Below are 217,927 nucleotides of genomic sequence, written 5' to 3'. Positions count from 1 at the left end.
TCTGACCCGATCGGTTATTTAACCTATGGTGTGTAGGCACATCAGACCATCAGTCAGCTTCATCGGTTAACTGATGAGAACGGTCAAAAGGATCGTTCTCATCGGATGGACTGATCGTGTGTACAGGGCTTTACTCTCCTTTTGCGGGTGATTTTTAGAGGTAGTTGCCAAACAAGGGCAGTTAATACCCATGTCCCCTTATTGAGACACCATATATGCATTTGGGAATTAGCTGGGGTGAAACTTACAAACCCTGAAAGATGAATTTGAACTCACTAATTTTATGTTATTTCGATTCCTGCAGTTACGCCACGCCCTTTAGACAAAATTTCTGTAGAGCATCCCCACCATGTGCACTCTATCTCTGATAGATATCACCAGTTCAGAACCCTCCAAACTAATATCAGCACTGTATAATGCTCTGTGTTCTCCCACCTCTAATCTAGTAGCCGACAGGGCTAAATCCTGATGGATGAGTGACATTGGGCCTCTAGTGGAATCAGAATGGGATGAGGTGCTGGAAGGCACAAAACTAGTTTCACCTAAACTCTGACCGTCTAGCGCAACTGTATATTATACACAAAGCCTATTTAACTCCAATATCTAAATATTGCTCCAATCAGAGCCCGATGTGCCCCAGATGCTCTACTGAACCTGGTACTTTCTTCCATTTAATATGGAGCTGTCCTTATTCATGCTGAGAGGGGGCAAATAATCAAGTTCCTACATGACTACATGGGTTCCCCTCTTCAACTAGACCCCAGGCCATGCATACTAGAACTGCTCCCTGACCTTGACGTAGATACGTTTCTTACCACCTTTCTGCATTAAACTGTTTAGTGCTCGAAAACTTGTGGTGTGTAACTGGATGCAGGCGGCTGCCTCTGTCACCCAGTCTTGGATCTCAGAAATAAATGCCACACAAGAAATTGGTTTATCTCCGTAGGGCAGGGGTGTCAAACTCAATTTCATCGTGGGCAGCATCAGCATTATTATTGCCCTCAAAAGGGCCGTTTGTATCTGTAAGATTAGATGTCCAGCGCATCCCCTCCCATTTACATTAGATGTCAAGAGCCACCCCACCATCAGAAGTTGAGTCCCCCACTCTCCCTTACATCACAGTGCACCCCCCTTCCCTTTTGCTGCTGCTGGGAAGAAGCTGGGTGTATTGCTTGGAAGCAGAAATTAAGGGTCTGGAGTAGAACCAGGAGCTGCAGGAGAGGTACGAGGGCCACATGAAATGGCCTGGAGGGCCGGATTCGGCCCACGGACCTTGTGTTTGACACCTGTGCCATAGGGGCTGTCCATCCAAGTATAACAGGGTTTGGGACAGATGGTGGGAGATATCTGACACATGCGATGTCTGATTCCATGTTTATGACCCCTCACAGGGTCTACTTTTTTTTTTTTAAACGCCACTTGCATTATACAGTAATACCTCCGGTTTGCGGGTAACTCAGTTTACGAGCGTTTCGCAATACGAGCTATTATTTTTAAAAAATCCTGACTTGGTTTGCGAGCGTTGTCTCACAAAATGAGCAGGATTCAAGCCTTTGGGGTATGCAGAACCGCATTTGGCCAGAGGTGCAGGGGCACCGGTGACACTCGGGAACAGAGTGTTTCCGAGCAGCTTTGTGTGCTCTCTGTGTATTTCCGAATGTTGCCCCCCCCCCCACCTCTGATTACATGCGGTACTGCATACACTAGCAGTGCCATTGGAACAAATTATCTGAGTTTCTGTTATTTCCTATGGGGAAACTAGCTTTGAAAAACACATGTATAATTGCCTTATGACTGAGTTTAACTCAAAGTAATACTAAACACAGTGTTTAATTTACATTGTCCATTTCTGTATGTGGATTATGGCATGGCACTTTAATTATTTTAATAAAACAAACATCTACCGTAAGTACCTTTTTCCTAATCGATATACAGCTGTCACATGACCTAGCTCTTTCCCAGCCTGTCTGCAGGGAAACATAAGCAGGAAGAGCTTCTGGTCACATGTTAAAAAAATAATATCAAACGGTTTTAAATTGGCAAATATATATTTGAAATTAAATCTTTAATATTTGGTGGAAATAAAATGGTGGGGGCAGATTTCTGCCAGTCACAGGCAAAACTATAAACTATTTTCACCTTTTTGTTTAATTAGGTTCTTATCTGGCTCCTGCCCTGATGGAGAAAAATGCATATTTGCCCATGGAGATGCTGAACTTCAAGAGTGGGAAGAAAGAAGTAAAGTTCTAAATCAAAAACTTCTGAAAGCACGCAAAGATCAGCTCATTAGTGCAGATGATAATGACTTTGGAAAATATAGTTTTTTGATTAATGCTTTCAATTAAACAGCCATTTATCCTGCAAAGTAAATTCTACATGGAAACAAATGCAATATGTTAAAAAAAAGCTCCTAAAATTGTTAAAAAAGCAATTTTATGCTCTGAGTTGTTGTGTAGAGCTGTGCATTATTGAACGAGTCAGTATCTTGCACTGAGAGGATCACACTTAATTTGATAAAAAAAGCAGAGCCAAGGAGCATTATTCAGAGAGGTGCCTTAAGTAAACTTTTGCAGAAAGATTACTTGTTATAGTAAAAAGTTTAATATTATAAACAACTTAAGGGGAGTGGTTTTGTTTTATTTTTATTTTTTTTCTGGAATGTGTTTGATCACCCAATTGTATACTTGCTCTACCAGCAGACAATATCGGTTACAGCTGTCCACCAACATTTATATATTCACTCTTTTAGGAGTGAATGCTATCAGATATTTTAAACCTGTGTTCAATTTGAATTCCCAAATGAGTGTTGGACATACAATTTAAAAAAAAAATCATGATTTCTGCCAACACATGGTTGGGTAATTACTAAGTGAATTACTCTTTCAGTAAAATAAACCCTACTGTGAAGTTGAACAGAATATTGTCATTGGTACTTAAATGCTTAAATTTGACTTTTTTTTGTTTAGATAGCATAAAATTTTACTTTCTCTCTAGCAGTATAGCAATGACTTCCTGCCACTAAAATTAAGCCTACTGAATAAAGTGAACATAACCTGACCTAAAATGTTTCATAGGTATCAACAATGCTGGTGTCTGCTTTTATTTCCCAATGCCCTCACAAAGACAAATTGATTTAAATGTGATCACCAGTACTTGTGTTACCTGCACATCCACACTGTTAATACCTGATCAGATTAAGGTGCATCTTCAGCACTCGGCCATGGGGGACCCATAAATATTCGCTAGTTTGGCTAGCATATGACAGATACAATGAAGGAATGTATACTGTTTTAGATGGTCTCCTGCCAAAACTAAATGTTGAAATGGGTAGGCTCACATGTTTCAATCATCACCCTGTAAATCGGAGACATATCTTCTTCCCGTTTTTCTCTGCATCTCACAGTTGAGGGGGATCTGGTTGGGAACAGTTGTTTATATGCTTCAGATAGCAGTTTACACAATGTATCATGCCGTAACAAACCGTTCAATAGAGGAGGGCCAAGCCACTAATTCGGCCATACTGAACTGGGAGAAAAAGGTGATGGTGATGGAAAAAAAAACTTATTAGGAAGAGAAAATGTATCTTTAAAGGGTCACTAAAGGATTTTTTTTTTACCTTACTGCAGTCCTGGTTTCATGTCCTCATTGTTCGTTTTTGCTCTGATGTTGCTGTAATTCTGCTCTGTTCTGGACACTTCCTGGTTGTCTGTTTCCTGATCACCACAGTACTGGGAGATTCTAGTTTCGTTTTCCAAACCAATACTGCTCTATGGGTCTGTCCAGCACAGAGGCATCAAATAACATGCATAAACTAAGCTAGATGAAAAAACGAAACTGAAACTAGGAGGTACATTATATGATTGATTTTTATCTATTTTTAATCGTTTTTAAAAGGAATCAGTTAACTATTATGTCTCTATACCCTGTAAACAGTCATTTCAGTTAAAAAAAAATTCCTTTAGTGACCCTTTAAGTTGGTCAAAAGTCAGCAGTTTATTTTGGGAAACAATGTCTCCTACAGTATTCATCCCTTTGCCTGCCCAATAAGGTGTAATTAACAGTAAGAAATGCAGCCTTCTCATCTCCTCCTAGATTTAACATGCATTTAACCCTTGCAGTGAGAGGGTGGCACTGTCAGGTTTTTTTTCCTTTCCACCCCAGAGTTGGGCTTTAAAATGCAGTGTTAAAATTGTATTATTGTTATACATACCTGGTGGGAAGGAAATAATCTGTGTATCTATTAGCAACAAGTTCGAGTTCAAGTTTTTTTTAATGCAGGTTATAAAATAAAGGCTGACATAATATGATCATAATACAAGTCATATGCACATTGCTTTCCTTTTTTTTATGAGAATAGGTGCCTTCTTTAGTTTTTTAAATATGGCTTCTGGAACTTTTTTAGACAATGAGTTTTCAGACAAGTTATATCATACATTTACATCAATTGCCAGGTATTCTTTTGGTTATTTTTATTATATTTAGTTTAGAATGAAGAAACTCCTATTCTGTTTATTTTTGTATTTTTCTTACGTTATTGCAAAATCATACATTTTGGGCATGATTGCCCAAATCTTGGCATATAAAGTGCTGCAGGCCACCTGAAATATAAGGAGATGGTATGTTATCCATTTAATATATTGCATGCAAGGATGGCTTTGCATAACATGCTGAGGTTATTTTTTGACAATGTCTATCTGTTCTGTAGTTTTGTGCCAAGCCTGTACCTAAATAGGGGGCTGGTGGCTCAGAGAGGCATGACTACTTTCTGTTGCATAATGACAAATACTGTAGAGCATACATTGTGCATTTTTGCCTTAATTATCATCTTGATAGTATACAGCAGTGGTTCTCAACTCCTGTCCTCAGGACCCACTAACAGGCCAGGTTTGCAAGATAACTGAAATACATCACAAATTATATCATTTGCTGCTCAGTGATTGCAGTGTACTAGTCTGCATCTTTCCAAGGTAATACTTAAAACCTGGACTGTTAGTGAGTCCTGAGGATAGGAGTTGAGAACCACTGGTATACAGCTTCATAAATATCCGTGGGGTAGTATAATGCATTGTAGCTGATTAACTGGCATAGTGTATGCTTGCAATAATCGATAAATATGTTATAACTCTGATGGTTTGTTTTGATTGTACCACTTTTGTTCAGACTGCTATTAATATCCATCTTGTTGTAATCATCATACAAGTATGCTAATGCCTTTATATAGTGTGGTTTATTTGCCTTTTAAAAAACAATATTTTTAGTTGGGGTCCACATAGCATTTTATAATTGTTCATACAGTTTATTTTCATATTTAGTGAAGTTCCAAAACATAGTGCTTTCTACATATGGGTGTAGTTATGTATGTGCTGTTTTCTGGATATGTCTAAGGCCCTATGCAGACTAGGTGTTTAGCATTGACACATGTGACTCTGGTGTTGGGTGGAAGGTACAGGTGACTGTCCAGTCCCACTGCCAGTAGCCTTTCAAACTCTTTGTAAGACTGACAGCTGCTGTGGCTGGATGGGAAATCTAGCTGTACTAACGTTTGGAGTAGTATGAATCCAGAGATTAATTCCAAAAATGCAGACAGTCTGCATTCTGGGCATTTACTACCCTAAACATTCTTACCGCTAGCTGCACCATCCAACCCCATTCAGTTACAACAGTTGCCAAACTCAATGAGTTTAACACTTTACCAGTGGCTTGGCATCTGTGTTTATGGGGCCTAACACATTTTATGAAAATGGTATGCTACAGTGTGGAAATTGTATTTGTAATAACTGAACACTTGCTCTAGGTCAGTAATTCACTAGGTGGTTGAGCCAGGTTTAACCACTTAAGGACCCCTTCACGCCGATATACGTCAGCAGAATGGCCGCTGGCGCGCGCACGTGACCCGGTCCGAAGCTCCGTAATCGTGCCCGCGGACTCGATCGCCGCCGGTGTCCCACGTTCGGTTCTCCGGAGCTGAAGAACGGGGAGAGGTGTGCGTAAACACACCTTCCCCGTTCTTCACAGTGGCACTGTCATTGATCGTCTGTTCCCTGATATAGGGAAACACGATCAATGACATCACAAGTCCAGCCCCGACCCCCTACAGTTAGAAACGCATATGAGGTCACACTAAACCCCTTCAGCGGCCCCCAGTGGTTAACTCCCAAACTGCAATTGTCATTTTCACAGTAAACAATGCATTTTTATAGCACTTTTTGCTGTGAAAATGACAATGGTCCCAAAAATGTGTAAAAATTTTCCGATGTGTCCGCCATAATGTCGCGGTCACACAAAAAATGCTGATCGCCACCAATAGTAGTAAAAAAATTTTTTTTTATAAAAATGCAAAAAAACTATACCCTATTTTGTAAACGCTATAAATTTTGCGCAAACCAATCGATAAACACTTATTGCGATTTTTTTTTTACCAAAAATAGGTAGAAGAATACGTATCGGCCTAAACTGAGGAAAAAAAATGTTTTTATATATGTTTTTGGGGGAAATTTATTATAGCAAAAAGTAAGAAATATTGCATTTTTTTCAAAATTGTCGCTCTATTTTTGTTTATAGTGCAAAAAATAAAAACCGCAGAGGTGATCAAATACCACCAAAAGAAAGTTCTATTTGTGGGGAAAAAAGGATGCCAATTTTGTTTGGGAGCCACGTCGCACGACCGCGCAATTGTCTGTTAAAGCGACGCAGTGCCGAATTGTAAAAACGCCTTTGGGCATTTAGCAGCATATTGGTCTGGGGCTTAAGTGGTTAAGATAGCTCTGTATATGGTTTCAATCAGAGTGTGTCTGAAAGCTTTCTATAGAAAACCCATAATGCTAAATGAATCCGGTTTTATGGATTCGCCCTGTATTAAATGTTTATTTGTATGACAACCGCAAACTTTGGCATTGTAAATATGTAGTCTCCTTCATCTTGCATCGTCCCTTTGGGCACAAAGAGACATACTAAGCTGGAAAAACATTCCCTGTTCATGAACAGATAGAAGAGGCAGACGATTGGGTCATGTTTGAAGACATTTTCAATAATCCAAAATTCTTTGCTGAACTCTATCTAGTTCAATTGGCCAATTCCTGTGGTTGACCTTGTGGTCTCCGTCCTAAAGAAAATTCTCACAGTACCTGTTGAAGATGTTCTATTCTTTAAGGATTCTGTTGACAGAATGTTTTGAGATGCTTTTAAGGCCTTTTTTTAAATATAGAATGCTCAGCCCTGCAACCACCTAGTGCTTCTATTTCTGCATGTCAAACTACAGCTGAACAACCAATATTCCCCTGTCTTTTAGGGTCGAGCAGTTGCAGAGCATATACAACAGCTTTCTACTGCTCTTCTTTTCTGTTTAGATGCTGATACAGGTCATGAGCCATGTAACTAGAATGGCTCTTATCTCTATACATATGTATGCGCAGCATTCCCTGGCTTAAAGCTTGGACTGCTGAAGCCGCTTGCAAGAGGTGCTTCACACACATGCCTTTTTAAGGAAGATGTGTATTTGGTGAGGCACTTGACCAATTCATAAATGGGGTCATGTGTAAAAAAGTTTTGCTTTCTTAGAGAAAGGTCACAGAACCATCCTCCTCTCTACCCCTCATTCTGTCCTTTCTGCAAAAAAGGCTTGACCACAGTCTAGCACTCAGTACCCTAAAATGGTAAGTTTCGGCCGTATCCATAGTTTTCCTAAGGCTCTTACCTTTGCATTCCCTTGTAAAAATCTTTATTCAAGTTGTTTCTCATGTAAGGCACCCTTTCCACTAACCCCCAATTGGTTCTTTCTGACATGGAAAAAAACACTCTTTGAACCCATCAGGGATATTCCCTTGGTGTGCCTTACCAGTAGCCTTCCTGTTTGCTAGCAGGTCTGTTGAATGTATCTCAGAACTGACATCCCTGTGAAGAGCTTTTTCTCATACTTCACAACATGGTTGTATTATGGCCTAAACCATACTTTCTCCCAAATGTGGTGTCAGCATTCTATCTCAATGAATACATTGTTCTGCCATCTTTTGTGCCCTGCTCCTAAGCATCCAAAAGAAGTCTTCCTACATAGCCGGCACATTGTCAGAGCCATAAGACTGTGCCTTAAGGCTCCTGCTTCCATTAGATAAACAGATTTTGTTTGATCCTCGGGTCCTCACAAGAGGCACCCAGCTTCAAGAGCCACCACTGCAAGATTGATAAGGAATTTGATTTATAGAGCCTATGCTCTAGAAGCCTATGTTATGCACAAACTCCACCAGATCTGTTTGAGGATGCTCTTTAGGCACTAAGCTTTTGTCGCCCAACTTTGTAAGGCTGCCATTTAGTCTTCTGCTCAAAACTCTCATTGTTATGCTGCATTACTAGCTAATAACTGAAGCCTCACGAAGTGGGGTAAGGTTATAGGGGAGTTGCCTTAGGGGTGTATCCTCAGAAACTTGCCAGTGTCCATTCACCTGAATGTATGAGCCTATAACTTAAAGTATATTAATACATTGCCTGTGTCCTGTACAGTCATTTCAAAAGAGATTCCTCTTTTTTTTGTAATCACCATAATCTTTTCTTGCCGTCTATTTAGGGACTACCCCTGTGTTTATGATTGTGCGCTCAGTATTGCTGGTAGCTGGGGTGGTTATCCAGGGTGGCCTACAGTTTTTTGTTTGCCAGTGGGAAATCCCCCTGAAGGCAACAATATAACCCAAAGTTTAGACAATTGAAAACACATCTGATTTTAAATTAAATATTAAGTGCATGAAGTAAAAAAAGTAAATCTTTACTGTATCGTCTCATTTCATTATTAGATCACTCCTTAGTTTCTACTCACTACTTTTTTGTGCCTACTTTTTGTAAATTTTGTGATTAATAAGGAAAATATACTATTCAAAAACATACATTAATACATGCAATAAATACATTACACAGATTTAAAGTAGTAATAAAGACTCAGTGTTTTTTTTTTTTTTAAATAATGCATTCTATGCATGCATTGAAGCACTGTACAGTAAGTCAAATTTGAAAAGTGTGCTCAAACACTCACAGATTAATAGCATTACCATTGTCTCCCAATCCCTATGCGTGACCTCCCCTAAACGTCTATAGGGAGAGGGCACTTTGTGTAGCAAATCACAATGGGCAGCAGCTGTCCATCTGTTGGCTTTGAGGAGGCAGGAATAAGGGAGTGGCTTTCTAACCTAAGGCATCATAGCTGTGTTTTTGTATGGATGCACACAGCTCTGTATGGAGAGTGCATGTGATGGTGTCTCCCTAGGTCCCTGTAAGGGAAAGGAGACACCCTGAATAGGGAGAACTGTACTTGTGCTGAGTGGCCCATTGGAATCCAGTGGATAGAAACACTGCGGGAATAAAAGAAGCAGTGTAGCATGTATGTCATTACTCCAACAGTAAGATTTAGGAAAAAACGCTAAAGCTTTCATATCACTTTTATACTTCCATACTGATGTGTCAGTTATTCAACGTTGAGAACATTTGTGATGCTTTCCTTTACAGCTGGTGGACATGAGTACCTAAGTAGTAATGAGGTTTTGCTATGCTTTAATGTTCAGTTAGGTTTTCCCATTAACACTCCAGTGTTGTGCCCATTCACAGTTTTTAGTAATATGTATGGTGTGATTTTTTGATACGTGTTTAATATGTTTGTCTAGTTTTAATGTTCTGAAACAAGAATCTGAAACTGGACTGCGAATTCAATGGATAGATATAGATAATAGTATGTTTGCTGTCTTCTAATTGACCAGTGGAGTATCTCAGTCATAATTTTAAAAAAGTGCATTCCAGTACCCGTTGGTATTTGTTCTGTGATTGCCAAACTGTAATTAAAATATACAAAGTATTGAAAATCTGTTTATTTTTATTTAATTTTTTTCTATTCTGAAATGTGTGTTTTAACCAGATCTGCCTGAAGTAAAATAAATTTGTTATAACTCAAAGCTGCACTTGTGCTTTTTTAGAAACTAAAATACCACACTACTGTTTTTGGGAAACTTTGATCGTATATTTCAGGAATGTCAGTAGGCAAAATTATAATAGTGTACTGTTGATCTTTCATGCTACACATTGGAGATCTATATAATAGCTTTCCTTATTTTTAATATGTTTTTTTATGGTATTTGCAGAAATAAATGTAGAGTCCCTGCGGGACCCGATCGCCGCCGGTGTCCCGCGATCGGTCACAGGAGCTGAAGAACGGGGAGAAGTGAGTGTAAACACACCTTCCCCGTTCTTCTGTGTGGCAGTGACACTGATCGTCTGTTCCCTGATATAGGGAACGACGATCGGTGACGTCACACCTACAGCCCCGCCCCCTACAGTAAGACTCACTCCCTTAGGGCACACTTAACCCTTTAGCGCCCTCTAGTGGTTAACCCCTTCACTGCCATTGTAATTTTCACAGTAATCAGTGCATTTTTATAGCACTTTTCGCTGTGAAAATTACAATGGTCCCAAAAATGTGTCAAAAGTGTCCGATGTGTCCGCCATAATGTCGCAGTCACGAAAAAAATCGCAGATCGCCGCCAATACTAGTAAAAAAAAATATTAATAAAAATGCCATAAAACTATCCCCTATTTTGTAAATGCTAAACATTTTGTGCAAACCAATCGATAAACGTTTATTGCGATTTTTTTTTTTTTACCAAAAATAGGTAGAAGAATACGTATTGGCCTTAAACTGAGGAAAAAAACATTTTTTTATATCTTTTTTGGAGATATTTATTATAGCAAAAAGTAAAAAATATTGACATTTTTTTCAAAATTGTCGCTCTATTTTTGTTTATAGCGCAAAAAATAAAAACCGCAGAGGTGATCAAATACCACCAAAAGAAAGCTCTGTTTGTGGGAAAAAAAGGATGCCAATTTTGTTTGCAAGCCACGTCGCATGACTGCGCAATTGTCAGTTAAAGCAACGCAGTGCCGAATCGCAAAAAGGGGCAAGGTCCTTAACCTGCATAATGGTCCGGGTCTTAAGTGGTTAAAGAATCTTTTTTCAAGCATCTAATCGGACACTGACAGAAGGAGGCAAGCGCAGGCAGCTCTGTGCTATGAGGCTTCCTTGTGGACGCCTCACAGCTTAATTGTCGGAGTTACTGCAGTGTACCTCTGATGCTCAGAAGAGGCTTCTGGATATCAGAGGTAGAAGAGTGCCTAGCACTGTTGCCATAGTGACTGTGCATGCAATCATTATGTGAAGGGATGTGCAGGATTGCAAGACAGGTAAGGCCAGTTGCAAACAGGGTATCTAGTGGCTGTGTTTCTACTTTTGGAGACTATGAGCATAGGTGCATCAACCTGCTCCGCTGCTGCACAGCGTCTCCCCGCAGGGATGTAGTCCCAATAGAGGGGGCGAGCACGCTGACTAACCCCCAGCCAGAACGGCTCGGATGATGGGGGCAAGCTTACTGAGGAGGAACAGGAAGTGGGATATTCAGACAAAGGAAAAAAAAACATTTAGAAGGGAAATTGAAGGGAAAAGTAAGTGAACCAACAATGCACCAGCTTAAAGGAACCTATTTAGAAAATAAAAAACAAACCTTTATAACCCCTTTCATGTCCCAGGCTGCATTTACAGGTGGCTGCCAGCAGAAGGCTCTCCAGTCACAATCCAGTTCAGTATACAGTTGCAAGAGAAAAAGTATGTGAACCCTTTTGAAATGATATAGATTTCTGCACAAATTGGTCATAAAATGTGATCTGATCTTCATCTAAGTCACAACAATAGACAATCACAGTCTGCTTAAACTAATAACGCACAAAGAATTAAATGTTACCGTGTTTTTATTGAACACACCATGTAAACATTCAGTGTAGGTGGAAATCTGTCGAATCTGTGATGTCAGGCGAAGCACCGTGAGTCTAGATCTGTGGTGAATGAGCTGGTGATTTGATACATGCTGTTTTTATTGTTATTTCTTGTAAGTGTAACTTTTTAGGGGGGCTTTTTTAATAAATTTAAAAGCAGAGAACACTATGGTACTTGTGTTTTTTGTTTCATGTCCTTAACCCCTGGAAATATAAGTGGAATTGATTATTAAAAAGCGAATGGAGGAAGGTGGTGTTTGGAGACAATTCAAATGTTGATTACCCACACAGAGGTGCAGTCTGGGGACTGTAGGAATTACTACTATTGGTAAAGTGGATTGATCGTGGTGGACACAAGGAGTGATCTGTCTATGAGTTTTATACTCATCCTTGAGGTGAGCAGGCATTTTGTGCACTGAATATTGGATCCATTTAAATAGGATTTTACACAGCGGTAACAGCTTTGAAAACCTACATATGTTCCATAGCCTGGAGAGATCTACTAAAAAGGAGCTTTCGGCAGTGAGAGCGGATTATCCCAGGTCTTAGGTCGTGTTGAGGAAACTGAGCACCGCCTCGACCGCCACGTGACCGACAGAAGCTTACAGGCATCCACCTGCAGCCTCACTATTGCTTATAGCAGGGGTCTCTAAACTGGGGCCCGAGGGCCAGATGTGGCCCTTTGCTAGCCTTTATGCGGCCCTTGGGGCACAATTCCTTCCACTGACACTAACAATAGGGCACTATATTGTCCACGGATACCAATGATGGTGTTAGGATTAAGTTCATCTCCTGGTGGCACTATCCTGCTCTGGGCTGTCTGCTGCAGTTCCAGTGTCCACCAGCAGGTGTCTCCCAGAAGCCAGCAGGATCAGCCACACCTGGCTCCAGCTGCCAGGTGGATATTTAAGGCTGCTCCTCCTTCCCCCAGTGCGTCACGATTCTGGTCCTTTCCTGTCTGCCTGCTACCAGCTTGTGCCTGATAACCTGCCCTTGTCCTGATCCATCCTGCACCCTTGTTCTATGCTCTTGTCCCCAGCCGTGTCCCTTTCCTTGCATCCCTGTTGCCCTTTCCCTTATGTTGTATATAGATAGCTGTTAGGTTTATTAGTTATTCTTGTTCTTGTTTGCTGGAGTGGTTTATGTTTTCACTGGTTGCTGTGTATGTTTATTGGTGTATGTTCACTGTAAATAAATATCACTTTAATGATAAATGCTTGTTTGGTCTCAGTTCCTCTGTGTAGCTACGTGTCTGGTGGTCTTAGACGCTGAACCTGACACATTTCGTGACGCCCACTAACGATCAGATCTGCTACACTTGAGGAATGAGAGCCGGTTACTTGAGTTTTTTGCCTTTGTCAGAATGCTTAGAGTGAAGGTTATTTGCAGTGTGCAGCTTGCAGGGGGGGATAAGGATTTGTGTCACTCACTGTGGCAGGATCTAACTGAGGAGGAGCTTCTTGGAAGCATTCTGACTGCACATGCCTTAGCCGTGGAGGGAAGATTTTCATTTGGTCAAGTGCAACCTTTCATTCAGGTCTGTTCTGAGCTACTATTTCAGGTTACCTCTCAGGGCCATGATGTTTTCACTCCTCCATTTACTTTGTACCAGGCTGGATTTTTGGGATGGTTGCTGAAAAATTGTGCAGGTTCGTTTCTCCAGCAGTATGCAGCCTATTCACAACAGGTGGTGTTGGAATGTATTGCTTCTGTGCACTGTTTAATTGAGCAATGTGAGCAAGGGAGAGACAGACTGACTTTAGTTCAATCTCTGCTACAAGCTTGGTAAGAGATCATATCCCCAGTGCTAGATGAGTCACATAAGTACCCTGCCACCAGAGGGCACACTTCCCCTGTATGCAATCAATTGAAAGCTACCCCTGCAGTGCCGTTACCCATGGCAACATCTCAGGCCTTTTCCAGTATTTCTGATTCTATTCCCCCTAGTACTGTTACTACCTTCCCACCATCAGCAGTACAGTCTGGTCGGCACAAGGCAACTACATGCAGTAATGCAATATCTAAGCCCAAGAAAAAGAAACAAAGTTCATCTCCTGCTCTTATATCTGTGCCACTATCCATGTTGCCTGTTGATCCTGTTCCCACCGATCCGATGCCTGATGCGATCCAGTCCCACCCCATGATGCGATCCAGTCCTCCTCCATGCAGCTGCCTGCCGATGCGATCCAGTCCTCCATGCAGCCGCCTGCCGATGCAATCCAGTCCTCCTCCATGTTGCCGCCTGCTGATGCGATCCAGTCCTCCTCCATGCAGCTGCCTGCCGATGCGATTCAGTCCTCCATGCAGCCTCCTGCCGATGCAATCCAGTCCTCCTCCATGTTGCCGCCTGCTGATGCGATCCAGTCCTCCTCCATGTTGCCGCTTGCTGATGCGATCCAGTCCTCCATGTTGCTGCCTGCTGATGCGATCCAGTCCTCCTCCATGCAGCTGCCTGCCGATGCGATCCAGTCCTCCATGTTGCCGCCTGATGATGCGATCCATGCCTCCTCCATGTTGCCGCCTGATGATGCGATCCATGCCTCCTCCATGTTGCCACCTGATGATGCGATCCATGCCTCCTCCATGTTGCCACCTGATGATGCGATCCATTCCTCCTCCATGTTGCCACCTGATGATGCGATCCATGCCTTCTCCATGCTGCCGTCTGTTGCAAAGCCTGCTGCGGGTGATCTGCCATCTGTTGCCAAGCTTGCCACAATGGGTTCCCGGGCTGCCACTGACCAGCTTGACTATGCTGGTTCCTGGGCTGCTACCCAGTCTGATGTGCCCGCTGCCCAGCCTGTTGATCTGGTATCTGCCGCCTTTCTGGACTATGCTGATTCTGGGGCTGCCGCCCCCCTGGACTATGCTGATTCTGGGGATGCCGCCCCTCTGGACTATGCTGATTCTGGGGCTGCCGCCCCTCTGGGCTATGCTGATTCCGGGGCTGCCACCCCTCTGGACTTTCCTGATTCCGGGGCTGCCACCCCTCTGGACTATGCTGATTCCGGGGCTGCCCCCCTCTGAACTATGCCAAATCTCTGCTTGCTGTTAAGCTGGCCTCTGATTGGGTTAAACTTCCACCTACTGATGTGTCTGAGGCTTCTAAAAATCCAGTGTTATGTGGCCTAAAGGGGTTGTCTGGGTGGGTCAAGATCCCTACATTTGCTCATCCCGAGTTCTTATTCCAGCCAGAGGATCCTGTTGTGCCAAGGCCAGATGGTCCAGATCTCCCCTTTAAACTTGAGAGCCAAATCTGCTGTTGCAGCCCCGGTAGTAGAGATCCCATGGGAAAGGACAGTGTTCCATTTGAGCTTTGTCCTGACCCAGAGGTCATCTCTGCGATCCCTGGTGCATTTGGGGACCCGGGTGGGGTAACCTATGTGCTAGGTAGACCCGAGGGACAGGTACAGTACAGAGTGGCCTCTAGTAACAGAGGGAGAGAAGGTCCAGTTGTGAAGGAATGCCCTGGCATCAGGGTACCCGCACGGACCAGGGACTTTGGAATTGGGTGGTCGGGTGTCCTTTGGTGTCCCAGCATTGGGACACAGGCTGCTTTTAAGAATATACCTTTGCTGTTGTGACTCATTAGGGATCTGACCAGCAGAGAACCCAGACAGTTTTGGGACCCCGGCGGCGGGGTTCTCACCAGGCCTTCAGACATGGACAGTGGAGTGCTCAGTCAGCTTGCAGATCCTGGTGGTGGGGCCCTATGGAGCGTCCAGAGGCCGCTCCTTAAGGTGGGGAATCTGTTAGGATTAAGTTCATCTCCTGGTGGCACTATCCTGCTCTGGGCTGTCTGCTGCAGTTCCAGTGTCCACCAGCAGGTGTCTCCCAGAAGCCAGCAGGATCAGCCACACCTGGCTCCAGCTGCCAGGTGGATATTTAAGGCTGCTCCTCCTTCCCCCAGTGCGTCACGATTCTGGTCCTTTCCTGTCTGCCTGCTACCAGCTTGTGCCTGATAACCTGCCCTTGTCCTGATCCATCCTGCACCCTTGTTCTATGCTCTTGTCCCCAGCCGTGTCCCTTTCCTTGCATCCCTGTTGCCCTTTCCCTTATGTTGTATATAGATAGCTGTTAGGTTTATTAGTTATTCTTGTTCTTGTTTGCTGGAGTGGTTTATGTTTTCACTGGTTGCTGTGTATGTTTATTGGTGTATGTTCACTGTAAATAAATATCACTTTAATGATAAATGCTTGTTTGGTCTCAGTTCCTCTGTGTAGCTACGTGTCTGGTGGTCTTAGACGCTGAACCTGACAGATGGCATACTACTACTAATAGGGGGAATACTCCTCCTATTGACCACCAACCTTAAGGCCATATTTATTCTCACTGATGTTGGGCCCGTGACATTTCCTGCCCCTGCTGGCCACAATCCGGCCCTCCTAAAGTCTAAAAGACAATAAAGTGGCCCTTTGTTTGAAAAGTTTGGAGACCCCTGGCTTATAGGATGGCCGTCTACAAAATTGAGGACCAGGAGAACCGTAACAGGGGGAACAACATCCGGATCAGAGGCAACAGGCCTCCTCCCCTCCGTTCAAGGTATTTTTAACAGCCTCTTAGGCCTTGCGGCTGACAACCCGCTTAAGATCGATAGGGTGCACAGAGCTTTGTGTGATGCTCCTTACCCACTGACGCCCACCGATTTTGATGGCGCAACCTTGTCTTTCTTCCCGGACCTAGCCAGGGAGACACTGGATCGTCGCAGGGCCCTGTGACCCCTGGCGGAAAAGCTCAGAGCCGCGTCTATCAACTATTGCTGGGGCTTCCCTGCAGCCCTCATTGCTAACAGGGACGGTAAAACGGCCATACTTCACTTTCCGGAAGACCTGGAAAAATTTTGTATGGATATCAATATCTCCCCTCCGGAGCTCCCTGGCTGGCAAGATACCATACCTGCCCTTCCTAGCTCTTCTGATCCACAATGGCAAAAAGTTTACCGCAGGCGTTGTTCTGCTACCCCAGAGGCTACCCCAGTTTGAGGTTGTTGCCCTTTGCCTCCTCTTTCTGGCTCTATGTCCCCCTCTTGGATCCGTGAGTTTGTGACTTTTCTCTCCACAATACCCTTTATGGTACTATAGTCTGTCTGATGTCCACAAGGCCAAGTGTGTGGCCATTGGGTTTCGCGGGGGAACCTCCTTTGTGCTAGATACTATGATGACTGATCCCATGGGTCGATTCCTGTTCCTTAGGGATAGCCTGGGTAGTATGCCCTGCACTGTTGCGACCATGTATGCTCCTAATCGTGACCAGACGAATTTTATAGCCTGTACCCTTAAAAAGCTGAACGATTTTGCCCGTGGCTGAATTTTCCTAGCAGGGGACTTCGATGCTCCGTTGGAGCCATCCCTGGACACGTCCCTGGGGAGCTCTTGCATTTCGCAGAGGCGTTTAACGTTTTTACGTAGGCGCCTACATGAAGCTCAACTGATGGATGTGTGGAGGATTATGCACCCGCGGGTAAAGGATCATACCCATTTTTCTCATTTACATAATTTGTATTCTAGGATAGATTATTTTTTTATATACCACCATCACCTCTCCCTCCCCGTAGATTCAGGTATTTCGGACCATGCACCGATCACTCTTACGCTAAAAATCCCTTCCCTGTAGGAATACAAATTGGAAGCTCAATGATAACTTACGCTTAGATGATATTGATAGAAAACTGATTGGAGCTACTCTAGTCCAATATTTTGCTGAGAACGCTCACTCGGAAGTGACATCGGGGACACTTTGGGAGGCCCACAAGGCTTGTATGCGGGGGTGAATTTATTGAGCTGGGATCCAGAAAAAAAAGGGAACGCACTCACCAACAGTCAGAATTGATTAGAGACATTGAAGCATTAGAACGGCAGCACAAAGCTGGACTATCACAAACGACCCTTCAAGTTTTGACCCAGAAGAGAGAGGAACTGAAAAGCCTCTCATTTGGAGCAGAAATAACGTTTCCGTATAGTAGCCCAAGGTTTGCATGAATGGGGCAATAAGCCAGGTCGGCTTTTGGCCCGCTCACTGCAACAGAAGAAATCCGTGGCCTTTATTGCCAAAATCAAATCCTCGTCTAACTCCATGGTTCACGAAACATCTGCAATAGCCAAGGCATTCCGAGCATTTTACCAAACCTTATATCATGTACATCACACTGCGGAGGACAAGGACTCTAGGTCTCGGCTTATTCGCAATTATTTGGCACATGCCAATTTTCCCAAGCTCCCCGCTGATACTTTGTCCACTTTAGAGGGAGAGTTTACCGCCTCTGAGTTGCGCGTCGCACTTAAAGCCATGGCCAACGGTAAGGCACCTGGTCCTGATGGCTTTACAGTGGCTTATTATAGATCCTTTGCGGATCTTTTACTCCCTCGCTTGGCTAGCTACGCAGGAGGGTGGTTCTCTTCGCTCTGAAACTTTGCATGCTCACATTACTGTCCTCCCCAAACCGGGTAAGGACCCTTGCAACTGCTGAAGTTACCGCCCCATTTCCCTACTGAATCTAGATGCTAAGTTGTATGCCAAGGTTGTTGTGAATAGGCTCCTCCCTCTCGTCCCTCAGTGGGTTTCTAGAGACCAGACAGGATTTATCCCCTGCAGAGAGGCACGTGACAACTCTCTCTGCACCCTATCATTAATAGCCCATGTCAGACGGTCCTCCCAGCCCACCCTCCTGCTTTCCACAGACATGGAAAAGGCATTCGATAGGGTGGACTGGGAGTTCATATGGGTATGCTCTCTCATCTCGGTATAGGTCTTTCCCTTTTATTTCGAATCTCTGCACTCTATAATTCTCCCACAGCCCAATTACGAATAAATGGCACGTTGAGCGACCCCTTCACGCTGTATAATGGCACCTGTCAAGGCTGTCCCCTCTCAACCTTTCCTTTCCATGATTAGAAACAACCTCAACATCCACGGGATCACAGTGGGTAAAACAGAACATAAATATACCGCTTACGCGGACAATATTTTGTTTTATGTGCAACAACCTATTATATCCCTACCCAACCTGATGTCGGCCTTTGCATCGTTTAGCGCCGTTTCCAACTTCAAAATAAACTTGTCCAAGTCGGAAAACCTAAATTTGTCTGTTCCGGCTCAGACCGTTCCTCATTTAAAAGCATCCTTCCCCTTCTGTTGGCAGGCCCACTCAATGAAATATTTGGGTATTTCTCTCACCTCTAACCCCGCCTCCCTATTCCGGATTAACTTTATTCCCCTGTTAAATACGATTAGATCCGATTTTCAGAAATGGTCGCAACTTGCACACTCCTGGTTAGGGAGGGTAGGTGTTGTGAAGATGAACATACTGCCCAGGCTACTGTTTTTGTTTCAAATGATCCCTTACAGGATCCCTGTGGGTTTCTTTACGCTGCTGAGGTCCCTTCTTTGCAAATATATTTGGAACAGGAAGCGACCCAGGCTTGCTAGGACTCTTAACTAGATCTAAAAGGGATGGGGGCTTAGCCCTACCAGATGTCAAACTTTATTTTCTAGCCGTAGTATTGAACAGAATTTCAGACTGGAAGTATCAAACTATCTAAGCTGTGGGTGTCCTTGGAAATTGACTTATGCGGAACAGACCCTTATGCCGCGTACACACGATAATTTTTGGTCATATAAAAAAACAACGTTTTTCAATTGTTTCATTTAAAATGATCGTGTGTGGGCTTCACATAATTTTTCTGGGTTCTGAAAAACGAAAAAAAATTTTTTTAACGTTTTAAATAATGTCGTTTTTCGGGTTGTAAAAAATTATCGTGTGTGGGCTAAAACGACGTTAAAAACCTGCGCATGCTCAGAAGCAAGTTATGAGATGGTAGCGCTCGTTCTGGTAAAAACTACCATTCGTAATGGAGTAAGCACATTCATCACGCTGTAACAGACAGAAAAGCGCGAATCGTCTTTTACTAACAGGAAATCAGCTAAAGCAGCCCTAAGGGTGGCGTCATCCGCATGGAACTTCCCCTTTATAGTGCCGTCGTACGTCACCACACTTTGCTAGAGCATTTTTATTAAACGATATTGTGTGGGCAACGTCGTTTCAATGATGAAGTTGGAAAAAAATATGTTTTTTCTACATGCCGAAAAACCTTTTTTTTTTTAATGCCGAAAAATGATCGTGTGTACGCAGCATTACTCTCAAATCTGGATCCCACGGAAGTTTAGAACTATGTCTGTAAATACGTCTCCTCTTACACGCTCTACCTTAATGATATGGGACTCGGTGTGTAAGTCGCACAATTGGCTACATAATTCTTCCTTGATGCCCTTAACTGGCCACGATTATTTCCCGCCTGGGAATATACACCCCTCTATTCATGCCTGGAGCCTAGGGAGTGCAACCCTGCTACACCATGTTACCACCTCCTCTGGCATTGTTCCTCTTTCCAATCTCATGGACTCTGCCATGGTTACACCCATGGTCCTCTGGAAATACCGGCTATTGACGCTCTCCCAAAACCCTTCCGAGATGTCTCGGACTTAACGCAGATCGAATTTGCCTTTGCGGAGGACCAACCGGTTGAGAGGCCCATCTCTTATTTTTATAAAGCCTTGTCTGCCTCTGGGACTCCTGCCTTTTTGCTCAACTGGGAGAAGGATCTTCATAAGGAACTCTCACAGCCTCAAAAAAACACAATCTTGCGTTTAGCGCATACATCTTCAATATCTTCTAAAATGGCTGAAGTCAATTACAAAATGTTGACTAGGTGGCACTATACCCCCGTGATACTGCACAAAACCTTCCCTCCGGTATCTCCGGTTTGCTGGCGTGGTTGTGGCGAGCGTGCAACACACGCACACATTTGGTGGCACTGTCTGCATATCTGCCCTTTCTGGTTGTCTATCCTGCACTGGATGAAGGAAATCCAGGGTTTTGAGGTCCCTGGGGATCCTTGGGTTGTTCTCCTACACTGTACAGACGAACCAGTCGGATCATACAAGAAATCGCTAACTCCGCATCTAACAACGCAGCTAAATCACTCGTCCCTTGATTTTGGAAACAAACAGCTGTACCCACCTTATGTCAGTGGTTAGTGGAAGTAGATCATATCTATGGAAGACCTCACCTATTCCCTTAGGAATAAATCTGATTTATCACGGAAAATATGGTCCCGCTGGTTCGCCTTTAAATACACCTCTGCTTATACAGACATTATGGGCCAGATTCACATAGATCGGCGCATCTTTATGCCGGCGTAGCGCATCTCTTTAGGCCGGGCGTACAGCTTACGCGCACCGCGCATAGCCTGCGCCGGCCAAACGTTTTCTTTTTATTGTTCTTTAAAGCGGGGGTTCACCCAAAAAAAAAAAATTTTAACATGACATTCAGCCGAGTTGTCAGAATGACAATCGCCTGTTTTTTTTTTTTCAGTGCCGTACATACCGTATTTTCACCGCCGCTTCCGGGTATGTAATGTGCGGGACTGGGTGTTCCTAATTGATTGACATCCTTCCGACCGGCGCATACAGCGCGTCGCGAGTTGCCGAAAGAAGCCAAACGTCGGTGCGCAGGCGCCGTATAGAGCCGACTCGCAGTGCGGCTTCTTTCGGCAACTCGTGACGCGCTGTATGCGCCGGACGGAAGGATGTCAATCAATTAGGAACGCCCAGTCCAGCACATTACATACCCGGAAGCGGCGGTGAAAATACGGTATGTACGGCACAAAAGTTTACATACCCTGGTGATTTTGGCCTGATAACATGCACACAAGTTGACACAAAGGGGTTTGGATGGCTAGTAAAGATAACCATCCTTATCTGTGATCTGTTTGCTTGTAATTAGTGTGTGTGTGTGTGTGTATAAAAGGTCAATGAGTTTCTGGACTCCTGACAGATCCTTGCATCTTTCATCCAGTGCTGCACTGAAGTTTCTGGATTCCGAGTCATGGGGAAAGCAAAAGAATTGTCAAAAGGTCTGCGGCAAAAGGTAGTTGAACTGTATAAAACAGGAAAGGGATAAAAAAAGATATCCAAGGATTTGAGAATGCCATTCAGTAGTGTTCAAACTCTAATCAAGAAGTGAAAAATTAGGGGTTCTGTTGAAACCAAACCACAGTCAGGTAGAACAACTAAAATTTCAGCCACAACTGCCAGGAAAATAGTTTGGAATGCAAAAAAAAACCCCACAAATAAATTCCAGTGAAATACAGGACTCTGAAAACATATGGTGTGGCTGTTTCAAGATGCACAATAAGGAGGCACTTGAAGAAAGATGAGCTGGATGGTCCAGTCGCCAGAAGAAAGCCATTACTATGTAAATGCCACAAAGTATCTCGCTTTCAATAAGCCTAACAGCACAGAGACAATCCTCAAACCTGGCACAAAGTCATTTGGAGTGATGAGACCAAAATTTTGCTTTTTGGCCACAACCATAAACACTAAATTTGGATAGGAGTCAACAAGGCCTATGATGAAAGGTACACCATTCCTACTGTGAAACACGGAGATGGATTGCTGATGTTTTGGAGATTTGTGAGCTACAAAGGCAAAGGAAATTTGGTCAAAATTGATGGGAAGATGAATGCAGTACGTTATCAAAAAATATTGGAAAAACATTTGCATTCATCAGCCAGGAAGCTGCGCATGGGACGTACTTGGACATTCCAACGTGACAATGATCCAAAACACAAGGCCAAGTCGACCTGTCAATGTTCTGGAGTGGTCATCTCAGTCTCCTGACCTCAATATCATTGAGCCACTCAAACGGGAAATCTCAAACGTGCAGTTCATGCAAGACAGCCCAAGAATTTCTAGGAACTGGAGGCTTTTTGCCAAGAGGAATGGGCAGCTTTACCATCTGAGAAGATAAAGAGCTTCTCCACAAATACCACAAAAGACTTTAAGTTGTCATTGATGTTAAAGGGGGCAATACACGTATTAAGAACTGGGGTATGTACACTTTTGATCAGGATCATTTGGGTAGTTTCTGTTGCCATTATGATTTAAAAAGAGTAAACACAGTTGATTGATAATAAATTGCTTCAGCCAAACACTAGCCATGAGTGAAAAAAGTTTTTGTTATCATTTATATGCTTTGAAAAATGGCCAAGAAATCATAAATTCTGTACATTATAAAATACTGTATGTAACGGTCAGGGGTAAACACCATTCACGATCTTCCATTCCATCGCCCCACGACAGCTTATCCGACAATCCAGCCGACAAGACCCATTCCATTTCCCAGAATAACGAGACACACAGCTCTGTTACTGGTTCCAAAATATTTTAATGGTAAAACTCAGGTATTTATACAGTTCACAACCAAAAAGCATGTTACAGGGACAATGAAACTCTCCACCCCCAACATCCCAAATGGGGGCTTCAATACACATTCAGATGGGCTAATTACTAATCATTATCCAGACGGTCTGGCTCTGCGATAAGTGATCCCCACCTGATACACAAAACACATTCCTTTACTAAACATAATTGACATGCTAATTCACTATACCTGAGAAGTCAGACATCTGACCGTTCAGACTGCCAACACATATCTATCATCAATAGACTTTTCACACAAAACAGTGTCCTTAGCATACACAATGAAATAGTCTGTAGAAGCAGACCTAATTAGCACAATGGACACAGAATGCAATCACAGCAAGACACGTAAACATCCCACAATAGGCACCCTTAATTAGCATCTCAACAGTCTATGAGACATTCTTATTGACCTGTTGGGGGTCAGAATAAGCAACCTGTAATATTCCAAGATCCTGCAATACATGAATTATCATTAATGTCCAATCACATGTAATCCGAGATATCAGTTCTCAGTCATCCTATGCCCCTAATGAACATAGGATGACCCTAGACCCAAGAGTCATTAGTGCAGCTGGCACAGGAGTACCCCCCATCCTTCAAAAGTCTCTGGGTGTCACAGGCCATTCCGTTACACTGTAATACAGTGCATTCTAGGATTTCACAAGCACTTTTACTCAGTTCCACTGGCCACTGGGGATTCTTGACAGGCAGGGAGGGGAATGGGGAGAGAAGACGGCACATGACAAGCCCTACCCCGAAAATAAGCCCTACTGGGTCTTTTGTTGCCAAAATTATTATAAGACCGGGGGTTCTTTTTTGGGGAATCGGGGTATAGAGAATATATGGAGGAAGCTGAAACTTCGAATTGCCAAGAGACAGCCAAGAAACCTTAAGCATTTAGAGGAGATCTGTAAAGAAGAGTGGACCAAAATCCTTCCTGAGATGTGTGCAGCAAACCTGGTTACCAAGTACAGGGGGTCCCCGACTTACGAACGCCCGAGTTACGAACTTCTACTTACGAACCGAGCACTGCGGGGACCCTCTGCCATTTAGGGTGAACCGTCTGCTGTTCTGCGCACGCACGGCCAGACAGAGCCTCGGGAAATGTCCGTAATTGGCCGCGCTTGCGCAGAACTGCATGCGACAGAACATCGGAAATGTCTGTAATTGCCGGTTTGTGCATGTGCGGCCGACTTACGAACATTTTCGATTTACAAACAGGAGGAAGGTCCCTAACGGGTTCGTAACCCGGGGACCCCCTGTACTATGTCATGTTTTGCTTGGGGATCAAATACTTATTTTACTCACTGAACTGCAACTTAATTTATAGCATTTGTTTTACGCGTTTTGTCTGGATTTTTGGTTGATATTCTGTCTCTAGCATTTAAAAAACTTATAGACCCTTAATTTCTTTGTAATAGGGCAAACTTTCAAAATCTGCAGGGGATCAAAAAAAATTACCCACTGTAGGTGTCTATACCCACATAGACATTTAGCAGCTTTTTGTGGCAGATAAGTTTAGAGGAAGGAAAAAAGGTATCCGGGAGCAGCAGCGTTTGCGCGAAAAAAAAACGCTTGATGCTCGTGTCTAAACGCACCTAAATGTGTGTTAATGTTAGGCGCGTTTAGCGCTTGAGCTTTAAATAATTTCAGTGGCCAGAATAAACAAATTATTCTGCCCAATTAAATGAATTAACGCCCAAGTGTTTGAAGTCTGTAAATGTGTCTGAACACTTGTAAGGCTTGTGTGATCACGGACATATGTACGCAGATGATCATGTACAGATGTGTGCAGGTGGTCACGGACATATGTGTGCAGGTAATCATTAGGACATGTGATTTTACTGGGACATATGTGGGGTACAGGTGTTTTTACTGTGTGGGGACTTTGTGTGTTTTACATTGTGTGTTTACACTAGGCTGGTGATCAGTGTGTAAAAAGCTGTAAAAAAACAGCTCATACTCACTCTCCTCTTCTCACCGACAGCTTCTGTGTGAGGAGAGGAGAGCTGATCGCCTAGCAACCGGCTCTCTATTTACATTACATGATGGCTGTGATTGGACATGGTTGTCATGTGATCAGGAGGGCCAATCACAGAGCCCTCCTGCCGATCGGAGATGCACCGCGGGCATTCGATCCCCTTCTTCTGGGGGACGTTACTGTACATCCATTCAGAAGGAGGAAACACCCACCCAGCCGTATATGTACAGTGGCCCGTGTGGGATGTGGTTAAAGTCTATTGCCTTATGGGCATATGTAGCTCTTCTGAACTACTGTCAACATCCAGATCTTATGCATACTGGGCCAAACCGCTGCAAAAAGAGGATGTCTTCAGTGGCTTGATCGGTGTGTGCACAGGCCACATTTGGCACCTTTCAGAGGGGAGGGGGTAAAGGGGTGTGACAGGAGTCACTTTGGGTGGGGGGATTGTGCAACTCAGCCCACCTTGGAGAGCTCTGGAAACTTTGTGTCCATTTTCCCCAGGCCCTCTTATGTGTAGATCACCCTGTGTCTCTGATAGGGGCACAGGATGACCGAGAAATCCAGTCCGATCTGTACTAATCAGACTATATATAAACACACACACACAGTTGCAAGAAAAAAGTATGTGAACCCTTTTGGAATGATATGGATTTCTGCACAAATTGGTCATAAAATGTGATCTGATCTTCATCTAAGTCACAACAATATACAATCACAGTCTGCCTAAACTAATAACACACAAAGAATTACATGTTTTTATTGAACACACCATGTAAACATTCACAGTGCAGGTGTAAAAAGTATGTGAACCCCTAGACTAATGACATCTCCAAGAGCTAATTGGAGTGAGGTGTCAGCCAACTGGAGTCCAATCAATGAGATGAGATTGGAGGTGTTGGTTACAGCTGCCCTGCCCTATAAAAAACACACACCAGTTCTGGGTTTGCTTTTCACAAGAAGCATTGCCTGATTTGAATGATGCTTTGCACAAAAGAGCTCTCAGAAGACCTACGATTAAGAATTGTTGACTTGCATAAAGCTGGAAAGGGTTATAAAAGTATCTCCAAAAGCCTTGCTGTTCTGTTCATCAGTCTCTGGTAAGACAAATTGTCTATAAATGGAGAAAGTTCAGCACTGCTGCAACTCTCCCTAGGAGTGGCCATCCTGTAAAGATGACTGCAAGAGCACAGCGCAGACTGCTCAATGAGGAGAAGAATAATCATAGTGTGTTAGCTAAAGACTTACAAAAGTCTCTGGCATATGCTAACATCCCTGTTAGCGAATCTACAATACGTAAAACACTAAACAAGAATGGATTTCATGGGAGGATACCACAGAGGAAGCCACTGCTGTCCAAAAAAAAACATTGCTGCACATTTACAGTTTGCACAAGAGCACCTGGATGTTCCACAGCAGTACTGGCAAAATATTCTGTGGACAGATGAAACCAAATATGAGTTGTTTGGAAGAAACACACAACACTATGTGTGGAGAAAAAGAGGCACAGCACACCAACATCAAAACATCATCCCAACTGTGAAGTATGGTGGTGGGGGCATCATGGTTTGGGGCTGCTTTGCTGCGCCATGGCCTGGACGGATTAATATCATCGAAGAAAAAATTAATTCCCAAGTTTATCAAGACATTTTGCAGGAGAACTTGAAGGAATTGTAAAGGAAAAAAAGTTTTTGCCTAAAATTAATGTCTGCAAGGTAGACAGAATAGTGTAATGATTCTGTTAAAAAACGAGTAAATACCTATTAAATTCTTTCATCTATATCACCTCCGGCATTCTAGTTTCCGTTCTCTCATTCACTTCCTAGTTTGCATCGCTCGTTCATGTAAGAACTACATTTCCCAGTATGAATTGCGGCACGCCCAGTAATTCACACCTCCTTGAAGTCTCTAACACGTAGAGAGTGTCCTGCCGCACAGATGTAGTTCCCAAGAGGGGGTGAGCACGTCACTGACCACGGCAGTAAAGCCTCCTGTCACGGTGGTCAGTAAAATCAGACAAGCAGGAAGTGAACAGAGAAGAATAGAGCAACTTCTGAGCAAAAACGAACAATGAGGAAGTGAAAGGAGGAATGTCTGCAGGTAAAGGATGCTTATTATGAATTTTTTTTTTCCCTTTACAACCCCTTTAAGGCCATCTGTCCACCAGCTGAAGCTCAACAGAAGATGGGTGTTGCAACAGGACAACGAGCCAAAGCATAGACGTAAATCAACAACAGAATGGCTTAAACAGAACAAAATACGCCTGCTGGAGTGGCTCAGAGTCCTGACCTCAACCCGATTGAGATGCTGCAGCATGACCTCAAGAAAGCGATTCACACCAGACATCCCAAGAATAGTCAAGAATTACTCCTGACCTTTGTGCACGTCTGATCTGCAACTACAAGAAACGCTTGGTTGAAGTTATTGCTGCCAAAGGAGGTTCAACCAGTTATTAAATCCAAGGGTTCACATACTTTTTCTACCTGCACTGTGAATGTTTACTTGGTGTGTTCAATAAAAACATGGTAACATTTAATTCTGTGTGTGTTATTAGTTTAAGCAGACTGTGATTGTCTATTGTTGTGACTTAGATGAAGATCAGATCACATTTTATGACCAATTTGTGCAGAAATCCATATCATTCCATTCTTGCAACTGTCTATATATGTTGTATATTGTCTCATTTTGTTGTGTACTTTTTGCTGTGAGCGTTTGGGGTGTAACTGTATTCTATTGTGGCTGTCTGCCTCAAATATTATGGGATGTGCAAGTGTGTTTGCTATAAGGAAAGAGGGAGGGGACTCCTCCAGCAGCCCCCTGATGATAAGACTGTTTACTGATGAGAAGTTTGAATACACCTGACCTGTGTGTCTATTGTCATTGGACAGTTTAACCTGCCCTGAATCCAAGGGTGGGGGGGGGGGGAGTGTCTCAAAGTTGGATATCTGTGTAGATGTGTGATAATAAAGCAGTTTGATGTCGTTTTTCACCCTACACTGTGTTATGGCTGGCGACTGGGTCAGCTAAGGGTCTTGCATAGTGCTGGTTCTGGACAAAGGAAGCATTTACGGCAGACATAGTGCTGTTGAGGACGAGGGTTCGTCACACGGGGACCTGTTTTTGACAGGTCCCCTTCCCCACTTCCGGAGACGGGGCCCCCCTCCTCCTCTCACCACCGAGCCAATTAGAAAGCACAGCGCGCTTCGTGCTTGCGCAGTAGGGAACCAGCTATGAAGCCGAAAGGCTTCACTGCCAGGTTCCCCTACCAGGAATGGTAGTGGCAGCACCCGGGAGTTGATCCGAAGCTCGGCTGGGGTGCCAAGATCTCCCTGGACAGGTACGTGCCCTAATATTAAAAGTCAGCAGCTACAGTATTTGTAGCTGTTAACTTAATTTTTTTCACTCAGGCTTGAACTCTGCTTTAGGCATTGCACCCGTGATCAGGCTTCTGCAGACAAGCCCTGCAGCTTTCTGCTTGTACCTTCACAAGGGCTGTCTAATAGAAAGCTGCAGGGCTTGTGAATGAACCACAAGAGCACTCCTCACTCAGAACTGTAGTCACGGTGAATGAAGATACTTGTAGTTCATTCATTCCCAAGAAATTGTAAATGAATGATGCAATCATGTGGGCTTCTTCATCTGCTGTCACGCCGAGAAGGGGTGGGGCAGGATGTTCCAGGAGCTGGAGCATCTTACACGTTCCACCTAAGTATGGGTGGAACATGTAATGTTCCAAAGGTTGAACTTATCCTTTAAGAAGGCATTAGCAAGTATGTGTGTGTATGTGTATATATATATATATATACCTGAGCATAGTAGAAATTGGTGTTCCCATTCTTAAATAGGTTCCTTTAAGCTAGTGCATTGTTGGTTCACTTACCCTTTCCTTCGATTTCCCTTTGAATTTTTTTTTCCCCTTTGGGCTCTTTCACAAGGAGCGAATTCCGTATTGATCCGCTCCGTTAGCCCAGCTGGGATTCCTCCGTTAATCCCCGCTGAGCTGTCGGCTGACAGGGCGGTCCCCGCACACAGTGCAGAGACTGCCCTGTCTCTCCTCCGCTCTCCCCTATGGGGAATCGGATTAATACGGACCGTCTGTCCGTATTCATCCGATCCGTCAGACGGAAGAAAAATAGGGTTTTCTTCCGTCTGAATACCGGATCCTGACGGAGGCGGGTGATTACGGACGTTAGCGGATGCTCCATCTGCTAACGGGCGTGATCCCATAGGGAACCATTGTAAGTCCGTAAACGGACTTATGAAAAGCGGACCGTTCGTCCGCTGGTGTGAAAGGGCCCTTTGTCTGAATTTATCACTTCCTGTTTCTCCTCAGTAAGCTTGCCCCTATCATCTGAGCCATTCTGGCTGGGGGTTAGTCAGCCAGAACAGCTTACTGAGGAGAAACAGGAAGTGAGAAATTCAGACAAAGAAAAAAGCATTTAGAAGGGAAATCGAAGGAAAGGGCTAGTGAACCAACAATGCACTAGCTTAAAGAGGAAGTAAACCCTGATGGGGTTTACTTCCTCTATGTCTCCCTGCAAAGGTAAAGCATAATGGGCTACTATGCATCGCATAGTAGCCCATTATATGACACTTACCTTCAGTAGAAGCCCGCAATGTCGTTGTCTTCCTCCATGGCAGCGAGAGTCCATCTTCACCCCTCTTCTTCCAGGGGCCTCGAACTCCGGCACTGTGACTGGCCGAAGTCGCGTGACGTCACTCCCACACATGCGTGGGAGCTGCCTTTAACGGCATGACCCCCGGCTTGAAACGGCGGCCCTTTCAAGATGGCGCATGCGCAGAAGGAGGCGTTGCATGGGGAAATTGCAAATATCTCAGAGACCGTGCAAGCACCTTAATCTAGGCTTACCTGTAGGTAGGGTTGCCAACTCATCTCTTTCAGGCTGGGTTCACACTTGTCCGACAACGGTCCTACATTGGGAGCTCATGTAGCATGACGTGTGAAAATCAATGTTTCCCTATGAGAGCTGTCTTAACTGGTCCTACACAAGTCGGTCCGACTTTGAAAATGCTCCCTGTACTACTTTGGTCCTACATTGATCCTACTTCAACCCATTGAATATCATTGAAGTCGGACCAAAGTAGGAGCCTTGTCCTAACCATCCGACTTTTGACATCCGACTTGTGATTACAGCAGCAGTAAGGCTGGGTTCACACTACTACACTACTTTCATCCTACTTTGCTCTGTGTTCAATGTTTCCCTATGAGAGCGTCTTGTAGCGTCCTACACAAGTCGGTCCGACTTTGAAAATGCTCCCTGTACTACTTTTGGTCCTACATTGATCCTACTTCAGGCCCATTGAATATCATTGAAGTCGGACCAAAGTAGTATCCTGTTCATGAAAGTAGGATGGATGTAGGACCAATGTAGGATAAATGTAGGACCAATGTAGCAGAGTAAAGTAGGATGAAAGTAGTGTAGTAGTGTGAACCCAGCCTCAACAGAACACATATGAATTACACAGGTTCTGAGGCTAATTTAATGCAAATAAGGCACCAAGTGAGTTTAATTACCTCCTTAATCAGCCACAGAACCTGTGTAATTAATATGTGTTCTGTTTTAAAGGGAGGAGTTGGCAACCCTACCTGTAGGTGTAACTTCTCCCTGAGGCTGGGTTCACACTACTACACTACTTTCATCCTACTTTGCTCTGTGTTCAATGTTTCCCTATGAGAGCTGTCTTACTGGTCCTACATCATTGAAGTCTGACCAAAGTAGTATCCTGTTCATGAAAGTAGGATGGATGTAGGACCAATGTAGGATAAATGTAGGACCGATGTAGCAGAGCAAAGTAGGATGAAAGTAGTGTAGTAGTGTGAACCCAGCTGGGTTCACACTACTACACTACTTTCATCCTACTTGGCTCTGCTACATCGGTCCTACATTTATCCTACATTGGTCCTACATCCATCCTACTTTCATGAACAGGATACTACTTTGGTCCGACTTCAATGATATTCAATGGGCCTGAAGTAGGATCAATGTAGGACCAAAAGTAGTACAGGGAGCATTTTCAAAGTCGGACCGACTTGTGTAGGACGCTACAAGACGCTCTCATAGGGAAACATTGAACACAGAGCAAAGTAGGATGAAAGTAGTGTAGTAGTGTGAAACCTATGTAGAAAATAAAAAACAAACCTTTACAACCCCTTTAAATGGGCTGCTTTACGCGCAACAAATTCCCCCAAGAAGCTCCAAAACCTTTTTTTGAAGTGGTGTGGCATTTTTCCCCCCACCATGCCAGGGGTGCCAATAACAAATGCAGGCGAAACAAGCACAATGCGCGTTTTCAGTGCATTTGCAGCGCGTTTTCTGTGTGCGTCTTAGTTTTTTTCCGGAAACGCCAAGTGCGAATGGTTACAGTTGCCCGATGCAGTATGATTGCTGTATCTTATTTTAAGCCTCCAACTGTCTGTGTGCAGATGAGCCCTTACCACAATGATATCAATGGGCCCCTTGCCTGGATATAGCCAGTCACTAGGCCTGCATGGGTAGATATCAATACAATGTCTGTATGGAGGATCATGTACAGTATGTAAGGTGTGCACAGTCCTCCTCATACACACATATAATCAGCACGGCGTGTCCAAAGGCCAGCTGTGAGTGTACGTTTCCATCCAGGGAGTCTAGTTGAATACAGTGCCTGGTTGCGCTCGTGTCCCCGGCTAGTTCTTTCTCCACGTTCCCCGCCTCTCCCTGAGCCCGGCCGCGGAAGTGTGGTGGCAGACGTGGCGGCGCGCGGTTCGTGTTGGTGGCGGGCCCGGGGTGTGAGGAGGAGACGCTGTGTCCTGCCTCCCGCAGGCTCGGGCCGCCCCTCGGCTCTATAAGCGGAATGCAGAGGCCGGGGTGGCTGCACGTTAAGCGGCTGCTGAACCTGATGGGCCGGAGGCCTGAGCTGCTGTGCGGGGCCATAGCGCTGAGCTGCGCTCTCATCGTGGCGCTCAGGTTCACCTGCAGGTAACACCAGCCACCTCCTATAATACATCTCACCTGTTCTATATACACTGTGCTGGGGGGACTCTACCTGAGGTAATACCGGTCACCTCCTATAAATATATACACATCCCACCTGTTCTATAACTGTGCTGGGGGACTCTACCTGAGGTAACACCGGTCACCGCCTATATATACACATCCCACCAGTTCTATAACTGTGCTGGGTGACTCTACCTGAGGTAACACCGGCCACCTCCTATATATACATCCCACCTCTTCTATATACACTGTGCTAGCAGGGGGACCCTACCTGAGGTAACACCGGCCACCTCCTACATATACATCCCACCAGTTCTATAACTGTGCTGGGGGTACTCTACCTGAGGTAACACCGGCTACCTCCTATATACACTGTGCTAGTAGGGGGACTCTACCTGAGATAACACCGGCCACCTTCTATAAATATATACACATCCCACCTGTTCTATATACACTGTGCTGGGGGGGCTCTTCCTGAGGTAACACCGGCCACCTCTTATATATAAATCCCACCTGTTCTATATACACTGTGCTGGGGGACTCTACCTGAGGTAATACCGGTCACCTCCTATAATACATCCCACCAGTTCTATATACACTGTGCTGGGAACTCTACCTAGGGTTGCCACCTCATCCCTTTAAAAAGGAACACATCTGAATTACACAGGTTCTGTGGCTGATTAAGGTGGTAATTAAACTCACTTGGTGCCTTATCTGCATTCAATTAGCCTCAGAACCTGTGTAATTCATATGTGTTCCTTTTTAAAGGGATGAGGTGGCAACCCTAACTCTACCTGAGGTAACACTGGCCACCTCTTATATATACATCCCACCTCTTCTATATACACTGTGCTAGCAGGGGGACCCTACCTGAGGTGACACCGGCCACCTCCTACATATACATCCCACCTGTTCTATATACACTGTGCTGGGGGGGCTCTTCCTGAGGTAACACCGGCCACCTCCTATTTAGTTATATATATATACACACAACCCACCACTTCTATATACACTGTACTGGGGGACTCTACCTGAGGGAACACTGACAACTCCTATATAGTTATATATACAACCCACCACTTCTATATACACTGTGCTAGCTGGGGGGACTCTACCCGAGGTAACACTGGCCACCTCCTATATCCATTTCTTCTATATACACTGTGCTGGGGGGACTTTACCTGAGGTAACACCAGCCACCTCCAATATATATATGTATGTGTGTGTGTGTATACATCTTGCCTCTTCTATATACACTGTGCTGGGGGGACTTTACCTGAGGTAACACCGGCCACCTCCAATATATATATATGTGTGTATACATCTTGCCTCTTCTATATACACTGTGCTAGCTTGGGGGCCAATGACTGAGTTAACACCGGCCACCTCCTATATCTATACGTGTGTGTTAGGGTTGCCACCTCATCCCTTTAGCCCAGGTTCACACTGGGCTGCAGGAGGGAAGCCGTGCGAGTTCAGCTGAACTTTTTCACTCCCGCTTGTCAGTCCCGATTTCGACAGCGATTATAGAAACACCTGTGCAGGTTTCTGCACAGATGTCAATGTAAATCGTGGGCCGAAATCGCAAAAAGTAGTACAGAAACTACTTTTTGAAATCGGTGCAGCGGCGTCACACCGATTTAGGACGGTGCCATTGCGGTGCAATTTGCGGCAAATACCGGCGTTTTGACATGTCAAAACATACCAGTGTGAACCAGGCCTGAAACACAAATGCATGTAAATTACACAGGTTCTGTGGCTGATTAAGGTGGCAATTAAACTCACTTGGTGCCTTATCTGCATTAAATTACCCTCAGAACCTGTGTAATTCATGTGTGTTTGGGTTTAAAGGGATGAGGTGACAGTGTGTGTGTACATCTCACCTGTTCTATATACACTGATGGCTGGGGGGGGATAAATTCTACCTGTAGTAACCCAGGCCTCTCTCGGCTGGGGGATGCTACCTGAGCCAACTCTGGCCACCTCCAAAAACATATATACACACACGGTATCTCAAAAAAGAGAGTACAGCCCTCACATTTTTGTAAATATTTTATTATATCTTTTCCTGTGACAATACTATATTATGGTTGAACTAGATGGACTTGTGTCTTTTCATCCTATATAACACTGAAGAAATGACACTTTGCTACAATGTAAAGTAGTGAGTGTACAGCTTGTATAACAGTGTGAATTTGCTGTCCCCTCAAAATAACTCAACACACAGCCATTAATGTCTAAACCGCTGGCAACAAAAGTGAGTACACCCCTATGTGAAAATGTCCAAATTGGGCCCAAAGTGTCAATATTTTGTGTGGCCACCATTATTTTCCAGCACTACCTTAATCCTCTTGGGCATGGAGTTCACCAGAGCTTCACAGATTGCCACTGCAGTACTCTTCCACTCCTCCATGACGACATCACAGAGCTGGTGGATGTTCGAGATCTTTTGCTTTTCCACTTTCCATTTGAGGATGCCCCACAGATGCTTAATAGGGTTTAGGTCTGGAGACATGCTTGGCCAGTCCATCACCTTTACCCTCAGCTTCTTTAGCAAGGTAGTGGCCATCTTGAAGGTGTGTTTATGGCCGTTACCATGTTGGAATACTGCCCCGAGGCCCAGTCTCTGAAGGGAGGGGATCATGCTCTGTCACAATACATGTTGACATTCATGGTTCCCTCAATGACTTGTAGCTCCCCAGTGCCGGTAGCACTTGTGCAGCCCCAGACCATGACACTCCCACCACCATGCATGACTGTAGGCAAGACACACGTCTTTGTACTTCTCACCTGGCTCACACACTTGACACCATCTGAACCAAATAAGTTCATAGCCCCTGGAAGACGCAAGTTATTGCAAAAGGGCAGAACGGCGAGCAAACGTCACTCCCCATTACCTACCGTCAGGAACGGGTTTACCTGCAGGCGACCGGCCGGCACCGCAGGTTTAAGGCTGTTTATTTCTTGATCTGATGTAAGAGTTTTTTTTTTTTCAATCCTTTCTTAATAAATACTATACGGTTTGGGAGCTATTTTTGTTGTCTTTTTGGTATGATTTCTGCCATTGGAGTCCATCGAGTCTGTGGGTGTGATCTGACCTATCATCATTCGGATGTGGCTGGAGTAGAGTGAGCCACATCTGTTTTAAAGCTGTCTTTGACCCTTTGTAATAGGGGGTCACTGAGATCCGGTAAGCAGGCACTTCTCTCGTGGTGGATTTTACCATACACTTTCTATCTGTGAAGAAACTACAGCATTTGGAAGAGACTGTTTTCACATGGGTGTTTCAAAATTTGAGTTTACCATAATATTTTTATAGCATCATCACTGGTGTTTATTCTAGACTTTTTTGTTTATACAACACTTATTTGTTTCACGTATCAATATAGTGTTTTGTTCATTGGACTATAATATACAAGTCGTACCCCATGTTTTCCAATTCCAGTACCATTCATATATGTGCGACTTCAAAGTAGTGCCTGTTCTACTTTTGTCTGACTTTGATTCGAGTTGAGGTTCATAGACCTCAAGTTCACACTGGCATTCCCTGAAATCGCATGACTTTCAAGTCACGGCAGCGTGAAAGGGCCTAAGTAAAATTGAATTCATTCATTTAGATCTGATTCATTCATTTACAAAAGCAAATTTTGTTTTTGGTCCATGAATATTTCTAAAATATACCCTTGTACTAAAAAGTTTGGGGACACTTAAACGTCGGCTCAAGTGCTGGATTACTTTGGCGCACAGACTAAAAATTAGGAGGTGTCGCATATCCCTTTTCCTTTCTTTAACAGTTGTCACATTTCACTTGTAGAGTGATTCAGTGTGGCTGGTGCAACACCACGTAGAACTTGGCAATGAGTGCAATGGTTGATTAGACGTGTGGGAAAATGTAATATTGACACTAGAAGAATGACGTGTTTTCTTTGTTTCTCCCTCCCAGTAGTTAAATTAACAAATTTTTCATGAGCATGTGCAATATGTTGCTAATATGAACAAAACTGCTTTAGATTTATGTATTTTTTGCAAAGATCAGTTATATTGCCTCAAAACATTATGAATTTTATATTAGCAATCTTTCAGTTACATGTGAAAGGGGGATTCACAAAAATGATTGCAATAATTTACACATCACTTATGTTGCTATTTATTTGTTTTTATTTTTGGATACAGTGTCGAGGAGTTGTATGTTTAATGGTGGCCATACACTGTGCAATAAAAGTAAACGATTGGTGTCCAAAACTGTTGACTAAGGGCTCTTTCACACGTCCGTTCCGTTCGTCCGTTTTTTGGACATCCGTTAACGGACCGCAATGCTTCCCTATGGGTTAACGTCCGTTAGCGGATGAGCATCCGCTAACGTCCGTTAGCATCCGTCTGCGTTAAGTTCCGTTTTTTTGGACGGAAGAAAACCCTATTTTTCTTCTGTCAAAAAAACGGAACGGACGAAAAACGGATGATCCGTTTACCATCCGATCCGCTAACGCCGTGTGCGGCGTTTGGTATGAATCCTGAGGGGGAAGTCCCCGCCGGATTTTAAATAAAAATCCGGCATGGGTTCCCCCCCTCGGGAGCATACCGGGCCCTTAGGTCTGGTATGGGTTGCAAGGAGACCCCCCTACAATCCATACCAGACCCGTATCCAAAGCACGCTACCCGGCCGGCCAGGAAAGGAGTGGGGACGAGCGAGCGCCCCCCCCCCCCCCTCCTGAGCCGTACCGGGCTGCATGCCCTCATCATGGGGGGGGGTTGGGTGCTCTGGGGCAGGGGGGCGCATTGCGGCCACCCCACCCCAGAGCACCCTGTCCCCATGTTGATGAGGACAGGGCCCCTTCCCGACAACCCTGGCCGTTGGTTGTCGGGGTATGCGGGCGGGAGGCTTATCGGAATCTGGGAGCCCCCTTTAATAGGGTGGGGGGCTGGTATCTGGGGGCCCCCTTAAGTGAATGGATATGGGGTACATCGTACCCCTACCCATTCACCTGGAGGCAAAAAGTTAAAGTTAATAAACACGACACAAGGGTTTTTAAAATAATTTATTAGTCTGCTCCGGAGGCCCCCCCTGTCTTCTTATTAGCTCTTTCACCAGGGGGGGCTTCTTCTTTGACGTCTTCGGGTGGGGGCCGCTCTTCTTCGCCGCCGTCTGGTTCTCTTCCACCGCCGGGGGGGGGGGCGCTTTTATAAAAGCGCCCCTCCCCCGGCGGGTTTCCTCCGACGTCTTCGGCGGGGGGTGGTGTGCTTCTTCTTCCGCTATCCGGGGGTCTTCTCCGCTCTCCGGGGGTCTTCTTCTATGTTTGCCGCTCTCCGCTGTTGACTCGGCGCACCCCGGTTCTTCCTCCCGCTGTCCGGTGCCTTCTCCTTCAGCGCTGAACGTCTTCTTCTTCTTCTTCTTCCATGCTGTGACGTCGTCGTCTTCTTCTCTTCTTCCGATGTTGACACGTCGCCTCTTCTCGCTGCAATGACGGGTGCGCGGCTTGCATCTTACTTATATAGGCCTCACAGTCCCATCATGCTCCGGTACCTACCCACGTGGGTAGGTATCACGTAGGTAGGTACCGGAGCATGATGGGACTGTGAGGCCTATATAAGTAAGATGCAAGCCGCGCACCCGTCATTGCAGCGAGAAGAGGCGACGTGTCAACATCGGGAGAAGAGAAGAAGAAGACGACGACGTCACAGCACGGAAGAAGAAGAAGACGTTCAGCGCTGAAGGAGAAGGCACCGGACAGCGGGAGGAAGAACCGGGGTGCGCCGAGTCAACAGCGGAGAGCGGCAAACATAGAAGAAGACCCCCGGAGAGCGGAGAAGACCCCCGGATAGCGGAAGAAGAAGCACACCACCCCCCGCCGAAGACGTCGGAGGAAACCCGCCGGGGGGGGGGCGCTTTTATAAAAGCGACCCCCCCCCCCCCCCCCGGCGGTGGAAGAGAACCAGACGGCGGCGAAGAAGAGTGGCCCCCACCCGAAGACGTCAAAGAAGAAGCCCCCCCCTGGTGAAAGAGCTAATAAAGAAGACAGGGGGGGCCTCCGGAGCAGACTAATAAATTATTTTAAAAACCCTTGTGTCGTGTTTATTAACTTTAACTTTTTGCCTCCAGGTGAATGGGTAGGGGTACGATGTACCCCATATCCATTCACTTAGGGTGGGGGGCCGGTATCTGGGGGCCCCCTTATTAAAGGGGGCTCCCAGATTCCGATAAGCCTCCCGTCCGCATACCCCGACAACCAACGGCCAGGGTTCTCGGGAAGGGGCCCTGTCCTTATCAACATGTGGACAGGGTGCTGTGGGGGGGGGGGCGCAGTGCGCCCCCCTGCCCCAGAGCACCCAACCCCCCCATGTTGAGGGCATGCAGCCCAGTACGGCTCAGGAGGGGGGGGGCGCTCGCTCGTCCCCACTCCTTTCCTGGCCGGCTGGGTAGCGTGCTTTGGATACGGGTCTGGTATGGATTGTAGGGGGACCCCTACGCCGTTTTCTCGGCGTAGGGGGGGGTCTCCTTACAACCCATACCAGACCCAAGTGCTTTTACTATTCCAGCGAGTGCGAGATGTTGGCACCCTGTCGCCGAGAATCAGCGCAATGCAGTCGTGCTAAAAACACATTCTCGGCGGCAGGCACTGTATGTAAAAAGCCCCCCCCAAAAAAAAACTAATGGAAAAACTGATGGAAAAACTGACAAAAAACGGACGAAAAACTGAAGGTAAAACGGATCAACTGATGGAAAAAAAAACTGATCTAAAAAACTGAACTGACGTGTGAAAGAGCCCCAAGTCATTTATCTAGCAAAACAAACGTGGCATGGCTGAGCAATATGCAACAGATAGTGACAGTTTTTGATCAACCCAAATTGATTGGTTGTAGTGAAAAGAAAATCCTTTTGTACATGGTTGTTTGGTGATTTCTCATACCCTGTATGCAACATGTTTGCTTACATATAGATTGATCGTAATTGATTCACAAGAGCATGAAGAAAGGACTTAATTACCAACTCTGGATGATGTATTTATTTATTTTTCTGTCGCAATCAATTGACTTGGGTGATTGAAACCTCCAGTATCCATCACTCATCCGTGTAATTTATTTTGTCTCGCTTGATCTAAATACTTGAGCCCAGTCTCAATCCAGCGATGTGCCTGAGAGCATAAGCGCTCTCTCTCCTCGCTTGGCATGGAGGCAGCTGTGGGAATCATTGGCTCATGCTGCTGTCAATCAAGTCCAGTAAGGAGGGAACAGGGGGTGGGGTAGAGGCACACTGTGTGTCAATAGACACACACGGTCCAGCTTGGGATCAAGCCTGCATGAGTGCCCCCATAGCAAGTAGCTTGCTATGGCAGCACCTCAAAGGAAGGCAGAGCCAAGAGCTCCAGCAGATGCCCCCCCAGAAGAGGAGGATCGGGGCTGCTCTGTGCAAAACCATTGCACAGAGCAGGTAAGTATAACATGTTTACTATCAAAGGTTGTATCTTTACGATCACTTTAAGTTTTACTTTAGTTCTGATTTTTACTTTATTTTTTCTTCTGATCCCTCTCCTTCTCTTTCCAGTCGAGCTAAGGATGTCATTATGCCAGCAAGACTACCTGTGCACTTTTTCTCCACTCAGACATCAGTGGTGGATCTCTTCCTTGGCCAGCTTGACTATGCCGAGTACCTTCGCCGGGAATCTGAGATAACCTTGTATTTCCTGTATGCTCCATGGTGCGCACAGTCCATTACTGCAAGGGCAGAAATTGAGCAAGTAGCTAGTAGGCTTGCGGACCAGGTAATCTCACCAGTGAATTGGGTGTGTCATGTATAATTAGTTTTTAGGGAAGTAAATTTGAGTAGTACAGGCATTATACATGTGTCTAATACTGCCTGATCTATTGTGGAATGAGTACATTTGATATGTGTTTGGGCTCTCGCCTATTCTTTTGATGATGTGCTCAGCTGACAACACAAAAAGCTCTACATACCAATACTCATGCCAACTGAAGAGTATGATGCTAGCATAATGGGTTTGGGGCTGCTTTGCTATGCAGAATTTTATCATAAGATAAAAATACATTCAAACTTGTACATTTCACAAAACGGTGTCAGTACATTTCACAGAATAGAACTTAGGTGATGCAAAAAGCACATGACCTGAAACATGGTATTACCCAATAAAGAAGTATATTTTGTGTGGAAGGGTCAAGGTATAGTCCAGATGTCAACCCATCCCAATTATGTGCCATAAACAAGGAATCCAAGAAATATAGACTAAAGGGCAAGTATAGCCAAAGCTTTTTTGGCTATACTTCTCCTATAGGTCACAGGAGTGCAGTTTTGTTCTGCACTCCTGTGACCCATTTTCAGCGGACAGTGGGTTAAAGATGCCTGGATTGGCACCTGGCCTAGCCTACCAGTGATTGGATTAGCTGAACGCCTTTCCCGCCCCCTCCACAGTCCCGTGGGGAGAACTGAGTGATCAGTGGTGTTTGTTTCTCATCCCCCTAGGTGAGTATGTTTTCTCTTTTAAGACATTTGTAAGAGATATAGTTTAGACATTACCTTGATGTTTCCAGAAGCCAATCCAGCAGCTTTTAAAAATGCATGGTGGAGGCGATTGCTGCTAAGGATAGAGGTAGACAGAGATGTTGCTAAATACAAAGGAAGTTTTAGATGTTTTTTTTCCAGCTTAGACTAATGAATGGTTAAATTGTGTGTTCAACAAAACATGAAAGATTAACATTGTTTTATTAGCCTAAACAGTGTTTAAACAGACTTTGTTTAAATATTATTTTGGTTCCCTCAGGTACTGTTTGTGGCTGTCAACTGCTGGTGGCACCAGGGAAAGTGCAGGAAACAAAAGAGCTTATTCTATTACCCTGTAATTCACCTGTTCCATAAGAGGTAAGTACACAACTCTGGTTTAATCATGGGTTGAGCTGTTCCGTTTTTCGATCATCTTCTTCTACTTTGCATTTATAATACTGAAGTTTTGATAATGTTAAGAGCTTTCTAACGCAGGGTTCGACAAACCCTGGGCACCAGGTCGCAATTGTGACTAGAATTAGCGACCTGGCGCGGCACAGCTGGGGTATCCTGTGTCTCCAAGGACCCCCCCCGCGCGATCGCCTGGCCGGTAATTTGCGACTTTCTGTAGGCTTATGCTTCCTTCTGTGATCTGGTGCAATCTTTTGGTGGCCATTTGAAATGACAAGACAACCAGCAATGCTAGTGGAGCTTCCCCTGTCTATTTTCACTGCCATCTCCTTCCCTCTAATTAGAACCCCCCAAACATTATCTATATTTTTTATTCTAACACCCTAGAGAATAAAATGGCGATCGTTGCAATACTTTCTGTCCCACCGTGTTTGTGCAGGGGTCTTACAAGCACATTTTTTTGTGGAAAAAATACACTTTTTTAAATAAAAAAATAAGACATCAGTAAAGTTAGCCCAATTTATTTAATATTTTGAAAGATAATAGGCCGAGTAAATTGATACCCAACATGTCACGCTTCAAAATTGTGTCCGGTCGTGAAATGGCGACAAATTTTTACCCTTTAAAATCTCCATAGGCAACGTTTAAAAAATTCTACAGGTTGCATGTTTTGAGTTACAGAGGAGGTCTAGGGCTAGAATTATTGCTCTTTCTCTACCAATCGCGGCGACACCTCACATGTGTGCTTTGAACACCACTTTCATATGCGGGCGCTACTCAAGTATGCTCGACGGGGCGTGTTCCTGGCTCCTAACTTTTTAATTGTGGGAAAAAATTTCAACTTCAAAAAACTCACCATGCCTCTTTCTAAATACAATGGAATGTCTTCTTTCCAAAAATCGGTCATTTGGGGAGTATTTGTACTTTTCTGCCATGTAAGGGCCCTTTCACACGGGCGGATCAGTAATGATCCGCTCCGTGTGTCCGCAAAAGCTCAACGGGGATCCTCCGTAAAATCCCCGCTGAGCTGGCAGCTGACAGGGCGGTCCCCGCACACTGTGCAGGGACCGCCCTGTGTTTCCTCCGCTCTCCCCTATGGGGGATCGGATGAACACAGACCGTATGTCCGTGTTCATCCGATCCGGCAGACGGAAGAAAAATAGGATTTTCTTCCGTCCGCAAATGCAGAAATGAGATAGGCCGTCAATACTTCAGGTGTGATCAATTTTCAGATATTGGCACCATTGCTTGTGGACTCTATAATTTTAACAAAGACCAAATATACACCAATTTGTACTTCTTTTTACCAAAGATATGTAGCAGTATACATTTTGGCCAAAATTTATGAAGAAAAATGACTAATTTGCTAATTTTGTTACCAAATTTTCAGTCTTTTTTTTTTTTTTCTTTTTTATAGTGCAAAAAAAACAAAAAAAAACAACAGTGATTTAATGCCACCAAAAGAAAGCTATATGTGTGTGAAAAGGGGACAACAATTTCATATGGGTACAGTGTTGTATGACTGAGCAATTGTCATTCAAAATGTGAGCACCGAAAGCTGAAAATTGGTCTGGTTAGGAAGGGGGTTTTAAGTGCCCAGTGGTTAAAGTGATGGTAAAGGCTCCTTTTTTTTTTTTTTTTTTATAGGTAAAAAAAAAAACGTTATACTTACCAGCTCTTTTGCAGTGGATTTGCACAAAGCCGCCCAGATCCTCCTCTGTGATCCTGGACTTTCCCTCCTGTTCAGTGCCCCCACAGCAAGCAGCTTTCTATGGGGGCACCAAAGCAGAGTCCCCCATTCAGACACGCAGCCCCGACCGGGCCCCGCCACCTCTCCCCCAATTGGCTAGCTGAGTTTAATTGGCGGCAGCCAATGGCACTACACTTGCCATTCAGTTTCTAATTTTTTTAGCTTTATAAGGGAAATTTGAATGTGTGCTGGGTGCTGATTTATTAATTTGTTTTTAAAGCTGCTTTTGTTGGAGTGGATTGGTTGCATATCACTGTCTAGATGTTGCACAATACTTTATTTCTGAAAGTACATTCAACACCTGGTTAATAAAATTTTCAGTCTTATATGACCCCCCTTTAGTTTCAGAAAACTTTTCACGTCTTTAAATAGTTTTTGTTTCAGCAGGCTCTGTTTTAAGGAGCTAAATGCAAATACTAGCTCATGCTGTTTAGATTGTCGGTATTAGAACTTTGCCAGCACATCTGCAACTTTGATTGACGTCTCTGAATATAAATTGTTACATTTGTTACTACTTCCAGGTCACAATGTTAAGACAAAAACAAAGTACATAATAAGCACAGGACTTTTTATTTCAATACATATTTTCTAGGCCAGGGTTCGACTAAATCCGTGCACCAGGTCGCAATTGCGACTAGAATTAGCGACCTGGCGCCTGGGGAAGGAAGCATAGGCCTGCAGAAGGCCGCAAAGCCGAGGCCTCAATTACCGGCCGGCGCGATCGCGCGGCGAGGGAGGTGGGGACGCACAGACACAGGATACTTCCTTCTGTGATCTGGCGCCATGTTGTGGTGGCCGTTGGCATGAAAAGACAACCAGCAATGCTAATGGAGCTTCCCCTGTGTTTTCACTGCCATCTCCTTCCCTCTAATTAGAACCCCCAAACAATAAATATATATATATATATATATATATATATATATAATACACCCTAAAGAATAAAATGGCAGTCGCTACAATACTTTGTCACACCGTATTTGCGCAGCTGTTATACAAGTGCAATTTTTTGGGAACAAATACACTTTTTAAAGTGGAGTTTCCATCCCAAAATGTTTTTTTCATTATTGCTGGAAATGCCTGTTGCTATGCAGTCCCACAAAATCTGCCTTTGAAACCACCTAGGATTCTGACATCTCCCTCTAATGCTCCTGGTAAATGTGTGTCATCATTTCCCAGGATGCAGTGTGCTGTCCAATTATCACTCACCATCCAAGACTTCCAGGAAGTAAGTGCTTGTAGGCTTCACAATGCCCACAAGCAAAATGACAATGGTGTAGACATAGTTTTATAAACTATCTTTTTTGAATATCTATGCGGATCGGCGGCGGATTGTAAAATAGTAAGTGACCGGATTTATATTATAAAAACGCAGGATGAAAGGACATACATTTAAAAAATGCTAATTGTGGTTGGAACTCCGCTTTAAATACACTTAATTAAAAAATAAGGGGTAAAACGATGTACCCCATACTCATTGACATAGGGTGGGGGACCGAGATCTGCGGGCCCCCTTATTAAAGGGGGCTCCCAGATTCCGATAAGCCCCCCGCTCACAGACCCCGACAACCAACATCCAGGGTTGTCGGGAAGAGGCCCTTGTCCCCATCAACATGGGGACAAGGTGCTTTGGGGTGGGGGGGCCACAGGGCGCCCCCTGCCCCAAAACACCCACCCCATGTTGAGGGCATGCCGCCTGGTACGGTTCAGGAGGTGGGGGGCGCTCGCCCGTCCTCACCCCCTTTCCTGACTGGCCGTTCTGCGTGCTCGGATAAGGGTCTGGTATGGTTTGGGGGGGACCCCCACGCCGTTTTTTCGGCGTAGGGGGTTCCCCTTTAAATCCATACCAGACCTAAGGACCTGGTATGCTCCTAGAGGGGGAACCCATGCCGTTTTTTTTATTTAAAATTTGGCATAGAGTTCCCTCTCCTGGAGGCGACTTCAAGTCGTGTGTTGTAAGTCGCGTTGTGATTCATACTCAAGTCGTGTTCAAGTTGCCTCCCAAAGTCGTGCTGAAAGTCGTGTTGCCCCAGTGTGAACCGCTCTTGGGTCTTAAGAGCTGCATTAGTGTTTTTTTTTTTTATGCTTTCTTTTATTTTTACCTGGTGATCCTGCCAGAGTGTAGGCCCTTTAATACAGGTGGTGTGTTACTGACCGGATCACCAGGTGAATACAGAGGGAAAGAAGCCTAAAAAAAGGAAACCAATGCATCCACCACAGTTTTGGGTTTAATACCGCTTTAAGGAAACATGGCTGATTTTACACACCTGTTTGTGGCTGCCGCAGCAACTTGTCAGTCTTTGTTGTGGCTGAATACATAGTAGCTATCCAGGGAAGGTGCTTGCGACCATGAGATGACAAGCTGCCTTGTGCCCACCTACAGCAAGTTGAAAATGCTTGTAAAAACTCATGAAATATGTACACTCATGTTCTTCCTTATGCCGCGTACACACCATCACTTTATGTGATGAAAAAAAATGACGTTTTTAAAAACGTCACTTTAATTGACTGTGTGTGGGGGAAAACGTTGTTTTATGTCTTGTAAAAAACGAGCAAAAAAAAATTGAAGCATGCTTCAATTTTATGTGTCGTTTTTCAAAAGTGCACTTTTTACTTCACAGAAATTGACCGTGTGTAGCAAAAAACGTCGTTTTGTAAGACGTTTTTTCATCCACGCATGCCCAGAGGCAAGCTTCAATGGTAAAACGTGGTGGAACGTAACTTCACTTTGCAAGAACATTGTGAGAAAACGATGGTGTGTAGGCAACTTCGTCTTTGAAAATTGAAGTTTCAAAAACGTCATTTTTTACTTCACAGAAAGTGTCGTTTTTTTTCATCACATAAAGTGATGGTGTGTATGCGGCATTAGACTTAAGTGCGCCCAAAAACACAGAGGTGCATGTAAAAATTTAAATGGCTATTTTTTTTTGCAGTGTGTAGATGTGAAAAATATCCTCCTATGCTTGTTGGCTCTGGTTTTGACTTGCATAAGGCTAAGTTTCTACAAACATATTTTTCTCCAATAAAATAAAAAATGTATTTATTGTTGCAGTTTTGGACCAATTGAATATAAAGGACCACTGACGGCAGCATATATTGAGAAGTTTGTTCGACGAGTGATGAGTCCTGTTTTGTATGTTTCTACTGTGGGTAGACTAAGGGATTTCCTAGCTACCTATGAGGTACTGTGCTTTTCAAATTATTTCTCCTTGTCTGTGATTTGCTATGTGCATGTGATTCATGTACTGTATATTTACTTTTTGTATCCAAAGAGAGCTAACTGTAAACTTGTTTTAATAATTATTATATTTTTAAAGACCGCACATTTTTGAAAGATTCATGTTTAGATAATGCCCTGATCTTCTTTTTTCCTCCAGCTGGCACTATTTAGGCATTATCTAGTATCCACATTAATTTCCTAAACAAAAGTGCTGGGTTGGAGATGACACAATCATGTATAGCTTGGTGCCTTTGCAGGTCCTGTTCTTAGATGGCACGGACCAGCCCTGTGCTATAGCCTCTCACTTTACGGCCTGCTACAAAATTTGTGTTGCAGTCTGATCATTGGAGAAGAATAAGGGCTCATTCACATTAACTGGCACTCTAAAAATGTGCGACCTAAATTGCATTGTTACAATGCATCACATTGTTTGTTTATTTTTTTTTTTTTAACCCTTATAGGAAAAATGCAGCCTGACTCAAGTTTATACTATGATTGCATTTTTTACCAGATGTCACCCACTTTTTCCCACAAAGTGATTGTAACCTTGTCATTGTCCACCCAACTTCTGTATATGGGTTATAGACAGGTGAATGTAAAGTGACCTAAGCTGATGACAAATGTGCTATGTCTTGGGATGCCTTTTCATAGAGTTTCTGACCTAGTAACCGGTACTAAAAATGTTACACCATCCACCTTTATAATTTTTATATATATATATATATATATATATAATATATATAATAATCTTGGTTAATTCAGTTTTAGCCTCATCCAGCAGTTCAACACAGTTTTAGACGTTAGACTGGAAGTCAGGCAGGAGACAGGTCAGTCTAAAAAGGAGCCCCTTGATCTCTCCTTGTTTTGCATTGTTTTGGTGCTGTAACTGTACTGTATACTTCTTTTTATGCAAAAAAAGAAAAAAACTTTTGGTGGTATATCGGGTAAAATAGTTTTAAAAGAACACCTGGTAATCCTGTCATGAGGTGCTTGTTCATGCACTTCCTATTCTGAGGTGACGGTCTCCTAATTCAATTAAAGTGTATGTAAACCCGATTCATGAAATTTGAGCTGGGCACATAAGTCTGCAGTATTTTGTTATCTCTTTTCAATGAGCCAAGTCTTATAGCTCTCTTCTGAATGGTTCCTCTGTTATCAGCCTGAGAACTCCTGACATATTTTTAGACAAAAGCAGCCAGAATCTTTTGTCAAAGGAGGTTGCTAAAATAGAATAGAAGAGAGCAGCTCCTATTACAAAACTGCTCTGAGAGTCTCTGCCTATGATGAGAGGGTGTGTGTGTGCCTTTCCTCCAATCAGCAATGTTGGCTATCTTGGATGTATGCTGGGGGTTATTTTATAAAAGGCAAATCCACTTTGCACTACTTGGAGGTGCAGTCGCTGTAGATCCGAGGGGGACATGCAAGGAAAAAAAAAAAACAGCATTTTAGCTTGCACATGATTGGATAATAAAATCAGCAGAGCTTCCCCTCATTTCAGATCTAGCCCTCGGATCAACAGCGACTGCACTTCCAAGTGCACTTTCAGTGCAATTTGCACTTGTAGTGCAAAGTGGATTTGCCTTTCGTAAATAACCCCCCCTGTGTTAACCAGGAAGAGAAAATCTCCTAACGCGATCTCAACTTTCTTAACTGTATATAAATGTGAACACAGCAGATATACAATTAAAACCTATGTAGAGAGATTTGGTTAATCTCTGTGTATCATCTGAGGCCCCATACACACGATAGAATCCATCCGCAGATAAATCCCAGCAAATGGGTTTGTACACGCCAGCGGATCTGTTTCCGCGGAGAAATCTCCTCTGGGATGGATTCCAGCAGATCGGATATTTGCTGACATGCACAACAAATCCATCTGCTGGAATCCATCCCAACGGATGGATCCGCTCGTCTGTACAGACTTACGGGATCCATCCGTCCAAAGGGATTCCCCGCACGCGTCGTAATGATTTGACGCATGCGTGGAATTCCTTATATGACAGCGTCGCGCCGTCGCCGCGTCATAATAGCGGCGACGGCGCGACACGTCATCGCCAGAGGATTTCAGCGCGGATTTCAATGCGATGGTGTGTACACGCCATCGCATAGAAATCTTCTGAAATCCTTGAGAGGATTTATCCGCGGATACGGTCCGCTGGACCGTATCTGCGGATAAATCCTCTCGTGTGTATGGGGCCTAAGACTGTTCACTTCACTGGGTGTATGGAGGGTTTACATACACTTTAATCAGTTGTTATCCTGTCACATACATCCCTATTGAATATAAAGTGGCTATGTTCACACACATTGTGCAGGGATGACCAGGGATGACTGTTGTCACCATCAAAAGGCCACTTCAATGCTGGATCGTGTGCATGTAAACTATTTTTGTTTATAGCACAAAAAAAAAACGCAGAGGTGATCAAATACCACTAAAAGAAAGCACTATTTGTGGGGAAAAAAGGACGTCAATTTTGTTTGGGAGCCACGTTGCACGACCAATTGTCAGTTAAAGCGACGTAGTGCCGAATTGCAAAAAGTGGCCTTGTCTTTGGCCAGCCAAATGTTCCGGGGCTTAAGTGGTTAAAGTAGATGGCCCAGAATCGCTAGCCCTCAGTTTGGACACGGAAAAGGCTTTTAATTAACACATGTGGAATTATACATAACAAAAAAGTGTGAAACAACTGAAAATATATTTCATATTCTAGGTTCTTCAAAGTAGCCACCTTTTTGCTTTGATTACTGCTTTGCACACTCTTGGCATTCTCTTGATGAGCTTCAAGAGGTAGTCACCTGGCGCAGCACCCCATCACTCTCCTTCTTGGTCAAATAGCCCTTACACAGCCTGGAGGTGTGTTTGGGGTCATTGTCCTGATGGATGGAATAGCATGGCGCTGCAAGATGCTGTGGTAGCCATGCTGGTTCAGTATGCCTTCAATTTTGAATAAACCCCCAACAGTGTCACCAGCAAAGCACCCCCACACCATCACACCTCCTCCTCCATGCTTCACGGTGGGAGCCAGGCATGTAGAGTCCATCCGTTCACCTTTTCTGCGTCGCACAAAGTCACGGGGGTTGGAACCAAAGATCTCAAGTTTGGACTCATCAGACCAAAGCACAGATTTCCACTGGTCTAATGTCCATTCCTTGTGTTCTTTAGCCCAAACAAGTCTCTTCTGCTTGTTGCCTTTCTTTAGCAGTGGTTTCCTAGCAGATATTCTACCATGAAGGCCTGATTCACACAGTCTCCTCTTATCAGTTCTAGAGATGTGTCTGCTGCAAAAGGTGGCTACTTTGAAGAACCTAGAATATGAAATATATTTTCAGTTGTTTCACACTTTTTTGTTATGTATAATTCCACATGTGTTAATTTTGGTCTGTACTATATATATATATATATATATATATATATATATATATATATATATATATATATATATATATAAAATTAATATATATGTAAAAAAAATATATGGGAAAAAAAGGGGGGTTGCCATCCGAACCCCTAAAAAAAAAATTGGCCTTTTTTTTTTATTTTTATAAAAAATTAATTTAAAAAAAGGGGGGTTGCCATCTGGGGCCCTGGGGACCACTAAGCCCCTTACAGGTGTACTGCCTGTACCCCCTTGATGGCGGCCCTGGGTAGTCGTGTGGGAACGCCAGTAACATAATGGGGTTAAAAAACTAAAATTAGCCCTTTATAGTACAAAAAAGCAAATCACTACCGTAAATCTCACTTTCACTGTCCCATGGTAAAAAAAATGAACCCCTTACAGTAGCGATTATTTGCTCTTTTTGTACTTTATTTTTGTTTTTTTTACCCCATTATGTTACTAAACATCTCAGGCCTGGGTTCACACCTCTGTTTTTTGGTGTTTTTTGCAGAAACACACTACAGTTCATTTACATGTTTTCCTATGGGACACATTCACATCCATGTTTTTTTTTCAGCTGCTGCGTATTTGGAAAGGGCAAGGACTTTTTAACGCAAACCGGTGCTATTATTTTTTATTTTTTTGGTTCAATATACTTCAATGGAGAAGCTGCAGAAAAGCATGTAATGTGTTTTTGCGGCAATTAGTGTTTTGTAATCTGCCCAACAACAACTTGGCCCAATTTTTTTAGAAAATAATCATTAGTTGCAGCCCTACATAATATACTTGTTTTAGCCTAAGGAGCGCCTTCTCCACCTGGCCCATTGCCAGGTCTCGAAGTGTTGTTTGCAAACAAACAATTATTTTTAGAAGGGATAGGGATGGTAAGGTTTGCAGTCAGAGCTCCAGGGCCCTGAGGTTCCTTTCAGCTTGCAGTTTAGATGCTCTTGCATTCTTTTTAATGGCCGAGGCGATCGCCATACAGCGCCCCCGGAGAACCGCCTTGTGGGCCTCCCAAAGAGTGGAAGGGGAGATATTGGGGGTATCATTTTCAAGAAAGTAGTGCTGCAATGCGGTTTCTAGTTCCATTTTGGAGGGGGTTTATTGGAGTAAGAAATTATTCAACTGCCAGTGGGAAGGTTTGGGCAATTGGGCATACCCTGGCTCAATTAACTTGAATAAAACGAAAAGAAACAAAGGAAGGGGACTAATAACAAATAGCTGTTACAAAATTATGTCAAAACTCAAGGTATTAGAAAAGGAAGGGAAGTTTGAATCAAACATGCATATAACCAAAAAAATATATATCACTATGACGAACAATGGGTAAAGAGCAAATGACCCAATTTTTGAAGGAAAACACCTCAATCTATTTGCTAAGAGGCATGTTGAGTATTTTGCAGATCTCGCTTTTTGTCGCAGTTTTAAAAATTGGATTTTTTTTTTAACTCCTTTTTTCTTTCATTTCAAAAACAAATGAGAGCTGCAAAATACTCACCATGCCTCCTGAGTATGGTTTCCCCATACTCAGGAGATGCAGCATAATGTATTTTGGGGTGTATATCCACATATACCCATGTCATGTGTGACCAATATATAATTTAGTGACAAGTTTGTGAAAAATATAAAATATTCCATGGACTCAACATGCCTCTCAGCAAATAGCTTGGGGTGTCTACTTTCTAAAATGGGGCCATTTGGGGGGGGGTTTAAACTGTCCTGGTATTTTTATGCCACACATCACCCACTCTTCTAACCACTTGAAGACAATGCCCTCTCTGACACATTTTGTTTACATGGGGAAAACTTGAATTTGAATGCACTAAAACACACAATATTGCCCAAATGTTTGGTAAAATATAAAAGATGATCTTATGCCGAATACATAGATGCCAAACATGACATTTAAAATGCACACAACCGTGCAGCGCCGACAAACTACATACATTTTTAAAAGCTTTTTTTGTTTTGTTTAGCGTTGTTATTGTTATCACAGGGAATGTAAATATCCCCTATGATAACAATAGGTAGGGACAGGTACTCTTTTAAAAAAAAGAAATTGGGGTCTATTGGACTCTAGCTCTCTCCTCTACCCTCAAAGCATCTGACCACACCAAGGTCGGTGTGATAAGATGCTTTCCCAACGGCACTGTTTATATCCGGCGAAACTGAAGTCATGAAATACTCGTAGATTCCGATTTCTTAGGCCATATAGATGATTGGAGCCATTCTGAATGAAACGCCACTTTGTGATTAGTTCATTGAAGTTTGAGAGAATAAAAGTTGTCATGTGATGGGCTGTTTTCTATGTATTGGCACAGAGGTCTGTGTTCTAGTGTGGCTGCTAGTGTAAATTGTGGCACAACTGGTTTTTATAGTTTTAACAAATATATATATATTTTTTTTCCCTTCCTGCAGCCTGGGATATTGGGCTACTTTGAGTTCAATGCGTCACCTCAACCTCCAGGCTATTTAACTTTTTTCCGGTCTGCATTGCACTCGTTGCAAAAAGGTAGGTATTATTATCTGCACTCTATAACATGGTTGTGTTGCTAGCTCCTAATTTTAACCTGAAAACACACCTGTGAAAATGCTTGCAAGAGAGGTTTATAATGTGTCTGAAATCTGTGTGTCATGCATTTCCAATATATTTTAATCACCAGTGGATTTTCGATGTTTGGTTTTTATCAATTTGTATGTGTACTTGATCACCAGAAGGTTTTATCCCCTTCATGACCAGACCATTTTTTTGCTGTTCAGCATTGTGCAGTCATGCAACACCGAAAAAGACAAACATTTTTGAAAAACTAAATATTTTCTACTTTGTGTTCTAAAACAAATCGAAAAATCGAATTTCTATTTAGGCCAAAATGTAATCAGCTACATGTCTTTGGTAAAAAAAAAAAAAAAAAGTCCCCCAAAAGTGTATATTGGTTTGTGTGAAAGTTATAGCGTATCTACCAACGATATTCAGTATGATTGAAGTATAACCTCTGAGGGTATGAAAAATTGATACTTGTAGGGGGGCGTACCATCATCCATGATATAGATATAAAGGGGTTTGGTTCCAAGGTCCCCAAACCAAGGAGCCAAAAGGTTTTTTTTTGGGCCATTGTTGGACTATCCCGGTACTAGTAATATATGTAAATAGTATACAACAAGAACAGATAAATAATAAGAACAATTTTATTTGGGAAAATGTCTAACGACAAAAAACAGGGAATACATATTTAAAATACATAATATACGACCAACAACACGCCAGTACAGTAGTCCCCAGGAGGGGGAGAAGCATAGTGGGTAGAGGGTCGTATCAGGACATCTTAACTAGTTTCGTGGCTATATGCCACTTCATCAGAAGTCTAAAATTAAAAATAACATAAGTCAGGCAATGAAAACAAACAGCAACAGGTTCAAAAAATGTACATAGGGGAAGAAGGAGACTCGGCTGCTCACCTAAAATCCCCCCCCAACATGTATGGGGCCAGCAGGGAGGCGAGCACCACCTCAGAGGGTCCCGTGTGACAGCCATGGGGTGCGTGTGTGGGCGAATGGACCTACTTCTCAGGTATGATGAATGGAAAGTATAATTAGTATGAGGAGCCCATATGGTAAATAAGAAAGGGGAGTGCTGACACGCGTGCTAAAAACCAATAGTGCAATTTGGAAGTAAACGGTGGTGTGGAGATGGGGGAAGGGGTGGAGGGAGAGAGAGGGAAGGGGGAATAGCAAAAGGGGGGGGGGAAGGGAAAGAGGGGGAGAAAGGAAGGGAAAGTGAGGAGGGGGGTGAAGCAGAGCGAACGAGGGCAGGAAGGGAAGAAAAAAGGATAAAAGGGGTACCTTGAATACAGGGAAGTGTGGTTCAAGTAGGGGGCCCCGGGAACAGGAGCCCAGTTAGGGGTATCTCGGGCCACTTGTGACCTCCGTACGAGAGAGTCCATGGTGCTGGACCCCAGAGGGAGGGGGACCAGAAGAGGTCCCATGGTGGCGTCAGGATACTGACGCCTACCAGTGATACCTGGGTAGAACAAATAAGTGAATAAACAAACTGATAAGGGTGTGGGAGGGAGGAGGAGGGGACGGGAGGATGAAGGGAGAGGGAGAGGGAAGAGGGGGGGGAGGGAAAGAAGGGGAAGGGGGGGGAGAGGGAAGGGGGGAAGGAAGGGACACGTAGGAGAGGAAGAGGACAAAGTGGGGTAATGGGTGGGATGGTTGAGCGCAGACAAAGAACTAAAGGTACAGGTATAACGATATTCAGTAGGAAAAATGTATTTGCTCCGCTGCAGATTTCATAAGTTAGCCCACTTACAAAGACATGAAGGGTCTATCATTTTTACCATAGGTGTATTTTAAATGATAGAGACAGAATATCGACCAAAAATCTAGAAAAAAACATGATACAAATGTTATCAATTGAGTTGCAGTTCAGTAAGTAAAATAACTTTCTCTTCTGTTCATGGACGGACACAGCAGCATCTTGACCTTAGGGTATTATCCACACAGTACAGTACCTCCCAGGGGGCGGTTCCCCCGGGTACACTCTCTGCAGCCTCATTTTTTTTTCTGCCCAGCACAGGAGAATGACATGGCTCCTCTGGGCCCATGTGGCCTGGGGATTTTTTTTGCTCTTCCTTTGTTTTTTTTTTGTTGCCAGGATAGAAGCGGCGTGTGGCCAGAGGGGGGGGGGGGCTAAAAAGCGTCCCCTCCCCCCGCCTGTTTCTGGGGATGCCTCTGACACAGGAATCGGGCCCAGCTACTGCTCCCGGCCCTGGTTCCGAGGTGTCAGAGGATGCAGGCCCAGTCCACATGGACAGTGAGGATGACTCTGCATGATGGGGCGCTGGTAGGCGCTCTTATCACTGCGGTGCGGGATACTCAAAAAATGTAGGATTCGGCGGAAACATCAGAGATGTCGGTCCCTTTTGGGTTCTGTAAGCCGGCCCTCACTGCAAAAGTGTTTCCTTGTGTTCCTCATCTGGAAAAAAATTTGTACAAGAAATGGGATCGGCTGTGTAACGGCTACCCCCTAGTAGGGAGGGTATCAGCCGTTGGAGACGTCCTTCTCCCTGGCAAGTTGCGATATGCAGGTACAGCCGGTATAACCCCATCCACGAGATCCAGAGGGGGAGAGTCAGGTTCAGCTGTAAAATGAGCAGAATAGTAATCCCATCGAACGCCCTTTCAAGAACGAGACGGGGCTACGTTTTGAAGGGTCAAGTAGGACTGTTTTTTAATGGTTCACTCTGAGATTTTATACAGTTTTCAAGGCATATGAACAATCAAACTGTCCCCACCCACACATCACACCGTGGTGAAGCTTCAATCACATTCTTTGAGCTAATTACTAAACATTCCTTCATTAACAGAACTCAAACAAAACACCATCACACAATTATCTCCTTCCAATCCACATCTCTAGACAAGTACATTCCACACATAACCAGTATTTAGCATACATAATTAGAGGTCTGGGAGCAGACCTGGATTAACACCTTTACACAAGGGACAATGGAATATCTTGGAGTAGATGCAATTAACGCCTTTCAAAAGAATGTGTCCCCACATTGAATAGCCAACAACTTGTGATATCTCAAGACATCCTGCAAACATGGATTATGATTCACTTGCCACCCCATCTCCTGGCTCAATCTGTGCCCAAAAGTCACTCCTGTTACAGGCTGCAAAGGGTTTTTTCTTTTCCAAGATGTTTTGCGGTCCGTTACCCCTTTGAGGAGGATTTCCTAAAGGAAATGGACCTCTCCTCCGTCAGTGGACCCCCCTGTGTCCAGACTGAACAAGGCGACCACGTTGTCTGGTGGAAGGGGCTCCCGCTTTCAAGGACCCCGCAGATAGAAGAGCTGAGGCTTTGGCCCGCTCCATGTTCACGGTGGTGGGGTCGGCGGTGAGATCGGTCTTGGCCGGGGCTCTAGTGTCTCAGACACTTACTAAACTGGCAAAGTTGTTGCTTCAGGAGTTGGAGGAGCATCAAGCCCCTCCGGAATGTGTGGCGCTGGCCGACCAGTTGGTGCACGGCCTAAAATTTGTAAGTCAGCCATGGATACGCTTCCCTTGCTCTCCAGGGCCTCGGCCTGCGCGATGGTGTTGCGCCGCCTTATCTGGCTGAAGTGTTGGTCTGTGGACCAGTCTTCTAAGAAGGCCTTGGTGGACTTGCCCTTTAAGGGTGAAAGGCTTTTTGGGGCTTTGCTAGATGACATCATAAAAGATGCCACGGGAGGCAAGAGCACTCTGCTCCCACAATCTGGTAAGGAGCCTTGCCGTAGGCAGGGCACCCTCCTTTACCGCCCCCAAGCGTTTTTTTCGTCCACCCGGTGCTGCAGGTAAACGTTCCCAGGGCGCTAAGTTGCCCGCTGAAGGGCAGAAGCGCCCCTGGTTCCACAAGCCTGCGGAAAAACCTGCTTCCGCATGAAGGTCTGGCCCTGTCCGTCTCTCGGGTGGGGGGGCGGCTTTGCAAATTCGCGGCTTGGTGGATGTCTCTTCTTTCCGACCGGTGGGTTTGCTCGGGGTTCCAGATAGTTTCTCTCTTGTCCACCAAACAGATTTCTCTTCCAGTCATGGACGGACACAGCAGCCTTTGACCTTAGGGTTATATCCGCTTCCTTCCAGGAGAGTTAGGCAGTGTTAACAACACTTTCTTCAGCACAGCTCCTCCCAGGGGGCGTGGTCCCCCGGGTATAACCCACACACTCTGCCTCGGCAGCTCCAGTTTCTTTCCGCCTAACGTCAGGAGAGGACAGGCCTTCTGGAATCCTGTACTCTGAATTTTTTTTTTTTCGTTTTTATTTATTTGTTCCTGCATTTTTGAATCCTGTGATTATTCTATCAACTGCCGACTGGGTGACAGGCTGGGTCTTGACTCTTGTAGTCCCCCCATGTTCGGCCATCGAGCGTGTGCCGGCCCTCAGCTCAGCTCTGGGTCGTCTACGACAGGCCCCATTGCTCCAGGGGCGGCCGGGGAACTACATGTTCCAGGACACACATATGACCGGTCTCTATGGCCTTGTCACAGTGTGTGGCCGACAGCCATGCCGTTCAGCGGACGTTGGTTCTGTCCGGGATACCTCCAGCCGGTGGTCGCAGGACGGGTAAGTAGTGGCCCCTTGCCTTGGCAAGGTGGTATGGCTGGTGTTTTCCCTGGGGAGGTCGACTGAGGGTCCGCCCTGCTTTCCTCTCTCCCCTTCCTCTCCCTCCTTTCCCTTACTGGGTATCGGCTGTGATGGGGGGCCTCCTGAGGTCTTTTTATTGCCACCGGGGACCGTGTGTTGCGGGGGGCTTTGTTTTTACTTATGGAGGGTGCTGCTGTGTGCTTCTGTGTGTTTTGTGCGTCACTGGGGGTTTTTAAACTGCGCACGGCCGCCATTTTGCCGTGGTCGCGGTTTACATAGCTCGGCGCCCATTTTCTTGTAGCCCGCTGGTGCTTTTTACCTCAGACGGTGGCCATCTTAGTAAAGTCTTGGCCTCTTGTGACGGTGATAGCGCTGCAAAAGACCGCAAATCATTCCTGAGGTGACAGACGCAGCGCAGCCAGCACTTCAGAGCACGCCTCAGTTTTTTAGCTCACACTGCAACCGGGTGGGGTGGTGAGTTCCCTGGGGGCCTCTGCCTTCTATTTTTTTGCAGCCGGGAGGTGACCGGTGGGTTGCTCTGCTTTGCAGTGCTGGGTGACACAGCGGTGGGGCATCATGGAGCCTGAACCTGGTGCTTCTGCCCCAACAATGCCTGAGTTAACCCTTTAATCCCCCTCCCGCATCTGTTGAGGCAATGTCGGCTGTCCTTGGCGTTTCTCGCCAGGTTTGAAGGCTAGAAGGGGGGTAAAAACCACCCCCTCCCTGAGCCTGCTTCTGGGGACGTTTCTGACACAGAATCATATCCTGCAGTTGCTTCTGGCTCTGGTTTTGTAATGTCAGATGATGCTGGCTTAACCCACACGCACTGTGAGGATGACTCTGCTTCAGGGTCAGTAAATAAGGAATTTGTTGGAGCTCTTATCTCTGCGGTGCGGGATACTCAGAAACTTGAGAATTTGGCGGAGGCATCGGATGTGCCGGTCCCTTTTGGGTTCCGCAAGCCTCCCCGCACCACAAAAGTGTTTCCTTGTATTCCATATTTGGACAAATTGTTATACAAGGAATGGGATTCACCGCAAAAGGTTTTTGCTGTTCCAAAATACTTTGTGGTCTGTTATCCCTTTGAGGAGGCTGTGGCCCGCTCCATGTTCACAGTAGTGGGTTCGGCTGTGAGACCGGTTTTGGCCGGGACTCTGGTGTCGCAGACACTGACTGAACGGGCAAAGTTGTTGTTGCAGGAGCTGGAGGCGCAGGATGCTTCCGAGACCTGTAAGGACCTGGCTGAACAATTGGTTCAGGGTCTAAAGTTTGTCTGTGAGTCGGCCCTGGATACGCTTCCCTTGCTTTCCAGGGCCTCCGCCTACGCGGTGGTACTACGCCGCCTGGTGTGGTTGAAGTGCTGGTCTGCGGACCAGTCCTCAAAGAAGGCCTGTCAGGGGCTGTCCAGGATCTACTGGGCAGGGGAGTGATTGTACCAGTTCACTCGGTGGAACGGTTTCAGGGGTTTTACTCCAATCTGTTTGTAGTCCCCAAGAAGGAAGGGGTCCGTCCAATCCTGGACCTCAAGGCCCTCAATTGTTTTGTCAAGGTGTAAAAGTTCAGGATGGAGTCGGTTCGCTCAGTAATAGCAGCGCTCCACCAGGGGGACTTTATGGCGTCCTTGGATATCATGGACGCGTACCTGCATGTTCCCATAGGCACAAGGCACCAGAGGTTTCTGCGTTTTGCGGTCGCGGAGGACCACTTTCAATTTGTGGCCCTCCCGTTCGGCTTGGCATCGGCACTGCGGGTTTTCACCAAGGTGCTCGCCCCGATCCTAGCTCTGCTGAGGCAGCGAGGGATCGCTATCATGGGATACCTGGACGACCTTTTCCTGAGAGCTTCCTCAGGCTCAGAATTAGAAGAGGACGTGTCTATCACGTGTCAGACTCTCAGAGTTTGGCTGGCTTCTGAATATCCAGAAGTCAGTGTTGGTTCCGTCTCTGCGTCTGGAGTACCTGGGACTAGTCCTGGATTCCGCGGAGGCGAGAGTTTTCCTCCCAACGGAGAAACTTCATACTCTACCATCTGCAGTGCAGCAGTTGTCGACCCAGAAGTGGTCATCTCTTCGATTCTGCATGAGGGTTCTGGGTCTGATGGTGGCCTCTTTCGAGGCGGTTCCGTATGCCCAATTCACGTTGGGACAAGCTCCCGTCATCTCTGGAATACCAGATTCAGTTGAGCCCTCTGGTCAAGTCTTCCCTGGTGTGGTGGCTGACGTCTCCAGTGCTTCGGACCGGGAAGTCGTTTCTGCTGTGCCATTGGACAGTGGTCACGACGGATGCCAGCCTCTCCGGCTGGGGGGGCGTCTGGGGCACCCAGTCAGCCCAGGGTCGCTGGACTCAGGAGGAGTCCCGCCTGCCAATCAATATACTGGAGCTCCGAGCAATCAAGGTGGTCCCTGGATCTGCAGGGCCGACCGGTCAGGATCCAGTCCGACAAGGCCACGGCCGTGGCATACGTCAATCATCAGGGAGGCACACGGAGCTCGGCTGCAGCGATGGAAGTCGCACACATCCTTCGGTGGGCCGAAAGGTCCGTTCCGGCCGTGTACATTCCGGGGGTACAGAATTGGCAAGCAGACTACCTAAGTCGCCAAACATTGGACCAAGGAGAGTGGTCACTCCACCCGGAGGTGTTTCGGAGTCTGTGCCGGAAATGGGGCACTCCAGACGTGGACCTTCTGGCGTCCCGTCTCAATCGGAAGGTGCCACGGTTCATGGCCAGGTCAAAAGACCCGTGGGCGGACGCGTTGGTGGCACCTTGGGGACATTATCGCCTAATTTACGCCTTCACTCCTCTGAAGCTTCTTCCTCTCCTGCTGCGCAGAGTGGAAGCCGAAGGGATTCCAACAATCCTGATCGCCCCAGATTGGCCGCGCCGCTCCTGGTACGCGGACCTGGTGCGCCTGGTGGCAGATGCCCCCTGGCGTCTACCCCTGAGAGAACATCTTCTGTTGCAGGGTTCGATCTTCCACCCTGCTTTACAGTCGCTGGCTTTAACGGCGTGGCTGTTGAGAGCCAGGTGTTGAAGGACCGGGGCCTATCAGGCTCGGTGGTCTCTACCATGCTGCGTGCAAGGAAGTCTACTTCACGGAGGATTTACCATTGTACGTGGAAGGCCTACATCTCTATGTGTGAAGAAATTAATTGGCACCCCTGTACATACGTGGTGTCTAGGATTCTGCTGTTTTTACAGTGGGGAGTGGATCAGGCTCTCGCCTTGAGTACGGTTAGTAGTCAGATTTCGGCTCTAGCTGTTTACTTTCAGCGACCCTTGGCAGCGCACTCCTTGGTGCGTACGTTTGTGCAGTGGGTCCGGCATGTGGCCCCTTTTGTGCGCCCTTCACTGCCCCCATGGGACTTAAATTTGGTCCTCTCTGTGCTTCAGGACGCTCCCTTTGAGGACATTCGGAAGATCCCTTTGTTGACTGTCACAAAAGGTGTTTTTTCTAGTAGCAATTACATCAATCAGACGGGTGTCTGAACTGGCAGCCTTGTCCTGCAAGGCTCCCTATTTGGTCATCCATGAGGATAAGGTGGTGCTGCGGCCGCAGCCGTCTTTTCTCCTAAAGGTCGTTTCGGCTTTTCACATTGAGGACATTGTGTTGCCATCCTTATGTCCTCGGCTGAAGAACCCGAAGGAGGCCACTTTGCATTCCCTGGATGTGGTTCGGGCCCTACGAGTGTACTTATCGGCTACGGCTCCGTTCTGGAAGTCGGACTCACTGTTCGTGTCGGTGAATGGTCCTAAAAAAGGTCTGGCGGTCTCGTCGGCCACCATTTCTAGGTGGATCAGACAGGTTGTGCTTCAGGCCTATGCCCTGAAGGGGCGGGCGCCTCCTTTTCGGGTCAAGGCGCATTCGACCAGGGCGATCGGTGCCTCTTCGGCTTTCCGGCATCAAGCCTCTGTGTTACAGGTGTGTAAGGCAGCGACCTGGTCGTCAGTCCACACTTTTTTAAAGTTTTACAAGGTGGATGTGAGTGCATCTTCAGATGCCTCCTTCGGCCGCAAGGTGTTACAGGCGGCAGTTTAAGGTTGGAGTTCCTCCGTTGAGTAACTCCGGTTTTGTTTGGGGTGTAGCTTGGTTTGCTGTGGTGTTTTTCCACCCCTCAAATTTTTTGACACTGCTTGGGGACGTTCCTAAGGTCAAAGGCTGCTGTGTCCATCCATGAACGAAAGAGAAAATATGATTTTTGTACTCACTGTAAAATCCATTTCTCTGAGTTCATGGACGGACACAGCACCCACCCCTCCTTTGTTTGTACTGCTTGTTACGAACTGGAGCTGCTGAGGCAGAGTGTGTGGGTTATACCCGGGGGACCACGCCCCCTGGGAGGAACTGTGCTGAGGAAAATGTTAACACTTAAAGTGCTTTTTTTCTGCCTAACTCTCCTGGAAGGAAGCGGATATAACCCTAAGGTCAAAGGCTGCTGTGTCCGTCTATGAACTCAGAGAAATGGATTTTATGGTGAGTACAAAAATCCTATTTTTTTCTTCCAACCTCCAGCTTCCTCTGGGTTGACAGAAGGCCTTGTTTGGGGCTGTTCAGGATCTGCTGGTCAGGGGGGTGATCGTGCCGGTTCCCTTACTGGAACGTTTCAGGGGTTTGACTCCAATATGTTTGTAGTCTCCAAGAAGGAAGGGGTCCGTCTAATCCTGGATCTCAAGGCCCTCAACTGTTTTGTCAAAGTGCAAAAGTTCAGGATGGAGTCAGTTTGCTCTGTAATAGCGGCACTCCATCAAGGGGATTTCCCAGCGTCCTTGGATATCAAGGACGCGTACTTGCATATCCCCATATGCGCAAAGCACCAGACATTTCTGCGATTTGCGGTCGGAGAGGACCACTTTCAATTTGTGGCCCTCCCTTTCGGCCTGGCTTCGGCGCCAAGGGTTTTCACCAAGGTGCCCGCTCTGATTCTGGCCCTGCTGAGGCAGCGCGGGATCGCTATTGTAGGATACCTGAACGATTCGGTTGGCTGCTCAATGTTCAGAAGTCGTGTTGGTACCGTCTCAGCGCCTGGAATACCTGGGGTTGGTCCTGGATTCCTCGGAGGCGAGAGTTTTTCTTCCTACTGAGAAACTACAGACACTGCGAGCTGCGCTGCAGCAGTTGGCGACTCAAAAGTGGTCGTCGCTTTGCTTTTGCATGCAAGTTCTGGATCTCATGGTGGCCTCTTTCGAGGCGGTTCCGTATGCTAAATTTCACACTTGTATGTTCCAGAGAGAAATTCTGTCGCGTTGGGACAAGCTCCCTTCGTCTCTAGCTTACCAAATCCGGGTGAGCCGCTGGGTCAGGTCCTCCCTAGTGTGGTGGCTGACGTCTTCGGTGCTTCGGACTGGGAAGTCGTTCCTCCCGTGTCATTGGACGGTGGTCACGACGGATGCCAGTCTCTCCGGCTGGGGGGGAGTCTGAAGTGTTCAGTCAGCCCAGGGGCGCTGGACTCAGGAAGAATCCTGCCTGCCGATCAATGTCCTGGAACTCCGGGTGATCAGGCTGTGCCTCTCCAAGTGGTCTCTGAGCCTACGGGGCCGCTCGGTCAGGATTCAGTCGGACAACGCCACGGCTGTGGCGTATGTCAATCATCAAGGGGGCACAAGGAGCTCGGCTGCAGCGGCTGAAGTCGCTCACATCCTCTGGTGGGCCGAACAGAACGTTCCGGCTCTTTCGGCCGTGTACATTCCGGGCGTACAGAACTGGCAGGCGGACTACCGAAGTCGCCAAACGATAGACCAAGGAGAATGGTCGCTACACCTGGATGTGTTTCGGAGTCTGTGTCTGAAATGGGGCACTCCAGACGTGGATCTCCTGGCATCACGACTCAATCAGAAGGTGTCGCGGTTCGTTGCCAGGTCAAAAGACCCGTGGGCGGACACGTCAGATGCGTTGGTGCTGTGGGGTCACTATCGCCTAATCTACGCCTTCCCTCCTCTGAAGCTTCTTTCTTGTCTGCTACTCAGAGTGGAAGCCGAGGGTATACCAACGATCTTAATTTCTCCGGATTGGCCTCGCCGTCCCTGGTACGCAGATCTGGTGCGTCTGGTGACAGATGTTCTGTGGCGCCTGCCACTGTGAGAGGACCTTCTGTCGCAGGGTCCTATCTTTCATCCTGCTTTACAGTCGTTGGCTTTAACGGTGTGGCTATTGAAAGCCAGGTGCTGAGGGACCGAGGTCTGTCGGAATTGGTGATCTCTACCATGCTGCGGGCGCGGAAGTCTACTTCCCTGAAGATTTGCCATCGTACGTGGAAGGCTTACATCTCTATGTGTGAGGAGATGAATTGGCACCCCCGTGCATACGTGATGTCCCGGATTCTACTGTTCTTACAGCGTGGAGTGGATCAGGCACTCGCCTTAAAGCGGGAGTTCACCCATTTGTAAAAAAATTTTTTTTATCCCCTTAGCTTCCTGCTCGTTCGGTCTAGGGGAATCGGCTATTTGTATTAAAATATGAGCAGTACTTACCCGTTTTCGAGCTGCATCTTCTTCCGTCGCTTCCGGGTATGGGTCTTCGGGAGCGGGCGTTCCTTCTTGATTGACAGTCTTCCGAGAGGCTTCCGACGGTCGCATCCGTCGCGTCACTCGTAGCCGAAAGAAGCCGAACGTCGGTGCGGCTCTATACTGCGCCTGCGCACCGACGTTCGGCTTCTTTCGGAAAATCGTGACGCGATGGATGCGACCGTCGGAAGCCTCTCGGAAGACTGTCAATCAAGAAGGAACGCCCATTCCCGAAGCCCATACCCGGAAGCGACGGAGAGGATGCATCTCGTAAACGGTTAAGTACTGCACATATTTTAAAATAAATAGCCGATTCCCCTAGTAAAAACGAGCAGGAATCTAAGGGGGAAAAGTGCCCTCTAAGGGTGAACCCCCGCTTTAAGTACGATTTAAGGGTCATATTTTGGCCTTGGCTGTTTTCTTTCAGCGACCCTTGGCGGCGCACTCTCTGGTGCATACGTTTGTGCAGGGGGTTCGGCATTTGGCCCCTTCGGTACGTCCTCCACTGCCTCCGTGGGACTTGAATTTAGTTCTCGGTGCTTCAAAAGCCTCCGTTTGAGGGCATTAGGGAGATCCTTTTATTGACTCTTTCCCAGAAGGTGGGTTTTCTGGTGTCTGAATTAGCAGCCTTGTCTTGCAAGGCTCCTTACTTGGTCATCCACAGGGATAAGGTGGTGCTGCATCCGCAGCCATCGTTCCTTCCTAAGGTTTTTTCGGCCTTTCACCTTAATGAGGACATTGTTCTCCCATCCTTGTGTCCTCGGCCGGCGAGGCTGCGCTGCATTCCTTGGACGTGGTTCGAGCCCTACGGGTGTACCTATCTGCTACGGCTCCGTTTCGGAGGTCGGATTCACTGTTCGTGTCGGTGACTGGTCCTAAGAAGGGTCTGGCAGTCTCGTCTGACACCATTCCTAGGTGGATCAGGCAGGTCGTGCTTCAGGCCTATGCTCTTCCCGGTTACGGCGCATTCGACCAGGGCAATTGGTGCCTCTTGCACCTTCTGCCATCAGGCGTCTGTTTTACAGGTGTGTAAGGCAGCGACTTGGTCGTCGGTCCACACCTTCTCAAAGTTTTACAAGGTGGATGTGAGTGCATCTTCAGATGCCTCCTTCGGCCACAAGGTTTTGCAGGCGGCTGTTTAAGGTTGAAGTTCCTCCGTTGAGGAGCTCTGGTTTGTTTGGGGTGAAGTTGGTTTGCTGTGTTTTCCCACCCCGATTTTTTTGACACTGCTTGGGGACGTCCCTAAGGTCAAGATGCTGCTGTGTCCGTCCATGTACGGAAGAGAAAATAGGATTTTTGTACTCAGCGTAAAATCCATTTCTCCGAGTTCATGGACGGACACAGCACCCACCCCTCCTTTTGTTTGTACTGCTTGTTGACGAACTGAGGCTGCAGAGCAGAGAGTGGGGAACCGACCCCTGGGAGGTACTGTACTGTGTGGAGTGTTTTACACTTAACATGCAGTTTTTCTGCCTTGTCAATCTCCTAGGAGGATAATACCCTAAGGTCAAGATGCTGCTGTGTCCATCCATGAACTCAGAGAAATGGATTTTACGGTGAGTACAAGAATCCTATTTGTTCCCAAGCAAAATATGACTTGGTGGAGAAACCCTTATTGGCAAGCTGAGAGGCAAGATATTTCTTGTAGTTAGTTACCAGATGTGCACACATCTCAGGAGGGATTTTGGTCCGCTCTTCTCTACAGATCTTCTCTAAGTCCTTAAAAAGTAAGCAAACTCTTTACTTTGCAGGGAAGAAAAAAAAAGGCATAATGTGCTAGTATGCATCGCATATGCATTATGACTCTACGAACCCCATCTCTACAGTCAAACACGCGGTAAAAACATGATGCTTTGAGGCTGTTTCTCTGCTAAAGGTATAGGCCAACTTTGCTGCATTGAGGGGCCAATGGACAGGGCCATATATTGTAAAATCTTGGATGAGAGCCACCTTCCCTCAGCCAGAACACCGAAGATGGTCGTGGATGGGTCTTCCAGCATGGCAGTGACCCAAAACATACCGCCAAGGCAACAAAGGTGTGGCTCAAAAAGAAGAACATTACGGTCAAGGAGTGGCCTAGTCAGTCTCCAGACCTTAATCCTATAGAAAAATTATGGAGGGAACTGAAACTTTAAATAAATTTCCAAGAGACAGCCAAGAAACTTTAAGGGTTTAGGGAAGATCTGTAAAGAATAATGGACCCAAATCCCTCCTGAGATGTGTGAAAACCTGGTCACTAAATACAAGAAAAGTCTTCGCTCTGTGCTTGCCAACTAGGGGTTCTCCACCAAATACTAAGTCATGTTTTTCTTGGGGGGGGGGGGGGGGGGGGGTTACACTCGATGAATGCAAACTTAATTTATAGCATTTGTTTTGTGTGTTTTTTTTCTGGATTTTTGGTTGATATTCTGTCTATCATTTAAAATAAACCTATGATAAGAATTGGACCCTTCATTTCTTTGTAAGTGGGCAAACTTACAAAACCTGCAGTGGATCAAATATTTTCTCCACTGTATACTGGAATTTACGCAGCTATAGATGCCATACTATAATGGGGGTGATCGGCGACAGTGTGACTGTGATAGTGTGGCGGATAATCTGGTGCTAACGTACACTGGCTGGGAGAGTCACTAAGTTACACTGATGTTGCTTGCAACACTAATGCTAGCTGGAAGTGGCTAAATCGAACTGTTCACACAATGTTTGGAGCATGAAATTGTCCAAAATGTCTTGGTATGCTGACACCTTGAGCTTTGTTTCAGACTAGTGTGATTCGGAAACCAGCATGATTACAGTGCCGGTTCTCGCATTGCATGTCTCCCGCACACAATTCACACTACCCTCTACAAACCGCTGCAGGTGTCAATACATTGTTAATGACACCCCCAGAACGGTTCAAAGATCGCAGTGCGAACTGTGGAATCGTTCAGGAATCGTGATAAAACCCATGCGTTACAATTCCAGTGCGAGGGGAAAAAAAAGTCCCTGCACCTTTTTTCTGTGAGAATCCAGTGCAAGTTCATCCATACAATTGCTGCCTTCAGAAGTCACCTATAGGGTCCACCTGTGTGTAATTTAATCTCTGTATAAATACAGCTGTTCTGTGAAGCCCTCAGAGATTTGTTAGAGAACCTTTAGTGAGCAAACGACATTATGAAGGCCAAGGAACACACCAGGCAGGTCAGGGATAAAGTTGTGGAGAAGTTTAAAACAGGGTTATGTTCTAAAAAAATATCCCAAGCTTTGAATATCTCATGGAGCACTGTTCAATCCATAATCTGAAAATGGAAAGGGTATGGCACAACTGCAAATCTACCAAGACATCGCCGTCCACCTAAACTGATAGGCCGTTCAACATCCTGAACACAACATCCCCACTGTGAAACATAGTGATGACAGCATCATGTTGTGGGGGTGATTTTCTTCAGCGGGGACAGGGAAGCTGGTCAGAGTTGATGGGAAGATGGATGGAGCAAAATACTGGGAAAGCTTAGAAGAAAACCTGTTAGTCTGTGAAAGACTTGAGACTGGGGTGGAGGTTCACCTTCCAGCAGGACAACGACCCTAAACATACAGCCAGAGCTTCAAGGGAATAGTTTAGATCAAAGCATATTCATGTGTTATAAAGGTCCAGACCTAAATCCAGTTGAGAATCTGTGGCAAGACTTAAATTGCTGTTCACAGATGCTCTTCATCCAATCTGACAGAGCTTGAGCAATTTTGCAAAGAAGAATGGGCAAGAATTTCACTCTCTAGATGTGCAAAGCTGGCAGAGACAGCCCCAAAAATACTTGCAGCTGTAATTGCAGAGAAAGGTGGTTCTACAAAGTATTGACTTAGGGGAGCTGAATACAAATGCACGCCACACTTTTCAGATATTTTTCTTTATCGTACACCACGGGACACAGAGCCTTTACATAATGGGTTGTATAGTTCACCAGAGGTGATTGAACACTGGCACACTCAATGAAGGCAAGTTCCCCTCTATATAACCCCTCCCACAAGGGATGTTTTTTTGCCAGTGTCTAAGGTGATGGTCGCGTCTAAGGATGTGCTAAGACGCTCTGCTAAAAAATCCCTCCGGAGGTCAAAGAGCTACACTACGGATCCATCCAAGAAGCTTACTAAGTTACGCTAAAAATGGATGGTACCCGGGCCTCGCAGAAGACCGAGGCTGTTGCCTGTAATGTCTCTCTTTTGAGGACTGGGATCTGGGATCCAGTACTTTCGCTATATGAAAAAAGCACAAAAGTTTCCTGTCAGTCTTTTACAAGCCCCAAAGAGGCATCCTTTAAGTAGGAACCCAGATCTCTGAAGGTTGGCACAACATACCTGCCTTGATGGGTGAAGATGGGTACTGTCTGGTCTTCAGCAGTCCTGCAGCTGGGATCAGGTAAGTGGGGGAAAAAAATCCTAAGAAAAATACATATTAAGGAGTTTCCCCATTTGAGTAGAGTGTCTTACCTATATCTGCCACTGGAGGGAGTAAAGAGCTGATATTCACTCACATGCTCCACGAGACGCCAGTGTCAGCTGCGGCTCAGACAGCGTGCTTCCTCCGCTGCAAGCTCTGCAAAAAGGTAACCTTCCTGGGGAGGTAAAGCTGCTGAAGGGACCCTCCTCTCCCCCCTCACAATCCGCCATTTTCCTAAACACGCATGCGCGTGCTTTTACAGTACACGGCTGAAAAGGGGGGGGTGCGGTCACGGAGCGAGCGCGTGCCGCTCTACTGCGCAGGGTGGGAGCTTTTTAAAAATGGCCTCAGATGCCAGAAAGCTCTCTGAGAGACACAGCAGCTGGGGACACGTAAGCTTCTCTATGTGGTTGGATTCAGGCACTCCTGGATACCTACTCAGAATCAAAACTGTGTGATTAGTTGCTTTGCTATATGTTGATTGCTAAACTAACACAGTAGTGTATGCATTGTTTGTACCTCTCCTTTGGCATAGGACTATGTCTTCCTATAGGAGGAATTCAGGGTAGAGAAAAAAGGCCAATAAAGCACCGCCACCTGATTCGGAGGGCTCTAGCCATTTCTGCCTAGTACCAGCCTCTTCTATAAGACCTAAAGCACCTGCACAGGATGAGCCATTACCTTTCATCTGACATAGCAGCCTCTCCTCTTATACCAGCTCCTGCAAATGTCTCTGAAAACACTTTAGCAGCAGGTTTGAACAACTTGGAAGGGAGAATTGCTACAGTGCCTGCCGCCGAGAATGTGTTTTTAGCACGACAGCATCGCGCTGATTCTCGGCGACAGGGTGCCGACATCTCGCACTCGCTGGAATAGTAAAAGCACATTCCAGCGAGCGCGTCATAGAAGCGACGGGGATCCGACTTGGATTCCCGCCAATTCTACACGTGGGCGGCGTTTGGTATGAATCCTGAGGGGGAACTCCCCGCCGGATTTTAAATAAAAATCCGGCATGGGTTCCCCCCTCAGGAGCATAACTGGCTTTTAGGTCTGGTATGGGTTGTAAGGAGACCCCCCCTACGCCGAAAAAACGGCATAGGGGGTCCCCCTACAATCCATACCAGACCCGTATCAAAAGCACGCAGCCCGGTCAGGAAAGGAGTGGGGGCGAGCGAGCGCGCCCACCCCCCCTCCTGAGCCGTACCAGGCAGCATGCCCTCAACATGGGGGGGTTGGGTACTCTGGGGCAGGGGGGCGCAATGCGGGGCCCCCATCCCAGAGCACCCTGTCCCCATGTTGATGAGGACAGGGCCCCTTCCCGACAACCCTGGCCGTTGGTTGTCGGGGTCTGCGGGTGGGAGGCTTATCGGAATCTGGGAGCCCCCTCAAATAAGGCGGCCCCCAGATACCGGCCCCCCACCCTAAGTGAATGAGTATGGGGTACACCGTACCCCTACCCATTCACCTGCAAGCAAAGTGTAAAAGTAAATAAACCACACAGGGTATTAAAATATTTTATTAGTCTGCTCCGGGGCCCCCCTCTATTCTTTAGCTCTTTCACGAGGGGGGGCTTGCTTCTTTGACGTCTTCGGGTGGGGGCCGCTCTTCTTCCCGCCATCTGGTTCTCTTCTGCCGCCGGGGGGGGTTGCTTTTATAAAAGCGCCCCCCTCCCCCGGCGGGCTTCCTCCGATGTCTTCGGCAGGGGGGGGTGGCTGCCGCTCTTCTTCGCCGCCGTCTGGTTCTCTTCCGCCGCCGGGGGGGGTCGCTTTTATAAAAGCGCCCACCCCACGGCGGGCTTCCTCCGACGTCTTCGGCGGGGGGTGGTGTGCTTCTGTCTTCTTCTGTCTTCTTCTTTTCTTTCCTTTAGGTGTTGATACGTTGCTTCCTCCCGCTGCAATGCCGGGTGAGGCGGCTCGCACCGACTTATATAGGCCACCTACGACGTCACAGTCCCATCATGCTCCGGTACCTACCCACGTGATACCTACCCACGTGGGTAGGTACCGGAGCATGATGGGACTGTGAGGCCTATATAAGTCGGATGCAAACCGCGCACCTGTCATTGCAGCGAGAAGACGCGTCGGGTCAACATCGGAAGAAGGGAGAAGAAGAGAAGAGAAGAAGATGACGTCACACAAGAGCCGGGCTGGCCGCCGCAATAACTGAGCTAACACATGAAGATAGCAGCGGCCAGCCCTGAAGGAGAAGGTGCCGGAGAGCGGAGAGAAGAACCGGGGTGCGCCGAGTCGGAGCGGAGAGCGGAGAAGACCCCCGAGAGCGGAGGAGACCCCCCCAAGAGCAGAAGACCCCCCCGGAGAGCGGAAGAAGAAGCCCCCCTGCTAAAAGAGCTAAAGACGATGGGGGGCCTCCGGAGCAGACTAATAAATTATTTTATTTGTGTCGTGTGTTTTTTTACTTTAACACTTTGCCTCCAGGTGAATGGGTAGGGGTACGATGTACCCCATATTCTTTCACTTAGGGTGGGGGGGCCCCCTTATTTGAGGGGGCTCCCAGATTCCGATAAGCCCCCCGCCCGCAGACCCTGACAACAAACGGCCAGGGTTGTCGGGAAGAGGCCCTGTCCTTATCAACATGGGGACAGGGTGCTCTGGGGTGGGGGGGGCCCGCAGTGCTCCCCCCTGCCCCAGAGCACCCAACCCCCCCATGTTGAGAGCATGCGGCCTGGTACGGCTCAGAAGGGGGGGGGGCGCTCGCTCGTCCCCACTCCTTTCCTGGCCAGCCGGGTAGCGTGCTTTGGATACGGGTCTGGTATGGATTGTAGGGGAACCCCCTACGTCGGTTTTTCGCCGTAGGGGGGGTCTCCTTACAACCCATACCAGGGCCTGGTATACTCCACGCCAATTTTTAAATAAAAAAACTGCATGGGTTCCCACCCATGCAGTTTTTTTATTTAAAAATTGGCGTGGAGTTCTCCCTCTCAGAATGCATACCAAACGCCGCACCTAGAATTGGCGGGAATCCAAGTCGGATCTCCCGTCGCTTCTATGACGGCTTTGTCTCCATCGCGGCAAGCCAGCTCGGCGCTGGCTCCCGCAATGGGGCTCGTAGGTAGTCAATCTTGCCGAGAAAGGGAGCGAAATTGACACAATATCGCGGTCACCCACTGTACTTTGCGATTAAAGTCCTCACAAAAGGACAAAAAGCGAAGTAGGTGCTTTTTGGTTGTCCTAGATCCTCCTCCAGAAAAATCTGATAATGAGGAGGATAATGAGCACCATCAGGGGATGAGGAGTGGTTCAGGAATATCAGATGAACCTTTTTCTGCTTCCCAGGTTCTTAAATTGCAGGTGCAATGTTATGCCGATGCGGTCCGTTCCACATTCACGTTACCCTTGTCTGGGTTAACTGAATCACCTCTTTCCTCACTGGGTTCATTGAGATCCCCACAGGCTGCATGTTCCTTTCCAGTTCATCCTTTATTGGAGAACCTAATTTGCGCAGACTGGCAACATCCAGACAAGCGTTTTTCTCCTCCAAGAAAATGTTATATTCTTTATCCTGTGGAGAAAGTTTGCTAAGAAATGGAAACTGCCTACAGTAGATGCGGCCATTTCTTGTGTAAATATAGAAACCTAACTTATCCTGTAGAGAGTGCTCAGGTATTTAAAGATCCTTCTGAAAAGAAATTGGAATCTTTACTTAAGTCTTCCTTTCTCATGGCTGGCGCTGTAACTCAATCTGCTGTGGCAGCAGTTGGTATGTGTCAGGTCCTAAGGGAACAGGTGAAGGAAGGGCTTAAAGAGCTTCCCCCAGATTAAGTCAAACTATGGGAGAACCTGCCTAAGGCCTTATGTTTTACGGTCGATGCCATAAGAGATTCTTTTCAGCAATCATCCCGCCTTATGCTCCAGCTGGTGCATATGTGCAGGATTCTGTGGCTAAAACATTGGTCAGCGAAAGCTCCATGTAAAAAGCTTTTGACCAATTTCCCCTTTTATGGGGAACAACCTCTTTGGGGATTTCAAGTGGTAAAACTACTTTGTTACCAGATAAGAAGAAGAAGCGCCCTTGTTTTAAGAGCTTTCTCTCCCCAGTTCCTGGAACCTCTGCCTCCAGACAGTGGTGACGGCATTCTCAGCCAGCCACCAGAGCTAAGACCCAGGGTCCCAAAAAGCCGTGGGGTCAGAGAACTAATAAACAGAACCCCAAAGCCTCCTTATGAAGGGCTGCCCCTGCTCGGCCGAGGGGGGGGGGGATGGGGCGTCTGTGGAAGTTTGCAGCAGCCTGGCAGACAGAGATCCAGGACAAATGGGTAGTTTCCACAGTATCCCTAGGGTACAAGTTGGAATTCTGTGAAATCCCACCTTATCGAGTTTTTAAGCTCAACCATCTCCAAAGATCCATTAAAGAGAACACTTTTTCCAAGCATTGGATCACTTGCTGTCTCAGGGTGTTATCATGGAAGTCCCCCTAAAAGAGCAAGGTTCAGGGTTTTATTCAAACCTCTTTGTGGTTCCAAAACCGAACTGAGACGTCGGACCCATTCTGTATCTAAAAGCTCTAAAGTTTCTGAACATTCGCCATTTCCGAAATGGAAACTATTTGATCGGTGGTCTCCACCCTACAAGGCGGAGAATTCTTGGCGTCAATAGACTTTAAAGACGCATACTTACACGTGCCTATCCATCCCGCTCACCAAAAGTTCCTAAAGTTTGCGGTAGAACGCCGCCACTACTAGTTTGTGGCTCTGCCTTTTGGCTTGGCTACCGCCCCCCGGGTGTTTTACTATGGTGCTGGCCCCGCTTTTGGCAAATCTAAGAGCGCAGGGCATATCAGTGATTGCTCTACTAGAAGCAAGTAGTCTTTTTTTTTTTTTTTTTTTTATACAATACTTTTTTTATTGTTGTTTGCATACAAAAAGATACAAAAGATATTACATCATCGTGCATAATATAAAAAATACACAACCATACATTTTTCCCCATTTTCCCCCTATCTTTCCTCACCTCTTTCTTTGTACCATTTTAAATAAATGAAAGATCTCTTTATTCTAAACTGTCATACCTCGCCTCCCCCCCCCCCCACCCCACACACCCTCACCCTCCCACCCACCCTCCCATCACACCGTGAGCCAGTTTTGGAAATAAATATAAAGAAGCAAGTAGTCTAGATAAGCCATCAGTAGTACAATTAAATCAGTGTGCTCAGTATGGTAAAATACCTGGAGCATTTAGGGTGGCTCCTAAACCTACAGAAATCCTCCATACAGCCCCTAAGAAGGCTGGAGTATTTGGGCATGTTTATAGACACGGCCCAAAGCAGGGTGTTCCTTCCAGAGCCAAAGATCAAAGCTTTAAGAGAACTGGTCCGCATGGTCAAGGCAAAGAAGGGTCTATCCATTCGCCTTTGCATGAAGTTATTGGGGAAAATGGTAGCCTCCCTCCAGGCCATCCCTAATGCCCAGTTTCATTGGAGACTGCTTCAAAACAGTATCCTGACTGCCTGAAACAAGAGAATCCAGGCTCTAGATTTACCAATGCATTCATCCTCAAGGATGCGCCAGAGCTTCAGTTGGTGGTTAGAGACCAAGAATTTGAAAAAAGGAAAATCCTTCCTCCCAGTCACCTTGAAGGTGGTGTCTACGGATGCCAGCCTTTCCGGCTGGGGGGCAATTCTGGAAGAGGTCTCGGCCCAAGGAACTTGGTCCAAGTTCGAAAGAAGCCTGCCCATCAACATATTGGAGATTCAGCAGTATATCTAGCCCCCAGAACCTGGACACGCAGGTTACAGGGTTACCCTGGATTCAGTCCGACAATGCTACTGCAGGAGCTTATATGAATCATTAGGGGGGCAACCGAAGTCGGGATGCTCGGAAAGAAGTGATCCAGATATTGGTATGGGCAGAAAATCCTATTCCTTGTCTTTCTGCAATCTTCATTCCAGGAGTGGAAAATTAGCAGGCAGATTACCTAAGCCGCCAGCAACTGTTGCCAGGGTAGTGGTCTCTCCACCCTGATATTTTTCAGACTATATGTCATAAATGGGGGACCCCAGATGTGGACTTGCTAGCCTCCAGGGTCAACAGGAAGTTGGACACCTTTTTGTGTCAAGGATAAGAGATCCTCTAGCCTTCTGAACGGATGCACTAGTGATTCCCTGGGATCAGTTTTCACTGACCTATGCATTCCCTCCAGTTCCGCTCCTACAAAGACTGCTTTGCAAAATCAAAAAGAGGGAATACCAGTACTGGTGGTGGCTCCGAATTGGCCCAGAAGGTCCTGGTACACCGAAATCGTAAGGATGGCAGTGGGGGAACCTTGGATTATTCCACTTCGCCCAGACCTGCTGTCGCAGGGTCCAGTATTCCATCCTTCCAAAACGAAATTTTACGGTTTGGCTGTTGAAACCTACATATTGAGGAAACGTGGGCTCTCGGGTCCAGTTCTCTCCACTCTCAATGCTAGGAAGCCGGCCTTCAGGCTCATTTATTATAGAGTCTGGAAGGCATATGATTCCTGGTGTGAATCCAGAGGGTGGAATCCTCAAAAATATGTCATTAACCACTTCCATACAGGGCACTTACGCACCTTCGCGCCCAAGGCAATTTTCAGCTTTCAGCACTGTCGCACTTTGAATGGCAATTGCGCGGTCATGCTACACTGTACCCAAACAAAATTGGCGTCCTTTTTTCCCCACAAATAGAGCTTTCTTTTGGTGATATTTGATCACCTCTGCGGGTTTTTTTTTTTTTTTTTGCGCAACAACTAAAAAAAGACTGAAAAATTGGAAAAAAAAATAAGTTTTTATTTTTTTCTGTAATTTTTTTTGTAAATAAGTAAGTTCTCTTTCAATTACGGGCACTGATATGGTGGCACAGATGAGATGGCACTGATGGACATCGATGAGGTAGTACTGACGGGCACAGATGAGGTGGCACTGATTGGCGGCGCTGGTATGCGGCTCTGATGGGCACTCATGGGCGGCACTGATGGGCGGCACTGGGCACAGATGGGCACTCATGGACGGCACTTATGGGTGGCACAGATGGGCACTGTGGGGTGGCACTGTGGGGTGGCACTGATGGACACTGTGGGGCGGCACTGATGGACACTGTGGGGCGGCACTGATGGACACTGTGGGGCGGCACTGATGGACACTGTGGGGCGGCACTGATGGACACTGTGGGGCGGCACTGATGGACACTGTGGGGCGGCACTGATGGACACTGTGGGGCGGCACTGATGGACACTGTGGGGCGGCACTGATGGACACTGTGGGGCGGCACTGATGGACACTGTGGGGCGGCACTGATGGACACTGTGGGGCGGCACTGATTTACTTATGTTGCCGACGTCAATTTGTCATTGGCGGGCGGCAAGTGGTTAATAGGATTCTAGCCTTTTGTCAATTAGGTGTAGATATGAAACTAGCCCTGAATACCATTAAAGGGGTTGTAAAGGATTTTTTTTCCCTAAATAGCTTCCTTTATCTTAGTGTAGTCGTCCTTCACTTACCTCATCCTTCGATTTTGCGTTTAAATGTCCTTATTTCTTCTGAGAAATGCTCACTTCCTGTTCTTCTGTCTGTAACTCAACACTGTAATGCGAGGCTTTCTCCCTGGCGTGGAGAAAGCCTCTTGAGGGGGGAAGGGGCGAGCAGGAGTGTCAGGACGCCCACTAACACACAGCTCCTTTCTCTATCTGCAAAGTAGAGAGTGTCCTGACTTGCCTGCTCGCCCCCTCCCCCCTCAAGAGGCTTTCTCCACACCAGGAAGAAAGCCTTGCATTACTGTGTGGAGTTACAGACAGAAGACAAAGAAGTGAGCATTTCTCAGAAGAAATAAGGACATTTAAAAGCAAAATCAAAGAATGAGGTAAGTGAAGGAGGACTGCACTAAGGTAAAGGAAGCTAATTGGGGGGGGGAAAAAAATCTCCTTTACAACCCCTTTAACCACTGAAGACCCAGACCAATATGCAGGTAAAGGACCAGGCCCCTTTTTGCGATTTAACTGACAATTGCGCGGTCGTGCGACGTGGCTCACAAATAAAATTGGCGTCCTTTTTTCCCCACAAATGGAGCTTTCTTTTGGTGGGATTTGATCACCTCTGCGGTTTTAATTTTTTTTTGCGCTATGAACAAAAATAGAGCGACATTTTTGAAAAAAATTCAATATTTTTTACTTTTTGCTATAATAAATATCCCCAAAAACTATATAAAAAAACTTTTTTTTCCTCAGTTTAGGCAATACGTATTCTACTACCTATTGTTGGTAAAAAAAATCGCAATAAGCGTTTAACGATTGGTTTGCGCAAAATTTATACCGTTTACAAAATAGGATAGTTTTTTTTTTTTTTTCGTGACTGCGACATTATGGCGGACACATCGGACAATTTTGACACATTTTTGGGACCATTGTCATTTTCACAGCAAAAAGTGCTACAAAATGCATTGATTATTGTAAAAATTACAATTGCAGTTTAGGAGTTAACCACTAGGGGGCGCTGTAGGGGTTAATTGTGACCTCGTGTGTTTCTAACTTTAGGGGGGGGGCTGGACTTGTGACGTCACTGATCGTCTTTCCCTATATCAGGGAACGGATGATCAGTGACACTGCCACTGTGAAGAACAGGGAAGGTGTGTTTACACACACCTCTCCCCGTTCTTCAGCTCCTGTGACCGTTTGCGGGACTCCGTCGGTGATCGGGTTCCGCGGTCACGGAGCTTCGGACCGGGTCGCGGGCGCGCGCCCGCGCACTTAGAGGACGTACAGGTACGTGCTTGTGCCCAGCCATGCCATTCTGCCAACGTAAATCGCGTTAGGCGGTCGTTAAGTGGTTAAGGGTCAGATCTTGGCTCTATCCATTTTCTTTCAGAGACCGCTGGCATCTCATTCCCTAGTCCGGACATTCATTCAGGGGGTACTGCGGGTAAATCCGCCAGTCAAACCTCCCTTGTGTCCGTGGGATTTGAATCTAGTTCTGTCGGTCTTGCAAAACCAGCCTCTTGAACCTATCCGCCAGATTACATTGATTCTTTTGAGTAGGAAATTGGCCTTTCTGGTTGCTATCTCTTCTGCTAGGAGTGTTTCTGAATTAGTAGCTTCTGCAAAGAGCCTTATTTCGTTTGTCACAAAGACAAAATGGTGTTGCGTCCCCATCCTGCTTTTCTTCCTAAGGTGATGTCGATGTTTCATTTTAAATCATGATTTTATTTTACCTGCCTTTTTTCCCCAGCCACAGTCAGCGAAGGAAAAATTATTGCGCACTCTTGATGTAGTGGGAGCAATGAAAGTTTATCTGCAAGCAACTGCTAAGATACGTAAAACAGATGTTTTCTTTATCCAGCCAGAAGGTCCCAAAAAGGGCCAAGTGGCATCAAAAACAACCATTTCTAGATGGATTCAACAAGTAATAATTCAAGCTTATGGTTTAAAAAACAAGATTCCTCCTTTTCCTGTTAAAGCGCACTCGACCAGAGCATTAAGTGCTTCATGGGCAGTGCATCTTCAGGCTTCTATGGCTCAGATCTGCAAAGCTGCGACTTGGTCTTCAGTCCATACATTTACTAAATTCTATCAAATAGATGTAAGAGGACATGAGGATTCCGCCTTCGGACATATTGTATTACAGGCAGCGGCATAGGGCCTCACGTCCAGTGGTGGTCTTCTTGATCTGTGTCTCCCTCCCCTCATATTGAGCATTGCTTTGGGATGTCCCACCATGTAAAGGGTCTGTGTCCCCTGGTGTACGATAAAGAAAATAGGATTTTTAATAACGGCTTACCTGTAAAAACCTTTTCTTGGAGTACACCACGGGACACAGAGGTCCCACCCTTCTATATGACCCTTACTGCTTTTCTTCAAAACTGAGGTACTTCCCTTATGGGAGGGGTTATATAGAGGGGAACTTGTCTTCATTGGGTGTGCCAGTGTCCAATCACCTCTATAAAAGCTCTGTGTCCTGTGGTGTACTCCAAGAAAATGATTTTTTCAGGTAAGCTGTTTTAAGAAAAATCCTATTTGTACAACATTTTTAGAACCATGTATCATTGTCCTTCCACTTCACAATTATGTGCCACTTTGTTTTGGTCTATCGCATAAATTCCCAATAAAATACATTTACGTTTTCGGTTGTAACATGACAAAATGTGGAACATTTCAAGGGGTATGAATACTTTTTCAAGACATGGTTTGTCTCATCCACGTAAACTGATACATTGCTGTGAAAAACAGACTTGCTGGCTGGATCACCAGATGAAAATAGAGAGAAAATCTAAAAAATGAAAATAGTCATCACATCTAAGAATTGGTAAGCTGCAATATAATTGTTTACTTTTGGGTTTAATACTGCTTTACAGCATCCGACTTTGTGTGCTGCTGTTTAACTAGAAGCTCAGTTTGTCTTGATCACTAGGTTACTTATGGGCTATGCACGCATTCTCAGTCCCCTGTGTTATTATAAAACATCAACTTGATTATTTCAAATGTCAGATTCCCTTTTTAGGGTGATAAATGACAAGTAGAAAAAGTCATTGGCAGCAGTCAGCAGGTCGCTTTCCACCACCTAAAGATCAGGATGTGATGTTCTCATTGTGAAATAATCAGCAGATGTGAACTACAGGGGATCCAATTTTATTAAACAGGGCTGGTTAAATAAAAATGGGAAAATAGACAGTAAACGTGGTAGAGGTAACAAACATTTAAAGCAGAAATAAACTTTATAAAATTTAGTTTTAAAACAAATGATTTTTTTTTCCTTCTTCAATTCATATGGAAAATGTTACATTTTCTTCATTCGGTAAAGTCCACTCAGTGCCAGGACAAGGTCACCTAGAGCCCAGGAGGAACATGGCAAAGTGCTTCCCCCCCAGAATGTATGAGCATCCTTTGTCAGCAAAAATATCTCCCCTCCCCCAAGGTGTATGAGCATTATGTGTCAGCAACCCCCCCCCCCCCAAAAAAAAACCCCACTAATCTGCATGCTTACCCCCAAGCATAAATTCCCCTTCCTCCCAGCACAAATATCCCCCCCCCAGCTCAAATCCACTCGCCCCGTATACCCCCATCACCGTTTACATCACAGCACCCTCCTTTACACCACAACGTCCCCTTCTACATTGCAGGCTCCTTTACATAACAGCCCCCCTCTTTTACACCAAAGTGCCCCCTTTTTATATTGCAGTCCCCCCTTCACAACACAACACCCCTTAACATTGCAATCCCCCACCCTTTTTACCACAGTGCCCTGTTTTACATCACAGTACCTCTTTTTACACCACAGTGCCCCCTTTTTACATTGAAGTTCCCACCTTTACACCAATCCACCCCCTTTTTACATAAAAATCTCCCCCTTTACACCAAAACTCCCCCTTTTTACTTCACAGTCATCCTTTTACATGACATCCCCCCCCCCCCCTCAGCAATGTCTTTGGTTCCTTCTCCTACATCAGTCAGTCCCCCCTCTTTTACACTGCAGGCCCCTCCCTTTACACCAAAGTGCCCCCTTTTATATTGCAAGCCCGCCCTGTTCTTTTCAAATGGCCCTCCTTTTGCATTAGAGCCCCCCCTCCTTCTGTCTCCTTCATCTAGGTCCACTTTACATGAATGCCCCCTTTTTTTTCTTTTTCTCTTACAATCACATGCCTTATGTTGAGAATCATACCTTACATGGCCAGTAGAGGGCAGGAGGCGTGGCATGACTGGACTTGGGCGGGAGCCTCCTGTAAGGAGAAATACTGTGGCCCCAGTGGGGGGAACGAGGAGGGACATCCAAGCTGCTAAATTGCGCAGCATGGTAGAGACGGGACTGTCATTTGTTCCGGGTCCAGACTGCAGTCAATTTAGTGATGCCTGGTCTATGACTTTGGAAACCGGAAGCAATGAGGATTTTGTAATTTTCGGTTTCAGTTTAGTTGTTTGATCCTGGTTTGATCAGATGCTTTGGAGGGAAGAAGAAAGATATAGGCCCGGATTCACAAAGCACTTACGCCGACGTATCTCGAGATACGCCACGTAAGTGCAAATATGCGCCTTCGTATCTATGCGCCGTGCCCACAAACCGAGATATGCCTAAAAATAGGCTTCATCCAACCGACGTAACTTGCCTACGCCGGCGTATCGTGGGCGCATATTTACGCTGGACGCATCTGGCGCTCCCATTGATTTTCTATTCAAATATGCAAATGAAGGAGATACGGCGATTCCCGAACGTACTTACGCCCGGCGCAGGCTACGCGATGTGCACGTAAGTTGTACGTCCGGCCTAAAGTTATTCCCCATAAAGCAGGTGTATCTCAGCAACAGACGTGCACAGGTCAGCTGGAGAGCAGCTGCAGCAGCACCGTTACGGACGAGCTGAGCAACCACACTTGCAGGACAACACATCTGTATGCCAACATGCCGGGGGCAGCCATGGTCATAGCACTACTGCGTCCACAGGCACGGAGGAGGGCACGGGAGAGGATATACCGAACGCGCATGAACGTCTTTGTCATGGGGAAATCACTGGTCATGGTACTGGTAACACTGCATTTCCTCGCCAGTGGATCTCTCCACTGTACAAGTGGAGTTATGTCTGGGATGTCACAATCCACCATGAGCAGATGCGTGTACCAGGTTGTCCCCGCAATCCTCACACTCGTGTCCCACCACATCATCAAACCCACCCATGAGCATCTGCGGCAGAAGGCAATGCAGGATTTCTACAGAATTGCCGGATTCCCAAACACCGTTGGGGCCATTGATTGCACACATATGGCACTACGGCCCCCCCGTGCCACAGAGCACATATACACCCCGGGGTCAGCCATGACAGCTACATATACCGTCAAAGCACCATCCCAACAGAATTCTAACAGAACGTGTACAGGGACAGCTGGCTGGTTGGTGAGTGACATGGGAGTCAGGCATGACTGTCCGACCCCATGATGCAGACATCACGAGGGGCACATGCACGGCTAACATCCTCCTGTCTTTTCCCTTCCAGGTGACTCTGCATATGCACTTGGGCCCCATCTCCTGACTCCATACCGGAATCCCCAAACCAGAGGAGAGAGAAGAATACAATGCTGCACACATACGCACCCGCGCAGTGGTTGAGCGCACATTTGGCATCCTGAAGTCCCGTTTCCGATGCCTGGCAGTCAGGAGTTGCCTCGTGGAACGCATCTTTGCACGTTAAACACACACATTCATCATGGCACACGGACAATGCACGCATGCACACCACTGTGGTCCCTAGCTCACAAACACCACATCCACCTCACATTGGTTTAGCCTAAGTCCACTGTGCAGGACTTGGGAGCAGCAACGCCACGCCAAGGCCCCAATGATGTTGCTGTCCGTTCATACCACATTCACACGGTAGTGGGAATAACCTCTCCCCGACGACCCAAGGTGACAGACCTTGCTGGCAGGAATGTCACCCTCACATTCACACACCAGTCACACTGGTGCACGTCTCTCCAACAAAAAAGCTCATAGTCTGAGCAAACAAAAAAAAGAGCACTCATTTGCCCTCTCGTGGGCCAGGCCTGGTGCCACGGGTACGGCTCCTCAGTTGTCTGGGGGGAGCCTTGGGTGGGGGGGTGGGGCATCAGGAGGAGGTTCATCCCCTGGTCTGTCACTCCTGGCAGATGCTGGCTGCATACCCTCCAATGCAAGGGCAATGCGGGTGAGGACAGAGTTCGTCTCCGCCTGCATCCGCAGGTGGTCTGCCGCTGGTGGCGCCTGGTCTGCCTTCCCTCCGCCTCGATGGCAGCAGTGTTGGCCTGTACAGCCACTCCCAGGCTCTTCACCTCTGCCGCAAGGCCTGCTGCTGTGGTCTACAGCTCCCCAATTGCCCGGGTATGGCGCTCCAGGCTGGCCTGCACATTACAGCCCTGGTCACCAGATGGTGAGGGACCCCCTGCCACCATGTGGTGACGCATGGCCTCCAGGGTCTGGGCTTGGTCACCCATGCATGTCACCATGGCTGCACAGTTAGGGCTCACATCCTGCAGACAGTCAGAGATCGAGCTTCTCTGCTCAGCCTGCTGTGCGAGGCACTGCTGCACAGTGGCTGCAGTGCCCTGCACAGCCACTGTGCATTCAGCCTGGGTCTTGGCCGAGGAGGCCAGGCTGTCAGCCACACGGCGCAGGTCACAGGCGAGATCATCCATGTGGCGTGTCTGCCGGGCCTGCTCCCTCGCCAGCCTTTCTTGAAGGGATTCGGGTACACCCCTGGTCTTAATGCCTTGCTGGGGGATGGAGAGGCATGTGTCCGTCTGGACGGGGTAGCCCGGGAGGGGGTTCCCCTGGATGGGGTAGCCCTTGATGGGGTTCCCCTGGATGGAGTGGAGGTCTGTGAGGGTCCGGGGAAGATGGAGGCATTCCTCAAGATACACCGGCTCCTCCTCTACTACCTCTATAGGAGAGGTGTGGGCACTCCCCTCCACCGCTGTCTCATGGCTTCCCAGGGGTTGAGCCAGATGTTCCGGGGATGGCATGGGTCGGACACCGGCAGACGACGGCCCAGCACCCTCCAGCACATCTGTGGATGACACAAAGCATTCACATGTTGGTGGACCCACACACTTGTCACATATTCCCTTCCACCCCCTCACATGCTACACACCGGATGGGGGATAAAACACACTTACCTGTCCTCAAGTCCTGGTCACTGGAGTCAAAGCCCTCCACCTGCTTCCGCTCCAGACAGCTGGCTATCACCTCCTCCTCCGGGGTCAACCTCACAGCAGAAGGTGGTCCGCCCCCCGTGGTGCCTTCTGATGGTGGCCAGTTTATCCTGGACACGCCGACGCAGGTCATTAATTTTCTTGCCAATGTCCTTAGAGGTCTGGGATTCATGACCAAGGGCATTGACATCCAAGGTGATCTTCTCCAGGATCTCTTGTTTCCTGGCCCTGCTGGTCCTGGCACTCTGTGCGCCATGGAGGTACACATCAAATTTCGATATGGCAGAGATGAGGATAGCCCTCTCATCTGCTGAGAATTATTTTTTTCTCCTGTCCCTCTGTCTTAACATCAGACATGGCTCCGCGCAAAAGTACTCTGCTCTAGGGGGAAGAGAAGAAAGCTGGTGTACTTTTGCACCGGACAGGCGTATGGCTGGGCGTATTTATACGCTCGGCGTATCTAAGGAATTTGCGCCGGCGTAGTTGTTAGCATGCGCATAGGGGTGCTGGGCATACATCTGTGTCACGGCGCATGCGCCGTCCATGATACGCCGGGCGTTAAACATTGCACCACGCTCGGACCTTCATTTGCATGGGGTCACACCCACTTCCACCTACGCCGGCTTACGCCTACGAAATATACGCCATGCTGGTGCAACGTTGGGAGCATTGGCTTGCTGAATTCCATGCTTGCCTCTCAGCGCTGCGTTGGCGTAGCGTAAAGGAGATACGCTACGGAGGCATAAATATGCGCCAGTGTCTGTGAATCCAGGCCATAGGGTTTAATAGACCCCAGACCTCTCCGCAAAGAGGACCTTGCCAACCTTTTGTGATATTAATAAAGTTCAAAATAACAATAAAGGTAGTGTTAAAATCTAAATGAAATAAAAACATATCACACATGTATGAGCATTTTGAGGTTAGTGTAACACATTTCACTTCACACCAAGATTTTGTAAGCTAAAAATAAAATACTTCTCTAGACTCTACAAGGAATCCACAATTATTTCTTATGGACATCTACTGAGATTCAATTGTTATGTTTAATAGAATTCATTTTGCAGAACTTGTAATCAGGGCTAAAAATCCCAACTGTGAAACTTCGCAAGTAACAATTTGGCACAAAAGCACTTCTAGTCTAACAATAGATGCTCTTACAATAATGAAACTATAACATTTCGTAGCTCAACTTGGAGAATATAAAGATTAACACTTTAAAAAGGAAATTGACCACAGTAAAAGAGGTAATGGTACTGAAAGACCTTTTAATAGCAATTTACCAGCGCATAAAATGTGTGGGATTAAACCAATGAACCCTCCCCCCCTTTTTTTTCAATCAAGGCTGTAAAATTAAAGAAAAAAAAAAGACTAGGTGCCCCTATTTATTACAACAGAATGCAAGAGAAAATATATATATTTTTTATTGTGGTACGCAGGACTTTAGAGACTCCTGGGTTAGAATGCTACCTACAGGAGGATTTGAACAATGACAAGGCCAGCTCGGTACAACTTCTCTTGCTCACAGCATGCCTTAGATTTTTGAAAAAAAAACACTACCAAAATCATAATAGATACAGGGGTGAGACTCGTGTCCCTCAATTTACGCAGACAAATAGATTTCACAGTAAGTACAAAAATCTAATTTTCTCCCTCATTCATTGAGGGACACAGGAATCCAGACTGACCAACTGAGGGGTAGACAACAGCAGAACACCACTAATAGGCCCGGCATGACTTTAAACGGTCTACAGCTAAATAAACCAGCTGACGAACCCCAAGAGTGCTTTCACACTCGCATCGCCCGGGCGTCGGCAGGAAAGCGCCTCTATTTTCAGCGGTGCTTTACCGTAGTTTTTGCTGCGCTTTTCGGCCGCTAGCGGGAGACTTTTAACCCCCGTTAGCGGCTGAAAAGGGTAAAAGGGGCAGTTTGGCGGTGCTGCCCATTGATTTCAATGGGCAGGGGCGCTTTAGGCTCCTAAAGCGCTGCATAGAAGTTGCTGGCAGGACTTTTTTGACGCCCTGCCAGCGCAGCGCCAAAGTTTGAAAGCACTCAGGCTTTCACACTGGGATTGCAGCTGAGGCTTTTTTCAAGAGCTTTACAAGCGCCATTTTTAGCGCTTAAGCGCCTGAACAACGCCTCCAGTGTGAAAGGAATCTTAAGGGGAGCTAAAGGCTTAATATTTAAAAAATTTATAAAAATGAACAGGCAGGTTGTTCAGTGTCTGAAATAAAATACACTAACCTGTTTGCAATATTCTGTTGTGTGTACATTAAGCTGTACACACGCAGCTCAGTTTACATTCTGGCACAGTGCCTGTGAGCTGGGATGATTACATTCCTGCGCTGGAGTGACACCCCACATCAGCCAATCAAGATGATTAAAGACTGGCACTCGGAAGAAACCATGGAGATAAAGTCGTGCCAGTGGGGGACCTCGGAAGGCATCAGACCGCATAGTTGAGTATTCCTGCCATTAGTTTCACTTTTAGCCTGAACCTGGCATCAGATGAGGCATGAACATCCACCTGAGGAAAAAAAAACAGAACATGCAAACAATCTAGCAAAGTGTGCTTGACAGGAAAGGGTGGAACCCGACCATAAGCTTGAATCGTGACCTACCTGGAGCCATGGATGGCTGGTAGAATTAGAAGCAGGTTTCCCTTTTACATGGACCATCTGAAATTTACAGTCTTTCTAATTGAAGCTTTACCTGTGAGGTGGACATGCATGACCCCAACTGCATTCAGGCAATGGAGGATGATCTCCTGACAGACTGAGGCCAGACAGAAGAACAATGTTTTGGTTAAGGTAAAAGGCAGGAAGGAAGCTAGTTCTGGCACGCACCAATACCTGTGAGTGGGTGTGGAATGAAGAACATCCTGATACGTTCAAAAGGCAGTTTTTGAAGTACCAAAAGAACAAGGCTTGGATCCCACAGTGTCAAGGGAGGGCCACCAGACACTGTACCAAATCCTTCATCAAAGAATGAGAAGCTAGCAGTCATTGGCTCAAAATTTCAAGTACTGATATCTGATCCTTGATGGTACTTTAAGCGGAGCTCCACCCTAAAGTGGAACTCCAGCTGATCGGAACCCTCCCCCCTCCGGTGTCACATTTGACACCTTTCAGGGGGGAGGGGGTGAAGATACCTGTCTAAAGAATGCTCTCCATCTGAAACCTGCAGAGCAGATGAGGAAAGAGGTTCAGAGAAGTTCTGAACCCATGGAGCCATCAGAGAATCCACTACTTCTGCCAGAAGATCCCTATAACGAGCCAAACCTGTCGGTCAGAAGGACTACATCCAGCTTCCCCCACCTGTGACACAGGTTCTGGTACACATTCTGGTGTACGGAACATTGGCCAGGATCCAGGTGTTGCTAGCACAGGTAGCCTGCCTGCCAATTGTCCGCACCTGATATGTAAATGGCAGGCATGACTGAAATGTAAAGATCTGCCCAGTACAGAATTATTTATACCGCTGTGAGACATCCGATTCCTCCCAGAAGGTTAATGTACTCTACTGCCATGGATTTTTGGACAGACTCTTGATCAGGATGTTTAGCACTGCAAGGACAAGCAAATTGCCCAAAACTCTAGAATATTGATCAGGAGATGAGATTTAGTTGACATTTAAGCCCCCTGCACTAACAGGGTGTCCAGAACTCCTCCAGCCTAACAGGCTAGCATCCGTCCTCAGGATCTTCCAACAGACTTTCAGCCCCAGAGTTGGACAACTCCTAGAATAAATAGTCTTTCTAGAACCAGGGAGTTACTCCTGAGGAAAACTCTGGCCTAAGCTGTCTAGGATAAGACCCAGATATTCCAAGCAATTGCAGTTGGTTCCAGTACTTATTTCTGAAGATTCAGGAATTGGTGGAACCTTTGCAAGGTCTGTAAAATGTGTGCTACATTGTCAGAACCTGTGCCGACTGCTGCCTCAACAGAAGGTCTTCCAGAGGTCCCACAATGGGTATGCTGTGAAAGCATAGTAATGTGCAGAGGATAGGCGGAATGGCAAGCAGAAGTTTTGGGGGACCAACAGCAAATCGTAAAATGGGAACATACAAGTACATATTCTTGATGTCCACAGAGGCCAGTAAATCATCCTGATGGAAAGCCATGACAGTCTTGGTGGATTCCATTTTGAATTTTTGGGCCGAATACAGAAATTCAGGGCCCTGAGATTTGCCATACTTACTGTGAAAACAACCCTGCTTCCAAAGACCTGCATGGGCAGCATGGAGAACTGCTAACCTGTGCTGAGCTGCTATCCGAGTATCTTTGGGATCTGGAATTTTAGGTGGTTTTGGCAGACTGGTTGCCAAGCCTGGGCTTGGTTTTGAAAGTTGAGGTCTTGGAGTGAAGAAAAGGCCTCCTTGTGGCCCTTGAGGAGAGATGAGCATAGGCCTTTCTTGCTGTACTCTTGTCCCTGTTCACATGCTTAATGGCAACTTCGAAGAGACACTGTCCTAATGGAGGTCTGATAGATGTGACAGTACTGGACCAATGTAAGTGACAAACTCAAAGGATAAATTGAGGCTAGCATGTCCTTTTTGGCAATACTTCAAACTAGCTGGCTGTATACATTGCCCAAAGGACACATGCCTCAATTCAGGAATTGTATGTTATTTCACTGGCTTGTGTTACAAATCCTTGTTCAAGCCCTGAAGGGGGTAGTCCTTTTCCCACAAACAGTGTTGGCTGTATCTGGTCTCTTCCTTGAGGCTAACTTTGCCTTTAGTAATCTGTTACACCCGCATTTAGGGTGCAACAAGTAACCTGAATCACTAACATTTTAAAAACCGTGCGACTGCAGGGCTCTACCCACACACATTTTTAAAGCGTTCTGGTGGGGGTTTTTTTTCCATGTGGTTTCCCCCTATTTTTATTTAATTTAAATTCAGGACAGCTGCATTCCACGCATTTTGCACACGTTTTGCTAGGTTCCAGATTCGATCTAAATAAATGCTGCTTTTGTCGACCTGCACTCAAATGCACTCCAGTGGTGTGAACTAGGGCCATTGGAATACACTGTGCATGCATTTTTGATGCAGATTAAAAACACACTGGATGGATCAGGCGTGAACCGACCCTTACTGGGAAATGTTGTATATTAAAACTTTCTTATTCACTTGTAAGCATGCACATGAAAAATATTAAGACCACATTCTAAAAAAAATTATCTGCAAAAACATTGTAAATTATTTAGGTAGTCAACTGCATTTACAGTTTGCCAGAGTGCATGCTAGTGCTGTGTGAGTAATTCACTAAAGGGATTAGCAAAGATCATGCAGAAGGATCTGAAATCTTGGCACAGATTTCTGAACATAATTCAATCTACTAAAACATTCTAATCCCTATAGGACAGCTCTGGGAGTGCATTCACTTCAGCCTATTGGTGAAATGAAAGGAAAACCTTTTAAAGCCATTTTTTAAACAAAGTTTTTTCTAATATTGCCAACACTCCAATACTCGAATATAATTAGTGTGAATGCTAAATAGCATTCCTAGTATTGTTTGTTTTTTAGTGGGAATGCTCAATGGCATTCCCAGTATTGTTCGTTTTTTATTCTTAATTTTAATTTTATTCCGTACGTTTTTTGGCTCTGTGTAACTTCTGCATACTTCCAGCTATTAAGACCATTTAACGTTTAAAACGTTCAGCTCTTTCAGCTAATGATGGGACCTCTTCAACTTTTTTTCTACTATTTATACTTTTTAAAATATTAAGCTTTTAGACCCTTTTTTTAACATTGAAGTCAATGAGAGCATGCTTCAAATCCTTAATCCTCTCTACTACCAAAAGTTTCAGCCCCTTCATACTTTTAATAGAAGAAGGTCCTGGACTGCCGCACTCCTTAAAACAATGTCTTTATTTGTACAAATAAAATCCAAAAACAACCAAAGCAATACAGTCAAAACGTAGTGAACAACAAGAAAAAGATGGCTGACATGTTTCACATCATGTGATGCTTACTCACTGCTTACTCAAAGCTATGAGTAAGCATCACATGATGTGAAACATGTCAGCCACCAATGTACCTGTGCATAGCCAGCACCCTTTTGGTTCAGTGGGACGGAAGCAAAGCCAAGGGATCAGCAGTTTTTAGAGCGGTATTACCGTATTTATCGGGGTATTGCGCGCTCCGGCGTATAGCGCGCACCCCTAAAGTGGACCCGCATTCCTGTTAAAAAAAGATTTTAGTACTTACAGTTTTGGTGTCTTGCGCGGCGGCCTCGTCGGGTCCGGCGTCCGTCAGCGGCTTCGGTGGTGTCCTTGCTTCCCGCGCTGAGTTTGAATTTCTGCGCCGGGATATACCGAGCGCAGGCTCGTCTCCTCTCGTCTCCTCTGTACGTCCAGGCCGTGACTGCGAGAGGAGCCGAGCCTGCCCGACTATACACGAGTGTACTGCGCTCGGTATATGCCGGCGCAGTAGTTCAAACTCGGTGCGGGTATCGGCGTATATCACGCACCCACGATTTTGCCCTGAAAAAAAGTGCGCGGTATACGCTGATACGGTATTTCTCCCTTTTATTCTTTTATCTACAGACACCAAACGTTTAAAATGTTCACAAAATCTTCAGCTATCTGGCTATATCTTTTCAGTTTGATATCTTTTACAGTTTTTGTGAAAAACCTGTTTAAGTTTAGTGATTTTTTTTCAGAACATTTTAGCAATTAAACAGTTTCTATGCGGCTTGTTAGAGTGGATGATTTCGTCACTACAGCAGAGAGCTTTAAAAAATTATCTTTATAGAGAAGGAACAAATTTCTCTCACGCCCACAAGATCTACTTGTCATACACAATTTATACATCAAAATGTAGGTATTTTTGTCTAGTTTCAGGCAATGTGATACGCCTTTTACATTTGGCTGTTTGAGCTTCCAAATGACAAGAGTTCCACACATTCTTCCATTGACTGTCATGTAAAAAATTCTTCAGATTTCCCAGCGAAACGCACAGAGAACTTATTTTTTAAATCGCTGACATGGCCACATTTTTAAGTTTATCAACATACATTTTATACCAATACGTTCACAAAGGCCGTGTGTCTCTAACGAAGAAGTCGCTGTTTCCATAGCATGTTTTGTTGTAGATTTATTAAGGTTTGTTTGAAGCGTTCTCTCACTCATTTGGTGTGGGGAATAAAGGAGTTGTAAAGGTAATTTTTCTTTGTTTTCCCTAAATAGCTTCCTTTACCTCAGTACAGTCCTCCTTCACTTACCTGGTGTGGAGAAAACCTCTTGAGGGGGGAGGGGGCGAGCAGACAAGTCAGGACACTATCTACTTTGCAGATAGAGAAAGGAGCTGTGTGTTAGTGGGCATCTTGCTCGCCCCCTCCCCCCTCAAGAGGCTTTCTCCACACCAGGGAGAAAGCCTTGCATTACTGTGTGTAGTTACAGACCGAAGAACAGGAACTAAAGAACGGGGAGAGCCGTATGTAAACACGGCTTCCCCGTGCTTCACTGTGGCTGCTGCATCGATCGTGTCATCCCTTTTATAGGGAGACACAATCGATGACGCCAGACCTACAGCCACACCCCCCTACAGTTGTAAACGCACACTAGGTGAAACATAACTCCTTCAGCGCCCCTGTGGTTAACTCCCAAACTGCAACTGTCATTTTCACGATAAACAATGCAATTTAAATGCATTTTTTGCTGTGAAAATTACAATGGGCCAGATCCTCAAAAGGGATACGCCGGCGTAACTGCTGTTACGCCGTCGTATCCCTGTTTCTAACTATGGAACTGATCCACAGAATCAGTTTTCCATAGTTAGGCAGAAGATCCGGCATGTGTAAGGGACTTACACTGCCGGATCTTAGGATGCAGTACCGCATCCGCCGCTGGGGGCATTTTGTGTCAAAATGCCGCCTCGGGTATGCAAATTAGCACTTACGGAGATCCACGAAGCTTTTCAGCTTCGTTTTTTCTCCGTAAGTTTTAGTTTGCAAACGCAAAATTAGGGCTGCTTTTACAAAGTGTAAACTGTTTACACCTTGTAAAAACAGACCCTTCTGTCCAGCGACGCGATTTCTTTTTGTTTTGAATTTTTTTTTCCGCGCCGTATCTTTTTTTTTTTTCCCGACGCAACTTTATTGACCCTTCGCAATCCACAAAGCTCGGCGTAACGTAATTTCGCGCTATGCACGTCGGGAAAATGACGTCACGAGCATGCGCAGTACGGCCGGCGCGGGAGCGTGCCTAATTTAAATGGGAACCGCCCCCATGAAAATAGGAACGCCTTGCGCCGGCGGAATTTAAGTTACACAGCCAAAAATTTCTAGGTAAGTGCTTTGTGGATCGGGCACTTAGGTAGAAATTTTAAGGCAGTGTAACTTAAATGGAAAAAATTAAGTTACGCCGGATCTTTGTGGATTACCCCCAATGGTCCCAAAAATGGGTAAACATTGTCCGAAGTGTCCGCCATTATGTCGCAGTCACGAAAAAAATCGCTGATCGCCGCCATTAGTAGTAAAAAAAAAAAAAAAATTATAAAAATGCAATAAAACTATCCCATATTTTGTAAACGCTATAAATTTTGCGCAAACCAACCGATAAACGCTTATTGCGATTTTTTTTTTTTTTAACCAAAAATATGTAGAAGAATACGTATCGGCCTAAACTGAGGAAAAACATTTTCTTTTATATATATATTTTTGGGGGATATTTATTATAGAAAAAAGTAAAAAAATATTGCATTTTTTTCAAAATTGTTGCTCTATTTTTGTTTATAGCACAAAAAATAAAAACCGCAGAGGTGATCAAATACCACCAAAAGAAAGCTCTATTTGTTGGAAGAAAAGGACGCAAATTTAGTTTCGGTACAACATTGCATGACCGCGCAATTACCAGTTAAAGCAGCTCAGTGCCAAATTGTAAAAACGCCTCTGGGCATTAACTGGATATTGGTCCGGGGCTTAAGTGGTTAATGATCAAAGAGAGGGGGACAGATCCACGAAGGCGGCGTAGTGTCACTGTGTCGGCGTAAGGGCGCGCAATTCAAATGGATGAGATGGGGGTGTGTTTTATGGCAATACGTCTTGACCCGACGTAAGTGAAGTTTTTTCTGAACGGCGCATGCGCCGTCCGTGGCGGTATCCCAGTGCGCATGCTCGAAATTAACCCACAGCAAGCCAATGCTTACGACGTGAACGTCATTCTACGCAAAGCCCTATTCGCGAACGACTTACGCAAACGACGTAAAATTTTAAAAATTCGACGCGGGAACGACGTCCATAGTTAACATAGGATACGCCTCATATAGCAGGGGTAACTATACGCCGAAAAAAGCCTTACGGAAACGACGTAAAAAAATGCGCCAGACGTACGTTCGTGGATCGCCGTATCTAGCTAATTTGCATACTCGACGCGGAAACCGACGGAAACGCCACCTAGCGGCCAGCATAAATATGCACCTTAGATCCGACGGCGTACTAAGACGTACACCAGTCGGATCTAGCCGAGCTTCAGGCGTATCTTGTTTTGTGGATACAAAACAAAGATACGCCGGAGTAAAATAGAAGTTACGTGGCGTATCAATAGATACGCCAGCGTAAACGCTTCGTGGATCTGGCCCAGGCTTTATAAGTACTGAAGGAACACTGCTTGTATGTTCTAAAGATAGTGTAGTGGTTATGGTGAATGGCTTTGGTGCGGGCTTAGCAATTCAGCTATTCAGCATTCCCACACATTTTCTGCAGGAAATGCATTTTCTAGTTCAATTACTGTTGTTCTGAAGCACGACAGAAAAAAAATGATTATCTTGCTGTATAAGCCATGTGATTAAACAAATAATGTAATGCATTTGTCAGATGAGTTTATTTCTCACAATATCAATTCAATCAATGAAAAAAAGTAGAGGGAGAAAAACAACAATGCTGCAAAACCAGCCATATCCTTTAAAATATCTAACCTATCTTAAAGCGGGAGTTCACCCATAAATTTTTTTTTACCCTTCGATGGATGCTCATTTTGTCTAGGGGAATCGGCTAGTTATTTTAAAATCGAAGCTGTACTTACTGTTGTAGAGAGCGATCTTCTCCGCCACTTCCGGGTATGGGTCTTTGGGACTGGGCGTTCCTTCTTGATTGACAGGCTTCTGACGGTCGCATCAATCGCGTCACGAGTAGCCGAAAGAAGCCGACCGTCGGTGCGGCTCTATACTGCGCCTGCGCACCGACGTTCGGCTACTTTCGGAAAATCGTGACGCGATTGATGCGACCGTCGGAAGACTGTCAATCAAAATAGGAATGCCCAGTCCCGCAGCCCATACCCGGAAGCGGCGTAGAAAATCGCTCTCTACAACGGTAAGTACAGCTTCGATTTTAAAACAACTAGCCGATTCCCCTAGACAAAATGAGCAGGAATCTAAGGGTAAAAAATCGTATATCCGGGTGAACCTCCACTTTAAGTGAATTCCCAATCTAGATCTCTTAAGAAATATAGGGTCTGTTATTGCTGGTTTCCTTCCAAAACGGCTAGTTGTCCAAAATGTCTACAATGAATACTTCCACAGTTGCACATCTAAAACATGCATGCAGCAAATTAGTAAATTTTAGTCCAAAAAAAAAAAACAGACTTTTACTCGTCTCAAGGCATTAAAGCCAAAGTTCCACCAATAAAAAACTGTTATTCCAAAAGAGATCAGTAATGGCAGCTCACAGAATTCCATTGTGACAGTTTTCCCGTGACTGTGCCTCATACAAGGAAATATATCCAATTTTTATTATGAAATGTGACCTATAAAATCTACACTACTCTGCAAAAGTTTTAGGTAGGTGTGAAAAATGCTGTAAATTAGGAATGTATTTAGAAGTGTTAAGTTTATTTTTATTTTTATCAATTAACAAAATGTAAAGTAAACAAACAGAAGAGAAATCCAAATAAAATCAATAGTTCAAAACCACTTAAATTCTTCTATGTATACTTGTGAAGGAATTCGGTGGGTAGGTTGCTCCAAACATTTTGGAAAGCTAACCATATATATTCTGTGGATGTAAGCTGCATCACATTTTTCTGTCTCCTCATGTAATAACAGATAAACTTGATGTTGATCAGGGCTCTTTGGTGGCCAATCCATCACTTCCATCACTTCCATCACTTTTTCCTCTTTACACTGAAGATAGTTGCTAATGACATGATTGGGGTCGTTTTCCTGCTCCAGAATAAATTTGGGGTCAGTCACCAACCTCCCTCATGGTATTGCTCAGCATTGAGGACACCATCACATGATCCTGACCGAAATCTCCAACGCCATTTGCAGAAATGCAGTCTCAAACTTGCAATGAACCTCCACCACGCTTCACTGTTGCCTGCAGACAGTCATTATTGTACTGCTTTCTAGCCAAACTGCCTCCTGTTACAGCCAAATATTTTTTAAATTCTGACTCATCAGTACAGAGCACCTGCTGTAATTTTTCTGCACTCCGTTCCTATGTTTTTGTGGATAGTGGAGTTGCTTAGCCTTGTTTCCACATCCATTGCATGAAAACATAGGAAATAGGAACTAATAGCTGGATTCCGAGAGAGTTACGCCGGCGTATCAGTAGATTTTTCCGCTGGCCGCTAGGTGGCGCTTTCATTGAGTTCGCCGTAGACTATGTAAATGCCTAGATACGCCGATTCACGAACGTACGTGCGCCCGTCGCAGTAAAGATACGCCGTTTACGTAAGGTGTTTTCTGGCATAAAGTTAGTCGAACAAATAGCTGGACTAGTCAATGTTAAGTATGGCCGTCGTTCCCGCATCGAAATTTGAAAATTTTACGTCGTTTGCGTAAGTCGTCCGTGAATGGGGCTGGACGTCATTTACATTCACGTCGAAACCAATACGTCCTTGCAGCGTACTTTGGAGCAATGCACACTGGGATATGTACATGGACGGCGCATGCGCCGTTCGTAAAAAACATAAATCACGTCGGGTCACCAATCATTTACATAAAACACGTCCCCCCCATCCTCATTTGAATTAGGCGCGCTTACGCCGGCCACATTTACGCTACGCCGCCGTAAGTTAGGAGGCAAGTGCTTTGTGAATACAGTACTTGCCTATCTAACTTACGGCGGTGTAGCGTAAATACGATACGCTACGCCGCCTTAAAGATGCGGCGCCCTACCTGAATCTAGCTAAAACACTTCAACTTCTAAACACAGTCTTAATACCTACCTAACTTTTGCACAGTACTGTACAATGAACTTATAACTAGACGTGTGGTTCGTTTCGTACCAAATTAATATTCAGACTAATCTTTCGTTATTTGGATATCTCGGAGTACCTGAATTACAATTTAAACAAATTTACTGAATGCTACGAATAACAAAACTAAATTCTAACTGAAATGCGAATCAAATTTTCTCTTTCGTTCATGGATGGAAACAGCCTTAATCTTGACAAAGTGGGTATTGGCCTTCCTTTAGGAGTGACTAGGCAGAAACTTATAGAAGTGTTAAACACATCACACACCATACAGTCCCGCGGTCCCTCTGGGTATAACCCCTCTCTGCATCTCGCAGATCAGTTTTTTTTTTCTGCCTAGCTAAGGAGAAGACATGGCTCCCTTCGGGCCCATAGGCCTGGAGGTTTAAAATTAAAAATGTATTTATTTATTTTTTGTTTGTTCCTGTGATATTCGATCAACTGCCGACTGGGCGACAGGCTGGATCCAAGATCCTTGTACTCTCCCCAGTTTCAGCCATCGAGCGCGTGCCGACTATAGCTACGCGCTGGGTTGTCCACGACATGCCCGTCGCTCTACGGGGGCCGGTGAGCTATACGCTTCAAGGCATGCATATGACAGGTCTATAGGGCCAAGTCGCAGCAGCCAGGCCGACAGTCACCTCCGTCACCATGTGGAAGAGGGTCTGTCGGGGATGCTTCCAGCACAATCCTGCAGGAAGGGTAAGTAGTAATCCCCTGCTTTGACAGGAAGACAGAGCTGGGCATTCCTGGAGAGGTGAGTAAGGGGGTCTATCCTCCCTTCCCCCTCCATTCCTTCCCTCCTCCCTAGGCTCCCTGAGCTATACTGGCTGCTGGGGGGGGGGGGGTTCACCTGGGGGGGGCTCCACCTATGGGGAACTGTGTATGTACATCCGCTAAAATGTTATGAGCTGCCATAAAGAGATTTTCTTACCTGTGTGTCCTGCTCCATGCTGTCGGTGGCCATTTATGCTGTGTTTGCATCTGCACTGGCGGCCATGTTCTTGTGGTTCACGTTGTTTGGCCTCTAGCGTCCACTCGGCGGCCATTTTTTCTTGTGATCCATGCTTAATCAACGCTCGACGACTATTTTTTTGTGGTTGCGCTGTGTTTGGCATCTAGCGTCCGCTCGGCGGCCATCTTTCCTGTGCTCCATGCTTTATCTACGCTCGGCAGCCATGTTCTTGTGGCAGGAGGCGTTGTTTGACCTCTATCGTTCGGCGGCCATGTTTCCACTGGTCAAACAGCATTTAAACGGTGCAAACCTACAGACACACGCTGCAGACTGGTCAGACGGTATAGCTGACAAGGAAGCAGCTCTACTAGACAGCGGTCGGCAGCCGTACTACTGTTCCAGGGTGGTGAGTCCTCTGGGGGGGAACCCCTCATCTCTGCCGCAGCTAGGAGGGTGGGTTACTGTACCTTGCCTGGGAGTCCCTGTGTCAGGCGCATGGGTCAGCATGGCGTCAAGCAGACGTCTTTTCCCCTGAAACACCTAAGCTAGCAATTGATGGAGGCGGTACCATATGCGCAATTTCACACGCGAGTATTACAGAAGGAAATTCTGTCCAAATGGGACAGAAGTGCCCATTGTCCCTGGATTGTGAAATCCGGGTGAGCCACCTGGTCAGGACCTCCCTAGTTTTGGTGGCTCACATCACCGGCACTTCTGGCCGGGAAATCATTCCTTCCCCTTCACTGAATTGTGATCACGACTGATGCCAGCCTTACCATCTGGGGGGGGGGGGTTCAGTCGACCCAAGGTCGCTGGTCTCCGGAGGAATCCCACTTGCCGATCAATGTCCTGGAACTTTGGGCGATCAGGCTGTGCCTCTCCACTTGGTTTCAGAGGCTACAGGGGCGTCCAGTCAGGATCCAGTCGGACAACACCACGGCAGTGGCATATGTCAACCATCAGGGAGGAACAAGAAGCTCGGCTGCAGCGTCAGAGGTCGCTCACATTCTAAGGTGGGCAGAAAGGAGCATACCGGCCCTGTCAGCCATATACATTCCAGGCGTGGAAAACTGGCAGGCGGACTACCTGAGTCGTCAGATGCTGGACCAGGGAGAATGGTCTTTGCACCTGGATGTGTTCACCTCATCTGCCAGAGATGGGGCACGTCGGACCTGGATCTCATGGCATCTCGTTTCAATCGGAAGGTATTGAGGTTCGTGGCCAGATCAAGGGACCCCTGGGCAGACGCAACAAACATGTTGGTGGCACCATGGGGGGCCGTTGCTAGCCCGAGCGGGAGAGCTACAAACTGGTAGTGGCGATGAGCCACAGCGAAGCGAAGGAACTTTTGATGTGCACGGAAAATCGGTACATGGAGGTATGCGTCTTTACATCGATCAATGCCAAAAGATCGTCCTGCTGTAAGGTGGCGGCCACCGAACGCAAGGACTCCATCCGAAAGGAGCGAACCTTCAGGTAAAAGTTTAGACCCTTCAGGTCCAATATTGGCCTGACGTCGCCATTGGATTTTGGCACTATGAAGAGATTGATGTAGTAACCTTGGCCGCATTCCTGAGGTGGTACCTCTACAATCACTCCCTGGTGTAATATGCGATTCAAGGCTGTTAGAAGTGATGACCTCTTTACCGATTCGCTTGGTAAATTTGACTCCTGAAAATGAGGAGGTGGGAATTCCCAAAACTCCAGTTTGTATCCTGCGGATACTGAAGAAAGGACCCACTTGTCGGGGACTCTGGCTTCCCATACTTCGGAAAAGAATTGGAGCCTTCCCCCAACCCAAGTGAGTGGGGGCGCCCCTTCATAAACCTGACTTGGGGACTGGTTTAGCCGGCTTACGAGACCAGGGTCTCTTGCCACCTGAGGCTTGCCCTTGTGGTTTACTGCCAAAACCTGACCGTGCGGAAGGCCCTCAATACTGCCTGGACGCTGAGGGCCCTGGGGCTGGAGACGTCTGTCGTTTAAACGTGGGGCCCCGTGATCTCTTTTTTACAGGCAATAGAGTGCTCTTGCCACTAGATATCGTCTGTATGTATTTATCCAGATCCTCCCCGAATAGTCTACCTCCATGAAAGGGGAAACCCGTCAAGAGTCTCGGCCGACCAGTTCTTTAGCCATAAGAGCCTTCCCATATGCACCAAAAATAGTGACAATCGGGAAGCCTGCTGGATGGAATCTTTTATGGCATCCACCGCAAAGCATAAGGCTCTAGGGAGGTCAGCCAGTTCACGAGCTTGGTGAGCCGGAACATCTCTTGACATCTGTTTAGTCTGGTCCTTTTGTGCCTGACATGCCAATCGCGGCCACTGCCGGTTGTACCACTGCGCCAGCGGTGGAAAAGGAAGCCTTCAGCAGGGTTTCTAACCGTTTATCAACCGGATCTTTGAACATCTGTATGTTCTCAACCGGACAGGTTAAAGATTTGTTGACGTGGGAAATGGCTGCGTCCACAGTAGGGAGCGCCCACTTTTTTGAAAATTTTTCTTCCATAGGATAGAGGACAGAAAACCTTTTGGGGGGGGGGGGGATAAAAATCCTATCCGGCCGCACCCAATCCTGAAAAATCAGGTCCACAGGGGGTGGACTGGAAAGACAGCATTACTGAGTGGCGCTTTCAAGGAGCCCAAAGAAGATACTGCAGGGACCTGCGGTCCTGGTAAAGGCAGTTTAAATGCCGAGCGGACCATGTCCGTCAAGGACTGGATCCACAGACTCTCCGCTTGGGAGGCAGAAAATGGTTGCTCTATAGTGGACTCCTCCACACCGGAACCTTCTAGATTCTGATCTGCTTGATCCTCTTGAGATTCCAACTCCTCAGGGGAGAGAACCTCTGCATCTGAGGAAACAAACTTAGGAGACGGAGATCTAGCCCGTTTTATCCCAGGGATTGAGTTTGCAATCAACATAGTCAATCTCTGCTCTACCCCAACCAGGGTGGCAGCTAGCATGTCCTCCGTAACATAGACGGGGTAGGGTTGATTAGGGCCAGCCACAGCACCTAGCAACCCTGATGGCTCATCCAAGGCGGCGCCCTCTGGATTTACAGGAGAGGATGGGACTAGCAGAGACTGCCCAAGATCCTCAGAGCCTGAGGGGGAACCCTTTTGTTTCTTAAAATTTTTTGCATTTTTTTGCTGTTCCTGTACCGTTGGGAGCCATGGTACAATTATGAGGTACTCCGCTGCCAACAACTAACTGTTGCAGCAGGAAACCAACAAGCTAGGCTAATGTTAGGAAAAACCCCTATTGCCCCTAAACTTTTCAGCCAGGCAAGGAGTAACACCTTCCCAAGTGCTAGGTTAGCTGAGCAAGGAGGATTATAAACGCTCAGGCTGCTGCAAGAGACCCCTGGCTTAACAACAAACAACTTGGTCAGTGTGGAGCCAGCTCCAGACCCGCAGGTCTCTATACCGCCACCAGGTGCCGCTACGGTCCGTGCGATCCCATTCAGGACTCGATGCTCCTGCAGCCAGCTGCTCTATGTCCGTCCAGCCGTCTGCTATGAGCTTCAGGTTTAAATGAGTTACTCCGCGTATGACGTCAGCGAGGAGACACACCCCCTGATGCAACCTCGATGTAGCCCGCCCCCTCCGCACACATAAAAATTGTGTACGCGCGCGCATACCCGTGGAGGGGAACCGCCGCACCTGAAGGAGGATTCCAGGACGCGGAAACATGTGGAGCAGACCGGAACCGGCGTCCTGTGTAGGTATGGACCATTCATTGTCTTTACCAGATGGGGTGGCTGTCCTTCTATTCCCTAGAAACAGGAGAGAGCCTTACCCATCCATACCATGCAGCAGCATGCTAATCTAGCCAGGGAGATACAAACATATATTTGGGTACACAATACACCATCCTGACATAGTGGATTTTAGTCGCCGATGCAGAGCATACCATAGGCTAACCCAAACACTCTCCCGCTGGAAGATCCTGCCGTCGAACCAAGTTTCGCAGGCCCCCCTTCTTACCTGCTCCACGCTGCAGGGTATTGCATAGCAAGAGGCCCAGTCTTCCCCTTTCTCCGTGGGTATCGTACTAGACCTTCAGGTACCGGGGTCCTGGGAGGAACACCACTGCCCTGGACCTATACAGCATCCTGGCAGCAGGGACTTTTGGACCTTATGCCGCATACACACTATCACTTTATGTGATGGAAAAAAAACGACATTTTCTGTGAAGTAAAAAATGACGTTTTTGAAACTTCAATTTTCAAAGACGAAGTTGCCTACACACCATCGTTTTTCTCACAATGTTCTAGCAAAGCGAGGTTACGTTCTCACCACTTTTTCCATTGAAACTTGCTTCATAAGTAGCTTCTGGGCATGCGCGGGTGAAAAAACGTCGTTTTAAACAAAGTTTTTTACTACACACGGTCAATTTCTGTGAAGTAAAAGTTGACGTTTTGAAAAACGACACATAAAATTGAAGCATGCTTAAATTTTTTTTGGTCGTTCTTTAGAAGACATAAAACGACGTTTTTCCCCACACACGGTCAATTAATGTGACGTTTTTAAAAACGTCATTTTTTTTCATCACATAAAGTGATGGTGTGTACGGGGCATTAGAAGGCCCAAAGTTCTGGAACCCAGGATCCAGCCCTCCAAGGAGAGGCATTATAGGCAAAACCCCAACGACCTGGGGCCCGGGTACTGTCCACTTTGGCTCTGAGGTACCCTGGACAGATCCGGTTAGCCTGCCCTGGTCCCAGGGACGTATAGGCACAGCTACTTCGTGGCCAACACCTAAGACACTGGCGAAAAAACTGAGGTACTCCCTGTATGGAAGGGGGTTATATAGGGAGAGGACTTCCTGTCTGAGAACACCAGTGTCTAGCACCTGAAGGTAGACTCTATAACCCACATAGTAATGGCTATGCTGCTCTGTGTCCCGTGATGTACGATAAAGAAATGTACGTTTTTTCCCTAAACTTCCCTTCTCAGCTTGGGGTGCACGCTATACGCCGGCGTGCGGTATATGCCGATAAATATGGTAATTATATTTAAAAATTCAGTTTTTGGTTTGATTACCCAACACAAATGGTCGGAACAGTTACTGACCAACAGCAGTAAGAGATGTATTTGCACACACCTACAGGAAACAGATAAAAAAAACACTATATACCAAGTTTAAAGTCTAAATTCTGAGTAAAAATCTTTAGGAAATAGAGCCCTTTAAACAAAAAAGGCTGGTTTCAATTCTCACCTCTGCTCCAATACCATCTTCTCAGAAGTGACTCATGTTGATGAGAGGAACAAGCAGCAGAGAGAAATCGCATTCAGTGCTTTGGAGATAGACTAGTAAACACTACAGATATATGTGCTTTGTTCAGAATTCATGACTGAGTTTTACAACCACTTTAACTACTTCTCGTTAGGTGGACATCATATGGCATCCTGAAATTTGAGTGGAGATATCTGAATGATGCCAGGCATCATCCAGCCATAATTTTTTTTCAGTCAGCGGTTCCCTCACATGTAAAAGACCTCAAAGCGGCTGTTTAGCCACTTAATTGCTTTTACAGGTGGCGCCTCTCTCCGCTTGCCCTCCGTTGCATCTCAAGTCTCTCCTCTGCAATCAGGCAGCCGAAGTAATCTGTCAGTGGTGGCGGTTTACTATAGAGCTGGCCGGGGACCAGATGGATTTCTATGGCCATCGGAGGCAAGAAGCGATGTCACTTCTGGCATTGGCAGATGTAAACACTTCCATTTTGCTGAAAAAACAAATATCTTTTTTTTTAAATCTTAGGCTTTGCAGCACACAGGAGAGATGTGGGGACCTATAGACTCTAAATCGCTCGGTAAAGAGGACCTGTCATGCCCTATTCATATTGCTAGGGATGTTTACATTCCTGGTAATGCGAATAGAAGTGATCAAAAAATAAACAATAAAAAAAAAATGTAAAGCGAAGCCCCCCCCCCCCCCCATCTGCTTGTGCTCGCACACAGAAGCGAACGCATACGTAGGTTGTGCCCACATATAAACGGTGTCCAAACCACACATGAGGTGAAGCATCGTCCATGGAGATTTTTAAGTACCACAGATTTGTACTATTCCACGAGTGTGCGCAATTTTAAAACATGACAGGTTGGGTATCTATTTACTCGGCGTAACCTGATTTTTCACTTTCTACAAAAAAAAATTGGGGTAAATTGTGTTTTTTTTTTTTTTTTTTTTTTTAATTCATGAACATTTTTTTCCCCCCAAAAAATTGCTGTGCAAATGCCATCTGACATAAAAAAATAGCAATGGCTGCCATTTTTTATTCCCTATGGTCTGTGCTAAAAAAAAAATTACTTAGAACCCCTAAACTATTGTATATAATTTTCTTGCAAAAAAAAAATCGCAGAAAAAGGAGGCTCGGGGCTGAAGTAGTTAAACATATCCAAAAAACTCACTCATATTCTGGTGGTGTCACAGATGAACATTCCATATAACTTGGTAAAAAAAAATTCTAACACCCTAGAGAATTAAATGGCGGTCATTGCAATACTTTGCGCAGCAGTCTTACAAGCGCAATTTTTTGGGGGGAAAAATACACACTGCACAATTTTTTTTCTATATTGTGAAAGATAATGTTGCGCTGAGTAAATTGATACCCAACATGTCACGCTTAAAAATTGCACCCGCTCGTGGAATGGCGACAAACTTTGGCACTTAAAAATCTCCATTGGCAACATTTAAAAATTTCTACAAGTTACCAGTATTGAGTTAGAGTAAGTCTAGTGCTAGAATTATTGCTCTCGCACTAACGATCGTGGCGATGCCTCACGTGTGGTTTGAACACCATTTTTATTTGCGGGTGCGACTTGCGTATACGTTTTGCCTCTGCAGGACGGGGTGTCTTAGGAAAAAAAGTGACCCTTTTTTTTTTTTTTTTTTTTTTTATTACAAGGAATGTAAACATCCCTTGTAATAGAAAAAAAAGCATGACAGGACCTCCTAAATGTGAGATCTGATGTCTTTTTTGACCCCAGATCTCATATTTACACTAACATCTTCCCTTTAAGAGCATTGGGCGGAAGTGACGTTTGACGTAATTTCCGCCCTCCAATGCTATGGAGCCGAGCGGAGGCCATCTTTCCCTCACTCGGTTTCCAGGAAGTAAGGGGAGCGGACGCGATTGTCTCCGCTGCTACCAGCAGCTTCAATAAGCGGCGGAGATGACCGGGGTCGGGGGCAGTATATGGTGCATTTGGATACAGATTTTGTATGCATTCCATTTCTAATGTGTTTTTATCTATATAATTGTTAAATATTTTTCTTTACAGTACACACACTGTTATGCAATTAGTGCCCTTAAAGTCCACCCTAGGTGTAATCAAATACCACCAAAAAAATAAAATAAAAACTTTGTGGGGAAAAAGGGGCACAAATTTTGTTTGGGTTCAACGTTGCTCGACCGTGCAATTGTCCGTTAAAGCAACGCAGTGCTGTACCGCAAAAGATGGCCTGGTCATTAAGGTGGTAAGTCCTTCTGGTCCTTAAGTGTTTTTTTTTTTTTTACTGGCTGAATTTCAATTAATGTATGGCCAGCTTTAATCATTTTCTTTCTGACAGGCATCAAATCACTGTTCAAAAGTTGTCATGCCATGCCGTAAACTGTCATACAAAAGTAACTTCTGTGATGCAACTTATTTTTTAGATTACGTTGAAACCATTCGTTATGGGGTGATCACTGATGGAAACCTTGCAAAGAAAATCTCCCTCACCAAACCTGGAAGTGTTATTTTGCACAGAAACCTAAATACTTCTTTAGTAAGTGCTCAGTATGAAATAACATTTTCTTGTGTTTCCCTGTAACATATATAAAGTATTTTAGGTGTATAGCCCCTAATTCTTTCCTCTATACTGCCCCTTCTTTTGTTCACTATGGGTTATGACACCTTAGATGGTATATGTGGAGTGTTTTGTTACGATACATGTGAACTGCGATGGTTCAACAGTCATAAACATATATTGGATGCCTTGAGTTCTACAGCGTGATATGGACCAGTTGCATATGCATCAGCAAAACTATACCCATTAATATTGTTTGTTGCTCAGTTCTCTAGCCTTTGCTTCTGCTATTGAACATTATATTTCTGAGGCTGTCGACCATTGTCGCAGGGTATTGTACTCGTAACAATATTCTAGTAAAAATACATTTAAACTAATCAAAGTAAGTTGCTATATTCTGATTATGGCAAACGGTGCACCAAACTTATTTTTCTGTACCACAATGAAGCTGTGGGGTGATTTGTTGTTCACAGGATTAACATGTAAGCTATTCTGTGGTGTACTGTGAGTTGCCACGACTACCATTTATACTGGATGTGCAGTCTTTTATTTTCCAAATCTCATGCAATCGGATGACTTGTGGCTATATTAAATTTGCTTTTACACTTTTGGTTATCCAATAATAACCATGATTATAAATGCAGGATGTGTTAAAATTCGCCACCTTTTCTAGCTGTCTTACTTTGTTTTGAGTGGGCCAGATATTCATTCTGTTGCTGTTAAAGTTTTGTGCAGCTGTATTCCTCACTATAATATACAGTATGTATAACTAGAAAATGTCCATGTGACATCCTTTATTTTCCATGGTGTGATTTATGAAGGTTTATTCTCTCTACTCCTGTATGTCCTTCTATATAGTATTTTCAGTGTTTGCTAAGCCCCAAACCAACTAACTGTACCCTGCAGGTACTAGAGGTAATGAAATTGCGGCACTATATGTATTACCATAAAACGAGTTCCCTTTCTATATCCAAATCTGTTGGTGCGTATAACATAGGCAAGTCTATCCAAAAATCCCTACTACTTTTACTGCACCAAATTATATTTTGACTGCTGTAGTAAAGATATGAAGGTCTCCTATGGTAATTCATTTAATTTATGTTTAACAATACATTTTTTGACAAATTATATAATATGTTAAACTAAGTGGTGTTTGGCTCGATCAGTTTAAAACTATCAAGATGCAATGAAAGGGGTAATTTTTACATTGCATACATAAACCAAAACTCACTGGGCTTCTTTCACACTATGGATTGTATGTCCATTTTATAATATCCGTATTACACCTATTAACGGACGTTTATTAACGGATTTAATAACGGATACATACGGATACATATTTTACCATTCTTCCTTTATTGAAAACGGATAATGTTTATCCGTATATATCCGTATACATCCGTTATATCATTCCTTTGTAACGTCCGTTAATAAAAACCATTTCACCCTTTCTTGAAGTCCAGCTCCAGAAGTCGTATGGATATTCAGGGGAACCCCGCCGTCAATTTAAAACAAAAATGACGTGCGGTTCCCGGTAAATATCCATAACCAGACCCTTCAGGTCTGGTTTGGATATTCAGGGGAACCCCGCCGTCAATTTAAAACAAAAATGACGTGCGGTTCCCCGTAAATATCCATAACCAGACCCATTATCCGAGCACGTTGACCTGGCCGGCCGCAGAAAAGAGAGGGGGACAGAGTGCGGCCCCCCCTCTCTCCTGAACCGCACCAGGCCACATGCCCTCAACATGGGGAGGATGTCCCCATGTTGATGGGGACAAGGGTCTCATCCCCACAACCCTTGCCCGGTGGTTGTGGGGGTCTGCGGGCGGGAGGTTTATCAGAATCTGGAAGACCCCTTTAACAAAGGGGACTCCCAGATCCTGCCCCCCCCCCCCCCCTGTGTGAAATGGTAATGGGGTACACTGTACCTCTACCATTTCACGAAGGAAGTAAAAAGTATTGTAAAAAAAAAACACACTGACACAAAAGAATAAAGGTCCTTTATTAAAAAAAAAAAAAACAAACTCCAGCGCTGAAAAATCCACTCGTTCCCGGCTTCAATGTTAAAATATAACGGACGTTAATATATCCGTTACTTGCAACGGACAAAAAATTGACAAAAAATAGTGCAAGACCCGTCACATATTCCGTTATAACTAACGTCCGTATGTTATAACGGACTATTACGGATCTTTACGGAACATAAAAAAATCCCATAGACTTTAATGATATTTTATAAAGGACGTATAACTTCCGTTTTTTAACATTATCTGACGGATTTTAAAACGGATTATTAAAACGGGTTTATTTTGTAGTGTGAAAAGGGCCTAACATGACAGTTATTATATAACTGGGTACTAACATTTATAGGTAAAGTTGATCCAAGGAATTTCCGATTGCTGGGGTTTTTCACCTTCCTCTAGATCGACTGCGGGTATAGGATTGTATGGTTGTTTTTTTTTTTGTTTAGTTGAACTATTAGATGGACTTGTGTCTTTTTCAACCTGACAAACTATGTAACATGACAGAGCTCTCTCATGCATACATTTGAAAATATACATGAAAAACTTACCCCACTATTATGGTGCTTCTGTTAATGGGATCCCAGCTTTAATCTGTAAAAACATCAGCATTGGGGGCGTGTCCGGACGTTAACCGGGTTAGACGTGCTTTAGAGGAGCTCTGCCAAGCCTGACATAATCGGCTGCCATCCTGGGTCAATTTCACACATCTGGCCCAAAGGACACTTCATCCCAACTCCTGGACTTACCCGGCTCTGCCCGATTGCTGTATTGGGCATTTAGACGAGCAGCACACCGATACAGGCCGGGACTCCATTCCCGGGGTCCGCCGCCATCTTGAGGCCTGTGCGGCCTGCAAGGCCTCGGAGCGCACCGGGCTCGAGTGGGGCGGCCGCGGAACGGGCATCCACCCCTCCCCGTCCCGATCTCCACTGCTCTCCGGGAATCGAGGCTCCGGATCGGCCGACCACCCAGGGATTTGGGCCCCTCCGGAGGTTCCGCCACCATCTTGGGGCCTGTGAGGCCTCCGGAACCACCACGTTGGAGTGCCGCGATTGCGGGAGGAACGGCGCCCCGCTCTGTCCTTAACCACCGCTGCCTCCCCAGACCGGGGGATCACCAAGGAGGTCCCACTGCCAGGACACCCAGGACGCTTCACTTTGCAGAGGTAACCGGCGGCCATCTTTGGTCACCTATTGCCCTTCCAGCGGCCCTGATCCCCCCTCCTTCCCAGACTCAGGCCCTACAACCTACAGACATTATCCCACCCGCTAGTGGGGAGACCTGGATGCCAGCCCAGAGGGTCTCCCTGTCCAAAACTCTATCAGCGGCCATCTTGCTACTCCCATACCTGTGGGGGGGGGCGGCCATCTTCCCTTCCTGTCCTCCACACGCTCTGGGGCCCTCCTGGATACTCAGCCAGGCCGCAACATAGTGACACCCTCTGCCCCCTAGACCACCTGACGGAAGGGCTGTGGCCACAGTTCCAACGCAAGGCACGGCGGCCATCTTACTACTCCCGGACTTGGCTGACACTCGCCCCTGGCCTCGACGCACACCTTCGGCCGCAGGTCCTCCCCGGTCTGCCACGTCACTGCCTAAGCTGTATACAAGGGCAGTCCTCTATCCGTAAAGTGTCTGAGCAGTGCAACTGCGTCACCATTTCACCTATGGGGGTGTGCGGCTGAGGATGGCCGGCTGACGACATGCACCGCTGAGCTCTGTGCTCTCCCGACAACCGCAGGCTGTGTTCCTATCAACTCGCACCTGATCCTCTGATGGCGGCTTCCAGCTCTGCATCTAACGACCATACTGAACTGCACCAAGGCACTATCCAACGGTACATGCTACGCACAACATCACAGGACCCTCGTACGGGGAAAGACAAACTTTCGGCAAGCCGAACTCCAGGCAAAAATAAGTCACCTCCCCCACCCGCAGCGATTTCATCAGCCAGCGGGGACGGCTCGGGCCCACACCCGTCTCCTCTGATGAACCCTTCTGATCCACTATCAGGACCCGCACTGCCCCCTTCCACCAACATAGGCCCTGCCCTGGAGGAGATGCCTTTCCCGGCCTCGGGGGGCGCCCCGGGCTCCACAACCACTGCCCTGCTCTCTGCCTTCCGGTCCGATTTCGACGCCTGGGCCTCTAAACTGGAGGCTTCTCTACACGTTGAAATGACTGCCCTTAAACAACGGGTCTCTGCATCGGAGGTCACAGTTTCTGCAATTGCCACCACCCAGGAAGATCACTCGGCCCGTATTACGGCGCTTGAACGTGCTTCTACAGCCCACCTTTCCCGTTTACGACAGCACCAGCTCCGAATTGAAGACGGAGAAAACCGGAGCCGCAGGAACAACATCCGGTTGCAGGGTGTCCCGGAGGCTACCTCGGGCACTGATCTCAAACCCACTGTCATTGCTATCCTCAATCAGGTCCTGGGCAGGGAGGTTACATCCCCTATCGAATTGGACAGAGTGCATAGCATGGGGGGCGATCGCAGGGACCGTCCTCGGGACGTCCTCTGCCGGGTACACTACTATACCCTGAAAGAAGAGATCTTACGCAAGGCCTGGCGCTTAGGCTCATTGGACTTTCACGGATCCTCCATCCACCTATACCCAGATCTCTCCCGTAACACGTTATACATGCGACGAGTGGTCCGCCCGCTGCTAGAAGTGATTCGCCAAGTTGGTGCTTCATACACCTGGGGCCACCCCTTCAGCATTAAAGTGACCCGAGATGATAACCACAAATTTGTCCTGTCAGACCCGGACCAACTTCCAGCCTTCTTCCATTTCCTGGACCAGGACCCTGTCACCGTCCCGAACTGGTTGGACCCTCCAGATGACCGCCAGCGGCTACCGGGCCCTCCTCTTCAGCGTCGACGGTACCCACAGCCTAGATCGGCGCCTTCCAGCACTAGAGAGCGGCGAGCCACGTCACCTGAGGACTGATTCGAGCTCTTTCAGTCGAAACCTGCACTGTTTTTTCCTCCCCCCTTTTTCTTTTTTTTTTCTCCCTCTGACTTTTTTTTATCCACTAGGAGGGTACAGCTCCTATCCAGGACTTCGATCAGGTTTGCCTTGAATATGTTTCTATTGCTCTGTTTTACCAAACTTTATTTTATTTTTATTTTTTCTCCCCCCCCTTTTTTAACCGTGGTCCCCTCCCGCGATCTACTGATCATAGCCCACTTTGAATGCTATTAATGATTTGACTATGTTGCTTGTCCTGAAGATCCTCCCGCCGCCCACCACTAGTGCAATTGTGCTCGCTGGGGCCCCCGGTGGGACAGATAGTAATGCCAATATTGCCTTTTCGTCTATGACGAGACCGCTCCCCTGATTTCATTATACCCTCCCAGGGCTATGGGCCTGCGGGTTGGCTCTGGGGTTCCTGGCCGCAGTCCGCTGGATTGCCCTGGGGCTCCCGGGGGTCCCCCTGGTACCGGTCTTATGTGCTCCGGTGCCTTGGGGCTCATGACCCATGCCGGGCGCGGCTAACGTGCGTTCGCATCGCTGTCTGGGCTAAGACGAGACAGTGATCAGGGGCTGTGCTGCCGTGGATGCTGCGGTTGGTCTGTTGGTCCCCGAGGGGCCTCTCGGGACCATTTGTGCCTCTATTTTGTCCTCACCTAGTTTCTACCTTGTTGCTGTTTTACACTTACTTCTTTATTGTTTAAGATGCCCGAAAATACCAATGATATTAGCTATATAATTTGTTTTTTCATAACTGGAAGTTGTGCATTAATTGTCATGGTTATTGGGTGTGTTACATATATGTTCTGTATGCCTGCTAAGTTGCCGGGATCACAACTCGGCTGTTCTAACCCTGTTCTCTCTCCCTAAATAGGATTGGCACAGTCCGTGCCTAACACGTGATTTTTCACAAGGTGTCCCGCTCTCTCGGGCACTAGTAGTCTTCCCTTTTTCTTTGAGCCACTATTCCAAGGTGCTCTCTTTGATCACTCTCTCCCTCATCTCTCCTCTCCTCGTCCCTTCCTTCCTTGCTGTATTCCTTTTCCCTTCTTTCTCTCCCGTTCCCTATTCCTCCGCTCCAACCTTCCCTTATCTTCCCCCTCCCCTCCCTCCCTCCTTGTCACTTCATCATGGCCCACACAATGGTATCTCACCCCAAGCTGCAATTCTGCTCCTACAACGTTAACGGCCTCAATGTTGCCTCTAAAAGAGGCCAAATCCTTTATCAAATGCACAAACGCCAGGTCGATGTGCTTCTCCTCCAGGAGACGCATTTTCACACCGCCTCCACCCCTTCCTGCTCCAACAGATATTTCAATAGGTGGTTCCACAGCACTAACCCAACTCAGAAGGCTAGGGGAGTGTCTGTTGCCTTTCATAAGACGCTCCCCATAGAGGTGCTTGACCAACTTTCTGACCCTCATGGAAGGTACGTTTTCGTGAAATTCCTGCTGTGGGGTACTAAATTTACGGTAGCTAACATCTATCTTCCCAATGTCAATCAAGTATCGTCCGCATTGAGCTACTTGAAGAGTCTGTCGGGATTCCTAGAGGGTAAGCTCATATTGGGAGGTGATTTTAACACCCCTCTAGAGCCACTTTTAGATTCCTCAACCTCACGATCAAGTGTCTCTTACCCTAAGCTGAGGGCACTGAAGCGGGCATTTTTTGATATGCGTCTTGTCGACGTTTGGAGAGTGCTACACCCTACATCCCGTGATTATACCCACTTCTCTCCTGTACATCACACATATAGTCGCATAGACTTTCTGATGAGTGACCACAGTTGTCTAGATTGGTCTCCTGAATGTAGCATAGACCCGATGGTCTGGTCTGACCATTCCCCTATTCACATGACGTTCTCGATCCCCTCCACTCCGGTTAGGGAGTGGACGTGGCGCTTGAATGATTCGTTACTTACGACCCCGGAGTGTATACAGAGGGTCTCTGATACAATCTCTAACTTTCTCGCTGATCACGCCTCAGATACGACTGCTGTGCCCTTCCAATGGGAGGCACTAAAGGCTGTACTCCGCGGAACCTTTATCCAAATGGGTGCGCGTCTGAAAAAGGAACGCTCGGCTGCCATAGAGGCAGCAGTCCAAACACTTAGAGACCTAGAAATTGAACACAAACGATCCCCGACGGTGTCGACGCTATCGGATGTATCTAGGGCGCGATCACAACTCAGAGAACTCTATGAGACCTCTGCGCGCACGTATGCGGATAAGCTCGCTTTCCATCAGTACAAGTTCCAAGATAAATGCGGTCGCTCACTGGCTCGCTGCCTACATCCAAAGGGGTCTTCTGCCTTTGTGCCCCACATTCGGGGGGCGCGAGGAGAGTTGATCACCTCACCGACTAAGATGGCTGAGGAATTCAGGGACTTTTATCAATCCCTGTACAATATTCCTGCGACCCGACCGACAGATTCCCCCTGTACTGGGGAGATTGATCAATTGTCCTACATCTCGGATACGGCACTTCCTACATTAAATGCTGACACCATTGCTGACCTGGAAACCCCTATCACTGAGGATGAAGTCGCCAACGCCATAGCAGGTACACCGAGTGGAAAAAGCCCGGGCCCAGATGGCTTCACCCCCAAGTTCTACAAACTATTCTCGGTCCTCCTCGCGCCCTTTCTTACTAAGGTCTTTAACTCTCTGACAGGGGGCTCAGTGTTTCCTCCGCAAACACTTGAGGCCCACATCTCCCTCATTCCGAAGCCGGGCAAAGACCCTACTCTTTGCGCTAATTACAGGCCGATCTCTTTGATTGGAGTCGACCTGAAAGTCTTTGCTAAAATATTGGCTAATAGGCTACAGCCACTGTTGCCAGGGATAATACACCTGGATCAGGTTGGCTTTGTGAGTGGCCGTGAAGCTAGGGACAATACCCTAAAGACCCTTCTTTTAACCGACTATGCTCGGTCTCACGATGTTCCATTATGCCTATTGACGGTCGATGCTGAAAAGGCATTCGACCGAGTAGACTGGCAGTTCCTTCGACTATCCCTACAACAAATAGGATTGGGACCTAATATGATAGCGAGGATAATGTCCCTTTACTCTTCCCCATCTGCTAGGGTTAGGTTGAATGGCTCGCTCTCTCCGACCTTCTCTATATCTAACGGGACTAGACAAGGATGCCCACTGTCCCCTCTCCTCTACGTTCTTACAATGGAACATCTAGCCATTGCTCTACGTAATAATCCCTCGGTCCAGGGCATTACAATCGGGCCCACCCATACTAAACTCGCCCTTTTCGCGGATGATCTGCTCTTGTTCGTGACGCACCCACATACATCCTTACCCTCAGTGCTTCAGGAGTTTCAGAAATTCGGAGCAGTTAGCAATTTCAAGGTAAACTACACCAAATCGGAAATCCTTAACATATCTTTGTCCAAGTCGGACCTACGGAGACTATCAAATACCTTCTCATTCAAAACTGGCTCTTCCTCCATCAGGTACCTCGGAATCCAAATTCCGACAGACCCTTCCCAACTCTTTTCTCAGAATTTTACCCCCCTGCTTCTTAGGACCCAAGCAGATTTAACCATCTATGCGTCCAAACGGCTCTCATGGCTAGGTAGAGTGAATGCCCTGAAAATGGATGTTCTCCCCAGGTTCCTATATTTGTTTCAAACCATTCCTATTCATATTCCTAATTCGTACTTCAAGAAGCTGCGCCGGTTGTTCTCCAAATTCATTTGGAATGCTGCCCGTCCCAGGATACGATACGAAACATTATCTCTTCCGAAGGTTAGGGGGGGAGCTGGAGCCCCAGACACCTCCTTGTACCACAAGGCTGCGGTGCTCACTCGTATACTGGACTGGTTCCATCACTCATCAACCAAGCTATGGGTTCAGTTGGAAAGCCACATGAACCCTGTTGAACTCTCCGCTCTCCCGTGGACCTCACCCACGGTTCGGGGGAGTTCGGGCCCTCTCGGTGACCTTACCCTTCAAACGATCCGGATTTGGGATCGCCTACGATCTAGGAGGGGCTTGTCGAATCACATGGGACCCATGACTCCCTTCTTCGGGACCCCGGCCTTTCCGCCGGCCATGTCCGCAACGAGATTCGGACCGTGGCGAAAGGAGGACCATGGGAGACTTGCCCAGGTCCTTCGTGCAGACCCCACCCTGAGGACTGATACCCCGACCGATCCGACCTCCCGACACCCCACGCAGTGGCTTCTGAGGCAACAGATTACCTCTTACATTCGAACTTTCCCATCCATTCCGGACATCCTTGCTGAACCATCAGAGTTTGAGGCGCTGCTTCTGCAGGCGGATCCTCCAACGCATGTGGTATCTCAGCTCTACTCCCTGTTACTCAATATCTTCTCCCCTGACCCCCCGCCGTTTACAGCGGCCTGGGAAACGGACCTTCGTCACTCTATCTCCCTTATTGACTGGAAGAAGTGCTTTGTCCTGACTCACAAACTATCCCTGGCCACTAAGACCCAAGAGAAGGGGTTCAAGTTGCTAACGAGATGGTACAGGTGCCCGACAACTATCCATCATTTCAATTCGGCAGTGCCGGATACCTGCTGGCGGTGTCTTAAATCCCGGGGAACCATGCTCCACATTTGGTGGGAATGCCCTCCTGTGCAGAGATTCTGGCAGCGGATTTTCGAACTGTACTGCATTGTCGACCTCTATCCACCCTTCTCCTGAGATGGCCCTCTTATCTATACTTCCTGGCACGTTCAAATCCATCAAAAATGACATACTACGTCACTTCCTGGCGGCGGCCAGAGTGGTGATCCCCCGTTATTGGAGATCGGCAACCATGCCTTCCATGGGAGACTGGGCTGTGGAAGTGGACCGCATAAGGGACCTTGAGCGTTTGTTGGCGGAGGAAGGTGGTAAAAGTGAGCAGTTTTCTCTCACCTGGACTTCATGGTCCATGTTCCGATACTCTTCTGAGTTTCTATCTTGGGCCGAGCGTGGCATGGAGGATGTGACCCTGACGCCATGATGGAGTGACCCTTTTCTCTTGATTCTTGTCCCCTGTCTCTTTGCCCCCTCTTTGTATCTGCCCCTGCTTCCTGTCCTTTTCTTGATCTCTAATTACTGCCTTAAGACTTCATAGAGCTAACGTATCGTGACCCCGACCCACCTATGGCTATTTACCCATTGTGAGACCCCACGGGTCTTATTTTACTTCCAGATTCGTGTATATTCTCTCCCAATCTACCACGTGTGATGCAACACTGAACCCCTCACCATTGTGAGGCTGGTAGATACAGCTACTGCTTATGCCATTTTCCGGGAGATTGCTCAATCGTACGGCCATATAGTGGTACACACACACATGCTCCTACTTTTTTTTTTTTTTTCTCTCTTTTCTTGTTCTTTTCCCTTTTTCCACGTCATGTAGACATGTTTTCACTATACCAAATACAATGTTTACGATTGTTGTACTTGCTTTTACTGAATGTAATGTTTGAGACGCTATTTGTCTTTATGTTTCTTCTTTTATCTGAATAAAATAAGATTGAATTAAAAACATCAGCATTGAAAATGCAGCAACAGCAAATGAATTCATACGAAGCTTGAAGTGATACGAAAGTATTATTTTTTTTCGTGTGTTCTAAAATGAACAAACCTCTGATACCTATCTCCTCTGTGAAGTGGTTTTGTACAGAGAAGCCCAGAGACTCCTTTTCTGGGGTCCCTCTTTTTGGTGCTCCTGGCCCCTCCCTGATGCCGAGTGCCACCACAGCAAGCAACTTGCTATGGGGGCACCTAAGCTGAGTCACCGCTCTGTGTGTCCATTCAGAGACAGGGCTGCGGCTAGGCGTTCTCTCTCCCTCTCTCCTCATTGGCTCACTAACTTTGACAGCAGCTAATGGCACCCTGCTGCTGTCTCAGCCAATCAGAAGGGAGAGTCCCGGGCAGCCAAGTCTCTCCTGCAACATCACTGGATCGGGATGGGCTCGGGTAAGTACTTGGGTGGCTGAAGAGGGCTGCTGCACACAGGTTTTTTTTATCTTCATGCTGAGGATGCATTAAGATACAAAAAACCTTCTGCCTTTAGAGCCACTTTAACTAGAGGTTCTTGGGCTAGTTTGGATCTCCTATGTTGCTGTATGACAATGCTGTATAAGGAGGTATGAAATTAAATCTAGGTATGCCAGCATTTCAATGAATTTCTTTATATTGGTACCTAAAGTGGATCTCCAGGTAGACAATTTTTTTTTTGTGCAGAAAAAAAACCCTAGTCAGTTTTACTAAATAAATGGCTGCTTTGTACTGTACAATAATTGATAACTTTCTTTACACCAGTAAACTACAGTGAGTGTTGTATTTTTAAACACAGAAGCCTTAGTATTGTTTATCTCCCTTAATCCCCTTGACCATCGACAGAAGTCCTTGTATTTTTGTATTTGACTGCCTTATAGAATACAAGATGTTCTGTGAATGGCTAAGGGGAGAGGGGAGGGGGCAGATACATTATAATAGGTTTCCTTGTATGAGAGTTGCAACCAGAAGTAAAGCGGAAGCTCTAGTAACCAACTTATTAAGCCAATGATGAATCTCTACGGTACAGAGCATATATATAAAGCAGGAACAAGAATTGTCTCTGGACAGCCGCACTCTGAACAAATTGTAGCCTTTATTAAAAGAAGGACAGCACTACAAGTCACAGCAAAATGAAATAAAGACCCGACCACTGACGCGTTTCGCACTGAAACTAGTGCTTAGTCATAGCTAAAAAATACAGCAAATGATATCAAATCTATATTCATTCATTTATTTATACACGCTGTACACATTCGTTTCACATTTGTGTTACATATTACACTAATATTTGGATTACTTATGATACACATACACAACCTTTGTCCATCTTCATCCCCACAATCAATTTTTCTTTATTTCACTGCACAGCATGCCTTGTACATGTATGAGAGATTTCAATATTTCCCCTTTATTAATTTGATGTCCTCATGCTGCAACACGCATTATACATTTATTCACTGGCACATGTGTGCTCACACACATCCACTTTAATGTTACTATAGGTGCTTTTGTCTTTTTGTCTTGTTTTGTTGTTTTTACATCTATATAACATTCACCATCTATAAACTTTTTATAGAGATATTTTCTATATAATCGTTGTATGCACATGAAGGTATATACGTGTAAATCACCATACACACCTTTTCTCTTTTGAGGGTTTTTTCACAAGACACTCTCACGCACTTATTGGTTTGTTAACTAAATAGATAATTAGACACCATCTGTTTTCTTGGGTTTTCAGTTATATGGTCTCATTAAGGTTGTATATATATTTGATATCCTTTGCTGTATTTTTTTAGCTATGAGACTAAGCACTAGTTTCAGTGTGAAACGCGTCAGCAGTCTGGTTTTTATTTCATTTTGCTGTGACTTGTAGTGCTGTCCTTTTAATAAAGGCTACAATTTGTTCAGAGTGCGGCTGTCCAGAGACAATTCTTGTTCCTGCTTTGCTAAGTGCATTGCCTGCACCTGAGTTATCTGCAGCGGAGGATATTCATCTTGGTTCCCACCTGGGCATGGCGGCTCTATTACGCAAAATTGCATACTTGTATGTGATTTTGTCAATGGCCACTGGGGGGTAAGCGCCGCCGGAGCCACGATTTTAGCACTGATCACTGTATAAATTTCACTGGTTCCCACAAGTGTCCGATCTGAATGTCGCAGTCCTGCTAAAAAAGTAATATATAAATATATCCCCTATTTTGTAGACGCTATAACTTTTGTGCAAACCAATCAATATACGCTTATTGGGATTTTTGTTACCAAAAATATCTAACAGAATACATATTGGCCTAAATTGATGACGAAATTAAATTTTTTTGAATTTTTTATTGGTTATGTTTTATAGCAGAAAGTAAAAAATATTGTATTTTTTTTTAAATTGTCGATCGGTCAGTCCGTGTAAAAGGGGCCTAAATCTCCCCCCCCCCCCCCCCCCCACCCATGCCCACAACTTATAAATCTTCTTACATTTAAAATACTGCCACTATATAAATTTTTGGGGAGATTTCCACTTCAGCCTGAATACACGCCCTCATGTGTGATGCCAATACCATGTGACCTGGCTAGCTCTGAGAACAAGTAAATGTTCTCTCCAGCATAAGACACAACTGAGCATGTGCAGGTTAGCTACCCTGCCTGTGTTGGCTGGCTTTCCATAGATAGACAGTGCAGGAGAGGGAGGATCTGTGCATAAAGGATAAAATTGCCTTTTTACACAATGCAGAGGATTAACCTCTTAAGTTCCACAGCGAGTATAACAAGCATGCTATTCTGCATGTACAGACTGATTTTACTGTTGTGGGTTTAGTAACACTTTAAAGGCTTTGGAAACACAGGAAGCCAACCATATTACACGATGGCTCCTCCAGAGCCCCATATCGTTCTTTGATGAGCTGTGTGCTGTGGTCTCAGGTGGGCATCACAAACCTGATTGATGAATAACTAAACCTGACCATCTAGATATATCCTCAATATATATGTTTCCGTGACGCTATGACATTAGCATATCAGTATTAATATGGTATTTCTTTATGACCTTCCCTGGAGCACTACAAAGCCAAAAAGTTAAACTGTCCTTCTTTTATTGACATACAGTACAAGCTTATTTTTATTGTCTTATTTGCAGGTCTTTATTTGGTTCTGACTTTATAAAATCCTTTTTTTTTTGTTTTTCTTTTATAATTTTTTGTTTATATAACGAAAACATGTTTGCGATTTGTTCATTTTCCTTATTTGACTTCACTGACAGGTATACCCAGACAAAGAAATGAACTTCACAGCTGCAAATATTTGCAAGTGGGCACTAGACAGCCGAGAGACTCTCTTGAACTGGTTGCGTCCTCATGGTGCTAAAAGTTTACTACTGAATAATGAACTGAAAAAAGGTCCTGCCCTTCTCATGTTCATACCCTTCAACCCTTTAGCTGAAGAACATCCACTGCTGGACGAGGTCAGAGAATGCAGATTTAAAAAGATATAGCCAAACCTTTTTTACTTTATTACACTAAATTACGACTATAATCAGTTCTGTGTTCTTACATTGTCTGTTCATCCTGTGAAATGTATTAATTTCCTCTTTTTTTTGTGATAAATGGATAATGTAGGAGTACAGGTTTAACTCTTCACAGATCTAAAACCAATTGATGCAGTTATGTGTTCTTGATATGCTGGGAGAGGGAGGCCTAGTAGTCTGAGTCACTTGGGCTCTGTTACAATGCACCTTTGCAGGCAGGAATTATGATTTATCACTGTAGCTGCTTCTCTTGCTGCTCCTTCCTCCATAGCAACTGGCCCTGAAGTGACTGGTAAGAACAGCTTGATGAAGCAGTAATGTCACTCTGTCATGTGACCACTCGCCCAGTCATGTGACTACTCTCAGGCCTTAGCAAGCACAGCCATGGGAGTAGGTCACCTGTTCCTCCATACCTAGATGTGCCTGGTATTTTCACTGGCTGCAAACAGAAAGGAGCTCTGGTTAGGTGAAAATAGAGGGTGAATGTAGGAGATTGGTTGTTCAACATGGGCGCCATTTAGAGAACACTTTGGATTTTCTTGATTAATTCAAAACGTCCCCCCATTGGGCAAGGTCTGTGAAGTCACGATCTCCACCTTGTCTAATCAGAGAATGCATTTTCTCAATGAATGCAAAACAAAGAGTTCTCTGAATGGTGCCCATGCTGTGCGAGTGACCACCTATATGTACTAAGCAGGAGGGCAGCTGTTCAGCACAGAAACCCAGAAGCCAGGGCAATCACTGAAGAAGCACTGTAGTACTAGGCTTGATTTCCAGCTTCCACAGGGATTGGCATGGTATGAAATATGCATACTTTGACTCATACTGGGCTATGTAACTATGTAAAAACCTGCATCCCTGGAATTCAGCTTTAAGCTTATATGAGATTCTAGTTATTGGGTTTAGCTCCTACATTAAAATGTCTAAAAAGCACCTTTCTATGTGCACTGGAATTAATGCTACAAATACATCTTTCAGATAAACTAGAGGTCTGTTATCAAGACTAAAACATGAGGGCAGTATTACCCAGTGGAAAATGTGCAGTATCTTAAAATGAGGGCGGCCTACTATTCTGCACTCTATATTCCTCCACAAGGGGGCAGCCTAATGCAAGTAAGATTACTAAATTTATATTATTGAGGGTATTTAGAGAATTCAGGGAAATGCTCTATTTGGAAAATTCTAAAGCTCCAAAGGTTTAGAACAATTGTGCAGGATAATTATACAGTACTATACAATGGATCAAAGACAAAGTTTATCTTTAAGTATTAAATAATAAATGCACATATATTTGCTGGTAAACAAATGATCAGTGGATCTCTTTCTCCAGCTTTCTGCCCCTTTTGCAGTTAAAAAGATGAAGGTTTCAATGGACTACAAGTGGACTGCTTAGCCCACTCATAGTCCACCAGGAACTACAAGCCCGCTTCCATGATTGAAGATAGGACCTGTAGTTTATTCACAGATCTTAAAATATTAAATTTGACAGTGGCTGCATGAAGAAGAACCCATGCCCACTGTCGCAGTAGAAGAGCCTCATTGGATGAGGGGGGCAGGTGCTGGCACATGTTTGACCCTAAATGCAGGTGTAACATGTTTCTTAAAGTGAACTTATCTGCAGTTTTACGGCGACAGGTCAGCTCGGCTGCGCAAAATCCCGTAATACTACGTGATTTTGCGTTTCAGCCACTAGGGGAGCGCACCGCCGGAGGCGCGCTCACCGCCGGTGAAAACACACAGTTCCCCGTCCTTTCAGGGGGAGAAATGACTGTTCGTCTGTTCATACAATGTATGAACAGCAATCTGTAATTTCCCCTAGTCAGTCCCACCCCCCCTTCAGTTAGAACACACCTAACCCCTTCCTTGCCCCCTAGTGTTAACCCCTTCCCTGCCAGTGACCTTTTTACAGTAATCCATGCATTTTATAGCACTGATCGCTATAAAAATGCCAATGGTCCCAAAAATGTCAGTGTCCGAAGTGTCCGCCATAAGGTCGCAGTACCGATAAAAATCGCTGATCGCCACCATTACTAGTAAAAAAAAAAAAATATTAATAAAAATGCCATAAAACCATCCCCGATTTTGTAGACGCTATAACTTTTGCGCAAACCAATCCGTAAATGCTTATTGCGTTTTTTTAATTATTTTTTTTATTTTTTATGAAAAATATGTAGAATAGGTATCGGCCTAAACTGAGGGGAAAAAAAATTGTTATTTTTTGGGGATATTTATTTATTGCAAAAAGTAAAAAATATATATATTTTTATTTATTTTTTTAAATTATCGCTCTATTTTTGTTTATAGCGTAAAAAATAAAAACCGCAGAGGTGATCAAATACCACCAAAAGAAAGCTCTATTTGTGGGGAAAAAATAAGCCAATTTTGTTTGGGAGCCACGTCGCACGACCGCGCAATTGTCAGTTAAAGCGACGCGGTGCCGAATCGCAAAAAGTGGCCCCGTCATTGACCAGGAAAATGGTCCGGGGCTGAAGTGGTTAAACCAGTGGTCATCAACCCTAACTGAAATGCATCACAGGTGATATAATTTGCTGCTCAGTGATTGCAGTATTCTAGTCTGCATCTCCCCAAGGTTAATACATAAAACCTGGTCTGTTAGGCCCCTTTCACACTGGGGTGGGGGCAGCGTCGGCGGTAAAGCGGCGCTTTATCGTCAATTTTGGCATTAAAACCACGCAAAGCGCCTCTGCAGAGACGCCTTGGCGGCATTGATTTCAATGGGCAGGAGCGGTATACACACCGCTCCTTCACCGCTCCAAAGATGCAGCTAGTAGGACATTTTTTACCATCCTGCTAGCGCACCGCTCCAGTGTGTGAGCCCCTTGGGCTTTCACATTGGAGAGAGCGCAGCGACTGTTTCAAGTCTGTTTGCAGTCGCTATTTTTAGCATTAGCATTGTAGCGCCTGCAAAGCAACCCAGTGTGAAACGGGTCCTAGTGGGACCTGAGGACAGGGTTGATGACCACTGCTTTAAAGTAGATATATCCTTAAAGTAAAGAGCCTTTAAGAAAAAGCTGTATTGTTCTTCTGAGCAATGCCCCAATGTTTGTTTTTGGGGACAGTGGACCAAATCCAGAGAATTCATATACAGTACTTATACTTTAGTACTGGGTGAGAATTTTTTCTTACATGTGTTGTCAGATGGTGAGTTTCACATATAACAAAGTTATTATTTTAGATGGCTTTAAGCTAGCAATACACAGTTTGGCTGCACAAAAGCCAATGAAACCAGGTGGAAAATTGAGTGACCGCATCCTAAAAGATCAGGCAGCCATGGGTTCTGCCACTGTCTGAATACAATAGCTGGCATCCAAGATGTTAAGCATAGATAGAGGAATCTATTGATTTCTCTCAAGGACTGAATGAGAGAAATCAATTGATTTCTTCATCCATTCTAAATGTGTATGGCTAGCTTTAGGAAGAAATGATTGTATTATGTAAATACACCTCTGTATCCCAAATACTAAGAACTGCTATTTAAAGTAAAGGAAACCTGTAACAATGCAAATTTCGGAAAAGTAACAGGCTCTTCTTATAGCCCATCTCCTCTACGTTTAATAACATCCTAGCTGTCTGCCCTACCCACTATTAAAAGTATTTGTAGAATTTATTTTTCCGGTCCTGTTTTGGAACCTTCCATCCACTAGCAGTCTACTTTATAGAAATCTGTGGTGATGTCTTCATCTTCAGATACATGCAGGGTCAAAATTATAATTAAAGGACTGATGACTTGTTTAAAAAATAAATAAATTTCTCTTTCGTCCATGGACGGACACAGCTTCCTTAAATCTTGACATTTGGGTTATGTTCCGTCTATTCGGAAAGGACAAAGCAGATGGGTTAGAGATTTAAAAACATGTGACTATACCAAAGCTGAAAAGCCCTGCCCAGGGGGCGGTCCCTCTGGTCATAACCCCTCACCCTGCGCTTGGCAGCTCAGTTTTTTTTTCTGCCTAGTGTAGGAAAAGGACCTGGCTCCCTAAGGGATGGAGAACTTTTTACTTTTCTTTTTTTCTTTTTACTATTTGGTCCTGAGATCTACTATCAACTGCCGGCTGGGTGACAGGCTGGATAATATAGATCCTTGTAGTCTCCCCAGTCCGGCCACCGAGTGTGAGCAGGCCCTAGCTACATGCTGGGTTGGCCACGACATACCCCGTTTGCTCCAGGGGTGGCTGGTGAGCTATATGCTCCGGGGCCCACATATGACCAGGCTACTGCTGTCCAGTCACAGTGGGCCGTGGCCGGCAGCCACTCCGTACTGCTCGTTTTTGGTCTGTCAGGAATGCGTCCAGCAGTCCTCGCAGGGACGGGTAAGTACAGTTCCTCCTGTCTTGGCAGGATGGAACAGCTGGGCTTTCCTGGGGTGGTCGATTAGGGGGTCTCTAGTCCTCCCTTTCCTCTCTCCTCGTCCATCCCTCCTCCCCAGGCTTGATTGGGCCTGCTGTGTATCTCACCAGGGGGTCCCTGAGGGGGGGCTCCGGTTCCTGGCTGAGGGCTGTGCAGGTGCCCGGGTCCGCTCTGATGTAGGTGGTCTGCCTTTTTGGGGGTCCCTGTTTGCGTGCCCAGTGTTGTTTTGCCCTTAATTTTTTCCTATTTCCTAATACAGCGACGACTATTTTCTTCTAGCTGCGCTGTTTATGGCCTATACAGCAATCAGCCATTTTCTTGTAGCTCGCCCTCTTTTTTTTCCTGAGTTAACTGGCAGCCATCCTTTTTTTTTTTTTTTTTTTTTTTTTACATGATTGAGGGGTTATGACCAGAGGGACCGCCCCCTAGGCGGGGCTGTTCAGCTTTGGTATAGTTGCATGTTTTTAAATATCTAACATATCTGCCTAGTCCTCTCCTAATAGACGTAACATAACCCAAATGTCAAGATTTAATAATGCTGTGTCCGTCCATGGACTTTACGGTGAGTACAAAAATCCTATTTTCTTTCAAGTATGTATTCTCAATTCAAAAGTGCCTTCAATTACTCCCAGCCCCCTCCTAATCGCCAACATTTTTGTTGGCTGCTGTGATCTGGCTTCCTGTTACAGGGTGGGTCCATCGAAGAACACCCTCTATGTAGGAACATAGCCACCCTTTCTTGCTTGCTCCCAAGATGGACTATGGACTGTGGGAGTTGTAGTGTGCATAGAGCATTGCATATGACTGCAGCTAACCTAAACTGCTCTTTCCAAACAAAAATAAAAAAGGAGAGATTTGGGAGCCTGTGGAGGACGTTTACTAGGAGGTAGAAAAACACAGTAATAAACCATTTCATGAAAATTAAAGTACCATATTTATCGGCGTATATGGCGCACCCCAATTTCAGAGGGAAGTTTCAGGAAAAAAAATGTTTTACATTTTGTGGTCAGTGTGCCTAAATGCAGCCTATGTGCCCAGCTCCAGCCTAAATGCAGCCTATGTGCCCAGCTCCAGTCTATGCGCCCCTAAGTTTTATTTGCCTAGATGCAGCCTATGTGCCCATTTGCAGCCTCACCTTCTCTCGTGGAGTGAGGGAATCACCGAGCAGTCATCTCCTTCCTGTTCATTTGGCGGCAGTCACATACGCAGTCCCGCCTCCGCCATTGGCATTGGACCAGCTCCTGTGATTGATAGAACACTGGTCCAATGCTGGTGGCGGAAGCGGGACTGTGTGTGTGACGTTAGAGGCGAGTAAACAGGAGAGACCGTTTGTGGATTCCGGCGGCACTCGGCAGCGCTCGTCCCCCTCCTTCCCCTCCAAGCCCAAGGTACACTATCGGCGTATAGAGCGCACCCGTGATTTTCCCCCTATTTTCAGGGGAAAAAAGTGCGCGGTATACACCGATAAATACGGTACATAGTCAAAAGGCAGTGGATGTGTGTGGATTATTTTTGGAAAATAAGCATATTGTGTAGTGTCACTTTAAGTGGGTGCAGCTTGCACTTACTTTCCAGTCCCCCTATTCCAACTTTAATATCTTAGAAAACCCTAATGCTTGTTAAACTACCTTCAGCTTGGTGCATATAATATGTTTGACCTTAAATAAAACACATCTTGTCTTTGTTTTCAAGGGCAGAACATTTTTGTTCCAGTTGCAGAATGCTTTGTAAGCTGCGGGGCCTATAGAGAGCAGATTCATAGTGTGATTACCCAATGTGTTTACTAGCTCACGTGAGAACATGATACATGAACTCTAGTAGCCTTGCTCTATTTTGTCTCTACAGAAGATGCAGCTTGTTGGCCTGGTTCCTGAGCACTCAGATTGTATGGGATTGCTGACACATTTAATCTGTGTGTTTGAGTTGCACAGCCAGGCAAAGGATACCACTTTGTTTGTTTCAGTTCTCAACTGTAGAAGAACACACTGGTGCCCTCTCTCCACCTCCAGCCTGCTAACAGTACTGTGAGGGGACAGCAGGAGACCCATGGGTGCTATATAGAGGATGACAAGTGGCTGATATGAAGTATAATTCAGATGCATTCACTAGTTTCAATTTAATAAATAAAAATACATTTATTGGTTTATCAATGAATATAATCGCTGCATTAATTTGTGTTTTTTTATATCTGTCTGAAGTTAAACCTTAAAGCGCTTTTAAAAACAAAAATGTTATATAGTGCAGCTTACCAGTCCTTTAGATGTATTGGCTGCATTCGTTTTCTACTTTTAGTGTTTTTTCTTTATTTTCACCTGGTGATCCAGCCAGTTAGCCTAGATTCACATTGAAGCAATTTGTAATGCGATTTGAGAGATCAAATCGCATGACAAGTCGTAGCCTATTGGAGGCAATGCCAGTGTTCCAATCGGTGCGACACCGATTTTGCAGTGCCGTACCGATTTGCAAAAGTAGTTCCTGCACTACTTTTGCCGATTTGAGGTGCGATTTCAATAGACGTGTGTATGGAGCCACACAAATGTCTTATCAAGTAGCACCTGAAATCGCGCTGACTTCAAGTAAAGTAGCGCGATTTCAAAGTAGCATCAATGTGAAACAGGGCTAAGTGTTATTTTTCAACTTCCTTTTAACAGCCCAAACTGTCAAACAAAAAGTAGCAGTTGGAGGGTTCAGACAAACCAATTAGCACTGACAGGGGTGCTTACAATTGTCAAGTTTTATTCATTCATGTAAAAAAACTATCCCAAAAGGAAAAAAAAAAACGTTTTGTAACGGTTTAAAAAGTTTTCACTTCAATTTATTGGTCAAGTCCATCTAAATCTGCTAGTCCATCTAACACTACCCTCTAACCAGACTGACAATGATACTGTCCAAGGTTGTCTTCATTGCTCTACCCTAAGACAGTAAGTGTGTTACTGGAAATAAAGGGGAAAAAGTAAAAATAAAGAAAACGAATGCACCCACCACATTGAAGAATTGGTAAGTAGCAAACCTCACTTTCCCTTTTAGGAAGTCCTAGTTTTGAACACACTTGTTTACACTCTCCCAGATCGCCTAGACTAATTTTCATTATAATAAGCTGAATAGCTGTAGTTTTCTATCCACCAGCTTCAAAATGGGGCAGTGGGAAAAAGATCTTGCAACCCCCCTATAGACCTTGAGGACTGGAGCAAAGCCTGATCACATGTAGCAAAACGTTCCTTTATAACACAACAATTCTAGAATCGACATACACAGTAGTCTTCGAGTGCTACTGGGTCCCTGCCCACATAACTCATGCAAACCCAAATGATAGTGATAGATGCTTCAGATGCTGTGGGCAACATGGTGAAGTCTTCCACAAATAAATGGCGGTCTTGTCCGGGACTGACTGTATTTTGGACTAGTCTTTTGGACTGCTTCAAACGCTGTTTCACTTAATAACCCCTATGGATGCCAAGTTTGCTTTACTACACTGCCGAATCCCAGGCCTCTTTTCCGATCAACAGAAACTGGCCATCTACTTATTTTTAGTGGCCAAACAGGCTATAGGCCAAAGCCTGGAGGAATCCTTTGGTCCCATTTCAGGAATCCAAAAGATGGCATGACCAAACCAGTGATTTTAATGAAAAAATGTGTAGCGAATATAACTTCAAATTTCTTAAGCCACGGTTCCCAATTTTTAACTATGCCTCATCTCATGTGAACCCTTCCAGTCTGAGCTATCTACAATTGGATGTCCTACCTGTTCCTGAGTCTGTGGAGAATTCACCATCCACCCTTTCCCTGTCTCTTTTGCTTTCTTTCTCTCTCATTCTTTTCCCACACCTTCTGTTCTCTTACTTTCCCCCCATGTCCCTTATCTTGCGCTAGAGGGTGTGCTCTCCCCAAGATGATCTGACATCACTGGATTCTGGTTGTCGTCATGCTAGTTCTATGGTCAGCATCTCAGAGTGGTGACTTTAGCCAGTCAGTATTTGTGTTGGTACTTGCATAGAATAATGGTAATTTTTGGAAAGTAACTGTTGTGTCCCCCCCCCTCCATGGGCACATCGGATGTTTTCATATTGTACAGAAAGAATTGGTAAGCTGCACTGTATAAAATGTTTGCTTTTGGATTTATTATCACTTTAAAGTCCCCACATGTCCCCACTGTATGTTACTTTAGTTTTTTCACTACATAAGTATAACAGGTCTTTTAAATGTTTTCCCTTTGTAGATCATGGAGGTTGCTGTAAATTATAACAACTGCACTGAAAACTACTTTACTGGGCCTACTTTTCAAGGAAATCTAGATCCTGTGTTAAAGTTCTCCAAATCGTTTCCATGCTGTAACACGGTTGTCCTTCCACAATGGCACTTTTTAACCCAAGTTCACAATGTGTGTGAGCTGTGTGTTAATCAAACCAGGGGAGTCATCCTGAGTCCAGTCGGCACACCCCATTGTAACTTCCTGGACATTGGAGCAGCCTTAGATTCTTTCTACCTCAAAGAACAATATTTTCTCGGCTTTATGTCTAGGATTAGAGAATGCAGCAACTTTCTAAGTACATACAGTCCCTATCACCACTATACTGCATGTTGTCAGACAGTTAAGAGAGGACTTCTTGATGATTTAGCTTCCAATCAGGAGAATGTGCCTTTTGCACTTTCTTCCCATGGGAAGGACTCAAGCCAGAAATATCTATTCGTAATGCCTCACATTGAGGAGAAGAGACAAGTTACTCCTGGCTATCATATCAGCAATGAGGATATTGCTGGCCTCAGGTGCAGGACCAACAAGACCTTAAATATGTATCTTTTGGATTCCAATTTATCCTGGTTGTATGCACAGAGACTTGGAGCCTCTGGATCTGATCAGGAAAAGATGTTTGCTGCTATCATTGATGTGAAGGAAGAAATCCATTATATTATAGATCAAAGTCAGCCTCTCATCAGGCCTACTCTAGGTAAGGAACTTTTAATAACTATAATTAGTGTTTATGTGTAAAATAGAATATGTGCTGATGAAATCAGCATAATGAAGGCTGGCTTCTGCCAAATTTATATTTAAGTCAGAAGAGGTGAGTTGAATCTTTTTGTCTTCTCATATCTCTGAAGCTATTTTATTCAATGCTGAAATCTTTACTCAGGAGGGGAAACTTTCAGCAGGAGACAGACTAAGAGCCGGTTTGTGGGGATGAATTTGATTTAGATTGGGTAATTAAACTGGTATTAATGTGCATTTGTTTTCCTGAATTAAATGTAGATGGTTTCATATCATAAGGTTTGCGTAAACTTTAACTTCTGTGGTTAAGGGTTAATCTTCATTGTTAGAATAAATGCTAAGGATTAGAGATATGAAATCCAAAAGCAAACATTTATTATATTGCAGCTTACCAGTACTTAGATGTGATGGCTGCATTCTTTTTCATTTTTAAGCTTTCTTTCCCTAATTTTTACCTGGCCAACGCCGATCTAATAGTTGGTAAGCTGCCATATATTACGTTTTGGGTTTAAAACCACTTCAAGTTTTTGGTTTGGATTAACCAATTGTACATTCGACAATAGGCTGGCAGGGACATTTAACGCTCTGGGTTGACGTCATATGATGTCCTCCCGGAACGTGCCCCAGAGGCCATGCTGCGGCACGATCTGTCTCTAGGAATAAAATGCAATTCCAAAGATCACAGGAAAGACTCCAACCAAGAGAAAGAGGTTCTGTCAGAGTTTGGAGATCTTTTAATTTTTGTTTTGGGCCTTTAGATTTAGATTGTTTAGTGGTTAAGGGCCAGATTCTCGTATAATGGCCTAAAGTTGCGGCGGCGTAACGTATCTCATTTACGTTACGCCGCCGCAAGTTTTACGGGCAAGTGCTTGATTCACAAAGCACTTGCTTTTGGTAAAGTTGACCCTAAAATTTCTTAATCCTCCTCAGTCAAATTTCATTATAAGTGATGGCATGGTTGTTAATCGGTTTTCAGAAAATTAGGAGATTTTATATCTTCTTTGTTTGATTCCAATGTCTGTTATGTTTGGATTAAATATAGCACTTGCAAGTTGTTCAATCATCTATTGTATGTCCTGATGTCCAAATACCAAAGTGATAAATATATCATTTTTTGAGGGGTTTTGACAGGACTTTCATTTGGTGGTAATGCAAAACGGATTCTAATTTCTGTCTAAACCAGTTAAAGATTTTAAACGCAGGAGTTAGGCTGGGATCACACAAATTCGATGCAGGAACCAGCACGATTCCTGTGCGGCTTCCCGATGGCATGTCTCTTGCAGGCAGTTCACACTGCCCCATGGAACCATTGCGGGTGTCAATACAAAGTTAATGGCAGCCCCTAGATCGGTCGCAGTGTGAACTGTCAAATGGTGCGGGAATCGGATAGCATGGGTGTGAAAACCAATGCAATCTGATTCCAGTGCGGACCAAAAAAAGGATCATGCCCCATTTTGTTCCAAATGCGAGTCAAACTCACCCATATAATCAGTGTGGCTGAATTTGCATCGCTTGTGATCTGCACAGCAATGCGGTGCGAATCACATGCAATGTCTGACATCGCCGTAATGTGAACCCAGCCTTAAACTCTATAAAACATTAACATTTTAGGGCTTCCAAAATTGCTAATAACTCTTAAACGCTACTACAAAAAGCAATTACCAGCGTTTTTTAAGCTAAAAAATAAAACACTAGTGTGCATGGAGCCAACTACTTCGAACACTGCTCAAATTTTAAAAAGCCATTTATTTTACATATTTATGTCTATAGATCACTTTAAAAAATACTAAGGCAAAAAAGATTTGCATTAGTAAATACTAGTTTGTACCCCAAAAAACAATATACATAATTTCATTAAATCCTGAATAACAAAACTTCTTGTCTTTTTAACCTAACTTAATAACTAGTTTGAAGGAAAGCATTCTTATGCTTTAGGATAAGACACTTAAAGTGGTTGTAAACCCCATTCATGAAATCTGACTTGGGCACATATATCTGCAGTGTTTACTTATCTCTCTCCAAAGCTCTGAGTGCCGTGTCTTTCAGCCGCTCTGTTCCTCTATTATCAGCATGATCACTTCTGACCAGATCTCTGACACACAAGGTAACAGCAGCTGAAAATGTATGTCTGGGAGGGAGTTTAGAGATTAGCAGAAAGGTGATCTATTCACAATACAGCTCTGCATGTTTCTTTGTTCCCCTTTCTATGTGCCTTTCCTTCAATCAACTCTCACACAGTGTAAGCTCAGACTCCCCTCCCACTCCTGCTACAGGAATAAAGCTTTGTAACATGTGTTTTTTCGAAAGAGTGTAGAAAGCTGAAAACGGCAGATATACATGTAAAACTTATGTAGGGAAATTTGTTCATCTTTGTGTATCATCTGAGACTGTTCACTTTACTGGGTATATGTGAGGGTTTATCATCAAAATAAGAAACGGTTGCACCTCACATGGTCAAATAAAGTTTATTTAAATATCAAAATAGCCAAGATGACACCAATAGTGGTCAAGGTAGATGCATTTCACACAACAGAAATGTGCTTAACCACTTGGGGACCACTTAACGCCGATATACGTCGGCAGAATGGCACGGCTGGACACAAGCATGTACAGGTACATTGCCTTTTAAGTGTCCAGCCGTGGGTCGAAGGAGTTTGTATTTGTCTACCCAGTTCTGAGATACACAGAACTTCCTGACACAGAAAAACCCTGTCTGGCAGGGAAGGAAAAACTTTTTTTCTTTGCTTAAGACACTGCTTCCCCCTTCTTTTACCAATGCCGTATACTACCGGTAAAAAATTTAAAAAGTGTAAACGCCTTTATTAGGGTTGTCCCGATACCGATACCAGTATCGGTATCGGGACCGATACCGAGTATTAGCGGGAGTACTCGTACTCCCGCTAATACCCCCGATACTAAAATAGAATACTCCCCCCCCGGGGAACATTACAGACAGCGTTCGTTTGAACAGCTGTTTTCCCCGCCGCGCATAGACACTCCCCCTTGGACGGATCTGTCCAATCGCGAGCAAGGGGGAGTCACATAGACACTCCCCCTTGCTCGCGATTTGAGAAATCCGTCCAAGGGGGAGTGTCTATGCGCAGCGGGGGAAACAGCTGTTCAAACGAACGCTGTCTGTAATGTTCCCCCGCCGCGGTGATAACAGTAGGTACGGGGGACAATGGCTGCTGTACGGGGGACAATGGCTGCTGTACGGGGGACAATGGCTGCTGTACGGGGGACAATGGCTGCTGTACGGGGGACAATGGCTGCTGTACGGGGGACAATGGCTGCTGTACGGGGGACAATGGCTGCTGTACGGGGGACAATGGCTGCTGTACGGGGGACAATGGCTGCTGTACGGGGGACAATGGCTGCTGTACGGGGGACAATGGCTGCTGTACGGGGGACAATGGCTGCTGTACGGGGGACAATGGCTGCTGTACAGGGGACATGGCTGATGTACTGGGGACATGGCTGCTATACTGGGGACATGGCTGCTATACTGGGGACATGGCTGCTGTACTGGGGACATGGCTGCTGTACTGGGGACATGGCTGCTGTACTGGGGACATGGCTGCTGTACTGGGGACATGGCTGCTGTACTGGGGACATGGCTGCTGTACTGGGGACATGGCTGCTGTACTGGGGACATGGCTGCTGTACGGGGGACATGGCTGCTATACGGGGGACATGGCTGCTATACGGGGGACATGGCTGCATTTGGGGACACATTTAAAAAAAAGTATCGGTATTCGGTATCGGCGAGTACATAAAAAAAAGTATCGGTACTTGTACTCAGTCCTAAAAAAGTGGTATCGGGACAACCCTAGCCTTTATTCAATCTGCACCAGTCACGTGATGCAGAAGCTCCAGCTCCCCTGTTTCATGAAGTGACTGCTGCAGGGGAGAGGAGGAGCCTCAACAGATGGGCAGTACATAGTGGGTGACATCAGGGCTCTCACAATTCAGCCCTGTTGAGCAATTTCATGACATGGGGGAGCCAAAGCTTTTATTACATAGTCGAATTGAAAAAAGACACAAGTCCATCTAGTTTAACCATGCTAGAGCAGGCAAAACAAAAAAGGTATTAATACAGATCTTTTTTACAGCAGTATGCAGCATAGGTAGGAGGTGGTGGGACGCTGTGTTTTAAAGCAGACTTGTATGTAGCTTTTACTTCCACTTTAATACATCTAGTTTGGACAGTAAGGCTGGGTTTACACTGATGCAAATTGGATGTGTGTTTCTCCGCATCCAATTCCCCTGACAGAAAAGTGTGACTGAAGTCAATAGAGCCGGTTCACATGCCTCCAGGGTCCAAATTGCAGAAGGGTCCTGTGCGCCTTCTGATCCATTTTCGGTTCAAATTCAGCTAATTGATTGGGCCTGATTTGCACCTGAACCGGTGAATAGAAATGCACCTGACCCCCTGCTGTAATCCCAGCCTCAAGGAGCAGCAAGCAGATCATCTCCTCTTTGTCCCTCTTCTCTCTCGCCAACATGTTCTTGCTAGCACAGAAGCAGCACAGCACAGCTGATTGGCTCCTTGTGCTGTCTCTACCTTTTCCAGTCTGAGCTCAGCTGTACAAGGGATAGAAAGTGGCTGATACAAAGTCAAAATTAGGTACTTGCTCTGCTTGCAAAACATACTTTCTCTTATCGTCCATGGACGGACACAGCTCCTTTTAAATCTTGAAAAGTGGGTTATGTTCCCGGTTTACAGGAGAGGACTAGGCAGAAACATGTTAGATAATTAAATACATGTTACATTAACAGAGTTGAACAGCCCCGCCCAGGGGGCGGTCCCTCCAGACATAACCCTCCTCACTGCGCCCTGAAGAGAAATTTTATTTAATTTTACTTTTTCTTGAAAACTTCTTTCTAATGTCGGCTGAGAGACAGGCTGGATAATATAGATCCTTGTAGTCTACTCAGTCCGACCATCAAGCGTGGGCACACCTTTGCAAAGAGCTGAGTCTGCCACGCCATACCCCATGACTCCTGGGGTGGCCAGTGAGCTTTGTTCCGAGGTCCGCATATGACTGAGCTGTGGTGTTCTCACTTACAGTGGACCGGCCGACAGCTACCTCCATTGCGGTTGTAGTTCTGTCAGCGGTTCCTCGCTTAAGTACAGTCCCTCCCACTTCGGTGGGTTGGTATGGCTGGGGTTTGGGGGTCCTATTCTCCTCCCTTCCCTGCTCCTTTCCCTCTGCTGCATTACTAAAGCCGCTGTCTGGGGGGGCCTTCCTGAGGGGGCTGTGTTATCTGGTGTTTTTGTCTTTTTGGGTATTTTCGGTATTTGGGTAATGGATATTTTCCTGTAAGGGGTTTTCACTGTATAAGCCCTAGGAGGCTTTTCTAGTTTAAATGCAGCATTCTGCTGCCATTTGGCCGGCGCTGGCGCCATTTTTTGGGAGGTTTTCAATTGCATCGAAAACTCCCATTGGCGGCCATTTTGTCGTAGCCGCGCTATGTCGCTGCTTACATTGCGGTCGGCCATTTTCCTGTGGCCGCGTTCTGAACGCTCGCCGGCCTGACCCCTGGTGCAGTCCTGACCCCTAGTGCTGTATACTACGGCGCACACAGGTCCCTTCAGACGCTGCACGGTTCTTTTCCTCTCCACGCCGTGTGCTGAGAGCGGTCCGCAGCGCTGGGCAGTTCCCCTCCTGAGGTGAGTCCCCTGGGTACCCCTGGGCAGCACAGCAAGTGGGTAAGATGCCCTGAAGAGGGCCCTAGGAGCTTTAGTTTATCTGTAAGGACAGGTGCTGCATGCACCTACATGTTATACACATTATGTAAATGTTCTTAATCTATGGAGTCAGTATCTGGGTCCTTTCCCAACATGCTGGTGATGGCAGCAGGTGTTAGCACCTGGGGATCGTGGACACTTTTGTGCCAGAGTGAGGGTGGACTGCGGACGGGCGGGGGTTAAGAGTGCCCCCTCCCCCGTTATCCCCTGGGGAATATTCTGTTATGGAGCCGCGGACCAGATACCTGGGTCAGTGCAGGATAAGGCATTATGGGTGCGCTTCTCACTGCTGTACGGGACTTTCCTCGGCTGGATAGTGCAGCTGGGTTTACGCCGAGGGCTCTTTTTGGTTTACAATTCAGATTGTTCTTTGTAGGGTTTTCCCTTCCGTGCCCTTCTTTGATAATTTTTTAGATGCGGAATGAGAAAAGCCGCTGAGGGCTTTTGTAGTCTCTCACCGCCGGGCAGTTCAGTGCCCCTTTGAGGAGAGCCCTTTCAAGAGGTGGGCTTCTTCTCTGGTGGTGGACCCTCCGGGTGTCATGTATAGATGACCAGTCTCCCTATTGCGGGAGGCCCCGCTTGTATGGATCTGACTGATAGCAGATCAGAAGTATTGACCCTTTCCATGTTTACCATGCTGGGGTCTGACTTGCGGCCTATTGCGTCCGCTACTCTAGGTTATCGGTCACTCACGGAGTGAGCATTTTGCACCAGACAGTGGAGGAGCGCCGACTCTCCCCCCGAAGTTATCAGGCTAGCGGACCAGCTGGTCCAGGCCTCATATAGGTCTGTGATGCTTCATTGAATGCTGCACCCTTGTTCTCCAGGGCTTCTATTTCAGAATGGTTTTATGCACACCGTGGTGTAGTGGTTAACTTCAATACTTGGCAGCAAGAGAGTCATTGATTCGAATCGGACACTGACACCAATCTGCCTGGAGCTTGCATTGTCGCTCCCTGTGTCTGCGTGGGTTTCCTCTGGGTACTCCGGTTTCCGCCAAGGGCATGTGTGCATACACCTACATAATATACATACACACTATGTGTGTGTGTTATTTATGGGCAACCCTCCCAGGCTGTCAAAGGCCCAGCTGGGGGTCTAATCCGTCCCTGGGTGTGTAAGCCGATCACGCCGGCACCCAAATCCTGCCAATGTATGTAGCCTTCCCTCCCTATCTCTAGGTGGGGGGGGGCGGCTTGCAGGTTCACAATTCAGTAAAACCTCCCTGCTCTTCGGAGTACTAGATAGGGTTTTCCTCCTATCCCCGGAACAAAGTTCTTTCCTCGTGTCTTCCTCTCCCGGCCCGTCGATCTGCCTTGGGCGGTGTGGGACTTGCTAAGCTGCAGGGTAATTTTACCTTTACTGCAGGACGAGAGGTTTGGGGTTTTCTATGGGCCTCAGGCCCCGAATACCTTTGTGAACGGGTAGTTCCGCATGGAATCCATTCGTTTAGTGGTAGCTGCACTCCATCTGGGGGACGTCCCTGGCGTCCTCGGAGATCAGGGACGCATACTTGCATGTCCTGTTTTGCATATGTCAGTGTTCTTTCTGTGCTTCATGGTGAGAGAGGGTCTCTGTCAGCTTGTGGCCATCCCTGTTGATCTGGCCTCGGCACCATGGGTTTCCAGCTAGGAGCTCGCACTTATCCTAACTTTGTTGGGACAACGAGACTTTGCCTCATTGGCTACTTGGATGACTTTCTTCTGAGAGCAGCTTCTGTCTCAGACCTAGTGGATGTTATTCCCGTTCAGACCCTCTGAAGATTCGGGTGGGTGTTAAACATTTAGGCCAGAAGGTGTAGCTTAGGGGCAGCTAGCCCACCTTCCATGTGTGCGACCCAAGGTTCAAATCCTGGGCATGCTTGTTTCTTCCTTCTAGTGGGCGGTGTTTACAAGGGATGCCCGCCTCAAGGGTTGTGGGGGCACCTGGGGGTCCAATCGGCTCTAAATCGCTGGACTTGCGTGGATCTGCGGCCACACCTCCCTGAATGTGCCCGCTCTCGTCTGGTCTCGGTAGCTATCCAGGGTCGGGCCTGGCTAGTGCCTGGGTGGGAGACCGCCTGGGTCTACCAGGTGCTGTGGACCCTGTCTACTGTTCATTGTCCTACTGTTTTAGGCGATCAGGCTATGCTTCTCCTCGTGGTCGAGGAGGTTGCAAGGTCGTCCGATCTGGTTTCAGCCGGACAACGCCACGGCTGTGGCTTCGGTCTACCTTCAGGTATACCAGCAGGCGGACTACTGGAGTTGCTAGATGCTGGACCAGTGCGACTGGTCTTTGTGCTTGGGGTGTTTTGGCTCCCTTGCAGGTAGGTAAGCCTCACAGGGCATGGATCTCCTGGCAGCTCGTCTCCACCGCAAGGGTGTCAAAGTTAGTGTGTAGTAAATGATACTTCTGCGCTACTAGTGAGTATTACAAATGTGAATAAAGATGAGTAGTCAAAAGCAGCAATATCTAATAGTGTTCATCATACACAAAAATAAAATGATAGAAAGGCGATATGCGCTAAAGACAATAGTAGAATTCCACTATGCGGTGAATAACTGAACCAAACAAAAAACAAATGCGATAAATATAACACACACCCAAAGGTGTAAGTGACAATCGTGATAAATATGAGTGAATGTATGACTAACATGGTGAAGTTAGTAAATAAATGACAATGTCCCAGAGAGTAAATCTTCATGAATGGATAAGATGTATAGCAACAGCAAGCTCTTTCCTGGGGTTACTGTTATAGTGGGAGTCTATGTGTGACACTGCAATCTGTGCCCGGTCTCACAGAACTCTCACCTTAATGAGGCTTGATCATGCATGCAGTATGGGTGTAAGCGTCTCCAGGGGTAGTACCAGATCCTCTCCTGATCCCCTCCAATGAGTGTGGAACAGCCTCTCTCTCCCAGTCCGAAACACCTAATGAGTGCTCAATGCACCATGTGTGTGAGAGCAAGGGAATAAAGAATGCCTCCAATGGTGTGGTACCGTAAATGTAAATGGACTTTATAAAATAATAAAAGTGGACTCTTACAAAAGATTAAAAAGTATATGCATAATAACATGTTTCATATAGATCTTAAAAGGGATCCCTTTGAAGCCCTCCTCGGGAAACCTATTGTGGAGTTATTACGCCCAGAGCGGCAATTTGCTCAGCATCTCTTTACTGCAACTAAATTGACCATCGCGAAAGTTTGGAAATCCCCAGCGCTCAGTTTTGAAGCGGTAAAGAATCGTATGAATGAGGTCATGGTGAATGAAAAATTGACTGCTATCCTTTCAGATACGCATGACAAATTTCTCAGTCTGGCGGTCATGGCTCGCATACTCTCAACCCTCCCGATTTGATGACACGCTCCTTAATGATTTGATGCTCACCTGTGCACACGCCCCGTGGACCCCTCCTCTCTTCCCTTTCGCTCCCCTCCCCCCTTTTTTTCTCTCTTTTTTTTCCCTTTTCTTTTCCTCTCCTTTGTACTGGACTTTACTTCCCCTTTCATTGTTTCTATCTTCTTCTTTTACTTTTTTCTAGGCATTCTTTCCATAATTTTATTTGGCCTTCAGGTTTTGGCCGAGCTGAGATGGTTGTAATTGTAATCTCATAGTTATTGCACTTTATTTCTGATAATTCTTTATAAGGAATTTTGCCTGAAGGAGACTCCTCCAGTCACACAGCTTTGCTGACATGACTAGGCGACTATGCTGTGGTTTTTTGACCATGGTCGCCCTACCCACTCAGAGACTTTTGGATGGGTAAACCTTGGTTCTTTGTTTTTCCATTTCAATCTCGTGTGATCTCGATCCCTACGTCGTTACGTCACTGTCTCGTGACTTATCAGGGGAACCTGATTGGTTATCGAGACAGCCTAGATATATAGTAAGAACCGGAAGTAAATAAAGCGCCATTTTCTTGTAGTCCAGTGCGGATTGCCGGCGCAGCCATTTTTTCGGTGGAAACAAAGTAGATATAAATCCACAATTTCCCGAGGAACGGAGATATTATAAAACGAAAAAATTTCCAATGCCGGCTTGCGGAGCATGGCTAGATAAAAGGGGAACTATAATATACAGCATGTATAAGTAAATAGATTCTCAATGCTGTCGTTTGTATCTCCGTGTATCCTCCCGGACAGACAACTAATGATAATAAGGAAAATTTAAAATACATATAATGATATGTATGATGATAAAATGGTCCCATATTGACGGGAAAATGTATTGAATGATCAAATTTATAATCCCTTAATATGCCCACATGTTAAGAAAGCTGCATCATATTAAGACGAGCATATAAAATGGAAATGGAAAAATAATAAAAAATTATAATTAAAAAAATATTATATAAAAATGAATATAAATATCCTAGACAGAGAGAAAATCTTAGTCTATGGATATATTTATGGATATATATAGGCTCTAAGATGGAAGGTCTACAAAAAAATGTAAAAGTATAAAAATGTATATACGGTAATATATGTATAGCCACTATATACATAAAAGATGTGAATGCACATAGTGTAGACCTATACCATAATGGGGAGAAGACTCACAAGGCAAGATTCCTAACCCAAAAATATAATAACCTTGAATGTCCAAAACCGTCGCAGGCCTGAAGCGATCGGATAAAACTTATTTGTATACATATTGAATGTTAATACATAAATGACTCCAGTTCCATAACAGATAGCAGTAAAGGTAGAGTAATACACAGTTATGGTAAACATCTGTGAAATAAATAAGGCGTATGAAATAAACTACCTAAATTGTCCAAAATATGACTATATGTGCTAAATATGGAAAAAGACATTGAGTTAAAAATTGCTAAGGAAACAATTGAGGTCAAATTCCACATTCATTCCCTCCTGGAGTGAGAGTCCTAAGAGTATGTATCCATTGTGATTCTTTTTGACTGATCTCTCTTATTTTGTGACTACCCCTCCATGACCCCTTAAATTTCTCTATACCCCAAAACTGTAATTGTGTGGGGTCCTGATTGTGTACTTTTGCAAAGTGACGCGATACACTGTGTTTTGGAAAACCTTTTACAATATTTTGTATATGTTCCTCTATTCTTACTTTGAGGGCCCTCTTAGTTTTTCCCACATACTGCAGGTTGCAATTGCACTGTAGCACATACACCACACCTTCCGTATGGCATCCTACAAAGTCTCTAATGGTGTATGTGTGCAAATTCAGTTAGTTTGCCTTGGAATTTTTTGGCATGTCTACAGGCATAGCCATTCTTACAAGGAAAGAAGCCCTTACCATTAAAGAATGAATAGCTGGGTTTGGGAGGTGGTGCAATAACCGATTGTACCAATCTATCCCTCAAGGTCGGTGTTTATTTGTAGATGATATCTGGATTCCTTTTTATTAAGAATTTCTTTCTTTTATACCCAAATTAACTAAAAGTTGTAGTTCTTTTTTGTATTTGTTGGTAGGGTTACTTAATAGTTTGATGTATGTCTCCTCATCTTCTAGTTGTCTACTTATTTCTCCCAAATATTGTTCTTTTGTTTGAATAACTACTGCACCCCCTTTATCTGCTGGGCGGATAACTATATCATTTCTTGCGGTAAGTCATTTTAGGCCTTTCTTTATCTGTATTGGATCAGTCTTCTTTTTAAGTTCTAGAGATTTCAAATCTTGTAGGACAAATTTTTTGAAGACCTCAATGTGTTGGTTATCCGATACCTGTGGGTTGAATACGGACTGATTCCGCAAAGTGCTATGTAAGGGCTTGATGTTAGATTGTATGTATTTGTGTAGTTAATTTGGGTATAAAGAGAGAAATTCTTAATAAAAAGGAATCCAGATATCTAGTGCCAGAAATCTGTAGGATCCCAGTGATATATACAGTTCCAAAAATCCACAAGTCAAAAGAAAACCCACCTGGACGGCCAATCCTGAATGGCATTGAATCACTCGCATCCAGTATAGGACAGTATATCGATTATTTCATCCAACCAGCAGTCCAGAGTACACAAGCGTACCTTAAAGACACAAAGCACGTACTTCAACTAATTAATTCAGTCCCTGTATTAGAAGGCCGTACTTTGTTAGCCACGGCAGACGTTAAGTCGCTATATACAATAGTGGGACACCATGATGCCTGCCATGCTACGAAATGGCTATTACGGAAGCATAGCAATTTGATCTGTAAACAGCGCAAATATTTTATTAAATGTTTAGAATTTTGCCTAAAATACAACTATTTATGGCATGATCAAAGCTACTACAAACAGGCTATTGGTATAGCTATGGGGGCTAAGTTTGCCCCTAGTGTGGCAAACGCGTTTATGGCGCAGTGGGAAGAACATGCCGTATACGAGAACACACCCACTGAACTTACATTGTATAAAAGATACATCATTGTATGGAATGGGAGCAAGGAAAAATTAAAATTATTTTTAAACAAGTTAAAGTGGAGTTCCACCCATAAATATAACATTACATCAGTAGTTTTAAAAAAATGTCATTAGTCCTTTAACCACTTCCCGCCCGGCCTATGGCCGATTTACGTCCGGGAAGTGGTTACACAATCCTGACAGGACATCCATGGACGTCCTGCAGGATTTCATGCCGCACGCGCCCGTGGGGGCGCGCGGCGATCGGTGATGCGGGGTGTCAGTCTGACACCCTGCATCTCCGATCTCGGTAAAGAGCCTCCGGCGGAGACTCTTTGCCACGTGATCAGCCGTGTCGAATCACGATGTAAACAGGAAGAGCCGTTGATGGCTCTTCCTCACTCGCATCTGACAGACGCGAGTAAAGGAGAGCCGATCGGCGGCTCTCCTGACAGGGGGGGTTCGCGCTGATTGTTTATCAGCGCAGCCCCCCCTCGGATCGCCACATGGACCACCAGGGAAGCCCACTCTGGACCACCAGGGTGGGCAAAAAAAAAAAAAAAAAAGCATGTAAAAAAAAGTCTTAAAAAAAAAAAAAGCTTTTTTAAAAAAAAAAAAAGATGCCAATCAGTGCCCACAAATGGGCACTGACTGGCAACATGGGTAGATCAGTGCTGCCCCACAATGTCCATCAGTGCCACCCCACAGTGTCCATCAGTGCCACCCCACAGTGACCATCCATGCCCAGTGCCCACCTATCAGTGCCCATCTGTGCCACTCATAAGTATCCATCAGTGCCGCCTATGTGTGCCCATCAGTGCCGCCTATGTGTGCCCATCAGTGCCGCATACCAGCGCCGCCAATCAGTGCCACCTCATCTGTGCCCGTCAGTGCCATCTCATCGGTGCCCATCAGTGCCGCCATATCAGTGATTGTAATTGAAAGAGAAAACTTACTTATTTACAATAAAATTTACAGAAAAAAATAAAACGTATTTTTCAGTCTTCTTTTTTTAGTTGTTGCGCAAAAAAAAATCGCAGAGGTGATCAAATACCACCAAAAGAAAGCTCTATTTGTGGGGAAAAAAGGACGCCAATTTTGTTTGGGAGCCACATCGCACGACCGCGCAATTGTCATTCAAAATGCGACAGTGCTGAAAGCTGAAAATTGGCTTGGGCGGGAAGGTGCGTAAGTGCCTGGTATGGAAGTGGTTAAGAAAATTTTTTTTTTTTTTTACATGCCTTCAAAGTGTTGTTGCTAGGCAGATAAGTTAATCTTCCCACTTCCTGAACCTAGGTGCTTAAGCTTCCTAACCTACACCGCACAGACTCCTGGGAATGTAGTGGGTGTAACTTTCCAGGAGTCTGTGCACTCCCCAGTCTCAAAGAATCATGTGACTTGGACAGCACAGGTGCTGAAACCTGATCTGACACTGCTTGTGCAGCACTGAGCATGTGCGAGATTTGCAAGGCTGAAATCCAGGAAGTCATACAGTCTGGCTTCATGATGCACACACTTAAGATGGCCCCAGTCAATTTCTATTTTATAAAGTGTCTAAATGCTGTAACAACCTAACAAAACGGACCTTAGTTTACAGACTAACTTTACTAGAATACATTAAGCTTGTGTATTACAGGGGTATTTATATATAAAAAGTGAAATTGTGACCGGAACTCCGCTTTAAATGACAATGAAAAGAATATTTGCTTAGTATGGAAGATTGATGAAAAATCGGTTGACTTTTTGGATTTAAGTATCACGTTGGAAAACAAAATCACGACCAAAACATATTTCAAAACAGTGGATACCAACAGTTAGCTATTAGTAGAGAGCTGCCATCATAAACCTTGGCTCTACAATATTCCGAAAGGGCAACTCATTAGGAATAAAATAAATTGTACCAAGGAAGAAGATTACAACGAACAGGCTACACGGATTGGAAAAGGATTTGAAGAAAGGGGATATGATGATTCCTGGATTAAAGACTAAATTAAACATGTACAGAATATGGATAGAAATGACATGTTACAAAATAAAATGAAATCAAGAAACCAAGATGATGTACCATGCCTCATATTGGACTATAATATCCAGCATAAAGAAGTAGCCAAATTGGTACAACGCCATTGGCACATCTTACAAAACGACAAAGATTTAAAAAGCATTCTCCAGATAGAGCAAGAATCATCTACAAAAGAGCACCGACCTTAAAGGGGAGTTCCAGCCATTTTTATGTTTATTAAAAGTCAGCAGCAACAAAAAGTGTAGCTGCTGGCTTTTAATAAACAGGCACTTACCTGCTCCAGCGACGCGCCGGCCGGGGGTCCGCTCCTCTCCCCCCCCCTCCCCAGCCGGCGTCTTCATCTTCAGTGTGGGCACCCGGCCGTGACAGCTTTCGGCTTCACAGCCGGGCAACCCCCTGCGCATGCGCGAGCGGCGCGGCACTGCGCATGCGCGAGCGGCGCGGCCCGGCGCCGTGCCGTGTAATTGGCCAGGAGATCGCCTAGGACCTGTGACGTGTCCTAGGCGATCGCCTACAGCAGCCACTTCCTGAAGGCGATTAAGCTTAGTCGCCTACAGGAAGGATGAAGTGGGACAGGAAGTCCCACTCGTGCTGAAGCCCCCACTCCCCCCCCAAAAAAATTACATGCCAAATGTGGCATGTAAGGGGGAGAGGAGTGGGTTAAGAGGAAGTTCCAAATTTGGGTGGAACTCCTCTTTAAGGGATAGATTGGTACAATCGGTTATTGTACCACCTCCCAAACCCAGCTATTCATTCTTTAACGGTAAGGGCTTCTTTCCTTGTAGGAATTGCTATGCCTGTAGACATGCCCAAAAAATTCCAAATTAAACAAACTGAATTTGTCGGAAGCAATACAGGGCACACATACACCATTTATAGGATGCCATACGGAAGGTGTGGTGTATGTGCTACAGTGCAATTGCAACCTGCAGTATGTGGGAAGAACTAGTAGGGCCCTCAAAGTAAAAATAGAGTAACATATACGAAATATTGTAAAAGGTTTTCCAAAACACACAAAACGCATCACTTTGCAAAAGTACACAATCAGGACCCCACACAATTACAGTTTTGGGGTATAGAGAAATTTAAGGGGTCATGGAGGGGTAGTCACACAATAAGAGAGATCAGTCAAAAAGAATCACGATGGATACATACTCTTAGGACTCTCACTTCAGGAGGGAATGAATGTGGAATTTGACCTCAATTGTTTCCTTAGCAATTTTTAACTCGATGTCTTTTTCCATATTTAGCACACATAGTCATATTTTGGACAATTTAGTTTATTTCATACGCCTTATTTATTTCACAGATGTTTACCATAACTGTGTCTTACTCTACTTTTGCTGCTATCTGTTATGCAACAGGAGTCATTTATGTATTAACATTCAATATGTATACAAATACGTTTTATCCGATCGCTTCAGGCCTGCGACGGTTTCGGACATTCAAGGTTATTGTATTTTTGGGTTAGGAATCTTGCCTTGTGAGTCTTCTCCCCATTATGGTATAGGTCTACACTATGTGCATTCACATCTTTTATGTATATAGTGGCTATATACCATATACATTTTTATACTTTTTACATTTTTTGTAGACCTTCCATCTTAGAGCCTGTATTATAAATATATCCATAGACTATAAGATTTTCTCTCTGTCTAGGATATTTATTTTTATATAATCATTTTTTATTATTTCTTATTAAAAAATGGCCGCGCCGTCAGTCCGCACTGGACTACAAGAAAATGGCGCTTTATTTACTTCCGGTTCTCACTATATATCTAGGCTGTCTCGATAACCAATCGGGTTCCCCTGATGAAGTCACGAGACGGTGACGTAACGACGTAGGGATCGAGATCACGCAAGATTGCCGTAGGTCGGAAGCCATTGGAGGATACGTAAGACGGTGTTTGCACGCCGCATCTCGTTCATTTAATGCATCTACTTTTTAATCTTTTGTAAGAGTCCACTTTTATTATTTAATTAAGTCCATTTACATTTACGGTACTACACCATTGGAGGCATTCTTTCTTCCCTTGCTCCCACACACATGGTGCATTGAGCACTTATTAGGTGTTTCGGACTGGGAGAGAGAGGCTGTTCCACACTCATTGGAGGGGATCAGGAGAGGATCTGGTACTACCCCTGGAAACGCTTACACCCATACTGCATGCATGATCAAGCCTCATTAAGGTGAGAGTTCTGTGAGACTGGGCACGGATTGCAGTGTCACACATAGACTCCCACTATAACAGTAACCCCAGGAAAGAGCTTGCTGTTGCTATACAGCTCATCCATTCATGAAGATTTACTCTCTGGGACATTAATTGTCACTTATTTACTAACTTCACCACGTTAGTCATACATTCACTCATATTTATCACTATTGTCACTTACACCTTTGGGTGTGTGTTATTATATTTATTGCATTTGTTTTTTGTTTGATTTAGTTATTCACCGCATAGTAGAACTCTACTATTGTCTTTAGCGCATATCACCTTTCTATCATGTCAAAGTTAGTGGCCAGGTCTAGTGAATTGGTACAGACACGTCAGTCACGCTGGTGGCCCTGTGGGGTCTGTATCGGCAATTTTTTGCCGTTCCGCCATTGTAGTTGCTTCCTCGGCTGCTCCACAGAGTGGAGGCTTAGGAGATCCCGATGATTCTAAACGCTGCAGCTTGGCCTCGGCGTCCTTGGTACGCCCATCTCGGGGCGCCTGGTAGCGGAGGTACCCTGGCGGTTGCCAGGGCGGGTGGTACCTCTGTCTCGAGGTCCCATACTTCCTCCTGTTGTACAGTCACTGACTTACTCAACATGGCTATTGGAAGCCAGACTTTAATAGACCGGGGTCTGTCCGACTCAGTCATCTCAACAATGCTGAAGGCACGGTAGTCTTCTTCCGGAGGATCTACCGTCGTGCCTGGCAGGCTTACATCTCTTGGTGCGAAGAGATGGAGTGACGTCCACGGACGTACTCGGTGTCCAGGGTCCTGCTGTTTTTACAGCTTGGAGTGGATCTAAAAATTGCTTAAAGCACCCTTTGGCAGATTTCAGCCCTAGCTTTGTTCTTTCAGTGGCCTTTTTGCAGCCCATTCCCTGGCAGGTCCCTTGTTTGTGGGGGGGGGGGGTTGCCATATACTTCCCCTCCTTGGCCCATCTCTCCCCCCATGAGTTTTGACTCTGGCGCTCTCGGTTCTTCTGGAACCTTCCTTTTGGAAACATCCGAGAGATTTTCTCTTGACACTATCTCAGAAGGTGGCCTCTTTAGTGGCCATTACCTCTGAGGGGTTTCTGAGTTGGCGGTCTTGTCTTGCAAGCCGCCATGCTTGATCCTCCATAAGGATTAGGTGCTGGTGCATTTCGCCGGAATAAGGGCATTGTTCTTCCATCCTTCTGTCCTCGGCCGGCGCATCCACGGTGGTTGCCTTTTCATACTTTAGGCGTGGTACGCGCTTCGCGGGTGTATCAGCCTGCTACGGCTCCGTTTCGGAGATTTGACTCTTTTGTGTTGGTGTCTGGTCCACAAGAGGGCCTGGTGGTCTCGTCGACCACCATTTCTCGGATCAGGTAGGCTGTCATACAGGCCTATGCTCTTAAGGGGCGGGCCCCCCTTCCTGTCACGGCACTTTCGACCAGGGCAATTGGTGCTTTCTGTTTTTTTTCCGACGACATGCGTCGGTCTCACAGGTGTGCGAAACGGCGACTTGCTCGTCCGTTCACGCCTTTTCCGGAATTTAAATGGTTGCTGTGAGTGCATCTTCTGATGCTTCTTCCGGCCGCTAGTTTTTACAGGCGGCTGTTTAAAGTTGCACCTCTTCTGTTGAGGAGCTCTGCTTGTTTTTGGGTGAAGTTAAAATTGGTTTTACTGATGTATTTCCCACCCCTTGTTTTTTAAACTGCTTGGGGACGTCCCACTTGTCAAGATTTAAGGAGCTGTGTCCGTCCATGGACGATAAGAGAAAATAGCATTTTTTGTACTCACCGTAAAATCCTTTTCTCTGAGTCCATGGATGGACACAGCACCCACCCCTCCTTTTTAGGTTTGTACTGCTTGTTATGAACTGAGACTGCATTCTGCAGTGAGGAGGGTTATGTCTGGAGGGACTGGCTGTTCAACTCTGTTAATGTAACATGTATTTAATTATCTTTCTGCCTAGTCCTCTCCTGTAAACAGGGAACATAACCCACTTGTCAAGATTTAAGGAGCTGTGTCCATTCATGGACTCAGAGAAAAGGATTTTACGGTGAGTACAAAAAATCCTATTTTTAACCACTTAAGGACCGCCCCCTGCACATATACGTTGGCAGAATGGCACGGCTGGGCACAGGCACGTACCTGAACATCCCCCTAAGTGCCCAGCGTCGCGCGACGAAGCCCCGATCGTCGCCGGTGTCCCGCTATAGTTCACAGGAGCTGAAGAACGGGGAGAGGTGTGTGTGTGTAAACACACCTTCCCCGTTCTTCACAGTGGCAATGTCATTGATCATCTGTTCCCTGATTATAGGGAAAGGCGATCAGTGACGTCACACGTTCAGCCCTGCCCCCCTACAGTTAGAAACACATATGAGGTCACACATAACCCCTATAGTGCCCCCTAGTGGTTAACTCCTAAACTGCAATTGACATTTTTACAGTAAACATTTTACAGTAATGCATTTTTATAGCATTTTTTGCTGTGAAAATGACAATGGTCACAAAAATGTCAAAAATCGCTGATCGCCGCCATTAGTAGTAAAAAAAATAAAAATGCCATAAAACTATCCCCTCTTTTTGTAAACGCTATAAATTTTGCCCAAACCAATCGTTAAACACTTATTGCGATTTTTTTTTTTTAATTTTTTACCAAAAATATGTAGAAGACAACGTATCGGCCTAAACTGAGAAAAAACAATGTTTGGGGTATAGCAAAAAGTTATAGCAAAAAGTAAAAAATTATAGATTTTTTTTTTTCAAAATTGTCGCTCTATTTAAAAAAGCAACGCTGTGCCGAATCGCATAAACTGGCCAGGTCCTTTACCTGCATAATGGTCCGGGTATTAAGTGGTTAATTGCAAATTCTTAAATGTAAGCCTGCATTAATGTGTGTCTTAATATATTTAACGCTGTTTTAAAGGCAAAGGGTGGAATACACCAAATATTGATTTGATTTTGTTATTTTTCTGTTTATTCAACACTGTAGGTTGTTAAAGTGGAGGTTCACCCGGAAATGTAAATTTTTAACATTAGATTCATGCTCATTTTGTCTAGGGGAATCGGCTAGTTTTTTTAAAAACAAAGCAGTAGAGAGCGATCTTCTCCGCCGCTTCCGGGTATGGGCTGCGGGACTGGGCGTTCCTATTTGATTGACAGTCTTCCGACAGGTTTCCGACGGTTGCATCTATCGCGTCACGATTTTTCGAAAGTAGCCGAACGTCGGTGCGCAGGCGCCGTATAGAGCCGCACCGACGTTCGGCTTCTTTCGGCTACTCGTGACGCGATAAATGCGACCGTCGGAAGCCTTTCGGAAGCCTGTCAATCAAATAGGAACGCCCAGTCCCGAAGACCATTCCCGGAAGCGGCGGAGAAGATCGCTCTCTAAAACGGTAAGTACTGCTTAATTTTTTTAAAAAACTAGCAGATTCCCCTAGACAAAATGAGCATCAATCTAATGTTAAAAAAAAAAAAATTCGGGTGAACTCCCGCTTTAATTAAAAAGCAAAAGCATCCCACCACCACAAAAAAAAGTAAAAGCATTCTCACTTTGCAGCATTTTTGCAAAAGTGCCTAGAACATGTGTACAGTACTGGTATATTTAGCAGTTTTATCCACTAGCATTTATATTTTTGTCTATCCATTTCACAGCTCTGTGCCACCGCATAGCCCTGTCTGACCCTTACAGGTCTTGTCCTTCTCCTAGCCTGTGACTGTACAGTGAAAGGAGAATTAGTAGACTGATGAGTTAATGTGTCGCTCTGCTCTCTCCATCTATCAGCATGTTGGCACATGTGCCCTGCAGCACAGCTGACTGACTCCTTGTTCTGCTTCTCAATCTCCCAATGTCTGCTCTGTTGTACAGGGTTTGGAAGAGGCTAATACCAAGTACATTTAAATAATAATATATATAGCTGCATTAATCTGTCTTTTATACCTGCCTAGAGTTCAGCTTTAGGCTCACATACACATCTAGAACATTAATTGGCGTTAATTGAAGCTGTTTGTACCTTTTGTTTGATTCTGAATATTACAGAAATGAAATTGTTTATATGATATACCATATGCACTGTATGTGTTCATGTATGTCAGAATAATGCCAAGCTCTTGTACTTTGTGATTCACACTCAGAGGCAGCACACGGTTTTCATCATAGTGTTATTTTGACATGGCATGATTTTATATGTATGCTCCTTTTTTTTATTTTTTAGAGGCTTTTATCCAGAATTACAGCAAGGTTTACAGTCCATTGCAAAGACATCTAGTCAGTGACCCTCCTACCAGGAAATTCAGACACCAGCTCATCACTGAAGTGACCTCCGGTACTTTCCATCACATTGTTCTGGACATAAGAAAGGTTCATATTGTTTTGCATGTATTTACATTTGGATCTGAAATGTGATACAAGGAATGTGAAGTCTGGAAGGCAACTACTGTTTGTTGTAGCTTTAGCAAAATGTCAACCAAGATAGTGTCACCACCAAGTTCCTGTAGTACCTGAAATTGTTAAAAAAAAAAAAAAAAAAAAACACACATTTCTCCTCCTGATTTATATAAATTGGCCCCACAAGTACCCTAAAGCACAAATTGATTTAGCCCCTTGCTGTAGCTAGGACAGGCTATGTGCTCATTTTGAGTGGTGCTAAGCATTAGCTTTTTAATAGATGGTTTAAATGGAAGGGATTTGATAATCAGCTGCAGACGTGAGTTAAACGTCAAACCCCTGTTGCTGTCGGGGAATAGCGGCAAAAAATGAACAGAGATGATCGCCTAAGGTTGGAAAGCTAAGAGGACATTTTAAAAAGCGGTAATAAGAGATCAGCAAAGCTGTGGGGAGATGTCAGAGAAGAGGAGAAGCTGCAGAGAGATTGGAGACAAGTCATGTTACTGACAACAAAGGAACAGAGGCATTGTGGGAAAAGTGCAGAATACAGCCTGGTGGGAGAGAATGAATGTGGAAGGACATGGTTAGACTGCTAAGATTAAATCTTTTTGTTAGAACGATTGGTTGCCTAAAATAGGAGCCAAGGAATACAGCGATTGATTGGCATGTTTGTTTAACTGCAGAAATGTGAATTAAATGTTGTGTTTGTCAAGGCTTTAGACATTCAGTTCATATTAATATTACTGGCCTCTTCAGCATACAAACACTTAGGCCTGGTGTTTTTCAGTGTGTTTTCAATTTTGCAGAAACGCACTAGAGTTCATTTACCATGGTTTCTTATGGGTCACGTTCACATTGTTTGTGGTTTTCTCCTGCATAACAACTCCCAAAAATGTAAAACGCACCAGAAAACGCATCGACTGCAACCTACAGTGAAAACCAGACCTTAAAATGTATTTCCATTTTCTTGCAGCCAAATTGGGATAACACCTACAACCGTGGCCAACGGTTTTGAGAGTGACACAAATAATTTTCACAAAGTCTGCTGCCTCTCTTTTTATGATCACAATTAGAATATACTTCAGAATGTTAGGCTTTATGTACATGGGACGTTTTTAGAACCTCTCCTGAACGATTTAACTTGACAGATAGTAAACCACGTTTAAAATATTTTTTTTTTTTTTTAAGGGGCCAAAAATGAAAAACCCCTAAAAACCAAATGCGTCTAAACGCGGGTTTCTGCGTTTAGATGCGTTTGGCGTCGGAAACTTCTGCGTCTGAACTCATTTTTTTGCCTTAACCACTTGCCCACCGCAGTGCGAGAATATACGTCCTCGACTTTGTGCGGGGATATCTGAATGATGCCTGCAGCTACAGGCATCATTCAGATATCACCGTCTTCAGCCGGCGATTCTGTGCACAATAAGAACGATCAAAGCGGCAGTTCCCCCGCTTGATCGTTCTTATAGGCAGCGGGAGGGGACGTCCCCCCCTCCCGCCGCCATCCGGTGCTTCTCCGGGCTCTCCCGTGCCATCGAGGGCCCGGAGAGCGAATCGGCCGGCGTTCTCTGAAGAACCATAGAGATGACTGGTGACCATCATCTCTATGACCGTCGGAGGCCCGGGCGCGACGTTATGACGTCACGCCCGGTACCCGGAAGTAAACAAAGCCGCAATCGCGGCTGTCGTTGTGAGATCGGTGAATGTTTTTTCACAGATTTCATGCTTGTAAGCCTGGAGGAGAGATGTGGGGTCTTATTGACCCCACATCTCTCCATAAAGAGGACCTGTCACTGTGATTCCTATTATAAGGCATGTTTACATTCCTTGTAATAGGAATAAAAGTGATAAAAAAATAAAAGTGTAAAAATAAAGAAATGAAGTAAAATAAAATGAAAACATTTTTTTTTTAAACGCCCCTATCCCCGGTAGCTCGCGCGCAGAATGAACACGCAAGCAAGTCCCGCCCACATATGTCGTTCAAACCCCACATATGAGGTATCGTTGCGTGCGTTAGAGCGTGTGCAACAATTCTAGCACTAGATCTCCTCTGTAACTCGAAAATAGTAACCTGTAAAAAATTTTAAAGCGTCGCCTATGGAGATTTTAAAGTACCGAAGTTTGGCGCCATTCCATGAGTGTGCGCAATTTTAAAGCGTGACATGTTAGGTATCAATTTACTCGGCGTAACATCATCTTTCACATTATACAAAAAAATTGGGCTAACTTTACTGTTTTGTTATTTTTTAATTCATGAAACTGTTTTTTTTTTCCAAAAAAGGGTGTTTGAAAAATAATTGCGCAAATACCGTGCGAGGGAAAAAAAAGTTGCAATGGCTGCCATTTTATTCCCTAGGATGTCTGCTAAAAAAATATATATAATGTTTTGGGGTTCTGATTAATTTTCTAGCAAAAAAATAGTGATTTTTACATGAAGGAGAGAAGTGCCAAAATAGGCCTGGTGGTCAAGTGGTTAAAAAAAGGCCTATAAACGCAACTGTAAACGAACCTGTGTGCATGTACACATAAGATTAACATTGAATGAGTTCAGGGGCAGTTAAAAAAAAGTGTCCAACTGCCTCTAAATGTACGTTTAGCAGCAGCAGTGTACATGAGGCCTTATGAAGAGTGATTGGATTATTGCAAAGTCCCTCTTTGCCATGAAAATGAGCCTAATCCCATAAACATTTTTACTGCATTTGTGAAGGCAAGGCTTCAGGGCGCCCAAGAAAGTCCAGAAAGCGCCCGGACTGTCTCCTTCAGTTGATTCAGCTGTGGGATCTGGGCAACTCCCGTGCAGAGCTTGCTCAGGAATGACAACAGGCAGGTGTGAGTACGTCTGCATGCACAGTGAGGCAAAGACTTTGAGGATGGCCTGGTGTGAAGAAGGGAAGCAAAGAAGCCACTTCTCTCCAGGAAAAACATCAGGGACAGACTGATATTCTGCAAAAGGTACAGCTAAATAGCTTCCTTTACCTCACTGCAGTACTGGTTTCATGTCCTCATTGTTCGTTTTTGCTTTGAAGTTGCTGTAATTCTGCTCTGATCTCCACACTTCCTGCTTGTCTGGCTCCTTATGAAAAATCTCATGGCAACTTTTCACTGTGGTCCAAGCTGTGTGTCTAAAACTCCTCAGAACCAATCAGATTCATTTTAAAAACAAAACCCTGCCCTGGATTTGTTTGTTTTTGTTCTGTGGGTCTCTTTACTTCACAGAAACATGAAACCAGTTTAAAAACAAAAGTGAAACTAGAGGCACATTATATGATTGAATTTAATCTATTTTTAATCACTTTTAAAAAGAATCCGTTAACTGTTATGTCTCTATACCCTGTAAATAGTCATTTCAGCAAAAAAAAAAAATTCCTTTAGTGACCCTTTAAAGTATATTTTTAGCAGAGACCCTAGGGAATAAAATGGTGATCATTGCAAAATTTTATGTCACGCTGTATTTGTGCAGCGGTCTTTCAAACGCAATTTTTTGAGGAAAAATGCTTTACTGAACAGTAAAGTTGGCCCAAATTTTTTGTATAATGTGAAAGATGATACGCAGAGTAAATGGATACCCAACATGTCATGCTTTGAAATTGCGACAAACTACAGTACCTAAAAAAAAAATGCTTTAAACGGTTTCCAGGTTAGAGTAACAGAGAAGGTCTTTTGCTAGAATTATTGTTCTCACTCGTAGCCCCGTACACATGACCGGATCTATCCGCTGGGATTTATCCGGGGGTCAGTTCCAGCAGATGGATCCGGTCGTGTGTACGTCCGAGCGGACATTTACCAGCGGATTAAAATCCAGCCGACGGATTCCCAGCGGATAAAAATTTCTTAGCATGCTAAGAAATCTATCCGCTGGAATCCAGTCCAGCGGACTGATCCGGTCGTCTGTACAGACTCACCGGATCAGTCCGTCCGCTCCCATCCCTCGCATGCGTCGTAATGATTCGACGCATGCGTGGAAGTAGTTACCTTCCAGGGTCGCGATCGTCGCAGCGACGGTGCGGCCACGTCACCGCGGATGTATTCCGCGGTGATTTCGATCTGATGGTGTGTACAACCATCAGATCCAAATCCGCCAGAGGATTTATCCGCTGGAAACGGTCCGGCGGACCGTTTCCAGCGGATATCCTCTCGTCTGTACGAGCCCTAACATTGTTTCCCTTTTTTTTTTTTCTTTTTTTTTCAGCCAGTGGCTGAACGAAAAAAAAAAAAGATTTTCTCAATCCACACAAGTGAGGTGAATAGAAGGATTACCCCCCAACCACACCCCCTCTGTCAGAATACACTACTCAGTGGCCGTAGCTGCTGATCGAAAAAGTTTTCCAACATTTCTGACTTTTGATAAAGAGAAACACATGGATCAAAATTCATGTGGTCCCTGCTGAACCAGCCACATTTCAATCCCCCTATGGCCAGCTTGAAAATAATCCATTTACCAGTGTAAGCCCATTCAACATACATTATAGCTCTCATTAAACTTGTCAATGTGATGCATTAGGAAGTGAATAGAATTACTTTTTCTATCAGCCTTACTAGTCACATTCTTAATAGGCAGCACAAATGGTATATTTGTTAAAACGAAGTTCCACCCAACCTTACAAGGTGGTCTTAAACTAAGGACCACTCCTCCTCCCCTCGTTTCTGGCGCTCTCTATATATTTTATTTTTTCTTTCCTACCTTTTTTAAGAAGTACAACGTGTACTTCCATCCTAGCCGGGTCGCGGTAAAGTACGTCATGTCCTCTTCTCCAGCGAGCCCTCCTCCTTCTACCCCGCTGCCTTCTGGGACCTGTGTGTCCCAGAAGACGAGGTGGCCATTCACAAAGCACCACACATACGCAGTAGGAGTCTGTGAAGGCTCCACTGATTCCCTTAGTTGACATGGCGGAGCCTGCACCCGAGCCGGTGGACGAATCGGCCTGGGGGGAGGGGGCGACATTGCGGGTAAGTGTCCTTATTAAAAGTCAGCAGCTACAGTACTTTTAGTTGCTGACTTTTTAAAAATAAAATTGGGGCTGGAACTCTTCTTTAACCAGTTGGTAACCGCCCTATAGCCAAAATACGGCTACAGAGCGGTTCCTTTACTCTAGGAGGGCGTCAATGTACGTCCTCCCAGAGAGTGAGTTGTGCGCGCCCGAGCGGGCGCGCACACGCGATCGCCGGTGCTCGCCGGGTCTACGGGACCCACAGCAACAGCACTCGCGGTAAGGAGCCAATGGAAGCGGCTCCTTACCACGTGATCGCGCCGTCCCGGCGCGATCACATTTGTAAACAAACCCTGCGACTGGGTTACCTGCAGGTCATCTCTCTCCTCTCCTCACACCGTTGCAGCGTGAGAGAAGAGGAGAGGAGAGAGATTTTTTTCAATTAAAGTAAGTGCCAGCAGTGCCCCATCTGTTCCCCAGCAGTGCCATCTGTGCCCCAGGCAGTGCCATCTGTGCCCCAGGCAGTGCCATCTGTGCCCCAGGCAGTGCCATCTGTGCCCCACTAGTGCCATCTGTGCCACCTGTGCCCCACCAGTGCCACCTGTCCTACACCAGTGCCACAACAGTGCCACAACACTGCCACATCAGTGCCACAACACTGCCACATCAGTGCCACCTGTGCCTATAAGTGCCACCTGTGCCCATAAGTGCCAATCAGTGCTGCCTGTGCCCACGAGTGCTGCCTGTGCCCACGAGTGCTGCCTGTGCCACACCAGTGCCGCCTGTGCCACACCAGTGCCGCCTGTGCCACACCAGTGCCGCCTGTACCAAACCAGTGCCGCACCAGTGTCATCTGAGCCACACCAGTGCCACACCAGTGTCATCTGAGCCACATCAGTGCCGCCTGTGCCCATCAGTGCCACCTGTGCCCATCAGTGCCGCCTGTGCCCATCAGTGCCACCTGTGCCACACCAGTGCCGCCTGTACCAAACCAGTGCCGCCTGTACCAAACCAGTGCCGCACCAGTGTCATCTGAGCCACACCAGTGCCACACCAGTGTCATCTTTGCCACATCAGTGCCGCCTGTTCCCATCAGTGCCGCCTGTGCCCATCAGTGCCACCTGTGCCGCCTGTACCAAACCAGTGCCGCACCAGTGTCATCTGAGCCACACCAGTGCCACACCAGTGTCATCTGCACCCCACCAGTGCTCATCTGCACCCCACCAGTGCTGCCTGTGCCCCACCAGTGCCATCTGTGCCCCACCAGTGCCATCTGTGCCCACCAGTGCCACACCAGTTCCACCTGCACCACTGCAGTGACGCCTGTGCCCACCAGTGCCGCCTGCTAATCAGTGACCCCAGAGCCACAGCAGTGCAACCAGAGCCACACCAGTGCCACATTTGCCCATCAGTTACACCTGCGCCACTGCAGTGCCCACCAGTGTTCTGCAGTCCAGCCTCACTAGCCACCAGTATGGCAAAAAAAATTTTTACCACCGAGCAGGCCTTCCAGAAACTATGGGCGTCTGATGACAGCTGCGAGGAGTCTCTGTCCGATTCCGATTCGGCCTATGAGCCCGTAACAGGAAGCGGGTCTGATACGGATTCAGAGGAGGAACCTGTGCCCGTTAAAAGAAGGGGTTCTGGCGTGGAGCAGCCTACTACTAGTGCAGTGCCGTCCACCTCGCGAGCAGTGCCGTCCACCTCGCGAGCAGTGCCGTCCACCTCGCGAGCAGTGCCGTCCACCTCGCGAGCAGTGCCGTCCACCTCGCAAGCAGTGCCGTCCACCCCGCAAGCAGTGCCGTCCACCCCGCAAGCAGTGCAACAAAGGTCAGGCACCAGTAGGGTGTCCTCTCTGCCCCAAAGGGATAGGGGCCATGCCAGCCTTCCCTATGGCCTTCAAAACCCCCTGTGGCTGCCTTCGAATTCTGGAGCATCAAGTATCCCCCCTTTCACCGCCCAACCAGGTGTACAGGTGAACACCGATAATTTTGACATGATTGATTTTTTTCATTTAGTTTTTACAGAAGAATTATTGTCATCTATTGTGGCCCAGTGCAATCTCTACGCTCAGCAATTTATTGTAAGCAACCCCGATTCCAGCTATGCCCGCCCCTTTCATTGGAGAGACCTACCGTAGAGGAGTTTAAAATATTCTTAGGCCTGACCTTCAATATGGGTCTCTCAAAAAAAAACAAAGGGTACTCCTATTGGTCTACCAAAGCCATCCACCACATGCCCGTCTTCTCATCCCGTATGCCCAGATCCCGATACTTTATTATTCTACGATTCCTCCACTTCAATGACAACACCCAGTGCCCTCCCCGAAATGACCCTGCTTTTGACAAATTATTTAAAATTCGGCCACTTCTAAAAAAAAATTCTGAAAAATTCCCCCAGTTATATACCCCTCAACAAAATATATCAATAGATGAGTCCCTTGTAAAATTCCACGGCAGGCTGGGCATCAAACAATTCATCCCAAGCAAAAGGGCCCGATATGGGGTGAAGATGTACAAACTGTGTGACCGAGACACGGGGTACATCTACTCCTTTATTGTATATGAAGGGAAGGACTCCCAACTGCATCCCCCCGAATGCCCCGAATACATCGGAACAAGTGGAAAAGTCGTCTGGGAGCTCATCTATCCACTACTTGGAAAAGGATACCACCTTTACGTGGACAATTTTTATACCAGCTTGCCCCTGTTTAGAAATCTTTACCGGAGAGACACCCCAGCATGTGGCACAGTGAGAATAAACAGAAAGGGCTTCCCCCAAAAATTGTTGAATCAGAAGCTGAGACGAGGAGAGACGACGTCTTTACGGAACCAGGAGCTATTGGCTGTCAAGTGGAGGGACAGACGAGATGTCCACATGCTCACCACCATCCACAATGACACCTACGTGGAAGTCCCCAAAAGAAGCGGCCCAGTGCAGAAACCATCTTGTGTCTACAATTACAATTTATTTATGGGTGGCGTAGACTTCAATGACCAGATGATTGAACCCTATCTTCCCTACCGAAAATCCTGTCACTGGTATAAAAAAGTGTCCATTTACTTTTTCAGTTTGGCCTTCTATAACTCTTATGTTATCTACAAAAAAGCAACACAGAATCCCGTTCCATATCTACTCTACCAAGAAGACGTTATCACCGCCCTTTTGTTCCCTGAAATGCCACCAGACATTCTTCGCACTGATTGCGTGAGCAGACTTCACGAACGGCACTTTCCTGACAAAATCCCCCCCCCCGTCGAACAGGTGCAGCCCGTCAGAAGAAATGCCGGGTGTGCGCCAGAGGAGGAGTCAGAAGAGACACAACAGTTTATTGTCCCGATTGTCCCTCCCAACCAGGCCTCTGTTTAGGTGCATGTTTCCGCCGTTACCACACTATTGAAAATTATTAGGTAAACAAAATTCAAATTCCCTGTCATTTTCCTCCACACCCCTTATGCCACTGCACTCTACATACCTCTGCCTTCTCCGGAACCGACCCTGGACTGTTATACGACCACGATTTTGCCTAATGCTAAAAATACCTCTGCTTTCTCTGGAACTGACCCTGGCTTGTTATACGACCACGCTTCTGCCTAACGCTTAACTGTACCTACATCTGCCTGCTCTGGAATTGACCCTGGACTGTTTGACCACGTTTTTTGCCTGCCCCTTGGATTGATCTTTTACCCTGCTATGCTAGTGGGAACACAGGGGTCTCACACATGTGAGGGGCTCCAGAATTGTTTTTTTGGATGAAAAAACTAATTTTTTAGTTTTCTCATTCCCAGATTAGGGTCTGGTTGCCCGGAGGCTTCAAAGAGATTTGGGTGGGAGAAGCCTCTACCCCTGTCCCCATTCTTTCCTGGCCTTACTACCAGGACCAATATTTTGGCACTGCTGGCTATGTACCGACTATGAACAATATTGCTGCCTGGACAATTCCATTCATTGTCGCTGACCACGTCCCTGCCTGCTGCCTGGATCAGGGCTGCTCTCCTGTGGACAATTGCACTACTAAAAACACAGGTAATCCTTTTTTTTTGTACCCATTACTCAGCAGAATGTATTTTAGGGTGTAACTCTTGGTATGTACATGCTGTGTTAGAAATATGAAGGGCCTTTAAAAATGTGATAGATTGTAAGGAAATTGGATGTGTAATTTGTGTCCCTACAACACCTGATGGTGCTTCTTGGATGTTGGGTCTCTATGTGGCCAGGCTGTGTAAAAGTCTCACACATGTGGTATCGCCATACTCAGGAGGAGCAGCAGAATATATTTTGGGGTGTAATTTTTGCTATGTACATGCTATGTGTTGGAAATATCCTATAAATGGACAACTTTGTGTAAAAAAAAATGCGTTTTCATTTTTTTTCCACATTTTCCAAAAACATCTGCAAAAAAATGAACTGTTCAAAAGACTCATTATGCCTCATAGATTATACGTTGGGGTGTTAGCTTTCCAAAATGGGGTCACTTTGTGGGCGTTTCCATTGTCCTGGTGCTCCAGGGCCTTCAAAAGTGTAATAGGTGGTTGAGAGATTAGATGTGTAATTTATGCTCCTAGAATGCTTGAAGTTGCTACTTCGGTGTTGGGCCTCTGTATGTGGCCACGCTGTGTAAAAGTCTCACACATGTGGTATCTCCATACTCAGGAGGAGCAGCAGAATATATTTTGGGGTGTCATTTGTGGAATATACATGCCATGTGAGAGAAATAACCTGTTATAATGACAATATTGGTATGAAAAAAAAAAAAAAATCTTAATTTTGCAAAGAATTGTGGGAAAAAATGACAACTTCAAAAAACTAACTATGACTCTTACTAACTACCTTGGAATGTCTACTTTCCAAAAAGGGGTCATTTGGGGGGTATTTGTACTTTATTGGCTTGTTAGGGTCTCAAGAAATGAGAGAAGCTGTCAGTACTTCAGGTGTGATCAAATTGTTCAATTTTCAGTAATTGGTACCATAGCTTGTAGACCCTATAACTTTCACCCAGACTAAATAATATCCAATTTTTTTTTTTTTTTTTTACCAAAAATATGTAGCAGTATGCATTTTAGGCCAAATGTATGAGGAAAATTACTTTTTTACAAAATGATATGATAGAAATGAAGAAAAATTATTTTTTTTACAAAATTTTCGTTCTTTTTTCATTAATAGCGGGGAAAAAAAAACGCAGAGGTGATCAAATACCACCAAAAGAAAGCTCTATTTGTGGGAAAAAAAGGACAAAAATTTCATTTGGTTACAGTGTTGTATGACTGAGTTATTGTCATTCAAAACGTGAGAGCACCAAAAGCTGAAAATTGGTCTGGTTATTAAGGGTGTTTAAGTGCCCAGTTGTCAAGTGGTTAAAGGGTTTGTAAACCCTTGTTTAAAAATAAAATAACAATATACTTGCCTCCATTGTGCAGTTTGTTTTCCAGAGTGGCCCTGGTTGTCTTCTTCTGGAGTCCCCCAGTGGTGCTGGTAGCTCCTTCCCACAATTGGTGTCCACGTTGGAGAATCACTCTCCTTGGTGGACACCCGTGCAAGCACACTCCCGAGTCCTGCTCCTGCGTGTATTCACACAGAAAGCGGGACTCGCCCCCGCATCATTGGATTTGATTGACAGCAGCGGGAGCCAATGGCTGCGCTGTTATCAATCTATCCAATCAAGAGCTGAGACAACGGACAGAGAGGAAGAGCGCATCTCTGCCAAAGGGAACGAACGGGCTCAGGTAAGTAAAAACAGAGGGGCTCTGGACAGTGTCAGAAGTTGTTTTCACTTCAATGTATAGGATACATTAAGGTGAAAAAACATAAGGGTTTACAACACCTTTAAGTTTGATGATCTGCTTAGCCTGTGCTCCAGCTCCATAGTAATGCAAAGACTTTTTTTTTCACACCAATGACTAAACTTATGACATCATGTATAACCATTAGAGCAGGGGTAGGCAACCTGTGGCACTCCAGCTGTTGTGGAACTACATTTACGTGAGGCATTGCAAGGTTGGCAGGTACAATAACTCCCAGAGGCATGGGGTTGGCAGTTTGGCAGTTACAATTGTAGTTCTGCAACAGCTGGAGTGCCACAGGTTGCCTACCCCTGGCATTAGAGTATGAATAGGGTTTTGTTGGTTGGCAGTTGGTGTGAATCAAATTCTTAATAGTTTTATGATTTTGGAAACATTCCATTTGCACCAGCTGGCTGGTCACAAACTAGCGTGCATTCAGAAATGTTTGCCCTGAAAAGATGTACAGGCTGGGCTACTGAAACACCAAGTTCAGTACTTGTCCAGATAACTAAAGCTGTGTAAATGGACAGGAATTAGCAATGTATATCACTATATTATTAAAGAAACAAAAGGTCTTAAGGAATTTCTTAAAGCGTGTAAAGGGGAAAAAAAAATGCCCTTTATTGCAATTTTAAATAGTATGACCTAAAGACTGAGCAACCCCTATCCATAATATCCCACTGTGAATAAAACATTAAAGTTAAGTGATAACATTGTCACAAATTGCCATACATTCCAATACACATCAAATCTGCTGTAACAAACAATACAGCCCAAGACTATACAAAGTAATAAGATTCTTGTGTAACGTGTGTTCAAACTGTTGATTCTGGTCCTTCATTAACATAGTTACCTATAGTGCACTAAGTAATACAATCCAAACATGGACTGGGCGCTCACATGCTGAAGCACACAGCTGAATGTTCGCTTCTGCTCTCCTAGTGAGAACTGGTGTCCCCCAGATGGCTTTAATAACAGTGAAGAATTACAACATAAGAGGCATCTTTAGCTGTTATTCATCACATTCATCATTTCCCCTTTATTCTGTTCTTGCCAGCTGCTTATGCCATGAGGGTGTGCTCATCTGTGTTTTTGCATGTAATGTTTTTAGCATTTATTTACCATTACGGACCAGCTTGCCAATATCCTGCAGGCAATAATGTTGTCCATGGATAGTGATAATCTTTAAAATTGCAATAAATGGCATCTCATATTTATTTATATACATACATACACACACACACTAGGGGAAAAAAAGTATTTAGTCAGCCACCAATTGTGCCAGTTCTGGATTTGTTTTCACATTTTGTCTCTCATAGTTGAGAGATCATAGTATACACCTATGATGACAATTACAGGCCTCTCATCTTTTTAAGTGGGAGAACTTGCACAATTGGTGGCTGACTAAATACTTTTTTTGCCCCATGCCCCACTGTGTGTGTGTGTGTGTGTGTGTGTGTGTGTGTGTGTGTGTGTGTGTGTATATATATGTTATATAATATAATATATATTTGGGGCTGTTGGCATGTCAAGCTAATCACAGTAATAACGCCCCACACCAAAGGAGGGTAATATTGTTAGAGGTTGTTTTCAGCAATGCATGTCAACCTGATACAGCCAGACAAGGAACTCCTTACCTGAACTGAATACCTTAGGAGCGCCTAGTACAAACTTCCATCATGCTTGATAATAATTTAGAATATGTATTTAAGAACATCAGACAAAGCCAGTACATTTCTGGGGAAAAGGCAACCCACGTGAAATAATAAAGCCTGACAATAAGTTTGGATTAAGGCTAGTGTGGCCTAAGGGCAATGTAAACAGCCATACAAGTCTATGGAAATGCAAAACCCACTTAATGTTGATGCAGGTCAGAAGACGTTCAACTGCCAAGTGCACCCATCAGTGAATTTTAAATTAGCTCAGAAACATCCCAAACCAATGCTATGGACACCAGGTCTAAATCTGTTCTCTTTTACTGATGGATATTATAAAGTCGGATAATTTTGTTGTCTTTAACAGGATGTTTTGCTGCTGTTCTACACAACCTGGTGTGGCTTCTGTGCTACTTTGTCTCCTATCTTTATCCGCCTGGCCCATCTACTGGCTACAGATAGTCTCATCATTGCCAGGTAAGATAATTGTATTTTTATTCAACGGTCTTGCTGGATATATTAGTAATATTATTGTAGCCTTAGGAAAGTCTTGATTTGAATAATTATGTTTATTATTTCTCTTTTACTAGGATAAATATTGCTGAGAATGATCTCCCCTGGGAGTTTATGGTGGACCATGTTCCCGCTATCATGCTTTTTCCCAAAAATAGGCAAGTATGGCTGTTTCAACCAATTCATATTGGCAGAACTATCTTTACCTTCTAGAAAACCTAGCTTTTCACGTGCATAACATTAACAGAAATTTAGTTTTCTAGATAAATAAAATATAAGTAAATGAGCAAAATGTATTTAACTTTACTGTGATTGTGTGTTTTCATTGTGGTATTAATCTGCTCTTTGAGGTTTTTCCTAAATTCTGAAGGGCAAAATACTCTGATCCACAATACCTAACAGCATCCAGTTAGAAATCTATCAGCAGTCTGAATAAAAAAAATACACTTTTAAAAGCCTGTTAATGGCCGACTTCATGTGTTTTACTTTGGCCTGAATGGGTGGATAAAGATAAATGGCAATGTTTTTGAGATAACATCTAAAACATGCACTTTATTAAGTGTTCATTATTTAAAATGGAGGCTGTGTTAAGATTAACCATTGATGCTCTCGGATAGCTGTCATAAATACAAACCGCAGACCTAAAAGATCTGTGAGCACAGTGTGCGATTTCTAACCTATGCACAAAATGTGCAGTTAAAGAGGAAGCTGGTATCTAAAGGGGTTTTACGCTTGAATAATAATAATAATAATGTTGTAAAAGTGTAGAGATGGCATTTCCTCTCTGCTAAAAATACCTTGGCAAAAGAAGTGGAAGCTGAAAATACATTTGCATGTAATGGAGAAAAAAATGTCTAAATATAGTGTGTTCCTCTTCTTACAGAGTAGTGCTCAGATGTAGTGAACACTTGGCCTGCATTTTTTAATGTTAAAGTTGAACTCGGGGATAAGCAAATATAGATCGCTGGTGCTGTTCAGGTCTCCTGCAGATCTTTTTTGTGTATCTGTGTGCCGTAAATTCCGTATGGGCAAACCGATACATGGACAGGAAGAATCGATGAACTACACAGCATTCCATAGCACAGTGGTAGTTCATTGAGAACTACAAGCCGACAGCCTCAAAGGATGTTGGTACTTATAGTTCATTTACACACACAGCTGTGTGAATGAATGACGTGGCCATGTGGGCGGAGTCGCCCACGCTGATTTTAAAAAGTGACTACTTGTACAGGGAACTTCTCCCTGTATTGCTGTCTTGGGGAGTGCGGGAATCGGGTAGCAGCTGCAGCACTGGGAACATGTTGCATGTTCTGCCCCAAAAATGGGTGGATGCAAAGATGCCAAGCTTCATCTTCAGACTTGGAATGTACTACAGAGCAGTAGTGTATTTAGGTTTTGTGCTGCCCTAGGCCTGACTAAACTTGTCCAACCCCCAATTATTTAAATATGACCCACCCCTTCCTGTCAAGGTCACACTCCTTGCTGTTAAAGACCCACCCGTTTTTGAGTGGGGACACTATTTCTGAGGGCAGGGGGCAATGGATTCCCTTGATTTGCATATATTTCCTCTCACTTCCTGTTTGGCTATGGGGCAGGAAATGAAGGGAAATATCTACAATTGGACAGGGAAGGTAAAAAATAAACTGACAGGGACTATAACCCTCCCTTACTCTATCCAAAAGGGGAAAAAAAAGTGTAGCGCAAGCCGACGGGGAATCTTTCCGTGCTGCCCTAGGCCTGGGCCTTTTTGACCTAGGCCAGGATACATCGTTGCTACAGAGTGTCACTGGTGCTTGCAGTGGAGACACAAAATTGGGGTCTGCTAAAAATTCCGACATTTCCTCCTCACTTTTGTTCACTTGCTTCTGAAAATGCTAGTAGCCTGGCTATCTTTGTTATCTGTACATTCAGTCACTGACCCAGAAGAGGCCTCCAGCAAGCGGAGTTAAAGGACTCCAGAAATGCAGGCTTGGTCAAGGAATGTCAGCATCTCAAAGTGTTAAATCTATTGGGTCTGCATGAAAATTTGCAAAATTAAGTACATCCCATAGAAGTTGACTCTTTAAACAGGAAAGATTTAGATCTTCATTTAAACTGTTCCTTCAGTGCTCTTGGGTTGCATTTGCTGGACAAATTAGCATTGGTTTGAAATCTACTCCACTTGTTGGATATTTTCCTTACAGTGAAATGATTGTTTTCAAATTATTTGGAGACATTGTAAATCATTTGGCATACTCTTAGGTATCAACAATTGTCTTTCTGAAGTTTAGAGCGCTCTATTGATCTTGGACTTAAGACACCACACTCGTAATTATCAAAGAGAACACAAGACCTTCCATGTCTGAGGTTTAAATAAGACAATTTAATTTCACACTCTCTAACAGGTTCTAACCACTGCCACCTAATTTGGAATGCCTATTTTTAATTCCATTGATTTGTGGTGGTACACTGGTGGTGCACCTACTTGAAATGTTTTCATTCATTTAGATCATGAGACTGAATACACTGTATCAGTGTTGTGTGTTTTGTTCAATTATATTGCCTTTATATGTAGGAACAGTTTGAATGAAGATCTACAGTTTTTCTGTTCAAATATGTTAAAAAATGAATTCCCAGGACTGTATGAAAATAAACCATACTGGTTCAAAAGAAAGCTCTGCTGAACAAATATGTAGGCTGCCTTTACTATTCACTCCTGACATCGCTGGTTCCTTGGCTTTCATGCTGATCAAATGGCATTAACTCTTTAGGAATTGACAAGGAACAAGCCTGCATATCTGTAGTCCCCACCTCTATTTCTCTTTGTTTGATATCAGCCTCAACTGGGTCAGTGGCTCAAACTGCAGATAACCGAAAGCCAGGCTACAAGCATTTTTAAGAGGAGCGCGGCAAAGACAAAGAACATGAATGTATCAGGAAAAGTGTGACTTGTTCTTACTTTTTCACATTACTGTAATGTGCGTGTCTCAAAATACTTGGTAGACAGTCTAGTGAATATGTATTAAAGGGTCACTAAAGGATTTTTTTTTTTTTTAGCTAAATAGCTTCCTTTACCTTACTGCAGTCCTGGTTTCATGTCCTCATTGTTCGTTTTTGCTTTGACGTTGCTGTAATTCCTCTCTGTTCTGGACACTTCCTGGTTGTCTGTTTCCTGATCACCACAGTACTGGGAGATTTCGCTCTGTGGTCACTAATCAAGGAGGTGTGATTACTGTGTGTCTAAAACCCCTCAGCACCAATCCAGTTTCGTTTTACAATCCATCACTGCCCTCTATTGGCTCTCTGGCTCTGTACATCAGAGAACCAGGAAACAACAGCAAAAACGAAACTAAACTGTAGGTACATTATATGATTGTTTTTTATCTATTTTTAATCATTTTTAAAAGGAATCAGTTAACTATTATGTGTCTATACCCTGTAAACAGTCATTTCAGCTAAAAACTTTTTTTCCATTAGTGACCCTTTAACGGCTCTATCTCTTTCCCGTCATCCATATTTCCCAGAATGCTCAATGGCAGGAGTTTTATGGCCCAGGTTTGTAATGTTGTTGACATTGGTTTCCAATACAGGTATCTCTCAGACATAAGACCTATAATCTGTATAAACTGATCATTTCTCTGTAATATTCTTCGTATTTGTTTTTATTTTCAGGAAAGACCAAAGTGTATTGTATCCTGAAGATCAGCAGATCACCGTTTCAAACCTTTTGCATTTTATTTTAAAATATGCAACTCTTCCTTCAACAACAGCTGATTCCCCCGCCTCATGCCCCAAATACTATCTGCAATATAAGGAGGATCAGGTTTCATTTTTGGAACAAGAGATTCAAAGGCTGAGGGCAGAAATTAATGTTCTACACAAGGCTCAGGATCAGCTGGCAGAACGTCTTTCAGAAGCTAGAAAAGACACGCAGGACCTAAAGGTACAAAAGCAGAGATTAGAGCAACACAACAAAGCTCTAGAGGTACACAAGCAACAGCTTCAGTCACTGTATGAACAAAAATCCAGAGAGGTCGGGAGCATGGCTGACCAGATGAAAGAGCTGGTGGCCGCTTCTGAGCGTCTCCTGGCAGAGAATGCACTGCTTAAGTTTCTTATGATATCGCTGGAAGCGAATAAAATGAAGACTGAGACAGAGAAGTGTGCTAACAATGAGGATGTAAATCTGCCAAGTCCTGATAACACAGGTATATCTGAAGGAATATCTGATCGCTCCAACACAGATGATACACAGACAAGTCAATATAATACAACAGACTAATTTTTTTTTTTTTTTTTTATAAGACATTTGAAATATTTATACTGCTTTTCTTACTGTAAATATATTTTCCAGTGTAATATACTGAGAATCAATAATTCTATTTTTTCAGTGGCTTTTTGGTTTTAGAGTTGGTTCTATTTAGAATGTCAGGGTCTCTGTGCTGGGAAAAACTTACTTTTTTTTCTCCTTGGTGTGGACATAAATGCAAATCATGTTGGGCTGCAAACATCTTGCTGAGATGAATAAATAAAATTTGTTTAAAGTGTATTTACATCCAACAACAAAAATATAATATATTGCAGCTTAACTGTTAACATTTTTTTACTGCATTAGTCTTTTTTTCAGGCTAAGATTACTCACTCCTCTACTCCTAAAATGTATTTATGTTCCTAATTACAGGGGGGACTTCAAGCAACTTATAATTCTCCACACTCGCTTATATCCACAGTGTGATGCCCAGCTGCAGTTTACAGAGGGCTACGTACACTGCCCTTCCCCGATATGGCACTTCAGCTGAGTGGTTGACTGCTTGGGCATTGCACACTGGGGAGGCAGGGTGGTTTCCCTATACACTGAATTACTGGGTATTTCTTAAGTGGGGGAAAGGTAAGTATAGGATGCCTAACAGAAATCTTTCCTTTAAATAAATGGAGACTACCCTTTACGATTTAGCATACCAGCCAGGCAACTAACATCTTCTGAAGGAGGTTGTTATTATTTGCATTTCTCTTCCTAAAGGAAAAATGTAAAGCCCCTCCTGTACAGTGAGATTGTATATTTTTCTCCATATGGTTCTAGTGGTTCACTTCATTTATCCACCACAGCAAAACTGTTAAAGCTTTAAATAAAAGCTTTTTCATTGTACAAGAATAGAGCACAGTATGAAGGCAGAATCTGTCAGTCCAACTGCTGCTGTTTTATGGACAGGCTGCTATGGCACTCGGCACACCCCATTCTTTTATAGAAGTAGAAAGTGTGCAACAACAAGGCCGATGCTGGGCTATTCCTATCCCATAACAAGAAGTTGAATCCTTTATAACGTTCATGCCACAAAAGTTGCACTTAAAGAGACCCTGTTGCCAGATGATTTCAACAAATATCTTCTTAGATTTGCATATCACAAATTTTCAGCATAATTTTTTAACTTGTAAAAGCCTTGTTTGTGTAGACATCCCAAGGGCTTGAGACTGCTACTAGATGCCACCATCATGGGTATGTCAGTGGGCAAAGAGCTGTTACTTAGGAGTCACGTTTTAGTATTCCCTTCGCTCCTTCTACAGCCTCTACATAAAATGCTATGTAGACAGATGAGTAGGCCAGCACAGACAGTAATTAAACACTTAGAAGAGAGAGAGGGCTATGGCATGGTGGGTGCTGGGGAATTGAATCTTCCTAAAGAAGTTACATTTGCTAGCCAGTTCAGAGCAAGCGTGTTTCAAGTGGCAAAATTAAAAGACTGCAAGTATGGTGTTTGTTTTTTTTAAATACTTTATTTTTCAGTGCTTTTACTTGCAATTTTTAACACCTGGTAAAACTATGGGTAAATCAAAAATGACATCTGATGCAGTCTGTCACTAGCATTTAACACAGCAATATTTCTGAGTCGGAGCCCTCTCCTAATGTGTTTTTTTGTCCATCGATTCTGGCAGTTACTTAGGTTGAAAAAGAGACAAGTCCATCAAGTTCAACCAAAAGAAAATAAAACCATTATTTAGTTTAGTCTTCAGTGACATGGCACAGCAACATTGATGCCCTGTGGAAACAGTAGGGTGCTTTCACGCTGCTGTGCTCTGATTTGGCTGCTGCGCAATATACCCACGCTATCCCATAGACTTCTACAAAATCAGGCTTTTTGGTCATAGTCTTGGATGGACATGTATTTGTAAATTGGCTTTAGGTAAGAAACAAAGAAATCTACAGCTTAACTCCAGCTACCACTTTTTAAGGTGTTATAAAGGTTTTTTTTTCTGTTGGAAGAAATCGTGTAAGTGACCACTGTATGCAACCCATCTGTGCTATGTGCTGCAACACACTGCTGGTCAGAAAGACCAAAAGAAGGTTGTAAATGAATGGTTTTACTGGCAGGATCAACAAACTCAAACAGTGTTATGTCTTCTAGCGCAATTTACTTTTTACAAGATCCAAGTATTTTTACATCTTGGTGAAACAAATTGTTTACTGTTAAGTTATATGGAATCTAGAGACATTTTTAACAGTTTTTCCAGATAGCTTGTCACTAAAATTAGATAAGATGTACAGTTGTGTTTAAAATAATGACAGTCCAATATCACTAACCAGAGCAAATCACTGTTTTTGGTATAAATTCTATTTCTACATGGCAAATTTACTAGTAGGTGTAGTAGAGTAATAGAAAACCCAACGGTCATGACTTGCTTGCTGCTGATTCTGTGTTATTAAATCATTAATTGAAAGGGGCGTGTTCAAAATAACAGTGTGAAGTTCAATTAATGAGGTCATTCAGTGTGTGAAAAAACAGGTGTCAAACAGATGGCTCTAATTTAACCATTTAAGGACCAAGCCTTTTTTTTTTCCAACTTGGTGTTTACATGGTAAAATACATTTTTTATTCATTTTCAGTGCGAGGGGAGATAACGATTGCAGCAGCACTGTGGGCTGGATCTGTAGTGCCCACAGCACTGCTCTGTGCCCATTGCAGCCACATCCAACTGTGCTCAGCTATCCCTCCATACCCGACCATCCCTCTGTCATACTCATCCATCCATGCTCAGCCATCCACACTCTGCAATACTCATCCATCCATCCACCCCAGCCATACTGGACGATACCCAGCCGTACTTGGCCATCCTATCCATACTCCGCCATCCACATTTATGGTTCAGCCATCCCAATCCACAGCTCATCCATGCCACCTCAGTTCTCATCCATGCCACTACAGTGCCTCACAAAAGTGTAATGGGTAGTCAAATTAAATTTGAGAAATGTATGCCCCTAGAACTCCTGATGGTGCTTCCTGCATGTTGGGCCTCTGTGGCCAGGCTGTGGAAAAGTCTCCCACATGTGGTATCGCTGTACTCAGGAGGAGTAGAAAAATCTATTTTGGGGTGTCATTTTTGGTATGTACATGCTATGTGTTATAAATATTGTATACTGTAAATGGACAACTTTGTGTAAAAAAAAAAAAAAAATCATTTATTTTCTTTCCCCGTTGACCAAAAACTTGTAGAAAAAAAGACTTCAGGGCCTTCAAAAGTGCAAGAGGTAGTCAGGAAATTAGATGTGTAATGTATCCTCCTAGAACACCCTCAATTTTGGGCCTCTGTGGCCACACTGTGCAAAAGTCTCACACATGTGGTATCGCCATACTCAAGAGGAATAGCAGAATGTGTTTTGGGGTGTAATTTGTGGTATGCATATGCTGTGTGTGAGAAATAACCTGCTAATATGACAATCTTGTGTGGGGAAAACAAATTGATTTGGCAAAGAATTGTGGAAAAAATTACAACTTCAAAAACTCACAATGCCTCTTACTAAATACATTGGAATGTCATTTGGGGGGTATTTGTGCTGTACTGGCTTGTTAGGATCTCAAGAAATTAGATGGGCTGTCAGTACTCTTCAGGTGTGATACATTTACAAAGATTGGCAACATAGCTTGTGGATGCTATAACTTTCACAAAGTAATATACACCAATTTGGGTTATTTTTACCAAAGATATGTAGCAGTATAAATTTGGGCCAAAATTTATGAAGAAAAATTTACTAATTTGCTAACATTTTAGCAGAAACAAAGAAAAATTCATTTTTATACAGAATTTTCAGTCTTTTTTTATTTTATTGCACAAAAAATAAAAACCCAGTGGTAAATAAATACCACCAAAAGAAAGCTCTATTTGTGTGAAAAAAAGGACAAACATTTCATATGGGTACAGTGTTGCATGACTGAGTAATTGGCATTGAAAATGTGAGAGCACCGAAAGCTGAAACTTGGTCTGGTTAGGAAGGGGGTTTAAGTGCCCGGTGGTCAAGTGGTTAATCCAGGACACATATTACCGTATTTATCGGCGTATAACACGCACCCTAACTTTAAGAGGGAAGTTTCAGGAAAAAAACTTTCCACGGCCCCCTGCGTATAACACTCAGGCACAGTTTACCCTCTATTTTCAGGGTAAAAAAAGTGAATAAATACAGTAATTACGCAGGTTCTGAGGCTGATTTAATGCAGATAAGGCACCAAGTGAGTTTAATTACCACCTTAATCAGCCACAGAACCTGTGTAATTAATGTGTGTCCTGTATAAGTGAAGTGAACTCCTGCGCTGTCTAGAGTGAGGGGACAAGTGAAAAGTGGGGATACTGCTGCAAATAAAAAAGAGGTCTACCTCGATAGACAAAAAGTGATAATTGTAACAAGTGAAATATTTGCGCTGTCAAGTGTTATACAAATTAATGTGTGTGTGCATATAACCACATACATATACAAGTACAAAAAATGGGTGGGGAAAGTCCAAAAAAGGGGGAGTGACACTAATATACCAGTAAACAATATTGTTGAATAGTCATTAATCGAGGGCACAGTGCTGAAGAGGTCCAGGTACAACAAAATCCAACCATGTAGGGGTGCAGTCCCCCTTTTTTGGACTTTCCCCACCCATTTTTTGTACTTGTATATGTATGTGGTTATATGCACACACACATTAATTTGTATAACACTTGACAGCGCAAATATTTCACTTGTTACAATGTGTGTCCTGGATTAAAGGGATAATGTGGCAACCCTCGCTCCCGTAAGCAGCTGAGACAACCGGAGTGATCTTACGGTGAATCTGCTGTGGAAACCACTTTTATCAGAAACAGGACTGTTCGCCATTTAAGAATATACCAGGGTTATGACAGCGATCTGCTGCCATAACTCCGGTATTCTACATCAAAGTATCAACGTAAAACGACGGAGGGCGGTCCACAATTTGGTAAGGACAAAAGGCAGCAAATGTTGTATATGCTGGGTATAGTGCATGTCTCTCTGAAAATCAGTAAAATGGGTCGTTTAATTAAAAAGTTGATTTGGAGGGGAAAACATATAAAGAAGTGCAGAAACTAATAGGCTGCTCAGCTAAAATGATCCCAAATGCTTTAAAATGCCAACTAAAACCAGAAAGACATAGAGGAAAACTACCATTTGAATGGATCAAAGAGTAGCCTCAGCCAATGATCAGCTCCAGGGTGATGAAAGAAGTTTCCTGTGAGTACTGTAACAATTAAACGCCTATGTGACGCCAAGCCAGTGGCAAGAAGCCCCCGCAAAGTGTCATTGTTGAAAAAAACGTGCTGAAGAGGTTACAATTTGCCAAAGAAAACATTGACTGGCCTAAAGAGAAATGGCGCAACATTTTGTGGACTGATGAAAGCTAGATTGTTCTCTTTGAGTCTAGGGGCCACAGACACTTTTCAGGTGACCCCAAACATTCAGGCCACAGTATACTGTGAAGACAGTGAAGCATGGGTGGCGCAAGCAACATGATATGGGGATGCTTTATACCGAAGAGGCAATGCCCTTGAAATGGGTGTTTCAACAAGACAACGACCCCAAACACACCAGTTAGCGAGCAGCATCTTGGTTCCAGACCAACAATATTAATGTCATTGAGTAGCCAGCCCAATCCCGGACCTTCATCCAATAGAAAACTTGTGGGGTGACACAAAAATGCTGTTTCTGAGGTAAAAACAAGGAATGCAGAGGAATTGTGGAATGTAGTGCAATCGTCCTGGGCTGGAATACCTGTTCACAGGTGCCAGAAGTTGGTCGACTCCATGCAACACAGCTTTGAAGCAGCTCTCAGAAAAGGTGGTCATACAACTTAATATTAGTTCAGTGATAGACAGTGTTCCCAATGCATTTGCATGTATGGAAATAAAAGCTATTTTAAGGATTTTGCGATATACTCGCTTTTTCAACCACTTGCCTACTGGGCACTTTTACTCCCTTCCTGCCCAGGCCAGTTTTCAGTGGTGTCGCACTTTGAATGACAATTGCATGGTCATGCTACACTGTACCCAAATAACGTTTTTTTTTTTTATATAATTTTTTCACACAAATAGAGCTTTCTTTTGGCAGTATTTAAAGCAAAGTTCCACCTATATGCTTCATCCCCCCTCCTGTGTCACATTTTGCCACCTTTGAGGGGGGGAATTGGGGACCTGTTTGTCAGGTCCCCTTCCGGGAGACTGGCAATGGCCTGATTTTCCCAAAAGTTTGCCCACCCTCCTCTGCAGAATTTGTAACTGCTGACTTTTACATTTTTTTTTTTGGCTGGACCTTTTTAATTACCACTGGGTTTTTATTTTTTTGTTTTAAATAAACAAATAAAAAAAATGAATATTTGAGGGGAAAACAAATACTTTTTTCATAGTTACAATTTTTTGCAAACCGGTAATTTTTCTTCTTCACGGATGTGCGCTGAGAAGGCTGCACTGATAGGTGGCACTGTTGGGACTGCATTGATGCCCTAATTATCCACGTATATGTCCCTTTTTAGAGAAGCCGGTTATCGGCTCTCTTCTCTGTCAGCATGAGAACAGGAGTGCCAATAGCTGTGATCAGCTGTGATTGGACACAGCTGATCACGTGATAAAGAGCCGCTGATTGGCTCTTTTCCTCAATCTGTAATTGGCAGTAACCTCTGGACACTGCGATCACGGGAGGCCATCATATGACGGCTCCCAGAACTAGCCGGCTGCAAATGGTTAAACGCATTGCTATTATTTTTAACACAACTGTATGTACAGGGTAACATCCATATCTACTTATTTTCATATATACTGTATGTTTTGCTTCTTCTCTAGTAGTGGTGCCCAGTAAATGTTCCTCTCCATGTGGGTCTTAGGGCTAGTTTACACTTGCTTCAAAACAAGCTTTACTAAAGATCTCTGAATGCCGGTCACTAAATAAAATGGTTAGCTTACAGTCCTGTTTACACCTTGTGTTTGCTTTGGTTTCGGTTTAGTGGTGCTTCAAAGAACTCTGACAAAGCTTACTTGTAGCACCTGCGGCTTTTGAGAGGCTTTGATTCAGCTTTAGCTTTGCTTTGTTTTGGAGAAATTTCAGGTCTGAGATTGAGATTAGCTTCAACAGGGCACCACTGAAGCTTCATCAAAGCACCACCAAAGCTTTAAAAAAGCATCAAAAAGCATGTTGAAGCATTTGGCGCTTTAATGTGTGTTGAAGCCAAAGCACGTGTAAATGAGCCCTTACACTGTCACTTATTGTCTATGCACACTGGCTTAAATTGCTACTTCTAGAGGAGTTTAGCATTTTGCTTGTAGAAGCCACTCAGTATTATTCTGTGTGTCCATGCACATGAGGACATTTAGAGACAGAGACAGAACAAAAAAAAAAAACTCTTTACGTTTTTCAACCACTTGCCTACTGGGAGGAGTTTTCTGGTAGGAAAAAAACGCTAAACGTTCCTAAATGCCTTTACGAAAACATTTTATATTATTGTGTTTTCCCAGGGCGTCTTTCAGGACAGCACCTCGAGATATTGGCTCCTCCCTCTCCACAGGAAACACCTTCAATCCAAGATCTTTAAAGGGAGGCTCCTCCCAGCACACATCAGTTTTTGTGTTTCCTCCGACCCGGAGGGAACACCTTCCAGAGGGGAGTAAATATTTTTTTTGTGGTCCTGTGGGACCGCTTCCCTCTTACCTGTCAGGCATCTGCCTGTGAGACGTCCGCTCCCCGCGCTACCCGTTCGGTGGCGGTTAGTAGCCGGGCTCCCCCTTCCACGGTAGCGTGCTCAGTGGAGCCAACGAAAAGCTGGGAGGGCGTCCGGCGGCCGCGCGCGCGATTCGCGCCATTATTTTTCATACAGCGCGGTCGCTGGTGTGATGCGTCATTTCCGGCGCTTTCGGCTAGAGGAAGGGGCGGGGCGGGAGCTGGTGCTGATTTCCTTCTTCCGGTCCGGCGCAACGGCGCTTTTGGTCTCCGGAGAAGGGGTAACAAGCCACAGGGTGAAGCGCTGGCGTTCTGAGATGGAAACGGCAGAGAATCCAGCGGTGGGGACAGGCACAAGCACCAGCAAGACCTCAGCAGGAAGCAGCACAGTGAGTGTCCTTCCTTTTGATTTTTTCTGCCCTAAAGTTTTTTCTTAAGGTGGAGGGTCGGTCTCAACTTTTTTTCTCCCCCCCCCCAGTGGCTTTGGGGGGCCTGTCTGGGCACTAGTTTGGCTGCTGTCTTTTACTAGTGCACCTTTGCTAGGGGACCACATATGGGAACAGGGTTCTCACTAGGGTCCCCCTACTTTCTTCTGTGCTTTTTTTCAGGCTAAATCCGACACTAGAAGAAAATGCCCATCATGTAGATCAAAGATGAGCGATAGCTGGAAGAAAGTACTGTGTAAAGCTTGCATTGATGTTTTAATTCAGGAAGAATCAGCCGCCATGCGGGATGATCTGATCTCCTCAGCGAAAAAAGAACTATTGAGCACGTTCCAATCTATGCGTGATTCATTAGTTGCGCCTTCCACCCCTCAAGCATCCACTTCCCAATCTTCGCAGGAGTCAGGGATTGTACCTGAACTTGTTATGGTTGAGGATTCAGGTCCCGGGGACCAACACGGTAGCGAGGACTCAGAGGAGTCAGAGGGGGAGGTGATAGGACAACCCTCAAAGTTTAAATTATCCCTGGAGGAAGTGGAAGGCTTAATCAAGGCCATACAGGTTACTTTGGGCCTGACTGAGGAAAAAAGAGATTTAACCTTACATGACCGCATGTATGCGGGTCTAGGTGAACCTAAAGGGCGGGTCATTCCGGTTCATGCAGTAATTTCTGAGGCCATAGTTAGAGAATGGCAGGATCCAGAAAAGAAGCCCTTTTTTCCTAAATCTCATAAGAGGCGCTTTCCTTTTGAGGAAGATTCAGCAGCAGTCTGGAACAAAGTTCCTAGACTAGATGCGGCTTTTTCGCAGGTATCCAGGTCAACAGACTTGGCCTTTGAAGACATGGGGGTCCTTAAGGACCCCATGGATAAGCGTATGGATCTACTCTTAAAGAGGGCATGGCAATCAACCATGAATGGTCTAAAGCCTGCCATGGCTACTACATGTGTGGCCCGGAATCTGGAGTTCTGGATGAACCAGTTGAAAGCTCATATTTCAGCTGATTCATCGAAAGAAGAGATTCTGGATTCTTTTTCTACCTTAACCACAGCTGTAGCCTACATTGCAGATGCTTCAGCAGAGGCTATAAAGATGTCAGCTAGGTCCGCGGCTCTGGCAAATTCCGCCAGGAGAGCGTTATGGCTAAAAACCTGGCCAGGGGATGCGGCATCAAAGAATAAGTTGTGCGGCATTCCGTTTTCAGGAGACCTCTTGTTTGGTCCTGAGTTGGATAGCATCTTGGATAGGACCGCGGATAAGAAAAGATCTTTCCCCGTCAAGAGAAAGAGGCAACCTCCCAGACGGTTTTTTCGTCAGCAAAGAGGGCAAGACAAAAACAACAAACCCCAGGGGGATAGGAGAGGTTGGGCGGCCCAAAAGGGCAAGGAGAAAAAAGGAATCCTTTTCAATCCTCCTGCGCAGCCCCAGAAGTCTCAATGACTCGGTGACCCGGGTCGGCGGAAGATTGCAGAAATTTCTTCCGCAATGGTCAGAGATAACCACCAATGGTTACATTCTGAACACCTTGTCCCGGGGGTACGAGATAGAATTTTCGGAGACCCCACCACAAAGTTTCCGGGTAACAAACCTCCCAAAAGATCCACTAAAATCCCTGGCCATGAAATCCTCTTTAAAAGAGCTGATTCAGCAGGGAGTAATAGTGCAGGTGCCTCAGGCAGAACAAGGGTTGGGGTTTTACTCCCATGTGTTTCTAGTGAGGAAACCCACGGGAAAATTCAGGATGATCTTAAACTTAAAACCCTTGAACAAATCAGTCAAGTACAGGAGGTTCAAAATGGACTCTATTTTTTCGGTAAGGAATCTATTGACGCCAGGTTGCTTCATGGCGTCAATAGATTTAAGGGATGCCTACCTGCACATCCCAATCGCTCCGCAATCCCAGAGATACCTCAGACTAGCGGTAAGGAGAGGAGGGGTGGTCCAACACCTACAGTACAGGGCTCTCCCCTTCGGGCTCTCATCCTCACCACGGATATTTTCCAAGGTGATGGCAGAGGCCTTGGCCCCGCTTCGTTTACAGGGGGTGGCGGTAATCCCGTATTTAGACGACCTATTGATTTTTGCCCCGTCAAGGGAAAAACTACTGGTGGATTTGTCCAAAGCTCAGAGTCACTTAGAATCTCTGGGATGGATTCTGAATCTTCAGAAATCATCTCTAGTACCCACTCAAGAAATTATCTTCCTGGGCTATCAGGTGAACTCTTTGAGCCAGAAAATGTTTCTACCCCTAGAAAAGAAAGTCAAGGTCCAGGAGACCATTTCTCGGCTCCAGTCCAACCAGACCATAACTATAAGACAGGTAATGTCGGCTTTAGGGGTGTTAACCTCGACCATGCCGGCAGTACAGTGGGCGAGACTGCATGTCCGTTGCTTACAGAGTTTTCTTCTAAGATCTTGGGATCACAGTCTCAGCTCCCTGGACAATCTTGTAAAGATTCCATCCCGGGTAAAAAGATCCCTTTATTGGTGGAAGAACCAGCAGGTCCTCTCGAAGGGTCTGTTGTGGTCTTTCCCGGTGGAAAAAAGGTTAACAACAGATGCCAGTGCGTGGGGATGGGGAGCCCACTTAGAGAAGGATTTCATTCAGGGCTGCTGGTCAAAAGAGGAGTCGGTTCGGTCCTCAAATTGGAGAGAGTTAAGAGCGATCTCATTAGCTCTACAGAGGTTTGCCCCAGATCTAGTAGGCCACCATGTTCAGGTGTTGACAGACAATGTTACGGCTGTAGCGTATGTAAACAGACAGGGGGGCACCAGAAGCAAGCCCCTGCTGTTGTTGGCCGAAAGCACCTTACAGTGGGCAGAAAAGAACTTACTATCCCTCTCAGCGGTGCACCTGAGGGGATCACTGAACGTGGTGGCAGACTTTCTGAGCAGACATCAGGTTCGGGAGGCGGAGTGGTCATTGAGTCCAGAAGTCTTTCTAGAAATCTCCAACAGGTGGGGTCAACCGGAGGTGGACCTGTTTGCCTCGAGAGAGAATGCCCAGGTACCTCGGTTTTTTTCCCTGGACAGGCGGGTCGGGTCCCTGGGGATAGATGCTCTGGCGCATCCATGGAGATTTCGCCTTTGCTTTGCTTTCCCCCCTTTCCAGATTCTCCCGCTAGTCTTAAGAAAGATTCAGAAGGAAGGGGTCCCAGTCATTTTGATCGCTCCTTACTGGCCCAAGAGAGCATGGTTCTCAGCAATCCTAGGGATGGCAACGGAACCATGTTGGCATCTTCCTCTCAGGTCAGATCTTCTGAGGCAGGGTCCAGTATTCCACCCGGACGTATCCAGACTCTCCCTTGCAGCTTGGTTTCTGAAAGGAAGATCTTAAAAGATAAAGGTTTTTCAGATCGGCTGATCTCTACCCTGTTAAATAGCAGGAAGAAAGTCACGAGAGCCATCTATGCTAAAGTTTGGAGAGTATATACGTCCTGGTGTAATGCTTCAGCCAGGGAGCCGAGCAGTCTTATTGCCATCCTAGAGTTCCTTCAAGATGGAGCGGACAAAGGATTAGCGGTCAGCACCCTAAAAGTGCAGGTGTCCGCCTTAGCAGTTTTCTTGGAAAGATCCATAGCCTCAGAGCCGTTGGTAGCCAGATTTTTTAGAGCCCTCACTAGGGCTAGGCCGCCACGGGTCAAGGGCTTCCCTAAGTGGGACCTATCGGTGGTTTTAAAGGCTTTAGCAGTGAAGCCTTTTGAGCCTTTGAGTGATGCGTCTCTTAGGGATGCTACCTTGAAGGTTCTTTTTCTGGTCGCGATAACCTCAGCTCGCAGGGTTAGCGAACTACAGGCCCTGTCAGTAAGGGAACCGTATTTTTCATTATTTTCTGATAGGGTTGTGCTTAGAACAGACCCAAAATTCTTACCTAAGGTAGCCTCAGCGAGCAATCGCTCTCAGGAGATTGTGCTACCCACTTTTTGTTCCAACCCCGTGGGGGAGAAAGAATCTTTTTTTCACATGTTGGATGTGAGAAGGGCTCTGCTATGCTATCTCAAAATAACAGAGCCTTTCAGATGTTCAGAATCGTTATTTATTTTATTTGGGGGCAAAAGAAAAGGCCACCCGGCCTCAAGGGGCACCATAGCCAGATGGTTAAAATTAGCTATCAGGGAGGCTTATTTGCATTCAGAGTTAGTGCCGCCAGAAGGGATTTGTGCTCATTCTACACGTGCGCTTGCAACCTCATGGGCTGAGAGAGCTGGTGCCACCCCGGACCAAATATGCAAGGCGGCGACGTGGTCAAGTTTTAACACCTTTGTACGGCATTATAGGTTGGACCTTATTTCTGCCAAGGATCAAGCATTTGGCAGAAAGGTCCTACAAGCTGTTGTCCCGCCCTAGGGTGGTAAGTCTCTGGTATCCTCTCGAGGTGCTGTCCTGAAAGACGCCCTGGGAAAAAGCAAGTTAGTCTTACCGGTAACTTGTTTTCCAGAAGTCTTTCAGGACAGCAGCATCCCGCCCGTATATATGTAATTATTAATGTGCCACGCTGTGACTAACCTATGTGTTTATGTGTTCCAGCCGGGGCCGGAGGTTTCTCGGTAACAACTGATGTGTGCTGGGAGGAGCCTCCCTTTAAAGATCTTGGATTGAAGGTGTTTCCTGTGGAGAGGGAGGAGCCAATATCTCGAGGTGCTGTCCTGAAAGACTTCTGGAAAACAAGTTACCGGTAAGACTAACTTGCTTTTTTTGGCCAAAAGAACTGGTGTGTTTAAGCCCAGTGTGCATAAATCCTAAATAGTAACTGGAAAAAAAAAAATCCCTTGATGGCTTATTCTGTTATCTCAGCACTTGGTTCAGTAATTGTCTTGCATTTTCTTTAAAACATGGATAGACTTTTCCCTTGTCCACATGGGAGCTCTAGAGGTTTCCCCAAACGACTCCCACCCTTGTGTTCCAGCACTTCCCATTACATTCTTCTTAAGGTAACATCCATGTGGGTGCATGGCCCTGAACGCACATAGTGTGCTCGCCAACATCCTGAAAAGAGTTGCTGTACTGTTACTTAGGGACACAGCACTGTAGAGTCTGGACCATTGAAGCTGTCTCTTTCTATAAATATCAGAGAAAGGGATTATACAATGAGTAGTTAACAAAAAAAAAATTTATTTTTTATCTACCAAGCAGCAAAACTGAAAAATTCTGATTTGTATACTTTGCTGCAAAACTATTCTGCAGTGCTTCTGTGTTGGTACAAATCATAGGGGAGTTGTTATACAAATAGGTTTACAAAACCTTTAACCCTCCATGTTTAAGTATAGCTCACAGTGTAAAGCATTTTTAAAAATGAGTGCTGTAAATACAGAATTTCAGCTGTCACGTGACTCTCAGCCGCTATCCAGCTCCGATGGATGTCTTTTGGGGACGTGATCTCCCTCTGACATCAGCTGGGGAGGTCACATGGCCGCTTAGCTCCACCTGCAGAAGCTCTGTCTCATAGCTGTAAAGCAACTGCGAGTCACGTGACTGGCCTGAAGACAGCTGAGGGGCTGGCAATGACAATTATAAGAAGTTTTTTTTTTTTTTTTAAATAATGGCGGGGGTGGGGTGGAGCTGAGCAGACAGACAGAGAAGGGAGATGACAGGCAGGAAGGAGGGCGAGAGAAGAGAGCAGGCAGCCTATGATGGAGGGACGCACTTTGACCACAGTGATCAGGGTGGAGCAGCACTGGTTATCTTGATCTGTTGAGAGAGAGCATACAGGAAGTGGCATATTTAATTTAGGTTGTTTTTTTTTTACAGTTCAGAGGGGGGCAGATTATACAGCACAAGCACTGTGCTGTTTAATCTGCTTTAATGGACCAGGCTATACAATTTTTTTTTTTTTTTTTTTTTTTTATATACATCTTTTTGGATTAACAATCTTTTTTAAGAACACATATTGATCAATATGCAAGCTCTTGTGCTTTACCCAAACAAAATTTGCATCCTTTTTTTCCCCACAAATAGAGCTTTCTTTTGGTGGCATTTGATCACCTCTGCGGTTTACATTTTTTGCTCTATAAACGAGCGATAAGTGCTATAAATATGCACTGATTACTGTATAAATGTCACTGGCAGGGACACTTTGTAGAAACACACAATCTGTCTTCTCTCCTCTGACCGCACAGGATTTGTGTTTACACACACAAATCCCCATGCTGAGGAACTGAGGTGCTTGCGTGCCCTATGGTGGCTCTCCTGGGCAAAGCCGTATATGTACAGGATTTCGCCCAGTAGAGCCATTCTGCCACAGTATATCTGCGTGAGTTGGTCGGGAAACGGTTAATGTGAAAATTTGATTTGGTAATTCAATCCATGTGCAGTGCCTAAAAAGAATCGGGTTTTATGTTCATGGAATAGTGAAGCACAGTGTATTTTTTTTTTTCACTGAACAGAAATAAGCTCTTTTAATGTCAAATTAATAAAGGCTATCTGCAAGGTGATTTAAATTAACAACATAAACACCCTAGCAGTCAGAATAGAGTGCAGTTTTGTCAGCAATTACATTACATTCTTGATCAGCTTTGCACAGCTGGGCTCCACTGCCTCCCCAAAGCCTCATTACGCACTAGTCGTGTTTTTTTTGTTTGTTTTTTTAAACCCATCATAGGAGAAGCTGCTGCACAAATTATGCAATATTGGTACAGTGATTTTCCCCTGCTGTTCTATTGTGTTCTGACAGGGGGCTGACCCCCCCCCCTCCCCTGCTCCTCCACCAAAACACTTAGGTCAGTGCTTTTAGCCATTGGATGAGAGTGCTGATCTGGAGCCAATCTGCAGACTTTTTTTGGTCATGCCCCTTCGACAGATGCGGTCTGTATGGACCGACTCAAGTACACATGGGCTGAACGCCGCACAGGTTTTTTTTTGTAACCACTTCCTGCCCATAGTCATGACGTCCACAGGAGGGATCTCCCATCCTGGGCAGGCATCATATGACATCCTCGGCTGTCTAGGGGGCGCGCACGCCTGTCACGTCACCCAGGAGCCAAGGAAAACGTATTATTTTTTTAATTGGGATATTGTTTTTTTTTTTAACTTGTCACTCTTTATTTGTTTATAGTGCAAGAAATAAAAACTGCAGAGGTGATCAAATACCACCAAAATAAAGCTCTATTTACAGGGGGAAAAAATTATAAAATGTAATTTGGGTACATTGTTGCACGACTGCGCAATTGTCATTCAAATTACAACAGCACTGAAAGCTGAAAATTTAGGAATTTGTTTACAATTCAGTTATCTTTTCAATAATCTGATCTGTATAAGAATGTTGTAATGTGGCAGATATCGCTTGATGGTACAAATATATATATATATTACACGCACACACAATTTCATTGCCCTACAATATTGTAGCAAGACAAAACATGACATACATCTTGCGATTAGATAAGACAAAAATGAACAAAGTTTGTTATTGTAATGTCTTTATTATTATGGCTTCCTTAAAGTCTTTATGGCACAATTCTAATCAGATTTTATTTTATCTGGTATGACTACTGATCTCTTAATGGTTGTTTTACATGGCAATGAACACAGATTTGATACAGTCAGTGCAAAGATGTCCAGCTTTCAAAATCCTGTTAAAATTTACTTGAAAATAAAACTTTGATTCTACTTGTCTTGTGGTGTCTTTCTGCATGTGTGACACTTCTGACAAAGCTTTAGGTTTCATCTTAACTGTTCATGCACATTATCTGTATACCAACATGGCACAACTCCAAGTGTGAACAAAGTTCCTCCTTTATTAAGCCCCTTCTGTAAGAAACACCAGGAAATGCTGGTGCACATGAAAAAAATTTGGTTGCAGGGGCACCGTAAACATCTAAAATCACAAAAATAAATGGGACCAGGCAGTGCTCTTTTGATAAGTGCATTTCATACAAAAGTTTTGGTTGCTCTTCAAAATAACCAGCAAGAGTCATTCTCCCTCTGGATTCCCGAGAACTGTTAACTCCACTTAAGCCAGTTCTAATCTTGGCCGGTGCAGCAGGTACTAGTCAAGATTTGAACCATCTATAGGCAGGCTGATTATACCCAAGTTGATCGATTTAACTTGGGTATAATAACCCTGTTGGATTTTGCATGTGGTCATTTCCAGGGGCTGCTAGCAGTAATCACTGTGATGAACACAATGGCTCTTTGGGAGGGTTACCCCCATCAACACAATTTTCTTTCCTCCAACCTATGGTTGAAGGAAAGAAATTTGCTCCATCTATGACTGACGTTGGGCTGATGTTACAGCATAATCAACTCTATGGATGCTTTCCCTTGCTGGCCCTGGCACACTACCCAATCTATTTCACTAACAAAAGATCAATATTGCTTCTGTGTGGCTAGTGAGGAAGCAACCCAAAACAGATAAGTGGTTTTGTTAGCGATTCAGTCACCAGAGACGGGATTGCTTTTGTGGTGGAGCCATAGAGCAAAAAGTTAATCATTTTGGATACAGTTTGAAAGAAACGCAATTATTGTGAATTATGTAACTGTATTGGGCTGTTCCTGATTATATCCAGCATTGTTGCCATGCTTGGATCACATTTATACTTACTCAATAGTGGTCCAAAATGTTACTTTGACTGCTACTTGGCTTACTATTAGAGGCACAGCTCTATGTACTATATATAGTATTTGGTGATCCACACCTGTACTATATTATGGACTGCAAGAAAACCTGAGAAACCAATTCACAACAGTCATTTTTTTGTAATGGCTTATCTAATTTGCAAAAAAAAGTGCTTATATATATATATTTGTATTGGGTATTTTAAATTAATAAAAGACCTGGGTGCAAACACTGGTTGCTGATGGAGCTCTAATGCTGTAGACAAGACAATACTTTTGTCACCCCTACCTGTCCAAATATACTGTTGACCCTAAAAGCGTCACTGTAAAAGGCAAGTTTTCAGGGGAGGTATGATTTATAATGTCGATAAGCCACCGTTGTCAACATCTAACCAACAAAAGGAAAACAAACTGCAAGGGGCCTCAAAAACTAACCCTAATATGAAGTTTGCCTTATCTAGAGACCAGGAAGTCGAGTCTGTTAAGAGTGAGGAGATATTTAATGCGTTTTTTTTTTTTATTTGTGTTTTCTGCACATAGCGGGTTGGAGAAGCTCGCTCTCTCTTCTTTGTGGGGAGGATACAGAAATGTATACCTTTAGTAAATCATCCCCTTAAAATTAAAAATTTTCACTTTGGCAAATGTATTTTGCAGAACTTTTCCACATTCTTCTCTCGGTTGGCCATAATTTACGACAACAATTATAAAATGTGCAGGGCAGTCTCTGTGCAGCGGATTTGGCATTCTAAAGTCATTAGGGCTCATTTATACTGGGTGAAGGGGGCTGCAGCCTTGCCTCGCGAGGCAACTTGTCTTGTTTCCTTTCAGGTCAGTTTACACCATCACATTGTGGTAGTGTGCGCCAAGAAGGAAAGTACGGCATGCGGTATTTTATTTCAGAAAGGTGTGATGCAATCTACCATGCTGCAGCCAACAGAACTTAAAGCTGAACTCCGGGAAACAAACTGCAAGGGGTTGAATGCTTGTTTAGTCTAGGGCAGTGTTTCAACGCCAGTCCTCAAGTACCCCCCCAACAGGTCATGTTTTCAGGCTTCGCATTATTTTGCACATGTGATTTGATCAGTTTTGATGCCTTAGTAATTACCACAGGTGTTTTATCTGAGAGAAATCCTGGAAACTTTACCTGTTTGGGGGTACTTGGGTACTGGAGTTGAGAAACATTGTCTAGGGCAGGGATCCTCAAACTACAGTCCTCCAGCTGTTGCGGAACTACACATCCCATGAGGCATTGTAAAACGCTGACATTCACAGACATGACTAGGCATGATGGGAATTGTAGTTCCTGAACAACTGGAGGGCCATAGTTTGAAAACCCCTGGTCTAGGGGACAGTAACAGCACTTTTACTTACATGATTCTCCTCTCCCCCTGCAAACAAGGCTTCCATCTACTCTGGCAGTAGACTCTTGCTGTCCTCAAATGCAATTCATGGCTATGCTTCTTGCATCAGTCTTGATGTTAGAGTACCTTAGCTTGCTGGAGTGCAGGGAAGCAGCCCTTTTCGCTTTCCTCGAAGTTCAGCTTTCACACTGAAGTAAACGGCATGATGTGCTAAGACCATCTCATCAGCACCGCTGTCATCCTACCACCCCCCAGAGGCTGCGTTCTAACACAGCTGCTTGTCCTGTGGATAGGCCCTTAAATGAAACCTGTCATGTGAAGACACACATAGGAGAGTGAGACTGTTGCCAACATCCATTTGAAATGATCTGTTCTCTCTGGTCTTTACTTCACATTTGTTCTGGGTCTCTGATTGAGAAAGTGTCAAGTAAGCAAACGCTTTATTCCAATACTTGCTGCAGGTCGCTGAATAGGAATGTTTTGAGAACAGAGACTGCAACTGAAAAAATGAATGATACAATTGGTAACATACTGGCACACCTTTGGGCTATATTCACAAACAATATGGTGTTGCCCATATTTGTTATATGAAAAAAAGCAATTCACAAATCTGACCATTCTCAGATGGTGGGGAAATTAACTATGGAAGTTAGCTGGTTATATTCCACAAAACAATCACGGTTTATATCCATGCTTATTCAGCAGGTTTCTGCTAAGGGCCAATCTATTCCAATTGTACTGTTCTGCAGAAACAGTCATAATCAATAAATCAATTTAATGCTTCTGCAGTTAATTCTATTCCTTTCATAACTAAGCCTAATGACTATTGAAAACCAGAAAGTTAGGCTTCATTTACACGGGACTTATTACAAACTCTCCTGAACGATTTAACTTGACAGATGGTAACCAATGTTTAAAAATGTCCATTTTGCCACGTTTGCATTTAAAAGCATTTTTTCAAATGGTCAAAAATTTAAAAGGCCTGTAAACGAAACCCAGCTAAACGCGTGTTACCACGTTTACAGGCATTTCTGAATATTTATCCTGAATGCATTTTTTTGCTTTCCAAAAAATGCTTCTAAACTCAACTGCCTAGAAACAACTATAAATGACCCTGTGTACATGTACTGATAAGATAGCAGAGGAGATTTCAGGGGCAGCTGGAAAAGACGCCCAACTGCTCCTAAACATCCGTTTACCAACAGCAGTGTACGCCAGTTGTAAGACAGTTGTCGGTCAGTGATCAAATCAACTAGTGCAAGAACTTATGACAACTGTATCTAACCAAGACCTATTATAGAAGGATGTTGGAGATAATAATAGCATTTACTGCATAGAGATAATAAAATCTGAACAGAAAAAAATTCAGAAGACACTTCCCTTTATTATGAATGTCAAATGTATCCAATTAAGCAGCTGCATTATTGTTTACATTGTGGATGCATTGAAACCACTTATATTTAACATACAAAAACAGCCATTTCTAGACTAAACTCCATTAAAAAATAATCTTTGTTTGGGGTATGAATTTATTTGCCAGGGTGAAGATCCTGCACAGTCTTGCTCCTGTCTGTGAGAATTAGGTGTGGTCTTCAATGAAGATCCCTCAGACCCAACCACAGGCAGAAGCAGATGGAGTGGCTGAATCACACCGCTGGTGGAATGAATGCTGACGCTTAAAGTAGAATTCAAAGTTTACTATGACTTTTGATGGTTTGATTGGCCCAAGTGGCTAATTTACCTTACTGACCGATGCAACCCTTGTGTGTGTATGCAGCTATATACAGTGTGCAGCACTGTGTTCCGCAGCAGTACAGGCGATTTCAATAGCTTGGGTGAAAAAGTGTTCATATGCTGCCAAATTATCATTCACAATTTGGATTACAATTTCATGCCATTTGACTCACAGCTAAGGCTTCACCAGCCAGGTTTACTTAGTACCAGAATCTCTATATAAAAGGGTGAAAACCCTGGTGATGATTTACTAAAGGCAAATAGAGAATTAGTAAATGGGGGGGAAGCTTTGCCGACTTCCATCATCCAATCAGGTGCAAGCTGCTTTTTGTTTCCCCTCGCATTTGATTGGGTATGCTTTGCAAAGTGAAGTTTCACCTCATGTAGCCTATTCAGTCTATTTGCCTTTAGTAATTTGACCCCACTGACTCCAGGTTTCATTTACCTAGCATAGCAATTTAATAGTATAATACAGGAAAAGATGTTAGGCTAGATCAGAGGTAGGCAATCTTGGCACTCCAGCTGTTGTGGAACTTCAAGTCCTAAGAGGCATTGCAATACTGGCAGCCAGAGGCACAATGAGATTTGTAATTTCACCACATCTGGAGTGCCGAGGGTGCCTACCACTCTCCCCATCACTTGTCTAATCTACCACCAGGCAAAAATGGAGGCAGGAGAAACATGGCACATAAATGGTGCTATATTTCTATAAAGCTAACTTTTCAAGATCTAGCATCGGGTCTGTTCTACTAATAACTCTTCTCTGTGGTGTTCTACTCTGTACTAAATCTCTTACGCGTGTGTGTGTGTAAGGAAACCTGTACTGGGAAAAAATATGCAGGCTGTTATTACTGTGCTCCTCCTAAAATGCTAGTTATCTGACTGGCTGTCATGCTGATTTAACAGCCTGAATATTTTCAGTGTCATTGACTCAGGAATAGCATGCAGATGTGGAATGTCAGAGTGAAAGTACATGCAGTCAAACAATTCTTTCCTGTTTAAAAGACATTTGGCTCAAACCTTCCCCATTGCTCTTTCCATTTCCCTTGATTTCTTATTTTAGGCAGACGCCCTGTAATATACTCAAGCCTAACATTTCTAAAATAGATTTTTAAAAGTATTACCTTAAAGCGGATATGCCACTAAAAAAAAAATATTAAAAGCCAGCAGCTACAAATACTGCAGCTGCTGACTTTTAATATTAGGACACTTACCTGTCCTGGAGTCCAGCGCCGTCCGCAGCAGAGGACGAGGGATCGCTCGTCACTCTGCTGTCCCCCCCGCCATCCTCAGTGAGGGAAACAGGAAGTGAAGCGCTCCGGCTTCACTACCCAGTTCCCTACGGCGCATGCGCGAGTTGCGCCACTGATTGGCTCCCGCTGTGCTCTGGGAGCCGAGTGTTCCCAGAGCACAACGGGGGGGGGGGGGGGGTTGGTGACGTTCTGCCCGCAGAAAACCCGAATCTGTGTGGCCGGAAGTGGGTGCAAATACCTGTCTTTAGACAGATATCTGCACCCCCCCTCCCCCTGAAAGGTGTCAAATGTGACACCGGAGGGGGGAGGGTTCCGATCAGCGTGAGTTCCACTTTAGGGTGGAGCTCCGCTTTAAATAAAAAATTAGAAAACTCTGGAATTAAAGGTGATCACACTTTAACCCCTTCAGCACCGATCCATTCTACCGGTCAGTTTTTCAGGCGTACCTGATAGGAAGGTCCATGGAGCCCTATGGGCTGGCGTATGTAAATAGACTTTGCCTAATGCAAGTGTCCAATTAAACCAGCCTAACTCCAGGTCTGGGGGGGGGGGGGACGGAAAAGGACTATCCCCATTTATGTTTTTGCAGACTGGATCAGAGTTAACCTGATGTAAATGGACTGCAGAGTATATTTACACCCAGCTGCTCCGACAGGGGTCCGCCCGTGTCTACTGAACAAGCACAGTGACATCCATCCCGTTCAGCAGGATCACAGATCCCCTACTGACAAGAGTGGATTCCATGTGAAAGAAGCTTTATTCTTTGACTACTCAAATGCTAAAGAAATATAAAAGATACTGTAGCTACAATATATAACTACATGTTCATTATGAATTGTATGTTGAACAAATTTACAGTGGCTTAGTGGTTAGCACTCGTGCCTTGTAGTACTGGGGCCTTCAATTGGTACTTCAGCCAGAACATTATCTGCATGGAGTTTCCTCCAGTAGTTGGATTTCCACCTACACTCCAAAAACATGATGGTAGGGTGATTGACTGTTGTCTAAATTGGTCCTAGTATATACAGTGCCTTGCAAACGTATTTGGCCCCCTTGAACTTTGCGACCTTTTGCCACATTTCAGGCTTCAAACATAAAGATATAAAAACTATTTTTTTTTTAAGAATCGACAACAAGTGGGACACAATCATGAAGTGAAACGAAATGTATTGGATATTTAAAACGTAAAAAAAAAATAAAACTGAAAAATTGGGCATGCAAAATTATTCACCCCCCTTAAATTAATACTTTGTAGCGCCACCTTTTGCTGCGATTACAGCTGTAAGTGGCTTGGGGTATGTCTCTATCAGTTTTGCACATCGAGAGACTGACATTTTTGCCCATTCCTTCTTGCAAAACAGCTCGAGCTCAGTGAGGTTGGATGGAGAGCGTTTGTGAACAGCAGTTTTCAGTTCTTTCCACAGATTCTCGATTGGATTCAGGTCTGGACTTTGCCTTGGCCATTCTAACACCTGGATATGTTTATTTGTGAACCATTCTATTGTAGATTTTGCTTTATGTTTTGGATCATTGACTTGTTGGAAGACAAATCTCCGTCCCAGTCTCAGGTCTTTTGCAGACTCCATCAGGTTTTCTTTTAGAATGGTCCTGTATCCATCTTCCCATCAATTTTAACCATCTTCCCTGTCCCTGCTGAAGAAAAGCAGGCCCAAACCATGATGCTGCCTTCACCATGTTTGACAGTGGGGATGGTGTGTTCAGGGTGATGAGCTGTGTTGCTTTTACGCCAAACATAACGTTTTGCATTGTTGCCAAAAAGTTTGATTTTGGTTTTATCTGACCAGAGCACCTTCTTCCACATGTTTGGTGTGTCTCTCAGGTGGCTTGTGGCAAACTTTAAACTACACTTTTTATGGATATCTTTAAGAAATGGCTTTCTTCTTGCCACTCTTCCATAAAGGCCAGATTTGTGCAGTATATGACTGATTGTTGTCCTATGGACAGAGTCTGCCACTTCAGCTGTAGATCTCTGAAGTTCATCCAGAGTGATCATGGGCCTCTTGGCTGCATCTCTGATCAGTCTTCTCCTTGTATGAGCTGAAAGTTTAGAGGGACGGCCAGGTCTTCGTAGATTTGCAGTGGTCTGATACTGCTTCCATTTCAATATTATCGCTTGCACAGTGCTCCTTGGGATGTTTAAAGCTTGGGAAATCTTTTTGTATCCAAATCCAGCTGCTTTAAACTTCCCCACAACAGTATCTCGGACCTGCCTGGTGTGTTCCTTGTTCTTCATGATGCTCTCTGCGCTTTAAACGGACCTCTGAGACTATCACAGTGCAGGTGCATTTATACGGAGACTTGATTACACACAGGTGGATTCTATTTATCGTCATTTAGGTCAACATTGGATCATTCAGAGATCCTCACTGAACTTCTGGAGAGAGTTTGCTGCACTGAAAGTAAAGGGGCTGAATAATTTTGCACGCCCAATTTTTCATTTTTTTTTTTTTTTTTTAAGTTTGAAATATCCAATAAATTTCGTTCCATTTCATGATTGTGTCCCACTTGTTGTTGATTCTTCCAAAAAAAATTACATTTTATATCTTTATGTTTGTAGCCTGAAATGCGGCAAAAGGTCACAAAGTTCAAGGGGGGGGCGAATACTTTCGCAAGACACTGTATGCGAGATAAGGCCCTCCTCCTTGTATACTCTTCGATGGCAGGGACTGAAGTTAATGTACAGTATATCCTGCGTAAGTCAGCTTTTTTTTTTGATTGTTGATAAATAATAGCAAGCTTTTCTTGGCCACCACGAGAGCTGTTTGGAGATGATAGACCGGCTCAGCAATGGGCTAAATAAGCAGCAGATCTCCTATGCACAACCAAATTTAGAATACTGCAGAGCCAGGAAAGTCCAGGCCATGCTGCTAGAAACTGAACTTATTTAGGGTAAATGTATCCTGCTCGTACTACCAACTTTTCAAGTGCTGCAAACACAAAAGTAAATATATCATTCATAGTGAAAGTGCCTACATACAAAACAATGGCAGTTATGTAGATCACCCATGCACTCCGGCAGTACTCTAGTTCCCAGTGACATTACATGGACATGGCTCAATTGCTTGATAAAATGCCTATTTTCATCTCAGACAACAAAATGCCACATGTACAGTGGTTAGGCAATAGTCACATATAAAATAAGAGTAGTTAATACACATTAATAGCCTATCAATGTGGTCATCTGGCATAAAAAAAAAAGCCAAAATCAATCCAACAATAGGCAAGTGCTTTCTTTAAAATGATGATGTTGTGGTGGAGGCAAAGGGACTAATGCAGAGCATTGCCCAGCTTCGCCCTACCAATATTAAACAGTAATAAAAACATTCTATATTAGCACATTACTCATACATACACAATAACAAGAATGAAAAAACAAACATACAAAATGTACATGTTGTAGTGAAAAATCTAAAATTTTCGTTTTAGTATTACAAAATAAATCTGCATAACTGCTCCTCTGCCACCTCCTTGCGGAGAGCCTCCTGGTACACTTTAAAATATAAGGCAAGTGACCAATCACAGGCTTCGCAGGTCAAGCCACCAGAGCTGGCAGTGTCACCACAGTTACAAAGCTTAAAGCTAATTCAATAAACTCATGCATCATGTTGCTCTTCTTTCCCTGTCTAAAGGAAATGAAAATGTAGTAGGTATATAAAGAAAACTCTCCATTTGGGTGTTAGTCACTGCTACTGGAAAGAGATCTTGCTGAAGATCCAATCCTTAAAACAGTTTGCTTTAGGAAATCAAGATAAATTAAGGATAAAAATGCTATTTACACCGATCACAGGACGGGGAGTTCACATTCCAGGGAAGACGTCTACTGAAGCAGGATGAAGCACATTCAAGTAACACATGATATGAAAACGAAGGGCTGAAAGAAAGAGTACTGCATGCATGCAGTATGGTCAGCTGTAGACTGGCTGCTGGGGAGGGAATACACCTTCCGGCCAGGACAGGGGTCTAGTTTCACAGTAGTAGTTCTGCTTTCTTGGGTTGTCAAACAGAGAACTCAGCTATGAGACTCAGTGCCATTGGGGGTTAGCTTGGTTTTCTTCTCCACCCGAGGTCCTTTGGCGGAATACTGAACCAAGAGAAAAGGCTCTTTGGTTTCTCCTTCCCCAACAATACTCTCCTCATCCTCTGACTGGCTGAACTTCTGCAGGCGTAGATAACACCAACAACCCAGGATTAAGGCACCGAGGGCTGCAATGGCAATAAGGATGACGATTACTGTAACAACCCCTGTGGTGGGGTCATGGTCCATAATGGACATGGCTGACACTGAGGTGTAATAGCTCAGACACTTGGAATTCAGTCTTGTCCCAGGTCCCAAGAGGCTGGACACTGTAAAGAGAAAAAAAGAAAGACATTAAACATGAACTATTCACTGTCATTTACAGAAAGGCATTGGTTACTGCTTTTAGAAGGATGAGGCAAATGTGAGTACAACTAATAAAAGGCTTTCAAGATTTAAAAATGGTCTCAAGTGGATAAAGATTTCACACCCATGCAGTATTTTTGTATGTGAACTGAAAACGATAAAATCATGTAAAATAATTTCTGAGGCTTGGTAAACTGACGCTATTGTATGTTATAGCCACAGCAAAGCAGGGAGATCTGCCTGGCAGAGTCCCATTAAATCTTGGCAAGCCAACACTTGGTCTCTGCTTTCTTAGTGACTTAAAGTGGAAGTTCACCTTTTCTGAAAAAATTAAATAAAAATGTGAACACCTCACAACCTCCCCATGCCGGCACTGTATGTAGCTTTACAGGTGATTAGCCGTCAGTGCCCACCCTGCTGGTGTAGCAGTGTTGAAATCCCTGTTCTCCCCGCCCCTTCTTTATTTTTTTCTGTAGGGCTTCCAGGATGAATCAGCGCAATTCCCATTGGTCAAAGTGGTCCTATGCTTGTGCTGACCATCAGAACCGCTCTGAATAGTCATTTAAGCCCGATAGAAACAAGGGAAAGAAGAGTGGAAATTTCAAATCCCTGTAATGCTACGCCGGCTGCGTGGGCCGTGACAGCTGATGAGGGTAAGGGCCCTTTCACACGGGCGGACAAAAACGGTCCGTTTATTACAAGTCAGTTTACGGACTTGTAATGCATCCCTATGGGATTGTGGACGTTAGCGGATGATGCATCCACCAACGTCCGCAAAGATCCGCTTTTTCAGACGGAAGAAAACCCTATTTTTCTTCCGTCTGGCGGAACGGATCGGATGAATACGGACACATGGTCCGTATTCATCCGATTCTCCATAGGGGAGAGCGGAGGAAAGACAGGGCGGTCTCTGCACAGTGTGTGGGGACCGCCCTGTCCGCCGACAGCTCAGCGGGGATTTACGGATGATCCCCGCTGAGCCGACGGACACACACGGGGCGGATCAATACAGATCCGCTCCGTGTGAAAGAGGCCTGAGAACATTGGAGACTGAGAAGGTTGTTTCTGAAAAGGTGAACTAATCCTTTACCCCTAAAAGAAATCAGCTGAAATATTAATAAAAGCCAGAGCAACGCATAAAGGATAGTAACTCACAACAACTGTTGATTATGACCATCTGCATTTTTTACTTAATAATTTTCCTCCTACTGCCTTATAACATGATGAAGTATAGCCCATATAACAGGAAAACATAGTGAGGGAGCAGCAACGTTCTGTTCTGCTCTGCTCGTTTCTCTTCAACGTTGTTTTGAGGTAAAACACATCTCAGGTGCTATACAGCAATTAAAAGAAAACTTGCCTGGGAAATTATATTTCTTGGGCACAAGGCAAGATCAAAATTTTTATGGTATGTAAACTTTGAGCTTTGTTGTTGATTGCTTAAAGCTTGACTCCAGGATATTAGCAACCTCCTTCCCACCTGCATGCAGTAGACACCCTCTATTGGTGGAGCTGACACTTCCAACTGCCAGGTCCTCTCTCATAGGCTACAGAGGCAGGAGAATTCACAGGGGCAATGAGGGGACTAGTGCCCCAAAAAATATAACAAGTGGGGTAAAATCCCTGGTCCTTGGTGATGGAAAGTAGCTTGGCTCAGAGAAAGTTGTGACCGTGATCCATTAAACTGCAGCATGGCCTAGGACATCATCTCAAGGATGATCAGTGGAAACAGGGGGCACCTGAGCTCAATTTGAATTCATGGCAAAGGCTGTGAATATTTTATCCATTAAACTGCAGAATAGCCTAGGACATGGGTGCTCAACCTGTGGTCCTCCAGCTGTTGTGGAACTACAAGTCCCATCATGCCTCTGCCTTTGGGAGTCATGCTTGTGTAACTGTCAACTTTGCAATGCCTCACGTGACTTGTAGTTCCAAAACAGCTGGAGGGCCATTGGTTGAGCACCTATGGCCTAGGAAGAGGTGTTTGGAATCAGACTGAGGAGTAAAGTAATAGATGTAAAATACATGTTTGAAAAGTTGGACTTTAAAAACATTCATGATGGCATTATTTGTATTGTTGTATAATGTATGAAAGAACAGTGGGCATGTGCCCAGCAGTTCCACAGTCAGGAGGTCGGTGTCTTCCAAAGATATACTTGGAGGAAATACATTTCCCCTGTGTTCGTATTGTTTTCCTTCTACAGGGGTTCCTGGGTTATGAACAAGAGAGGGACTGTAGGTATGTTCTCAAGTCGAATTTGTTTGTATAATCGGAACAGCGGCACAGGAAAGAGCGGTGATCTGCAGGCTTCACTAGGCCGCGGCCATGACACACGGTTTTAGCGGCCCGGCAAGCCACTGGACCGTACCAGGCCTGTAGATGGGCAGGCAGGATGAGAAGGAGGTCCCCTTAACTCACAGCCAGGCCAGGAACGGTTCACTCCAACAAGGCACAGGCCAGAAAGATGGCGGGGGCCGATGGATCGCCGCAATACAGGCACAGGACACAGCAGGGTATGCAGAGGAACAGGCAGGCAGGTAATTAGGTTGTTTCTCAGCGTTTATGTGTATGTATGGCTAAGGATGGAGTGCAGGATTCTTGGAGCTCCTCACCAACACCCGTTCGTAAGTAGGAGTCGTTCGCAACTCGGATGTTTGTAACTCGGGGACCCTTAGCTAAAGACTGTCATCTACACCGAGTCATTAGTATAGATAACAGTCCCTCCCAAGTTATTTATATTAAACACAATTCTGTGTAGCTGTTTTCTGAATTTGTGGCACAGATTCAATGAAAATATAAATCCAGATCAGTGTTATATCATGCAGGGCTTCTTGCAGAAAGACTGGCCTTCAATTTGTCTATTTTCTTCCTTGGCTGTGAACGGAAGTTCTTTGTTTAGAGATCGGTTTTCTTCTTGTCTGTGAACACCACTGACCCCTGGGACTTTTGCTTAGTTCTGCCATTCTGAGGCTTTATTTTCTTCTTAAAAGAAAAGCAGAACAGAGAAAAATGCTTTGCTGGACGACGGCTGTATTAACCATCTGTGGCTGAAATGAAAAACAGAAAGCTAGAGCCCCCAACAAAATTTTCCCTTATATGTAGGATGACTTCACCAGTAGGATGTTACTTTATTGCCAATCCTTTTACAATTGTACATTTAGGTTGCATAGGTATATGTTAGGTTTAACTTTCTCACCTGCCCAATTTTTTTTTTTTTTTTATATATATTGTTCAGCCAATTTTCTAGATCAGATATGTTTCTGGTTACTTTAGCAGTAGACATTCAGCATAAGTGAAAGTTCTCTTGGGGGCTCCAGCTTTCCGTGTACATTTGAACCACAGATGGTTAATGTAGTCTTCATAAAAGAGGACCATTTTTCTCTGTTCTCCCTTTCTTTAAATGCAAATAAATGTCCCCACTTTGTACCAGCTTAATTTGTGTTGCCACATGTTACCACAAACACATGGTGTGAAGGGGGCACTTAACCACTTAAGCCCCGGACCAATATGCAGCCTAAAGACCCAAGGTGTTTTTACAGTTCGGGACTGCGTCGCTTTAACAGACAATTGCGCGGTCGTGCGACGTGGCTCCCAAACAAAATTGGCGTCCTTTTTTCCCCACAAATAGAGCTTTCTTTTGGTGGTATTTGATCACATCTGCGGTTTTTAGTTTTTGCGCTATAAACAAAAATAGAGCGACAATTTTGGAAAAAAAAGCAATATTTTTTACTTTTTGCTGTAATAAATATCCCCCAAAAACATATATAAAAACATTTTTTTTCCTCAGTTTAGGCCGATACGTATTCTTCTACCTATTTTTAGTAAAAAAAATCGCAATAAGCGTTTATCGATTGGTTTGCGCAAAATTTATAGTGTTTACAAAATAGGGGATAGTTTTATTGCATTTTTTTTTTTTATTTTTTTTTTACTACTAATGGCGGCGATCAGCAATTTTTTTCGTGACTGCGACATTATGGCGGACACTTCGGACAATTTTGACACATTTTTGGGACCATTGTCATTTTCACAGCAAAAAATGCATTTAAATTGCATTCTTTATTGTGAAAATGACAGTTGCAGTTTGGGAGTTAACCACAGGTGGCGCTGTAGGAGTTAGGGTGCACCTAGTATGTGTTTACAACTGTTTGGGGGTGTGGCTGTAGGAATGACGTCATCGATCGTGTCTTCCCTATAAAGGGAATGACGCGATCGATGCGCCGCCATAGTGAAGGACGGGGAAGCCGTGTTTTCACACGGCTCTCCTCGTTCTTCAGCTCCGGGGAGCGATCGCGACAGAGCGGCTATAAACAAATAGCCGCGCCGTGGTCCCGGATCGCTCCCCGAGCGGACCCGACCTCCGCATGTAGCGGGGGGGGTCCCGATCGGACCCCCCACCCGCTAATAGGCGAGGACGTACCTATACGCCCATGTGCCTGTACGTGCCATATTGTGGACGTATATGTACATGGGGTGGTCCTTAAGTGGTTAAAAGACCTGAAACACCAGTGCCTAGAGCTGCCTGTACATACGTGTAGCACTCCGTCCAAACCTCAGGCCACTCTGGGCTAAGCACCAACACTTACTAATAAGATAGAAGCTTTCTCATTCCCTTCCAAAGATTCCTTAGTGGCCCATCAGTATGATGGGCTAGTTCAATTACCAATAGTAATGTACATGAGACAGGATGTGGTAGTTCAGCACTACTTTTATACCTGACATTAATCTAATTAGGATTTATGGGCATGCCATACAAGCTGCTAAAGTGTAACCCCCACTGCTATGCTTAAAGTATCTAAACCCAAAACAGCTTTTAAGCCATGGATAAAAAACATGTCATCTTTTTCTATCACGAGAGAGAAAGATGACATCATTCAGCAGCCATGGAGCAAGAATACATAGGAGCCATTATAATTGGCAAATGAAAACTTGAAAGATGGAATCACAAAGCAACATAAAAAGAAAGTAATCATGAATGATACACATTATGAATTAAACAGACAATATGTAAATCTGTTCTTTAACCCAATAAGCGATCATACAGATGGTGGGTGGTGACCAGTTACGGAGTTGGTGTCTCAGGAAGGGGGGGCCTTAGGTAGAGCCATTGTTAGGTGTGTAATGGTGGTGTTAAATATATTATATCTGTCTATACTCACAATCCATTGCTTAAAAATAAATTGGTGTCCTAGAGCCAAAAGGATCACCATTCAAGTTAATTTTTCAAAACAGGAATAAAAATATATATATATATATATATATATATATATCAAAAATGGTGCCTTTAAATTTAGTTTTGCCCATTTTATATTTTATTCTTGCAGTGACGTTCTTTTAACAGTACATATCATTTTATCACAGTTTTCTTTTTTTGTAAGAGCCTGCCCTGTATTAAAATAGCAGTAGTTAATTAACAGCATTACTGGTTTCTAACATCCTTCATGTTTTTTTCTCCTGCAGCAAGACTATAATTTGAGCAAAATTTAGAAGGTTACACTTTGCTGTATATCTCTAATAGATGGGAAGTAGATACCAGAGCAAGGCTGTTATCCCCAACATAGAAACAGAATGATTAAGGGGTTGTAAAGATTAGTTTCTTATTTTCTAAATTGGTTCCTTTAAGCTAGTGCTTTGTTGGTTCACTTACCTTTTCCTTCGATTTCCCTTCTAAAATGTTTTTTTCTTTGTCTGAATTTCTCACTTCCTGTTCCTCCTCAGTAAGCTTGCCCCCATCATCCGAGCCGTTCTGGCTGGGGATTAGTCGGCGTGCTCGCCCCCTCCCTTGGGACTACATCCCTGCGGGGAGACGCACACCGCAGGGATGTAGTCCCAAGGGAGGGGACAAGCACACTGACTAACCCCCAGCCAGAACAGCTCGGATGATGGGGGCAAGCTTACTCAGGAGGAATAGGAAGTGAAAAATTGAGACAAAGAAAAAAAAATGTTTCCCCAAGCCTATATACATTCAGGAAGAAGCTGAAGACCTGGCTATTCGGCCAAGCTTTTCAAACTTAGGCCAATTTTTCTACGTTCATCCATTTGCTGATTTCTAGTCTCCCTTTTCCTCTTTTTTTCTTTATCTTTTCTCTCGCCCTACTGCATTTTTTCTTATTTATGCTACCCTCAGCAGAACATACAGGCTGTCACAAAGCGCTTTGGCACCACCGACTGGTGGTATATGTGCGCTTCACAAACATATAGTAATAAAAAATAAAATAAATAAATAAGAAGGGAAATCTAAGGAAAAGGTAAGTGAACTAACAATGAACTAGCTTAAAGGAACCTATTTAGAAAATAAAAAAACAAACCTTTACAACCCCTTTAGCCTGATTATGACAATAATGATCTCCTATAGGAATACTTCCAGCAATTTATTAGATGTATGTCGTAACAAGATTTAACATTTCACATGCTCACAATGCCGCCTTTTCTTCCCTACATGTTTTTCTAACTTTAGAAGAACTAAATGTAAAAGCACGGACTAGATTTAATTAAATGCATAGGCTCTCATTTTGAAAATGCTAGTTGCCAGGCTGTCAAGTTGGCCCTCTGGTTTCGGTACTCTGTGGCATTAATCCAAAAACAAACAGAAAAAGACATCCGGCATCTTTTCGCGCTTTGCATCCTTGTGCCCAATCATTGACATAGATGCTGCAGTTACATAGTTAGCCTGGTTGAAAAAAGACACAAGTCTATCCAGTTTAACCGATAGAAAGGAAAAAAATAGATACAGTATCTCACAAAAGTCAGTGCACCCCTCACATTTTTGTAAATTTATTATCTTTTCATGGGACAACACTGAAGAAATGACACTTTGCTACAATGTAAAGTAGTGAGTGTACAGCTTGTATAACAGTGTACATTTTCTGTCCCCTCAAAATAACTCAACACACAGCCATTAATGTCTAAACCGCTGGCAACAAAAGTGAGTACACCCCTAGGTTAAAATTTCCAAATTGGGCCCAAAGTGTCAATAGTGTGGCCACCAATATTTTCCAGCATTGCCTTAACCCTCTTGGGTATGGAGTTCACCGAAGCTTCACTGGTTGTCACTGGAGACCTCTTCCACTCCTCCATGATGACATCACGGAGCTGGTGGATGTTAGAGCACCTTCCGTTTGAGGATGCCCCACAGATGCTCAATAAGGTTTAGATCTGGAGACATGCTTGCCAAGTTAATCACCTTTACCATCAGCTTCTTTAGCAAGGCAGTGGTCGTCTTGAAGGTGTGTTTGGGGTTGATGTGTTGGAATACTGCCTGACGGCCCAGTGTTGGAAAGGAGGGGGATCAGGTTCTGCTTAAGACCCCTTTGACACTGGGGTTTTTTTCAGGCGCTTTAGCATTAAAAGAAAGCGCATGTAAAGCGCCTGAAAGAAGCTGCATCTGCAATACCAATGTGAAAGCCCGAGTACTTTCACACTAAAGCGCCTGAAAAACGACCCCAGTGTAAAAGGGGTCTCAGCGGTAAAAAAAAAAAAAGTGCCTGTACAGCGCCTGAAAGAAGTTGCATCTACAATCCCAATGTGAAAGCCCGAGTGTTTTCACACTGAAGCGCTGCGCTGGCAGGGCGTCAAAAAAAAGTCCTGCAAGCAACTTGTTTGCAGCGTTTTAGGAGCGTTGAATACATGACACCTAAAGCCTTCTTCCCATTGAGCACCTGAAAAACGCCCCAGTGTGAAAGGGGTTATAGCAGCGCTTTACCAGTGTTTTTTGGGCTCTGACAGCACTCAGGCTTTCACATTGGGACTGCAGATGAGGCTTCTTTCAGGCAACACTCATATGTCCATTTCCCAAAAACAACCTCTGTATACGACGCTGCTCACATGCATTCAACCATGGCGAGGCCTGTTTTGGAGTGGAATGATTTTGGCAACCGTGCTGCAGCTCAGTTTCATGGTCTTGGCAATCTTCTTATAGCCTAGGCCATCTTTATGTAGAGTTTTTTTTTCAGATCCTCAGAGAGCTCTTTGCCATGAGGTGCCATGTTGAACTTCCATCATAGAAGATAGAGTGATAAACACCAAATTTAACACACCCGAGACCTTGTAACACCAACGTGTCACATGACACTGGGGAGGAAAAATGGCTAATTGGGCCCAATTTGGACATTTTCACTTAGGGGTGTACTGACTTTTGTTGTCAGCGGTTTAGACTTTAATGGCTGTGTGTCGAGTTATTTTGAGGGTACAGCAAATTTACGCTGTTATACAAGCTGTACACTCACTACTTTACATTGTAACAACATGTAATTTCTTCTGTGTTGTCACAAAAAATATTTACAAAAATGTGGAAGGGTGTACTCACTTTTGCGAGACACTGTATATTTATATACAATCCAAAATACACACTCCTATACCCACAGTTAATCCAGAGGAAAGGCAACCCCCCCCCCCCACCAATGCTGAAGCCAAAGCCATATATATATATATATATATATATATATATATATATATATATATATATATATATATATATATATATATATAGCGTTTTTCGTTTGCCTGCCACAAAAGTGAAACACTGTGTACTTGTGGATCTCCCCATCATATTTTAAGCTTCAAACCATCTGTGTGCAATGGGCTCAATGGTCACGTTTGTCAAGGTAGGTATGGAGCGCTGTGGATAATAAAAGGTCTTGAAACTTGCATCCAGTAAAAGGACAAATTGTGTATGTTGGTAAACAAATCTTTAAATATATAGCCAGTGTGTTTCAAGAGTTAAAGCGGAGTTCCGGCCACAATTTCACTTTTTAAATATAAATACCCCTGTAATACACAAGCTTAATGTATTCTAGTAAAGTTAGTCTGTAAACTAAGGTCCATTTTGTTAGGTTGTTACAGCATTTAGACACTTTATAAAATAGAAATTGACTGGGGCCATCTTAAGTGTGGGCATCATGAAGCCAGACTGTATGACTTCCTGGATTTCAGCCTTGCAGATCTCGCACATGCTCAGTGCTGCACAAGCAATGTAATAGTTTTCAGATCAGGTTTCAGCACCTGTACTGTCCAAGTTACATGATTCTTTGAGACTGGGGAGTGCACAGACTCCTGGAAAGTTACACCCACTACATTCCCAGGAGTCTGTGCGGTGAAGCTTAAGCACCTAGGTGCAGGAAGAGGGAAGATTAACTATTCTGCCTAGAAACAACACTTTGAAGGCATCTTAAAAAAAATTGTTTTTTTCTTAAAGGATTAATGACATTTTTTTTTAAAACTACTAATGTAATGTTATATTTATGGGTGGAACTCCACTTTAAAGGATGCATGTTTCTTCAGGGCTATAGATGAAGGAATTGGTGGAATTTCAAATCTGTGGTTCTGGACTAAATGCTCAGAATGGAGATGACCTGTTTATGTCATTCACTTGCTTTAAAGTGGATGTAAACCCAAAATTGTGACATAAAAAAAACACAATGTACAGTATAAGATTTCCTATCATCTGTGCCCAGTCTTGCCACACAGAGTTAATCCAGCTCTGAGCAATCCTCTTTTTTTGTTCAGTGAAAATGAACAGACTTCCAGATAAAACCCTGTCTAAATACAAAGTCCATTCCTCTCTCCTTGCTTTGAGTGACAGGTTATTTACATATCTAGCTTGGACATGTTTATCATATGTTATGTTATGTTAATCATAATATGAGGTGATCCACAGTATAAAAAGTGAGAAATCCACCTCTCCCCCACATAACACATCCTGGTAATATGCAATGACCTGTGGATCACCTCATATTATGATAAACATAACATATGATAAACATGTCCAAGCAAGATATGTAAATAACCTGTCACTCAAAGCAAGGAGAGAGGAAAGGACTTTGTATTTAAACAGGTTTTTGACTGGAAGTCTTAATTTTCACTGAACATTAAAAGAGGATTGCTCAGAGCTGGATTAACTCTGTGTGGCAAGACTAGGCACAGATAAGAAAACTTACTCTACATTGCGACATCAAAAAAAAAAAATGTTAGTGTTTCACTTAAAGTGGATGTAAACCCAAACATAATTGAGTTCAAGGTCATTTAAAACTAAGGCCTCTTTCACACGGGGCGGATCAGTAATGATCCGCCCCGTGCACCTCCACTTGCTCAGCGTGGATCGCTCCGTTGATCCCCGCTGAGCCGGCGGATGACAGGGCGGTCCCCGCACACTGTGCAGGGACCACCCCGTCTTTTCTCCGCTCCCCCCTATGGGGGGGATCGGATGAACACGGACCGTATGCATCCGATCCACCAGACGGAAGGAAAAGTAGGTTTTTCCTCCGTCACACTTTTGGCGGGTCGGATGTCACCGCTGACATCCGCGGCTCCATAGAGGAGCACAGAGCGCCTGTACAGGTCCGCAAAAAAAACTGACAGACGGACCTGTACGGGCGCTCAGTGTGAAAGAGCCCTAACAATCGCAAACCTGTTCATGTTATGCCAATTTGTGTCTGTGCAACCCAAGCGGATGTGATGTTTGGTTACGCCAATAATTTACACAGAATACTTTTCCTGTGGGTGTTGTGATGCATCATTGAAACGATATAATGAGAGCTATGACTGACAAGGCATCTCCTTCCCCTCCCAGTGGATGTGTAGGTTGAACTTGATTTCAATGTTGTGTGTGAATTGGGGTCTAGCGGCCCTCCATGCTTCTCCCCTCTTACAATGACGTCCTCTCCATCAGTGGGATTCACTGGGAAATATGGAAAGTAATCAATGTGCCGGCCTTCACTGTGATGGACTCTGAAGAAGACTTTCTGAATTCTTTTTTTTCTCCCTGATCATTGTACAGCCCTCACGACAGTATATCTGAGTATTGCTGCACATTTCTTCTTTGTCTCATACAGGAATGCAGGGACAATGTTCTCTATTATGATGAGATGAGACAATTATGTCACTTTTTCACTATATTACTGTCTTATTTTCGATACATGCAAGCCATTTTGTGCTATTTATAGTCATGGTGTTCTGAGTACTACACTAGTAGTGTTTAGCAGACATGACCGATTCATCTACTTGATTATTCAAGGTGTTAATACATTTGAAACTAAATACAATTTGCAATCAATACTTTTCTGAAACAATCAGTTTTGACATTTCATATTGATTCAACATCTTTGCTTGAGGCATTTTCTATTCAAATGAATAGATATGCATCAGAATGCTTGCATTAAGACTCAAATCAATGTATGCCAGCAGAACAAACACATCAAAGTATAGATGCATGTTGATGCGAGTTGACATTTCAGACAAATTACATTGCAGTACGCAATGTAAATGGGTGACACCACACACGCGGCATGCAATTTTTTTTTGCATTTTGATGCGTTTCAATTTATTTAAATTGAAAAATGCAAAGCCCTTCTCCATCCCCTTGTCTGAAGTGCTGTGGGCAAAACTCAACTTCATTGTATGTTCTCACACACCAAACACTAGATTATTTGCCTCAGGACGACAAGGCACTACCCCGCTCCTCCTTTCTCCAGGAGGAGCAGGCCGACTCAGGATTACACCGCCCACCCCTGTGAAGGCTGGGAGAAGCAGAACTTGGAGAGAAGTTGGTCAATAAATGATTTTTCTACACCCGGGTCCTCTCTGTGCCCCATGTAAAGTCCCAAACTCCCCCCTCCTTTAAAACTTAGAGAGCAGGAGTCAGCAGCATTGAATGTTGTAAACTGCAAATGCTAAAAAGGTAAGAAATGTAACAAATGGCTTACAGGGAAATGTTGATTTTAGAGTGCTCATTTTGTTGAGCTAAAAAACAATGAGCGTTTTATTCTAGTTTAACAGCATTGAACGATCATTTGCAAAGCAACAATTCATTCTGTGTTCAGGAAAATGCAACTGCATAAAATATGAATATACCACATAAAACACAACACAACCCTGAGAGCCGGTTCACACTGGGGCAACACGACTTTGGGAGGCAACTTGGACACGACTTGAGTATGAATCATTGGGCAACTTACAAGGCAACTTCAAGTCACCTTCAGGACAATGGCCAATCAAACAACAATCAACTCTGTGGGAGGGGGAGGTTTGCCTGAGAAATGTATGTTATCTTCCTGTATTGTTGCTTCAGTTAAGACAGTTATCCAACTTCTGAGGCAACTTCCATTGAAATCAATGGGTACAAGTTGCCTACAAGTCGGATTGAAGTAGTACAGGAACCTTTTCTGAAGTCGGAGTGACTTCAGTAGTGTGTATTAAGACGGCTCCCATTCACTTCCATTGATTTTCTCAACCACAGGACTTGGGGCAACTTCAAGTCGGATCCCAGGTTGCCCCTGTGTGAACCGTCTCTAACTGTAATAAGCACAAGACATTTGCAGTTAACAGCATTCGCAGAAAAAGAAACACAAAACTCAAAGGAATGTATGTTGCCCACAGCAATCAGATTTCAGCTGTCATTTATTTTCACATGTACATTACAAAATAGAAGCTTATTATGGAAGCTGCAGGCAAAATGTCTTTCATATGCACTTGTTTATAAAATCATTATCCCTTATTACTTTGAAAATAAATTGATTTTGTCCCAAAGTGTTATGTAACGAAGTGGCAACAACAATGAGTGCGAGTTACCCGGCATAATAGCCAATGTACACAGCACAAATGAAAGTAAATATATAAAGATTACAATTGTTAATACATCAATGAGCAACAAAAAAACTTGAAAGTTGCAGGGCCAGTGGATGCATATATACAATAAACAAATAAAATGTGCATACATATAAACAGAAATATGTAGACATAATACAGACATCAATAATATCCAGCATGTACAGTCATAAAACAAGCATCGATAAAGCCCTACTAGTTTCACGAGACCCTGCTCGCTTCTTCAGGGGCAGATGCATGAATGTTGTATCTGCAATGTAAGTGATAAAATCAATAGATGTATGTTATTAAATGGGGGGCAGGTGGGAATGATTGGCAAGAGGTCTGAAGAGGGACCTCATACTTACCAATGGGCTGAAATGAATTGCCAAATGCTGGATATCAGGATAGCGGCCGTGTAGTGCATCCAGCTCGGGAGCTGAGGAGACGGAGCAAACAAAAGCCACAACAGGGGAACATCCGGAGGATCAGCATGGTCTGGATGGAGGTATTTCTCACTGCAGTCTCCACTAAGCCCCTTGTGATCATGTCTAGAAAATATCTGCAAGGATGCACATGTATCAGAAGGCATCATGGTTGCAAAATGAGCTTAATGTGTAAGGTTATACTAGAGTATAATCTATATATAAGGATGTAAGTAAATGAATTAAGCTTACTGAAGTATGTTAACATGAGAGACTATCTGAGATATGGTATATACATGAATGCAAACCAACATGGTTACAAAGTTGGTATGGCCAGGGAGACTACGGGACAATGTAGAAATGATATAAATATTACATGTGTAAAAGAACAATGTAACAGACCCAATAGGGGTAAAGAAAGTATATAAGTTATACCTTGGTTTGTTCTTAAAGATGTGACTGCTCTATCCAACCATCAAGTTGTGAAACGAAGTTCCAGCCGTGCTGAACGTCCAAAATATGCCCACAAGGGCCTGAAGGCTCCGCCCCCAGCGTCATGTACGCATAGGCATCAATAAGACGTCCACTGCCAGAGGGGGTGCGCAACTGCAGCAACCACCCAACCGTCCAGTATGACCCACACCTCAATGACATCAGGGAGACGTCCGTGTGTGGGTGTGGAAAACATGGTGCCGATGTGCAGGTGGCCACCCCTGTCAACAGACAGGGAAAGGACAGCAAGAGATCAAGAATAGAACTCCCCTATGCACATCGCAGCCCCCGAGCTGGATGGAGACCACCGCCATCCAATAAAAACAGCGCGAGAGAGAGAAACAGATTAGCCCTGAAAGGCCCCCTGGGAGTAATATGCAAATGTTGGTGGCCAAAGGGTGATATGCATTAGATGTAATGAATGGCTAATGGTAACAGCAGACCAGTTTGTGGGCTAAAATGGGTGTCTTCAACCCGGGTTCAATCAGAAAAAATAAATAAAGGTCTGGTAATATTTATATCATTTCTACATTGTCCCGTAGTCTCCCTGCCCATACCAACTTTGTAACCATGTTGGTTTGCATTCGTGTATATACCATATCTCAGATAGTCTTTCATGTGAACATACTTCAGAAAGCTTAATTCATTTACTTACATCCTTATATATAGATTATACTCCATCTAGTATAACCTTACACATTAAGCTCATTTTGCAACCATGATGCCTTCTGATACATGTTCATCCTTGCAGATATTTTCTAGACATGATCACAAGGGGCTTCGTGGAGACTGCAGTGAGAAATGCCTCCATCCAGACCATGCTGATCCTCCGGACGTTCCCCTGTTGTGGCTTTTGTTTGCTCCGTCTCCTCAGCTCCCGAGCTGAATGCACTACATGGCCACCATCCTGATATCCAGCGTTTGGCAATTCATTTCAGCCCATTGGTAAGTATGAGGTCCCTCTTCAGACCTCTCTTGCCAACCATTCCGCCTGCCCCCCATTTAATAACATACATCTATTGATTGTATCACTTACATTGCAGATACAACATTCATGCATCCGCCCCTGAAGAAGCGAGCAGGGCCTGGCGAAACTAGTAGGGCTTTATCGATGCTTGTTTTATGCCTGTACATGCTGGATATTATTGATGTCTGCATTATGTCTACATATTTCTCTGTTTATATGTATGCACATTTTATTTGTTTATTGTATATGTGCATCCACTGGCCCTGCAACTTTCAAGTTTTATTGTTGCTCATTGATGTATTAACAATTGTAATAAATCTTTATATATTTACTTTCATCTGTGCTGTGTACATTGGCTATTATGCCGGGTAACTCACAATCGTTGTTGCCACTTCGTTACATAACACTTTCAAAATAATAAAATTGATTTTGTCTCATTGTTGGTTGTGAACATTGGCTAAACCTCTCTCACCTCATTCAAAGTCCCAGGGCTGCCCCCTTTTGTCTTTTTGTGTACCAATAGGGATGGAGGTGTTAGTGGGGTCACACCAGACCTTTATTTTCTATTCTCTTTTTCTTATTACTTTGGGAAAACATAAAAATATAATATTTCAATACTGAATGCATACTCAACATTGAATCGCTTTTTTCAACAACTCAATTTTGCAACTTAATAGTGATCACCACATTACAAGGTGATTATAAAACCTCATTTACTGTATACTACAATATCCAAGAGGTCCTCTATGCACCTCTGATGTGTCCCTCCTGTAATACACTCAGGATCAAACTTTTGTTCTACCTCATAAAGGACCAATCCACGCCGCTAAAACACTGAGCTGATGTATGAAGGCTGGATTAGGCAAAAAGTGCACTGATTACTATATTTTTTATATCATGCGACAGTGTCAGTCATTTATTTTTTGCCAATTTTATTTTTTTAATTACTTTTTACAAATCTATATATATATATATTTTTTTTTTTACAAGGCTTTTGTTTTGGGGGGGGGGGGGGTGTCAGTGTTTTTCTTATTTTATTTTTACCCTTTAAATATACAATTTATTATTATTATTATTATTATTATTATTATTATTATTACTACATCCCCCTTTGAGACAAAGAGAGGGACTAAGGACACACATTGCCCAGTCCCTTTCGTTGCAGCCTCAGCTGCACTGAAAATTAATGGACTGGAGACAGCGGCTCCTGTTCATTCATAAACTGAGACATCGTAATCACAGATTACGATGCCCAGGTATGAATAGACAGTCAGTGATCACTGACAGATCCGGGACAGGGGGGACCGGAGGAGCACAGAGGACATGGCGGGGGGCCGGAGGAGCACACAGGGGACAGTCGGGTTATTGGGTCAGGAGTTGCAAGCACTGATCTTCCTGTATAGATTTTAATAAAGCAGCCGACAGCCGCGCAGGGGGGGGGGTCTGTCAGCTGCTTTATTGAAAGCTATACAGGGAGTTTGGTGCTTGTAACTCCCCCCGACCGCGTCTCTGACCACCCTCGACTGCCCAGGTATTGGGTCAAGCATCAGACCAATTGCAGGAGTACAAGTACTCCTGCAAGTATACCTTAAGGCCAGGGTTGTTTCCAATTTATGGACAAGGTTATGTGGATGAATGGATCATACATACAGATTTGTACAGACATTACTCATACACTTCTGACATTTCAAGCACAGGTGGTATCTTGAAAATCCTATGCAGCGGGATAAACGGCAGATTACGCAAACAATGGTAGCAGATATTAATTGTAGTGTACATACACATTTGGGTCCATTTATAATCATATTATAATCGCTTCAGCTAGTATGCCGTTACCGGCGGCTCCCGTGCACATGCGGCTCCGGCCAATCATAACACCGGAGCCCGCGATACCCAGAAGTAACTCAGGGAGCGATGTCGCCGGCTGGAACGGTGTACGAGGCCTGCTGCGGGGGCTTCGATCTAAGGTAAGTATTTCATAATGAGCTTGTATGCTATGCATACTAGCTCATTGTGCCTTTGTCTTGCAGTTTTTTTCAGGGGGGGGGGGAATTTACAACCACTTTAAAGCAGAGTTCCAGTCCCCCAAAACACTTTTTTTTTTTAAAGACTTCTCTGTATTTCTCTAAAAATTTACATGACCGTTTAGAACATGTCATATGTGTTGTAGTTTTAGTAAAAAAAAATGGTTTATTACTAACCAGATCTCGGAAGCAGGAAGGTTCCATGTTAGCTGTGGGCATCTGAAGTCCACCAATCTGCATTTCTGTTTATTAGATTTCTGTGCAGCTGGCTACCCAGCAGACAGGTTCCAATCTTGCACCTGCGCAGTGAAGCTACTGAGCAGCTTTCTCTCTTCCCAACAAGTTGCCATAGCAATGGCCGCATCGGCAGAAGTCCCCGCCCTGTTATAGCAACCTGTCAATCACGACATTCCAGGCCCCTCCAGCTCAGCCCCTTCGTTTACAAACAGCCGGTATCCTTTTAAAGGCCGGCTCAGCCCCACCACCGCTTTATATACCACGCCTCTTGCTCATTTTCCTCCTATCTACAGACAGTGCAAATAGCTCTAATGGCGAGATTCTGTCCCATCTTAGCTCCACCAACCGACCTGTAAACCACGCCACTCCAGCTCAGCCCTCTTGTCCACAAACACAGCTGGTGTGGCTTCGAAGTCCATCCTAGCCCCACCTTGCAAGCCATGCCCCTCCCAATCAGCCCTCCCGTCTACCAACACAGCTGGTATAATTTTGAAGGTTGTTGTAGCCCCACCCACTGCTCTGTAAACCACGCCCCCTCAGCCCTCTTGTCCACAAACACAGCTGCTGTGGTTTTGAAATCCATCCTAGCCCCACCTACCACCTTGCAAGCCATGCCCCTCCCGATCAGCCCTCCCGTCTACCAACACACCTGGTATAATTTTGAAGGTTGTCGTAGCCCCACCCACTGCTCTGTAAACCATGCCCCCTCAGCCCTCTTGGCCACAAGCACAGCTGGTATAGATTTGAAGGCCATCCTAGCCTCATCCACATAAAAAATTAATAAAAAAAATCATGACATCACAGTCCTCCCATTCGTGTCATTTCCTGTCTGGAAATAACAAGAAACTTCGTCACTAGGACTCCTGGGATACATGACGCCACAATTCCCACTTATTGTTTGGGAAAAGCCAAGCAGACTAAATTGTACAGAAGTTGAACGCACAATTTTTGTTCAACTAGCCTGCCCAAGCATGGATCTAAATCGACTGAATTGTGATCCATGTATGGCCTGCTTAACACTATAGGCTAAAATTATTCGACCAGAGGAGGAAATATCACTGTGCTCACTGCTGACAGTGTAATGAATCAGGCTTTGCAGAGAGGGAACTGCTATACACAATTGACACTATGGCACAGAGACAGAACTGCATGGTCTACCATAGTGCCCTTTCACACTGATGTGTTTTTCCTGCAATTCTACCTTGCAACCTTCACACCACTGGGCTTGCAAGTGCGGTTTTACAAGTCCTGCATGCTGCATCTTTTCAGCGGTTTTCAAAACCACATCAACCAAAAATGCAGCTCCCTTTCCAAGTTAATATGTGGCAAAAATGCATCAAAGGGTTTAGCAGTGGCGTTATAACACCTGCTGAGTCGGCAGTGCTGTGCGATATGCTTGTCATACTGTATTTTTTTTTTTAAATTAGTACCCACTTGGTTTATTAATAAAAAAAATATATTTAAAAACGGTAGATCACTATGGGTTTTCATTGCTCGTTCCTTGGAATGTGTTTTTCCTGCCAAGAACGGTATAGGAGGAGGGATCCAGTGACCACTTTTGGGCAGGGGCGGACTGACAACTCATGGGGCCCCAGGGCAATAGGAGATTGTGGGGCCACACAGAAGACACACACACATACAGACAGTATACATACCAAGTATTCACTCACACACAGTATACTGTACACACATAGAGAATACAAATACTGAAAAGGTACTGGAGAGTCGGGGCAGCTATAATCTTGGGATTTTTAGACCAAAAGGATGTCGGTAAGGGACATTTCAGGGACAGATGAAAAAAAAATGATTTTTACATACTGCCCCTGGTTTTACTGAGGCTGGCAACCCTGATGGGGCCCCCTAGTGACATGGGGCCTTCGGGCAGTGCCCGAATGGTCAGTTCGCCCCTGCTTTTGGGGCATGAGAGAGAGGCCTGAGGCTTGTCGAGTTGTGAGAGGAAGAGAGCTTGAGCCATCCATCCATCCTTGCGGGATCTGTCATCTTTTAGAACTTTTGGGTTGTAGGGTCCAAGGATTTGGTAAGCGCCATTATAATCACTTGGTGATTGGTGCACAGTAGCTTCATGAAGATTGTGCACACTTTTGGTGGACTCATATTTTGTTTGCAGGACTTTATTATATTTATGTGTGAATATCAGTGAGAGTGCTACAATCGGGATTTTTACTTTCTCACCTTCATTTAATTTAATTAATTTGTCAAGCGCGGGATGAGCACAACATGTCAAAACGCGCTGGAAATGCATATAAAATGCTACAGAGCTGTGTGAAAGTAGGCTTACCTGATTTTGTTCATAGATTCCAGTCCAGTAAACTTGTCAAACGGAGTTCTGTCTGCAACATTGTATCAGTTCTGTACAGCAGTTCACGCTGTGCAGTAGCCGCTTCATTACACTGTCAGTGGGGAGCCCAGAACGTCCAAACACTTTGTACACAGTGCAGAGGAACCTCATACGATTTCCTCTTCTGGTCAAATATTCTTAAAGTGGTATTAAAACCAAAAATGGAAAATATAAATTCCTCTAACATTGAGCTTATAAGGTTCCTGACTATAAAAGAATCAATTTGAATTCAAAAAGTGATCATTGGAATACCAGATCTTTGTAAAATTGTTTACCTTTATTGTACCATTGTCAATACTGGGATCAGAAGCCTTGGGACCACCAACCACAATCAATGAAAACGTATTATATTTTATAGTTTCACATTACCTGAAGCGGGGTGTTTGGAACCCCATGAAACACAATGGGGGTTATACAAGAAAGGCAAATCCACTTTGCATTACAAGTGCACTTATAAGTGCAGTTGCTGTAGTTCTGAAATGAGGGGAAGCTCTGCTGATATTATCATCCAATCATGTGCAAGCAAAAATGCTGTGTTTTTCTTTTCCTTGCATTTCCCCTTCATATCTACAGCGACTGCACTTAAAAGTGCACTTGCAGTGCAAAGTGCATTTACCTTTGGTAAATAACCCCCATTGTGACAACATTTAAATCCCCAATTCCAGGGCCATTCTAAGCCTATATACCATCCAAGTTCTAGCAATAGCATAGTGGTGTCAACTGTGAAACTCATTTGTAGGAATTTTATGCATTATATGTTTGTGGATAAAATAGAAGCCATGTTTTGGGACTTCTATGGAATTTTAACAGTATTTTATATGCATGGTCAGGCACCTTTAAAGTTCCATGTTCGAAGAATTTTCTTTTCTTGTAGTTGTCATTTTAGGCACGATGGTAATTTACATTTATGGTTGTGGCCCTCTGACCGAGAGCGATGTGGATCACAAACACGCGACAAGACTTACAACATAAATAGACCTGAAGTGGGCCTTGGTGGTCTGGTCGGTGTGCCAAGAAAAGGGGGCATACCCAAGATAAGTAATGGGTAGTTAATTGAAGAAGGATATACTGAGAAGTTCCCTGAAAAAGGGAAGGGCGGGAGGGTATCGAATGCGATTGAATGCAGACTCACAGACATGAGGTGAGCTGGGAAGAGTTGGCCCAGTGACGTGTACTATCGCGCACTGAAACGACAAGAAGCATGGGTGAGTGGGCTCCTCCCATAAACTCAGGCCACCATACTGGCCTTCTTATATATCACTTCCTGATTCCCTCACCGAGGATGGCGGCAGAAGCAGCCGAGGACCGAACGATTGCTCAGCCTCGTCTGCTGACATCGCGGGCATGCTGGACAGGTAAGTGTCCATTTTTTAAAAGTCAGCAGCTGCCGTATTTGTAGCTGCTGGATTTACAAAAAAAAAAAAATTGGTCCGAACCTCCGCTTTAAGTGGTTAAAGAAAAGCACATTCTTAACAAAAGTCTGAAGCTTTACAGGATCCTGAAGGGCAGAACATTAGTAGCCACCTCATAGGCCCCGGAGATTGTGTCCTCATCTAGCACTGATATTTTATACCACATTTCTTTCATGTTCTTATGTACAGAGACCAGTCCTTTGTAGTCAGCTCTTTCCCCGAGATTCTCCTCCTATTTCATGTTAAACCACAATGGCCCAATTCCAGACAGGGAGAAAATAGATGTTAGAGAAGTCAGCATCAAAGTATCCGATATCCTCGGCTCACATCACTGGCAGAAGCAACACTCATTTCCCTACAGATTGTAACTAGATCCTGAGGAAATCCTGATATGACCGGCCGCCATCTCCAGACAACCCACCCTATAAAACACTCATCTGTCAGTCTACAGCAATAGTTATACAAAAGGTTTTAAAGTCCCATTGACCCTTCCAGTTAAAGTGGTTCTAAAGTCAGAAGGTTTTTCATCTTAATGCATTATGCTAAAATGCCTTCTGTGTGCAGCAGCCCCCCCCCCCCCCCGAAACGTACCTGAGCCCCATCTCGATCCAGCAATGTTACACGAGAGCCTCGGCTGTTCAGGACTCTCCCTCCTGATTGGCTGAGACACAGCAATGTGCGTCACTCGCTCCCGCTGCTGTCAAAGTCAGTGTGCCAATGAGGAAAGAAAAAAAGGGGGTGGGGCTGAACCATGACTGTCTCTGAATGGACATACAGAGCAGCGGCTTGGCACGGGTGCCCCCCCATAGCAAACTGCTTACTGTAAGGGCACTTGGCAGGAGAGAGAGGTCAGGAGCATCGGCGGCCAAGGACCAGAGAGGTGGAGGATCTGGGCTGCTCTGTGCAAAACCAAAAACCACTGCACAGAGCAGGTAAGTAAGTAGAACATTTTTCTTATTTTTAAACCAAAGAATAAATAAAAAATACTTCACCAGAAAAAAGTTTAAAAGCCAGCAGCTACAAATACAGCAGCTGCTGACTTTTAAAAAATGGACACTTACCTGTCCAGGTCGCCCGCGACGCCGAAGCCGAGCTAGTGCTCGGCTCTCAGCTTCCCCTGCCACCATCCTCGGTGAGGGAATCGGGAAGTGAAGCGTTGCGGCTTCACTGCCCGGTTCCCTAATGCGCATGCGCGAGTTGCGCTGCGCCGTTCCCACTGGTCCTCACTGTGTTCTGGGAGACAAGTTTTTCCCAGAACACAACAGGGGGTGGGGGGGGATCTGGTTGACGCGGAAGGCGGCTGGACTCCTGCGGGAGTCTATACCAGGAAGTGGTGCAAATACCTGGGCTTGTGCTCATTGCTGGAATGATCAGGTTCAGGTAAGAAAAAAGGGGGGGCAGCTGCAGCACAGAAGGTTTTCAGATGCCTGAATACTGGTGAGAAGATGCCGACATGGGCCCCCGGACCATTTGAGAAGTATAGCCGGACAGGGTTGTATACTTGCTGCGTGTTGATGCTTTGCAACAAGAATGATTGCACTGCCTGCAGAACACGACACATTCAAATGAACAGCCGCTGTGTGTAATGCATGTGCTTGTGGCACACTGGTGTGGACCTTTGGGGGTTAAAACAGGCAGTGAGACAGCAAAATATTAGCGTCTCCTTAGCTGTCATACAGTCTCTGGAAAGCGATCTACCACAAATCGTTCTTCAGAGAGCAATGCTTATGTAAAGGAGCCCCAATAGTGATTTGTACCTAGTCATTGGATCACATAGCTACTAGTGATAGTCACTGCTGTGGGTTCAATTTAGAGCTACACCACGAGGTGACTGAGCTCTACTACAAACCATTCTCCTTCACCGATCAGTATCTATACAGGTGATCACCGAGCGACGGACACTTCTCCCACCCAATCACAGAGCGGATGACATACAAGTCACTATACATGTAATCAATCCCATAAAAATAAAAAGAAATTAAATTTCCCCCAACGAGAAATCATAAAAAAAGGGGAAGAAGGGAATCATTGCAAATAAGTCACCAATAGGATTCAGCGGCAGGCAGTAGGGAGACTCCATTGAGTGAGATCCCCTTCTGAGTGCACCCATATCTGAGGGACCAGGAGACACTGTGCATGACATTTACCATGGGGCACCCAGGGAACATCTCTCCATCACTGACACCACACAGCATGGATCATCCTGAACATCGTATGCAGGACCATATACACCATATAGGAGGACTATACTCTTCTTATACAGGACCATATACATCATATAGAGGACTATACTCTTCATATACATCATATAGACTATACCCTTCATATACAGGAATAAATATCTCATCTAGAGGACCGTATACATATATTATATAGGGAGGACCGTATACATATATTATATAGAGAGGACCGTATACATATATTATATAGAGAGGACCGTATACACCACATAGGAGGACGATACCCTTCATATAAAAAGGACCAATATATTATATATAAAAAATATATATATCCTAGAGGACTATACTCTTCATATAGACGACCATACTCTTCATATATATTATATATAGAGGACTATACGCTTCATGTAAAGGACCATACATATCACATATAGAGGATCGTTTAGAGGACCATATATAGAATATAGGAGGACTATAGTCTTAATATAAAAAGGACCATATATAACATATAGGGGACTATACTCTTCATATACAGGAATATAATATATATATATATATATATATATATATGGAGGACTATACTCTTCATATACAGGACCATACATATAGAGTACCATACTCACCACATACAGGACCATATATATTATCTATAGAGGACCATACTCATTATATACAGGGCCATATATAATCTATAGAGGACTATACTCATATACAGGACCATATATATTATCTATAGAGGACCATACTCCACACACATACAGGACCATATATAATCTATAGAGGACAGGACCATATATAATCTATAGAGGACCATACTCCACACACACATACAGGACCATATATAATCTATAGAGGACCATACTACACACACATACAGGACCATATATAATCTATAGAGGACCATACTCCACACACACACATACAGGACCATATATAATCTATAGAGGACCATACTACACACACACACATACAGGACCATATATAATCTATAGAGGACCATACTACACACACACACACACAGGACCATATATAATCTATAGAGGACCATACTACACACACACACACACAGGACCATATATAATCTATAGAGGACCATACTACACACACACACACATACAGGACCATATATAATCTATAGAGGACCATACTACACACACACATACAGGACCATATATAATCTATAGAGGACAGGACCATATATAATCTATAGAGGACCATACTCCACACACACACACATACAGGACCATATATAATCTATAGAGGACCATACTACACACACACACACACACACATACAGGACCATATATAATCTATAGAGGACCATACTCATCATATACAGGACCATATTTTTATCTATTGAGGACGATACTCTTCATATACAGGACCATATAGAGTGCCATACCCATCATATAGGTGACATGGCCCGCAGAGTCCCCTAAAAGGCAGTGCCAGGTAGGGGTCAATGCCATGCACCGTGGGCAAATGGTAGCCTGGCACACCGTCATTCCACACACACACACACAAGGGTTAAACGTCTGCGGCGAAGGCTCACCCAGTCGGACTTCCGGAGCCGTTCTCCCGGCCGCCCGGTCAGCGCTGCTCTGGGTTCGGGCTGCAGAATGGCATCCTCCCAGCACACCACAGCCCAGCCCGCTCCGCCATTTGCATAACGGTGCCCCTTATATATAGATTTTGGTGACGTTAGCAGAAGCTTTCGGCCAATGGAAGCTCCGCAATTAAGACTAACATAGCAACAGCTGAAAGGGGGAGAGGGTGGGGGCAGCTAGCAACAAGGAGACGGTTGAGGAGGTCACGTGAGTGAGGGGCCCGGCGGTGACGCGGGTGGAATGTGGGGGGGAATTTGAAATAACGGTGTCACCTTCCAGAGCACCGCTGACATTGTCATGAGTGTGAGGGGGATTTACTACTGTACTTCCATAGTCAGAAAATTCGACTATAAACACCCAGGGCTGAGAATGAGGAGAATTGGCTGCAGAATGCACACTATACAGTGAGAGGAACGGGGTTGGCGGTTTTCCTTTTCCTCATCCCATGATGAAACCGAGAATGCCTGAAATAGTACATTTCCAGATTGATGGAAGACAACTTCCCAAGTACATCGCTACGGTCTGTGTCTAGTCTATGGACACGTGTGGGCTTGGTGATTCCATTTTTATAGGACAAGTACTGTACTGATGACATTGAACCTTATAACTAACGAGAAAAAATTCCAACACGTCCCTTCAGAAATTTTCATCCGAACAGACAGTCCATATCGGCTCTCGAAGACAGTGTAATAATAAACAGAAAATCAAACGATTGTTCCCAAAAATATAAGTGTTTGTTAAGGAAAACAAACATGTTATTCTTACAGTATCTCACAAAAGAACTCCCAAATATTATAAAAAAAAATCTAACACCCTAGAGAATAAAAATGGCGGTCATTGTAATACTTTTTGTCACACCGTATTTGCGCAGCGGTCTTACAAGCGCACTTTTTTTTTGGAAAAAAATAAGACAAAACTAAAGTTAGCCCAATTTTTTTCATATTGTGAAATATAATGTTACGCCGGGTAAATTGATACCCAACATGTCACGTTTCAAAATTGCACCCGCTCGTGGAATGGCGTCAAACTTTTACCCTTAAAAATTTCTATAGGCAATGTTTAAGGTTGCATGTTTTGAGTTACAGAAAAGGTCTAAGAATAGAATTATTGAACACCATTTTCATATGCGGGCGCTACTCGCGTATGTGTTCGCTTCTGCGTGTGAGCTTGTCGGGACGGGGCATTTAAAAAAAAAAAAAAACTATTTATTTTACTAGATTTTATTTATTTTTACACTGTTTTAAAAAAAAATGACAGGTCCTCTTAAATATGAGATCTGGGGTCAAAAATCTGATCTCATATTTAGACTAAAATGCAAAAAAAATTAAAAAATTGTCATTTGAAAAAATGACAAAAAATAAATTGTCCCTTTTAAGACCCTTTGGGCGGAAGTGACGTTTTGACGTCGCTTCCGCCCTGCTATGGTATTGGGGCCATCTTGCTCTTGGTATGGGGGGCCCTCTCCCGCCGCCGATAATGGTGATCTAGCGGGGAATCTGCCGCAGAGACCACCATTAACGTTTACAGGACAACCGCTTGAAGAGATGGATACCTTGGTTGTGGCAGCAGCTGCTGCCTTTATCGAAATATCCCTCTTCAAACTAAAAACGTATATAGTCGTGCGGTGGTCCTTAAGTGGTTAAAATGGAGTTCCACCCAAAAATGGAACTTCCACTTTTTGGAATCCTCTCCCCCTCCGGTTTCACATTTGGCACCTTTCAGGGGGGAGGAGAGAGCAGAAACTTGTGTAATACAGGTATTTGCTCCCACCCCCGGGCATAGGTCGCCTCAGCGATCGAGGCAACCTACGCCACTTCCGGCACCTACTCTGTCCTCCCCCTCTGTCTTCTGGGAGACACACAGGTCCCAGAAGACAGCAGGGACCAGTGAGGACGTGCAGCGCGACTAGCGCATGCACAGTAGGGAACCAGGAAGTGAAGCCGCAATGCTTCACTTCCTGATTCCCTTACCGAGGATGGCGGCGGGGGCAGCCGAGCGACATATCGGCTTCGGCTGCCAACATCGCGGGCACCCTGGACAGGTAAGTGTCCTAATATTAAAAGTCAGCAGCTGCAGTATTTGTAGCTGCTGGCTTTAAATATTTTTTTCTTAGGCGGACCTCCGCTTTAAGCCTTTGCACCTGTAGCTTAGCGTTCGAGCAGCGTGTCTCCACGCTGCAACCGAACCCTCCCGTTCCTCTGGTTTTTCCTATTGCGGAGTATTCCCTGATTCTGTGTGTTGTTTGATCCTGTCTTTGTTCTCTATATTTCCTGCTGGCTGTGCAGTTATATCCCCTTTGGTTTCTGTCCATGGATCCCTTCATTTCCTGTTGCTGTGTGTGTCTCCTCAGTGTAGTCTCTGCGTGTATCCCGTGTCCTTCCAGCGGGCTATTTGGTTGCACTGTGCCCACATGGGTGTGCTAGAGAGCCGCAACCTAGGGGCTGCCACACAGTGCAACATCCACACCTCCAGTGGCTCTTTTGTTGCATGCAGTCACACTGCTGCCACACCCTGTAAGGTCCCTTACCCGGGTTGCTAGATCTTGAGTTACAGTCCCAGGTGATCTTACATTCTGATCGTGACACAAATACATTAAAGCAGAGTTCCACTCAAAAGTGAGACTTCTGCTTATCTGTCTCCCCCCCCCCTCTCCGGTGCAACATTTGGCACCTTTCAGGGGGGAGGGGGGAACGGGTACCTGTTTTTGACAGGTACCCTTTCCCCACTTCCGGAGATGGCACCACAGCAGCACCTGGCAGCCAATCTGAAAATCGTCTGGGATGCCAACATCGTGGGAACCCTGGACAGGTAAGTGTCCTAATATTAAAAGTCAGCAGCTACAGTATTTGTAGCTGCTGACTTTAAAAAAAAAATTGGGGGGGGGGGGGGGGGCTAGTGCAATGTTTTTTATTTTTAGGTTTACACTTTAAGGAAAGGCAGATATGCTTTCTTTCATTGAAACTTTGAACAGGGCAAACCTATAAGGGAGTCACTGAAAAGTCTTAAAATTGTGTGTGTGTAATAGCAACGGGTGTTTTACAACAGGTGGAATGGAGAAACAGAAAAACATGTGAAATGAGGCCTGAGAGTGCCACCTGCTGGCTAGAAATATCCATTAATAACATTCAGATTTCAGGTTTACCTGGTAAAAAAATTGTAAAACCTAAATCCAATTTTTTTTTTAGATTTTGGATTGCGTGAGGAAGAGTTAAACTGTCTGGATTTGTTTCTGCCTGTGATTCCATTAGCAAGGTATTCCCTCACTTCCTTTCCCTGTGATGACCACACAACACAAATGGGGGTACAGTTGTCTGTGGGACAGAAAGGTACTGATACTGATAATCACATTGTCAGAAGAAAAATCAAGAGATTTGTAATTAATTCTTACCACACAGCTCTCTGTTGAGCTACCACATTTACTCACATTTGTAAATCAGGCAGAAAAGACATAAAGACACCAGTCCATTGGTTCTTTGCGGGTTCCTGGTTCCAGGTGCGGCACCCACCTTTAGGGTGTGCGCATCCAACAGACCCCGGCGATATGGCCTACCAGGCCGGGGTCGCATGCTACGCGGAGCTCCGTGTTGCTGAAAAGGGCCCCAGTGACTTGCTTGGTCCCCCGCTTTATTGAGGAGATCCCAGGCTGAGTGCCGTTCGATGGGGGGTCGGCTTGAGGAGAACCCGGAGGCAGGTTGTCCAACAGGGCTTGAACGAACCATCTGGGATCTGGTGACCGGGACATTGACAGGTACACTTCAACTGTCACCCGGTGACCCTTAATCTACTAGGAGGATTCGCTCAATCCGTTCGGTTCATTTAAAGTACTAGGCCTGTGGCAGAGGCCCTAGAGCCAGGTCTGTGGCAGAGGCCTGTTCCTCCCAGAAATCTAAAGTGACATCTCGGCTGCCAGGCTTGTGGCAGGAGTCTGTCCGGGGGCACTTCACCCACTCTGTCTAGAGTGGCGACGAACTGTGACTACTACTGTGCTGTTAAGAGCAGGATTGCTCGGTTCCTATCCAGGCCTGATACCGCAAAGTTCTCTATCACTTCATCAACCTTTTCTCCCTATTTGA

General features: G+C 44.8%; 3 protein-coding genes across 7 annotated transcripts in view; 2 read left to right on the top strand and 1 right to left on the bottom strand.

Annotated features, from left to right (window-relative positions):
• The window catches only part of ZC3H7A (zinc finger CCCH-type containing 7A), a 94,311-nt gene extending 90,753 nt beyond the window's left edge, over nt 1-3,558 (top strand). For all 4 annotated transcript variants that reach the window (XM_040356866.1, XM_040356863.1, XM_040356865.1 and 1 more), the window contains exon 23: nt 2,156-3,558. In XM_040356866.1, coding sequence (XP_040212800.1) covers nt 2,156-2,345 — 190 coding nt within the window. In that variant the 3' untranslated portion in view covers nt 2,346-3,558. The remainder of the gene's footprint in view (nt 1-2,155) is intronic.
• A 28,210-nt stretch (nt 3,559-31,768) lies between these two features.
• TXNDC11 (thioredoxin domain containing 11) lies at nt 31,769-164,448 on the top strand. Of its 2 annotated transcripts, XM_040356861.1 has the most exons (12): nt 31,769-32,016; nt 39,575-39,791; nt 40,806-40,903; nt 45,736-45,865; nt 51,696-51,789; nt 102,769-102,881; nt 116,698-116,898; nt 125,546-126,275; nt 146,827-146,972; nt 159,730-159,839; nt 159,953-160,033; nt 163,527-164,448. In XM_040356861.1, the coding sequence occupies exons 1-12, from the start codon at nt 31,892-31,894 to the stop codon at nt 164,134-164,136; spliced, it is 2,655 nt and encodes an 884-aa protein (XP_040212795.1). In that variant the 5' UTR covers nt 31,769-31,891; the 3' UTR covers nt 164,137-164,448. The 2 variants fall into 2 exon arrangements, with proteins under 2 accessions (XP_040212795.1, XP_040212796.1); XM_040356862.1 differs by lacking the exon at nt 116,698-116,898.
• A 23,448-nt stretch (nt 164,449-187,896) lies between these two features.
• On the bottom strand, nt 187,897-213,924 carry SNN (stannin). The gene is made up of 2 exons (XM_040356860.1): nt 213,800-213,924; nt 187,897-189,537 (listed from the first exon to the last, which is right to left on the bottom strand). The coding sequence occupies exon 2, from the start codon at nt 189,464-189,466 to the stop codon at nt 189,203-189,205; it is 264 nt and encodes an 87-aa protein (XP_040212794.1). The 5' UTR covers nt 189,467-189,537; nt 213,800-213,924; the 3' UTR covers nt 187,897-189,202.
• Nucleotides 213,925-217,927: the final 4,003 nt, after the last annotated feature.

This window comes from Rana temporaria, chromosome 6, assembly GCF_905171775.1.
Source record: "Rana temporaria chromosome 6, aRanTem1.1, whole genome shotgun sequence".
NCBI classification, from domain to species: Eukaryota; Metazoa; Chordata; class Amphibia; order Anura; family Ranidae; genus Rana; species Rana temporaria.
Note: the sequence above shows the minus strand (reverse complement) of the source record. Positions and strands in the feature narration are given on the sequence as shown.

Excerpts from the sequence above, each read along its gene's own strand:
- TXNDC11 (XM_040356861.1), top strand. The coding sequence starts at position 31,892 with ATGCAGAGGCCGGGGTGGCTGCACGTTAAGCGGCTGCTGAACCTGATG. Across the intron at positions 102,882-116,697 it reads GAAACCTAAATACTTCTTTA|GTATACCCAGACAAAGAAAT; the intron begins GTAAGTGCTCAG and ends CTTCACTGACAG. Across the intron at positions 159,840-159,952 it reads GATAGTCTCATCATTGCCAG|GATAAATATTGCTGAGAATG; the intron begins GTAAGATAATTG and ends CTCTTTTACTAG.
- SNN (XM_040356860.1), bottom strand. The coding sequence starts at position 189,466 with ATGTCCATTATGGACCATGACCCCACCACAGGGGTTGTTACAGTAATC.